The sequence below is a fragment of the Chionomys nivalis genome, chromosome 13 (genome assembly GCF_950005125.1).
Source record: "Chionomys nivalis chromosome 13, mChiNiv1.1, whole genome shotgun sequence".
Classification (NCBI taxonomy): domain Eukaryota; kingdom Metazoa; phylum Chordata; class Mammalia; order Rodentia; family Cricetidae; genus Chionomys; species Chionomys nivalis.
In genome coordinates this window covers 26,284,903-26,537,178 of record NC_080098.1, presented here as the reverse complement: position 1 = coordinate 26,537,178, position 252,276 = coordinate 26,284,903, and the positions used below count along the sequence as shown (strand labels likewise).

General features: G+C 43.0%; 2 protein-coding genes across 3 annotated transcripts; one reads left to right on the top strand and one right to left on the bottom strand.

The window, feature by feature from the left end:
• Window positions 1-2,096: 2,096 nt before the first annotated feature.
• On the top strand, window positions 2,097-2,642 carry LOC130885988 (ubiquitin-40S ribosomal protein S27a-like). The gene has a single exon (XM_057787857.1). It carries the CDS (start codon window positions 2,138-2,140, stop codon window positions 2,606-2,608), a length of 471 nt encoding a protein of 156 aa, XP_057643840.1. The 5' UTR covers window positions 2,097-2,137; the 3' UTR covers window positions 2,609-2,642.
• A 12,013-nt stretch (window positions 2,643-14,655) lies between these two features.
• On the bottom strand, window positions 14,656-145,151 carry Prkcq (protein kinase C theta). 2 transcript variants are annotated; one of them, XM_057788019.1, is made up of 18 exons: window positions 144,843-145,151; window positions 94,139-94,265; window positions 89,684-89,883; window positions 85,141-85,201; window positions 77,889-78,051; window positions 76,397-76,428; window positions 76,221-76,306; window positions 74,886-75,015; window positions 70,504-70,613; window positions 69,662-69,779; window positions 68,628-68,800; window positions 64,265-64,438; window positions 40,927-41,018; window positions 38,884-38,946; window positions 33,035-33,173; window positions 26,611-26,799; window positions 16,328-16,456; window positions 14,656-15,872 (listed from the first exon to the last, which is right to left on the bottom strand). In XM_057788019.1, exons 2-18 carry the CDS (start codon window positions 94,254-94,256, stop codon window positions 15,714-15,716), a joined length of 2,136 nt encoding a protein of 711 aa, XP_057644002.1. In that variant the 5' UTR covers window positions 94,257-94,265; window positions 144,843-145,151; the 3' UTR covers window positions 14,656-15,713. The 2 variants fall into 2 exon arrangements, with proteins under 2 accessions (XP_057644002.1, XP_057644001.1); XM_057788018.1 differs by lacking the exon at window positions 144,843-145,151 and adding an exon at window positions 96,248-96,307.
• Window positions 145,152-252,276: the final 107,125 nt, after the last annotated feature.

Sequence of the window (252,276 nt, the reverse complement as noted above, 5' to 3'; positions counted from 1 at the left end):
TCTGTGAATTCGAGGCCAGCCTGGCCTACAAGCACCAGTTACAGGACAGGCTCCAAAGCTACACAAAGAAATCCTGTATTGAAAAAGAAACAAAAATCAAATAAACAAACAAACAAAATAAATAAAAAGGAAAAAAGAAAGAAGGCTGTTTCTAGACTGAGAGGTACTATTTGTACTCTTTAGGGCCCCAAAGAGCTAGAAAAATCTGAAAGCTTTTCAAGTCTCTCTAAAGAAGATGCTGTCTGTCAACATGTTATCAGAAAGACCTTAAACAAAGAAGATAGAAAGAATTTCAAGACTAAAGCACCCACCTCATTACTCTGCCTGTATTGCTACACAAATGCCCACACATTGCTCTGAAGAAACAACACACCAAGAAAAATGAGGAGACTACAGAATGTGCTAGACTTTTGGCCAAGGGAATGAAGGAAGCCAAAGGAAAAAAATCTTTATACCTTCAAAAGAAGTAAGCATATTTCTATTTCCAAGACCCTTGGCTGGGGTCCAAGGAACAGTCCTCATCTCAAGATGGAGTCTGGGTGTAATCACAAGATGGACAGGGACTTGGAGGTATGCTAAAAGCTCTACCAAGCATGCGTCAGACTACATCCCTGATTCGGTTTCCCTAGATGTGGAACCAGCTATGACCTAAAGCTGGGAGAGCCCATGTAAAACTCTCAGTCAACTATAGTCAGTGGTCATTGATGGAAGGATGCATCCGGAAGCCTGTGTCATAGTGGAATAGAACCTCACGTCCAGAGGTTTGGGTTCAAGTTTCCAGTGTCAACTTTCTGGTATGATCTGAGGTTAGTGGCTGTCACCTGCCACCACAGTTCTTTTGCTTTTCAAGTAGATATATTGATAAATGATTCCAGAGGTTTCTGTGAGAATAAGAGGACACATGTAAGAATACTTTACAGGCTAAAATATGAAGCGAATATTAACATTGTTAATTGTCCAACAAACCATACAGGAAACATCTGTTACAAAACGGGGAAATGAGGCACTGTTTTCAGTAGAGAGGGAATAAAAGGGGGTAGGTTATTATTCCTAGGGGCTAACAGTCTTCATACACTTGTCTGTCTCTTGGGGGCACTGGGGGTTTTCTGTGTGGCAGCAGGAGGCTGGGCAGGGGTTGTGAGGGAGAAGAGAGCTGAAAGGAACTGAGAGTGCTGGGGTTGGCCCCACATCTGGAGAGTGGTCTCAGTGGGCACCCATGTGTGGAAAGAATTGCTCACTGACATTTTAGTTCCGTAGGATTTTGATTCACATGAGAACCAGAAAACCTTCCAGTCAGAAGAAACCTCAGATGTGTCTGCGCTGACCCTCTTAGCTATGGTGACAAAATGACTCGTTCGAGATTGCACAGCAAACTCAAGAACAAAGGCCATTCCTCCCCACAGGCTACCCACTCCAGGATACGGATTCTCTTTCTCTCCCATGTGGGTGGATTTGGTCAAATTCTGTGAACATTTTCATCTGGAGCAAGGGAAGCACAAGCGCTTGTTTTCGAACATAGCCAGAGAGTTAGTGTCCTAGTTAACCTTGACTGTCAACTTGACACAGCCGGAAGTCCTTCGAGAGAAGTCTCACCTGAGGAACTGTAGAGATCAAATGGGCCTATGGGCTTGTTTGTAGGGAACTGTCTTGCATGGCAGGGAATAGAGAATAGAGATTTGATTGGCAAAAATGAATAGAAATACAGTGAGAGTCCAGTTTCAACCCATGCTTATTCACTGAATAAGCATGGGTTGAAACTGGATTCTCTGAGCATGGCGGACAATGAAGGCTGATGAGAAGCCAAGGACAATGGCACTAGGTTTCGATCCTAATACATGAACTGGCTTTGTGGGAGCTTAGCCTGTTTAGACGCTCACCTTCCTGGACGTAGATAGAAGACCTTCGTCTTCCCGCAGGACAGGGAATTTGGACTGCTCTTCAGTATCGAGAGGGAGGGGGAATGGTGTGGGGGGAGGAGAAGAGGAGTGGGGATAGGGGGAGGGGAGTGGGGGGAGGTGGCAATATTTGGGAGGAGGGGAGGGAAATGGGAAATGGGGAGCAGGTGGAAATATTAATTAAAAAAGAATAAAAGGCTCTTCCTTTCCGATCCGCCATCGCTGGTGGCAGCACCGCCAGGATGCAGATTTTCTTGAAGACCCTTACGGGGAAAACCATCACGCTCGAGGTTGAACCCTCAGACACTATAGAAAATGTCAAGGCCAAGATCCAGGATAAGGAAGGAATTCCTCCTGATCAGCAGAGGCTGATCTTCGCTGGCAAGCAGCTGGAAGATGGCCGTACTTTGTCTGACTACAACATCCAAAAGGAGTCCACCCTTCATCTGGTGTTGAGACTTCGTGGTGGTGCTAAGAAAAGGAAGAAGAAGTCTTATACCACCCCCAAGAAGAACAAGCATAAGAGGAAGAAGGTGAAGCTGGCTGTAGTCAAGTACTATAAGGTGGATGAAAATGGCAAAATTAGTTGTCTTCGTCGGGAGTGTCCTTCTGATGAATGTGGTGCTGGAGTTTTCATGGCCAGCCACTTTGACAGACATTATTGTGGCAAGTGCTGTCTGACTTACTGCTTCAACAAGCCGGAAGACAAGTAGTTGTGTATGAATAAATAAAAAGACAGGAATTGAAAAAAAAAAAAAAAGAAAAGCCTGATGTTCCCGGTCGAATTCGGGACAGAGAGAAAGCTTTGTAACAACAATATACATGTATTTTACACATAAAAAAAAAAAAAGAAATACAGTGAGAAATAGGGAGGGATGTGTGCACCTGGTGACAACACAGAGTAAGAGTGAATGCAAAAAACAGGTTCTTTCTCTGTACTCTGCATGCATGCATGTGTGTGTGTGTGTCTGTGTTTATGCAGATTGGTATGTCAGTGTACATATGTGTATGTGTATGCACGTGAGTGCATGTGCATGTATGTGTGTATGCAGTGTGAGTGTATGTGTGTGTGTGTATGTGTGTGTGTGGTGTGTGTGTGTCTGTGTTTATGCAGATTGCTCTGTCAGTGTACATACATGTGTGTGTGTATGCACGTGAGTGCATGTGCATGTATGTGTGTGTATGCAGTGTGAGTGTATGTGTGTGTGTGTGTGTGTCTGTGTTTATGCAGATTGCTCTGTCAGTGTACATATGTGTATGTGTGTGTGTATGCACGTGAGTGCATGTGCATGTATGTGTGTGTATGCAGTGTGAGTGTATGTGTGTGTGGTGTGTGTGTGTGCTTGTGGAGGTCAGAGGTAGATGTCAGCTCTCCTATTGCTCTCCACCATATTGTTTGAACCATGGTCCCTCATTGAATCTGGAGCTCACTCACTGGAGAGTCCCAGGGAATTTACGTCTCCTCTCTCCCACCCCAGGACTGGGACTGCAAATGTGTACCAGTTTTTACATGGATCCTGAGGATTCAAACTCAGGTCTTGGATTACACAGGAAACTCTTTACCCCCTGAGCTATTTCTCTAATTCTTCAACTCTATTCTTTTAATCAGTCATTTAGCAGTATGAATTAAAAAAATTAGTTGCATTCAAAACTAGTATTCAAAGATATGTGATGGACTAATGTGAACCACTCTTACTGCGGCCTAAGGAAGGACATACCCTTCCTCTCACATTGTTGAATGCCCTAGCAGGTTCTTGGTTCACTGTTGTCTTAGGCATTGTTCTATTGCTGTGAAGAGACACCGTGATCACGGCAACTCTTATAAAGAAAAGTATTTAACTGAAGCTGGCTTACAGTTTCGAGGTTTAGTTTATTATCACCATGGTGAAAACATGGCAGCACACAGACAGACATGGTGCTGGAGAAGCAGCAGAGAGGTCTACATCTGGATCTGCAGAAAGAGAGAGACGCTGGGCCTTGATTGGACTTTTGAAGCCCACTTCCAGTGACAAACTTCTTCCAACAAGACCATAGCTGCTCCAACAAGGCTATACCTTCTAATCCTTCTCAAGTAGTGCCATTTCCTGATGACTAAGCCTTCACATACATGAGCCTATGGAGGACACTCTTGCTCCAAGCGCCGCAAGTGTACTATCTTTCTGATGTGGGTGTCTTACGTGAGGAGGGTGTCTGGATTGGGGGGGACTCTTTGAGTTGTATAGGGCACTGGTGTTGGAAGAGATTGACAGGGCAGATGTGAGACACACAGAGTTTCTTCCTTGAAGATCTACTGTTCTATTTTGTTTTTGAATAATGTTCCAGAATGAGTATTGCTGGGAACTCAAGGGCAAGTTGCTCCCCGAGGAGTGTTACAACTGATCATTCTAGATGGAGAAATGCAGGTAACCTGTCCTTATCTGAATCATCCAAAAGAGGACCAAAGATCTTACTATGTACCAAGAAACTGTCCTTATAGAGTTTGCTGGATTATGGATATTAGTGTTAGAAGAAAGGAAACTAAGAACTCTTTTGTTTAGTGGGTATTATTACTCTACATTATTTACCTGCATTCAGGATTGATATTTATCTTCGCAACATACCCTCGTAGTCACTAGCCAACAGAATTGTCACCGGTTCACAAACAGTGTAGATAGACATACTGTGTGTACCCAATGAAATTCAGACCCACATGGTGAGCTTCCCACTGTCACAGACATGCTTGACCCAAAAACACACAAGAAAGAGGAGAATGGAGATGGGCTGGGTAGATTCAGGGGTTGCCCAAAGCCATCTGTGGGAATACAAATACCATAGCTGTAAATAAACACAGCTAACCTAGTCTTAGAGGACATGGTAGGAGGAATATATTGATGAGTCCTGCCCCTGGAGGGTTTCACTCCTACAGCTCATTACCTCATTGATATTCTTGGTGCCTTAACACAAGACAGAGCCACCCACAGCCTGTTAAACATTTGCAGCAAAATGGTGCAGAACATAACAAGGGCATTAGCCAGGTTTCCTGTGAATGTCGCAGGAGAACAGTTGGAGTGTGTGTGTGTGTGTGTGTGTGTGTGTGTGAGCTGTGGGCAACATGGCTTCCTTGCACTTTCCTTCCTGACATCTAAGAGGGAAGTCAGAAGATGAAACCCACCTCTGGACACAGACGAAGGCATCCATGGGGCCAAGACCACACCTGCCAATGAAGAAACACATTCATTGTCTTTTCCTGTAAGACTCCAGGCCCCCACAGTAGCCTGATCTGTCTGGTTACCTGGGACCACTTGTTTTGATTCCAAGTAGCGCAGGGGAAAAAGTCCCCTGGCGACTCTCTTGTCAAACCTGTGGAGTAAATGTCAATAAGTCGTCCCCCCCCCCCCCCCCCGTTAAGTCCCTTTTAACTGAGAACTTTGAAAGGGATTAGCTGATACAGTGAAAGGAGTTGAAACTCGGCAAAAAAGTATTAGAGCTATGAAATAAATCAGCCTCTGGACTCAGGTTGGACTTGGGATGAAAAGAAATTGAGTGGTTCAGAAATGGATGCCTTTTTCTTTGTAACCCCAGAGAATAGCTAAGCTCATTTCTCACCTCATGGTTAATGGGACGGTGGTGTGTCTGGATTAATCACAGCGGTTGGAGGTGTAGTCACCATCTGCACCCAAGCAGAGACCATGCAAATGAGCATGGGCTTGCCTGCAAAGATTTTGTTTTAATAGAAAATATAATCATAATAAATATTATTTAAAATGTTGACAAAGGAATATTTCTTTGAAATTTATCTTAAAAACACGCATATAGCCAGGCCTGGTTATCTCTGCATTGCCGGATTACTGTAAATGGAATAAATTTCTTAATTTTTCAAATTGTTCATTTTTAGTATATAGAAATGCTACTAAGGCTTTGAATGCATTTTGGGGGTGAGAACGGAGTGGATAGATGTGTGTAGTGAGCAGAGGCCAGCCTTGGGTATCATTTCTCCAGGAGTATCCAGCCCATGCTTTAGAAAGAGGGTCTCTCCTTAACATGGGGTTTGCTGGACAGGCAGTCTAACTAAATCTGTGAGCTTCAGGCTGAGCACGAGACCCTATCTAAAATAAAATAAAATACCAACTCATATCTGCTGCTGGACTCCATATGCATGCTCACATGTGTATGCACACGCTTGTGCACTTGTTCACACACACATGGATATTCACACAAACACAAAACCCATGTGATAAATCAAATCTTAGAAATTCATATTTTCTTTTTTCCTAGGAAACTGTCCATTTTACCTCAGTTTTAGACTATATTGACATGAAATCATATGTATTTATTCTTATAATGTATTATTTCCTCTTTGGTTCTGTAATTAAGACAATAGTTTCTTGATTATTTTTATGACAAGTTGATAAGGAGTGGTTTTTTCACTGAGAAAGTTAAAGGTTGGGTTTATTGGTGAACATTGCTGCATATTTTCTCAGTATTTTTCAGTATTTGTCTTTAAGACTTTCTGTTTCCCAATTTATAAGGTTTCTATGTAAAACCTTTTGTGATTTCTTACAAGGTTTGTTCATTTAAAATATTTTTAATGTTGAAATTTTCCCATTTTCAGAAGATGTGAACCAAGGCATAAACTCCTCATCTCAAACATCTCAGATAATGCTTCTGCTAGATGTCTTATTTTTTAATCTCCAAATTTTCCATCCTTTTGTTTCTCTTTAAGACAAGACTTTTTTTTTTTTCCCAGACAAGTTCTCTCTCTGTAGTCTTGGCTACTTTCTATGTCTTCCTGTCTTCCTTCCTTCCTTCCTTCCTTCCTTCCTTCCTTCCTTCCTTCCTTCCTTCCTTCCTTTCTTCCTTCCTTCTTCTCACTCTCCTTCTTTCTTTCTCTAAGTGTGTACACTTACAAGGTCAGAAGAAGGCATTGTGTCCTCTGGAGCTGGAGTTACAAGTGGTTGTTAACTGCCCAATGTGGGTGCTGGGAGCCCAACTCCAGTCCTTTGAAAGAGCAGCAAACATTCTTAATCATCTAGTCATCTCTCCAGCCTCTACTTCTTCATTTTGACCTTGAAGATTTAGAATCCCTTAGAACACCTTGGGACCTGTCTGTGAATGTTCCCTGAGAGGATTACCTGGAGCCCAGCCCTTCTTGCTTATACTCGTGTTCGGATTCCCATTGCAACAGCCACGAAACTCTGCTTTCTCCAGTCGGAAGGGCCACTCTCTTCACATTCCTCTTCAAAACCAGTTCCAAAGTCACAAGCCACATAGGTCATTCCAGCAGCACCCCTTCTCAACACCAGATTTTTTTTTTGTATTCATTAGTTTTGTTTTTGTTGCTGTGACACAAGCTTTAAAATAGCAATATAAGGAAAGAAAGGTTTATTTGTCTCACTTTTGAAGAGGGCCTTAATTACTATCCTATTTCTGTGAAGAGACGCCATGACCAAGGCAAACTAGAAAAGAAAACATTTAATTGGGGACTTGCTAGTCATTATGATGGGGAACATGGTAACAGGAAGCAGGCATGGCCTTGGAGTAATAGCTGAGAGCTTACCTCTGATCCGTAAGCGGGAGGAAGAGAGAGAGAGAGAGAGAGAGAGAGAGAGAGAGAGAGAGAGAGAGAGAGAGGATCAGGCATGGGCTTTTGAAACCTCAAAGCTCACTCCCAGTGACACAGCTCCTCTCGTGAGGTTACACCTTCAAATTCTTCTACCCACTCGTGGACCAAGTGTTCACATATATGAGCCTATGGGTAGTGTGGAAGTTCCCTCTCTGTGCTGTAATTGCCATTAATTAATAAAGAAACTGCCTTGGCCTGTTGATAGGGCAGAACTTAGGTAGGTGGGGAAGACAGAACTGAATGCTGGGAGAAAGAAGGGCAGAGCCAGAGAGACACCATGGATTCGCCTGAGACAGACACTGGGAATTTTACCCGGTAAGCCACTGCCACATGACAATACACAGATTAATAGATATGGGTTAAATATATATAAGAGTTAGCCAATAAGAAGCTAGAGCTAACAGGCCAAGCAGTGATTTAATTAATACAATGATTATTTCAGTTCTGGGTGGCCAGGATGAACAAGCGAGCCTACTCCTACAAATGGGGGCCAGTCTCATCCAAGTCACCCCTGAGCTGATATGGCTCTAACATGGTAGAGAAGGAACAGCGGTAGGAGTGGCCTTAGTCAGGACTTCCACTGCTGTGAGAATGCACCAGGACCAAAAGTGATGTGGGGAGAAAAGGGTGTATTTCAGTTTACAGTTCCGTATCACAGTCCATCATCAAAGGAAGGCAGGGCACGAAGTCAGGGCAGGAACTGAAGCAAGTGGCCTGCTGAACCTGCTGTCTTATATGATCCGGGACCACCTGACCCAGGGCTAGCACCACCCCCAGTAAGTTGGCTGGTCCTCATCAACCAAGAAACAAGGAAACAGCCTGCAGACTTGTCCACAGGCAATCTGATGGATCCATTTTCTCAACTGAGGTTCATCTTCCCAGACAACCCTATCTTGTATCAAGCCAGGCCAGGCAGCTGGTCACATGGCATCTGCAGTCAGGAAGCAGACAGAAATGAATGCTGGTGCTTAGCTTGCTTACCCTGCCTCTTTTCATTCTGGTAGGATTGCGACACCCCTATTCAGACACATTTAGGGTGTGTCTTCCTTCCTCAATGAAACCTCCCTAAAACAGCCTCACAGACACGACAGTGCCTACTAGGTGAAGACCAACCGTTTCAGCCATCTATGCCGTTCTATTGTCATTCATTCGTAAATAGCGTGTGAATTGTGTTTTATTTGCTCCCTAATGCAGCAAGCGGTATTTCCGAGTGAGCTTTCGCCTTGCCAGATGGAAGTTTCTTGCCAGTCCCCCTGTTACTTTTTTCTTGTCAGTAGCTGAAGTCTTTTAATTATGGCTTGTTAAAGGTATGTTGGTGGTTTTGTTTAGATTTTGAAAATAACAGTGTTCCCCACACTTTCCATATTCTAACTCAGTAAGCTTTATTAAATCTTGTGAGATCAGATACTTTCTTACTCAGGGTGTGTGTGTGTGTATATATATATATATTTAGCATTTTTTGACTTGAATTTTCTACTAGTTTATACTTATTAAACTTTTTTAGGTTGCCAACATTCTTTTCTAATGTTTTGATTTTTGAGGAGGTATTATTATTATTATTTTATTTTATTACTTTAAAAAATACCAATCCAAATTCCCACTTCCTCCCCTCCTCCCACTTCCCTCTCACTCCCTCCACACCCCCCCCCTCCAATCTTAAGAGAGGGCAAGGCACCCTGCCCTGTGGGAAGTCCAAGGCCCTCCCTACTACATCCAGGTTGAGCAAGGTATGCATCCAAAGAGAATAGGATCCCAAAAAGTCAGGCAATAGAGACAAATCCCAGTGGCATTGTCATTGGCCCCTCAGTCTGCCCCAACTGTCAAGCATATTCAGAGGGACTAATTTTATCCCATGCTCGTTCATCCCCAGTCCAGTTGGAGTTAGTGAGCTCCCATTAGCTAAGGCACACTGTCTCTGTGGGTGAACCCTTGAGGAGGTATTTTAATGCCTCTCACTATGATGATAAATTTACCTGTCTTTAAATCAGTTTAATTTATTATACTTTCAAAAGACTCTACATTTTTATGTATTCTGGATATTTCTATTCAAATTGCAATGTTTTGTTTTTTATTTTAACTACATTCTGCCTGGCATTAATATTACTGAAAATGTTATTTTTCTTTTTATTTCTTCCCTGTGTCTTGATGCAGACTCTCCTTTGGCCAAACTCTTGTCAGGAGTTTGGTCTCTAAAATCTCTTCCCAGCTAGTTTAAAAGATTTGAATTTCCGTGTTCATTTTTGCACTGTAACTAGTACATCGGGCGAGTTTAGCCAGAATCCGCCACTGTTGATATCTGATCAGCTCTCTCATTTCTCGCAGTCCCTCAGTGAGGCTCTGCCACTTGACTCAAGGATTGGGTTTGGCTCTCCGCTAACCCGTCAGCATCACTCAGTGATTTTTCACTCACTGATCTCTGATCTCACTTTGCTCCCTGGCCACAGATTCCAACTCAGCCCTGTGTGCAGCTGAGTCCAGACTCACCCTGTGATTTCCGTCCTTGTTTTTGCTGCTTTACTGTCAGGCTCTGGTTTTTTTTTTTTTTGTTTGTTTGTTTGTTTGTTTTTGTTTTTTGGTTTTTTTAATAGTCACACTAATTCTTTACCCCTCTCCCCCATTTCCTTGTTTCCTATTATCTTTCTTTTCTTCTACTTTCAGCTACAAAATCTTTCTTAGCCATTTATTTTCAGAACTTCTTGTCACCTGATTTGTGTCTGCTGCGGAACAGCACAAAATTAAAAACATCAACGGGAGACTGTCTTTTATCAGAGATTTAACTCACTGACATCCTGATTAATGACACGATTAAAAGTGTGCCTGCTTGTGATCGCTTTTACATTTTTTTCCTTTGTTCTATTTGTTCCTCTAATTGTTTGGAAGCAAACTGACCTTTTCCTAATATCTTCATGCTTATGTTTACATTAAAGGACAATTAGTCTATTGGATTTTCTGGATCTGACTTTCTATAAATGTAGCCAAATGATTGTTGCTTTACAGTTTTCTTATTGTTATCTACTCTCGGGCCACTTCATCTTTATTCCTGTTACGATCAATTTCCCCTGAAGCGATGACTAATGAGCCAATTGCAAAGGCTGCTCTATTGCTTTCATGAAGGCTAATTGCTCCCACGAGCGAACAAGTCTTTGGATTCATGGAGTCTATTGGCATTTCCAGTATGTTACAAATCTCAGAACGGAGATTTTGACTTGGTTAATATTTCACCGTGTTGACTGACATCTTTAATCAAGTCAGTGGGCCTTTCTTCATTCAGAAAAAATATAGTAGAACGAAAGACAGCTTTCCTGATTCCCGAATCCATGGCTTGCCTTTTCTTTTTCTAGGGGTCATCTCTATCACAGTCTGTGGGGTGGCTCCGGAGACTCAGTCTAGACAGCACTAGCCATACGCTCCTGGGGAAAAGGTTGACAGGAAAAAAGATCAAAGCAAATGGTTGAAAGGGAATTTTATTTTTATTATAATTGTTAATTCACACCATTTATCCATAGCAGTAGGCTCACTGCCTCAGTTCTATACATGCAAGTAGTGTTTTAATTGCATCTATTTCCCAGCTACCCTCTGTCATTCTTTCCTCTTGACTCTGGTTTCCTTTTTGGTTGCTAGTTAAACCTGCTCCTTCTTTCAAGTCGAAGATACTTGAGTATGTATGTTGTGGATACTAACTTTGTGTGATATATACCTAGGAGTAGTCTACCTGGTTCATTCTAATTTTAGTTTTTGAGGAATAACTATGACTACTTTTCATCCCCATTAACAATATATAAAGTTCCTTTACCCTCTATCCTTTTAGCATTTTTCTTCTTCCTTTTCTTCTCTTCCCCTTCCTTCCTCCCTTCCTCCTCCTCCTCTCCTACCTTTTCTTCCCTCTTACCATTCTGTCTGGGATGAGAGGATTTTAAGTTTAAAAGGGAATTTTTAATCATATGAGCTTTGTGGGGAAGTGTTTGCTTAGTGTGCTGGCTACTTTCCTCCCGTCCTTCCTTCTTTCCTCCCTTCCTTTCTTCCTTCCTCCCTTTCTCTCTTTCTCCCTCCCTCCCTCTCTCTTTCCTTCCCTCCTTCCTTCTTTTTTCCTTCCTCTTTCTCTCTTCCTTCCTTTTAAAAATTCTTTTAACTTTCATTGATTGAATTTTGCATCAGGCATTCCAATCCCACTCACCTCCCAGTCCCCTCAAATTCTCCCTCCTCCCTTGCAAATGCCCCTAAAACAAAACAAATTTAAAAGAAAAACCAAAGATCAAACAAACAATCAAAAAGGAAGAAGAATTTTTGTTGTGAAGCTGTCGCATGGCCTGCTGAGGCACACAGTTCACCCTTTACTCCATCTTTACTTGCAAGTGTTCATTGCTGTGAGTCATTGGAGTCATTGGTCTGGGTCAAGGTTTCTGACTTCTGCTACAGCACTGATAATGGGCTCTGATTGGGTATCCTCTTTGATATCCTGCTGTCCTATGTCATGGCAAGCCTGCTGTTTTGGATTTACAGATCTGACCCCTTCTCGTGCTCCAGTAGTTCATAAATGAGGTGGATGTTGAGTGGGCTAACTCCTACCCCTGGTTCTGGGCCTGCCAGCTTTCCCTCATTGCCACTCCCTGGGCAAACTCAGCAGTGCCTTGGCTAGCTCACCCAATACAGCCTGCAGCAAGGAGCAGGGCTAGTTCTCCTGCGCTCAGATCCTGATATCCAGCCCAGCCACACTTATACCACCAGGGCCAGCTCCACTGCCTTGCACAGGCAAGGTGCAGGACTTTCTTTTTTGATTGCTGTAGGGTACATATGAGGGGGAGGTGGGGTCAGCTCTCCTACTCTCGTGCCCTTAGGGTTGGTTCCCCTGTGCCCCCAACAACAGGATAGGCTCTGCTCTGTTGCCCAGGCAGGGTGTGCTGCAGTTGATAGGGAGCAGGGCTAGTTCTCTCACTCTTATGACCCCAGGGCCATCTATCTCACCTGCCACAGGTAGTGAGGAGCAGAGCGGGGAAGGGCATCTTCCCACACCCATGCTGCATGGCAGACAGACTTGGGGGTTTAGCTCTGCCGCTCTCACTACTTCAGAGCCAGCTCACCTGTGTTCCTGACAACAGTCCTTGTGTGTTGCCCAGGTGGGGTGCATGCCCGTGGTGAGAGATGGGGCCAGCTCTTCCCCGAGGGGTGGCTCCAATTCTCTTGGGTAGTATCCGCAAGAGGCGGGGCCAGAGAAGCATGGGGCTGGCTCAATACAGCATGGTTCTAATGACCCCTGTGTTAACACAGACCATGGCCATCATCACAGACCCCAGCTGCAGCAGGACCATGAACCCAGACATGGCCCTCGTTGGCAGCGAGGGCCCGACGTCACCATAGTGTAGGGCATTTTCTTAATTAGTGATTGATGTGGGAGGACCCAGCCCATTGCGAGAATTCCAGCGTTTGAAAATTAGGAAGCAAGTGAACAAAGGGTGGAAAATGAAGCCAGAGAGGGAAGGCAGGTCCTGAACGTGGAGGGCACTGCTTCCTTTGCAATTGGAGCTTTAGTCCTGTAGGAAGTGCGAGGCTACAATAAAGCCAAATGAGTTGATAGACAGTAGAGATATCTGAACACCCATGGTTATCGTGGCAGCCACAGTAGGTGAGTATGGAGTAAGCCTGCATGCCTATCATCTCGGGATGAATGGGTAAGGAGAAACGTGGTACACATATACACCAGAGCCATAAACCCTATTTGCTTATTCATCCTTTCACCTGGCATCTCTTTAAGCACTAATGGAAAAGGAGCTATGGAACATGCACAGATAAATTGGACAGAGATCTTTCCCACTGGGGGTTTACAGCTCACCAGAAAAATGATGAATGTACCAAAGGAAGCAGGGGATGATGGGAGAGCTTAGAGAGTTAAGGCAGAGGATGCGACGTGGTGGGCCAGCCATTTGATCTCCATCCGAGAGACAAGGGGGATTTGGATAAGTGGGAATGGGGCATGGGAGGCAAATAAAATAGTACCAGGGAGACAGAACGGTGAGAACTCATTCATGTGTCTGCACCGTGCTGAGAAACTTGGATGCTGCAATGGGGCTCAAGGTAAAGAGGAAGTCCAGGAACTTTGTCCATGGGGGCTCAGTCAGGGAGCGTTATATAGATTTTCAACATGTGTGCTTGCCACATGATGTTAATTTTCATTTGGGAAAAGAAACCAGATGTTTGTTTCTGATTTCTCTCCTTTTTAGAGAGTCCAAGAGCCCATTCTAGTGAATGCTGTGTGTTCCCACCTCATTTTGCCAATTCAAGAAAACCTGAACTGTAGAAACTCTCAGAGGTGCGTGGAGGTTTGTTTCCATGGCGATGCTAACACCATCAAGTTGACAACACTAACCATCACACTATACAAAGGATCGTGAAGATAGGATTTGGTCTGAAAGTAAAAATCAAGGAAGTTAGAAGGCGAGAAGGGATTGCTAATGATAATTCTGATTCTGGGTCCAGCTAATAGAGGCTATGGTGCGGGGAGCATCCATAGAAATAGGAAATACAAGGCAGAACTACTTCCTAATCATGGAATGAATGCGTTCTGGGCATGTTGGGTTAATGCAGTCTGCTAGCAGAGGGGCTTTAGCTGGAGATTAGATTTGTGACTGTCTGCATGGAGTGGCGGCAGGAGGGAAAAGAGATTACAAGGGGGCAATCAAGGCAAGGGTGGGGAGGGGTGTTCTGAGGGATTTAGTGTGGGAGGAAGGACAAGAAGTCAACAGAGGGGCAAGCAAGAGAGAATGCAGGAAAATGTCATCAGAAAATTCCAGAAGGCAGGCTGGACTGGAGCATTGTTCTTATACAAAATGCCGCACAAGGTGAACGAGGAAGGAGAGCACTCCACCAGGGATAGAAGAAGGTGCCGCAGGGGGAAGTGAGGCCCCGCAGGGTCTGAAGGCAGCCTGTGTGGCCCCCTCCGTCAGGAAATCTTTCAGGGGAGAGGAAAGAGGAGCGCATTGCAATGATGGTTCATTTTCCTGAATGTCTCACCCCTCTGAGCACCTCTTTTTCTCAGTTCCTCAGTTTTAAAGCAAACCCAACCCTGGCTACATTCTGATGGTCACCATGGTGGAAGAATGTCTTTGAGGGACATCGTAGAGAATCAAACCATTAAGAGGCATCTTTTTCTTTCTTCTTCTTCTTTTATTCCATTTTACACAACCACTTCTTTGTTATTGTCACAACATCTCATCAAAATATACAAACAGCACAAATACTTTCAGTGTATAGTTAGTACTCTAATCCAGCAGGACTGACTGCCGCTAATAGCATGCACGGGTCTTTTGTCTCGCGGGACACCTAGAGAGGAACTTATTTGTCATCAGATCACTGGGAACAGCACGATAAGGGATTGGCTTTCTTTATCTCAGAAGAATCATGCATTTATTTCTTGTCTGATGGGGAGATGGGAATGAATGACTGTGCTGATAAAGAGATCAGCTGAGAACATAGGGAAGGCGATGTTGTATGGGTGGCAGCCAACGATCCCATCTTTGTCGCTTGCATTTACGTCTGTGCGGACAAGATGCTCCACACAGGCAACATACCCTTCCCCAAAGCTGGTGACATGAGCTCTGCTCAATGCCACGGAATCTCCTCTGTTTTGTCAATGTCAGGGTTAGCCAGAATGAACAGATTTGTAAATCTCAAGTTCCAAGCTATGTTTATTGGAGAGAATCCCATCACAACCCACTCAGGGCTTCCCCTTTCCTTCCCTTCTGCCATTTACATTTCTACAGACGTGCGCACAGAGCAATGTGGGTTAGTGGCTCCTTCTCTGTGGTTGAGTGTGATCCTCTTCTATAATGGGCGATCTGCTGTTCCAGTCTTGAGAAATGGGTTCCATTTGCACCTTGGTTCATCACCAACCAGCAATTGCTGTCTAGGGCAAGGCAGAATTAGGTTTCGAATCTTTCACATTATCAGGAACCATCTTTCCAGTAAGCGACAAGAGTTAACAGCGATCTAACTTCAAGGGCTGCTGGGAAAGATGCCAGGAGCTATAACGGGTGATGTCATTAGTGAAGTAGACTTGGTTTCTGCTACAGGTAACGAGTCATGTGGGGAGATCGAAGGTCTCCCCGCCTTTGCTGTTGAGTGTTTCTTTTCTTTCCAACTTGAAAAAGAGACCCCCAGAAGTGTTATTCAAACCAGTTCCCAGAGAGAAGGCAAATCCCTTCTGGTCTGGGGAGGGGTGAGGTTCAGGAGCAAACAAAAGTCTCCATCCCTGGGTTAATGAAGGAAAAGTTTCTGAACATGTTCTGGTCCATGCTGTTGATGAGTGCTCTGTCAGCAAATGACAGCCGGGGTTTCTCACTTAGGAATTCCTTGTCGAAATTGCTACAGTCGTACGGTGATTTCTTGGTCGCAGTTTAAAGAGGAGAGAATAAAAAAGGGGGGAAGAAAATTAGTCAAGTTCATTATCTTAACTTTGCTTATGTGGGCTGTAGTGTGCACCACCCAGTGGGTCCAAATCTCGAGTCATTCGTTCTTTTATTCGAATAATTAATTTCACATGAAAGAATTACATTGTACAGGTTTTAGTCACCGGGACTGTGATTATTAAGAATATAAGGGCCCATCTCCTGACCGTCCCTGTCAGCAACAGATGCTCAACTTGGGAAAGTTCTGCAGTTTATTCCTCCCATAGGTGAATTCCGATGACACGGTTTAAAAATGACAGGCAACGGGACCCCCGCCGCCAACCTCTGATCTAGCCAAATGGTGTGGATTGAAGAAGCATGTCCCTCCCGAGGGTGGGGTTGGGTCAGGTTTCAGGAAAGTCTGTAACAAAAGGAGATGGGAGAGTCCTTACCACTTTTGGCCTGAAGGGCGGGTCAATCTCCTTCCTTTCAAGTTCTTCCCAGTTTATCTCTCGGAACAAAGGATGCTGGCGGATGTCTCCTCGCACGCCCAGCCTCTTTTCGGGTTCCCTCACGAAAAGCTGCGAAAAGGCACCGGGTCAGGAGGCTGTTCACTCACTGGGGTATGAGCAGCTGGCTTTTTTCACTGACCTCCGTGGAGAAGGAGTAGGTTCACACTAACTTGACACCCTCTCTGAGCCCTCCATGGTCTGGTCTCTGACCTCCTTACTCTTTGCCCAGGCAGGCTGTACTCTGACTTCTATAGGCCTGGCGTGGAATCAGCTTTGCTTTGTTACTTACGTGGTCTCTGACTCTACGTCAGTTTAATAACCTGTGACGTTTGCTGTTCTGGTCACCTGGGAAGGGAACCCTTAAGTGGAGAACTCCCTTACCCTGGCCTGTGGCCGTGTCTGTGAGGGACCGATGACTGATATGGGTGGTACCATCCTTGGGCAAACAGTCCTGGGCTATGTAAGAAAGGCAGTTAAGCATGAGTCAGGGAGCAAGCCAGTAAGCAACATCCCTCCATGGCTTCTGCTTCAGTTTTGTGTGAGTCCCTGCCCCAATTTCCCTCAATAATGGACTATAACCTTTAAGCTGAAATAAACTTTTTCTTCCCCAAGTTGCTTCTGGTCATAGTGTTTATCAGAACAACAGAAAATAAACTAGAACATAGATCAAGTGTCTGTCTCACAGGGATGTCCTTAGGGTTAAATTAAACAGAATCTACACACACACACATATATATACATACACACATATACAAGCTTACACATGTATATATACATATACACCTTTGTTACATAGAGAGGCATGTAAACATGCATAGAATTACATACACACATGCATGTCTATGGACATGACTAAGCATATATGTATGTGTGCATAAGCAAATATACACATATTGCAAACCCCCTCCACACATTTGTTCTTTGTAAAATCTGCTCTGTATTCCCAGCAGCTTAAACCAGACACAATGGTGTGTGTCTGGAAACCCATCACTCAAGAGGCCAGGGAAGGAGGATAATGAGTTTGAGGCCAGTCTGGTCCAGTCTGGTCCAATCTAGTCCAGTCTGGGTGATGTCAGCCTAGGCTTTACAGTGAGGTGCTGTTTGAAAAAGCCCCAAAGGGGGAAAAAAAAGAACCCTCAGCAAGACAGAATGAGTGACGAACTTATTTGTCTGACTTAGCTGCTCCTTCAAGTGTGACATTTCTTATGAAGATGCCCTATCTTAGGTGTCCAGTGTTGTAGGGCTTGCGTGTAATGTCAGCGAATCCTTGGCAGTCAGCTGAGGTCTCTGCAAGGCCTCTGGGTACAGAAAGTCACCATCTCCTCTGCAGACCTCTGGCGAATGCTCGTCCCTCCAGCCTTTCAGCCCGCATTGTGACTTTCCCTTTCCACCGCCCTCTCTCCTGTCGCTTCACCTAACAGTCACAGTGGATACTGGAAAGACAGCAGAGCAACTGGAAGCTTTTTAAACTTTAACCTGTCCGGGACTATGGAGCAGGAGAGTCTAGACATTAACTCAGGAAGTAATAGCTTCGCAGGTGTCTCAAGCAGTCACTTCTTATTTCTGCACCAGCACGAGGTTTGCCTATAACGTCACAGCTCGGGTGTTTTAAGGAGATTATGGCCCTTTAAGACGGAAACTGTGGCAAAATGTAGGGATTTTTCCAAGTGTCTCCCACAAGGGTTTCAGCCCCATTTCTTGCTTTCACTGTTTCTAAGAAGAGCCAGAATATGGCTTCTGAAAATGTTTTTAAATGATGTTATCTTATAACTTGAAAACCTACAGAGCCTCAGCTCTCAGCTCTTCCCTAAATCATAAAGGTGTGCTGAAGAAAACTGCAAAAAAAACCTGGAGATTTTTTTATTAATCAATTAATTAGTTAATTAAATAAGAGATCTTACTTAAAGTTCCAGGTGCAGTCAGGTATGATGGCACACACCTGCAATCCCAATACCTGTGAGGCTGAGGCAGGAGGATCAGGAGGAAAGGGCTAGCCTTGGCTATAGAGTGAGTTGGAGGCCAGATTGAGATACTTGAGGTCCTGTCTTAAAAACAAGGGCCACATATGAGGCTTATGAACCATTGCACACACACTGATGAGTTCTCAGCATGGTCCCGATGCTGCGCTCATCAGCCATGGAGGACTCTTACTGAGATCCTGAGGGTCCAAAGTGTTTTATAGAAGTACTACCCAGGGGAAGTAACCCGAGGTTATCATGTATGAAACTGACCACATTTGCATCATGGAATGGGTGACTAATCTGTTTGTCTGACTTACGGCTCTTGTAGCCTCGGGTTAGCTTTCTGAATCTTTACTTCCTATTTCACCATTTTTCCATTACTGTAACAAAATACCCAAGATAATCGATTTTAAAAAGAGGAAAGTTTTATCTTGGCACATGGTTTCAGAAGTTTCGCCCTATGGTCAGTTGGCTTCATGCCTTTCGGGCCTGAGATGAATCTGAACATTTAGGCAGAATGTGGGCAACAAAGAGAGAAGGGGTGGGGGCCAGGATCTAACAGTCTCCCCAAACTAACTTCCTTGCCCTATGATCCACCGCCTCACGGTTCCATTACCTCTTGAGCCCTCTATCACGTGGGCCTTTGTGGGGTATTTCAGACCCAAACTATAGCAGTTCTGTCTGTAGAATGGAAGGTTAGTTCAGGTGACCTCTAGGACCCAGAGAGTCCTGACGTCCCTATACTCCTACTAACATTCAAGACTCTACTCTGGTGCCAGCACTCGTGTCTCTTCTTCTGGCACAAATTTGCTCATTGAACAGACCACTTGTCCCTCTCAGCTTCATAATGATAATTCATCTTCTAGGAGGTGGCTCAACCACTCTCCCAGTCCTGAGTCTTTAAATTCTGCTCCAGTCCTCTCTTCCTTGACTGATCCCCCTCTAACAGAGCTCACCCTCCTTTTCAAGGTCATCTGATTGGCTACCCCATTCATCCTGACTAGTGTTCTCTGAGAGTCACGCTCAGTGCTGGCTGTCTCAAGACAGGTCCACATGATTTGTTTTGATTATTCCAATTGTATATATTTACAGGGTATAGCAGGATATGTTGATTTATGTGGAATGGTTAATGAAGGTAATGAGCATCCATCACCTCACTTTTTTAGGAGGAGAATGAGAACATTTAAAATCTGCTCTGCACCTTTCAATCTACAGCCAACACGCTGGACAGCATGTTGATTGCAGGCCACACGCTGTACAGTGTGTTGACTTCGGCCCACATACTGGATGCCAGCATCTTGATTGCAGACCACATGCTGGACGGCATGTTGACTGTAGTCCACACGCTGGATGGCATGTTGACCACAGCTCACACGCTGAACAGCATGCTGATTGCAGGCCACACGCTGTACAGTGTGTTGACTTCGGCCCACACGCTGGACAGCATGTTGACAGTGGCCCATATGCTAGACCGCATCTTGATTGCAGGCCACACAGTGAATGGCATGTTGACTGCGGCCACCATGCTGGACAGCACGTTAACTACAGCCTACGTGCTGGACGACAGATCTTCAGAACTCAAACCTTGCATTTAAGTGGTATGATGTAACCTCATCCTAATTTTCAAAATACTTTTAAAAACAAGTGCTTGGACTAGTGAGATAGCTCAGCAAGTAAAAACTTCCCATGAGAGCCTGAAGACTTGAGTTTGATCCTGGAAACAACAGTAGAAGGGAGAACTGGTTCCCAAAGTTGTCCGCAGAACACACATGCACTCAGATATATGCATTGTGGACATACACAATAGCCATAAACAAACTAAAATTTTAAAGAAAAATGAAAACTATCTGTCTTACTTGCTGGTAGAGGAAACTGAGACTCAAAGCAGCTCTGGTCACTTCCTCAAGGTCATGAACCAGCCAGCAGCAGGGTGTCATGGTCAGTGCCTCCCTCCCATTCTCTGCTGTGCCTCAGAACATTTCCCAGCTGTTTTTGCCTACTGTCTGTTTTTCGAATCTGTCTGTCCTGTTCTGTGGATTGTAAGCTCTGGGAACTGGCACCACTTGTATTTCTGCTACCCACAGAGTCTAGCACCATTTCCAGTTCTAAGAAGCTGCTAAGCCAATGCCAGATAACTGAAGATGCTGTCTTCCCAGGTTATCTGCAGACCGCACACCCTCTGTCCTGGAGAAAAGGCACCAAGTTTGCAGTAAGATGATTTTCTCTGTGGACTCAACAACCAGAGAGTAGACAGATGAAAAAGCACATTGGGATTTTTTGTTGTTGTTGTTTGTTTGTTTAAAAAAGATTTATTTTATTTTTATGTATGTGTGTGTCTGCTTGCCTGCCTATCTGCCTGTCTGTCTGTGTGTCTCTGTGTGGCTATACATGTGAATGTAGGTACTTGTGGAGGCCAGTAGAGGGCATCAGATCTTCTCAAGCTGTAGTTACTGAACCTTGTGAGCTGCCCAACACGGGTGCTGGGAGCTGAACTATGGTTTTCTTGAAACAAGTGCTCTTAAATGCTGGGCCAACTCTCCAGCCCTGATGAAACTATTTATTATTATTATTATTATTATTATTATTATTATTATTATCATCATCATCATCATCATCATTATTATTTTAAAACAGAGGAAATAAGCATCCTGCCCACCTTTTCTCCCCTCCCCAGATGATCATAATAAACGATTGACCTCTGTTTCTCAAGAATATTTTTATGAAACAAGATGAGATGGAAATCTTAAGTGTCTTGAGAATGGACCCAAATCTAGCTGACGCTGGTATAATGAAATGTTTTAGAGAATTAAATTAGAAGTCACTGCCTTGGGCCAACTGTGAGCCACACTTGGTTTTCCATTAGATTTTCTTAGCAAACCTGTGACATTTGAACCAAGAAAATCCTGACAAAGAGCCCTCTGAGCTTGGCTTAGGCACCTGTGAAATAAAATAATGCTTTTTTAAAAAGTAAAATGGAAAATAAGAAGATAATCTGGTCTCCAGGCCCCAAGTTCAATATTCTTTCTGTCCTTATCTTTTCTCCCAGGAGCAAACAGACTCACTAATGTTCCCAGGGTGAGACAGGTCCTAAGGACACCAGGGTCAAGGGCTTCGCGACGACACCCCAAGGGCGCGAGGACACTACTGCTTTTGCCAGTGAAGCTTCCTATATTTACAGGAAACAGACACTCTTACGTAAAAGGCTGGGATATAGCTGGAGTTTGTTTAAATTTATTTGACAGCCTGGGTAGGAAGCAGTTCATAGCCACTAGCAGCTGTGCTGGGTTGCACCTGGATCCCACCCTCCTTCCTGGGTCCCTCCTCGGGAAAATGGTACGGCGAAAAGGGAGATGGATCTCTGTTTAAGATCATTGCTTTCCCATCACTTTCAAACACAGCGACCGGACATCCTGGATAAATGAACGGGGGAGAAAGGGTGCTTGCTTTTGACTTTGTCACTAGGCAGCTGCACAGCAACAACACCCCAGCTGTAACTCTTGGTGGAGCACAGCCGTGGCCTCTCCCGTCATGGAGTTGTTTGGTGGGCTACGTGTGCCCAGGTCCGATGAGAGCTCAAGGGGACAGTCTGGCCCCACCGCTCTCAGGGGCGCACACAGCACTGCCTTGTTCAGCCTTCCTGAAGGACTCCAGACTTCTTGGTTTTATCTCATGGGAAAGTCCCCGCAGGGAATTTCGGAGAAATAGTGTTTTCTTTGGATTTTTGCAGCAGAGGGAGCCCAAGGCTGTGAAGGCTGCTGGATTAGGCTTTAAAGTGATCCAGAAGGGACGATAAACTTCAAATCAGCCGCATTAGCAGCAAATTGTGTAATGGAAATTAATTTTTATCAGCCGAATTGCTGCAGCGCGTGCAAGAGGAAGGACAGACATTTTTGTTTGTTTGTTTGTTTGTTAAAATCCATGTCAGGAATCACAAAGACTTCCAAGTGGCTTTAAAGTCTCTTTTGCTTGTAGCTTTTCTCTGTTTTTATCCTTAGTTGTCTTAAGTTTTGATCTGTTCAACATGTTTTTGCCTATTTTCATGACACACTTTTCTTCTGCTGCTAATAATCTGCAGAAATGTATATCATATGTTTTAGAATTTACATGGCATTTAGTCTTACTTTTACTTTTTTTTTTTTTTGAAATTTATTACCTCTATTTATTTGTGTGTGTGAGTTGATTCTCTCCTCCCACCATGTGACTCCCTGGTGATCAGTCTCAGGTCATCAGGCTACGGGGTGTGTGCCTCTACCTGCTGAGCCACCTCACCCCTGCTTCTGCTTTTAATTTTTCTGAACGTGGGTGAGCAGGTAGGTGTGTACACCTATGTTGAGACCAGTGGAGCCTTGGGTGTTCTTCAGGTGACTTCCTGGCTTTATTTCTCTTAGAAAACATTTTTATCATTAATTTTTATTTGGTATATTTGGGGTTTGGTCTGCATGTCTGTCTGTGTGCCATGTGTGTGCCTGGTGTCTGTGGAGGTCAGAAGAGGGGGTCAGGTACCTGGAACTGGAGCTAAGGACAGTAGTGGGTTGCCACGTGGGTGCTGGAAATTGAACCCCAGGTCCTCTGCAAGAGCAGCAGGTCCTCTTTACCCCGAGCATCTCTCCAGCCTGTTTACCTTGGTTTTTGAGACTTGACCTGGTGCTCATGGGTCCAGCCAGGCTGGCCAGCCAGGAAACCCCCGGGAACAGCCTGTTTTCACCATCCCAGCTCTGGGATTTCACGTGTGTACCGTGTTACCTGGCTGTTTTTAAGTATTTTATTGTTTGAAATGATGGCAAGTTCTGTCCCTCTTGCTATCTTATATAGCCATAGCCATATGCCCACCCAGATACCTGCTCCTTCCCCTGACTGAACAACATGATTCCATCACTTTAAGGACATTGCATTGATTAACTTTCTGCCTTTGGGATCCACGCAGCTTGCATGAGATATCGATAATTTGCTCTTTTCGATGAGATGTGGGTATCTGATATATAGGCTCTATTTCCTTTCCTAACTAAAGTAATGGTTTCCTCTTACCCAGTCTTTCTTGTCTTGGCAACTAGCTCTCCCCACTTTCCTCTCATGGTTACTTCTGGTTTTGTTGGCTGGTCCCTACTTCACCTGTCCTAGTGGATGAAGATGTCCTGATGCTGAGTGGGAACTCGGCATTCGGAAGGTACAATGGGAAGGCTGGCTATGGAGCACACACATGTGTTGGGGGATCGCAACGAATTCTGGGGACTCATCTGACCTGCAGGCTCGATTTGAAGGTGACTGAATCTCTGATGGCGGGAAAAACAAGGCTCTTCCTCATTTTTCTTTTTTCCAGAAAGTTCTATTGGTCCTGATGCTTCATTATAGCTATTATGTTAAAGATTAAGTGACAGACCCCTCAAAACTCATCTAGTGAAGTCCTGACTCCAGTGTGACTGTGGAGAGGAACTTTATGGAAGTGATGAAGGTTAAAAGAGGTCACAGGGATGGAGCCCAAATCTCATAGGATTATTGTCCTTAAAAATAAGAGATACAGAGTATTTTTCTGACCCATCTCTTCTCTCGGATACAGCAAGGTGCCTATATACCTCCTATGAAGAAGGCCAGCACCAAGACTGACCCCGATGATCCTTGAGCTTGGATGTCTAACTTGGTAAGAAATAAATGTCTGCTATGTGAGACACATCCATATTTCAGTGTGCAATAAGTAGGGCTTGCTGGGGCGGGGGAGGGGTGAGGACTGATCTGTGTGCATTTAAACACTGCCTCTGACACTATGTCAAGCAGTTAGGAAACAATGAGAGGGAAATGTCACCCGATCAGTCTGGGTACAATGTGTTACAGCAGCCGGAGCTGACGTGTTCAATTCATGTTGAGCGCTTCATACAGCCACGTGTAAAATAAATGTCCCGGTTGTCACGAAAGCTGAACTTGCCTTCCGTAAGTGGGACTTTGCATTGGAATCCCACTAGCTTCTTTTTACTGCTGTCCTTTTTTTTAAACCTAGCTAATTTTTAAATTAGCTTTCATTATCCATGTGTTTTGTTTGCTCATTAAAAGTGAATTTAATTGGCCATTCAGGGAGTTTTCTAAGCTTGGTGCTTGTTTGGCTCCGAGTCAGAAGGTGCAAGCTGCATGGAACAGGCTCTGGTTTTAAATACCTATTCCATTAACCCCAGGCCGAGTTTCCTATGGGGCTTTGTCAACACCTCTCAGATTCACGATCCCGATTCCCCGAGAGAGCTCTGGAGTCGTCTCAAAATTTCTAATACCTCAGACAAGCTGTCACTTGCCTTAGGGACATAAAAGTATAAAGCCCTTTAGATTTAATCCTAAATAGTTTTTAAGAGAAAAATGCTGACTAGTGAAAGATAAGCCTGGAAATCCCTTATTCTCTGTTTCTCTCTCCCTCCCTGCCTTCTCTATTTTTCTTCCTTCCTCTCTGTTCTCCTTTCTCCCTCTCTTCCTTCCATTCTCCTCTTCTTCTTCTTCTTCTTCTTCTTCTTCTTCTTCTTCTTCTTCTTCTTCTTCTTCTTCTTCTTCTTCTTCTTCTTCTTCTTCTTCTTCTTCTTCTTCTTCTCCCTCCTCCCTCCCTCCCTCCCTCTCTCCCTCCCTCCCTCCCTCCCTCTCTCTCTCTTTCTTTCTTTCTTTTTGGTATTGGGAAGGAAACCTAGAACTTCTGTAAGCGTAGAAGCTGTACCCTGTCCATGGAAATGCTTCCAAACTTTTGGTTGAAAACTCATTAATAGGGGTTGGAGAAATAGCTTTTGATTAGTAATGCATAATGGACTCATCAGGCCATACACACACACACGCACACACACACACCAGACGTGTATGTATAACAATAATAATTAAAGAGAGGAAGAGTCTGTGAATTCAGGCTCAGTTGGAAACCTTGCCACAAAATTAAGATAAATCTCTTATTATTTAATTATTATAAATCTACCATATCTAAATGATTATAATAGAGAATTAATAATATTTAAATATCCTATCATAGCATATTATCTCTACCTACCTATATCATCTGTATCTATATCTAGAGAACAAGGATGCAGGCAACCTCAGCATGGCTGCAGTCCCATCTCTACAGTCCAGAAGCCCACCATGACCTCTGAGCAGAGGTGGGCGGTAGTCTTGCATCAACGTTAAGACTGACATGCTAACTGGAGCCCAGGGTTGCCTGCTTTTGTTTCTCAATGGAGATGACAGAGATGGTGTCTGGAACTTTAGAGGTTTGCTTTCAGCAGCATGAGTGGGGAGGTCTGCATGCTGTTAGGGATGGGTGGATTGCTGGCCCATAGGGCATTATATACAAGAGACAAAGATTGCTGTAAGTCACACACTGTGACTGCTTAAAGAACTAACTACCCTTCCACCCCAGGGCCACCAAGGCTTCCTCCACCCAGATCCACCAAGGCGTCCTCCACCCAGATCCACCAAAGTTTTTTTGGGATTTCTTTTATAAATGGTGAAAAGAGGGTTTATTTTACTTCCTTCTTCTTCCTCTTCTTTCCCCTCAACCATCCTCTACGTCTTTTTTGAAACAGGGTCTCACGTAGTCATATAGCCTGGTCTGGCCCCCATGAACTCCTGATCCACCTACCTTGTAAGCCACCATGCTTGCCTATAAATATTAGTTTTTTGTTGGTTTGTTTTGTTTTTTGATCATGGCTGTTTTAATTTTCAAAGCTAAATTTTCTTCTTATTTTAATTAGTATAGAAAATAATGGAATCATTGTGACGTTTTCAGACATATGTAACATCATGCTTAGTTCATATGTGTGCTCCTATTATCCTTCTTTTTTCACTCTTCCCTTTCTGGTTCATTTCTTGCCTCCCTTCCAATAGTTTTCCTTTTATTTTTAAACACACACACACACACACACAATCTAGAATCTGCCTATGAGAAACAACATGAGTCATGGGTCTTTTTCCCCCTCCTCCTTACCCCCCCCCCCCGTCTTGATCCCCTGACTTTGATACCAGAGCCCGTAGCATCAGTGTTTCAGCTGAAACACAGACAGCAACATCCCTTTAAACCCTTCACTACATGCTGTAGTGTTTGGTCATGTCTGAGTCAGGACCTGGGAGCAAATGGGACTACTGAGCAGAACCTAGCACCAATTTTATGAATCCTCTTTTATGGCCATTTTCTTTTTCTGTTTCTTTTCCATTTTTGCTTTTTCAAAGCTAGGAGTCAAACTCAGAGTCTTGCCCACTTGAGGCAAGCACCTTCCCAGGGCACTACCCGAGGCTTTGACTTTAATTTCTTACCTTCACTAAAAGATCCTTGGCCTCCTTTTCCAGCCATCGCGGGTAAAAGGGATTGTCCATGCGGATGGAGTGGAAAAGCTCCTCTTCGTCCTGGCCGTGGAAAGGTGACTGGCCAATCAGCATCTCGTAAAGGAGGACCCCGAAGGACCACCAGTCAACAGAATGGTTGTATTTCTGACCCAGCAAGATCTGCACGACCAACAGGCAGAAGCATCATTAATATTCGAGACTGATGACTGATAATGTTTCCAAGTCTGGAGATAGATGACTGGCTGTGATAGCCTGTAGTCTAGACTGAGAGCGGTATCTTCTGGCCTGCTGATGACTGGTAAGAGATGGCTACATCGTGCCCAAGCTTCTGAGTGAAAGTAGAGACTCACACTCATTTTTATTTTGTATTTTTCTCCTCTGGCTTTGAGTGTAATGACTAAACCAAGTCTGTAGCTTTCATTTTTCCATCTGGGCTGTGAGGTTCTTGGGGGGCAGGGACTGTATCCTACAGAGCTGTCTTGAGCCTAAATCCTCCATTACCTTTGATGCGGTCAGCTAAATGAAACCTATGTGTTTTACTGGCTTCTGTTCTTCCAACTCTGCTTAAAACCACCAAGGTAATGGAGTACACAAAATCCATTCCATCTGATGACATCTTTAAAACAGCCAGTCACAACTGTTCATGTCAAGAGTCACATGACTGGCCGCTGGGATGCAGAATCAAGTCATGTGACTATTATGAGAGAGGTCAGCAAGACTCACTATCATGAGAGAGGATAGCAAGACTCTTCCAACCCAGAAGTCAGATCAGAGACTCCTCACACACCTACAGCTAAGGACAGGTTCTGAGAACAGATTTGGTCTGTCTTCCAAAGCGGAGAATATAAAAGTAGAAATTCTACCTAACTTAAAACACTAAATCTATCCTTTTATCAGTTTATATTTTGTGACAATAAAGATGTTGTCCCTTGACTTCCAGCAGCCCCTTCTGCTGCTGGAATGCCAAGGATGTGCAAGCTGCCAAGGCTGTGCAAGTCATTGTGTCACTGCACAGCATCCTAATGCTGGCAAGCACTGCAAAAACAGTGCGCAGTGGGATCCATGACTGCATGAATGACTGAAGAGGATGCGGCAGTGGATGTATTAACAAAATCAATGAAGCCAGTGAGTTTAAGAGACATGGGCACTCTGTTTAATATAGCACTGTTTATGGTGACTAAGAGAGAGCGTCAGCCAAAGATCCCATCCATGAGATGAATGCACAAAGAAACTGTGATACTTAGACACAGCAGGATGCTATCCAACCATGCAAAGCCCCACATGCTCTGCATGGGCTGGATCCCTCACTGCACAGCTCGAGGAAGCCCCCTTACCCCTCCAGAACCTTCCTTGTTAGAAAGGGTGTTCATGCTTGGCTACCTATTAAGGCTGTAATAACAGGGTGATTCCAGCGTCCTATAAAAAGTAGGGCCTGGAAATTGCTGTAAGTGCCTTGCTGAACAGCTGCTTGGATAAACTTTATCCCCGTGCATGAAAGCAAAGATCATTTAGCAAACAGAATTTTGCAATCTGCCACCATTTATAAACTGCTATTTGATAGCTGTAATTTAATATGGAAATATAAAAGCTCACATTAAACTTGACAAACAAAAAAGTCAACTACATTTGTCTTAATGACCCAGAGAGAGTGACGAAGAAGAAAAGATGCACCATTAATTTGTACAATCAGTTGGTTCAGCCCTACATAGACACAAAGGGTATTAGGCACCAGGCTCACACGCAATTCCCAAGACAAGCCACAAGGTGGTGCCAAAGCAACCAGAACTGTTGCGGAACGACAAACATCTCCGTAAACAACTTCATTTTGGAGGAACAAATGAAAAGGAATTTGGAGGCCAGGATACAGCTGTCACAGAAATTAGAGCATTGAGGCTAGGTGATGTTAGTTAAAGTAAACACAGTCTTACGTTAGGAGGGAGGAGCAAAATGCTAATCCACAAAGGGAACAGGCGGTTCAAGAAGGAACGCTAACAGCCACCAGGTGTTTTTTTGTACATTATGTCTTTGTTTCTAAGAATACCCAGGACCTCTGCTGCTATCCCTGGAGGGTGACGACTGGACTTAGAGGGCTGTGGTCCTTATTTAAGGTCTCGTAGTGAGTTGAGAGCTGGTTCTGAAGTCCAGTCTCCGAGTATTTCAATCACAGTTAATACTGTCTTCTGGTATTTATCACTTCCCACATGCTTCTTTGCACACTATTCTGTGACGGGCAGGGCAGTGGAGCTGTGCCAGGTTGAGGGTCTGTCCCCTTTCCTAGCTCTGCCTTTCTCCAAGAACTGAGACTCAACAATTTCAAAGTGGAGAAACTAGCCAAGTAATAATGATAATAATAACGGCTTTGTCACTGTCTGACACAGACCCTCTTTGTCCCTTGTAATGGGTGACAGTAACAGCTCCTTGGAGCAAGCGTGTTAAGGAGTGTACACTCCTGAGTGGATGATGAATAGCTCCTGATAACATGTAGTTCGTTCGTGAACACAAGGATCTAGCACACAGGACATTTGGGCTAGAGGTAGAGCTTAAGTAAATGACAAGATTATAAATACGTAGGCGGTAGGAGATGGTGGTGGCACCGTCGCTTTCAGACAGCTTGTTTATCAGCAGTGTGTGAAGCTAAACCAGGGGCTTCATTAACTGTGCTTTGGGCCAAAAAGAAGCTTCCTTTCAAAAAAAAAGTCTTAAAAACAGTGCTTTGGACAATGGACTTGCATCTGCTATCATCAGTGATAGTCTTTGCTAACTCTTGATTATATATTGTTTCTTATTGTACTTGCTAGGAGTCTTTATCAGTCGCCACAATACTGTGAAAACCAAAAATTTGAAGAAAATTGAAGACCTTTCAATGCTCAGAGACCTAGAGTATTAAACCAAGATTTTTTAAAAAAATAAATAAATAAAAAATTACAGTTATTTAGTGTGTGTGTGTGTGTGTGGGGGGGAACATGTGTTTGCCATGGCACATGTGCGCATGTCAGAGGGCAACTTTCTAGGAGTCTGTTCCTTCCATCACGTGGGGCCTAGGGATGGCTCTCAGGTTGTGAGCCCTGGAAGCAAATGCCTTTACCTGCTGAGTCATTTCACGGATCCTTAAACCAAGACTGTTTTTTAAAAATTTATCTCCTAAGTATAGTCTTCACCATCAACAAGGAAATTCCTCTTTATGGCAGATGGAGAGACAATTACAGAAAAACAATCAAGCCTGGAGTGTGGAGCCCAGACCCAGCTGAGGCTTCTGTAACTTGACTCCCACACCTAAGGCTCAGGGATCAGGGCCAAGGAGAAGAAGGACTGGAGGAGCCAGAAGAGCGGGGAGTTTGCTGCAACACTGTCTCTCCTCAGAGTGTCAGAAGCTACACCCGTGAAGTTTCGCTAATGTGACTGTCTAAACACAAGCTGGACAATGGCCAAACCAATAGCCATGCTAACGTGCACAGGGGGAAGCTCATGAGGCCTCAACCTAAGCAACTAAGGAATGCAGAGAGCAAGAGAAATCGTCTGACCCAGGGAAGAGCCACCAACTGGTTATCTGCTACCAAATGGTTAGCCCTGAAAACATAAACACAAGTGATATCATAAAGACTGAACAGGTTGTACTTATGTATTTAGGAACACACACACACACACACACACACACGCATGCATGTACGTATGCACACCACTACCACCAGCAGCATCAATTACAACAATTAATGGAAAAAGAAAGCAAGGAGGAATATAGGGAAGGTTGGAGGAAAAAGGGAAGGGGATTATGTACATTATATTAAATCTCAAAAAGAAAAGAAATAATTTTAATAAGGTATTTGGTCTCCTAATTTTCATGACATATACTTACTTTTTACTATTAAGACAGAGGAATTAAGCTACTTAGCACCCGCTTTTGTCTCATTCTTAATTCACTTTGCTCTTACACATTTTAGACATGTTTTTAACACTTAGACCACGTTAGTTGGCAGCAATGCATGACATTCATATGTAATGTAGACACACACATATCTTCAGGGTGCTTGTTTAACTGCTCAAGAAAGAACAAAACCTTTTTTTTTTTTCAGACAGGGATGGACAAGAACAGACACAAAGATATTTAGACATCCTAAGATGGAGGTAAAAGAATTGGAGGCGTCTCATGTGGTGAGGGTGAGGGTTGGATGGAGCCAGGGGTGGGCATGGGTGTGGAGGAGGTCGGTGTGGGGCAAGGAAGACACAGAGACTAACACAACATATCTGAGCTGAGTCCACACAGTTTGGGGATAATCACCAGAGGGGCTCAGTGCTGAATGGGCTCCTCTTTGAGGTCTCCTTCGCTTGTGCCGTAATTAGCTTTGGCTTCCCCTCAAGCTAAAGCTGCATTATTGCACCCCTACACAGACAGTATCTGTGCTCACACGCAGGTTCTATATCAGAAAGGGAGCACAGCAATGAACTGGACAGTTAAAATACCCACCATTTCCCGAAGAACAGCCACTATCCGAACCTTTCAATGAGGTTAAATTAAAATGAAAACCATGGTAGTGGAGTGAAAGCAGCTTGGTTCTTAGCCCCAGCTGCCATGGTTGATTGTGGGACTATGGGATCTGCTGCTGACATCGCTTTACCAGGGAAATCAGAGATCTGTCCTTACTAGACAATCGTCCCCCATTCATAAGTTCATTCATTCATTTATTCGTTAATTAATTTATTCATTCATTAATTTATTCATTTATTCACTTTAAAAGGCTAATTTGGCTCATCTTACTGTGTCAGTCTCCTCACTGAGTAAAAGGGAAGATCACCCAAATCTATCCATGAGGGGAACTGGCGAGATGTCCCTCAGAGTCTCAAGCCATTTGAATGCTCTGGGGGCACTGTTTGGTGAGGCTTAGGTGTGGCTTTGCTGAGGAAGTGTGTCCCTGAGGGTGGGCTTTGAGGTTTCGAAAGTTTTCACCACTCCCTGGACTTCCTGCTTGCTGTTTAAAATGTGAGCTCTCAGTTGCCGTTGCCGCTGCCGTACTCCCCCTCTGAAACGGTGATGGACTCTTCTCCCCCTAGAACTGCAAGCCCAAATAAACCCTTCCTTCTACAAGTTGCCTTGGTCATGGTGTTTTATCGAAGCAGTAGAAAAGGAACTAATATATAGTGTGTGTGGGGCTTACGTGCAGATGCAAATGCAGGTGTGTGGGTGTGTGCAGCCATGATGGTGTATGTAAGACATTGAGTAGCCTGCTGCTTAACTCTCTACCTTATTCCTTGAGACAGGGACTCTCACTGAATTTGGAGCTAGGCATGTAGTCAGCAAATCCTGGGGACTGTCCCGTCCCTACCTTCCAAAGCTCTGAGGTTATAGGTGTACATGGCCATGCCTAGCTTTTTAGGTGGGTGCTAGGAGATTTGAACTCAGGTCCAGGTGCTCACATAGGAAGATTCTTGTCCATTGTGTCTTTTCTCCAGATCTTGAACAATTTGAGTTATTATAACAATGGAGGAAGCTGGCTGGAGGGTGCAGGTGTTTCTGTGCTACTTTTAGAACTTCTTACAAACATATCATTACTTCAAAATTTAAAAAGCATCTTAAAAGCAAGCAACAGTACCAGACTGCAGAGCAAACAAGCAGCTGCACAGGGGACTGAAAGATAAAAATAAAATAAATGCAACAGCGCCAGATATTCCGTGCTATAACAAGGACCGCACAGTGTGGCGGTCTCTTATCTCCCTGGGGTGGCAGCTGGAGGAGAAGCCCCCCCCCCCAAAGTGGGAAAGTGAGTTTAACTGAAAGAGAAGATGCCTCCTGAGAAAATGCTGGTCATAAGATCACCAGGAACTCGTACTATTTTATGGGATTAGAATGAGGCGTAGTTTTTAGAAGCTCCACTATCCTTTAAAGCTTTTTAAAGCAATGAATAATCATAAAGAGTAATAGATTTCATTATGAAACTGTCAGACATGTAGATGCTCCCTCCTTTAACGCTTCAATAACACCACAAGTCAGAGTTATCCTCGCTGTAGAGAAGCACCCACACTCAGAAATGGGGGTGAGAGGTGCTGCCAGCCCTTCCGCCTTCCCCTTCTATCCAGGTGTTCTGACCCCACCTTTAAACTTGATTTAGGTGGAGCACTGCTTCTTCCTGGCTCTTTGCCAGGTGTCCCTTCAGGTGGGAACGAAGAGATAATTTTTAAGGCTGGGGTGGTTGAGGCCCCTAATGCAAAGGGAGTCTAGATCTCTGGCCATGGAGGGATGTCATTACTAGAGGTAACACTTTCTATAAAACTCAAAAGACCCAGATGCATATCTACATCTGGAAAACACTCCGCAGACCAAACCACACTGAACCTCAGGGGAGGAGCCCCTTGGCCTCAGCACAGAGGCTGGGAGAGGACCACCCAGGCAGTGTGTCCTTACCTCCGGCGCGATGTAGTCAGGAGTCCCACAGAAAGTATTTGTCTTCGCATCTCCTAGCATGTTCTCCTTGCACATCCCAAAATCTGCTATTTTGATATGCCCATCTCTGTCTAGCAGGATATTATCTAGCTTCAGGTCCCTGGAACACAAAAGCAAAGTGAAATCTCACTTGAATAAACACAGGTTTGTTAAAATGAAATTCTCATGGGGGTATGGTAGCTTGTGCCATCACAGCTCGGGGGAGAGCTTGAGGGGAGGCTGTGCTGCCACCTCTGGACCAGACATGGCTCTTCTAAGTGGCTCATTGCCTGCTGTCAAATGTCCCGCCTCCCCATATCAGTAGCTCATGTTTAGGGCTTCTCTTGAGGCCCTTGCTGCCCTGGCCATCTGGTTTGGGACAGATACCGCAACAGATCACCATATCTTCCACGCCTTCTGAATACTTGTTGCACCTTAGGGGCTCGATCCATATTTCCTGTGTGGATATGTCAGCAGGAGAGTGAGAACATCAATGTCCCATGTGGCTGTCTCAGCTGGAGAGAGGCTATATTAGTGTCCCGAGTCATTGCTCCAGTGGCAGTTCTGACAACACATGATGCACTCACTGGTATTTATGGAATCACTTCACTATCAACCAATGGTTATTAGCTGTGAAGCGCACCTGAGTAACTGTTTTAACTGCTAGCTCCACTTCCTGCGAGAGCAAGCTGATGAGAGAAGCAGAGTGGAACCCAGCTATGCTGCTGCAGCTGAGGCTTAACAGATGTCCCTGGAGTTGATGTCTTCCATTTGGTCCAGTTTAGTCATCTCTACTACCCACATGACAGCAGTAGTTTCTGTGTGACTGGGAATCCCTAGACATGTCTCAGATTCATGACAGCACCTGCTTCTCTCTGTCCCTGCCACACTTTCACGGTCAAGACAGAAGATGTCTGCTGTGTCTGAGCCTTCTCATTGGACAGTGCTGGTCTTCTGTCTCCTGATGTGTTTCTTAGTGGACCTGGAGCTAGGTTGGTACCCAGCAAGCTCCAGAGAGCCTCCTGCCTCCTCTCCCTCCATCACCGGGATTACAAATGCATGCACCCATACTTGGATTATTTTTTTTTTTGTATGGCTGTTGGAATTTGAACTCAGGTCTCTAAACTTGACTAGTAATCGCTCCTTCCTACCCACTGAGACATCTCATCAACCTCATCAAGTTACTACTGATGTAGTTTCATTTTTTTTTTAACCCTAGGTAAGATAAAGGTTTCTCATGCATGATGTTATTTATCCAGACCACATAGCTAGACAGTGGCCTGGGATGCAAACCTAGTCTATCTCTCTTGCATTCTTTTATACCAAGACCACCTGGTCTTTCTCATCAAACTGGTCTTATGAAACTATACACGGATGTATTTTAACTGATTCTAAAAATAAATGTTCTCTGTGCCTCTGGCTAGGAAAAATAAGCTTCATGTCAAATTCCCAGTCCATTTTTAAAAGCAATACAGATGTTTTTGGGATGGTGGGAAAGAAGGTCTGAGAGACCTAAGGGATGGAAAGGTTCTAAAAGACTTCTTCTTTTTCTCAAAGCTAGAGCTCCATGGAAGTAAGGACTGGAGGCAGAAGAGTAGCCAGGTTCTTTGGAGCCAACTAGAAATACTGTAGAACCCGAAGATCCAGAACATTTCGAGGCAGTCATTTAACTTACTCTTCACTCTAGGTCATCAAGACTCAAGGGAAGCACTTGAGAGTCCAAAGCCACTCTTTGTCACCGTGGCACTTGTGTGTCATTCATAATGGAAAATTCAGTGGAACCCTAACCCTTTGGCATGTGGTCAGTTCTAGAGATCTTCTTTTCAGAAGCCAAGTTACAGTTCACGGTGGACCTTGCAGAGCCTCTTGTTACTAAGCAACAAACAAGGCCCATGATGCCTCTTGCTTATCTCCTGTGCCATCTACTGATACAGGCCACGTGAAAGCATTTGGAAATGGCCTCAGATATGGAAGTGAGGTCTAGTTCCTCATTCAGAAGTACAGCCACTCTTTGTCTCTGATATTCTCAGAATTGAGGTTCTGAATTTTCCTGCCACGTCTGTATATTTTCTGAGTCCCTGGTTTTATATTACATCCAAATTAGCATCTCTTAAGATGCCGCTGTTCCCATGAGAAGGCTCTACCGGATGGTGTTGAAAGACGAACATTATCCCCATCTCATCTCTTCAGTTCTGTGCTGCCCAACCCTGGGCCCTGAACCCATGAATTTAGTTTTGTTCTACAGGAGGCAGTGAGCAGCTCTAAGAGCTAACTGCTTGACTTCCTCCATGTGTGTGGGGTGGGGGCGGCTTCTCTGTAGTCATTTTCTGTATTGAAAATTCTCTTCCCCTTATACAAAACAAAACAAAACAAAACATTACCAAGATAAGACGATTTTGCTTCCGGAGTGCTAGCTGTCTCACAAGGTCTTTTCTTCTCTCTCTCTTTAAAACTGGAGTCCTATTTATCTGAACTTTTTAGTATGCACTGCCTCTATTTGTTTCATGTAATTTTACCCTTCAAGAAAATCTAGAGAGTGCCTTTATTTTGTTATCTTACAGTTTAGAATTCTATATATTTTCTGCCCATCATGGTCTTTAACCATGGACAGTGCATTAGTGGACGTTTATCAGTTCATGATACAGAGTAGTGAATGGTGCCTACCTCATACATATATATTCATACACACACGTAAGCACACACACACACACACACACACACACACACACACCCATGCAGCACATGCATGCATGCACGCATGCATGCAGGAACTCTCTTGCACCAAACTATCCTTGAGTTTTAATCCTCTTGCCTCCAGCCTGTTGACTGCTAGAATCACAGGTATGCACCGCCATGCCTGACTTTGCATGTGCATTTTTAAAATAATAAAACAGAATATAATCCATGTCGTACTCCCTATAATGCTGTGAATGTAACCCATTTAAGAAGAGGAGCATTTACTGATATAGTTAAGTTAAAGGTGTAGAGATGAACTCATCCTGAATTGCATGTGTGGTGAAGGCAGACTAAATTTATCATGCCTACTCTCATCTCACATGGAAGAGACACACAGAGAGAAGGTCCTGGTGGAGACAGAGATTGGAGTGATGTAGCTACAAATGCCTGCAGCCTCTCTGGCTGGGTATGCTGGAGAAGGGTCTTCTCCTAGAACCTTTGATGAAAGGTTCTGCTATACTTTGATTTAAGCCTTCTAGTCTCTAGGACTATAACAGAATGATGTTTTGTTTTTAATGTGCCGCCAGGGTTATGTTAATTTTTTGGGTGGCCTTTCAGAGCTACGAACTGGAGTTTGTAAACAGACCAGTGCAACCCTGTCCCCTAGGAGGGAATGAATAGGCTGACTCTGCCATTTCAGCCACCTACTGGTCAAGTTACACCTGAGCACTTGAAATGTTTCTTAAAACAGGCCAACTTCAGTGTCATCAGCAGCTGAAGTTTGGGGTCCAGCATCCCCATCAACAGCTTGCTGTCTTCACCAAGCAGCATGGGGGATAGGACTGATGGCCTCATCTTGATTTTAATTGTCTTAGGATGCCTCTCAAAGATCTACAATGACCTCACTCAATGAGTCAAATATTCTTCCCTGATTTACGGTACGTAAGACTTAAAACCGTGACTCACACATGTGGATAAAGCCCTAAAATGAGCGTACGCTATTTGTCATAGGAAGACATTTATTGGTCATTTTGTCCTGCACATCCATCAGCATGCCAAGATGGAAGCCTCATGCTGAGTGGGAAAAGAAGCACTGAGGAATATGGATTTCAGTTTATAGGTCCTTATCAACTCTGCAATATCTAATTCTTTCTCTTTCCAAAATTCCTGACTCCCCCCCTTTCACATCCACCTAGTCCACTCATCAATCCATTCATTTATTGATCTGTTCACTCATCCACTTAGCAAGATATTCACTCACCCCATTCATCCACTTTATCAATCTGTCCACATATCCACATACAAACTCTGCAATATTAAGTGCAATGTACTTTATACATTACAGGCATTATGATAAAACTAAAAAAAATGAAAGTTATTATTCTTAACCTACCACCTTTTAGTTAGCTAGAAAAAAAATTCTGAAGAGATAACTCAGTGGTTAATAGTGTTTGCTGCTTATCCAGAGGACCTGAGTTCAATTCCTGGCATCCATGCTGAGCATAACTCAACCACTGGTAACTCCAGCTCCAAAGAATCTGACACTTTCTTCTGGTCTCCTTAGTTACTGTATATATATAGCACACACATATACACCATACATACACACACATCATACAAACACATACCACACACATACATTCACACTGCACACACCACAAACTACACACCCACACACCACACAAGAACACACACACACCCCATATACACACACTTTACACACACACATCACACATACACTACAGAGGCACACACCATACACACATACACACCACACTCACACCACACACATATGCATACCAATCCCATGCACACACTGCACACATACACACACACACACACACCATATAAACACACCATGCACACAATACACACGCCATGCACATACATACACACACCACACACACTACACCCTCACACCACACACATATACACCACACATATACCACACACATATATACACAACACACCCATGCCCACACCACACACATACACACACACCACATATGCAAAAATATACCTTATACACACACCGCACACACCACACACATACAGACACCACACACGCATACACATATACTTTATACACATATTGCACGCACCACACACATACACAACACATGCACACACCACACAATACACACACCACAATGCACACACCTTATACACATACCACACACACCCACACTACACACCCACACATCACATATACACACACATCACATATACACAGACACACATACATACACACACAAAAAACTTAAAAGAAGTTTAAGTTTATATTCTAGAGTGTGCATCTCAAAAACTTGAGTTTTGCGATGCTGCAGAGAGTACCCTCACCAGGACATATCTGGAAATGGAGTGTTCTTATTATATGATTTGTTTTTCTGATAGTAGAACCATATTCTGCAAATACCAAAGCCTCAGTGTTGACCAAGGCTCTATTCAGCCTGCTGTCTGCAAAAAGTCAAGTGTAGGACAATGGAACTTTTAATGGTGACTCCAGGTCATGGCTATCCCAGACCAGGCCCCTGTGTTGGTTACTGGCAGTTCAGCCAACTCCTTCCAGCTCCTTTTCCTCACATCCTCCCTCCCTTCCTCTACAGTGAGTCTGAAAACCGGACATCTGAAAACTAACATTGAAGATTTTATGCTAAATATGGGTCAACTGTGTTTTGAGTGTAGTATAGTATTCATCTAAGAGCTCTGGCAGCAGAGAATGAATTAACACCATGCAAAAGACAAATTTTGAATTTATCGAAGAGGGCGGTTGGAGGTGGTCTGTGTGCTTCTGTAGGGTGTAGTCGTGAGTTTTCATAGATGTTGAAAGAGCTTCCTTCTCTCACACAAAAGGAAACATTACATAAACATTTCCAGGTGACCTAAAACAGAAGGAAGAGGTACAAAAGACACAAAGGATAGAGAAAGCAGAAATAAAGCATCAGAGTTGAAGCAATGGCAGGAAGAGAAGAGGGAAATCCCATGCAAGGGCCAGAAGAAAGAAGGATGAAATAAAACAGAACCTCTGGCTTCTAGGATTAGAATCCCAGGGGGAAGGGTTCTGGGTGGGGCTGTCCTCCCAGGACACTTTTACATCAGTCAACTGTGGTGCTGAAATGAGCGGGGTTGTGGAATCAGCCCAGAGAATGGCTTACCTGTAGACAATTCCTTTGGAATGAAGAAACTGTAGACCAAGGATGATTTCAGCAGCATAAAACCTGTCAGAAAGACAGTCAGGACACAGCATGAGTATAGGAGGAGCAGGGCAAGAGCTCCAAGCCTTGCGATAGTTTATGTATATTCAACTAAATGGCACACATGCGCTTTTGCTGAATTCCAGGCAGGAATATGTTGTCCACTCTGCATGTAACACAAAGGTTCCAGCTCACCTGGTGCCTGCCAGAAAGCGTCATTTAAGAGCTGGTGGATCTGTTGTTTGCTCTTATCTCCTAAACTGCGATGCCCACACTATCTTAAAACCTATGCAAACATGAAATATAATAAATAGTACAGTGTAGTAGGAAAAATAGTTTCCTCCTTTACTTTACATTCTGCCTAGAGCCCACAGAGCCCTGTGCCAGGCCGTTTCCAACATATCTGGCTAGAATATTTTCATATTGATGTTGTTAAGCTTGGGCCAGAGCTATAGACTGAGAGGGGTAAAAGGATATGAGAAGACAGATGGTGGTAAGCTGCTCCTCCTCATCGGTGGTGGCAGCCTTAAAGGAAATGAGGTTATGTCTCTCTAGTGGGATTAAGTCAGACATAAGGGAGAGCTTCTTGGAAGGGAAATTTGCTAGGTCCTAGGAAGAACGCACTTAGGGAACAATAGGGGCAGCAGGTGTTCTAGTTAGCTTCATTCAAGCTTTACAGAACCGTGGGGGACAGAATGACCCCTCTCTCCTCCTCTCTCGTGCGAGTGTGCAATGCCCAGTGACTTCTGCTCAACGGGGCAGAAACCTGATAAAATAATCACAGGTTCTTGACTTAAGGTGCCTGAAGACTCTGGGAGTGGCCAGTGCTCCCTTCTAGAGTTGATAAAACAGCCACAGTGCTGGTTTTTGCAGAAGTTGGTGGACCAAGTCCATCTTTCAGCCCAGTTCTGCCTAAACCATTTTAAATGGTCATGAAGAGGTATATGATAGATTGCTGAGCATCGAGGGAAAAAAGCTAGTATGTAGTTATTTATTGTGTATGCATGCATATATTTATTTATTGTGTATCATGGTGCATGTGTGCGGATTAGAGGACAACCTACGTAAGTCTGGGATGGGACCAGGTCATGAGGCACCATTACCTACTGAGCCATCTTGCCAGCCCTAGTTATCATTTATAAATGATGCTAATTCCACTGCTTATGTTTGCTTGTATGTCACTGTGGGTTTATCAGGAGGGAAGCAGGACCAAGGCTAAGGGAAAAACAACACCTGCAGGTGAGCTGCGGGACACAGCTGGTAGGACCTGCCGTCCTTGGGAACCAGCTGGCTTCACTAGCATCTCCAGCTATTTGATGCCAGAGAAGGGGAGGGTTATTTTCAAACACAGGAAGGGCTGAATGCTTTGTAACTTCCCACCGAGCTTCCCGATGACAGGCTGCAGCTCAGTGCCACCCCCAGGGTCACCTGAGACATCTGGGTTCCATTTCACTGTTCTTTCCAAAGGATACATATTTGCATCTGTGCTCAATGAGTTAGGAACTTGATGGACTGGAGAGGGTTCCTATGAAATGAATGAACTGTTTGATTCATGTTGAACATGAAATAAGACAGGAGTGAATTTCAGTTTTATAAAAATGGGAAATTGTTGGCTTGTTTGACATGATTCCCAAGTATTTACCTTGTTCTGGGACTTAGGCATGCCAAGCAATAAAGTAAGAAAAATAATCTATGAGGGGATTGGAGAGATGGCTCAGTGGTTAACAGTACTTGCTACTCTTTCAGAGAACCCGTGTTCGAATCCCAGCACCCAGAGCAGGTGGCTCACAACTGCCTGGAACTCCAGGTCCAGGGCATCTGACACCTTCCTTTGGACTCCAAGGGCACTGCATGCACATGTGCACAGACACAAATCCAAGCACACACACAATCACAAAAACTAAATGTAAAAGACCACATGAGAAAAGTAATTGTGGGTGGGTGCTGGGTGCACATAAACACCAAGAATACAAGAACGTCCCAAATACCAAGTGAGGCTCTTACGTGGCTCTGGAAAGATCAAATTTGTGGCAACTTTGGATGTGGTACATTAAATCTCCCCCATTGAGGTACTCCATCACGAAAAAGAGGTTTTCCTAGGGGAAAAAACGACCAAACACCAAGTTTTAGCATTGAAAGAAAGAAAAGAAAGTTGACTTTTCAAAGAGATTAGACAATTTTAGAGAAATCAATTCTAGCATGAAATTTCTCTCAGCTGAACTATATTGTTGAACCCCAGGGCATGTGTGGAATCGCCCTGGGAGGATGGTAACACACTAAGCGACCGTGCGCTGTGACCTATCCGACAGGATGGGATCTGTCTGCTGAACTCTGGGCAGTGTGGAGCACTTAGTGGGTGTGGATCACACACTTGCGACAAGAGACAATGTGGAGGATGGTGTCTGGGTCTTCGACGCCAGGAACAGGGTGGGGACCTCCATGTTATATGACGCTCAGCCAACACTCAATGAGTATGCCCTGTGGGTGATATCCCAGGTCTTCCATCAAAGAGTCCTCAGTCTTGTCATCAAATTCGTGTATTACACTCACGTCCACGTCACTCGTGGCAGAGGTAGCCATAGTTTTTGAGCATGTAGCTCCTAGCATAGGATGAGGGCCCTGCCTGGCATTAGCAATCCAGTGCTCATAGAAAGCCTGAGTAATCCTCAGGTGGATTGGTACTGTCGTACCAGCTATCGGAGGTCTCAGATACCAACCAGATCATGTTTCACCAATACCGTGAGACACCATTTCTTCCAGAAAAACAATCACAGCTCTTTGAACACCTGGATGCTTAAGAGGTTTTAAGAGCCACAGCATCACTAACCCATGAAGTGTGGAGACAGCGTGTTTGTGCATGAATTTGCACTTAACCTCAACTGAGTGACTTTTAAAAAAAGCCAGAGTTAACTTTATGTCGGGAACTGAGACTAATTGGGTGTTAAGGTAGACAAGGTAATGGTTCAAAGTGTTCTAGCCTCATGCCAACATTCAATGCCTGTCATCTGTATGGAAGCCCCAGAACGAGAAAAGCTAAATATCATGGCAATTATCTTGATAATTCAAGTAATGTATCCATCCTCTTCTTTCAAAGTTGACTAAGATAAAATTTTTAGATTCCACTACTTGAATTGTAACACACAAATTCTCTCTCTCTCTCTCTCTCTCTCTCTCTCTCTCTCTCTCTCACACACACACACACACACACACAAACTGTTTTTTGGTCTGCTGCACACAAGCCAGAATTGCCAATTCAACCACTGCAATTTAGCCCTGACATTTCAAACAAGTGTGGCCATCTCCCTCATCTGGCGGAACCTGCATTTCCTTGGCACACATTTTCCCCACTGTGATTAATATTTAAACCACTTCCAGCCTTTACCATTTTCACTCAGAACTTTACTGGCCTTGAACAAGCCATGGCACTGGCATCTTTTTCTCTTATGTATGATTAAACTCACATGCCAGGAGCTTGGGGAGACGGCTCAGTGGGTAAAGTCCTTACATTGCATGCAAGTACACAGACCTCAGTTCAAATGCCAGCACCCACGTAAAACAGCCAGACTTGGAGGTATGCATTTGTGATACCAGTGCCACGGAAGTGGAGACGTGTGGATTGCTGGGCTTCCCTGGCCAGTCAGTCTAACTTCTCTGGTAAGCCCCAGGTCCTAGAAAGAGAGAGACCCTGTCTCAAAAACCAAGGTGGGCAGATCCCGAGGAGTGACACATCCGGTTTACCTCTAGCTTCCACAAGTTGTGCACACTTATGTCCTCATGCACACTTGCGTACACATTCACCCTTACACACCCACCCACACGTAAAACCAGTTGGTAAGATCACCTGAAAAGGCAAAGGCGGTTGTTCGTTGCTTTTTAGTGTCAGGATATGAACGGAGCCCTGCAGTGTTTGTTTGGATTTCACAGTTTATACACCATCAGTTTAGATTTGGAAAAAGTGGATAAAGGAGACTGGTGGGAAAAAATGTAACTCTACACCTCATATTTCACACATTCTTCCTGTGACAAGGGCTTTGTGAAGAAGGTTGGGGGCTTAAGGGAAGACCTGGTCATTGTCCTCTGGGTTCACTCTTCTTAGCTCAGGAAGAATCTTTCCACTTGGCAGGGCTTTTCATAGCAACTCAGAAGGGTCCAGGTCAGCTAGACCTGACTGGTCCTGAGCAAAGTTCTGTTTTATTACTCTGCTGTGTCCCTGAGTCCATTCTTCTTTAGCTTTGCCATGTGGTCGAGGACGGCCTTGACAGCCTGCTACAAGCAATCACAACTTTCCCCAGCACCCCCGGATCTCAGGAAGGATCAGCCAAACTAGTTTGGTCAAGAACCTGCTTTAGTCTTTCTCCAGTGAGATCCTAGAGCTCCCGTCAATTCTCTGAAGACGGAACTTTGAATCCCAGTGTGATGGCACAGACCTGTAATTCCAGCAATCAGGAGGCTGAGGCAGGGGATCACTATAGAAACAACCTGGGTTACATAGTGAGTTCAAAGCCATTGAGCTACCTACCTAGTACTATGTGGGATTTGGAATTTGGGGATTCCGTTTTTGAGCATTGATAGCCCCTTTAAGACTTGAATCCATTGTTGAAACATTGGCCAGGGAAGGAGGGCTCAGAAAATGACTTTTGTCTAAACTGGACCCCTTCAGAGTTGCTATCAAAAGCTCTGCCAACTGGAAAAGTCCAGACTCAGCAAGGTAGAATTAACCGAGAGTGGGAGATTCAGTGTAACCAATAAAGCATGGCCTTTGTCTCTTCTTAGAGCTGATTTCAAGTCACCTTTATTTGCAGGCTAAGTTCGTTAACCTCTCCTGGGCTTCATTTTGTTTCTGAAATCAGGAAGTTAATGTTTGGACCTCATAGGATTGTTCTAAGTATGAAATGAGAGGATCCTTGTAGAAAGTGAACTTCGAGTTAGCACCTTGCATGCATTGAGTAATTGGTAGCTGCAGTCATAAGATAACAAATGGCCGGGTGGAGGTGGCATATGGCTTTTATCCCGTCATTCGGGAGGGAGAGGCAGGCAGAACTGAGTTTGAGGTCAGCCTGGTCTACAGAGTGAGCTCCACAGCCAGGGCTACATAGAAAAACCCTGTCTCAAAACAAAACAAAACAAAAAACAAAGAAAGCAAAACAAGAAAATGAATGAAATTAGTTAATACTAACAAGTAAACACAACCAGATGCTTTTTAGAGAAAGACTGAACAGTCCCATGAGAGAAAGAACACAGAATTGAATGTCCTCTCCTGGTCTTGTGGTTCTGCTCCCCAGCTGAGAGAGACACAAAGGAGCTCAGTGAGAGGGATGTGGGTTGGGCTGACTTTATGTCTGTGGAGACCCTAACTGGGACAGAGGATCTTCCCAGGTGTGCAGTAGTTGAAGCGTTAATGGGATGAGGAATGGAACACTACAGCTCTGCCCCTGTTTAGAACTCATGAGCTCTGGGTGCAGCATCCATCAAGCTGAAGTTGTGGCATCTGAGCGCAGCCCAGCCTGCTGCCAACCAGCTGAGTGACGGAGCCCTGCCAACCCCGAGCTTCGGTGAGAACTATTTGCCAGAACCTTCACTAAACACCACATATTTCTATATTTTCCCCTTTTCTTGGGGAAAAGATGAAACTAACAGACAATGCCCTTTCAGCACATTGTACTAAGATCTACCTAACACTTCTGGGTAATAACTATCAAAGGATGCCAAGCTTATAAACTCCCAGGAGAGATGGCTGCCCAGACATAATACACATTTGATGTGTAATTAAGAAAAAGTGAATAGTTTTCTTTTTTGGACGTCCCTCAAGTGAGATGGGACACAGCTGACTTCCTTAAAGACTACCACATTCTCCCAAGGAAGAAAGAGCAAAGAGGCGGGGCTTCCTCTGCTTAGGCTACTTGGGTATACTTACAGAGCTTGGCTCTTAGAGGAATGCAGGTGACTGTATCTAGTACAGATATGTAGGATATCCAGGGTCCTGGATGAATTATTAAGTTATTTAAGTTAGTTCTTCCATGGGCAAAGGATGGAAAGGCAAAATAGGTCGAAAAAGAATGTGTCTTGTGATGTTTAGAATAAATAACAAAAGTGGTAGGACAAGGCCATTTTGACTGGTCATTTTACATGGTTTTTAAAATGTGCATCTCTTTGAGAAAAACAATATGAGGTGCTCACTCAGAGGACAGGACGGAAGCAAAGGAGCCAATTGTGACCCATGGAACTCTGGCCTCAATTAAGCATTCAGGTTCTCTTTAAGTAACAAAACGTAACACTTAGAAAGAGTGACCTCTATACTAGAAAGCTATCTTTGAGCTGATGGATTCAGCCAGTCCAGGCACTTGCTGCCAAGAGTGAAGACCTGAACTGAATCCCAGATCCCGTACTGACTGTGAGCTGTCCGGGACCCTTCACACATATGTTGTGGCACCCTGATGGCACCTGATACATACACACACACACACACACACACACACACACACACACACACACATCGGACACACATGTAGAAAAATCTCTTTGCTCAATTTGCTACCTACAGGAGGAAAGACACTACAGTCCTCAGCATCACTGTTAGTATTAAACACTGGCTTGCAAAGTGAGCACTCCTCCAGGGCTTTTTACTAACGCCACACTCTTCAGAATGCAACCTCTAAATGTCCTTCCACTGTCCGCTGACTTTATTAACAGAACAGGACAATACCGTGTTGTTCCCAGTTTGTGGTTAGCAAGAGTCAGCCCTTTTGAGAGTGAAGGTGTCTCAGAAGCAGGAATTTATTGACTAATGCTGAGGGGTCCTGGCTAACATGAGAGGAAGAAGTCAAAGTATCATCATTATTCACAGGTGATATGATAATATACATAACTGACTCAAAATATACTATCAGGGACCTCATGCAGCTGATAAACACATTCAATAATGTGGCTGGAAACAAGATTAACTCCAAAATATCAGTAGCCCTCCTATATACAGAGAATCAACACCTTTTACAACAACTACAAAGAATATAAAGTATCTTGATATAACTCTAACCAAGCAAGTGAAAGACCTATATGACAAGAATTTCAAATCTTTGAAGAAAGAAATTGAAGAAGATATCATAAGATGGAAAGATCTCTCATGTTTATGGATCGATAGAATTAACATAGTAAAAATGGCCATCTTACCAAAAGCAATCTACAGAATCAATACCCATTAAAATTCCAACACAATAACATTCAACTTTATATGGAAAAACAAAAACCCAGGATAGCTAAAACAATCCTTTACAAAATACAAAATGTGGAGGTATCACTATCCCTGATTTCAAGCACTACTACAAAGCTTTAGTAATAAAAACTGCCTGGTATTGGCATAAAAAAGATAGGTGGATCAATGGAATCGAATTGAAGACCCAGATGTAAATCCATATACCTATGAATACCTAATTTTTGACAAAGAACTCAAAAGTATACAATGCTAAAAAGAAAGCAATCTTCAACAAATGGTGCTGGTCCAACTGGATGTTAGCATGTAGAAGAAGGCAAATAGATTTATATATATATATATATCACCCTGCACAAAACTCAAGTCCAAGTGGATAAAAGATCTCAACATAAATCCAGATACACTGAACCTGATGGAAGAGCAAGTGGGGAATAATCTTGAACACATTGCTACAGGAGACAATTTCCTGAACAGAATACCAATAGCATAGGCACTAAGAATGACAATTAATAAATGGGACCTCCTGAAATTGAAATGTTTCTATAAGGCAAAGGACACCATCAATAGGACAAAATAACAGCCTAAAGAATGGGGAAAGATCTTTACCAATTCCACATTTGACAGAGAGTTGGCTGATCTCCCAAATATATAAAGAACTCAAGAAACTAGGTATCAAAAAAACCAAAAAATCCAATTTAAAAATGGGGTATAAAGCTAAACAGGAAATTCTGAACAGAAGAATCTCAAATGGCCCAGAAACACTTAAGGAGATCCTCACATCTTTAGCCATCAAGCTAATGAAAATGACTCTGAGATTCCATCTTACACCGTAAGAATGGCTAAGATCAAAATCCCAAGTGACAGCTCGTGCTGGAAAGGATGTGGAGCAAGGACAACACTCCTCCATTGTTGGTGGGAGTGCAAATTTGTACAGCCGCTTTAGATGTTAGTGTGGAAGTTTCTCAGATAACTGGGAGTCAATACCACAAGACCCAGCTATACCACTATTGGATATATACCCTAAGACACTCCATCCTACCACAAGCACACTTGCTCAACTATGTTTATAGCAACTTCATTAGTAATAGCTAGAGACAACTTAGAAGTCCCCCAACCAAGGAATGGATAAAGAAAATGTGGTACATCCATACAATGGAGTATTACTCAGATGTTGAAAACAAGGACACTAGGAAATATGAAGACAAATGGATGGAACTAGAATGAATCATCCTGAGTGAGGTAACCCAGTCTGAGAAAGACAAACATAGTATGTGCTCACTTATAAGATATTAACTGTAAGATAAATGATAACTATGCTACAACTCACCGACCCAGAGAGACTAGGAGGGTTCATGGAAGGATGTTCAGGTCTCCCTGGAAAGGGGACATAGAAGAGATTTTATGAGTGGACCAAGGGAAGGTGGGGGTGGGAACATGAACAATCAGGTTGGGGGGAGGGCCAAGATGGGAAAGTACTGAAAGAGACTACTGGAAAGGAGGGGCATTTCCAGGTCAGGTAAAAACTTGGTACAAGAAAATCTCCTAGGAATCTACAAAGATGACCCCCGCTAAGATGCCTAGCAATATTGGATACTTGGCCTGAACTGGTCATCTCCTGTGACCAGATTGTCATCAGAGAGGCTTCATTCAGCAAATGAAGAAAACAGAGGCAGATCCACAACCAAACATTGGGTGGAGTTCAGGGAATCCTACAGAAGAAGGGGAAAAAGGATTGTAGGAGGCAGAGGACACAAGAAAACTCACAGAATCAACTCACTTTGACTCATAGGGGCTCAAAGAGACTGATCTGACAGCCAGGGAGCCTGCATGGGGCTGACCTAGGCCCTCTGCATACATGTGACAGCTATGTAGCTTGGTCTTCTTGTGGGATTCTTAACAGTGGGAACAGGGGCTGTCTCTGATTATTTTACTACTCCTCATACTGGGTCACTTTGCCCAGCCTTAATACATGGGGAGGTACCCAGTCTTACTGCAACTTGATATGCCATGTTTTATTGATAATCATGGGAGACCTGCCCTTTCCTAAATGGAAATGGAGGGAAAATGGATTAGGGTGGGGTACGGGGGAGAAGCTGGAAGGAGAAGAGGGAGGGAAAACTACTTCTGGGATATAAAATAAATAAATTTATTTTGAAAAAGGTAATATTATAAAGATTTGATGTGTTAAGAGAATTCTTTTTTCTAAATACTGTGCTTATGGGCTTGGGAGACAGATTGAGAAGCATTAGAGCCCGAGTGTGGATCCCCAGAATGCATATAAAGTGGGAGGCAGCACATTTTCAGTCTCAATAGAGATGGAGAATTCCTCGAGGCTCACAGGGCAGCTAGCCTGGAGTATGCAGCCACGACAATGAGGGCCAACATTCGAGATTATCTCCTGACCTCCATTCTGCACACATGCCACACATATGTTCACTATACTCTTACAAAATTACTTCAGTATACAGTTTGAGTACTCTGAAAAAAAAAAAACTGAAAAAACAGCCTAGTGGCTTTGCCAAGAGCTGCAAGGGTCTCTGTGTGAAGGATCACGTTATCCACAGCGTCTACAATTGTCTTCATACTTCGCTGGAGAAAACATATGTTATCACGGGATAATCTAAATTTCTTTGTTTTCATTTTCTTTGTTACATACAGCTAAAATTTTACCTGTGAAAACTCTTTTTTAGGTAATGATGAAAAGGGGCTAAAATATATACAAGAATACAGATTTATAAATCAAAGAACTGAAAAAGTATTTTTTATAAAAAAGTTTTAATAATTTCAGTAGCTTTCCTTTTTGTTCTCTGTCTCCTCAGAGTGGGGATTACAAATGTATGCTACAATGCTGGATTTTTTAAAAAGTGGGTTCTCGGGGTTGAACTCAGGTCCTCAAGGAAAATAAACCTCTATTCTGAGCTGATTCTAACTCATTGTCTTCAGTATCTTCTTTTGTGACTTCCACTCTTTTTTATTATTTTTCTTATATCTCTTTTTTGTTTGTTTTTAAAATTACATTGTCAGCACAGTAAGGCTCCATTGGTGTTAGAAGAGCTAAAGATGCCATTCAGCTGTGGACCGACACAGCCAAGGCTCAATTAAGCCTACTTACTAAAGGGGACTCTATCACCTTGCAGAGAAAGGTATAGGGTGAGGAACTGCCTTTCCCATATCCGCACCTCCATGGAGGGAGAAGAGAGGAGCTTCCTGTGTATCTCACTGTAGAGCAAGGGCTGCTCAAACACACGCTGGAGGGGACCTGATGTTGAGTGGGAAGAGGTGGCAGGGTGAGACTCTGGTCCCTCCTTAACGTACTCCATGCTGTCTTTGGAGGTTCACTCCAAAATTTCTGCTGTGCTTCTAAACCCTGTATTGGTGTTGATAAATCAGGATTTAGACGTTGTGCTATTGTAGGAGATTGGAGCAATTTTGAATGTATTCATATTCTCTTTGAAACAGGTCTTGCTATGTGGTCCAGACTGGCTCCTCATCCGCGATCATCTTGTCACAGCTTCCCTCCCAAGTGCTGGAATTACAGGGCTTTGTCACCTCGCCAGGCTCTTTCTTTCATTTTAATTTACTCAAGTACAAATTGAGATGTTCTAAGAAACAAAGCTTATTTCCTTTTCATAAATATATACCACAAAGGATCCAACCAAAAATCCTTTGTACAACTAGATATATAAAGGTGCAGTTTGTGTGTGTGTGTGTGTGTGTGTGTGTGTGTGTGCATACGCGTGCACGAATGTATGTATTCAAGGGAGGCAGAGATAGGAAAGAGATAAATGGCTCTCTACAAACTAGCAAGCTCATTTATCCTGGCCTGTTTATATTTCTACTGTAAATTTTAATTAGTAAAATTCACTACCTTTGTAGATTCATTAGTGTGAGTCAGAAATATCTGGCCTGAATTTCAAGACATTGGTACCTTGCAGCAGGGACTTGGGCTCAGTTGTATTTACTGGCTTAATTGTTCCATGGGGTCTTCTTGCATTAACTAACCAATTATTTTCCTTTGCAATCAAAGTGCAGCTAAAACTCCCTTTCATGAATTTTAAAGCGCTTTCCTTGGTGAGTTTAGTCTCTGAGGAGAGGCGGTGCAGCAACATCCTGGCTCCCCTGCTTCACAGCCATCTGACTTTCAATGGGCTCCTTATCCCTCCGGGTTCCTCCATTCCCTTGTCTATAAAATATGGACGTTAATAATGTCTGCTTCACAGACTGCTATGAAGAGTAAAGGAGCTCAAATACGTAATGTGCACAGAACACGGAGTGACACATAGTAACGCTCTATAAATGTCAGGTGTTTTCATATTTATAACTGTAGTTATTAACTATAATCCTCACACATTGAGAATGAATGTTCCAGGAATAGTCTGAGTTTTAACATAAAAGGTGAGTTGTCTGAAACAGGGGTTTGATGTGAAAATGTCCCTTTTTGTTGACTATTTAAAGTTATTAAGTTATCACTGGTAGGAAATTACAAAAACATTGGGTGTGGCACACACCTTACCCTCGGCACTCAGGAGGCTAAGGAAGGAGAACTACTGTGACTTCAAGGCCTTACACGCCAATCAGTGTCAAGGTCAATAAAGAAGGTTTAGCTGAAGTTGATTCATTGATAAATTCTTGTAACTACTGCCGGTTTTAGAACTGTCAGGGAAACAGACCTGGTGTTTGAAGTCATTGAGATCCTAGTCCCCAAACTCATCTACGTCAATGATCTTATTACCTTGAAGATGCACAAAAAAAAAATGTGGACAGGTACAAAGTAGAAGAGTGATCTGCTGGATGTCAAAAACAATATCTGTAAGACATTTGGAGGGCTGGGGATGAGGCTGAGTGTTTGCCTCTTGTGCACAAAGCCCTGGGTTCAAGGCAAGCAAGGAATAACCCAGATGTGTGCTGATAAATGTATAATCACAATACTTTGGAGATGGAGGCAGGAGAACCAGAAGTGTAAAGTTACCCTAAGTGTGTGAGACCAGCCTGGGCTATAGGTGACTGCCACACATATAGAACTTGGGGTTTAAAAAGGCTTAAAAATTGTTTGAATCAAAGTAAGCCAAATACAATAGTTTTTCCCGAAAAGAATACAACCCAAAAGTTCTAAAAGGATAAACACCATTAAAATGCAAATCTAAATTTACGGTATAAAGGAGAGATGATTAAAGAGCAACTGAGGTGATCGATCTAACAAAATCAATTGCATAAATATCATAGGACCATGCTGCTTTGATACACATTATTAGAGAAGGTACAGGGTCTAGAACTATGGGGATATATCAGTATTTAAAACACAAACTCATTCTTAGAGGAGGCAGAGGGCAGTCTGTGAGCTTTCTATCATTAGCCAAAGGGAGATTGTAAAAGTCTGCACTAAAGCTATTTGATGCTCTCTGGCTTGTATGCCGTGTTCTCGCTGCAATGCTCACATTTTCCGAGTAAAAAGAGAATGGAAAATGTAGCCAGAGGAACAATTGTCAAATGTTTGGGATAAATGAGAATTTCACAGCATCAAAGAAATTAGCTAGTGATTTTTTTTCACAGCAGGAACAATTAACTTTGAAAATGCATGGGAATTTGATAAATGTCGCAAAATGACATCAGAGCACTAACCTTTTTACCAGATAAGCAAGGTGGGAACAAAAGCAATGAATAATTATAGTTATTTTTTCCTAGGTATCATTTTTCTTCAAACACTAGAGAACTCAAATAACATGTTTTTTTTTGGGGGGGGGTTGTCTTTTTAGAAAACTTTATTTACTCTTTGATAATTAAAATTTTTAGGAGGAGGACATGAAACTGGTGGAGATGTGATGGGGAGTCCTGCTGAGAGCTGGAGGTGGAAATGAGAAGTGAGTTCTACTGAGATGCATGAAATTTTCAAAGAATAATGTAACAAATTTATGTATAAGTTTTTCAGCATCTGAAGAAAAGAAATCAGGACTTCCTAAAATAAGATATAAGTAGACCTAATTCTTTTCAGAGTATCATGAGTTAAACATGTATGACAATATTCTAATTTCAAGATTATAGAAGAAAAAGATGGTTATCAGAGAACAGAAGGCATGTATACATTGGGAGATAGCCTATGGCAGCCAGTGGATAGAGTTGGGAATTCCACTCAGAAAACAGGGAAGTTACTATACCCACCCAACCCTAAACGAAACAGGCTTGGATGTTATTCAGTTAACAGGATGCTTGCAGAGTATGCAGTAAGTCCTGGATTCCATCTACAGCATCATATAAACCAGGCACAGGAATCTAAGCATTAGGAAGGTGGAGGCAGGAGGACCAGAGGTTCCTTGGCCAATGCCAAGATCAAAGATTGAGACCAGAGCCTGGGCTACTAAGACCCTACCTAAAAAACAAGCCAAAATAAAACCAAACCAAACTATACAAATAACGAAGAAAGAATCCACAGACAATTCTTTGACCTGGCCTGTAGAACATGCATATTCATTTTTAATATTGCTGTATACACTGAGCTCTGAAGAAACATGATAGTCACATGGAAGTGAGAAAACACCTGTGGGTTTAGAGGTGCAGGGAGCTTATGGCATTTCTAGTTTTCAGCTTGGTTTACCATACCAAAGAATTCCTGCATGTCTGTTCATTAAGTCCCCCTATTATCCTGTGACATTGGACAAAACACTTTGAGCAAACTTTCCCAGCATATTAGATTACCATAGATTAACTTTAAAGCTACCAAATTTGATCGCCAGGTAATAGTAGAGCACACCTTTAGTCCTAGCACTCAGGAGGCAGAGTCAGGTGGATCTCTGTGAGTTTGAGGCCAGCCTGGACTACAAGACCTAGTTCCAGAACAGGCTCCAAAGCTACCGAGAAATCCTGTCTCGAAAAATAAAAAAAAAAAAAAGGTACCAAATTTGATAAACTATGAATCTACATCCAAAATCACCGTTTTGTGACATCAGGCATAGGGGTGGTGGAGGGCTGTTTGATGAACATCCAAGTGAGTCACCATTTCTGAAATAATCTACCCAAACACTTAAGGAAAAGAGGCTCATTGGTCAGGTTCAACCAGGCAGTCTCATCTACAATGTAGACTCAGTCAACTTTGGCTAAAGCCTAGAGTAACTGACAGACCACTTTCAGAGGCAGGAAAATTTCAAAACTGTTTTACCCTGTCTTGGCAAGATCTGGCAGTCTTTTTTCTTGTATCCTGCTTGTCCAGTCCGGATATCGTGCACTATGACAGTGGTTGAGGCATGGGCAGTTCCTTGCCCAAAGGCCAGTTTTACCAAGAAGACAAACTCCAAGTGGAGTGTCTTTGGTGCTCAACATTCTCACAGGAATAGATCAGGGCTTCCAGGAGCAATCGTGTCTTACATCAACAGAATGGTGCCCAACGTGGGGAGCCATTCTGTTGCTGGGGATTTCTGTCCGGCCTAGTCCTGCAGCTGTTTAGTCCCAAAGAAACACACAGAGGTCTACATTAGTTATAAACTGATTAACCTAGTATCTCAGGCTTCTTATCAACTCTTATAACTTATATTAGCCCGTAATTCTTGTCTGTGTTAGACACATGGCTTGGTACCTTTTTCAGCAAGGCAGTCACATCTTGTTTGCTCTGTGTCTGGCTTCCTCTGTGTCTGGATGCTGACTGTAGACTGGAACTTCCCTCTTCCCAGAATTCTCATTGCCCCACCTCTACTTCCTGCTTGGTTGCCCCACCTATACTCCCAGTCTGGCTACTGACCAATCAGTGTTTATTTAAAATACAAGTGACAGGGTAGAGGACCACTGTCCCACAGCAGTGGCCAGCGTTCATTCAGGCCCGGTGTAGGGACAAATCTCTTCCACGATGTGGTTTATATACAATCATCTATTATTCTCGTTTTTACAATAAAATTGTGACAGCCACCAGGGCTCCAAACTCAACCAGTGGGTGTCTAGATGGAAGTGTTCTCAACAGCGTCAGATGAGGCAGCTCCTGAATAAGAAGCTGGGGATTTAACACCCGACAATGTTCCAGCTTGTTTTCAAATCATTGACTGCCAGTATGACACATCTTGGAAAAATAAATAAGGAGTTTTCCTCTTACTTCACATAATAATTTTGCAGATCATATGGTACTTTTTATACAAAAGATTCAAAATCTCCACAATGTTCTCTTTTTTTAGCTTTGTGCCTTTGGAGGCAAGGAGGAAAACCAATGCTACCAAACCATGCTAGAAGCTTTCTCAAAAGACGGTGTCTTCTGCCTTGGAGCTGTAACCAGAAGCACAGCTGTATGTTCTAAAGAAGAAATCAAAATACAACCTTTTTTTCCATTTTACTCTAAATTTTATTATTATTATTTCTTATGGAAGAGAAATTTCAAAGGAATTGTGCTGATAGTGTTGAAGTCGCTCAGACAAGGGATGAGTGTACAGTTTTGAACACCAGCATTCATCATGTGGTACTGGGGATGACGTATCTTCATGGAGATCTCTAACACACACAGTGGCTGTCCTACAAATACACTAGCAAGGACCCAGAGCTGTGCTTATAGGATTGAAAGCCTCTTCAAGGTCTTTCTTTCTTTAATTTATATGGATGAGTTGCCTGCAGCTACATGTACCCCATGAGTGCAGTACCTGTGGAGGTCAGAAGAGGGCGCTAGATTGATTGAAACTGGCATTATAAACAGCCTCCATGTAGGTGCTGGAATTTGAACCTGTGTCCACTGGAAAAGTAACTGATGCTCTTAACCATAAAGGCATCTCTCCAGTCCTGTTAATACGTCTTAAAGTACAATTGCAGATTTGAATATTGAAGGCCCTTTTATTAATTAATGTTCCTTTAATTCATAGGAGACCCAAACGAAGACAGACATGATTCACTTTAATGTCTAATGAAAAACAATAAAAAAGCAAACAAAGACCTCTGTATTAGGTGCATTTTTTCAAACTAGTTTTAGAACCACACCAGCCTGTTTGACATGGTTTTATGGGAGACAGAGTAGGGAAACTTGGGCTTCTCAGTTCATTGTTGTTATCATTATTATTATCAGTTGCAATAGGTATGGAACCTTGGGCTTCTTGTGTGCCAGGCAAGCACTCTACCACTAAGCCACACTGTCAGCCTTTTGCTTATTTTTATTTTGAGGCAGGATCTCAAAAGTTGCCGAGACTGGCCTTGAACTCATGCTATAACCCAGGTTGGCTCTCAACTTGGTGATGCTCCTGCTTCAGCTTCCTGAGTGCTGAGATTAAAGGGGGTGTGGTACCATGCCTGCATGAATGATATCTTAAATTCAAGGAACTTGGGTCTGGAGGGTGGCTCAGCAGAGAAAGCATTCCAGGCCTAAGCCTTATGACTGATGAGTCATAACTTTATTAGTCTAGATTTTTTTTATGAGTCTAGACTTTAAGTTATGAGTTAAAGTCTAGAACCTACAAAAAGCTGGAGGCAGGGACCTGGAATCCCAGGGTTCCTGGTGAGCTAGGAGGCAGAGACAGGAGAGGTCCTGGGAGGTCGCGACAGAAATGGAGGAGAGGCCCTACCTCAGCAAGGAAAAGGCAGGGGCTGACTCTGAAAGTTGTCCTCTGACCCTGCCATGCTCACCTGGCATGAATGCGCCCCCAGAAAAGAAAATGAAATAAAATTTAAAGAAGACTTCAATCTAAAAATTAAAGTCAAGGAAGCAGAATATTTTTCTTCCAAATTAGGTAGATCTTTTTATTTTCCTTTCTTACTAATTAAAATAAAGTAAAAATAGGCAAAACTTTATAGTTTATAAAGTGTTGAGTTTTGTTTCTTTTGTGGAAAAACATAGAACTCACAGATAGTGGTTCCCTGAGAAGCATTAGTGATTTAATTTAACAGGGACTTTTGAGAGAAATTTGTGAGATGGAGTCTTAAAGTTCATATTTAATTTATTCCAGTTGTTTTTAATTCACTTGTGGGTCTCAAAGTTTTCCGTGTTTTCCAGTTATTTTTAATTCATTCATGAGTGAATTCAGCTGAAAGATTCATGGCCATTGTTCTTATAGATGGTTTTTCTTATATATTTTTAATGTATTTTTTAAAAAAAGATTAATTTATGAAAATAAATTGTGTTGAAGGGTCCAGAACCTCACCCCCTCCCCCGGCAGCCATGACAGGCTACAGAAAAGACCCAGCAAGATGTAGCCCCTGACTTAGCAGGATGTGCTGAGCCTCCCAGCTTGTCTGACCTTGCCCTAATGACAGGGAAGAAACTGCCAGGTATCCTCCCTGTGGAAAGGAACCAATCAGAAGTTAGCTGGTGGGCTCTGGGTGTGCTTTACCGAGAATGGTGGAATGCAGTAACCACCCCCAAGATGGCCTCCAGTTTCCACAGCAGCAGCTGATCAAACAGCTCAGGACAGGTTCCCCCAACCCAGAGGTGTTCCCCAGCTCGGCGGTGGACCTCTCCTGAGACTGTTACTATGCAACTAGCAGACCCCAAGATGCCCCCCTTGCTCTGCCCCCAATATATGCCCTGCCCCACTGCAGCTCAGGGTCTCTCCTTTTCCACCTGCTGTGTTGGATGGATGGAGGACCCAAGTTAACTCGTAATTGAAAAGACTCTGCTTTTGCATTAGATCTGGTTCTTGTTTTTTTTTTTGGGGGGGGGTCCACACTCTGGGTACAACAGTGTGTGCATTGGTGTTTTGCTTGCATGCATGTTTGTATACCGTGTGTGCTATTACTAGCAGGGGCCAGAGGAGGGGGATGGACCCCCTGGAACTGGAGAGCAGGTGGTCATGAATATCATGTGGGTGCTGAAACTCGAACCCCAATCCTGGAAGAGCATCTAGTGCTCTTACCTGCTAAGCCAGCTCTCCAGCCCCCATCTTGTACACTGTAAAAAATACTAATGAAAAGTAGGTATTGATCCTCCTTCCTCCCTTATTTTCCTCCTTCCTCGTTCTTGCCTTCCTTTCTCCTCTCCTTCCTTTATCTTTCCCTCCATCCTTCCCTCCTTCTAGCCCTCCTTCGCATTTTCCTTTCTTTTTATTTTTCCCTTTCTGCTGTACCGAGAACCCAGGGCTTTGTGTGTGCCAGGCAAGTGCTCTAACATTAAGCCACTCAGCTCCACACAGGGTTAAGATCGGTGTCACACGCTTGCACACATTAAAGAACATACTGAGGAGGGAGTGTGCCATTTTAAGCCTTGTGGACTTCCATATTCCCTTGTGGCACAGGAAATACCAATATTAAGGAATAATACAGAAATGTAAATAAAAGGTAAATCAGATAATTTTAAAGCCATTCTTTTCTTTATCTCTGTCAGTCACAACCCTCAACACTATTTTACTGTGGGGCCAATGGCTTATGTCAGAGGTTGACGGCAATATGAAGTCATCTTGATCAAGGATCAAGAAAATTAATCTGGAAGATTCTTTTGTGCTTCTTCCAGGTTCAGGTTTGGATTCAATGGAATGCCTTGTGCCTCCTTGGCCTCAGCAGGGCACTTTCCTGTAGGGTACTTGTTTCTACCCGGCAGCCCCTTTGCACACTGATGTTTCCTTTTCCTTCAGAGCAAGGAGGCAAGAAAACATCAGGACTGAGGCTAAACTTCAGCATCCAAGCCCACAGCTCTTATCCTTTTCTTAAAGGCCTCTCTTTCTTTCTTCTCATATTTTCACCCACCCCGTCTCATAAAATTGTGTGTGTGTGCATGCGCACGTGTACACAAACATGGGAGAGAGAGAAGAGAGAGAGACAGAGAGACAGAGACAGAGAGAGGGAGAGAGAGAGGAGAGGGGAGAGAGAGGAGAGAGAGAGACAGAGAGAGAGACAGAGAGACAGAGACAGAGAGAGGGAGAGAGAGAGGGGAGAGAGAGAGAGGAGAGAGAAAGAGAGACAGAGAGAGAGAGAGAGGAGAGAGAGAGAAAGAAGAGGAGAGGAGAGGAGAGGAGAGGAGAGGGGAGGAGAGGGGAGAGAGAGAACAATGAGAGCCCAAGCACAGGTGCATGTGAAGGTCAGAGGTCAACCTTGGGTGTGACTCCTCACGGCACCGCTTTTCTTGTTCTATTGAGACAGCTCTTACTGGTCTGTTTCATTTGGCAAAATTGGCTGGGATGCACCAGGGACCTCCTTGTCTTCACCTCCCTCGTACTGAGATGAGAAGCACACATTCCACACCTGCCTTCAGTCATGCCTGTGTGGTAAGCATGCAATGTACTGAGCTATTTCCCTTGCCTGATATTAAAAACCTTTAATGATCTGATCCACATGTGCCTGGAAACCACTAGCTGGACAACCTCAACACCTGTCAATGGCTCTGATGTCCAACAGGAGCGCTCCTTGGAAGTAGTGTGAGAGCCAAAGTCACACGTTAAGTTTTAGTTACTGTGCCTTAGAGATCCACGAAACAAAAATGCGTCTGATCTGCAAGCCGCTTGCCCAAGGACAGACAGTTCTCGAAATGTGGGAGGCTGTTGTTTATGGGAGACAGCAAGCAACATGTTTTCACTCCCCTAAGCAAGTTTGTATGATCCATCTACACTGATGGGCTTGACTACATGTGGGCAGGAGGTTCACAGGCTGGAGATCTGTCAGGCCGTATGCTTGCTCCTGATTGACCTGATAGGAAATGCAGGGAATTATGGGTTTTTCTTTTTAAGCCCTTGCCATACTTGCTTCTGGGCCATTTCCCAGGAACCTGACCAGAGCCCACCCACCTAGCTAGCATTTAATTAAAACTTGCTTCAAATTTGGTTTGAAATTGGGGATAGGGGTCTTAGTCTCTATTGGTGGGATTAATAGTAGGAAGCAACGTAATAACTTTCTGGGGGAAAAAAATCCCAATTCTTTAGGAAAGCAGCAGTGGATTCATATTATGTCCTGTTTTGATGGAATTCACCTGGACCTAGTACCTGCCAGGCAAACCTCTTTCACCAAGCCACACTGTCAGGCAGCCGTTTCACTATTTGCCCAGGTTGATCTTGAACTCATGCTATAGCCCAGGTTGGCTTTAAACTTGGTCATCCTCCTGCTTCAGCCTCCCGAGTGCTGAGATTATAGGGGTGCACTGCCGTGCCTGCATTAATGGTGTGTCAAACCCAAGGACCCTGGGCTGGGGAGCTGGGTCAGAAGATGAGCCTGCGGCACAAGCCTGAGGCCTGGGGTTGAAGGGTGACTTCTACTGTTTCCCCTTGATGCGGGGCACTTAGTCAGTTGCTTTGTTTGACAGGTCAAGGTCTGAAAAATAAATCAGGGCATCTCAAAAGCTCAGGGTCCTGCGGCTTTCAGTGTCATGACAGCTTTTCCTCTTTTCTTTCTTTTGTCTTTTTCTTAAAGGACTCAAGTCCTTAAAATCCAAGTGAACCAGGCACATTTACATTTGATGTGCAAATTCTTGGCCACTGTTTCCGTCCTTATTTATTTATTTATTTTTATTTTTTTGTGGCAAGGGAGATGCTGGTACAATCACTTTTCTCTGGTCTTGTTAAAGTGTAGTGATATTTCATTTGTATTTTAGTAAACAAAGTTTGTCTGAAGATCAGAGACTAAAACAGCTGCACTGATCAGCCCTATGGACCAGGCAGTAGTGACACACACCTTTATCCCAGCAATCACACTAGTTTGCCATAGAAACCAGGCAGTAGTGGTGAACTCCTTTGATTCCAGCACCGTGACAGGTTTCAGGCTCAGTCTCATTCTGAGGGTTCCTGGAGGCAGGATCACCATTTTTGGACAAGGTAGTGTTAAGAGTCAGTGGCTGGCTACTTTGCTTTTCTGATCTTCAGATTGAACCCCAATATCTGTCTCTGGGTTTTTATTAATCATGCTACATTAAAGTATCAAAACTGCATGGAATCTGAAAAATATTGTCTTGTGGCTCTGATAGACAAACTGAGCAGTATTCTCGTGAAAAGCCCAACATTCATACAGGAAAATATATATGCATTCCCAGAGGGGACTAGATGCATATGATATATATGCATATAAAAGATGCTAAATTAATCTTGAAGCTTAAGCATCCCTGGAAGGCTGTTTGGAGGGTAACTGGCAGTTTGCCACAGGAAGTATGTGGCCCAAATTATATACCCCCATCCTTTATAAAAGGGAGGGCTCAATTTTTATTTCACTCATTTACTACAAATACACTCTTAGAGATAAGAATAAAATCAAGGGGCTGAGGAAAGAGCTCAGCGGATAAGAAGGCTTGTTGCACAAGTATGAGGACCTGAGTTCAAATCCTCAGCACCTATGTAAAACGTGAAGCCTGCGCTAGAGGACTGGTGGGGCAGAGACCGGAGGATTGAAGAGACAAACTAGCTCCAGATTCAGTGAGAGACCCTGTTCTGAGGAAATAGGGCAGAGAGTGAAAGAACAGAACACCAAACAGCCTCCTCTGTCCTCCACACGTACCCAGGAGCATTGTCATCTGCACACATCTACACATACATGTACATAAGCCACACACGTGTGCATGTGACACACACACACATTTTTCAGAAAAAATGCAAGAGCAAAAGTGCAATGACAACACTCCCAGGGTAGACAGCAATAGTTTGGGGCTCCCCCTGAGAGAGAGGGACAGAGTCTGTGGCTCTGATTTTGGGTAACTTACCTACATCACCCAGACAAACAGGAAGCTGCTGTTAGGAAATTTCTAACACTCACTATCAGGAAGCTCACCCTCCTTCTTGCTGCATCAAGCAAAGTTACTTTCTCTTAGATCATAAGTCCTTATCCTCTTTGGGGGTCAAACGACCCTTTCACAGGGGCTGCGTGTTAGAAATCCTGCACATCAGGTATTTACATTATGTTTCATAAAGGGAGCAAAATTACAGTTGTGAAGGCTGGGTGGTGGTGGCTCACGCCTTTAATCCCAGTACTCAGGAGGCAGAGGTAGGCGGATTTCTGTGAGTTCGAGGCCAGCCTGGTCTACAAGAGCTAGTTCCAGAACAGGCACCAAAAAGCTACGCAGAAACCCTGTTGCAAAAATCCAAAAAAGAAAAAAAAAATTACAGTTGTGAAGTAGTCGGAGAAACCCTGTCTCAAAAATCCAAAAAAGAAAGAAAAATTACAGTTGTGAAGTAGCCGCAAAAATAATTTTAAGGTTCGAGGTCACCACAACACGAGGAACTGTGTTAGAGGTCCCCCGGCATTAGGAAGGTTGAGAACCACTGCTTTAGAGCCTTATCATTTCCCCTTCAAACTTTCAGCACCCCCATACCTGCCAGGCCCAACTTCCTGTCCTTTCTGTCTTTCAAGTTCTAATATCCAGTTTCTTCCGGATCTGCCACTTCAGATCTGTATTCTAGTTAGTATTACAAGCTTGGAGCTGTGGTCAGGTAACTAGGCTGCATTGTCAGCTTTGAGGCATTGAGGATGCCTGCAGCATGCTTGACTTTGGACCCCACCTCCTGTCTCCCCGTGCTAGAAAGTAAGGCACCTCCTTAGGATTTAGATCATCATATGAAAAGGTGGAGGGCTGTGGGCTTTGTTGGGGTTCCCTAAGGGAAAGCTCTTCCTTCCTGGTCAGAGGATTGGAATCTAGGTCCTACCTCTGGGCCTGGGTGGAGATCTGACCTTCTGACTACCCAAAGCATCATATAATATTGTTTTATTTTTGAGAGTTAATTTTACTGTCTCTGTTGTCGATCACCTGACCAGGAGGGAGCCCTACACCCCCTGAAGTCTGATTCATCAAGAAGCCAATTTGGCGAGTGGGCAGGGCTGGTGACTGCCTTTTCCTTTCAGAGGGCCCTTCTGGAGCAGCCTGCAGGCCTTCTGGCTCCTGTCACTGCTGAGCCTGATCCCTTTCTTTAGTCTTAATTCAGAAAAACATTGTTTCCCTTCTCCTTCCTTCTCCTATTCTTTCAGACTCTGACATAATGATTTCCCTGGGCATTTCTCACTCATTCCCTGAGGCCTGGTCCCTCCTACCATGTGTCTGCTTGCTGACCTTCATAGCTAAATTACTAACAAACAAAACAACAAAAACTTCAGTGGCTATGAAGAGTTTGGCATGTTGATGATCTGACAGCCTAGTTAAAACATCTTTGGAACTGTCTCTAGCTTCCTAAGAACCCTTGCTTCCCCACCTGTGTATCGGACCTAACATTCTACAAATAGATATAAGCCTTTGAAAATGCATTAACTTCACAAAACCCTTGTTCTCCACCAATGGGAGGGCAGAGGGTGCTGTCTGATAGCATTTGAGGCCTATAGGAGACATTCCACACCCCCCTCCATTTTGCTGTAATTGCCTCTCTATTGTTTCAATCAATGCATTTTAAAAGAAATGTCTTGATGATTTTCTTTGTTCTGCTACTATAAAGCTCCATGAATTTGCTTCTTTGTTGGGAACATTAACCTGGCTCCTTGTTTCCTGGGCCACAGTCACTCAAATTTGGTTCTAGAATAAACTATCTCTTATTCCTGCACGATTTCCTCTCTTCTTCTCCATCTCCCTTCTACAGGCAACTGCTAAAATTTACAGCTTGCCTGCCTTGTTGTTCTTCTTCCAAAGACGATTAAACTGGTCCTTGGGCTGTTTTCAGAGTCCTTTTAAAATTCTTTTATTAATAAGACTAAGAACTCCAAAAGGAAGGCCAAATTTCCCTGGTAACCGTATCAGCATTGTCTTATAAAGTAGGGGATGCTTTGGGGCCAGTAGGCCCCACAGTGCTTCAGACATAGGTCTGCTCAGTAAGTCTTGGCTTTAGTCTGGATATGTTGAGCAATATTCACATATCCGAGGAAATGAATACAACAAGATGTTAAGAATGGAGGTTATAGACTGGTGGGCATTTACAGTAGATTGTTACTTCTCTGAAGGAGCTCATGGGGGTGTGGAAAAGTCTAGAATCATAGGCTTTAGATTGTTAATGGTAGGATTATAAATCTTTGAGACTCTTCCAAATTCTCTAGAATGTTATGAGCCAGAAAAACACAATTGAGGGTTTGTCCACAAGAGAAAAGGTGATGGGGGCAGAGTTTCCTAGGAATGGGAGCAACTTCTGAGAAAGTTAGCATAAGGGAGGGGCCAGTGTCCAGTGTGGATGCTGACATAGGTGTATCTTGTTCCACCTCTCTCACCCACAAACTCATACTGACAGCCACCTTTTCTGATAGTCTTTGTGAGGAGACCTGGTTGGTCATCCTCATCAACTTAGATCATGAAACCCAATATGGACAAGTTCAACAGACCCACCATATAAGGGCTGTTCATGCGTGCTTCAGCATTGCCAGAGCATAATTCTCCTTCAGTTCATTCAATAGAGATTATAAGTTTTTATCTGTTTTTCCTTCTTTTTGCACCTTTAAATACATGTGCAGTAGACTAAAGAGTGGAACACCGTGTAGGAGCCTGGTTCTTATAACAAACTAAATCAAAACAAATGATGTGCATAGAGACAGACCTGGCAGCAGGTGTCTCTCCCCACATGTAACATTTATAATTCTAAGTCATGCTTCCGTGGTGCTTAGAAGCGATGAAACTTTCTGAGACAGACATAAGGAGGCCAGACTGAGAGGCGAGAACAACGTGAAGACACTGCCCCATTTCTCTGCGTGTGGGAGCCACCCGAGGGGCAGCACTTGTCAAACAAAGGGAGAGAAAGTGAGTCTGAGCAGAAAGTGGAGTTTATACAGATGCCCTGGTAGGCAGACAGACAGGGAGAGGAGCCATGGCTAGCTACTAAAGGCAGCGACCTTCCAAGATGGCTGGCCTCTTCCTCAACTTCCTGACCTGGGACAAAAGCCCGGAAGTTTAAAGCAAAGATCTTGTGGGCTTTTTCTCCCGCTTGCCGGTACCCTGCTGATGGACTGACTCATCAAGTTCAAGGCTCTATCAAGATGTGTTTGCACAACAGTTTATACAATAAACGGACTAACCCTAAATCAAGGGAGGAAGACCCTTTGGAGACTTAAAAATCTCCAGGCCCTGCGAAGAGTCTCGATGTTCAAGTTCCCAGTCCGCTTCTGCTTTGCCTATGGTCTTTTTCTCTGTGTGTCTGCTGCATGACTGTGTTTGCTCAATCTCAAGGAAAGCCATTGTTCAACTGCTGATTCTGTCTGCTGGGTTTGAGATTCCTCTGCTGCTCCCTGTTGATCTCTGGACTTTCCACACATTTTAATTCTTTAATTGGCAGAGAAAAGGAACCCAATTAGAACCCTTAGAGCATAAGAAAAGCATACCTTAGTCTGGAATGTGCAGAACATGTGTGTGAGAAACGGATGCTCCCAAGCCAAGGACAGAACCCTCTTCTCCACCATGGTACACTCGACATCATCATCCATCAACACCACATCCTTCTTCAGGGCTTTAATTGCGAAAAATTGATTGGTTCTCTTGAACTCCGCTAGGAAGACCTAGAAGGAAGCGAGGCAGCAACTTGGTTTCAGAATATGATTTCCACATATTAAAGAAGACAAAATAGGGTTTAGGAGAGATCTGTGCCAGGTGGGGAAAAGAAAGGCCTCTGGTCTCTGTCCTGGATAGTGTCTAACTGTTTAGGATAGCGCTGAAGAGTTTCAGATTATCTTACCTTTGCAAGGATTTCACAAACTCTTGATGTATTTGTGTACTCGGTTCCTGTCCTGGACAGTGTCTAACTGTTTAGGATGTCACTTAAGAGTTTCAGACCATCCTACCTTTCCAAAGGTTTCACAAAACTGCTATGCATTTGGAGGTGGTTATTATTATTATTATTTTGGTTTTTTGAGACAGGGTTTCTCTTTACGTAGCCTTGACTGCCCTGGAACTAGCTCTGTAAACTAGCCTGACCTCGAACACAGAGATCCACCTGTCTCTGCCTTCTAAGTGCTGGGATTAAAAGTATGTACCACCACAGTTCAGCTTGGAAGGTTATTCTTAACATATGACAATCGTGAGGCTGGGGTGTAGCTCAGCCAGTAAAGTGCTTGCCTAGCCTGCATGAAGGACTTCAGAGATCAAATACGGTGTGTGTCTTTAATCTTAGCATTTGGGGGGTGAAGGAAGGGTGGGGCAATCGGAAGTTAAAGGTCATCTTTGGCTACATGGTGCGTTTGAGACTATCCTGAGCTACACAATAGGACTCAGATCAACTCCTAGTTCTGAACACTGCAGGATAGGTATTAATGATATTGATACTAAAGATAATGATATCCCTGGGTTCAAAGTATAACTTGCTCAAATTCATGGAATTACTTTGGGAACGATCTAACCCCAGAGTTTATTTTCCCATTTGATTTCCTGTCTCAGATGTTACCAGATGCCAGATGCCATAGAACAAAGAGTGTAAACAATTTTAGACTTGTGAAGCAGACAGGAGAGGACTCTTGGCAGTTGAAAGGACACACCATTTATATAGCTCTGAGCATATGAGAAAGCCATTGACCTCTTTGGGCTTTTGTTTCCCAGCTTTAAAGGTGTGTAGGGGTGAGGAGAAGGCTTCCTTATTCACTGACTCACAGGACTACGGCGACCCCCAAGTGAGCCATGATGAAGCAGAGTGATTCAGCAGCTGTAAAATGCTTTCCAAATAAAAGTCATAAAAGCTTTTGTATTATTTTAAAACTGTGATGTCACATGAACTTGAACTCCTAATCTTTCTGTTTCCACCTCTGCAATGCTGAGATTACAAGACTGCAGGCCATGCCTGGTTTTTTGCAGTGCTGAGGATCGAACCCGGGACTTTCTGCATGCTAAGTAAACAATCATGTTACCAACTGGTCTACATTCCCAGCACTGCATGCATAGTATCATTTTATTAAACTTAGACCTTTGCATTTTCAGTGGCACCATTGCATTTTTGTTTGTTCGTGTGTGGTGTGGATGAGTATGGAAAACTGGGATGTTCTTTTTGTTTGTTAATGTGTGGTGTGGATGAGTGTGTGTGTGTGTGTTGCAAGTGCCCAAGGAGCCCAGAAGAGGCCTCCAGAGACTGTGGGGCTGGAGTTACAGGCAGTAGTGAGTGCCAGACGTAGGTGCCAGGAACTGAATGCCAGTCCTTTGTATGAGCAATACATATTCTTAAGCACTGCGCCATCTCCCAAGCCCTGGGAGCTACAAAAACTCTTACCATTTTGTTTCTTTTACTGACTTTTAGAAAATGTCAAAATCAGTGGTGCCGAACTGGAAATGCAATGGAGCTGAACTGAAAATGCAATGGTGCTGAACTGAATGCAATGGTGCTGAACTGAAAATGCAATGGCACCAAAGTGAAAATGCAATGGAGCCGAACGCAATGGTGCCACTGAAAATGCAAGGGTCTAGGTTTAATAAAATGATACTATGCATGCGGTGCTGGGATTATAGACCAGTTGGTAACATGATTGCTTACTTAGCATGCAGAAAGTCCCGGGTTCGATTCTCAGCACCGCAAAGAAAACCAGGCATGGCCTGCAATCTTGTAATCTCAGCATTGCAGAGGTGGAAACAGAAAGATTAAGAGTTCAAGGTCATTCCTCTGCTGTGCAGTGAGCTTGAGATCAGCCTGGACCACCTGAAACCTTGGGGGTCTTTTGTTTGTTTTGTTTTAAAAAAGAGATACACAGTTGCCTCTGATGGATCACTTGGTAGAGTGATTGGAGCTTGGATGAGAACTCAGACTCATACATGGTGTTGATATTGCCAGAAAATATGTAGTTGGTTAGCACTGGCTTAAAAGCAGATTGAAAACCATAGCAGACTACCGTTTTGGTTAGAAGCCATGTTTTCCACAGAGAGCCAGAAAAATGATGAAATGCGCGAGCTCTTGAGAACTCTTAGTATTCCAAGAGAAATCAGTGTTTAGGGCCTGGCATCTCAGGGCAGAGCGGCACCATGCATTCCGCACAGAGTAGGATGGTACCTAGAGAGAGCCCAGAATGTCCCCAGGGATACATGCCAACACATGTATGTTTAGCTTATTAACTTTGTTCAAATGTAGAAATCCACATGGGAACAAAAAGAGATAAGCATTTCATTAACAAAAGTCCTCTGTTAGTAATTGTTTCTTTTAGTAACCCATCCTAAAACCAGCCATAAACCAAGAGCCAAGAAGGCAATTGCCTCCTACATAATGCCCTTTCAATTTCTGTACCAGGTTATAATTGCCCATTAATTGCTGCTAAATGATAATAAAGATAGGCTGTAAAATTGCCTATTGCACTCAGATTAACACTGAAAGAACTGTTGTGGTCTGCATTATTGTGGCGCTGAAAAGAGTTCATGGATCCCAGCTACTGCTTGCAGGGCAGCGTAGGTTTTATGAAAAGAAAACACATTAGTGTTCAAATGCAAACATGTCAGAACACAGTATGACTCAGCCATGGTGGAGACTTCGATACACTTGAACCTGTTTATTGTTAAATAAACTGGGGAGACGCTGCTGCCAAAATCTGGTCAGCAGGTGCTTAGCTGGCTTTGGATTCCCGCAGTCGTGGGAGAGTGTCCCTTGGTTAAAATTTTCCTAGGAGTTCTGTCTAACGCTTTAAAAATAGCTAGGAACCGTAGTAATAAATTACATATCCGTAATGTCGAAGATACCCAAAAGTCTATATTCTATCATGTCCCTCTTTATACTCATTAACTTGGAAATTTTCTGTTGTCACCAATGGCTGAAATTTCTTTAAGTGTCCGCGAGTTTGCATGCACTGTGGAGCGTGACAGGGGAGTCTAGAGGTCAGCCTCACACGCTGTTCCTCAGGAGCTGTCTGTCTCGTTTTGTTGAGACAGGGTCTCTTGTTTCCTTGTTTTCCAGGCAGACTAAATTGGCTAGGCTGGCTGGCCAGTGAGCCTAAGGGATCTTCTGGTCTCTCTGCTTCCAGGGCTTGGATGACAAGCACTTGTCACCAAACCTGCTGTTTGTATGTGGGTTCTGGAAACTGAACGCAGGCCCCTCAGCTTGCAACTCAAGTTCTTCACCAACTGTCTCTCAGGCCTGAGGATGGCTGCTTTTTCTTCATCTCCTTTCTCTCAGTTTTTCTTTCCTCAGTCTGTACTTGCTCTCTATGACTGACAGAGGCAAGTTATTTTCCCTATCCCTGCCCTGTGAGTGGCAAGAAGGGTAAGGAACAGGGACTTTCCCCAAGGTACATTTTCTAAGACTTCCCCTAACTACAGTGTTAGTGCCCGAGCTGTGTCTTCTCCCTTCTCCTCTTTATGAGCCAAGGTGAAATCTTGGCCCTAGCACTTCTGAGTGTGAAAATGTTTGGAGATGGGCCTTTAAATGGGTATTAAGGTCATCTGAAGTTAGTGGGCAATACTCTAGGCACAAGGGAATAAGCAATAAAAACAACAACAACAGAACCAGCATGAACATAGCCACTTCCTAGATTCTTTGGTGCTCAAAGATGTCAAACTCAAGAGCATGTGATGTATGTGGACTTAAAGCAAATGGCGTTGGGGCCAAATAGCCAGAAAACAGAGGCTGCTATTAACACAGAATCACTCAGCTTCCCAGTTAATACTGGGTGCTCTCTGTTTGTTCCCAACACATTGGGGGTGCTCTCTTGGCATGCACCCACACCATCTAGTCCTAGGAATTTAGCCTCACCTACTAGGGGCTTTAGTCTGGAGTCTTTGAGAGCATACCTTGCCAAAACTCCCTTTCCCCAACATTTTGTGCAGGACGAAGTCATCAATCTTCAATTTCAGCTGCAGGGAGGCTCTCGGCACGCTCACCTCAGGTTCAGGAGGACGGTCTGGTGGATGGTCCGTTTTATCCATCCCATCCAAAGGGGACTCCCAGGAAATTCCCTGGGGTTCTGCAAATGGCAAATAGTTGTTAAACAGGAATGGCTACGTTTACTGTAGTCACTTAGGATACCCATACTTTTTTTTTTTTTTTATTCTCATGTCTCATTCTGAGATTCAGTCTAATTCAGTTTAACTCTTCTCCAGCTCTTCTCCAGCTTTCTGTAAATCTGCCATTTTGGGTATGGACTATGCCTCTGTTTCTAGTCAATGGCCTGAGAAATGGTCTAACTTGCGAAAGGCTAGACTCAATCAAAGGCTATGTATGAAGAGAGAGAGAGAGACAGACACAGAGATAACTTATTTGATATTCTCTAAGTCCAAAGAACATATTTTATAATGTTTGCTGATAGGACTCAGTTCCCAGAATCACACTGCATTTTCCCTTGCAGTTCTTTCAAGCAGTTGGCACATGGCAAAGATTAAGACTGAGGGCCTGACTCTTTTCCTTCCTGTCTTGAAACCTCATAGAAGAGTCTCGAAGGTGTAGAACAACACTGATGCCCCCTCCTCATCTTGCTTTACAGAAGATTAATGTCTGTAAAACCATTTAACATGGGTAGGAAGTGACATTCTAGACACCCACCCCCACCAGCAATCCCCTCACAAAGAACTCCGAGTTCGGAGCATCTTGGTTTTACTCTTAAAAAGAGGAATAGAAGGAGGAGAAACTGTCATCAGGATGTATTGTATGAGAAATGAATGTATTTTCAGCTGAGAATAAAAGTAGGGGCCTCAAAGTTGGTAATTGGATCTGTAATCTTAGAGCAAAAGGAAGCTTATCATGAAAAACTCAAATCCAGAGAACACAGGGTCAGGTTGATCAGAACAGTGACTGGCACTGACTGACAGTCAACCGTGGTGATAGCTACCTCTTTTCCCAGGTGTGGGTACGCACGGTGGCCTGTTTTCATTTTTGATGGAACATGGGAGACCGATTTCAACTGGGCCTTCTCGGAAGATGTGTTCTGAATCTCTTAAGGAGCGAGCCTGCACCATAAAAACAGGGTCAGCCAGCCCAACCGCCTGCAGTTGCCACCTTCTCCCCCTCACAGAAAGTATACTGTGCTTGTCCCCGGGAAAAAGGACATTTAAGACTTTTAAATGAGCTGGACAGCCAAAGCTTTTCTTCCCTTAGGATTCTTTGTCCTGCAAGCATCTATAGCATTTAATGCATCACCAGCAGGAACTTAGTTCCTTTTCACCCTTCAAGGGGACTAGCTGGAATCTTCCATACAAGTGAACTTATTCCATAACAAGTAAGGGAAGGAAAGAAGGTCAATAATGAAGAAGCTTCTATAGAAGGTAATTCTAAGCCTCAATGAGAATTGGTTCTAAGAGATGGGAATTTAACCTCTGACAAGGTGTAAATGGCCAGGCAGAAGTCACCTAGACTCAGTGTCCTGAGAGAATTCTGAAGATGATTCCAGGAAGCAGATCCTTTTCCTCCAGCTTTGTAGGTAGTTTTAATATTTAGATATATGGCTGGCAGTAAATCCTCAGTAATTTTAATGAATTCTAGGAGGAGTTTAAAATATTGTAAATAGTCCCACAGATGCATGAAGGCAGTAAGCATCTCAAAGGTGGCAATATGGGCAGGAAGATGAAAAGAGAGAGGCAAGTGTTCAGAAGGACACCCTGGGACATCCTGTACTTGAGTGGCCCTTGTTGAGTGGACACAGGGAGAATCTCAACAGCCCCTTGTCTGCTTCACCTGTTGGGTGCTTTCGATCATTGCTAGTGCTTCAGCCATTAGCTTCTGGTTTATACCACAGAGGTTGGCAACCTTTGTCTGGCATCGGTGGTGGACGTTCATACCACATGCTGAAAGGAAGAATGCAGCTGGTGAGGAGCAGGAAAAGAAGCCCTGGGGGCTACACAGTGACATCTTGAGGGAGCATTACAGTCTCATTTCTAGGCAAGAAAGTCTGTGGTTAGCGTTGCATCTGAGATGGACTGTGGATAGAAGCCTTAAGCTGATATTGGTTCTGTTGAACCATCTATGGATGGGTCTATTGACTAGAAAATACTAGGAGAGAAGAGGGTGCCTTTCCACTCCAGTCTGGAGACTAAGTATCCCCTTTCCCAGCTGCACTGGTGGAGCTTCTCTGCTCTTTGGGGTGAAGTTTAAGTTTCGGCCTCAGCCTGAAGAAGGGGAATGGATAGGGATGAGGTGGTACTGTGTAAGTGAGGGGATAGGAGTGGGCAGGAGGAAAGAGGTCAGGAGATCATGGCCTCTTTGTTAATAAACTTCCTGACTAGTGATGATGGGCCAAGCAATGAGGGGGTAGGTCTGAGCCCTGGCTACTGGGGGGGCCATCCAGGATGGCTGAGTCTCCTGTGAACAGAACTCAGAGTCTGAATGGCATTTTAGAAGGGCAAATCAAACAACTGTGGACCCAGGAGTGAAGGAAACAATTTGGTGGATTGCGATGCCAGAAGTTATAGTAGTGACTCTGAGGGACTGGACCTAAGCACTGACCTCAGATTTGATGAAATCAGACCATATTTCACAGAAGCCATCAGAAGGAAGTCACAGACTTCATCACAGGGGTTTTAGATGGTGATGCCAATGTCAACCTGGCAGTTGGATGGAGGTTGTGCCTCAGTTTTCAGGCCCCCAAGAAATGCACCCCCAGATATTGTGCAATTACCGGAAGGGCAGAGGACCTCTACGGTTATTGTAATTGTGCTTCAGTTAATATCGAGGTCATGAAGAAAAGGGTATTTCTTACATACGAGTTGAAGTCTTAACTTTACATCTGTGGCATAGTTAACAGAAAGAGGCTCAGAGAACAGAGCACACCTTCAACTTTGTACATCTTATGTAGTTTTTAATTTTTCCACAGAAAAAGAATGACAAGTGGTTAATACATGAGTGGGGAGGACAGTGCTTCCTGGTCACAGCTGATCTTGCATGAGCTTGAACAAAAATTTCCAAGGGTTTCTGAGTAGAATCTCTGGTACTATATACAACCCCCCCCCCTCTCTCCCTCCCTCTTTCTGTGTGTCCCTCTCTTTCAGATGGCTCTCTCTACAGGGCTAATGCTGTCTACATAAACTTCTAGCTCTTACACTCTACAAGCACCCTGCTTCACAAGTCCTGATAACAATACCATCCCATGACCTTGCAGCCCTCCTTTTGTCCTTGTGTGTCCTCACGAGTCCATGTAAAGACCACTTTCGGAAAAACTTCCTTTTGAAAGATTTTACACTAGAAAAACTGGCATACAGATTCTAAGCTCCAGCAGACAAAAGGAACTCTAACCTCAGGTGTTACTTGCTTCTACCAAAGTACTTAAAGCATTGCACTAGTAGAATTAGACAGTTAAGACCCCAAACAGAGTTTCACACAGTGACTGCAGTTCAGCAAGCACAACTTCTCTTTCATCATTATAATGTATTACATCATCATATACTAAAACTTCTAGGTGGGACTGGAAGGTGGCTCACTGACTAAGAGCACTTACTGCTCTTGTAAAGGGTCTAGTTTAGTTCCCAGCTCCTATGTCATACAGTTCACAACCTCCTATGACTCCAGCTTCAGGGGATCCAATACCCTCTTCTGACCTCCATGGACACTTGGACTCACATGCACTAACATACACACACACACACACAGACACATATACACAATTTCAGATAAAACTAAATTTTAAAAGAACAAGATGAAATTGTGGCAGCCTTCACCTTTTAAATAGTCCATATTCTTCTAGATAGTTCATCATAAAATAAATAAAACATTATCTATGCAAATAAATTCCATTTGCTACAAAAATTCATTTAAAGTAAAATCTTTTAGGCATATTTAAAAACTTTAATATTGGCAGTAAAAATTCTGCCTTGTTGATATAACTACATTGAGTTTGTTCGGGGGGGGGGGTTAAAGCTTCTATTTTGTTGCTGTTGAGACAGTGTCTTGCAATGCAGGCCAGGCTGGCTTTAAACTGGACATTCTCCTGTCTCAGCTTCCCAAGTGATGGGAGTATAGATATGTAAGTAAGACACCAGTTGAGAATTAGGTACATTGGGATTTTTATTTTACTCTGCTCCTTAAAACTGTAGCCAGGTCTAAGCTTGACTCTGATGCTCAGGAAGAGGCCTTCCTTCCCTTTGTAACACCATGGGTCTTTGTTACTAACCTATCAGGTGGAAACTTGACCTCTGTGATCGCAAACAGTCCCTTCGGATGACTATTTTCATGGGAATTATGGTGGAGAAGGAAAGAAGACAGCGTAGAGGCTGGGGAGGCAGGGCACTGAAGGAGACGACTATGAGACGAGAGAGGGTAAGGCAAAGAGAGAGGACTAAAGATAACTCAAGGAAGGATAACTTAGAACAGTCAAGAAGAAAAGGTGAGTCCTGGTGGGGAAAACGGGAATACGACAAACAAAAATGGACCTTGAAATGGGAAGGGGGAGGGAGGGAGGGAAAATGGGGGCAGGAGAGGGAATAAAAGAGAAGAGGGAAGAGGGGTATATGAAATACAGATCTCAGGAGAGGGGGAGGGGATGGAATGGGAAGGGAAGAATGTCAGAGCAAAGCAAAGCATGTCAGTGTGAAACAATGCCAAGGAACCTTCACGGAGGTTCTAAGCTTTGCGATCATGCTGTCAAGATCAATTCTGTCTTAACGAGTAAGCACCGGGGTTCCCGGGAAGTGAGACCTGACTGCGAGATGGTCATTTGCCTTTCTGTTTCTACAGCTAGGATATTTGGACATTATTGTTACCTAAGAATTAATAATATATTCCATAAGCCTGCATGTCAAAGTTTTCTTTATAAACACTCCTATGAAGGAAATGACACAAACAGGACTTTGGGGCTCATCCAGGGATTCTTAAGGTGAGTTCTGACTGGCCAGTCACTACTGTGGTAATAATTGGTAAACCTAACGCCTCTCCTTGTCTCCGCTAAGATGTCATACTTAGGGCTCCCAGGTACATGGACAGTACTGAGGCAAGGAAAGGGAGACAGAAGAGGATGATCTTCTACTTTTAAAAGGCCATCTCCAGATTTGATGGAGATATCAAAGAGAAGAGAAATAAGAAATGCCGCAAAGTAAAATAAAAGGCTAGTATATTTAATAGTTCGCCATCAGAAAGGTCTTTTTATGTGCTAAGAAACTGTCCCGCCTCCTCCTTCTCTCTCACTGGTAAGGCAGGTGCTTTGCTGATCTTTTTTAGACACTTTTGCCCTCTTGACCCCCTAGTTGTACCATTTCGGTTTTTAAATGTGAGAGTTTTAGATCAAGAATGCCTTGTTTCTCTTTTCAGTGTAGGTCTGAGTACCTCCACATTCAGAGAATGGTAGCAGCATGTATATAAATACAATAAAAAGATAATCTATACTCATTATATCTTAGTTCTGCTCTAATCCAAACCCCAGAGGAAGGCCTAGGGTGGTGAGCCTGTCTCATTTGGGCCCTTGGTGTTCACAGACATAGTTGATGATGTACTCTGTAGCTAAAGTCCCAGAGCTCCTCTCACGGGAGCCATTCACTGCTCAAAGGGACACACGTGCTTACTCCTTAATGAGGCAGCAGAAATAATTCACTAACCAATGCTAAAGAGGAGGGCAGGGGCTTTACATAAGTCAATCTACTAGAATTAAGATGGGGGGTAGTCCAGAATCTAAGAGACTAAGATTGGGGCAGAGTGGAGAGTCCATGGCAGAGGGACCAGTCAAAAAAGGAAGGCTGCCATTTCACTCCAGGACTACTGAGTATAACACTGAAATACGGGGTCACGATCTTTGACCTTGACTCTGAGCTATTGAGCTTTGACCTTGACCTGTTGGACCTTGACCTTTTGAACCCTGATTTTGACCCTAAGCTACTGAGCCTAAACTTTGAATTTTAGAAGTTATGAACTCTCCTTGGATGTGAAGAGGGAGACATGGCAGGATGAAGATGGAGACAGGGCAGGGCAGGAGGATAATAATGGAAATCTACTGTCTCATGGAGGCGGCATCCATCTTGGTGGGCACACAAAGATGGGGACAGAGGTCATCACTCTCAAGCCTCTTGTCTTCCTTCCATGATGCACAGGCAGCATCAGGCTATGCGCAGGACCCACACCCACCCCTCGGCACTCACCATCACACTTGAGACCTTGCCTCGCCAGCCCCCACAGCAGGGTCCCACAATGTTCGCAGAAGGTTGGGCTCTTGTAGTTGTAGACTTTGAATCTGTGCGGCATGTCGATCTTGAATCGCTCCTTGTGGAACTGAAAGATAGACGGAGACCTGACTGCACGTGTGTCCCTTGGTCTCAACTTCCCATAATCTCCTAGATGTACGGCTCACAGTAATGGTAATGCAAACATGTGTAGCAAGGGGCATTTAGCCATCAGACTGCTTACCACCTTCTTGAGGTACCTGAAGAAGCCTGCAGCTCTTTCAGGTGAGGGCACACGTGGCATCATGTGTCAAAGCATGTACCAAGCACCAGGAGACTCATGTCTGAGGTGGCTATCTTGACAGATGGGGCGACCATGTCAGGAAGAGGGGATACAGACCCTTTTTTCAAATAGGAGCTAAGGAAACACACATTTGCTACTGCACAGTGCTGTTAAAGAAATTAGATCAAAATGGAGGAACACCTGAATGTTGAGAGGTGACCCAATGGCCTCAGATATGACAACTGAAGACTCCTGATCTGATTTTTGGGTAGGATAACCAAGTAACCACACAGGGTTAGTGAACACATGTAGGGTGAAGAGCTAGAATTGAGATCCATGAGCAAGTTGCACAGTAGGATTTGAGGACTTGGTAAGGATAAGTAGTGAAAAATATTTTATATAGATTACATATTGAAATAGTAATAGACTTGGCTCAATTAAATATATGATTGAAATGAATTTTACTTGTCTATCCTTTAGATGACTTTGTTGATTCTTGTGGCACTGAAGCAAGGGCTTCCTCTCACATGCTAGGCAAGTACACTACCACTAAGCCATATTGCCAGCCTGTTTTGTACTTTTTATTTCTAGACAGATTCCCATTGAGTCATGCAGGCTGGCCTTGACCTCACTTTGTTCCTCAGACAGGCCTTGAACTTGTAATCCTCCTGCCTCAGTGTCCTGAACTGGTCCTATGGCACCATACCCTGTCTGTTTCTTCTTTACCGTGGCCACTTGGAAGGTTAAATTCCACACATGGCTCTCATTTGACTTCTATGGGACAGTACTATTCCAGGGTTAGGGAAATAGCAGAACACCAGTGATAACATCCTCTTGAAGGTGCAAGAAGTAAAGATAACCCAGAGAACAAACTATTATAATCTAAAACACATATCCATTTAACTCAGTTTCTGGACAGCTTATTTTCACCAAAGGCTCTGGTAGCTATTGAGGTTGAGAGTGAGGCAGGCAATCTGACTTGCTGGAAAAGGTGGAAAGAGTAAGGAAATGGAATCCAACTACGCCAGTACCATGGTTTCTCGGCTGTTGATAGCTGAGCCTGTGCACTTGGCTATCACTTTGTCGATGCACTTCTTGTGAATTGCTGCATTACATTCTGAAAAGAGATAATTGCCACTTGTGATTTCTGGAGGAACAATTCAATGCAAAGAGTACTGAGGATACAGCAGAAATGCCTTGTACTTACGTCGGCACTGGTAGCCCTGCTTGTTCAGCCCCCTGTAACAAAGCAATGTGGGATTTAAATGCATGTTCACATCGACATTCGCAGCAGAAATGGTCTATAGGTAAATGAGATCTTGACATTCCTAAGACCACAGAGGATTTCCCGTGTCCATGTGTGATACACATGCATCACTTGCCAAGAAGGTAGTTTAAGTTTATGTTGTTTTACTTAAATTTTTAAAGTCAATTAAATGAGATTAATTTTCTTATCATCTTTGCATTGTCAAGCAAACTGTTTACAACACCAGACCAAATATATCCCAAGTTCCTAGCAATAAATTTCTATGCTCCTCACTAAAAAGTCAGTGCCTCGTTTAATTATGAGCAAGTCACTCCCTCACTCACTCTTGGCTTATGCACAGATGAGCGCACTTATCTGTAAAGTATCTATTTCCTCATTCTGAGAGTCCAAGAATATCTGCTATCTAGAAAGCAGCACTGTTGATTAGAAACAAAGAAAACAAAGGAGGACCGAATGATTAGAGGAAAAACAATTAATGAAAGTTCATTCTAATCTGCTGGCTTGAGGAGACCCCACGAAGTGGGAACTTGTGCACTAATGATTCTGCAGGAGCCCGAGGGGACCAGCATCACTTAGCGGGCACAGATGTTGAGAGCAGAAACAGGCATCATTTCGCTCCCCTCTACCGTAGCTTTTGCTGTGTGGTTACACTGATCTCTGAGATGAAGACACCCAAGAGCTTCATTCCAGCCATTTGTTACCATGGGAGAGTGCTGTGCGGTGCAGAGTGCAGCAAGCAGCGGTGGAGCTATTGCGATGCTGAAGGTGTTGACTATAAAATCTCACAGCTCTGCTTGCAATAACAATGCACCCTCATCTGCTCCTTTCCACATACATATACCACCAGCCTCTCATTTAGTCAGAAACAAAACTCCACTGGGCCTTCTTATGGTTTGGATTGGAAATGTCCCAAAACCATGTGCTAATGTTTTGGAACCAGGAACTGAACCATAGGGAGTTGGGATGTGGCAGAAAAAAGTGAGGTCACTGGAGTGTGCCCTGGGAAGGAATGCTGGGACCCTGGTGCTTTCTCTCTCCTCTCTTGCTTCCTGGATGCTCTAAGGTGCCCTGTCCTGCCTCAGTGTTTGCCTTGTCATAGACCTAAAATAAAAGGGGTAGGCAACCTTTATTGAAACTGTCAGCCCAAATGAGCTTTTGCTTCTTAAAAGTGAGAGTCTTGGGTGTTTTGTCATAGCCAAGGAAAGCTAACTCGTGGAAGGCTCTCTCTGGAGTGGGTCTCCCTCTTCAAGAGTCACATTATGAAAACCTTGTGTTGAATCAGGCTCTTTAGACCTTTCCAGTGCTGGTGAGCCCACTGACCACCATTCGCCAGTACTCGGCCCTTCACCCTCCCTCACGGTAGAGCTCGTAGTGGTTAGTAGTGACAAAACGCTTATCTTGAAGCTCGAGAGGAAAACATCAAGTATTGTACCAGACAAACTCATGGCAGACAGAGCAAAACGTGGGCTGAGGGAAAAACGTGGCTGTGAACTCATGGCACTTCACGTGGTGGACTTTGGCCTGTTTGATGGCTCCTCGGCGATGATGCAAGGCGAAGAATCCTTCGTTCTCAAAGTCACTCATGTCCTTTGTGTCTGTGGAGAGAGAGAGAGGGGATGCAGTGAGGCAACATGATGGTCACAACGGGGCAGAGAGGGTGGGCACTTGAAGAGAAGCAGAAGCAGTAAGTGCTGAGCGCACAGTGGCCTTCCAAGGGCTTGTGGGGATGGGAATGGCCCTAGGCTTCTGTTACTAATTTGGCAGTATGGAATCGCTGCAGGAAGAATTGCTAAGGGTTTGGATTGGTCCATTGTTTGCTTCTCTAGCTCAGCTAGCCCTCTTGAGTTTTTTAAACCAGAATCCTGACATTTCAAGTCTGTACTTCCACAGAGTATTGTGACTGACAGTGACGTGAGGAGGATAGAGAACTCTGGCACCAGCACGCTTTGCATAGCGTTGGGTTTAGACAGGGTACCAAAGATGGAAAGGAGTTAACTAGCCCTTTGCAAGGGCTAAGAACTTTGGGGAGAAGTTTAATATTCTGATTCTTGTTGGGTATAGCGATCAGATATACGAACTACAGCCTCTGTTGTAGAAAGTGCCAGAAATTTAATAGTTTAAGTTTTACATGCCTAGGTCATCTTGTGTCATTTACTTCACACTGTCAAGTTTGAATGTTTTCAGTAAGCCCTGGGCTTGAGGGTAGTCATTATACATAGCATCCTATGCTCAGATGAAAATTTCCCAAAGGGTTGAAGGTATCTAAGATGATAGAACCCTGAGGATACCTATAATGTCTAGGCTAATGCTCAAGACGCACAAGGAACCCAAAATGGTAAGTCACTAGGTCGTGCAATAAACACTTCAGCAAAGGAAGAAGAATTAACATGGTAAATAATAAATAGTGAGAACTGTAATCTATCACTAAAGCAAGGATAATAATGATTATAGTGCTTAGAATCATAATTTGTAATAGGTTGGAGATTGTTGGATCATTTGCTGTTTCTTATTATCTGCAAAAATAGCACTTACTATATTTCAAATACATAAAGAATCAACAATATGGAACTAAATTGCTTCTGTCATGGCTCAGCGGTGAGAGGTCTAACCACACGCTTGAGGTGGATGTATCTACCAAGGTTCCTTACTTTCCTCTGTCAATAGTGGCTGCTTGGGAATGCAAGAGCTAGACACATGAGATTTTGGGCAGGTAGAGGCCTTTTCCTAGGAACCCAACTGAATCTCATGTTTCCTTGGCAGCCATTCCTGGGTCTGTTTTACAGAAATCGAAAGCGCCTATGTGCAGGGAATTCCCCATACTTTCCTCATAGTTCCTCAGCTGGGCCACAATGCTCTGCCCACTACTTTCAGGATGGATTTTTTTCAGGTGACTTTATTTGGAGTTAGGAGGGAAATAAACTGGGCTTGGTAAGTGTGAGTGAGAGACTGTCACTAAGTTAATAATTTTCTCCCTCAATTTATGAAATAACTATACAGATAAAGCTATAAATTATGACCTGTATATGTAAATCCTTAATAAAATCAGACATTTCTGTTTTAATTCAGATGTAATGAAATGGAATGAAGAAAAGTATAAGACATATGTAATTTGTAGAATAAATGAATATTCTAGAGCCCTAGCTGTATACACCTCTATTATCTATCTATACCTATATCATTTGTATCTATGTATGTAAATAACCTTCTATACATTCGACTACAGTAAACTTAAAAACATTAGAATACTCCAGAAACTAATTTTTTCTTACTCCTTCTAGTGGCCTCCTTTCATCCCTAATCTTTACAGTCACTATAAGGGAATGCCTGCGTATAACAGAGACTTTCTTTAAATCTCTTGGTATTGGCAGCGTTTATCTCTGAAATGACTTGCTTGGCCATTTCTTCTGCACAAACAGCTCCAGATCTTTTACTTAATTGGCTTGTTTGCAGTCAATCAAGCACTGGTAGATCCTGAGCATCTAAATTTCTGAGCTAAGAATTCTGCAGAGTTCTGAGGTTTTATTCCTAACCATTGAGCATCTACAGTTAAGCCAGAGAGACACGAAGAACACAGAGACAACAGCGCTAATTATAAGAGGCAGCGTGTGATGGTGTAAAATAGATCCAGATGGTGGCTGGTCTAGGAAAATAAATTACTAAAGAAACCAAGTAGAGAAAGCTGAGAATTTAAGGGGAAATATTGAAAACTTACAGATCAGGAAAAAAAAAAGACTCTTTTGGTACTGACAACTGTCTAAGAAGTTGAAAAAATAGGAACTCGTTCAGAAAGTTCAGTGTCTCAGAGAAAGCTATGTTAGCAGATTGGTCAAGATATATGCCAGACTTTTAGGGTTTAAGAATCAAAGGAACTGGATATATGCTCCCATCCCTAGCCCAAAAGCAATCTTAGCTTGCTAATCACTTCCAAATGAACATTTAGTTTCTTCCACAGGCGTCTTACCGAGAAACAAGCTGCTCCTGGGTCCACTGCGTGCCTAGCACTAGAGGGTAAGCAGAAAGCTCAGCGGCATCTTTGCAGGTTCCTTGTCTCATAATGCCATATCAGGGCCCTTTTTTTTATTATCTCATTATTTTTTAATTTTATTTTGAATATCTATTTTTTCTTCTCTCTTTTTACTCTGTAAGTCCTTTGTATACATTATGGCTTCCACTTTAGTATATCTGTGGGATTCTTGAGTGTGTAAATGAGTGGATCTCTGTTTCATGTGCCTTCTCTTGTGCTCTTTTCCTTCTGTTTTTCCAACTCTGATGTGTTGGTTTTTGTTTCAGATTGTATTATATTTTATTTTGCTTTGCTTTATTGCCATCCCATAGAAGCCTGTTTGCTTTCTAGTGAGATATAAAAGGAGTGGAGCTGGATAAGAAGGGAGGTGGGGAAGACCAACGAGGAGTAGAGGGAGGGGAAGCCATAATTAGTATATATTATGTGAGAAAAATAATCTATTCTCAATAAAAAAAAATGGGGAAAAACTCAAAAGAGCAATGAAGAAAGAATGACTAACATATACGAACTATATCTTCAAGAGCTGCCAGTGAGGGCTGTGGATGTATCTCAGTAGGTAGAGTGCTTGCCTCTCAAGCCCAAAGATATAGGTTATATTCTCACTGTACATAACACCAGTAGAGTGATGTACGCCTCTGGTCCTGTCCTAGCACTCAGGAGGTGGAGGCATGAAGATGAGGAGTTGAAGGTCATCTTCAAGTATATATCAAGTCAGTCAGGCCATCTGACATCGTGTCTTAAGAAAAGAAAAAAAAAATGAATAGAACAGAAATGTCACAGCAGGGAAAGAGAAAAGAAATACCCAGAAAGGCAAAAGGTTAATATATGTATTTTTCAAGCTAGGAAAAGAAGGCTTAATATAGGCCTTCTCAGCAAATAGGAGGAAACCACAGAGAAAAGGGAAAGTTGACATTAGAGAGGAAGTGTATTGATGGTGCAGAGCTGCCAGGGATGAAGCGTGAGACAGAGGAACAGGAAGAGAAAACAGCTGCATCCTAAAGCACACAGGCAGAGGCGAAGTTGCCATCAGTTACCCTGGGCCAAGGTCAACCTTCAGGATAAAAATAAGGGTGAGATATCCCAAGAAAACAAGAGCTGTGAGCTTGTTAGAAGGTAAATAGGCCTTTGAAAGAGCTATTATCTAGGAACCAAAAGAAATTGAAAGCTACTGAATGGGAACACAACCAAGCCATCCAATTATCATGTATTTCTGCTTATATTGCCTAGCTTATAATCTAGTCATAAAGTTAAATACGTAAGAGGTGGTTCAACAAATGCTGCCCCGGGGCTCATACTGGAATAATGGAAAGATATACACCTCTGCCCCTGCCCAGCTAGACCCTATCAGCCCATTAGCTTGTGAAAAATCTAAACTCACTTGAAAGGAGAGAACATGCACAGAGAATGCTGATGAAGGGGTTCCCCGTTGGAAAACAACTGCCTAGGCAAGTGTTTTATCAGTTTGGCTTGCAAAAGGTACACAGAGACCATAAAAGCTGGAGTAGAAGGAGCCAGATTACATTTCAAACAATAATATTTGTCAGTATCATTGACGTGATGCTGCGTTTGTAGGCACGCAAGAACTATGGGATCATGGAGGATTACTCCAAGGTTCCAGAAAGACACCAAGGCCTGACAATCAGTGACAGGGTTGGATTCCCTGTAAGGAAGTCCCAAGAGCCCATTTTATGAAGCATTGATGATGAATCCTAAGTTGAAACAGAGACTCCAGGATGTTGGAAATACCAGAATTGTCGGATGTCTGCTAAGGAAAGCAACAGGCATGGAATAGAACCAGGCCAAGACAGATCATATGTACAGGCAACAGAATTAATGGGAAGGGCCATTTGAGCCCAGATGCTGCCACTTAATGGAGCTGCATGAAAAAATAATTTATTTCCCTTGCTGAGTTTAAGTCTTGTTATTTCTTTGCTACATCACTAAATCTCTTTTAGGATGAGAATGTTTACTCTATGTCATTGTATATATTGTAAGTATATAAGTTGCCTTTTGATTTTACAGGAGTTCATAATTAAGAGATTGTTTTGATTCTCAGGAGAGATTGGACTTTGGGATTTTTGAATTGCCTTAGAACTATTAAGACTGAGGGGCTTTTGGAGATGAACTAAGTGCATTATGAGATGGCTATGGGCTTTTGGGAGGTCAGGAACAATGTTCTAGATTAAAGGGATGTTTAGGGTCTTAAGTGGATGGGGATGAACTTGTTCTGGTTAGTCTTCACTGTCAATGTGGCTAGATTTGGCGTCATCTAAGAGGCACACCTCTGAGAATGCCCTTGAAGGTGTTTCTGGAGAGCTTTTGCTGAGGAGGGAAGATGGGCCATACCATCTCATAGCCTGGGCTCCCAGATGAATGAAAAGAGAAAAAAAAAATAAGTAGCAAGATGAGCACCAGCATCAAATGGAACACTCACATTCATCTCTCTGCTTCCTGACTCAAGGCACGGAGTGATCACCTGCCTGTGTGACAATACCACACTTTGAAAATACCTCTTACTTTGTAAGAGATTGGAACTTTTGCTGGACCTCACAGCCAGAGTTAACACACCATGAGGTCACTGAAGATTGATGTCCTACTGTGCACACAGCCTCTTTGTTTAAACTGCCTTTCAAAGAATAACCAACAATCAAACTTACCTGCCTCGGATTTCCCACACTATCAACTTTTAGAACCTAATCTAAAGCATCGTTACAATTAAAAGTTACATACTCTTCTTGTCCCAGAATAATATATGTGGATCAGCACATTGGCTGAAAGCAGCAAATAAAGAAGTGGAAAGCAAATTCCCAAAATCCACCATAAAAGTTGAAAACGACCATTAATGGATATTGGTTGATAAATAATAATGTTTGTGGTCTGCGCTAGCTGGGATCAGTTGCAGTCAGTGATTTAATCTTCTCTAAAACTGTTAAAGATTCTGTAAAGTATCCCATTCCTTCCCCATGTGATGATTTCTATGCTGCTCATTAAAGACAGAAAGAGGCCCGTTGTTAGAGACAGACAGCACACCACCCAGCCACCCAGGCAGATACCATTCATACATACAGACACGTAAGGCATGTACAGACGCAAACACAATACATACCACACACACACACATACACACGCACATACACAGACACAGGGACATATCCACAAGACAGCCTTCAGGTAGGTACAGATTAAGATGGAAGACACAGGAAGCATGAAGTGTGGAATTCAAATCCAGACCTGCTCTTAATGAAACAACTCCAAGGGGGGAGTGCTTTATCTCTTTCCTTAATGTGAACTGCTATGTTATTGGTGACTTGGACTTAGTTACCAATGAGCTAGAATCTGCACAGCGTTGTGGTTTGGCTGCCACGATCCCCCCTCCCCCATGGTTGACTGTATCTCTTCAATTTTGAGCCCAAACAAATTCTTCCTTAATTTTTTCATAACAATGATAAAAATAAAGCACACAGTTATAATCTCATTAGCAGACCTAAAATGTCTAATAACCATGCCTCAAGATTTCCAAACACCTGGTAAGTGTGCAAGTTTTCCCTGTTTGTCTTATAATACTATTTGAGTCTGGGCATATTAGGACTTACATATGTTAAATAAAGCAGTGTAAATATCTGAACTAAAACTCATTTTGTGTTGCTATAATTTGAGCATCCTGAATCCTAAAGTCCAAAATCCAAAATGCTAAATATATTTTGAGCACAGATAAGATCCACAACTAAAAATTTCTTTGCCATAAAGCATTGCCTCATGCACAAAATGATTTGAAATAGTGTATAACATTATCTTCAGGTTGGTGTGTAACACTTATATGAAATATAAAAGAATATTCTGTTCAGACTTGGATTTAAATCCCCAAATAACAAATACCCCCAATTCCCTAAATAATTCAAAATCTGAAATCTTTCTGGTCTTAAGCATTTTTGGATAAGTGATACTGAACCTGAAGTAAGAATAATTTACTAAACATAGTTTATTGTTGTTTAGCTCACATGCTTATTGTGTGGCCTAGGATTTTTTATCAAGAGTAGCACTCAATTCACAGAGACAGTACTGCCCGACTGTCCCAGCACCCAGTGTATCCACGGTGCTTCTAAGCTTACCTTCTGCCATTCGGGTTTATGTGAGACACGGAACTGAAACTCTTTGGCCATGCATTTTTTTTCCTTCCTTATTCCTAAGAGGATGTGAGGTGACTAACTTTAGGCCTTTGCATTTGATACTAGCTTTACAGAAGATATTTTCAGTTTCTTATTTCATATTATAGGCCAGTGGAATGCTGGGTATAGAACACCATTTATAAACAGGCAATGTGTTTACACACAGCAATGCAGGAGCAGCCTTTTGTATTCAGAGTAAATTCCCAAACTAAAATAGAGAGACTATGAAAGCACCAGGCTTGTGAATTTACACCATTTATAGACCAGCTTCGCGAATGTTTTATGTTTACATTTATACTACGACCATGTGTTTATGTTTACTCTACGTTTGTCTGGTCTGGGCAGTTGTTTTCAATTCCTGCCTGAGCACCATTGAGAATTTTAATAGAATGTTTTGCATTTCTCTTTTCTAGGATATTGCAGAAGCAAAACGAGCCTTCGCTGAACAGGCTATACCCTCCTCACCCCCAAACAGGAAGAGAAATGTCACTTGCCGCTCATTTCCAGAAAGTATCTTGCATTCATTAGCATTCGGCCTTGAGGTTTCAGCTCTAACTGGGAGAGAGAAGGAGAAAAAACATCGTCAGAATGGGAAGCCAGCCCTGGCTCAAGGACCTCTTAACTAGCTGCGTGACTGATGGCAGATTTCCGCTAGAGAGGAGATCTTGGCTCTTCTCCATGCAAGTTCATCATCACCGTGCCCATTATTATCAGAACTGTGCAGCACCTGGGACAGTGGCTGGCCTTTTATGGAATGTCTTGGCAATTCATTTATTTCACTTGAGGTTCAAAATTGACAGAAGAAAGAAGATTCAAAAACGGAATCTGTTTTCCTGCAGGGTGTTTACCTGAAGAGCATAAGAGCTTAGCCCCAGATATTAATCATGACAGAAGTATCCTGGATGCCCAGCCTTGATCACGTGGGAAGAAGTAGGTCCTAGGGAGTAAGATAATCCTGCTCTGAGGGGCTTTCTTTGGCTTACTTTGTGGGCTACACATCTAGGTAGATCAGGGTATAATTCATGGAGTATCCTTTTTCTATTACAAGCATTTGTAAAATGACTAAAGGAAAATTTAATTAGGTGATTCTTTAAAGTTTTATATATGTTATATATATTATATATGCATATGTGAATAGTTTTTAAATTACTAAATTATCTGACATATATTTTAGAAAAAGTACATGCATGGTACTTATATATTCTATATATTATTATAATTATTCGAGTACTATATGTATATATACAACTTATGGACAGTATCATACAGAAGACAGAAGAGCAAAGTGCCATTTTAAGACTTATTCAGAATACCGTGTAATGTAGCATACACAGGAGGGAAATAGATCTTTCTTTATCTATGTAAATATTTATATACACATGTATTTGAATATATGTATGCATGTATATAAACACCTATACATATATGATACATGTAAAACCATCATACTATGTCATTAGTGGAATAAATAGATTAAGACATGACTTTAAAGTGACTCATTATTGATCATCACAGCAGCGGTTGCCTGTACTAAGGGAGAGACAGCAGGAACTGTTCTGTTGACCCCAGAGTTAAATTTCAAAGCATTGAGGGACCATTTCTCAGCTGTGTGACCTTGTGCAAATCACCAAATCTTCAATGAACTCTGAAAGACTGACAAATGGCAGTACCCCTGCCATCAGAGTTTTGTGATGTAATAAAGCTATGTTTTTGGAATAGCTATAAACTCTCATGCAAACTTAAACTGATTAATGTAAAGAGAAGTGCTTTAGACCATAAGAATTAACACTATCATTTTCTAATCTCTGGTAGTAAAAATGGAGGCAAAAACAGAACAAAGAGGGGGAATTTGAGACCCATTTTCAAAGGAAACTGTGAAACTTGGTCACCACGGAATTATCAACATTCAGAAAGCACTGGTGATGAAGGAAATTAAGTCAGCAAGCCATTGGAAAGTCATGTCTATAAAGCCCCGGGAGTGCCTGGGAAAAACCTTGCCGATACTAGCAACTGTGGGGACACAAAGGGAGTACCAATGTGTCATTTGTAGCCAAGATGGGTATGAACGACAAATTTGAGAAAATCTTTTTGTTGTGGTTGTTAAATTAAAAAAAATCAATTTTAAAACAGCTGACAGATAAAACATAAATTCTAAATAGTCTGGGAGCTCTTGAAATGAAAGTAAAGCAAGAAATAACAAAAAAAATAAGGCTTAAAAATACAGAAAGCATGCAACTTGGCTATATGAGGATGTGAATGCTGCTATGTACTGACGTCCAACGATCCTACGCTGCAGATGAAGTCTTACAAGTGCACACTTGTGTCTAGTGCATGCCTGCAATCCCGACACTTGGGAGACTGAGGCAGGAGGACTGCTGGTAGTTCAAGGCTAGCCTGGACTACATAACACAATTCTGTTTGAACAAAACAAAACGGAAGAGGAGGAAGAGGAGAGAAATTGCCAAAACTCAGGGTGTGAAATTAAAGGCAACTTCAAAAAGATAGAAATAGAAAGGGAAACTGCTAGAGAATGAAGTCTGTACTTTATTTCAGAAGGATAAAAAAATCTGATTATCTGTTCCTTCATTGAGAAGAAATCATAGTAAGTTATCATAAAAATTAGAGAGAGGTCTAATTTCAACAAAATAAATTAGGTGGAAAGTAGAAAATCATGGAAACAGGTAGGCACGGGAAAGTGGGGGGTTTCTATAACTTATCTCTTCCATCTCCTGTGTTTCAGACCCAGCCAGAGCCCCACATCTCCATTAGCTTGGACTTTATAAACTCCTTCACACCAAACCAAACATCTGCAACACGTGCCAGTTCTTTAATCTTTCCTGTTTGTCTAAGCAGCTAGTCTACAGGAGTTGGAATTGCCACAATCTCTTCCCTAAGTGGAGGGAAAGGTGCTCTATGTGTACTGTTGAATGACATTGCCTGAACATATGTCATCTTGGGCACCTTAAAAAATCTTGGCATGTCATTGTCCTTAAATATTAACTTAGTGACAGAAGGGTGAGTTATGTATCTTTCTTAAGAAGACAAAATCAATGTGCGGTCATAAGAACATAAGGACACCATTTCTAGGTTTCCATCATTCCCATGTGAAAGTTGTAACTTGAAAGCTTTTAGAAGTCTTGCTAAAATATGAATTATTAGAGCAGGTAGAAAGGTAAGGAGTTTTACTACTTTTGCATAAATGACATAAACATATGGAAATATTTTTCTGGCTTTCAATCTATATAGAAGATTTTTCCGTACAAGGGAGCAACTGCCGGGGAGAAGGCCCAAGTCAGAGACCTCTGTGGGAGTGGGTTCAAGCCAGGGACATCTGCAGAATGGGCCTGAGTCAGTGACCTCCACTGGAGTAGGTCCAAGGCAGAGACCTCAGCCACAGCAGGTAGAAGGGAGTGACTGCCTAGGGAGCCAATGACCTCTACCTGAGCAGGCCTGAGCCAGCGACCTCTACCTGAGCAGGCCCAAGCAAGTAACCTCCATAGGAGTAGGCCTGAACAACCTCCGGGATTGCAGAGTGACACTCAGGAGTGCCAAGCAACCTCTGGGAACGTTGAGTGACTGCAACCATGGCCCTGACTGCACTGTGAGGAGCAACCATCTGAGCCTTGGATACACTGGCAACTGGAAGACTGACCATTAGAGACACAGCCCCAACTACACCAATCAGAGGAAAAGATGGGTAGACAAGATAAGGACACACTCGACACCATAAAGAGCAACACGACATCAACAAAAACTAGTGGCCCTAAAACAGCAAGACTTGAACACCCAAATATAGATGATGCAGAGGAAAATGACCTAAAAAAATAAGTTTAGGAGAATGTTTGAGGCCCTTTAAGAGGAAATGAAAAATTCCCTCAAAGAAATGGAGGAAAAGACAAATGAAATATTGGAAGGAATCATAAAAATCTCTTAAAGAAAATCAAGAAAAAGCAATCAAACAGATGAAAGAAATGATTCAAGACTTGAAAACAAAATAGAGACAATAAAGAAAACACAATCTAAGGAAGTTCTGGAAATGGAAAATATGAGAAAATGATCAGGAACCACAAATGCAAGCATAAACAGCAGAATACAAGAGATGGAAGAGAGAATCTCAAGCACTGAAGATACAATTGAGGAAATAGACTCATTGGTCAAAGAAAACATTAAATCTAACAAAAGCTTAACATAAAATATCCAGGAAATATGGGACACCATAAAAAGACCAAACTTAAGAATAATAGGGATAGAAGAAGTCCAACTTAAAACACAGAAAATATATTCAACAAAATCATATAAGAGAACTTTCCCAACTTAAAGAAAGATGTGCATATGAAGATACAAGAAGCTTACAGAACATCAGACTTGATTAAAAAAAGTCCCCTTGTCACATAATAATCAAAACACTAAACATACAGAATAAAGAAAGAATATTAAGAGCTACAAAGGAAAAAGGTCAAATAACATATAAAAGCAGATTTGTCAGAATTACACCTAACTTCTCAGTGGAAACAATGAAAGCCAGAAGGTCCTGGTCATGTGTCATGCAGACAGGCTCCAAAACTACAGAGAAACCCTATCTCAACCCCCACCAAAAAAAGCCTAAATTATACATTAAACCCCACACATTAATAGTGGGAGACTTCAACAACCCCCTTTCACTCCTGGTAAGTCTGTTAGTTCCAGGAGTACCTTAAGAGTAACAGACAATAACTGTTATTTATAACCTGAGATCCTTCTCTCCATACAAAGAGATCTGAGGTTTTCAATACACCCTTCAGTTCATGAGTAGTCGTTGTAATTATCAAATCACAAGGAGTATATGATAGGCTGTTTGCTTCTCCATGACTCGTGTCCTCTTGCCTTAAGGATGACAGGGGCATTTCAAGCTACTCAACAGCCAGCATCATGGTACATACTAGCTGTGTGTGGTGGCATACCCCGCTAAACCCAGCACTTGAGAGGTGGAGGGAGAAGGGTCAGAAATTCAAGGCTTGGGTGCACACTGCTCATACCATTCACAGCTCTGATATTTACCCATATTTCTGTTCTTCCGTTGTTCTTTCGGCATCTCTCCGCCAAGGAGTAGAGCTCCACGGTTGTTTCCGATATGAGGTCCACATTTTTGCCCTTCACGATGATCTGCATCACCCTTCCCTTGTTAATGTGGGCATCAAAGGTGCTGTCCCAGGGTGGGTACATGGTCGGCTTTTTCTGGATGTACATCTGCCCATTTTCTAGGGAGAGAAAAATACTGTCTCTTTAATTACTCTGTTACAAACTCCGGAGAATAATTCAATTCCATTTAATAGTGGCCGCCATTTCTATTGCTGTCATGAACATGATTCTGAGACAGTCTAGGGCAGAATAAGACAGGTACATGGTTAGATGCAAGGTAACACATTGCATTTTATAAGTCCAATATGGATAGTTTAAGTAGCAACCCTCTTAGAATTACTTAAACTGGAAATTTTCCTTTCCCAGTCAATGTTTTTTTTTCTCTCTTTACTTTGAGAGTGAGCATCTGAGAAAATAACCTTTAAAACAGTCCCTTGCTACTAGGCATAGTGGTGAACACCTATAACGCCAACACATAGGAGGCTGAGATAGGAGGATGGAGGGTTCACAGCCAATTTGTGCTTTGTGGCAAGACCATGCCTCAGAAAACTACACACACACAAAGCCAAGAAATACAACTGCACTCACATAGCTCCTCTCAACACACCAACCAAGAAAAGAAATCCCCAACCTACGCCTTTTAAAACCTTCCTTTCTTATAATAGCTTGGTTCTATTAATTCCCTATAAAGCTGCTGTATTTATATGAAAGGCTCAATGACATAAGTTGAACTTATAAGAAATGATCCCTTAATATTTTTTTTAAAAAAATAATTTTTATTTGCCACAAACACACGAAAACAATAGCTTTTGAAACAAATGAGTCCTTACTTCCTTCTCCCCACCCCCATTTCTTTTAGATAGTGTGTCACTAGACAGCCCAGGTTGGTCTCAAATTCACTATGTAGCCCATGTTGGCCTTGAGTTTTCTATCTTCCCACATTAGCCTCTCAAGTGCTGTGATCACAAGCACATGCCTCTGCACTCAGCCTCCTTCTCTAATCTTTGAAGATACAGCTTACAGTACCGATGCTCCCTAAGCAAAGGCTGGCAAGGGCTGAAAACGGACCAGCAAAGCCAACAGCAGACTTGCATGATGACAGGCAGGAAAGTGAAGGACCTGGTCACAGGAACAAGAGCTATGACCGGATTGAGTTCTTTACAAGAATCTTTCTCAGAAGCTCCCTGGCAGGGGCAAGAGTTTACAAATGGAATTAAGTCATTTTGTTGCATCTTCCCACAAGAGATCTTCTCTGGTTTACAGTCTTTGGTCATTTCAATAGCAGAGGACTGCAGAAGTATTTGACTGCTTCTTCTGAGAATAAGCCTAGTAAATGTCATCTTTAGCAATTCAGAGACATTGGTGGTGCAAAAGAAAAATCTGCTTGAAGTAGGAATGTGAAGTCATTCTGACATTCTTTTACAACACAGGAGGCTAAATAGAGTGGGCGTTTAGCAGTAATTTCAAACTTTAGGAAAACATGGCCAGTAGAGGTATAAACTGTGACACTGTGAAGGATTGAATAGGAAGGAGGTGATTAAAATGTTAATATACATTTTCATTAAGTCTTTGAGACATTCATACAAGAATACAATGTATTATGATATGATAGTTTCCACCTTTGTAATTCCTCCCGGATTCACTTCTGATCCACCCTCCACACCCCATTTCCTCCCAACATAGTTTCCTCAACACTGACTCTCTTTCTTTTCCTCCTCCTTCTCCTTTTCTTTTTCCTTCTTCTTCCTCCTCCTTCTCTTTCTCCTCCTCCTCCTCTATCCTCCAGCAAGTTCAATTTTCTGTATTCTCCATATACATTGGTGTAGAGACAAATAATGGGGCCTGGCCAACATACCAAAAGTTACACCTTTAAAGAAAACTGACTCACTCTACCTCAGAAACCACCAACTGGCAATAGCTCTCCAGTTTGGGGTTGGGAACTCATGAGTTTCCGTAAAAGGAGGTGGAGATTTTTATGGTTAGGTTAAAAAAAAAAAGATAGATTGGGTTCTTTGAAAATTAACAATGATATTATTTATCATATTCTCTAAGCTTCCCTATTAAATTATTCCTTTTCACTATAGCCATTCTTCATGCTCAGAGAAGGGCAGGCATCCAGGAGTCAGGCACTAGGTTAAGAATGACCCAAAACATAGACCAGAACTCAGAATCCTGTTGTTGCAGTTTCATCTCTGTTGCTGTGCTAAAACACCCTGCCAGAAAGCAACTTAGGGAAGAAAGGGCGTATTTGGGTCAAATCCCAGGCTGCAGTCTATCACTAAGAGGGAACTCAAGCAGCTAGTCTTAGCACAACGATCAAGAGCAAGAGAAATAGATTCTTGCAAGCCTACTTGTTTGATCGCCTGTTTCTGACTAGCGTTCTCCTGTTCGTGGACCTCTGCCTAGGGAATGGTGCCCCTCAAATGGACTGGGTGTTCCTACGTCAATTAACAGTTAAGATAATTCCTCAAAGACTGCACACAGGTCAACATAATCTAGGTAATTCCTCACTAAGGTGCTCTTCCCAGGTGATTCTAGACTATCAAATTGATAGGTAAAATTAACCAGCATGCCTGTCTATGTGTGTCCAGCAAGGGCTGATGTTTCCAAAGGGTCCCAGGCTGACAGCACTGTTTCCTGTGTGCTCCTGTTCCCCTGACTCAACGTGAAAAATGCAACCTCACACCCTAAATATGGCAAGCTGTTTAAATTCTGGAAAAGGAATCTTAGGTAATATCTAGAGCGATTTCTTTTCAGAATGTAACCTGAACAAAAATAAAAAAATAAATATCCAAATCCCACTGACTAATCTGTTGGGAAAACAGTTTTGTTGCATTTTTTTTTTCTGACAGGGTCTCTTGGTCCATATGGCTGAGATCAAGTTCAAAAGCAGGCCCAAAGAAGAGGAAAGGGAAAAAAAGAAAAGACAAGAAAAAAAGAGAAAGATGGGCAGGAGGCAAATGCCAGTGAGACCTGAGGCTGGAAAGAGGGCCAGATCCACAAGACCCATTAAGTCAAAAGCAGCTTTGAAAAGACTCAGCCATTTTACACTTCAAAGATGTCTGTGACATTTGCAAGAGTTTAGGTGGAAGCAAGCGGCATTTTCACTTTTAAGACAGTGGAGGAGTCTGGGTGGAAGAGAAATCAAGAGCATCCAGACAGTCCCCTAGGCTTTGATGCACTAGTGAGAGGAAGGGAGCTTGAAGGGAGGTGGGGGTGGGGCACCCAGCATGATAAAATTTGGAGTCCCAGAATTCGGCATTTTCAGCATCTAGTGAGAGGCACTCAGTGCATGCCTCGGTTTCTTCTCGTATCCACAGATGTTCCCAGCCTCCGGAAGAGACCATTCTAGGGCCATTCCATTGAGAATAATGCTCGCTTCTCTGCCCCTTTCCCCTCTTGCCTTGCTTTATCTTCTCAGCCCCCATTGCTAGTCATCACACCTTAACTGCCCATCACCTGCCTTCCTCTGTGAGCCTGCAAAGTCTGAAGAAGGGTCCTCTATGTAGACACTGAGTGATTTTCTGTCTGCTCTATCCCCAGGGCTTTCACAGTGACTCTCCATCAGTGTGTGTGTGTGTGTGTGTGTGTGTGTGTGTGTAACTGATTGAGATACAGCCTATATAACTATCCTTCTGCATGCAGGAATACAGAAGAAGGCAGGAAGGCTGGGAAGGTCTGGGGATAAATAGCTTCCTTCCTTTCCTTTGGAAGAGACTTAAGAATACTGAAATGAAGAGGTGTGGATCAAGTGGGAAACAAAGGGTATAATCACCAAGGGATTCTTTACCCAATGGGATTGTTTTGACAGAGCTGTCTAAACTCACAAAATCAATCTTAGGGACATGTCTCCAATTTCCTCCTCCTCATGTATTGCCTGTATATAATCACAGTTAATAAAACAGAAATATTCTTTTATTCATGTAGAATTCTAGCTGACTCCTTCCTAACTTTCTCAGGGAAGGCAGTGACACAGCAATCTTTAGAGTTAATCCCAAGATCTAGGATTAGACAGACTTTATCTGTAGTCATTGAAAACAAGGAGTTGTTAGCACAGGCAATACATAATCTACTCCACCTTACTAGATTTCCTCTCCATTAGCCCCTTGTCTAATTTCCCCAACTTGATACTTTCCTTATCTCTGTTCACGTGGGGAAAATGATACAGTGAAATAGATCTGGTCAGAATCCATCACTAAACCTGGGTCCTTAAGAAAGTCTTCAGTCTTTGCTGGGTACCAGCATCCTAAACTGTGAAATTCAGTTCCATCAGATGTCCTGGGAGGACGAGGAAGGTCTTCTCTCCCACAGGCTTGTTTAACCTAGCCACCACCCCCTCTTCTCCCTCCCCCACCCTGACCTCAATTAACTTACCTGATTCCACATACTCTTTGACAAGCACAGCACAGTAGGGGTTCACGGCCTCACCCTGACAAGACTGGCAGGTACCACAGTCAAAGTTGGATAAACCAATTCGAAGAAATGGTGACATGGTTGTTCCCTAGAAAAGTAACAGAAGACAAAGGCTGTATTTACAGGTCCCTAAGACAAATTATTTTTAGTATTCCATCCCCACTTAGTGTCTTATCGCGGATAGCCAGCACTCCCAATAGGTCTGTTATCCATCTGAACAAATGTGTTTATTTCCTCCTCTGAGAAGCACACTGCTGGGTCTTTAACTGCAAAGGCTTTGGAGGTCTTTGGAAAGCCTGTGGCTAACCTCAGTAGTGAGAAATAAGGGTTCATTTTGCTCAGTCACGGTCGATAGCTGCACAGCAAGGCAAACATTTTCCAACTTTTTGTTTCTTCAAGTAGGTGCCCAAAGCACAGAAAGCAGAAAATGAGTTTGTGAAGACCGTGCCTATTTTAGTCACGCCAGTAAATATGACACCACAACATTCTTACGTAGTCTATTTCTGTGGGTCATGGAATTGGCTCTCAGCAGTTAGCAGCTGATCCGTATTTACTCTGGATATTTTCAATATGGTTTGCTCTTGTCAGAGACGAACACACGCACATACAGACACAAGCAATTAAACTACTGAATGTTACGAACCACCTTAAAAACCTCCAAGCCATTGACCATTTTCTGGTTGTGCCTCACCCTAAAGGCAAAGGACCTCATAAAGGCCAGGGTTCCTAATATGATTCCTCAGAGCTTTACAAGGAAATCACCACAGTGTTGGCAACAGGTTTCAACAGTTGGTGTGATTCTTTTTTTAAGTTTTAAAAGATGTATGATTTTATTTACTTGTGCATCTGTGTGTATGTATGAACGCATGCACATAGCCAAGGAAGCCAGAAGCCATTGCTGAACACCCGGAGTTGGAGATACAGGCAGCTGTGAGCCATCCCATGTGATGGGGAACCCACCTCTGGTCCTCCGCAAGAACAGCGTATGCTCTTTACGGCTGCACCATCTCATTGACACCCTAAGCCTGCATCTTCACCTGCAGCTAGCTCCATCTCTGCTTGCTCTGCCACTTTCCTCAATTAAACACCTTTTCCTTTATGTTTCCCTGCATGTATATATGTGTGTGAGCGATGAGCGTATATGTGTGTATGTGTGGGTACATGTACTTGTGTGAGCATGTGCATGTGGCGGCCTAGTTGACATGGGTGTCTTTTTTGATCACTCGCTACTTTATTTGTTGATGGAGGGTCTCTGGCTCAACCCGAGCTTGTGAATTCCTGCAATTCTAGTTTACTGGCTTGTCCCAGGATCCCTGCCCCTGCATCTTGAGTGTTAGGATTGCAGGCTATTGCCACGCTTGCCTAGCATCCATGCAGGTGCTGGCGATTTGAGCTCCTGTCTTTGCACTTGTCAGGCAAGTGCTTGAACTATTCAGCCTGTCTCCCCAGCTCTCCCTTTTTTTTTTTTTTTTTTTTTTTTTTTGATTTTTTCGAGACAGGGTTTCTCCGTAGCTTTTGGTTCCTGTCCTGGAACTAGCTCTTGTAGACCAGGCTGGCCTCGAACTCACAGAGATCCGCCTGCGTCTGCCTCCCGAGTGCTGGGATTAAAGGCGTGCGCCACCACCGCCTGGTTCCCTTTTCTTTTCCCACCTGCTTCTTCTTAAATTCCCGTAGGTCTGAAGCTATCATCTAGTATCAGTAACAAAGCAGCATCCTTGTTTCCTCACTTCGTGCTCTTGCTCATAGTAAAGGTAAGAAAGTGATTTTGACTTAAATCTGGAGGGATCCTTGACTCCTCGAGCCCAAGTTACTACCATACTGGCCTTTGGTGATTTGTCATAGGCTATTTCCAGGTTAGGCTCCTAAGTGGGCAGCAGCAGCTTAACCTGAATCTATCTTAGGAATAGATGGGAATCTCTAGGTTTGCCAGGGCTCATGTTACCGGGTGGAGGGAAACTTAGTGAAACTTTCTTCTTCTGGAGGTCTAGTGTTGGTAGCAGAGATTTCCGACTTAATAAGTCATGCAGATTTGGGTGTGTTTCCCCAGATTTAGTTATCCTACGTCCTTACCCAGAGCATTTTGACAGTTTACTCAATGCTAGTGTCTGTTTCCAAACTAGTGAAGGGCTCCCTCTCCAAAAGTCTGGCCACAGTAACATGATAAGACATACAGGTTGACATCTAGAAAATAGAACAGGCATCGCATGGACATTTATGTCAAGAATAAAGAAGAGCTATAATCCATGCTGGGGGGATGACATTAACATAGAGAAGTTTTGTGAGCTCCTTTTAGGGGCTCAGAACTCATGGAGAGGAGAAATTTCCTTGGGTATTAAGTGAGAAAGGGGAGTGTCTTGTATACAAACTAATGTCCATGTGGCACATGGTGTCCGAGAACTGGGGTTGCTATGTTTTGTTTGGTGAACTGTAAACAATCAATTTCGCCTTTCCTCACCACCTACAACAGTCCTACAAGTCACAACACGTGTGTATGGAAGATGACAGATGGGTCAGGATGCTTACTATATAGCCCCAACTGACCTGGAACTCCCTCTGCAAACCTGGTTGGCCTAGAACCTAGAGAACGTCCTGCCTCTGCCTCCAAATACTGGGGTTAAAAGCCTGTCCACTGCCCCCCCATCTCATCTATAGTGGATATTCAATGCATTTTTGCCAAAGAAGTTACTTCTTAAGAGTAACAGTGCACATTATTTCTTCTTGTGCATTTCTTTACCCGCAAAGACATCTGACGTTCAAACTGAGCCCAGACAGCTGTGGAGGAAGTGCACCCCTACGAAAACTTTCCAGCACCTGTCCCAGGCAGAAGATGGATGCTCTCTGGAGCTCGGCTGCTGGAGTTATATCACCCCTCTAAGCCTGTTTGCTCCTTTGAAATCACTGCTGTTACCATTAGCACTCTCAAAGGGCTGTGAGAATTAAATGGGCAGACACATGAAAGGTGCTTAGAGTGAGATTGGCACCCAGTAAACTCTCAATCAATGTTAGTTATTAGTATTAGAACCCTGATACATTTTCTAATGGTCTGTTTCCTCTTTATTGATTTGTACCAAGTAGGGCAGAAGGAGCGGATAAACAGTCTTCTAGGGGCACATATTGCTTGAATTATGTGACCCGGGTCGGTGCTTTGCCAACACGTCCTCATAAAACCCTACATATATCTCTCATACACTACTTACTATCCTCTGATACAATAATCTTGTTTTAACACTTATCATGATAGATATCAGTTCACCTAGGCAATCTTCCATGCTTTTGCTATCGAAGGTGAAAAATACTATCATTACATATACTCGAAATTTCTGAAGGATCTTCACTCTTCTAAGCTCAACGTTTTCATGCTGAGTGTGATCAAATTTATCTTTGGCTAATAGATTTGATGCTGTACAGAATCAGATATAATTGGCAGTAGATGTGAGTCTAGGCCACAGGAAATGAAAATCCTGGTCCTTAGCTCATGAAGTAAGTTCTCTTACCTGTAAAGATATATGATGTTCAAAAGGGTGGCAGAATTACAGAGAAAGTGGACAGTAAAGGAAGCTTCCAAGCATTTGTCATAGGCAGAAGATCCATGTTCTCATGAGCTCAATGACTGGAATGACATCATCCCCACCACCCCCTAGTGTGTGTGTGTGTGTGTGTGCAAGAAGTTGATGTTGGTTGTCTTTTTCAATTACTTGTTCCCCTATTTTTTGAAATAGGATCTCTCATTGAACTGTGAGCTCAGAGAGCTCACCAATTTTGCTAAATTGGCTTGTTGAACAAGCCCCTGGAATCTTCTTCCTTAGTGTGTCTCCCCAGCACTGGAATTGCAAACACAGACATGACGCTTGGACTTGCTACCTAGGAGCTTGGGGTCTGAACTCAGGTCCTCATATTTGCATAACAAATAACTGAACTTTATAACTTCAGTATAACTTTACTGAATGAGCCAACTCCCTAGCACTTAGCTTATTTTTTAACTAAAAAATGGACAATATTTCATTGCTACACTTGTTGAACATTCTCACTGCTAAAGAAGAATGAGAAAAACTTAAAAAAGAAACAACAACACTAACAACAAAAACTGTAGCTAGTTAGACATGGTTGCACTTGTTGTTATTCCCAGGACTCTGCTGAGGCAGGATCCTAAGTTTGAGACCAACCTGGGCTATTTAATAATAATGAGACCTGTTTCAAAACAACCAGACCAACCAAATCGCCAACCAACCAACCAACCAACCAACCAACCAACCAACCAGCAAAACAAACAAACAAACAAAACATGACAGCTTTCATTTGGCTCAAAATGTTCAATGTGCAGAAGAGAAGATGCACTGTAATTAGAATTAAACTCTAGAATGAAGAAACTAAAGAATTTGACTTCCAATTATAATTGCTCAGCAAAATATGATTATTATAATTGACTTTGCAATGTCTCCCACAGGCTTTTATTTTGAACCTTTGGTGCTTAGTGGCATTAGTCTGAAGGTCACAGAGTGTTCTGAAGGTAGGGCCTGGGTGACAGAAGCTGGCCACTAGGATGGCCCTTAAGGTTATATGCATCCCAGGTTCTGAGTTGTGTTCTGTTTCCTGACACACCAAGATGTGTGTCAATAAGTCCTACTTTCATGGATGGAGCCACAAAAGCATCATTCTGATTAATTTACCCCAATGACTAAGAAAGAACTGTGACTCTTTATTGAGTAAATCATAATTCTTAGGCCGACATTTTAAAGCCTTTATGTTTTGGGTTTAATTAATGCTTTTCTCCCACAGAGAAGCTATCTGGAACTCTCTGTTTGCTGAGCACAGTCCAAGTCCAACATCAGGGCTCTGTTTCCACTGTTCCTGTTTCCACATCACCATCCTTCCATGCTCATGCACAATGGCCATCTTTCTAGTCTTCCATCCTTTAAGGGCCCCATTTATGTCTCAGTTCATTAAGACTTCTTTCCCTGTTCCAACTTCATTTCCTCACTCCTACAATCTTACTCATGATAAAAACTTCATGGTATGCTTGGTTCTTTTTCTTTGATAGCACTAGAGATTGAACTTAAAGACTCCTTAATGACTTAAACTTGTGATTTCCTCTGAGTATCTGACATTACAGGTCTACACGATTCTTTCCTGACAGACTTAATATATTTAATAAAATAAGGATTTGTGAATTTATATTCTGCCTTTAGATCTCATAAAGATACAACTGTGTCTTGCCCATTTTTCCTGCTGTTTGAGTTTTTTTTTTTAATCGTACAACAAATGACCTCGGGACTTAAATACCATCCGTTTATTTATTGCTTACAATTAATTGCCATCAATTAGAGATGTGCTCAGTTGGACAGCTCACATCTTACGGCATGTGGGTTGGCTCAGTGGGGACAGCTAGGCCAGCTCGGCTTCTCTCTCTATGAGGTCCCTCATCCTCCTGGAAGCATCCTGGGCTTGTCTGTATGGCAGTGGCCCTAGAAGAGGGTCAGAAGGAAGCACACTGCTGAGCCTTTCAAGGTTGGACACGGAACTCAGTCACATATCTTTGGATCATTTAAATACCTCTCTATGCCTATCTTCCAAAGTACCAAGCACTAAGTACTCATTATTTTATAGGCAAAAACTAACACTGTCAATTAGACTAGAACCCAATGTTTTCTTATTACCCAGAATTTTTATTTTATGCTTATTCGAAGTTTTCTTTAATGCGTATGCCTTGTGCATGTTTGTACATAGGGGGTGTATGTCTGTGTGGTTTATAAGCATGTGAATATATGGGAACATGTGACTGTACACTTGTTCAGAGGTTAAAAGGGGATGTCCAGTGTTCTGCTTTATCCCTCTCTTGCCTTTTCCCTTGAGACAGGGTCTCTCCCTGAAGCCTGGGCAATGCTGGCAACCGACAGTCCTGTCTGGGAAAAGGCACATGTGAAGATGTCTGTACAGGAGCAGATGTAATTTAAGGTTCTGTTCCGTGTGTGTCAAGTTAACCCTGAAAAGATGATCTCTATGATGCTATTGTGTCAGCAGCCCTGAAGCCGTCTCTGTGGCTATGGCTTTGCTGTCTTCCTGATGCACGGAGTGACTTCTAGTTTTTCTTGCTAAGCTGATGCTCAACGAGGAAAATTGCACCACGAAGAACTGGAAAGCAAAAGCTGGGCCTGGACCCGAGACAAAGGGCACCTTAGTGAGAAGTTGAGGCTGAAGTCCCAGGGCACAGGGTTTCACTGTCACCTAACATTTGCTAATATACACAGGGGCACAGGGACCCTGGGATGAGTGAAAACATGAAGGTGTTCATAAGTTTGCAAATGTCATCATCAACATATAAAGTCAATTCTATATCTCAAGCAAATGTCTGAAACTCCATGACTTTGTTCTCACATGTACAAAACTATGCATAGAGTAAACTTGTTTCTTTCCTAGGAAGGATTCTCTGAGGGATTGGGTCTATCCATGTTTTGAAGACTTAATCCATAGAAAGTGCTTATGAGGGGCCAGTGGGAAAATCAGATATGATCCCGTAAGATTTTCCCAGATATCCTTTGAAATGCTTCCTACTAAAAATATAACTCATACCATGGATCACTTCATACGCCTAGAAAAAGCCTAAACTACTGACCAAGCAGATGAGCTGACACAAACATTTATTCAAAAACATTGGCTAAATGACCCATGGGGTTGTAAGAAGCTGTACCGGATACATAGGTATGGTAGGGACTTAACTCTAAATAAGCCATGAGACATGAGTGTTGGCTTCTCCTCTTAGAAGGATCAGGAAATGAAGCACTGAGAGCCTGGCCTTCACTTTCTTGCCTTCTTACCCCATGAGCAGAGAGCTGTGACGTGGTCTCCCAGACAGGAGAAAGAGCAGACTGAGCTGTCACCGCAGGGTACACCAATGACAAAACACTCCTGTGTTTACTGCTGCCTTAATACCACACCCCACTTCCTCCTGAGGGTAGGTGACACTTTTCAGAGAAAATCCAATGTTCACTGCTATCACCACAGAGAGCGGAAATAGCTGTCCTTAGATGAACTGACGGGGTTCCACAGAGTAGTACTGGGTGAAGTCCTCCCTGCAATAGCACGGACAGACAATGCTGATGTGGGCCGTTTCTGTCACATAAGGATGCTGCAGGTACAGAGACATGATGGCCCAGGGAAGGGGATCAGAAGGGAAAGAAATACAGACAGATGTGTGTGCTTGGGTCCAAGTGAATTGCCCATGTCTTATTATACTGAAATGTTCCCAATTACAAATGAACAGATTGTAAAAACTCGGTGTTAAAGCTTGAAGTTTCAACTCCATGAACACTATAAAATTAGGCACCATCCACATTTCTGGGTTAGCCTGTTCACTACTACTGACTTGGTAATTTAGGAGGAGGCAAAGATTAATGTACCATACAAGCCCATTACTTAACTGTGACTGCTCCAACTTAGAGGATTCTCTACTTGTTTTTCCTCTGACTTCTTATGAATTGTGGGTTGACTAATCAGTTCACTGAGGCTTAATTTCTTCTTAAACATTGTTTAGAATGACATTTAAGTTTTCTATTTGTGAATATGAGCGCTGCAGTATGTGTGTAGAGGTCAGAAGATCACTTGCAGGAGATGGTTTTCTTCTTATACCGTGTGGCTCATGGGACCAAACTCAAGTAGTCAGGCTTGGCAGCTCCTTTACTCACTGAGCCATCTCAGTGGCCCCCGAGGCCTAATTTAAAACATACAGAATGTGAATGGGTGTGACTGAAAGAATTAGTTTACAGTATTTTGAGCCACAAGTACAGCAGGTACCACATCCATAAAGGATGTAGCCAGAAACTCGGTAACACCTAAGATATGTTCCTGGGGGATCCGCCAATATCAACATCATCTGACAAATATCCAGGAAGCAAACCTTCTAGTCCTCTGGACCTGCCATGTTAAAACTGGGCTGAAGCAAGCTGAGCTTCAGCAAAGACTCCAGATGCCTGATGCCTACTCTAGATGCAGAATCTTCACTAGAGGAGACCACACTGGAGAGGCCTGCATCTTCCCATTTTTTTTTTTCATTTTTCACAGCATCTAGCACAGCGCTTGTGTCTTAGGAGGTTCTAAGTCTGTGCCCCTCAACCAGCTTGTTGCTACTCCCAGTGGACATTTCTTCAAGTTTAGAGGCAGTAGACTTGGCTTTCATAAACAGAGGGAACAGATGCTACTGGCTATAGGCAGAGGCCGTGCCTATTACTAAACAACCAACAATGCTCAGGGTGGTGCTACCTGTTAAATACGCCAGCATAGCTGGGCACGAGAAGCCTCCTAAATCAGTATATTCAAGTGGCAGTGGTGAGGCCATCTCCCCGGTCCATGTTCCTCATCACCGCGTTAAGTTCAGTGACTTCTGGGCTCACCATGGAGGAAGGAAGCATAGGGGATTAGGATAATCTGTCTTTCTCTGTTTCCCTCATTCCCATCACATTTATGTGCATGGAGAACATCGGGATGGACTTATAATATGTTCATAATGAACAAGTCAATGGGTGAATCAAGTATAAAGCCAGCAACTACCCTCGTTATTTTTGTTTCTTGAGGTCATGATACTTGACAAAAACAAGAGGTGAGTGATTCATGTTGGCTTACAGTTCCAGAATTTTAACCCATCATGACGGGGAAGGGAGGGCAGAGCAGCTCAGTGCGTGCCAGGGAAGGCATGTGACAGAGGCCACTTACATCCTGGCAGGCCAGGTACAACAGGAACCAGGGATGGGGTTTATCTTCCAACAGCTGCTCTTAAGGACCTTCTGTCAGCAACCTGCCCACCACCTACAGGCTCCACAGCCTCCCAATTTGCATTACCAGCTGCTCCAGTTTCATTCTGTTGCTGTGACAAATACCACAAGGTAAAGCAACTTGGGGAGGGGGAGGGTATATTTGGCTTTCACTTCCAGGTCATAGTCCATCATTGGGGGAAGTCAAGGGAGGAACTCAAGCAGGAGTTTGAAGCAGCCATTATGGAGGGATGCTGCTTCCTGACTTGCTCACAGACTCATGCTTTCTTAGATAGCCAAAGGTCATCAGCACAGGGATTGTGCCATCCGCAGGGTGCTGGGGCCTCCTGGTAGGCATCCATCAAGACTGTTCTCCACATGCCCACAGGCAAACGGATCTGGACTGTCCTTCAGATGAAATTCTCTTCTCAGTTGATTCTAGGCTGTGTCAAGTTGGGATACCAACTGAGGGACCTGAGGCTGGGGGATATTTCAGATTCAAACTATATGAACAGTGAATAAATGAGAATAGGGATACCTAATCTCTCTCCCGTTTTGAAAATTAAAAGGTCCTTGGTAGCCATTTGTTCTAGGTTCTCATATAACAGATAATAGAATTGAAACTCAGAGAAACCAGCACAGGATATCCATGCTATCTGTCTGCTCGGTGACAGAAGTGGGTCAGGAGCCCAGAGTCCATCATCTTCCCACTGCCTGAACCCTATTGCGCTGACATCACTTGCCCATGAAGATGACTTAATGATAGGTTTTGCTCCTGCATGGAAGATTAGAGCTGCTCGCCCTGAAAGCGAGCTCAGTCAGCCCAGTGAAAGCCTGGTTCCTTCTGTGTCTTTTCTCTGCTTCTGGGCTGTTCTGATGGAAACTGTTCAACTTTGTCCCTCTCAGCTTTGATGGACTGAAATCTCCAAAACCATGGGTTAAAGTAAGACCGTCCTCCTTTAAGTTGCTTACACCAGGCATTCTGCCACAGTGGAAAATGTAACTAACCCAAGTGTCACAAATAGATTTCCTAAGAAAAACAAAGACCTCTGAGCTCTCATAGAAAATGGTATTTTTAAACTTTAGTCCTTCACCTCTGAATTTGATAAATACTATTCTATAATAACAAAGTATTTGAATCATAATTCTTGCTAAAACACAATCTAGCTGATGCTCTATTTGCCTTTTTATAGTCCTCACAGGAATAAAGCCACAATTTCAGGAGCATTGCCTAGATTTGTTTCATTTAATCTATCTTTATTTTATGGAAGATGTTTATACCCAAACCGAGCGGAGAAGTGCAGAGGGTTCCCACAAGCCCCATTCCAGTCACACATAGTTTCCCCACAACCCATATCCCTACATTGTCTCAATTATCATCACCACATAGAAGATACAGTTTTCAATAAAGTTCATTCTTGGTGTTGTACGTCTTATGGGTTTGGATAGACAAATAAGGCCATGTTCCCACAACAAGAGTATCCATATGGAACATTGGGACTGTCCTAAAAAATCCTTTGTATTTCACTTAATCATTTCCTCCTTTCCACCAGTCCTTATAGAAAATTCTATGGAATTGGTGTTAAAAGAGGTCAGATAAACAGAACAAAACAGAAGATCTGAAGCAGATTAAGATGTATTTATATGTGTAGGCAGGTTTTGTATATAATTAAAATGACACTTTAAGCCAATAGGAAAGGGAAGGTTTGTTGGTAAATGGGACTGTGTCCTCTGATTGAAGGCTGTATCAAGGTCAACATCAAATTAAAAGTTGGGTGGATAGAAGATATGAAGAAATGAAACCAGTCAACCAGTAAAAGTACTAGATAATGTAGATTAGTGATTAGAATCTTTTGGAACTAGGGAGAACTTTTCAGATATGACACGACAGAGAAACTCCATAAAGAAGAACCTGTCAGCAGTATTTTATGTAAAAGCCAGTTGTGATGAACACTAATGAAGCATTTTCAATGACAGACACATCTTTGTAAACCATGTGGCTATACTCTTGATTCATCTGTGTGACCATCAGGAAACATCATAAAAAAGTATAGAACAAGCCCCAACAAGGCAATGTATGAGAAATGGTATGAATAGCTAGCTAATAGAACACAAAGAGTTCAATTTGCTAGAAATCAAAAATATGTAAATTAGCCAAGTGCAGAATCCCATCTCTATAATTCAAAAACTTATAAAGCTCTGAAAATAGAAAAAGATTTATCTTGAGAAGCAAATTAAATTTGGAACAAGATTATACATGAGACAAATGATTAATATGACCCCGTGTGTAGTTTATTGGCAATATATAATATATAACTTTATCACCTTATAACATATGGGTCCTGAAGCAGATCTGGCCATAAGGGATGTGTACAATCTCTGTAAGAGAAGATATGGGGACTGGTGAGATGACTCATCTATCAGCCTATATACTGCTCTTACAGACGGCCTGGGCTCAGTTCCTAGCACCTACAAGGGGTGATTCACAACTGCCTGTTCCTCCAGCTCCAGGGGATCTGATATCCTCTTCTGGTTTTGGTGGGCACCCACACAACACATACAAACAGATACACATATACTCAGTGAAAGTAGCACATCTTCTAAAAAGGAGAGAAAATATGTATTAAATAATTTAAATAATATAGTTAAATAATAAACAATAAGGTATATTTGTGGGGATATACTTGTTGCTGAATTATTTCATAATAATAACACTGGAGTGAGCTTAATATAAAAGACACAGCATTGCTTAATCAAACGTACTGTACTACAATGGGTTATTTTACAATGGACTAATTATAACTCATTGAAGTAAAAACATTTACACAATATGGTTATATCAGAGACATAATAACCATAGTATTTATAACAAGAGCTTATTTTTAAATATACATGCATTAATTTTAGCGAGAGAAAGTTTGGACCAAAATGTTATCTTGGATGGATTTGATTTTAGGTGATTTTAAAATGATTATTTTTAGAGTCCACAGTTCTAATTCCTAAAAATGATTAGAATAAATATGTAGTGAATGAAAGTCAAAATGGATATGACACATGAGGAAGAAATCTAAAGGGGAAGGAGAGGAAACAAAGTGTAATGGAATTAATTTCATGTGGCATGAAAGCAAAGGGCCCTCCAGACTCTGGGAGAAAAGAGGCAGGGAGGATGGGGGATGGGAGGGACAAGTGAAAGAAAAAAAAACCATTTAGTTTATACGTGAAAATGCATTCACGAAACCTATGTATGCTATCTTAAAAATCATTAGAAAAATTGGTTATTGCTGGGTAGAGGCAGGTGGATCTCTGTGAGTTCGAGTCCAGCCTGGTCTACAAGAGCTAGTTCCAGGACAGGCACCAAAGCTACCGAGAAACCCTGTCTCAAAACAAACAAACAAAGCCAAAAAGAAAGGAAAAAGAAATGATTATTGTTATAACCAAACCATATTTATAACATAGAGGAAAATTCTTCTCATAAGTTATTACGTCATCATACTACTTTTGTCAAGTAGAACAGACCATTCCCATTAGAAAGCAGAAAGAAATGAAGTGTTCAGGAGACTTCTCAAGGGACAGCTTCTGCTCCTGTGGAAGCGACATGGCCCAAGTCCTCCAATTCCAGTTCTAGCCTGTTTTCCCTGTGAGACCAGCTTATCCAGCGCCAGCTCACATGCTGCACCCATTAAGATCTCCAGCTTTGATAAGAGTTGGCTTGACAAGTCTCGGCTGCCGTGAAGGCCAATCCATCATGAGCTTTCCGTGGAAAGTGATTCAGGCAACACCCGGATGTCAGAACCATAGAAGAGTCCTCCAGGCCTCCCAGAAGGAAATCCTCAGTTCAGAGAACTGAAGTCATCCTCAGCTTCAAACTACCCACATCAGCAAATATGTTTCCCCATAGTAATGTCATCTTCTGTGCTGGGTTCACATATGGTCAGTTTTTAAAGCATTACATGGAGAAAGGGCTTATTTGGCTCCGAGTTCAAGATTGCAGTCTGTCATTGTGGGAAAGACACGGAAGGGACTTGTGAGAATAGATCACGTTACATCCACAGGCGAGAGTAGAGAGCTATGGATTGATGCATACCAGTGCCTGGTCAACTTTTTCCTTAATCCAGGGCTGGGAGTTCAGAAACTGATACTGATGATGTAGCCCAGTGATGCTGATGCAGCCCAGCCCAGGCAGGTCTCCAACATAAATCAGTATAATGAAGACAATCTCTCACAGACATTCACAGGCATTTGCTAACCCTTCTTTTCTTTTTTAAAACGAAAGTTCATCTTTTTCTAACGAAGAAGGAATTTTTTATTACTTTCTACCTCAGCTTACCTTTTAGAAAAAAAATGTGGCGATAGGGGCTAAAACTTCTGCTGTGTAGTCAAAGTAATTTTCCTAGTCTCCCGTTTTAGCGCCTCCGTGCACCATCGGAGGGGCTGCTCTCGCCTCTGTCTTACAGAGGGAGACCTTGACTCAGAGATGAAGCTGTCTGCCCGCTTCTGCACAGTGTCAAGCCAAGTGAGAAGTGAGACCCAAGTGCCACAGAAACTCCCCCAGGCACGATGGAGCAAATGTTCCTCCCTCCCTCGGGGTCTATTCTGGAAGCTCACAATTATTTGATCTTCAGTAAACTAAGTGCTATTCTATAACTAATTATTTTTAATTACATCCCACTGAGGGAGCTGGGTTGAGATCTTTGCCGGGGCTCTTTGGGCTCCCACTGTGTGCTCCGCAGCTGTTCCTTCTAGCGGAGGCCTGGTGATTAAAAGATGATTGTTGTCTTCCGTGGTGATTTTTCACCTCACAGGCTTCCCTTGCCTTCTCCAAAGAAACTGTCACCTCAGCTGCTCCCCATGACGGTGCCACACCCTGTCTCCAGGTATTCACACCAGACATCCAGGAAGTACAGGGCACAACACGCTATTTTCTCTGGTTCAGCTTCTGCCCTTTCCCCATACTTCTTCCCCCAAAGGCTTTTGCAGCTGAGAGCTTCCTCACAGGGGATGTGGCAATAAAAGGCAAGCGATATAAATGGGAAGTCTAGCTTTTAGGCAAAATGGCAGGGGGGAGGGGCGGGGGAGGTTGGAAAGCAAATTCTCCGTAGCAGTAATTTGCTCGAGGCCTCCAGGAGCCACTTTCCCAGGCTTCCAGTCTTCAGCACCTGGCTGAAGGGCCTCTTTTCCCGATTCCTGTTGTTGCTCCAGGGTGGAGGAACACTTCAGACGGGCTCTGTGCTTGAGTCTGGAGGCAGCAGAGGGTCTCCTAGACTAACCTGTTCATTCCAGCATTCAGTTATTTCCTTGCTGGGAGTCTGGTGGTGAGCCCGGGAAACCAGGCTGCATGCAGACTGGGGCTGAACAATCTACTTTGGAGCAACCTTTTAGGAGAGAGGAACATTTAGCCTTTTAGGAGAAACACTTCTGCTGTGAAGTGTGAAGCCCAAATCCTCCATTCCTATTTGGTAGCACTGCTCAGTTGGAAGAACAATGGGAACGGCTTAAGAGCAGGACATATTTGCACTAGCTCGTGCCCTCAGAATATCCAAACATCATTTAAAAATGGAGAATTTGCTTTGTGGTCCCATACCCTTAATGCTATCAAGGTCCTCTGGCTGTCTAATCATGGTTCCATGGAAGGTCAGAGGGTTTTGAAATGCCTAACATTTTCCCCAAAATCACTTTTTCTACTAATCTTGGCGTTGGCTCCACGCTATGTTGAAAAGCTAAGGGCGGTGGCTTTGCCGCTGTGGATCCCCTCAGTTCAACAAGGGCTCTCATGCTCTTCCACCAATGTCTCTTCATAATAAACACTCCCAGCCCCTATAGTCAGCTTTTCTTTCTCCACCTTTCTGGACTCAATGATTGCGGTCACCTTCGCACAGGCACAAGAGCTTGGCCAAAGTTCCCTGTGCAGTCGCTACTGTCAGGGTAGTGAATTTAGGCTTCATAGGTTTCATGTTGGTGACATCCATTGAACATAAGCCTTACCATGCTACGCTTTGAAGTTCACAATTCAATGCCCCTAGAGTGTTCATATCACGGCCCAATTGCCACTGCCATCAGTTTCCAGAACATCCTTATTTTTCGAAGCCCTAACTCTGTCTTATTGAACACTAACACCCACACCCCGCATGAGCCCTCCACGCTGCCATTCTGTGTCCTGACCTGACGGAACTGGCCGTTCTAGGTTCACCATGTATGTTGGAATTTTTTTCACCTTCACATATGTTTTTGGGGTTCATGTGTTTTGCAGTTTGTGTGTGCGTGTGTGTGTCTTCCACGTGTGTGGAAGCCAAAAGTAAACCTTGAGCTGTTCCTCAGGGTACAGCCCACCTTGTCTTTTGAGATAGGATCTCTCATCAGTCTGGAACTCTCCAATTCAGGTAGGCAGGCCAGTCAGCAAGCCTAAGGTATTCACCTGTCATTTCCATCTCTCTGCTGTGGCATTGAATGCGGACCACTAAGGCCTTTTCACATGGGGATCCTGCTTGCACAGCCATCATCTTACCGACTGAGCTGCCTCCCAAGCCCCTGCTCCTCTCAAAGGGTGAGTAATATCACACTGGGGATAGGCCATTGGCTGGTCTGTTCTCCTCTTGATGAGCAGCTCCTACTGTCTGGATGCACTGTGTGATAGTGACATGAAGACTGGGGAGCAAGTACCCGAGTCCCCCATCTCAGTTCTTTTGGGTGCACTGAAGAACGGAATGGCTGGATGGCTGGATCAGGTGGCATTCTGTTTAGCTGTGCAAGGAACCACTGTGCTGTTTTCGGCAGTGAATGTGCCCTTTATGTTTCCATCAGCAAGGCATGGGTTTCTGTTTTGTACAGCATCCACCCTTATCTACTTCCTCCTTGGTAACAGTTGCTGCGATAGTCAGGATGCATAACTCGTTCTGAGTCCTTTAGGCTCAGTGAAGGCAGACATTTTTCTTTGTGCCCACATGCTTATAAAACATAACCAGAATAATCAGTGTTCTTCAGATATTGTTTGAACAGAAGTTAGATTAGAATCCACTAGAGGTTCATCAATGCAGGCAAAGAACAAATGGACTTTTGGGGAGGTTGCATTCAACAGTTAACTCCTCTGGAAATAGGAGCTGACTAAATTCCTGTGTTCTGTCCACCATAATATTCTAAAGTCTTAGTTCCCCGGCATGCTCATTTTTTGGTAAAGATTTTATTTTTATTTATGTATGTGGTGTATGTTGGTGCATGGATATGTGCATGCGTGTACAGTGTCAACAGAGTCCGGAAGGGGGGATCTGCTTCCCTGGAGCTGGAATGGCAGGTAGCTGCAGACATGGGTCCTGTTTGCTCTTGACCTTTTGGAGTGCTGAACCTGGATGCACTGAAGCGAGACCTCAGTTTGGCCTTCACCTAGTTTACCAATGGCCGGTGTCACCATCTGGCTCTAGCGTCCGGCTTACCCATCTTGTTTCGTGTAGTCAGCGGTAAACTTGACCTGATTTTTCGTCCTCACTCCAGACTTAGATGCCTACAAACGCTAGTGGCTGAAGCAGAAACAAGGACTGTGGGGTGGATGTTGATTTCCAGCTCGACGAGATTTAGAGTCAGGATGGGAACAACCCTTTGACCAGGTGGGTGAGGGATTTTCTAGATTAGGATAATCGAGGTGGAAAGAGCCACCCTAAATGTTGGAGGTACTGTTTTATGGGCTGAGATCCCAGGCGGAATCGAAAGGAGAAAGTCAGGTCACCAGCAGCATTCATCCTGGCTGCTTCTGACTGGGGACTGGTGTTAAGGTGGCAGTCAAGGAGCCTCAAGCTCATGCTGCCGTGGCTTCCTTGCCATGATGGACTATACCCTCACGCCATGCCTGCCAAGGAAACCTTTCTGCCTTGAGCTGCTTTCCTCAGGTATTTTTCACAGCAACAGGACAAATGATTACAGCAAGTCTTGAATCGGACTTGCCTCGGAAGACCTCCGATTTCCTAGATTTGGAATTGGAGCTTTGCTTCCTAAGTACTAGCTACATAGTCTCACGTTCCTACCCGGAGCTAGTAAATATTGCGGTGAGATGGAAGCAGACTTTCATTAACTCAACCAGTGATTCTACAAAAATGGAAATCTGGTGAGGCTGAGGTGAATGCTAGTATATCTAGGTTGAGTCTTTTTCATTATTACCGTTTATGCATTTCTTAAAAAATAAATAAACGAAAATTCTCCTGTATGGTCCAAGCTGTTACTCTTTTGGGTGAAGTTCTAGACATTGCTATTCAGTATTCCCTTCTTATTTATTCTCATGTTTGTGTTGCATATAAAAATAATCTCCAAGTCTTCCTTTTTCAAATGAGGTAATATCTTCTCTTTGCACATTCTCCAAAATATATTCATATTTAACTTGCAAATGATTTTTTCTATTCTCTAGGTCATATCTCATTGCTGTATGAATTTACTAAAATGCTGAGCTCAAAGCAATTCTGCTCCATTAGGTTTAAAATCATTGGCTGGGAAGATGGCTCAGTCAGTAGTGTTTTCTGGGCAAGCATGAGGACTCCGGTTCTGCTGCACGGTTCTAATTCCAACACTGAAGATATGGAGAAAGGTAGATTTTTGGCAAGTTCCAGGTTCAGTGAGACACTGTGTCTCAAAAAATGATTTGGATAGCCACTAAGAAAGACATCTAAAATTGACCTCTAGCCTTCACATATGTACACACACACGCACGTACACACACACATGTACATACACATACATGTACACACATACACGCATGCATGCACACACACACACACACACACAGAAAGACACTAAATAGATGTAAAGAAATTAAGACAAACAGACAACCACAACAGCTCCAAAACAAATTATGAAGATTTGAAGCCTAGCATCCTCAAAATCAGAATGCCGACCTTTCCTGAGACAAGAGTGAGCATGATTTAAGTTTAATTCAGAGGATTATCAGTTAAACTTTTACACTACAGCTTGAAGAGGCAACAGGGATGTGACAAGGTCATTTTCTTGCTTCGTTTCCTTTGAAATCTAAGCTCAAAATGGCTCTCTATGCTGTGCCTTCCTTGGTTATTTGCAGGAATACAAGAGGGATGCAGAGACTCTATGAACACGGATGCAAATTCCAGGTCACAGAAGGTTTGTGTCAAACAGACAAGCAATCCCTAGCAGGTCAGAAGGTACAGGGCTATAACCTTGGCTACTGTAGGGGCAGAGGGTGCTGAGGCAGGAGGATCACAAGTTTGAGGCTGTCCTGGTTTGTTTTCTTTTGCTATATTGCTATAACAGAACACTGACCAAAAGCCATTTGGGGAGCACAGGCTTTATTTGCCTTACACGTCCTCATTGTGGTCCCTAAGAAAAGTTAACGCAGGAACTCAAGCAGAGCAGGAACCTGAAGGCAGGAGCTGAAGTAGGGACCATGGAGGAGGAATGCTGCTTGCTGCTTTGTTCACTGTGCTTTGCTTCTTGAGCAATCAGGGACCAGAGGAAGGAGGAAGCAGCACCTACAGTGGGCTGGACCCCCACATCAGTCATTAATCTAAAATATGTCCCCCTGATAGACAGGCCAGTTTCTCAGCTGAGGTTCCCTCTTCCCAGGGAACTCTCATTTATGTTAAATTGACCAAAAAAAAAAAAAAAAAAAAAAAAAAAGTAGCACAAGGCTCTACTTGGGATGTAGATCAAGACCTTATCTTAAACTAAAAAGGAAAAAAAATGTAAAATCAAAGCTGTAGCTGCAGCTCAGTGGTAGAGTTCCTGCCTACTATGCCAGAGTCCCTGTGTTCAATCCCTCAGCAACACACACACACGCACACACACACACACACAAAGCTAGAATGAAATTTTATCACTTAAGTGTCCTTTACCAGCATGCAATTCCTTCTCTAAGCCTCTGAGAAAATTCACAGGTTGGGAGGTGAGCTTCTCTGGAGCCCCACTTATGGGTCCTCTGGCGAGAGTGTAGCTCTCAGAGCAGGCAGGAAGCAGGGCACCTCTCCACCACCCTTTGAAGTACGGTTCTCAGTTAGTCCCACAGTTCCTGTGTTTCTGTGTGCTATGTAACTGGTGAGCTCACATCCTGCTTTGTGTACTTTTGAAAAGAAAGAAAGAAAAAAACGTCCCGCTGGTGGAGCCGAGGCGTGTTGAAAATACCCAGCTGCTGCAAGGCCATATACACTTAATTATCTGTCCTTGTCTGTGGTCCCAGCCAGGCTTCTGTATCCAGGTGGAAGAAAAAATAAACAACAAAATCTGTGGGAAGGTGGAGAGGCAAACATGAGAAACCTGTCGTGGCTATAAGGATCTCTCTCTGCACTCCCCAGACTCTCCGGTCCCTGTTATTTCCATCAAATGGGTTCAGAGGACACGTAGAACACAGAACAGAAGATAAGCAGAGCTCTTAGAAGAATATGGAAAACTCTTGAGGGTGAGAGTGGACAATGGCCAAGAGACCACAGTAAAGAAAAGCACGGTCACTCTGAGAGCCCACAGTGGTCAGAGTCCCTTGCTCTTGCCTCCAAGAGGTGAGCTTTATATATTATTTCTAAAGCCCCTAGAACGGTGGATTTCCTGAGGGTCAGTTTCCTGCCCAAGTGTAAGGCCCACTTGAGTGAATTCTTAAGGAAAGGGACAATGGATCTTTGTTCTTTAGCAGAAAGCCCTCCCGCTTGATAGCCATCGTGTGATCTTCTGCACAGTCTAGGACGTTTCCACTTAAGACCAGAGGCTGCACTCAGACCACAGTCTTCGGATCTGTGACCAGAGCCATGTAATTTCAGTTCCTGGGTTGATAAACTGCTGATTGTATGGGAAGGGGTACAACCTTTAAGGCAGCTCATACCTGACAAGCTACCATCATCATGACTAAATCACCAGGTATCTTCTCAAAAGAAGAGTTCATGGGCATTTTAAAGTCGGCATCAGCTCCTGTCAGTCTTATCTCTAAGAGAGAAACTAACCGCTACTCTGTGGTTACGTGAGTAAAGCGAACACACGCCTCCAGACTCCGAACACACCGTCATCCAATGAACTTCCTCCTAACAAAGCAGGCTTGCTGACAAGGCTTCCCATAGAACTGTTCTTCAGAGGTACAAACTCAACAGGTCTGAGGTGCTGTGTGGGAAGAAACAGCATGATGGAACAGAAACACAAGCCATGCTGTTCAATTAGGTCGCACCACTGTCCTGAGTACTGAGTTTGTTTTTTGTTTTACCCTGTAGAAAGGTCTTACAACAAGCTTAGGCTGGCCTCAAACCTGTGGTCTCCTACTTCAGTCGCCCCCCACTTCCACCCAGGAATGGACCATCACACAAAACCCTGTTTGATTGTTTTTGGTTTTTTTATGAGACAAAGTCCTGCCATGTAGCCCAGGCTGATTTTGAAGTCAATGTTGTGTCCTAGCTTGGACTCAGACTTGAAGCACTATTGTCTGTCTCTTCAGTGCTTGGATGACAAGGATTCATCACCACATCGGGCTCTGTCACCTATTACCAATGACATTCCTCTTAGTTGAAGTGACAGTGGCTTTGCTTTGCTTGTGTTCTGTAGAGGCTCTTGTCAAGACTGAAAAGAACAGCAAAGCCAGGCAGTGGGGGCCTTTAATCCCAGCACTTGAGAGGCGAGGCAGGCATCATATGTCTTGAGTTTGAGGCCAGCCTGGTCTACAGAGTGAGTTCCAGGACATCCAGGGCTACACAGAGAAACTCTGTCTCAAAACAACAACAACACGGGAGGCAGAGGCAGGCGGATCTCTGTGAGTTCGAGGCCAGCCTGGTCTACAAGAGCTAGTTCCAGGACAGGAACCAAAAGCCACGGAGAAACCCTGTCTCGAAAAATCCAAAAAAAAAAAAAACAAAAAAAACAACAACAACAACAACAAAACAAAGCAAAACCAAAATCAAACTCAAAAACAAATAGAATAGCAGCTATATACTCCCAGCTGTAGGACATATTTAGGTTGTCTCATAGTGCTAAATGGTACACTTTATTTAGTTTGCACACAGCTTCAAAACCAGTAACAATGTCTTTCCCCCACAGGTAAGACAAACTGATAACGTTATTGAGTTTATGACAGGAGATTACCATCTTTGGGGAATTCTGGAGATTGGGAGAAACTACGCCTTAAAGAATAAAAAAAAAAAAATCAAGACAGGGAGGTGGCTCTGTCAGTGAGTGAAGTGCTTATAGCACAACCATGGGGAGCAAAGTGGGATCCCCAGCAACCCCATAAAAAGTGCTTGGTTTGTCTATTATCCAAGAGCTGGGGAGGCTGAGACAAGAGGCTCCTCTGGCCTCCATGACAGTTTAGCCACACTTGCAAGACCAGGTTCAATGAGAGACTCTGTGTCAAAAAAATAAGGTAAGAACAACTAAAAAAAGACACCCAAATTTGAGCTCTGTTCTCCACATGAAATTGTACATATGTGCTACTATACACACACACTCGCATGCAGGCACACACACACACACACAAAATCAAAATACATTTTTCACAGAGTTGAACCAGTGGAAACATTCAGTCAGAAACAAGGTGAACTGTTTGTCTCAGAGTCACCACTTTGAGTTTAATTCCTGTCATTTGGTTGGCATTAGCTGTGGAAAGTGGCTTTGTTTTTCCATCCAGATTAGCATCACTCAAGGTTCCTCACCAGGCAGACTTGCTTGCCTTTGTGAAAGATCAGTCACCCTGTCCATTGAGATACTGATTTATCCATTCTGCAGTGATGGCAGAATACGCTGTTAGCCACATGTTATGTTGTACTATAATTAACTCCACAGTGATTAACTCTAATTAACTTAGGCCGAGGACAACAGATTAAGATAATGAAAGACTGGGTCCTCACATGTTGATCTGATTCATTTAGCCTGATATCAGTATTTTAATGTAGCCCAAGACGGGTCAGTCTTCTCTTCCCTAAGCTACCAGGTAAGAGTGCAACCCACAATGTATTCTGTTCACGTTGATCTTTTGAGTGATGGGCTTGCTCTAATTTTCCTTGTTACCAACCTAAATGGGAAGGGATAGCGGGAAAGTGTGGGAAGGCTGAACAATTTTATAATGCTACTGCTCTGGGAGCTGGGTTCCAATTTACTAAACAAGGAAGATCTCCCACTCTTTCAGTTAAGTGCAACAGAAATTCTAGAGTCTTCACTGAAGGGTGGCATCAGGAACTAGGGAAGTGAGAAGGGTGTACACTTGCCCTTGCTGCTCATGAAACCCATGGTTTAGAAAAAGAAAGGAAGGACAGCTGAAATGATAGTTTAGTCAGTACAATAATTGCCTTGCAATCATGTGGACCCTATTTCACTTTCTATAAAAAATGTGAAAACAGCAAAAAGCTGGGCATGACAGTGTGCTTGTAGCCCCAGCCCTGGGGAAGTGGAGATGGGCACATCCCTGGGGCTCTCTGCAAAGTCAGCCTCATCTACCTGCTGAGCTACAGGCCAAGGAGAGACCCTGCCTCTAAAGCCAAGATTGATGTGGTCTAGAAATGACAGTCAAGGTGTCATCTGGCCTTCATATGCATATGTGTAAATACACGACGGGGGTTATGGGAAGAGAAGGGAAGAGAATAGAATTCACATCCAATATGTGAGCCCCGTGCCTTACTTTGTGTATATGTATCTTTCTCTGTGTGTTGTCATTAACTCTAAACAGTGGCTTTTGAAAAAAATGACCTATATCTAGTTCTACAAAGATGTAATTGAGGCTGAAAAGGGTAGACTTATGTCAGTATGATGTAGGTGCATCATCTGCCTATGTGTTACTTTCATTGGCTAATAAAGAGACTGCCTTGGCCTTTTAATAGGGCAGAATTTAGATAGGTGGAGTAGACAGAACAGAATGCTGGGAGAAAGAAGGCAGTGAGTCAGGCGCCATGGAGCCAGCTGCCAGGTCAGACATGCTGAATCTTTCCTGGTAAGCCACCACCTCGTGGTGCTACACAGATTATTAGAAATGGGTTAATCAAGATGTGAGAGTTAGCCAAGAAGAGGCTAGATATAATGGGCTAGGCAGTGTTTAAAAGAATACAGTTTCCGTGTTATTATTTCTGGGCATAAGCTAGCCAAGTAGCCGGGAGCCAGGCAGCAGAAACGCAGCCCACTGTTCCTTCTAAAAGCAGGCCTGCTCGCCTCATCACTACATCAGTAATACATGTATGTATATATGTATGTATATATGTGTGTATATATGTGTGTGTATATATTGTCACAACTGTGTGTCCGTGCATGTACAGGCATGTGGAAACCAGGGTTTGACTTAGGATCTCTCAATCAATCTTGAGTTGTTTTGATTCAACTGGTTTAACTAGCCAGCTTGCCCAGGGGAATTTACCCTCACCTCCCAAGAGTTCTATAATTATAAGGAGGTCTAAGCTACTGCCTGGGTGCTGGGGATCCAAACCTCAGCACCAGTAGTATTCAGACCTAAAGAAGGAGGCTTTGATACACACTATAACACAGATGGGCCTTAAGAACACTGTTCTGAGTGAACTAAGTCACAGTGACAAAGGATACGTACATTTATACAAGAGAACTAGGTTGGTCAGAGGCTGAGGACAGAGAGAATGCCAAGGCAAAGAGGAGGAAATGGGATTACATCCTAACGGGTACAGAGCTGCTGTTTGGGAAGATGAAACATTTGTGGAGATGGATAGTGGCCAGAGATGCAGAGCAAGGTCAGTGTTTTTAGGGAACCAAATTACACACTTAAAATTGTTTAACACGGTGTGGCTCAGCTAGTAAAGCCCTCGCCTCAGAAGCCTAAATTTGATGCGCACAAAAAGCTGGGCACACATTCAGTCTCAGAAACGTGAAGAATCACTAGTGGGACTATCCAAGTAATGCAATCCAGTTCTATAATAGTGTCCAAGGTTCACAAGGAGAGAGCAATCCAACATGCCTAAGTGGGCTCCCAACTATCAAAAAGAAAGAAGTATGTTAGTCAGACTCCTAGAATGGCATTATGAATAGCTTTTATTGCATGTGTACACGTCTGAAGTATACATTCCCATGTGTACCTAGGGTCAGGAGTGTGCGCTTGTGCATGCATGTGTGCACATGTGAATGTGGATCCAAAGGTTGACCTTGAGTGCCTTGCTCAGTCACTTTCACTTCCCACTTTATTTATTTATTGAAGCAGGGTCTCTCCCTCAATCTGGAATTCTCCCTTTTGATTTGATTCAGTTGGTTAAGCTAGCCAGCTGGCTCACAGGGGGAATCTGTCTCCACGACCTAAAAGTTCTGGTTTTACAAGGAGGCCTCAGCTTTTATGTGGGTGCCGGGGATCCAAACCTTAGCACTCATGCTTCTGTGGCAAGCACTTTATCCTCCAAGGCATTTCCATAGCCTCTCAGCAGTGTTCGCTGCAGTAGGATTTATGCAGGTGAAGAAAAAGTGTGGAATATTCTATCATAATAGAATGCTTAGTATAAAATCATGTCAAGGACTGGACTGATGTATAGAATCTGGGCAAGATATTTAATTAGATAACTAACTTATTTTTATCGTAGTTATGTAACTGAAGGGAATCTGGAAATCTCTAGGTCACACAAAATCTTGTTATAGTTAATACAAATTCCTTTTTAATTGTGGGGAAAATCCACATGACAAAATTCACTATCAAGATCATTTGCATTTTGCAGTGAAGTAGTAGTATATGCATCCTTATTATCATAGACCTATTTCCAAACTTTTTCATCTGAAAAATTTGAAAGCGCACCTAGGAAACCTCAACTTCTTTCCCAGGCCCTGGCAACTAATATTCTACTTCGTGTTCTGAAGACATTTACAACTTCATGTGTGATGCTCACAACTCCCCTTCTTCGGGGTCCAACCGTTGGGCTTTCTGGCATGACCCACCACACCTGGGAGTTTAATTAACAAAACATCTCAAGCAAGGGTAATCATAAGAGGCTGTCACCTCTGATTTTCTTCCCTCAGCATAGGGGTCTCAAGGTTTTCTGCTGGAGAGGAGACGGATTCCTCCCTTTTCCAGATCAGTAGCCCCTTGTGTGTGCGTACTTAGTTTTACTGATCCACTCATCTGCTAAGGACTTTGCGGCTGTCTCCACTTCTTGGCTGCTGCAAATAAAGCCGATGACGAGCATGAATATGCAAGTATCTCTCCGGGCTCCTGCTTTTGATTCCTCTGCATATGTTCTGATTAGAAGGGCTGGGGTTTTATTCGATTTTTCCTTTTTGTGTGTATGGGGCTGATTGCATGGGACTGAACCTCATGCATGCTGGGAAAGTACCCTGCCTCTGTGCTAGATTCCAGGATTCTATTTTGAATGTTTTGAGGAACCACCTAACAGCTTCGCATACCAGCTACAGTATTTTACATCCCTGAAAACGAGGCACAGAATCACCAGGTCTCCACTTCTTACTATCTACTGTTTTTCTAATAGTCACGGTAACGGGTGTGATCATGGTGGTTGTAATTCACATGTTTCTAATGATCAGTGAGGCTGAGAATCTTTTCATGTGTTTGTTGGCTGTTTACACATCTTCTCTGAAGAAATGTTTATTCAAGACCTTTGCCTGTTTTTTAAAATCAGCTTGCATTTCTGCTCATACAAGTATTAGTTTTACATTATACGACAGACAAATCCAATCAGTTTATAAGAGCCATTAAAAAAACCTTCATGAACAATTATGCCTTTAATTACAACTCAAAAAGAAAACATAATTGAGACATTTGGCGCTTCTAATGTCTTTGAGTTTGTATCCTCAACTATTCTCTATGAACGTTAATTACTAGGCTAAATTTGGAGTTCATTACCTCCCAAGCTTTAGACATGATATATATTGAGTAATCCTTAAAATATGTATTCTACATATAGTACATTTTCCAAGCTTTGAAACCAAAGCAAGGTGCTGTCCGCACTCCTCTGCATCTCTACCCATTGTGCGCCAGGGATGCTCTAGCACACGCGTCTCCTCTCGCTCATCTCTGCTCTGCAGAAGGTTATCCTCACATTTTGTCTTAACATTTCTTCCTCCCATCCTTCCTCCCTCCCTTTCTTTGGAGGCAGGGTTTCATGTAGCCCAGGCTGGCCTTGAACTGTCTATGCAGTCAGAGATGATCTTGGATGCTCCTACTTCCCAGGTAGTGGGATTCCAGCTGTGCACCACCACCCCCAGTCTATGAGACGCTGGGAATTGAACCCAGCCCTACTTGTATACTGGGCACACATTCTACCAGGTGAGCTACATTCCAGCTCACTCTATAGGGAGAACTCAATTATGTGGATTGGGATATTTTTCATACTAAAAGATATAACAAAAATGTTATACTGTTTATTTCTCAATGAAATATAATATAAATCAACTATGTGATGACAATATAAATAATGTGTTTCATGATACAACATTGTATTTCTAAAGCAAAAATATTGCTGGAAAAGGTGTTCTTATTTTAACAGTTTGTTTGATGTGCTCTCTCTCTCTCTCTCTCTCTCTCTCTCCCTCCCTCTCTCCCTCTGCCTCCCCCCTCTCTGGCACACTACTAAGGACTGAACCTAGGACTCTGGCTATGTTAAGCAAGTGACTCATATTACCAGATTCTTTGCAAATCTTCTAAATGTCTGGCTTTATATGGGTTTCTGTTCTCTGTCCATTGCTATCAGACCCGTTCTAGAAAACTTCACCCATAAGAGTGAAAAGGAAAAGAAGACCTTAGCAGCAGTGTAAAAATAATTTCACAAACTCTCTGGAGGAGTTTTGGGGTTTTAGGGTTCCCTGGACTCGACTGTGAGAATTATTAGCTTCATTGAAGTATAAATAAGAGCATATCTGCTCTCCTAGGGTTCGTAGTTGCTGTTGCTGTGATAAAATACTCTTACTAAAGTAACAAGGGAGAAGAGAACTCAGGCAGATGGTGACATGGCATTCATAGTTAAGGAACAGACAGGAGCCTTTACCTGTGATGGCTCAGAAGGTAAAGACATCTACCACCAAACCTGACTACTTGAATATGGTCTCTGGAACAACTCATGACGAGAACCACCTCTTACAAGTTGTACTCTGATCTCTACAGAGGACCATGATACTTACACACATACACACACACACACACACACACACACACGCGCGCGCAAAGAAGGAGCGGGGAGGAGGAAGGGGAAATGGGCAATGAATGCATATTGCTGCTCATTTCTTCTCCACTTATGCTCAGGATCCCATCCAGGGTATGATGCCACCCACAGAGGGCAGGCATTCCCCATCTCCATGAATGAAATCAAGATAATCTCATAACTGTTTTTGACTAGCATTGGATTAGGGCAGCTAAGTTTGGGGAAGTGAGAAGATAGAAAAGCAGTTCCTCTTTTTGGTAGGTTGGATCAGCAATATTTAGAGGGTAGTGGTGAGTTCTGGAGTCTAGCTGACACTGTGGTTGCCAGCAGTTGTATCTGCAGCTATCAATGTAAAGGCCTGTCTATAGTACAGGCCACAAGAAGAGGCCTTTTTTATTCGTTCCTAGTTCAGGAATTTCCCTATCTCTTGTTCAGGCTCTACACACACACACACAAATGGAAATGTGATTCTACAGAGATGACCAAAACATCAGACATTTCCTCCACTGAAGTTTCTTATTATAACCTGCTTTCATAGAGCAGGAAAACATTTCCATTAAATATAGCTGAGTCTGATACCCCTTTTAGAGTTCTGTTCCCATCACCCACATATGACAAAGAGCAGAGGGTGCTTGTTTGCATAATGGCTCATTTTTCTAGATGATGCATAAACAGCTGTTTTTTTTTTAAGGAACTTGTGTTTTAGTAACACATACTCAAATGAATCAAATGGTTTTCTGAAATCGACTGCTGAATAGGAAAAGTTCACCAGTGTATAAATCTGTGCTATCGTTGGGATGGGGGAAAGGTATTCACTGTTGTGGGCACATAGATAATAAATGAAATACTCAGTGCAAAGTAATCAGAGGGGCCAAAGGATGCTGCTATTCTGGATACACTTCACGTTCAAATTCCTTGATGCACAATTATAGAAGTAAATTCTAATCTACACTACACGGCAGAGGAAGTGAAGAGAGTGTCATTACTTTGTGCAGGTAACCACCACTGCTGTGGGTTTGTGATCGCAACAGCCTCGTCACTGCCAGAAAGCATGAAGAGGGAGGAGCTTACAAGGCCCATAACTGAGGGGCTGCTGGGGGAGGAGAATCATTCTTCTTTGGGGTACATGGCCCCCAAACTCTTTTATATATGGGCAGCACTAGCTAAATTTAGTGGATTGTTATTTAAAAGAAAGAAAGGAAAGAAGCGAGGGGGCAAGAAAATGAGAGGAGGATTTAGGAAAGTTCCAAGGAATGGGTGGATATGACTGTATTCCATTCTATACATGTGTGAAATTCTCAAAGAATTAATTAAAATTACAAATGGAGTCTTCAGTCAAAGGACAGTTGTAAAAATGATGACCTTCTATCACTTCTTTTTTTATTCTTTTATGAATCATAGTTCAAAAGCCAAGCAATATCAGCTATCTGTAACACGCATATTCCCAGGAAGACAATGCAGAATGGAACGGCCAGAGGCAAAGCGCATGGAGAAGGAGAGCTAATAGCTAAGGTTGCAAAGCTTCCATTTGGGCGACAAGACAATTATGAAAACAGTTGGCAGTGAAGCAGGGTGAAAATCCTGAATATAGCAAATGCTATTGAACTGTACACTTGAAAATAGTTGTTTGAGCTTGGGGTGGTGGCGCATGCCTGTAATTCCAGCACTCAGGAGGTAGAAGCAGAAGGATCAGGAGTTCAAGAACAGCCTTGACTACTTAGAAAGTTCAGGACCAGCCTGCCTGAAACAAACAAAAGCCAACAGAAAGTTAAGTAGCAAATGTTTTATCTCTTTCTACCAAAATTACAAAAGCAAATATATAATCTACGAATCTGATTTTTTTTTTTAACAGGATTTGCCTATGAGCTTTTCTTCTTTTTTTAAAATCCCATCTTGGTCTGTTTCCTTTTGGATTGTTTCACAGTTTTTCTTTTAGTTTCCAAAACCATCACTCTTCCTTCTCCACCCTAGGTAGATGAGCGTGTCTATTTTGAAGAGAAAATGAAAGCCACAAGACACACACTTGCTCAGTGTCCTACTCTCTTCTTCATTTCTCTCTGCCTACCTTGTCCCTGAGGAGCATCCCACACACCGACTCCCTGCCCTGGGTACCCAATGTCATTTTTTCAATGGGTCCCTTGTCATTCTTGTGACTTCAGTCTCCTCTACTCCCAATGACAAGCACAATGCAAGTTTTCCACTTTCAAACACCTAACTTTTGACATCATTTCTGCCACAGGGTGGCCTACCCTTTCCTTTCCCGGTAAGCTTCCCAGGCCATCTCTTTGTTTCTCAGTCACTCCTCCACCCTCTGCCAGTTGGGTCACCCTGCCCACGCTTGCCCATCTTGCTCTCTGAAAGGACCGACTGCTAACGGCAAATGTGCTGTCTTTTCTTTGTTTCTTTCCTCCAGTGTCAATCACACTTGCCAGTGCTGGCTGACTCGTCTGCTGACTTTGCAACCATCTCCTGCTTCTGTTTGTAGATAGTCCATCTCCTCAAGGAAGTATTATGGGATACCTCTGGACTTTTAATTTACTCCACTCTAATTTCTTTCATTCTCAAAATTTCAACGATGGGTCATCAGACTTGTTCAAGTGGCTCACCAATCTCACAAGCATAGCCAAATCAAATAGGATTTCTAGTTTTTCCTTGGATACCCATGTCTCTCTTCTATCTCTTGTCTTGAGCAGTAGAATTATTGTCTACTAAGTCTTTCAAACTAGAAATATGAGAACCATCTATGAATCCCACTTTGTCCCCATCTCCCACATGTACCTATGTTACAAATTCCATACATTTTTTAACTTGCTACTTCTGTTGCATTCAACAATTACTAGTTTCAATCTGTTAGTTTGGGAATTATTTTCCCTACATAATAGTGATAGATCTTGAGCAAATTGCCTTTTTATGTGGCCTGCTTCTTTTCTACATTGGCTATGTGGCTTGTAGTCCTTAAAAATTGCTTTTTGGGGCTAGAGAAATGGCTCAGTGGGAAAAAGCACCTGCCACACAAGCCTGATGCGTTTGGATCCCTGACACCCATGCGAAAAACCCTATGCAGGTGCACAGCTGCAATCCCCGAGCTCTTTAAGGTGAGATGAGACAAGAGATGGAGATGGGAGATGGAGCCAGGTGGTGGAGACAGGAGGTGGGGACAGGAGATGGGGACAGGTGGTGGTGGCAGGATATGGGGACAGAGAGTGGAGACAGGAAGTGGGGACAGGAGATGGGGACAGGTGGTAGAGACAGGAGGTAGGGACAGGAGATGGAGACAGGAGAAGAAGCCATCTGGCCTTGACTTACGGAACAACATTAAGAAAGGCCTTGTCAAACTTTGTCTCAGAACAAAGGCCAAAGGCATGAAGTTGACCTTTGACCTTTACAGGAGCACTGTGGCACACACGTACCTACACTCTCACACAGATCGAAGTTTAAGAAGTAAAAGTCTAAAATTTGAAAATAAAGTTAACAATTGCTTCCTTGTTTAGAAAAAGAAACAGATCTTCTTTGACCAAAATATAAAGTCTAGACTCACGGACTACATGATCTCTTCCACACATACTTAAACTTTAAAGGGGACTCGATCATTACTAAAGGTACACTTTCACCAGAGCGTTTATTTCTGGTTCTTAAGAGTGTGTCCTTCTAAGCAGCCTCGAATTGGTTTAAAAGAACCCTGAGCCAAACAAATCTCTCCTCGCACAACTGTCAAGATGAAAACAGACGTACGATGTTTTTAAGATAAAAAAGCTTAGTAAACACAGGGAGGAGGAGGACATATGCAGAAACCCACAACGGATTTAATTTGCAAAACCACACAGCCTTAGCTCAACTAGAGTGAAGATGACTTAGATAAAATACAACCAGAGAGCTGAGATAGAAGATACAGGGTAAATAAGGACAGCTATGGTGTAGCAGTAAACTTTGCTACGGGGCAGTGCGAAGATCAGTGCGAAGATCTGAGAAACTGATTTGCTTCAAGACACTGGAGGTGATCATTGCTCATCGGAAGAATGCCCCAGCTTGTATCTATGGGAGAATTCTCACCTTGATACAGGAAGAAAAACAGTACTTCTTAAGGTGACACGTAGAGCCTAATTCTGTATGCTGAGGCCTTTATCTTTGCATATGAAGACTTGAGGAATTTCTCCGAGATGGATTCTCTCTTTAGGGTTAAAGAGAAGAGGCCTTTAATCCCAGCACTCGGGAGGCAGAGGCAGGTGAATCTCTGTGAGTTCGAGACCAGCCTGGTCTACAAGAGCTAGTTCCAGGACAGGCTCCAAAACCACAGAGAACCCTGTCTTGAAAAACCAAAAAAAAAAAAAAAAAAAAAAAAAAAAAAAAAAAGAGAGAGAAGAGGCCAGAAATGAATGAGCATGGTTCCTTTCCCAGGAAGTGTTTGGAGACGGGAGTATGCGTGAATGATCACAGCCACAAAGCAGGGCGAAACACCCCCAGAGGTGACACAGGCAGCAAGTCAGAGGAGAGCAGGAAGTGAAAGCTCTCTTTTTGGTCTGAGCTTCATGAGTGGGAATTAATTAAACCATTTTGGGGTTTCTTTTGCTCATTTTTTTTTTAAGTTGCAAAAAAAGAAAAACATCAGCCACAGGCAATGAAGGATTAGGGATTGAAAATGAAAGGGATAGATAAACCTTATGCGTGAGGACTACAGCTGTCATTTTAAATATGACAATATTCACATAGGAGCCAGCATTCGCTCCCCACTACTAACAGTAGGGCCCTGCACAGTAACAAAAGAATGGAGGTAGAAAAAGAGAGCCACCCGAGGCTCTAACCCCCCTGGAGGACAGAAGACTCGCGTTTGTCCGAAGATGTGTGGGTCCCGCAGACGGAAGGCATGTTGTTTCTGTACCACCTAGTGATTCATCGGCACCTTCTTGGTTTTTGTTTGTTTGTTTTGTTTTTCTTAACCATGATTTGTGGCAGTGAACATGTACGAGAGTTTTTTTTTCCTGAGTCATACATTTAGCAATCTAAAAGCAGACCAGGTTGCAAAAATTCCCCTGAGCTCTTCACCCTCTGTCTGCATTTTCTGGTGCTGGCCATTACTCAGTTTTCTCTCATTGAGCTGGTGTTCACTTTATTAGTCTTCCTTTCCTGAAAGAAAGCGGGTTTCCCGTGGGCTAGCATTTTCTCTTTTTATCCCTATATCTTTGGTATCCAAATGATGCCCAGTGTGCTTAGGTCCTGATCAACACATATTTAACTCGTTAGACAGATAAAAAATTTAAATGAAAAAATTCTCACTTTTCCCTGATTGGCTAAACCAGTCTAAGGTACAGAGGAAATGTCAGCAGCATTGAATTTTTAAGAAGACCCATGGCCTTCAAAAATCTAAATTGGCAAAATTTCAGGCATTGGAAAAGTGTGGTGAAAATTATCCAAAATATTTTATGGGGAGCAATGTTCTAAAGGTTTTCTCCCCAGTAGGTTAGTTCAGTAATACTTATTTTATACTTTTGTAAAAAATAGTTTCCTTTTTATCATCTATGACTGAATATAAACATCATCTAAAAGAACTGGTTGGGACCTGGGGAGATGGCTCGTTAGGGGAAGGGAAGTGCAAGCATGAAGATTTGAGTTCTGTGATCCCCAGCACCCACTGGCTTGGACCAAGTACTTGGTCCATAACTCCAGCACTGTGGGGGGTCAGAGCCTGGAGGATCAGTGGGCCAGGTAGCTCCAGCTTTAGTGAGAGACCCCATCTCAGGGCAATAAGGCAGAGATAATAGAGCAGGGTACCTAGTGTGCTCCTCTGGCTTCAGCATTGGCATGCACCCTCACATGTGTGCAGATACATAGGACCACATATGTGATATATGCCTCCTCACATACACCAAAACAGAACACGCTAGCAGTGGTGAGCCTGAATATGACATAATGATAAAGCTAAAAGGGGGCAGGGAGCCTTAGTGACTGCCAGATACTTGGTCCCTGCTCCCTGGAAAGAGGGCCATAAAGGTTCTCTACTTAGGCACTTATTTATTCTAGTTCTAATTCATTTCCAGGGCTAATACTTTTGCATATCTATCTATCTGTCTGTCTATCTATCTACCTACCTATCTGTCTATTATCTATCTATCTATCTATCTATCTATCTATCTATCTATCTATCTATGTACCTACATATATATACTTACTTTTGAGACAAAGTCTTATGTAGCTCAGGCTTGCCTGAATTCCTGGCATAACCAAGGATGACCTTGAACTTCTGAGCCTCTTTGTTCTGTCTACCAATTACAGGTATGTGTTACCATGCTCAGAGCATTGCTGGTGACTGATACTAAACCTTTGTACATGCTTCTAAAACACTCTACCAAACAGATACCTCTCTGGCCCATGGCTAACAGTTACATTCAACTAATTGTTTGGCTTCTGAAAATTGCTCATTTTCTCAAATGTGAATACCCCATTGCAATTCTGATTTTGTTTTATAACCAATCAAAAACAAAACATAACATCATTTAGATTTTGGTTTTAGTAATGCATTTGTTTTTAATTAATTAATCACTTTTATTATGGTTTAACTAATTTTTTTTTCATATAATATCTTTTATTCATGTTCTCTCCCTCTCTCAACTCCCCCCAGATCCTTCCCACCTCCTTAACTATCCAGCTTTTATATTCTCTCCCCATTCCCCTAAAAAAAAAAAAAGAAACAAAAATCAGCAAGAAACAGCCCACCATAAAACAAAGTAAATAAAACAAAAAATTCACAAAAATGTTATCGAGTTTATTTTGTCAGTGATTACTGGGCATTGAGGCCTGCCCTGGAGTGTTGTTCATATACTCAGTGACCCTCCATTAGAGAAAAGATTTTTTTAAATGATGTTTTAAAAGATCTATCTGTCTACCTATCTGTCTGCCTGTCCATCTACCATGTTTATGCTATGTCGCCTGTGTGTCTGTCTTTGAACCGGTTGCATGGGTGCTGCCTGTAGAGGCAAGAAGAGGGCGTCAGATCCCATGGCATGGGATCCCCGGAATACGGCCATGGTTGTGAGCCATCATATGGGTGCTGAGGACTGAACCTGAGGCTTTATGAATGTTAGGCCAGCACGCCACCAACTGAGCTGCATCTCTAATCTCTAAAAGATGCGTTTGAAGTTAAAGACAAAAGAAATACTTCCTCGAACAAGGGTGTCTTTTCAGTGTTTTGAATCCACGTGCTTCAGGAATCTGTTAAATCAGAAGCAACAATCACAGGAAGCATCAAAAGCTGACACAAATTCACTGATTCATGTCCATATGAAAATCTCCTGACTCAAAGGCAAATTAAAAAGCACTCTTAGCATGAGCTAAAATAATTTTAAGATGTCCCATGGTACATTATTTTTCAAATTCCCAAAATATTTCCATAAAGTTCAAACTTCATGGTTATTGCTCAAGAATGTGAATCAGGCTGCATTTTCAACCATTTTAACTAAAAGATTAATAGTTCTCTGCAAGGCACAGTAATCAGTATCACACTCCTTCTGTGTGTGTCAGTGTGTGTGCATGGGGGGAAGAGAGACAAAGAGAATTGTCTTTGCATGCTTGCGTGTGGCACTAGATACTGAACACATGACCAACACCTGCTCAGTCACATACCCCTAGACAGAATGCAGCATTTAAAATTTGTCCAGGACATTTTTTAAGTATTGCACTCAAAATACATAAGAGTAAATGGAAGGGGAAGGAGGAAGGGAAAGGGCAGTGAGAGCCTGGCGAGAGTTTGAGAATGGGGTGAGTAAGTCCAGAAGAATGGAAGAAGATTCTAGAATATAGTTCATTTTATTTAGAGATTGACTTAAAGAATCTTTATGTGCAAAATCAGAAGTTTGGAATACAGTTGGAAGGAACGAAGTACACAGAGAACTGAATCAGTACCCACTATGGAAAGGAAGCTATGTAGGGCACGAAGGTCGGGACGGAAGTAGATCTCGGCCATTAAGGAAGCGGAGAAGAGGAGCACCCTTGACTGCTTCAAAAATAGTTTACGGTTTCATTTATAATGATTTATGTGTATTTATGAGTGTGCGTGTGTGTGTGTGTGTGTGTGTGTGTGTGTAAGGGTGCTTATGGAGGCCAGAGGAGATAGTCAGATCTCCGAGAGGTAGAGTTCCAGGTGGCTGTCAGCCACTTGATATGGGTGCTGGAAACGAAGCCTGGTCTACTGCTCTTTCAGGATATAATTAATGCCTCTGGGGGTTTCCATGGGAACACATACAGCTGTGGCATTCACTCACAAAGTCTCTCTCTCTCTCTCTCTCTCTCTCTCTCTCTCTCTCTCTCTCTCTTTCTCACTCTCTCTCTCTTCATCTCTCTCCCTTTCTCACTCTCTCTCTGCCTCTCTCTCTCCCCCTCTCTCTCCCTCTCTGTCTCCCTTTCTCTCTCTCCTTTTCTCACTCTCTTTCTCTCTGCCTCTCTCTCTCTCCCTTTCCCTCTCTGCCTCTCTCTCTCTCTCTCTCTCTCTCTCTCTCACACACACACACACACACACACACACACATCAGTGAGCGGAAATAAATTCTAGTACCTGGGAGGATGAGGCAGGAGGGTTTCAAGTTTTGAATCTGTTTCAATGACAATAATAATAACAAGAAAAACTCATGGATTTTAAAGAAAATGTATGGAGCTAGAAATTATGTTAAGCAAAATAAGCCTGACTTAGAAATACAAGCATTTCATATTTTCTCTCTTGATTTTTTTTATCTAGTGTAAACTTTAGAGGAGAGAAAAAAAGTAGAGGTAAAAGCAAAATGGAAACAATTAGTGAAGAGGGAGGGATCAGTGAAGCGGAGGAGAAAAGGGAGAGAATAAAATGTGTGTGTATGGCGTCACAATGAAACTAGTATTCTGTATAATTAATATATACCAATAATAACTGCAAGAACACAAAAACATAGATTACAGCATCAGACCACCTGGGTCCAACTTCCAGCTCATGACTTGGAGCAAGCTATTGAACCCCAGTTTCCCTGCCTGTAAACTCAGGATAACAATAGGACCCACCTCAAAAGTGGTTACCAGGGCTAGATGAGTCAACAGCTGTGAAGAGATAACAGCAGAACCTGATGGGCAGGAAAAGCTGGTTACCTGCAAGTTATACCAGTTCCGATTCAGAGTCAAATGGGCAACTCTCCGTTTTTTGCGGTGTTTAGTAGAAACTCTTTTTCTCGTGTCAGTTAGATTGCTTTCTTTATAGTCTGTTCCTCCATTCCCCAAATAAGACTAAGAGTTCTTTCCAGATAGATCTTTCATGGTTGACTCTTTACTGCCACATCACCTCTCCTCAGTTCCCCAATAAAACGACATGCCAACTAGAGTGTAGGATCCAAGTGTGTAGCCGCTGGCATGCAAGCGCACAGTTCACTTTAAAGTTATTCAGTCAGTTTGGCCCAGTGACAATATTTGGCCAAGTGGAATAGATTGGCAGCTTGGTTTGTGGAGTGTTCTACCTTTTGGTTCCAAGTTAGGGTGCTTTCCTGGGTGCTTCTTGCTTTATTCCCATGGGTGTTGATGCTAAGCCACCTCTTTCCATTGCTAGCTTTCCATTGGTTCTTCCTTAACCTTTACCATGACTGGCATCTCTCCTGTTGAATCACATGTTCTGTTCTACTGTCCTTGTTCTGTGTCCTTCATTGCTCTGTATCATCCTCTTCATCGCTCTCACTACTCCCTTCTCAGTTCTTTGGTTCTGTCTACTATTGCGAGCCCTCCCCAACCCCAGCTCTCTTTAGCACACCCACCTTCTTCCTGTTTAGGCTTTTTTGGTCTCTCTCCCAGTTACTCCGCTGCTTGGTCATGTGCCTGCAATAACTTGGCTGTACATGTTTCCTGACCTCTTGTTGAATCTATGTAGGGCTCTTTGTTAAAGGAGGTCTATACTGGGGATACCTAGAGATCCTGCTCTCCCACCCAGTGGGGGCGGAGCTAAGGATTGCTATGTCCGCTCAGATACCTGTGTGTACAAGATGCCATGGCACACAGAGAAGGAACATGACCTGTGTGAAGTGTCAGAGGTGGCAAAAATCTCAAGGGTTAGCAAATGGCCCAATGGAAGAAAGTAAATTCTCAGTTTAAAATTCATTATGGAGCTATATCAACGCAGGGAGTATCCTGGGAATACAATACGTGGAAGGCCATGGAACATGCATGTGTCTGGCCCAGGAAAGACCTTGATTCACCACAGCCAGATTTTCACATGGGTTCTGGAAAACAAACTCAGGTCCTTGTACTTGCACAGCAAGCCCATCTTGAATGACTTTGTTTTAGCAGAATCCTGCTGTGAACGATGTAATGGGTGAAACGAAAGGTTCAAACCAGAAGATACAAGGGGTCCTCTCTAGGAGATGGTGTGTTAACCGCCTCATGTTTGTGTCCGATGGAACTACAAAAATAGCTGTCTCAGCCTGCCCCATCTCAGGGCTGATCTGTGATCGCTCCACACTTCCCACTCCCACATCCTGCCTGCTCTGTGACCTGTTTTGGGCCAATGGACATCTGTAGAAATGATAGTGTATAACATCCTAGCTTGAACCTTACAAATCTGAGCCTTTGATTTTGGGTGTTCATAACCCTCATTTTTAGTATCCGATTGCTGTGGAAAGAAGCCTAAGGTAGGCACTTGGCAAGAATGGAGATGGGGAGCTGTGTGATCTTACCCTTCCAGTTGTACCCACTATGGAACCATGTGGTCAGATCAGGCTATCCCCAGGACTATGACGAGTTAAGTCACTATGCCAGAACCACCCCTGAATTCTTGACCTATAAAACCACAAGCAAGTAAATTAGAGATGCTTTTAGCCACTAAGTTTGGGAAATTTGTCCCAAAGAGATTGATATCCAAAGCAAGACTCAGGGTCAAGTAAATATTTGTCAAAGAAACAATAAACTGCATCCTGGACAATTCAGGAGTGATAACATGAGTTCACTGCCAACTTATATCACTCTGAAGTTCATTCTTAATTACTCGACACAAATCCCATTTCAAGTATGTCATACTTAACTGATTAAGACTTAAGCTTCTTAGAAATGGGTTCTTAGAAAATGCAATCCTTTGATTCTATCTTACAAAAGACTAAGAAAATGTGCATGGCACATGGATTAAAATTCCCTGGAATTTGGATTGACTTTTTCCTTCTGGCTGCTTTAAAACAAATGTTCAAACAAATTCATGTTTCACTTTTTAAACTTACAGAATGCTTGGTGATTTTTTTGTATTTTACTTTCTTAGCTTATGATTAAGAGTGCTGAGACGAACACATACTTGAATTAAAAGTGTGCAATCTCTCCCTGGATCTCAGACAGTTAAATATAGGAGATCCAAATTATTCTTCCACAAGACAATATTTACAGCATTTTTCCAGAAGAAAATCAGTTCTATGCTTCCATGGACAGACATTCTTTTTGTTCTAAATTCTCCAGCTTTTGTTCTAGGAAGAGAAGGGCTTTGCTTCTCACCTTTCCTTTCTATTGAAATAATGAAGTTAAGAATAATGGACTGTGTCGACATTTCTCTTCGGCAGCTCTCACTGTAAGAGCGTTTCACTTCATTAATTTCTAAATGATGTGCTGATTTAAACTTGGTCAAACAAGTTGCATTTTCTTCATCTTAGTAAGCAAGAAAGATGTCGTTTTTTCTCCTTCAGATAGTTTACATTCTTGGAGTGCTTTTCATCACAGACCTCAGGTGCACTACAAATATTAACAGATCCCCATGCCCTGGAGCTAGGAGTGAGTCTCAGAGCTGTGATCCCGCTCTTACTGGAGCGACCGGGGAGGGTCAGAGGACTCTGGACTGTGCCTTTGGCAAATACTTCAGCTGTTCTGCTTAAGAACTTGGAACTCCATGAGTGAGTTCTCATTGACTTATTTTCATCATCATTAAAATAATTCTTACACAATTGTGTATCAGTGTGTAGTTCTATTTAAGTGGAAGAGTCATTCAGTTTCTTCTTATGAAGGGTTATTAATGGCTGTTCTAAATATTGCCGTGAGCAGTGAGTCTTCAGTGATATGGATGCTATTTTCTTTTTGTAGAAGGAAGGAATTCCCAGCTTAATTATTCAACATTAATATTCTGCTTCTCTGTTCATCATCATCATTTATGTACTTACTAAGGTAATCAAGTAATCAACTTGTCTTTTTTTTGAAAAATTTGGTTATTGTAACATCTCTTGTATTACCATCACTATCAACACAGTAGAAGGCACTTCTTATCGTAGTATTAAATATTTTAAATTTTGTGTGTATGTGTGTGATGCGTGTATGTATGTGTGTTTATGTATATGTTAAATACCTTACAATTTGGAGGAATTCCAAAGACATACTGTGATGGTTCATATTCATTGTCTAGGTGACTGGGTTTGGAAACACTTCCGGGTATGCCTATGATGGTTTCCAGATTTAGCTAAGGAGGGAAGACTCACTCTGAATGTGGCAGCACTGTCCCTTTGACTGGGGTCACAGACTGCACAACAAGTGGAAAGTGAGCCCTGCACGAACACTCATCCCTCTCTGCTTCCTCAGCATGAATTCATTGTGACCCCCTGCCTCATGGTCCTATGGTCGTGCCTTTAATGCCATGATGGGCGGCACCTTCAAACCGTGAGCTCTGAGGAACCTGCCTTCTGGACGTTGTTTTTGTCGGGTATTTATTTATTATGGCAATGAGAAAGGAAACTGATGCACCACCTAACCGGGCTCATTAATGCTGTGATCAGTATACCCTCATGGCCGAGGAGGATCAAGGCAGATGAATGACACAGAGGTGGTAGCCTCCCTTCGGTCTCTCTAAAGGGGATGCTCTAACTTAGGGTGACAGTTGTTTGAATGTCCCCAGTCAGTGGGAGGAAACTAAAGAGAAGTGAGTTGGAGAGAGTTTGGGAGGGGAGCAGTAGATATCCCAACACGTGGTGAACACCCAGTAGTCAGTGCCCTAAAGGCTTTCATGGACTTGGCCTCCACTAGTTTCAGGCATATTACTTAAAACTTAGCTTGAAAACATAGACAACATTTGGAGTGCTTACAGGTCTTAATATAGCTATGAAAATGTGCTATGTATTCACAGAAACCGTCATGTTTGTGACTGAAGGAAAATCAAATATATTTCTTAATTGCAGAGGCTTTGTGTTAGGTACTTTCTTGAGAGTACAGTCCCTCGTGGATGGGAAGAAAGGGTAGCAGGAGCTTGGGGTAGGTGGTCACCCTACCCACAGTCAGGTGGTAGAGGCTTCGGGTCAGCATCCTCTCTCCTTTTTATCAATCCAAGGCTCCAGCCCACTGAATGGTGTCACCCACATTTAGGTTGGTCTTCCTACCTCGGTTGACCTAATCTAGAAAGTCCCTTATGTACATGGCCAGTGATTGGTCTGCCAGGAGATCCTAGGTCCTGTCAAGTTGGCAGTCAGTGTTTGCCATCACAGACTTCATCAGCTTCCTCCACTGAAATCACAGCCTCAGCTCCATAAGACCAGAGTTAAAGCGAGAAGGGAATAGACTTGCTACATGCCCTCAGGCAGCTTATGGAGGAAGCAGCAATGGAATGAAAACATACATCATCATGGAATTCTAGCAGTGAGCTGGGGAGAAGCCGTCAGTCCCCAGGGATACATAAAGCAGAAGAGGGAAGATGATGAATTGTAGGGGACTCATGAAAGGCAACGCACGGGCGTGGTTAAGGCTTTTGAGTTAAGCACAGCAGAAAGGGATGCACTATCGTGAACAAAGTAGGGGATCCAACTGGCACTTAAGGGGCCACCATATTTTCCGATGTCCCCTAAAGAAACCCTTTAGATTGAGATGGTTGAAATGAAAAAGAAGGCTGTGTCTTACACAGCCAGAAGTGTCACCTTCCTTCTGCAGGCCAATAGGAGGAGTCCTTTGGCTTGCCCTCACATGACCTTGTACAGACACTTCTCAGGAGAGAGCTGTCACCATGAGTGCACATCACCTCTGTGTACCATTGTGACCCAGCCTTTCATGCCAGGAATAAAGACTGGCCCTGACATTGCTCTAGTTTTGCTTTGTGGGCACCAAGGATCTGGAATAGTGTATTCTTCTCTCTCTCTGTCCCTCCCTCTCCCCGCCTCCTAGAGAACTGCCTCCTTCCTTCCTGCCCTTCCCTTCCCTCTTCTTTCCCCTTCCTTCCTATCCCTCCCCACTCATTATTGCTAGGATTTATTTTTAATCTTCTTTGAAATACTTTTTCTTTTTTTCTCTTTTCATTTCATGTCTGTGGTTATTCTACCTTTGAATCATCTAAACAGCATTTAGAAAATGTGTGTGTGTGTGTGTGTGTGTGAGAGAGAGAGAGAGAGAGAGAGAGAGAGAGAGAGAGGGGCGGGGGGAGAGAAAGTGGGGACTGAACCTATATATGGAGGAGGTCAGGGGAATTCCACTGTGTTTTGGGGAGGGTCTTGCTTCTGCTGCTACTTCTTCACTTACTCCAAGCTAGCTGGGGATTTTTTGGAGGGTGTGTGTGTGTGTGTGTGTGTGTTATTTCACGTACTTTTTTCTTTGGTATATACCCAAAACCCAAACTCTTGAATTTATTCCTTTCCTTTTCCTTTTCTTATTCTAAAATGCCAGGTAACTATGATTTCATTTTGAAGATCCTTAAGATCTTTTAAATTTTAGGTTAGAAAGTATTTCCTCCATTTAGTCCTTTTTTAGAAATTAATCCAGCTTCTGCTTGTCAGGACGTCTGATTTTATGTTTTCCTTATTTCTTTGCTTGTAGTGTATTTTCACATTTTAATGTTTCTTTTCCTTTCTCTACCCTCCCTACTGTCCTTGATTTTTTTTCTTTCTTTTTTCAATGTCAGGGTTGAAGCCTTGACTAGATAAGTGTTCTGCTGCTAACCTACACCCCAGTCCCTAGGTTTCTGAGACAGGGTGTCCATGTGTAGCCCGAGGCCGGCCTTTAACTCACAGTCTTCCTGTCTCCTCCTCCTTCCTAAGACTGAGGTTCTAGGCATAGACCACTGGGCCCAATTAGGGTCTTTAATTTCTTGATCATCTTTAATATTTTCGTTTCCTTTTTTATTAGCATTTTAATTGTCAGCAAAGTGAGATGCCAGAAGTTGACAGAGAAAGACAGTACAACACATATGAGAGTAGACAAACCGTTTTCTTGTAGCTGATCTAATTCTAATTCCTAGAATTTTTATCATAAGAGTTCCTAATAACAGAGTTGTGAAGGGTTCATACCATAAATGTTTCCTACACCTTGAGCTAGGAGTTTTAGTGGAATTTATCCAGAAGACTCCAGAAACTCACACACAGAAGTTTCCAGGAAAATAGTGCTTCTGTTTGTGCAAACATTTAGATCACATTTGACCCATTTCTTCTAACACAATGGATAGGACACAGGACATTGCAGATTGTAGACTTTATGGCCATTTATTTATCTCACGAGTCTTTCTTGATACTCTCATTTATCAGATACATGGGTATATATTAGAGATGCGATGAGCGACAAGAGACAATGTTGACTCAGTGTTTGTTCAGGCAGTAATACCAGGGGCAACTAAAGGCAAACAAATATATCTATCCCCAGTGCTGTTACCACTAACAAGTATAAACTGATTGCTACAGGCTATCTACTTTGCTAAGTACCTTAGAGAGATGATCTGACAGATGCTTTGAATCCTCATAGAAGGAAAGGAAATTCTGGTCTACAGGATCACAAAAGGCCTGCAGGAAGAGATGATTATGTGAAGTATGAGGTGCATAGGAATTCTAGAAAAGAGAGGTCAGAGGCTAGCAGAGTGAGTGGACCACATGGCAAGCTTGGGTCCACATAGGGTAGCTGAGGTATTTAATGAGGCTCCAACTTGGGGAGGGGGGAATGTGATGTATATGGCCAGAGAAGAAAGGCTTAGAACTTCTTGGGTCTGTTAAGGAGGTTAGGTTTCACCCCAAAAGCACTGGGAAAACACTGGGTATCCATGGAAGAACTTAAAGCAGAAGGGTGGGATACTCAGACTTGGGTGTAGAAGGCTGCTTCCTGCTGCAGCATGGAGAACCATCGAGAGAAATGAAGACCAGTGAGGTATTTCAGGGTGGAGGCAGCAGAAGTGAGAAAGGGTGGAGTAAGGAAGCAGATGTCCCAGCGGGTGAACTAACAAACCCTGACTCTAGCTGAGCCCTGGAAATGGAGGAAGGAGAGAGAAGTGAACACCCAGGGTTGCTGTAGGGACTAAGGAGTTGGGAAAGGGTTTGCACCGCGAGCATAAGGATCTGAGTTTGGTTTCTTAGAATCCACGTAAGAAATCCCGGTGTTGGCAGCATGTGTCTGTAATTCCAGTACTGGAGAGGCGGGGCCAACAGGAGCCTTGGAGCTGGCTGGCTAGCTAAGCGAATGGACTCAATGAGCTTGGGGGTTCAGTGAGACATTTTGTCCAAATAAACAGGGAAGAAGACACCCGGTGTTGACCTCTGACTTCCAGATATACAAATGTTGTACACATGCACACATCTACACAAGCAATGCTCTCTCTTTCTCTCCACATGTAACCACATTCATCTGCCACACACACACACACACACCACACACACACATGGACATAAAACACAAATGCATTCATGCACACCAACCCCTTCTCCAAAGTAAGTTAACTCTACTGATCAGGGTTCCCAGGAAAGCTGGGTTTATAGGTGTCTTACTAGTTTAGTTATTAATAATGTCCCCTTGCATTCTCAAAAGTGCTCCAGGCTGGACACTTAACGACAGTTAACCTTTCCACCTCTACCCATGAGTAATACACTCAAATGACCTGGGAAGCATTTGCCAGTTTTTACAGTGTCACCGCCACTGACTCATTCAAGTAGGGAGAACGAGACTCCTAAAAGTTAATTAATTAAAACCTTAATTAATTAAGGTTCATTGACTGATAAGGGATGCAGGTTCGCCCTGCTCATACCCCTTTCGTGTGCTAGACTCCCATCCTGCTGTGCTAGGACACCTGTGGGTTGCAGGGTCACTCAACAAATGCTGTTCCTATCTTCTGTAAGACTCACCTGGGTCACTAACCCTTTAGGTGTCAGCGGAGCTAACACTGACAGCTCTGGGATACTCAGCCACCCCAAGTGTTGGCGCTCTTAAAGGATTGCCCTCTGTATAACATAGACATTGTCATTCTATGCCCATCTATTAGGAACCCGTGTAACCTGCTGTAGTGACTGGGACTAAACTACAGTCTTTGTAGAGAGGTCAGAAGGGAAATAGGCGGATAAGATAGTTGCATCCTCATAAGGATACTCAGCCCCATAAGTACTTTTCTATACACTCTCCACTAAGAGTTACTGAGAACTGGTGCTTCATTCTTCACGGCATTCACTTCTGCATTAGAAGGTCCTGTGTGAAGATTGGGACAAAAACCTTCAGTTTGCCTTTTAGGGTCCCCTCCTGGTCATGGTTTCCTGGTCTGTCAGGGCTTCATGAATAGGAGGAGTCCTTCCAGTGAATTTGAGCTAGCACAAGGCATGTAAATACAAGACAAGACAGAAGAAGTCACGGAGTGAGGGATAGCCCTGCCTCACAGATCCCTGGAACTGGGTGGTAATGATCTGATTTAAAGTTAATTAGTGAGCACACCAGGCCTGTTTGGAGGACTATAGTCAAAAGCAGAAAATCGCAATGGTCGCCTAGGACGAAGAGTGATTAGAACAGTGTAGCGTCATTGGTGGGGATGCCAAGTGGTCCAACAATAACGAAAACATCGCAATGGTTTCCTTATAATTCTTAAATGTGTTCAGAATTGCTGACAGATTCAGAAATTCCCAAAAGGAAGCAACAGCAACATCCCCAACATGTTCACACATCTACTCGGAGAGTTAACACTTGATTGTCAATCTGGTGGGGTAAAAATCACCTAGAAGACAAATCTCTGGCATTTCTAGAGATGTTTAAACATCTGAGGAGGGAAAACACACTCTGGGCATGTGCAGTGCCAGCCTATGGGTGGAGTCTCAAAATGAGCAGAAATGTGAAAGGGAGTAAGGCATCAGGCCCCATCACTCTCTGCTTCTTGGCTGTGGATACAACCTGACCAGTCACCCCGTGTTCTGCAGACCTGTTCCTGACATAATAAACTATACCTTCAAGCCATGAGTCAGAATAAATGCTTCCTTCTTTAAACTGCGTTTGAGAGTTACTTGGTCATAGCAACAAGAAAGGGTTAATAATACACCTGCCTTTTTCCAGCCCTATCTGCAACAATCAAAGGTGGAATCAACTGCTCCAACCCTCAGCAGATTCATAGTTAGCAAATATGGCACATACACACACTGAAACATTCAATATTTAAAAACAGGAAATGTTGAACATTTGCTGTTACATGGATAGAGAAGACTGAGTGAAAGAAGCTAAGTGAAAACAGTCAGTCAATAAAAGACACATTCTTTTATGAACATACTTATATAAGGTGCCTCGACAAAGCTAGCAAGTGGAATTGTGCTTCCCAGGAGCTGCAAAGTGGTGAATGGGAAGTCAAGTGCTTTGTGTATGGTTTTGTAAGACAGCAAGCGCTCTGTGGGGCTTGTTGAGAGAGAGAGCTCAGTGGGTAAGAAGCTTCCTCTGCAAGTGTGAGGACTTGGGTTCCTATCCCCAGGACCCACATAAAAAGCCAGAACAACTCCATGCTCCTATAACCCCAGCATTGGGGGCCAAGGGTGGAGATAGGGAGACTCTCAGAACTCACTAGGTCAGCCAGCCTCATTCAAAGACTGAGCTTTTTGCTCAGTGAAAGACTGTGCCTCAAGGCAGTAACATGGAGAATAATTGAGGATAGCACCCGATATCTCACTCTGGCTTCTACATGTATGAGAAAGGGTGCATGGGCGCACAGTCATATGTGTACGCCACATGAAACACATCCCATACACACAAAAGAAAAGGGCTTAATGGTTGGAAGTGATGATCACACATTGAATCTGACACTTAAAAGTGGTTAAAATGGGGGCTGGCAAGATGGCTCGGTGGTTAAGAGCACTTTCTGCTCTTCCAGAGGATTCTACTTCAGTTCCAGATGATCCAGTACCCACTCTGGCCTACATGTGGTTTATAGACAGGTACGCAAACAAATCAATCATACACATAAAATAAAATAAATCCTTTTTAAGAGATTGAAATGGTCAGTTTTGTATGCATTTTTCAATTGGTGGATGGCCTGACATGCAGTTTACAACAGGGCTTAGTTGTCAGTCAATCTTGGCTCAACCTCTTGTAAGTTATCAAACCTGGGCACATGACTCAGCTCTCCTCATCCTCACTTTCCTCTTTTGAGTGCTGGGATTACAGGCACACAGTGCCACGGCTGGTTTATGTAGTGCTTAGGATGGAACCCAGGACTTCCTGTATGCCAGGTAGGAAGAATACCAACTAAGCCACATCCCCAGCTTAAACCTTGCTGCTTTTTTGTTTGTTCTGGTTATGATTCAAAAGCTATCACTTTCTAGCAACCCTATAAAGGTTTTAATTTAATGACAACTTAACCCCCAAGCAGAAATTTATGATTCTGGACTCAGTTGAGATAGCTCCAACTTCTGAGACCTTGAACTTTCAATCCCCACCCCTAAGGATACATTGAGATGACATAGTAGTCAGAATCTGACTGTGTACAAATGTCTGGCAGGTTAAGATGAAAGAAGGCTCTAACCTTGCCAAGAAACAGCTTTTAATTCAGTTTTCAGGCTTTACATCATGTGTTTCTGTAAATCTCTCACGATTTCTGTATTAACTACTGGAACAGATTTGAACAGGCGAGGCTGGCTGCAAGGATGCTTAGAAATGAGATGCTTGAAGTCTTAAAATAATGACTGGGGTGAAGAAGAGTGGGCTTCCGTCATAATGGAATATCTGTATCACACGTCCTCCCCACCATGCTAGGGTTCATCATGGGACAGGGGTCAGAAAGACTTTAGGATCCACAGGATATGACAAATAGGTCAAAGCCATTCTTTGGAACATAACAGAATGGCTACTCTAAAAATGACACAGCAACGCTGGCTGCCAGGACAATCTTTGCACAAGGTGAAGTCAGTGCAGGATATCCCAGCAAGGAAGAAGAGGAGGTCACCAGCACCCTCCCCACCTAAGGAGTTATTGGCAGTTAATGGCCCCAAGGAGAATGAGGATCAGCTTTCTTTAAAACTGTGGCCCTTAGTAGGCTATAAAAAGTACAGATTGAACAGGTTATATTTAGGAATATATATGTTTATACATATATACATGCAATAACAATTAATGAAAAAAGAGATCATGAATTTGAAGGAGAATGGGAGGGACATATGAGATGGTCAGGGTGGGAAGAAAGGGAGAGATATTTTAATCATATTATAATCTCAAAATCAAAACAAGAAGAAGCACATGAAATTGAGGGAGTTCTGGGATTAGTCTGGGAGTTGCTGGGGAGGAGCAGAGGTGAATATGACCAGAATACATTGTAAGGATGTGAAATTCTCTAATAAAAATACTGTATTAGAAGGACTGGATGAACTTAATATGATCATATGCTATCATAAGACTAACCTTATTACTTTTAATTACAAATTTAATTTGGTGTGTGTGTGTGTGTGTACTTCCCATAGCGGTGTCATAGACATTTTTCACTGTATCATAAAGATACCACCTAAAGTCCAGAGTTGTGGTGTTCACTTGAAATCCCAATGCTTTGGAGGTAGAGGCAAGAGGAACAAGTGTTCCAGGTGAGTTTGAAGTCAACCTGAGCTACATGAGACCCTGTCTCAAACCAAAACCAAAACAATGTGTCATATTTAAACTGATTTAGAGGAAATTATTTTTGAAACGTAAATATTTAGTCCTATGAAAAAGAAATCACCGAAAGCCAAATACAAATTTATAGCAAGCTGTCATATTTGGTTAATACTTGAGCAAATTCATGGGGCAAACAGCATAATCAAAACTCTAAATCATTAAATACTTTAAAAAATAAGGCTTCTAATTAATCCTGCTTCCTACTTTAAAGAGGCAAACACACCATAATTAATGCTGCATCAGAAGGAGGTTTACTCCCAGTCCCTGAAATGATAGACTTAGGCCAGAAGTCCACATTCCTAAAAGAAAATCCTGGGTCCTGACCCCAGGGGCATCATTATACAGAACTCTGGTCTTTTCCACAGATGAGAGAAGGGATTATGTCATACTAGAATGAGAAATCTTTACAGAAACGAGCAAAGGCCAAAGCTCTCTATTTCAGAGATCTCCCAAGGCCTGCTGTGAACGAGAGGAGTAGAAAAGGAGTGTCGAGAAAGATCTTTGAGGTTCTGTAAAAGCTAGGTTTGAAACGGTGATGGGCCTCTCCAAAGCCTTTGGGAGAAAGGACAGAACAGTCACAGAGGCTGCACTGTGGGCTGCACACACAGTGTCCACAGAGGCTGCCCTGTGTGGCTGCACACACACAGTGTACTCAGAGGCTGCACCATGTGGCTGTACACACACACACACAGTGTACACAGAGGCTGCACACACAGTGTCCACAGAGGCTGCCCTGTGTGGCTGCACACACACAGTGTACACAGAGGCTGCACACACACAGTGTACACAGAGGCTGCACACACACAGTGTACTCAGAGGCTGCACCATGTGGCTGTACACACACACAGTGTACACAGAGGCTGCACACACAGTGTACACAGAGGCTGCCCTGTGTGGCTGCACACACACAGTGTACACAGAGGCTGCACACACAGTGTACACAGAGGCTGCCCTGTGTGGCTGCACACACACAGTGTACACAGAGGCTGCACACACAGTGTACACAGAGGCTGCACACACATAGTGTACACAGAGGCTGCACAAACATAGTGTACACAGAAGCTGCACACACACAGTGTGCACAGAGGCGCCACTGTAGGAGGCAGTGGTGGTGGAAGAAGGTGTTGGGAGTTTGCCCAGGGCGCAGTGCCATCCTTAGCCTCCACAGCATAAGGCCATGAAGAGTCAACCAAACGTAACATCAGGCAGTAGGGATCTTCCCAAGAAGTTTGCGTTTTTACAGTGTACACAACAATCTTGAGACTCGGAATTAAAAACTATTGCTGCCAGTAAGGTTACCGCTGGGACAGACAGTAAGAGCTGCTGAGGGGCAGGGTGGGGAGAGACAAAGCAGCAGAACCTAAAACAAAACCTCTTCATTTAGATCAAATTGTTGAACTTGCAGGGACCTGTGCAGGTTTCAGATCTTCCTAGGCTACATCATCGACTTATATGCTCATTCAATCAGCGGAAGAAACAGCCTAGCGAGATCTTTCTGTGGTAGACACCTGCATCAAACAATGGCACTGATCTCTGAGGGATTTTAAACAGCTGTGCATAGACTTCAAAAGTAATTTGCAACCAAATTAGTAAATGTCACCCTTCTTCCCACAAGACACAGCATTTTTTTTTTTTAAGAGAGGAAGCATCCGCAGTAGGCCTACCATTTTACACATTATCAAAGATAAGTTGGGTGTGTGTGTGTGTGTGTGTGTGAAGATGGTGATTCACAAGGCTGGGGTGTGGAGTGGGGTGAGGCCCTCAAGGTCCTAGGAATAGGTCTCCTCTGGAAACCAGAGGAAAGAGGCAGTGGTGAGCCTGGCTTCTTAGGGAAAGAAAGGAAAGGAAAGGAAAGGAAAGGAAAGGAAAGGAAAGGAAAGGAAAGGAAAGGAAAGGAAAGGAAAGGAAAGGAAAGGAAAGGAAAGGAAAGGAAAGGAAAGGAAAGGAAAGGAAAGGAAAGGAAAGGAAAGTGTTTGGAGCCAAGCTCTTGCTTTCTTGACGTCTGCCCGAGTCCTGAGACTTTAAATTCTCTTTACTAAATGCAAGGGACAAATGGGTAGAAGCTGAGAAGACAAAAACCAGACTCCCTCAATCTCGTCTGAGGTTCATCACACAATTCCTGTCTCGGTTTGCCTTCTCCAAAGGCACCTGCAGCTTGAAGGACTGGGCTTGGGCACAAACGGTCCATTTTTCCACTGACAGCCGGAGAGCCCAGTCTTGCTCTCTCCACCCTCCCATCTCCACACACACACAGTTGTGCCAGCACTGAATAATCTTTTATTAGCACCACATCCAGCCCACAGAGTGGCAGGACAGCCCAGAGAACAGGACAGCCCAGTGACGCTCCCCTTACACAACACCCCAGAAGCACCAAGGTTCAGCCAGACATTAGACCTCTCTTCACCACCACAGGGAGCCACTGAAGCCACCCGTTGCACGTTGATAATTCTGGCTCTTCAAACTCCAGGGGAACAAAGAAATTACATGCAACAAACTATGTTTTGTTAACAACAAAGCCCTCAAGGCTGGAAAACAATCTCTTTCTCAAAGTTATAGGAATGGCTATCCCAACTTTAAAAACACAAACAAACAAAAACTTTAAACCCACCTCTGACCCCTCGGGGGAAAAACCCAAAAACTAAAACAAAACTAATCTAGTGCGTCAACAAATTCCCAGAAAACGAGGTGTTCTCTTTGGATAGGTCACTAGCTCCAGAAAACACTTCTTACAAGAATAAAGATTTTTTTCCCCCAGAAAACACATAAAGTTACCGTTTTCCTTTTCCTTGCCTGCCTTTCCTCGGGTGCTAAGGAAAAGCAGAATGAAGAAGGAAGTGCCCCTCCATCTCTGACCCCAGCCTCCACCTGGTCAAGGTCGCCAGTAAGCAAGAAACCCTGGACAGGGGGGGGGGGGGGGGGGGCAAAGTTTGCTTTTTTCGATTTCGTTCTCACCCTTGCTTATCCCGACAACCCTCTGCTCTTTCCTGGAACAGTTGCAAGGGACACCCTAGTGACCCTTCGGGCCCCAGTCCTTGGCACGTCCAGTCCGCTTTCTCCTCGGGGGTGACTTGGGGCCCTGGGTCCTACCTGGTGTCGCGGTCGCGGTCCCAGCGCAGCGCCGCCGCTGTTGCTCCGATGGCGGGGGATTGGCGCGGGCCTGGTGACCCGAGGGTGCTCCCGGCGGGCGACACGGGCCAGAGGGCGCTCGCCAAGCCGGCTCAGGGACGCGCGCCTGCTTGCGTTCTGCCAGCGCTCTCTGCCTTTCTCCTGCTGGTCCTGTCCCCACCCTCCATCCTCACGCCTCACTGGCCACTTGTCGCTCCGCTGCGACTGGGACCTGGAGGCTGCGGGAGGCCTGGATGGTACAGTCCCGGGCGGGGAGCGACGCCGCAGCCGCAGGCAGCACCGAGCAGCTTGGACGCTACAGCCTCAGCCACTGGAGTACCAGGAAGGGGGGCGCGAGAGCAGTCTCTTCTCACTGAACTCAAAAACCGTAAATGAGCCACCAGTGGGAAGGGCCAAGGTCGCTGATAGAAAGAAGTGTTTTATTCAATCCTTTTTACATCACAAAGGATTGGCAAGCGTTGCTTTTTGTTTTGGTTTGCTTTTTAATTACCCACGGAGCGTGTTTGGGCACAGTTTTGTCGTGCGATAGAGGCTTCTTGATTGTGATTAAGACTCATCTGCGATTTTGATTTTCTGGACTGCTGTGAACTTCACAGCTCGCCAGTAGCAACTGTGTCATTACGATGCACTTTCCTTTCAGGAGTTTTTACACCATGTTGCTAATTTTCATGATGATCCTAAAGAGTATCGATAATAAAGAGTGGTGGACTTTCCCATACTCAATAGAATATTTTTATTGCTGTGGTAGAGGAAGACCAGATTAGTATAAAAAATTAAATAATAATCTGTCCTTCTTCCCACCTTCTCTCTGTTCTCAGTTAACAGACTTCTGATTACTGACATACAGAATGCCATCTTTAAATGACCTAAGGTATGACAGTTACAACTTTTAATCTACAAATGAAACAGACCTGGAAGAGCTTAGTGGCTTTATTAAGAAATCACAAATGGTGACCCTTTCCTCTAATAAATATGAACTCGTCATAGCCAATGGACCCTTTAAAAGAGTACAAAACACTTGGTCAAAATTAGCCCGCTTTGCTATTTGTTGATACTCAAGCACTGAATTGTCCCACAAGTCAGGATCTTAAAATACAGAGGCTGCGTTTCCAGCCCTGAGGTATAAAGGCACAGTCTCATCAGGACATCATCAGAGCCTGGCACATAGTAGGCCTTCGTTACATTTTGGTGGTTACATTTGGCAGAAACATGTGTCATGCCTGGGAGCAAGGACACAGAGCTAGAAGAATGGTTCCCACTTCAGCCTGCATCTGTGTCTGTGGCCACTGAGGATTCCCTCGTTCAAAGGCAGTTTGCCCGACTTCTCCAGCCGGCCTTCAGTGGAACCTGTTGGGTTGGGGAGAAATGGCCTAGTGGTCACTTAGCTGTGCCTAGAAGACAGAAAACATTCAATTCTCCATGACTGTGTTTCTCACTGCACATTTTAGGAGACTAAATACATGCAGGGCCTCAGGGAAGTTCTTAGGCCCTCTTATTAATTTTGAAAACACTTAACACTGCTAAGGGTTAGACTTGGAGCCTTGCTGATGCCAGGCAAGCACCTACCACTGTGCTACATCCCCAACCTCACACTATAATCAGAGATTAGCTGCTTTAAAAAGGCTACAAAAGGTGATGATGTTGGCAACATAGTAAATATTTATATATGGTAGATACTGTGGAGGGCAGATTTAGGTACATTGTTAATTTTTTCTTCATAATCTAAAGAAGTTTTAAACGTCCCCACCATCATCTCCACTTAACACATGAAAATAATGTTGTTCGGAAATATTACATAGTATACTCAGTAGTACACAATTTAGAAGGGTCAGTATCCGGAATCGAACCTCGAGAGATCTTTAGCATCCATCTTAAGCACGGTGAAATACTACCTCCATCTACAGCACTGGTTTTAGGATTTGGCTTCCATCTCTGCAGACATCTAGGTTTGGCAGGCCTGTAATAGTCTAATGTCCTATAACCGTAGAGTTCACCAACAGAAATTCATTACCCTGACCGCTGAATCTTCTGAGATAGTATCCTCGCATATATTTCAGGAAAAGAATGATTTTTTTTTTTTGGTCTTGAAAGTATTTTAAAAACAAAATCATGGGACTGTCTTTTTGGCCTATGTGGGGTGGGAACCTGCAGACTGACCTCTGTGTGCTGCAGGAAGGACCACCTCTCTGTTTCCCCAGGCTGCAGAGCTTTTCTTGTCTCCCTTGATTGAGAACACACGACTGATGCTCAGAATTCTCCACACCTTTGTTTCCTGGAAGAGGAAATGGCATTTCCGGGAGAGGATGGTGTGTGGGTGGCTAGATTCTACCCATTGTGTTAAAAACACCCCAAACTTTCAGTTGTGTGCTTCTTTTCTCCTTCAGTGACTGCCCTAAAGTTTCCCAGAACTGCTGAGTACAGGATGAATCCAGTTACTTCTTTCCAATAGGGAAAGATGCATTCTGACTCTGGACCCTGAGAGCTAAGGAATGAGAGATTCCGGACTTCGTCCTGGACCTGTTGCAACTTGGCAAAGAAGCCAGGCATCACTTTGCTTTTCTCTCGGACTCAGTTGATGACTGAGGCTTCATCTCTTATGGAAATCACCTCTTGCGCTTTCTGTGGGATTGGCCTTTCATAAGGGATTCAGGATAGAGAGCACAAAGAACATGTCCTAGTTTGAGCTTCAGTGTGGAGAACAATGGTATTTCGGAGAAGTAGGATGGGGCAAACACAGACAACTTGAGGACGGTGTCACGAGACAAGAACATTTCTCTCTACAGAAAACCACTGTGTGGAGAACATCAATCTGGATGACTTTGTGAAGACTTTGGCACCCAGACATCCTCTTTTCAGAGCCTGGCAGAGACTGCACAGCGGCCTACCTTAATCTCTTGAAGGATTTAGAGGACGATGAACTACTTTAACCAAAGGCTCAAGGAACATTAAATTTATTCAGAACGTGTGAAAGTTATGGATAGGTAAAAGTGTCAGAGGCATGAGCAAAATGGGCATTTTTGTTGGGAGTAACTAAACTCCAATTCCTGGGGTTTGTTTCCTTAATTTCGTTTGGACAGGATGTTATGAGGCCCTGGCTGGCCTCGACTCATTACACAGCTGAGGAGGACCTTGAACCTCTCATCCTTCTAACTGCAAATTCCCAAGTGCTGAGTCTACAAGCATGCATCTCCAGGTGCTGGTGATGATGAGGTTGCTGTCAGCTTTGCAGACTGATTTGGAACAGTGAAAGATGAAGGCAATTCAATCTCTGATAATTAAAAAAAAAGTGGTCCTACTTTTTAAAGTTTCATTATTTGGATATTTATTCATTCTACGTGCTTAGTGAGGTTGAAGGACTTTATAATCATGGGCAAGGTAAGGCATGTAGGTATTATTTCTTCATTTAAGAAAGAGACGGTGGTGATGAGGAACTGTTAGCTGATGCTGACTTGCCTTTCCTGTGTGTGTCAGGGTATGGGGGCTTGGAAAAAGCCCCTGGCATGTGTAAAGTCCTCTTTATTTTCTGAATAATACAGTACATCTATGAAGTCTAAACAAATAATTTCCTAAATTCATATAACCAATAGTTTATAAGATAGATCTGGTCAACTTGACCCTCAAACTCATTATAAACTTCCTATCACACCACAGAAATAAGACAAGTGTTGAGATTACATCCTGGCTCAAATCAGTAAAAGAACCATGCTCCAATGAATTCATGTTCCAATGAATAGGATACTGTGAAAGCAAAAGAATTCATGGATACATAGATGGAATTATTGTATATAATTCTCTCAGTTAATGTTGCCTTAAAGAAAGAAACAGTACCATTGTCAATAGGGCAGAATGTCTAGAGGGGGTTGCTTTTTTCCTCAACATCAGTTAGCATATACAAAAGAGGTTGAAACTGTACATGAAAAAGGTTTTTTGTTTTTTTTTTTTAAATGGAGGAATTATAAAACCATGATCCTGGCATTTCGTGTTAGTTGTAACATGAATGAGTTAGAGAGTCAGGGTACTGATGTAGCCAACTACATTGGCCTTATTTTATGCTGTGGATCAGTGGGAGATGCTCTGTTCCTGGCCACAGCTTGGTCCCCACTCTCAAAATGTTCTGGTTTGTGTCCCAAATGGCAAACCTCATAACTGGTTATTGTTTCAACTTGAATTCACACGTAAAATTATTTTATTTCCTTGCTTTTGTCCCCTGCCTGTCACTATACATAGACTGTAGACAGAAGAAGGAACGCCCTATGTCAACCTATGTTAATGTCATCCAAAGAGGAAAGGTTTTATCTTCATTCTACTCGTTACAAAAAAGAGTAAGCCAGCCAAGCATGGTGGCACATGCTCTTTATCCCAGCACTTGGGAGGCAGAGGCAGGTGGATCTTTGTGGAACAGTGCATTCCAGGACAGCCAGGGATCTTAAAAGCATGGTGATGATAATTCAAAAACCAGTTCTATATTTCCTAGCACACAAAACATTCTGTGACAATAGAGGGGAAATGTGAAATGTGTAAGCAATCATACCAGCAGCTCACATTTGTACATTTATGCAGCCTTCAAAACAATGAAAAGCAGATGAGCCGTCCTTTTATATGTCATGATAGCTCATGCAGATCTGATGCTCGAAGATCAAAGATATCTAAACCAGAAGAGAAGCTGATTTTCCTAAATAGAACTCAAATGCCACATATTAATACACAAATTCCCCTTTTCACAGGATTGCTTTAAAATCATGAAAGGAGGGGTGTAAATATTGCACCAGAATTTCAGAAGGATGATGGAGCAGCCAGAAATCTCGAAAGCTGAAGATCACAACTTTCCCAATGTTGCGACCCTTTAATACAGTTCCTCATGTTGTAGTGACCACAACCATAAAATGATTTCCTTGCTACTTCATAACTGTAATCGCACTACTTTTAGGAATCATAATATACATAACTGTGTTTTCCGATGGTCTTAGGTGAAACCCATGTAAAAGGTTTATTCAGTCACCCAAAGGGATCTCGACCCACAGGCTGAGAATTGATGATTTAACTGCTCCAGCCCCATAGCTGTAACTTGTTTGAAGTGGTTGCCACTGCAGGGAAAAGAAAACTGGTTCAAGTGTTGCCAGTGAGAAGAAAGGATTTCGTTCTGGACCAAAGCAGTCAAGACTGACCCACCAGGTGAAGTAAGTTTGGGGATGGCAAATTTGGAAGGGCTGTGAAGATGGGGATCAAGCCTTATGCTAATAAAGTTTCTCTCAAACAGAAGTCAAGGTTTTTGAGGATCTTTGCACCGTGTGACATGACCTGACCAGGAGCCTAAACATTCTTAAAATTCTTCCATGCAAAGGGGCTGCTGGGTAAACTGAGTAAGGTGCACCTAGCCAGGATCCCTGCAACTGTGCTGCCAAGCTTACACTACCTCCTGCCCCCAGGAACAGTTGGAATCTGAGCCAAAAACAAGGACACACACACACACACACACACTGAACTGAGGCAAAACCTGAGCTCAAAGTCAACCAACCAACCAAAACACACACGTCTTGAGTTTCTGGCCTTGAGCATGCGCCGTAGAGTAGCAACGTACTAACGGAATTTTAAGAACATTATTATCCATGTATTTGTTTCCACAAACCTCTCTGCCATCATTCCCTTTCACAGAAACACATTTCTTTTTTTCCTTGTCACTGCGTTTGGACAGAATGCAGGGCTCTTCCATGGTTCTACACTTCAATTATCCCACGTATTTCTGCAGTATGAGAGAAAATTCCACAAATTTCATGCTCTACTTTGCAGCCTCCCGGGCACAGTTGGGTGTATTCTGCATACTATGTGGACATGTGGAGAAAGTGAATTCTCACGCAAATTAGTGAAACTTGCAAAAATGTTTTCACAATATTCACTAATGCAGAACATGAGATTAGCTAGTGACCCGGGCATGTTGTGGGTACACAAAGCACGGAAGCGTGTCCACATGCGTTGTAAGGCTTGTGTGGCATGTTCACTACAGCACTGTTCAGAATCACCCCCAAATGGGAGCAACGCAAGTCTGTCATAAAACTGCGGGGTGTTGGTGAGCTGAAGCTGTAGCAGCTGACCTTAACGAAGAACTTCTGTAGGCCTCAGCCTGAAAAACGCCTGCAAACATTAATGAAAGGCAAGGCCAACAAGGATGCATTCTGTGTGGGTTCATTTATTCAAAGTTCAAAAACAGGTTGGATAAAAACACACTGTGAGGTCAGAACACTAGTTTTATTACATTTGAGGAGATGGGAGGTGGAGGACATAGGAAACAAATTGCTTACTTATGGTGACTTTTTTTTGTACTTGTCACAGAGGATGGTCACTTCGTAAAAGTTCATCTAGGTGTCTGTGATTTATGGACTTTTCTGTGTGTGCCTGTTCAATAAACAGACTTGCTGCTGCAATGACTCAGTGGGGTAAATCGCTTGCCGCATAAATGAAGCCTTAGCACCTGGGTAGAGAATTGTATGTAGTTCCTTGCATCTGTAATCCCAGCCCTGAGAGCGGAGGGAGGTGTGCTGGAAAAGGAGCTGTTCTGGAATTCACTGGCCAGGCAATCTAGCCCAAAGGTGACCTCTAGGTTCAGTGAAAACACCCTGTCACAAAAACAGTGATGGAGGACAACAGAAGGTACAACCTGCCATTGTTCCTTCGGCCTCCACATCCACATATACATATGTCTACATTCTCCCATGTATATGAAGACGTACATATGCATGCACCACACACAGACAGACAGACAGACACACACACACACACACACAGAAACATGTTAATTCTTCCTTTTCTCTCTTATTCACAATGCTAACAAGTCGAGCTTAACCACAGTAGGATCTCAGGGAATCACTGAAAGGGGTCTGCATAGTTTTAATTTTGTGGGTAAAGAGTTCTATGCGATGCTACCCCCTTGCTGCTAAGCTATGAGACATTTAAACCTCTGCCAGCTCTATAAGGCTTTCCTAATTCATTTCCCTTTCTGTCTCCCCACCCCCATTTATTCTTTTTTTATATTTATTTATTTGTTATGTATACAATAGTCTGTGTGTATGCTTGCAGCCCAGAAGAAGGCACCAGACCTCATTACAGATGGTTGTGAGCCACCATGTGGTTGCTGGGAATTGAACTCAGGACCTTTGGAAGAGCAGGCAATGCTCTTAACCGCTGAGCCATCTTTCTCCAGCCCCCCCCCATTTATTCTTGTGTTTTCCTTCTATCTTTTCCTTGGTCCTAGCACTGAGCTTTGCACAGAGCATATAATAAAGATGCAAAATTGTCCAATACCAAAGAAAGTTCAAGATATTTTGAATTCGACATTAGAGTCAGTGGACAAATGCCTCAAAGAATTAAAAAGCAAAGCAAAACAAAACAGGGCGAGAACTTATTCCAACTTGAGCAAAAGACTTCTTATGTCAACTTCTAATGGGAGCAAATTACATAAAAGGCACAAAGGGCAAATGGTGGTCGCTCAGTGTCATCATTTGGTCCTTTCTGTGGCTATGACACAAAGGGCAAGGCAGAAAAGACCTTTCAAGAAATTTTAATAATGAGCTAGGTAGAGAGGCTTTAGGAAAATGAGTCCTAGAGACCAATGAAATTATTTTAGAGAAGAATCAGATAACTAGGATTTACCAGTTTGTGTCCAAAATCCTTCAGTTGCTCTTACTTGTATTTTTTTTGTAAAATATAATACTTTTATTAACTTTGTCATTTTCATACATGCGTACAATGAATTTTGACCGTATCTACACTGAATCCTCCCTATAACTTTTCTGGGATCTGCCTCACCCCCAACTTGCCCCCAACTTTATGTCTTTTTTGTTTTGTTTTTATTATAACCCAATGAGTCCAATTAGTACCGTCCACACAGGCATGGAATGGGGTTGTCTACTGCCACACTCCTAAAGAAGACCAACACCCCAATGGCTATCATTTGTTCACAGCTTTGCAGCTAGAATGAGGTACTGTGCCCCTGATGCTCCACGGGCTTGATCACATTTCTTTTCAGAAGGAGTTGAAAGTGTTGCAAAGCTGCATAGGGTTTTATTCCCTCAGCACAGTATAAATAATTTTTGCTTTTTGTCTTCTTATTTTTGTTTTATATTTTCTTTTCACCAAGAACCATTTTATTGGCAGTTTAGTTACTTTTGTGACTAATGAGTGCCACCTATCTGGTGAGACAGGCTTTTGGGATAGATGATAGTCTACCCAGACAAAACTTAATTTCTCAAACTTCAGGATCTGTTGTTATAATAAAAATATTCCAAGAAGTAGGTCTTAAAAGAAGGTTCCATCAATATAGCGCTAGCCATACAAACGTGAGTACCTGAGTTTGATCCATAGCATTCTCTTGAAAAAGCCAAACATGATGTCATTCCCTTGTAATCCCAGTAGAAGCATCCCTGGGACTCACATAGACTAGTTTGTCCAGCAGAATGGTGAGCCCTAGATCACAGGGAGGGACTGAGTCTCAAAACACAAGGTAGTTATCTTCTGAGAAATGATACTGCTGATCATACTTTGACCCCAACATACATGTACACTTGTGAATATGCACACATATGATACATGCTTTAATAGACACATGTATCCTCCATCTCACACACAAAAAGAATCTTTGTGTAGCCCCCAAGATGCTCCACTGTATGGTCAGATCTCATTCCATCACGTGGCTGCACCTTCAGCCACTCTTGCTTCACGTGTGAATTCTGAGATGCACATGCTTTATCATAGTGAGCTGGCCCTCACTATACACCAGGGTGCTGAGAAAACATGTGGGGTTGCTAAGGACGACAGAGACACGGAGGGAGTTTCCAGGTAGTGCTTTTAGAGAAAGACAAACAGAACTTGTTTCTCATCTCCGAGAAGCCACCATTACTTTCCTCATCTCCACCAAGGACCCTGCATCTGTACAAAGAAATGTCTCCAGCCACAAGCGTCTGTTGGGCTGAGAGGCACACAGAGTGGTACAACTTTTGGCTGTTTCCATTGCCAACCCCCTGGGTGGGACTTGATTTAAGCAAAACAGACAGACGTTCCTAAGTAAATCTCACCTCCTCTCCTAGCTCCATTGTTGCTCTGTGCTCTACAAGAACAGAGCTAGTGGCTGAAGACCTGGTTCAGCTGGTAGAGTGCTTCCCATGCATGCAGGAACATCTAAGTTTGAGTTTCTAGCACCCAAGTCTGCCACGGTGGCGCAGACTATTTTGGTAATAAAGCAAAATTAGGAGAATCCTTGGGTATTTTGACCAGCCGACCTAGTTAAATAAGTGATCTCCAGGATCAGTAAGAAAATCTGTCTCAAAAAATAAAATAAAGTGGAGAATGACTGGGTAAGATGTTCAGTGTATGGTCTTAGGTCTCCATATGTACACAAATGCATGTGTGCCTGCAAGCACATGTGTACCAGCAAGCACAGGTACACACATACACACATACATGCGCGCACACACACACACACACACACACACACACACACACACACAGAGAGAGAGAGAGAGAGAGAGAGAGAGAGAGAGAGAGAGAGAGAGGGAGAGAGATCCTTCAAATCCCAAACAATGAAACACCAACATGTATTTGTGCTTTTTTTTCCACACTGGATAATGAAATGTGATTTGCTTTCCGCTGAGACTGACTGGCTAAAAGCGCCATCTTCCCCCGGTCACCCTCACAGCAGCAGAAAAGAAGGAGTTTCCACTTGCTGTGACAGGGACCTTTGTAGCTGACAGTCTTCCATTTCATTCTTTGCTTTCATCTTTTCACTGAAATGCATGTGGTTTTCAGACACAGGAAAGAAAACATGCCCGCCTGTGGTTGAACTTTCCACTAGAGAACAGGCAAACTGCAGTTCAGAACAAGTGCTGGTGGGGAGAGCCTTTCTGCTTAAACGCAAGAACCCGCACGATAAAAAATTCTCTCCAGAAGAATGCTGTGGACAGCTTCAGTTCTCAGAAGATTTTGGGAACCATATGGCATCTGTCCTATGATGGAAGATACTTGTGACTGGAGAACGGGTGTGACTTCAAGGTCCTTTCTGCTTTTTTTTCTCTTCTAGTTTGAATTTTGGGGAATCAGAGAATGGCATCTTTCTTGCCGATATTCCCCACTTCCCATCTCCTCTAAATGTCTTACCAGCTCCCACTGGAAGCAAACTGGCCTATGAAAATGTCTCTTCCTCTGGTAGCGCCTGACCTTCACAGCTGCTTTCAATTCCCGTTCGGGTTTGTTCCTCTGGGTCTGACCTGTGTAGTTCATTTTACAGGTGAAATGAATTGTTCAATAACTATTTACAGTCTGTCAGCTGAATTGAAAGTATGACAAGTTGGAATTTTATAGTCAACCAGAATTCAGGCATGGATGAACGAAAAACATCATTTAAGCTTTTTGCTAGAAATGTAATTATCAAATAACTCATGGCACGGAGAGAGTTTTGTATAAATTCTCTTTGTAAATTAACTTTGGAAATATTTTTCACAAATAGTTGGTGTGTCTAACAGTACAGGGGTAAACAGCCTTGGCTAAGTCTCATGTGCTTTTCCAAGAGGTTATCTGCCTGGCCTACAAGAGAAGAATGGGTCAATAGCATTGTAAACACACGGTGACTTGATTCTTTTTCTTCCACTGCCTTGCCGGCCACAGTAAGGTAAGATCATAGCAAGGGAAGCTCTGTAGGGTACAGAGAGGCATTGCTGCCAGTGATGTTCATATGGGAGTTCAGCACAGAGAGCTTTGCCTCCAGGGTATAGAGGAAGCTGGCATGAGCCTGTCTGCCTCTCTTACTCTCTAATCCAGGCAGGCGAATTCTCATCAGCATGGGTGTGATAAACACATGTGCACAGTTGGGGTCTATCAAAATGCATTCCTACCAGCATTGGATGGTAGGGGAGCATTCTCCTGACTCTTTGCCATTGAAGTCAGCCCTCCAGATAACAGCTAGAGCAACCCCTGCAAATGTCTATTCGGGTCATCACCGCTCCCCTCTCCCTAGGCGACCTGCCCTAGCACCCACTCCCCAGATCTGTTCAAAAGACTCATCTTCCTCACTCTGCTTGAGTCTCATGAGCCACCTCACTCCTTGGGGTGCCTAACAAACTGTAGCCTAAGGCATTGGTTAAAAGCATCCTTCTGGCCCTGACCTCCTCAATTTCTCAGTGATGACTTTACTACTATTTCAGGACACAAGCTGCTACCTCAAAAGCCTGATTGATTATATCTCTAGGAATTGAATCCAGGGTTCTGGGTGTGGTAGGCAAACATTCAACTACTGAACTGTATCGCAAGAAACTTAATATAATCCCAATACTATTTTAAAAATATATGATGACTTACTAGTTACCTAAAAATTGCAAGATTATTTTAACATTAGCAATCAATCTATGCCAGGCAGTATCATAACTGGGAGGAAAAAAAATTTACTCGTTTCAAGAGACACAAAGTATCACGACAATCATCTTGACAAAAAACAAATATAGAAAGGTACTTCCTTAAACTTGATAATATCTAGAAAAACCAAGAGATAGTCTTCTTAGCGAAGAAGTGTTGAAAAGATCATGAGTGGCATCAGGAACATGGTGAAAACATTTTTAATATAAGTTGTCAACTTTCTACTGGAAGTCTTTAGCCAGTAAGCAGGGCAGGGGAAGAAATAAAGAGATAAGGAATGGTTAAGCCAGTATAATCTGGCCTGAGTTGTGGATGAGACATATGCATTTAAAGACTAAAAACAACCTGCAAGTATATTATAAGACCAGAAGTTTTGGAAGGTTATTTTTTAAATCAAAATCAACATAAAAATAAACAATGTTAATACAATGCCAATACTACTATTGTAGCTAAAAGGTTATCATTAGAATAACGCTGTAGTTGGAATAGAGACTGGCAAATTCTTTTTAAAATATTTTTTAACTTTCTTTTTATTTATTCTTTGTGTCTTTCACATCATGCATTTTGAGCACATTCTTTTCCAGTCCCTGCATATCTGCCCTCTGCTCTCGTAACCTCCCTGCCCCCCCCGAAAAGAAAAATTTAATGGAAAAAAGAAAAAAAAAAGGAAAAATCTCGCCATGGAAGTTTTAGTGTGATACAGTGATTCAAGCAGTAAACCCATTTATCCAAATACTTTTACTTGCAAGTGTTCATTGCAAAGAGTCATTGATCTGGTCCGAGGCCTCTGGTTTCTACTATACTACCAATGCTGGTCCCTCACTAGGACTCTCTTGGATATCCTGTTGTGGCCCTGAGTCATGGAGATCCTCCAGCCCCTTCATGTGCTCCAGCAGATCATAGACGAGGTGGATGTTGGGGTGGGCCAACTCTTAACTCTGGTTCTAGGCCTGGGTAGTGGCAGGATTGGTCAGTGTGCCAACTCTTCCCGTCTTCACTAACAGGGTAAACTCTGCAGCAAGGATGAGCGAGGGGTGGGTCTAGTTTCCCTGCTTTCACACCCCCAGGGTCAGCTCTCCCACACCTCCACCATCAAGGCTAGCTCTACCGTGTTGCCCAGGCGAGGTGAAGGGACCCCTCTCCCAAGTGCTGCAGCTGGTGATGGGCAGGAACAGCTCTCCAGCTTTTATGACCTCAGGTGTGGAGGGGTAGGGGGCATCTCTCCCCAGCCCATGCCACAATGTGGTAGATGAGGGATGGGGACGAGACTGGCAAATTCTAACCAGTCTTCTACTCCTTATAGATGTTTAGTTGGACACAAACCACATAGTCATTTAGGTTAGGTTTAGCCATATGTCTAAGCAAACAGAAGGAATTGGTACCAGGAGTTTAATTCAAAGCACAAGTTTGAACAAAACAGGTAGGGCCTGGACTTAGGGAGACAATTCAGTTGCTAGAGTACTCATCTTGTGAGCATAGGAACCTGAGTTTGATCCCAAGAACCCTCATGAAAATGTTTAAAAGCCTAGTGTTTGGGAGGTGAAGACAGGAGATTTTGGGGCTCCCGGGTCAGCCTGCCTAGTATAATTGACCAACTTCAGACCAGTGAGAGACCCTGTCTCTAAATAAATAAATAAATTCTTCAGCATGTGATTGGTGGGGGAGGGCCCAGCTCATTGTAAGTGGTGCCATGCCTGGACTGGTGATTCTGAGTTCTATAAGAAAGCAGACTGAGCAAGCCGTGGGGAACAAGCAAGTGACACAAATGAAAGTCATCTGGGAGGAGGGAGCCCCAATTAATAATATGCCTCCATAAGATTGGGTTATAAAGCATTTTGTTAGTTAGTGGTTGGTGGTGGAAGGCCCAGTTCACTGTAGATGGTACCATCCCTGAACTGGTGGTCCTGGATACTTTAGGAAAGCAGGCTGAGCACCTCTCCATGGCCTTTGATGAGCTAGATACTAATGGAAATAATGGGTCATGCCTTGTCACCTGGATCTCAGGGTGCTAAGCATGCTGGGTTTCCTCTGCTTTGCTCTAGTCACTGTCTTTTCAGTTTTGACCCTAGAATGGTGTAGTCTTCAAGCTGACTCATTGTCTTCTAGATTCACCGCTCTTTGCCGTTCATCCTTGGTCTCCGAGGCTCATTGTTCTTCCCTGTGCATTTGCTGTACCTTGTGAAGCCCTCACCCCTCCAGCAGGATCAAATGTCCTTTGTTCTACCTTTATTCTATCTGTGCGCTCTTACTGAAATGACCAATACTTCAAAAACTATAATCTGTACTTCCATGCCTTTGTTTGGCTGATGCCCTTCATCTCTCAGGAAGGCTCTTTACCTCTGCATTCTTCAAAAGCGTTCTCCATTATTTAGTATCCAGGTAAAGGGAAGGGAAGCGCATGAGCAAAATTGCTGATTTCTTATATTTGTTTTATTTACTTATTCATCTTTTAGCAAAAATATTTTAAAATGTATTCTTTGATTCTTTTGTGGATATGTTCATTACCCTCCCCCAACTTTTCCTAGATCTCCCTCCCTCCCAACTTCATGTCCTTCTTATTTTCTGCAGTTTTCTTTTTATAACCCATTGAATCTCATTAGTGTTGCCAATATATGTATATGATTATAGGACCATCCACTGGAGCACAGTTGACCTACCTAGAGCCACACCCCAACAGAAAGTTCACTCTCCTCAACAGCCACCAACTGTTGCTTGCTCCTCATCGAGGGGTGGAGCTTATGAATCTTTTCCCTTCTCTATTCGCCCCTTCTGTGCTAGAGTACTGACTGGCTTTATCTTGACAAGAATGCAGTAGTCCTACCATGTTTAGGAGACACTGTTTTCTTCTTGACCTCCCTAGCAATTGGCTCTTATAACATTTCTACCACCTCATCTGTGGTGTTTCCTGAATTTGGGAGGTATGTAAGTGGGCCATCTATAAAATGCATTTTGAATATGGTTCAAATTTCATCTTCTCTATAAAATGTATCAAAATATGCCTTCTCCCAAATAAAGACTAAAGCAATTTCTTCTTCTTTGTATTTGCATGTCATTGTTTATTATCAATATTACTGTAATGTGACACCTTTTGTTATTTACACCCCTGTCTTTCAAGTTACAAAGAAACCTTTATTTGGTATTGATGCTAAATGACAATATAGGGCTGTGATCCAGGTCCAGCAGCTTTGGCTTTTACTATCAACAAAATCATTTTTCAACAAAGCCAGATTTCAGAGCTTGCCTTATTACTGGCTGTGGTCTGAGTCTGAAATGTTTTCCCCATGGGCTCCTGTGCTGAATGCTGTTCTCTATTGAATGGGGCTGTTTGAAGAGGCAATGGAGAAGGTAAGGGATATCGAGTAGACACAGACAATTAGGGGAGGCCTTTCATCTCCTAACTGGGATAACCAGCTCTTGTTTAGTCTGTCTCTGCCTCTTCATATATTTAATATACAGCATATATTTAATATACAGCATATATTTAATATACAGCATATATTTAATATACAGTATATATTTTACAATATGCATTTTTCAAGTTTATTTGACTTGATTCCATTAAGACCCTAAGCTTCCTCTACATTTCTACATCTAGCCCTTTGGGAACTGTGAAGGACCACAAAATTTTGGAAAGGAAATACTTTTGTGAAGTCTCCTTTTTGTTTTGTTGCAGCAGCAAAGTAGAATATCACTAGAGCAGGCAGCGAGATGACTTGGGGCTACAGCCACCACAGACTTGCTCTGGGCCATCTTTCCAGCATGGCAGGTGGGTGGACCCTGGGCTGATACTGACCCTGTGAATGGGAATGGGCTCGGTGTTCAATGCTTTGGTTACTATGGAGTATGACCAATAGGGAAGAGATGGGGGACAACTGAGAGCCTTAGGTAACAGCTGGTTACTAATGGTACAGAAGTATTTTGAGTGGTGTACAACCTGTATAGTTAGTTATACCATAGGACTTTAGTCAATCATCAGCTTGTGAGTGCAAGATGCTGTAAGGGGCAGGGGACAGTCTACCTATCCTGTAGAGTTCCCTCATTAAATATTGATAACTTCAGATCCCAGCAGCGTGCTTGACTATGTTGCATGTCCCTTTTTCTCTAAGTGCAAGGACAACCTTTGTTAGTGAGCTTGCATAATAAATTACTCTGCTATGTGGCATCTTAAAACAAGTGTTATCTCACAAGGTTTCCTATGGTGGGGAATCTAAGCCACCAGCTAAGATTGCCAGCGCCTGAAGGCTTAGAGGTTAAGGCTAGGTAATTGCTTCTAAGCTCACTCATCAGACTGAGGCAGAAGACCTGGGGGTGGGAGGTCTGACCTGATGAAAGAGGTAATGGTTAATCCTGGCAATTTGAAACTATCTAGGCTCACCAGAGACAAGCCTCTGAGTGTGTCTTCGAGGGAGATGCTAGGTTGGGTTAATGGAAGTGGGTTGGAGTTCCTGACTTAATGAAAATGGGGGAAAAAAAACCAACAAAACAGCCAGGCACCAGCATTAGACTGTGCTTCCTGGCAGCAGAGGGAAGCTCCTGCGCCCCCCCCCCCCAAAATTTTCCTGCCATAATGGACTGTACCCTCCAACGCTGAGCTGAAATAAATCCTTCCTTCCCTCCATAGCTGTGTCGAATATGCAGTCACAGCAACGAGAAAGGTGACTAGTACCGAAGACGACTGTGCTGGGTGCTTTTGTCAATGATACAGCTAGAGTCCTCTGAAAGGAGGGAACCACAGTTGAGAAAATACCTCCATAAGAGCCAGCTATAGGGAATTTTCTTAATCAGTCATTGACTGGGGAGGGACCAGCACGTGGTGGGTGGTGCCATCCCTGGGCAGGTGATCCTGGGTTCTGTAAGAAAGCAGGCTGAGCAAGACAAGATGAGCAGGCCAGTAAGCAGCACCCCTCCATGACCTCTGCATCAGCTCCTGTCTCCAGGATCCTACCCTGCTTGAGTTCCTGTCCCGACTCCCTTCAATGATGGACTATTGGGCTATGATGTGGACATGTAACCCAAATAAAGCCTTTCCCCCCAGCTTGCTTTTGGTCATGGTGCCTTATTGCAGCAATAGAAACCCTAACTAAAACACCAAATAAGCCGTGAGAGCTCCACCCTCAGGAATGGGTCACCGCTGTTTATAAAGGGACATTAGGTTTCAACTTTGATCTCTCTTGCTGTGCCTCTTCTGCTGTTGGCCTCTGCCGTGTCATGACCAACAAGAAGTCCCTCACCAGATCTGGTCACCAGAATTATAAGAAAGAAATCTCTGTTCTACATAAAGCAGGTGGTCTGTGGGACTCTGCTAGAGCAGCCCACAGTGGATTGAGATGGTTGTGGCTTCCTCCTGAGCTCCCATGGTGATAATTCTACTAGTTGTATAGAAGTCTGCACCCGGAAGGAATGAATTTTGTACAATTACTTTTTTAAAAAGGACTTTGGTGTGTGTGTGTGTGTGTGTGTGTGTTTACAATCCACATTGCTCTAAATACATTTCAAGTGAACCCTTGCAGCATTTTATTCTCAGAAAACTAAAGTCCTGCCTTTCAGGGAGCCTGGTACAGCTAAGTCTAATAGCAGAAACCCAAGGATTCAGACTCCAGTGAAATGTCTAGTGTGTTTTCTGACTTCTTCGTTCTTAGTGAGTCCTAAGCAGCCACAAAATGCAGAGCGTTTTTGGGGTATGGTTGGTCTAAGAAAAATTCTCCGTCACTTTCCCCACTCATTTCTAACTTACAGAGGAATAAAATTGAAGTAAAAATAATGACAGCTACCATTTATTGTGTGTTTATAATATGCCCTTCACTGGACTTTTTCTCCCTGCCTCCATATTTCACAGTGAAAGGGATACAAGACTAAGGGAGTGAGTTGCCTGAGGGCTGCAGCTTATGAGTGATGTCTGAGTGTTTTAACTGATGTGTTATCCATCATAGTCTATGGAATTATAAATCTTGCTTCAAGAACAAATGGTACTGAGTTATAGAGTTTATTAAAACTTTATATGAGAAATGATTAGGAGTCTTTTTTGTAAAGGATAGTTTGCTAAGCGAGGTTTCATTATTTAATGTTTTAGACAAAGTTAACAGTACATTGGGGTTCCACCCGGTTGGTATTTCCACAGAACATGCTTAAAGAGGGAGTGTGAGTAACATAGTTCTTTTAAAAGTTTTTACTTGGAACACATTTGTAAGTATTTGTGAGCTGCAATGGGATGCTTTGATTTATGGGTATATTGGGTAGTGATTCAGGCTAATTAACAATAATTTTGATTATTGACTTTGGAAAACACATTTCAGTTCCCGCCTTCTATTTTGAGATAGAAGTGTATTCTTGATGATTGTATTTGGCCCTCTTGTGCCACAGAATGCCAGACCTTACCCTTCCTGTGGATAGCATCGTCGCATTGACTAACTTCGTCTTCTTCCTTCACAATACTCTCCGCATCCTCTTCCAGTGCATACCCGGTAGTGGGATTGCTGGATAGTATGGTCATTATGGTCATATTATGTTTTTCCTTTGAAAGGAGAGTGCTTTGTCACCATGATATACAGAACCACCCCCATGCTCCAGATGTCCAGTGCCCTGGGATCATAGCCTTGGCTGCTGAAGAGCTCTGGGGCACAGTAGGGAAGGGTGCCACAGAACACTGTTGACTCTGGTTCAGCACTCACATTGATGGCTAAGCCAAAATCACACAACTTTACATTTTTCCTTGCATCAATCAGAATGTTTTCTGGTTTTATGTCCCTATGAGCAACATCGTTCTCGTGGCAGTATTTAGCTGCACATGTCAGTTGTATGAATATGTGCTGGACGTCCACTTCCAACATATGGTCCACTTGTAAGATATGACTAGCCAGATCACCCACAGAGGCACATTCCACAGGACACATTCTGGGAAAACCTGCTTCTTTGCTGTGGGCTGCTCATCAGCAGCTGCTCATCATGGCCATGCTGCACAGGATACAGGGCATCCTCTTGGAATCCACGCTTCTCTTCTTTAAGCTCCTACTTAGGAGGTGCTCATTATGGCCATGCTGCACCGAACCACATAACACATTCCGGCAAGACCTGCATCTTTGCTTCAGGCTGATACTCAGCAGCTGCTTGTCATGGTCATGCTGCATTGGACGACAGGACGTGCTCTTGGAAGGTGTGCTTCTCTTCTGTAGGCTAATGCTTAGGAACTGCTCACAGTAATTTTGTACAGCATCACAGGACATTCTCTTGGAAGCCAAGCTTCTCTTCTGCAGATTGCTGCCCAGGAACTGCTCACAGTCATGCTCTACAGGACCACAGGACATTATCTTGGATGCCATGCTTCTCTTCTGCATCCTGCTGCTTAGGAGCTGCTCACGGTTAAGCTGCACAGGACCACAGGTCATGCTTTGGCTGCCTTGCTTCTCTTCTGCATGCTGCTGTTCATTTTCTCATTACGGTAGGCCTGCACAGGACCAGAGGCCATGCTCTTATAAGTAACATTTCTCTTCTGTAAGCTCCTACTCAGGACCTGTTCACCATGGCCACGCTGCACAGGACTACAGGACACATTCTTGCAAGACCTGCATCTTTGCTGCAGGCTGCTGCTCAGGAGCTGCTTGTCATGGTCATGCTGCCCAGGACCTCAGGACATGCTTGTAGAAGCCATGCTTCTCTACTGCTGGATGCTGCACAGCTTCTTATCATAGTCTTGTACAGGACCACAGTGCATACTATTGGAAGCCACGTTTCTTTTGCAAGCTGCCGCTCCAGAGCTGCTCGTCATGTTTGGACTGCACCAGAACACAGGACACACTCTTGGAAACCCTGATTCTCTTCTGCAGCCTGCTACTCAGGAGCTGCTCATGGACATGCTGTACAGGAACAAAGGTCATGCTCTAGGAAGCCCTGGTTCTCTTCTGCCTGCTACTCAGGAGCTGCTCATCAAGGCCACATTGCAGACGACCACAGGACAGCTGTGCTTCTCTTCTACAAGCTGTTGCTCAAGAGTTGCTCATGGTGAGGCTGCATGGGACCACAGGACACACTTTTGAAATCCCTGCCTCTCTTCTGTGGGATCCTGATCACTTGTTCATCATGGTTGTTCTGGAAAAATCACAGGACACTCTCTTGGAAACAATGCTTCTCTTCTGCAGACTGCTGCTCAGATTTTCATCATGGTTGTGATACTCAGGACCACAGGACACACTCTTGGAAATCCTATTTCTCTTCCGAAGACTGCCGCTCTGGAGTCTCTCATGGTTTGTCTGCACAGTACCACAGGACACATGCTGTGAAGACCTGAATCTTCTGAATCTACTGCTGCTCAGTAGCTGTTCATGGTCCTGTTGCAGAGGACCACACTGCGCACCTGTGGAGTGAGGTTGACTATTCTGCTGGCAGCAGTGGATGGCAGGCATGCTGTGATTTTTGCTGTCTTTTCTACAAGTTTATTACCTTGAGATGGATAATTTGCTGGCAGGGTAGAGGTGGAATTGTCAGGCTCACTCCCTATGCTCTTCAGGAAGGAATGGCAGGGGGGAGGTTCTGCGGGTGCCATGGCAATATTGGGCTGCATAAGCTTTTCTTTTCTTTTTTTTTTCCTTTTTTTTATTCTTTTTTAATTAAAATTTCCAACTGCTCCCCGTTTCCCAATTCCCTCCCCTCCTCCCAGACCTTGCCCCCTCTCCCCACTCCCCTCCCCCATCCTCACTCCTCTTCTCCTCCCCCCAGTCCATTCCCCCTCCCTCTCGATACTGAAGAGCAGACCAAATTCCCTGCCCTACAGGAAGACCAAGGTCCTCCCACTTCCATCCAGGCCCAGGAAGGTGAGCATCCAAACAGGCTAAGCTCCCACAAAGCCAGTTCATGTATTAGGATCGAAACCTAGTGCCATTGTCCTTGGCTTCTCATCAGCCTTCATTGTCCGCCATGTTCAGAGAGTCCAGTTTCAACCCATGCTTATTCAGTCCCAGTCCAGCTGGCCTTGAAGAGCTCCCAATAGATCAGTTCCACTGTCACAGTGGGTGGGTGCACGCCTCGTGGTCCTGATTTCCTTGCTCATGTTCTCCCTCCTTCTGCTCCTCATTTGGACCTTAAGAGCTCAGACCGTTGCTCCAATTTGGGTCTCTGTCTCTCTCTCGATCTATCGCCAGTTGAAAGTTCCTGTGCCATTCTCCTTGGGCTCTCGTCAGCTCTCATTGTCCGCCACATTCCGAGAGTCCGGTTTTATCCCATGTTTTTTCAGTAGCAGTCCAGCTGACCTTGGTGAGCTCCCAATAGATCGGCCCCACTGTCTCAGTGGTTGGGTGCACCCCTCATGGTCCTGACTTCCTTGTTCATGTTCTCTCTCCTTCTGCTCCTCATTATAACCTTGGGAGCTCAGTCCGGTGCTCCAGTGTGGGTCTCTGGCTCTATCTCCATCCATCACTAGATGAAGGTTCTATGGTGATATGCAAGATATTCATCAGTATGATTATAGGATAGGTTCATTTCAGGTTCCCTATCTTCAGGTGCCCCAATGAACTAACTGGGGACATTGCCCTGGGCATCTGGTAGCCATTCCAAGTTCAAGTCTCTTGCCACCCCTTAGGTGGCTCCCTTACCTAACGTATGAGTTTCCCTGCTCCCCTATCCAACCTTCCTTTACCCCCAATCACCCCGATTCCCCCAGTTCCCCTCATCCTCTCCTTCACACTTTTCTCTCCCCATCACTCCTCATCCCCATCCCACCCCACCCCCAAGATTCCAATTTTTTGCCCATCAGTCATGTCTATTTCCCATAGCTGGGAGGATATCTATATGTTTTTCCTTGGGTTTACCCTCTTGTTTAGCTTCTTTAGGATCACAAATTATAGACTCAGTGGCCCCTATCCATGGCTAGAAACCAATTATGAGTGAGTACATCCCATGTTCTTCTTTTTGGGTCTGGGTTACCTCACTAAGGATCGTATTTTCTATTTCCATCCATTTGCATGCAAAATTCGAGAAGTCATTGTTTTTTACCGCAGAGTAGTACTCTAATGTGTATATATTCCACACTTTCTTCATCCATTCTTCCATTGAAGGACATCTAGGTTGCTTCCAGGTTCTGGCTATTACAAATAATGCTGCTATGAACATAGTTGGACAAATGCTTTTGTCATATGATAGGGCATCTCTTGGGTATATTCCCAAGAGTGGTATTGCTGGGTCCAGGGGTAGGTTGATCCCAATTTTTCTGAGAAACCGCCACACTGATTTCCAAAGTGGTTGCACAAGTTTGCAGTCCCACCAGCAATGGATGAGGGTACCCCTTTCTCCACAACCTCTCCAGCAAAGGCTATCCTTGGTGTTTTTGATTTTAGCCATTCTGACAGGTGTAAGATGATATCTCAAAGTTGTTTTGATTTGCATTTCTCTGATCGCTAAGGAGGTTGAGCATGACCTTAAGTATCTTTTGGCCATTTTAACTTCTTCTGTTGAGAATTCTCTGTTCAGTTCAGTGCCCCATTTTTTAATTGGGTTAATTATCCTTTTAAAGTCTAGTTTCTTGAATTCTTTATATATTTTGGAGATCAGACCTTTGTCTGTTGCGGGGTTGGTGAAGATCTTCTCCCAGTCAGTAGGCTGCCTTTTTGTCTTAATGACAGTGTCCTTTGCTTTACAGAAGCTTCTCAGTTTCAGGAGGTCCCATTTATTCAATGTTGCCCTTAATGTCTGTGCTGCTGGGGTTATACATAGGAAGCGATCTCCAGTGCCCATATGTTGTAGGGTACTTCCCATTTTCTCTTCTATCAGCTTCAATGTGTTCAGATTGATATTGAGGTCTTTGATCCATTTGGACTTGAGTTTTGTGCATGGTGATAGACATGGGTCTATTTTCATTCTTCTACAGGTTGACATCCAATTGTGCCAGCACCATTTGTTGAAGATGCTTTCTTTCTTCCATTGTATACTTTTAGCTCCTTTATCGAAAATCAGTTGTTCATAGGTTTGTGGGTTAAAATCCGGGTCTTCTATACGATTCCATTGGTCGACTTCTCTGTTTTTATGCCAGTACCACGCTGTTTTCATTACTGTAGCTCTGTAATAGAGTTTGAAGTCAGGGATGGTAATGCCTCCAGAAGTTCCTTTATTGTATAAGATTGTTTTGGCTATCCTGGGTTTTTTGTTTCTCCATATAAAGTTGATTATTGTCCTTTCAAGATCTGTGAAGAATTTTGATGGGATTTTAATGGGGATTGCATTGAATCTATAAATTGCCCTTGGTAGAATTGCCATTTTTACTATGTTGATTCTCCCAATCCAAGAGCAAGGGAGATCCTTCCATTTTCTGGTATCCTCTTCAATTTCTTTCTTCAATGCCTTAAAGTTTTTGTCAAATAGATCTTTCACTTCCTTGGTTAGAGTTACCCCAAGATATTTTATGCTGTTTGTGGCTATCGTGAAAGGTGATGATTCTCTTATTTCTCTCTCTGCTTCCAGATCCTTTGTGTATAAGAAGGCGACTGATTTTTTTGAGTTGATCTTGTATCCTGCCACATTACTAAAGGCGTTTATCAGCTGTAGGAGTTCTTTGGAGGAGTTTTTGGGGTCGCTCATGTACACTATCATATCATCTGCAAATAATGCAAGTTTAACTTCTTCCTTTCCAATTTGAATCCCCTTTATCCCCTTATGTTGTCTTATTGCTGTTGCTAAAACTTCGAGAACTATATTGAAGAGGTATGGAGAGAGTGGACAGCCTTGGCGTGTTCCTGATTTTAGTGGGATGGCTTTAAGTTTCTCTCCATTTAATTTGATATTAGTTGTCGGCTTGCTGTATATAGCTTTAATTATATTTAGGTATGACCCTTGTATCCCTAATCTCTCCAAGACTTTTATCATAAAGGGATGTTGAATTTTGTCAAATGCTTTTTCAGCATCTAATGAAACGATCATATGGTTTTTTTCTTTCAGTTTATTTATATGATGGATTACATTGATAGATTTGCGTATGTTAAACCAGCCCTGCATCTCTGGTATGAAGCCTACTTGATCATAATGGATAATTTTTCTAATGTGTTCTTGGATTCGGTTTGCCAGAATTTTGTTGAGGATTTTTGCGTCGATGTTCATGAGTGAGATTGGCCTGTAATTCTCTTTCTTGGTTGGGTCTTTGTGTGGTTTTGGTATCAGAGTTACTGTAGCTTCATAAAAGGAATTTGGCAATGACTCTTCTGTTTCTATATTGTGAAATACATTAAGGAGAATAGGTATTAGGTCTTCTTGGAAGTTCTGGTAGAATTCCGCATTGAAACCATCTGGTCCTGGACTTTTTTTGGAAGGGAGGTTTTTGATAACAGCTTCTAATTCTTCACGACTAACAGGTCTATTTAGGTTGTTCACCTGGTCCTGGTTTAACTTTGGTAAATGGTATTTATCTAAAAAAGTGTCCATTTCTTTTACATTTTCCAGTTTTGTGGCATACAGGCTTTTGTAGTAAGATCTAATGATTCTCTGAATTTCCTCTGTGTCTGTGGTTATGTCTCCCTTTTCATTTCTGATCTTATTAATTTGCAAATTCTCTCTCTGCCGTTTGATTAGTTTGGATAGGGGTTTATCAATCTTGTTGATTTTCTCCAGGAACCAGCTTTTTGATTCATTGATTCTTTCAATTGTTTTCTGTGTTTCTATTTTGTTGATTTCAGCCCTCAGTTTGATTATTTCCAGTCTTCTACCCCTTCTAGGTGAGTCTGCTTCTTTTTTTTCTAGAGCTTTCAGGTGGGCTGTTAAGTCTCCAATGTGTGCTTTCTCTGTTTTCTTTAAGTGGGCAGTTAGTGCTATGAACTTTCCTCTCAGAACTGCTTTCATAGTGTCCCATAGGTTTGAGTATGTTGTTTCTTTATTTTCATTGTCTTCAAGGAAGAGTTTAATTTCTTTCTTTATTTCTTCCTTAATCCAGGTATGGTTCAGTAGTTGACTATTCAGTTTCCATGAGTTTGTAGGCTTTCTGGGGGTAGCATTGTTGCTGAATTCTAGCTTTAATCCATGGTGATCTGATAAGATACAGGTGGTTATTAATATTTTTTTGTAACTGTGGATGTTTGCTTTGTTACCGAGTATGTGGTCGATTTTTGAGAAGGTTCCATGAGCTGCAGAGAAGAAGGTATATTCTTTCCTATTTGGGTGGAATATTCTATAGATGTCTGTTAAGTCCATTTGATTCATTACCTCCATTAATTCTCTTATTTCTCTGTTAGGTTTCTGTCTACTTGACCTGTCCATTGGTGAGAGAGGAGTATTAAAGTCTCCTACTATTAATGTGTGCGGTTTGATGGCTGCCTTGAGTTTTAACAATGTTTCTTTTACGTACGTGGGTGCTTTTATATTAGGGGCATAGATATTCAGGATTGAGACTTCATCCTGATGAATTGTTCCTGTTATGAGTAGAAAATGTCCCTCTCCATCTCTCCTGATTGATTTAAGTTTGAAGTCAACTTTGTTAGAAATTAGTATGGCCACCCCTGCTTGTTTCTTAGGTCCATTTACTTGATAAGCCTTATCCCAACCCTTTACTCTGAGTAGGTGCCTGTCTTTGTGGTTGAGGTGTGTTTCTTGTAAACAGCAGAATGTTGGATCCTGTTTTCGTATCCAATCTCTTAGTCTGTGCCTTTTTATAGGAGAGTTGAGTCCATTGACATTAAGTGATATTAATGACCAGTGGTTGTTAACTCCGGTCATTTTTTAAGTTGTAAATTTTGTGTGTTCCCCTTCTTTGTGTTGCGCTCGTGAAGGGTCTCTAGTTGTCTGAGATATTGTGGTCATTGTTGGACTCCTTGGTTAGTGATTTTCCTTCTATTACTTTCTGTAAGGCTGGATTTGTGGCTACATATTGTTTAAATTTGTTTTTATCCTGGAAAATTTTGTTTTCTCCATTTATAGTGAACGAAAGCTTGGCTGGGTATAGTAGTCTGGGCTTGCATCCATGGTCTCTTAGTTTCTGCAGTACATCTATCCAGGACCTTCTGGCTTTCATGGTTTCCATAGAGAAGTCAGGTGTAAGTCTGATAGGTTTACCTTTATAAGTAACTTGGCCTTTTTCCTTTGCTGCTCTTAGTATTCTTTCTTTATTCTGTATGCTTTGTGTTTTGATTATTATATGGCGAGAGGATGTTTTTTTTTGATCCAGCCTATTCGGTGTTCTGTATGCTTCTTGAACCTTCATAGGTATATCTTTCTTTAGGTTGGGAAAGTTTTCTTCTATAATTTTATTAAATATATTTTCTGGACCGTTGAGCTGCGCTTCTTCTCCTTCTTCTATTCCTATTATTCTTAGGTTTGGTCTTTTTATTGTGTCCCATATTTCCTGAATGTTTTGTGATGAGAATTTGTTGGCCTTGCTGTTTTCTTTGATCAGCGTGTTTATTTTCTCTATGGTATCTTCAGAATCTGAGATTCTTTCTTCTATCTCTTGTATTCTGTTGGTTATGCTTGCTTCTGTAGTCTCTATTCGTTTACCTAGATTTTCCCTGTCCAGCTGGCCTTCTGTTTGTGTTTTCTTCTTTGCCTCCATTTCAGTTTTTAAGTCTTGAACTGTTTCCATTATCTGTTTGATTGTTTTTCCTTGGTTTCCTAGGGTATCATTCACTGATTTACTCAATTCTTCAAACTTTCTGTTATACTTCTCATCCATTTCTATAAGGGCATTTTTTACATGTTGTTTAAGGGCGTCAATCACTTTCATAAAGTCAATTTTATCTACTTCTTCATGATTAAGGTGTTCATGTCCACCTGTTGGGAGGTCGCTGGGTTCTGGTGGTTTCATATAGTTTTTCAGATTGTTAGGTGAATTCTTGCATTGGCGCCTGCCCATCTCTTTCTCCAAATGCTCCCCTCTGGATCTTCTTTTACCGGATCAGGTCTCCTTGCCTACTGATGTACCTTCCCAGTGATGGCTCTCTGCAGTGCTAGCTCTCCTGGTGTTCTAGTGATGTCTCTCCTTGCTTGTTGCAGGCAGGCCAGTGAAACAAAGGAAGTCTCGCCTGCCTACTTGCCCTGAGGATTTGCCCCCAGCGCCAGACAGACTGAGCTGGATGGTGTTATGTGCCCAAAGAGGAAAGGGGGCAGAAGGAAGAAGGGTTCTGGATGCAAGCTGGGTGGGACAAGAAGAGAGAGGCAGTATGCGGGGTATAGAGCCCCTGCAGGGAGCCCAGGGAGTATAGGGAGGGGGATGAGGAACTTCAGAGTTCCCTGTCCAGGGCTGCTTCCGCCGCCGCTGGTCACAAACTCACCGCACTGCTGTCTCTCCTGGTGCTGAGATCAGATCTCCGTGCAGGTTGGGTAGTTCGTAAACAAAGCGTCTACCTTGGTTGGTGCAGGCAGGCCAGTGAAACAAAGGAGGTCTCGCCTGCCTACTTGCCCTGAGGATTTGCCCCCAGCGCCAGACAGACTGAGCTGGATGGTGATATGTGCCCAAAGAGGAAAGGGGACAGAGGGAAGAAGGGTTCTGGATGCAAGCTGGGTGGGGCAAGAAGAGAGAGGCAGTATGGGGGGGTAGAGCCCCTGCAGGGAGCCCGGGGAGTATAGGGAGGGGGATGAGGAACTTCAGAGTTCCCTGTCCAGGGCTGCTTCGGCCACCGCTGGTCACAAACTCACCGCACTGCTGTCTCTCCTGGTGCTGAGATCAGATCTCCGTGCAGGTTGGGTAGTTCGTAAACAAAGCGCCTACCTTGGTTGGTGCAGGCGGGCCAGTGAGACAAAGGAGGTCTCGCCTGCCTACTTGCCCTGAGGATTTGCCCCCAGCGCCAGACAGACTGAGCTGGATGGTGATATGTGCCCAAAGAGCGCATAAGCTTTTCTTTATGGTTGGAGTCGCTAACAGAATGCAGTCACCACACAGGGTGACTGATATTTTAATATTAAGTACGTTGCTATAATACTGTTAAAAAGTTCTTCTTGCATAAAGAGTCGCCAATGTCCTTGGGGCTATAGCCCATGTCCCACATGGCTGCCATAATACTGGGCTTGGGCTTGTTGGGGAGTGGTTCTAGGGACAGGGTGGGTTTTGAAAATTCTTCACTGTCCTTGAGCCCCTGATGTTGTATGATGTCATTTATCTTGGGCCTCTGTCCAGGATCTGTAGTGAACAACTTGATGAGGAGACTGGCAATGTGTACTGGGAGCTTCGGTGGAACGTAGCAATGTGGCTTCCGCATTTCGATCATCTTCTGATCATACGTTTTTCCTTTGAAAGGATAGTGCTTTGTCACCATGATATACAGAACCACCCCCATGCTCCAGATGTCCAGTGCCCTGGGATCATAGCCTTGGCTGCTGAAGAGCTCTGGGGCACAGTAGGGAAGGGTGCCACAGAACACTGTTGACTCTGGTTCAGCACTCACATTGATGGCTAATCCAAAATCACACAACTTTACATTTTTCCTTGCATCAATCAGAATGTTTTCTGGTTTTATGTCCCTATGAGCAATATCGTTCTCGTGGCAGTATTTAGCTGCACATGTCAGTTGTATGAATATGTGCTGGACGTCCACTTCCAACATATGGTCCACTTGTAAGATATGACTAGCCAGATCACCCACAGAGGCACATTCCACAGGACACATTCTGGGAAAACCTGCTTCTTTGCTGTGGGCTGCTCATCAGCAGCTGCTCATCATGACCATGCTGCACAGGATACAGGGCATCCTCTTGGAATCCACGCTTCTCTTCTTTAAGCTCCTACTTAGGAGGTGCTCATTATGGCCATGCTGCACCGAACCACATAACACATTCCGGCAAGACCTGCATCTTTGCTTCAGGCTGATACTCAGCAGCTGCTTGTCATGGTCATGCTGCATTGGACGACAGGACGTGCTCTTGGAAGGTGTGCTTCTCTTCTGTAGGCTAATGCTTAGGAACTGCTCACAGTAATTTTGTACAGCATCACAGGACATTCTCTTGGAAGCCAAGCTTCTCTTCTGCAGATTGCTGCCCAGGAACTGCTCACAGTCATGCTCTACAGGACCACAGGACATTATCTTGGATGCCATGCTTCTCTTCTGCATCCTGCTGCTTAGGAGCTGCTCACGGTTAAGCTGCACAGGACCACAGGTCATGCTTTGGCTGCCTTGCTTCTCTTCTGCATGCTGCTGTTCATTTTCTCATTACGGTAGGCCTGCACAGGACCAGAGGCCATGCTCTTATAAGTAACATTTCTCTTCTGTAAGCTCCTACTCAGGACCTTTTCACCATGGCCACGCTGCACAGGACTACAGGACACATTCTTGCAAGACCTGCATCTTTGCTGCAGGCTGCTGCTCAGGAGCTGCTTGTCATGGTCATGCTGCCCAGGACCTCAGGACATGCTTGTAGAAGCCATGCTTCTCTACTGCTGGATGCTGCACAGCTTCTTATCATAGTCTTGTACAGGACCACAGTGCATACTATTGGAAGCCACGTTTCTTTTGCAAGCTGCCGCTCCAGAGCTGCTCGTCATGTTTGGACTGCACCAGAACACAGGACACACTCTTGGAAACCCTGATTCTCTTCTGCAGCCTGCTACTCAGGAGCTGCTCATGGACATGCTGTACAGGAACAAAGGTCATGCTCTAGGAAGCCCTGGTTCTCTTCTGCCTGCTACTCAGGAGCTGCTCATCAAGGCCACGTTGCAGACGACCACAGGACAGCTGTGCTTCTCTTCTACAAGCTGTTGCTCAAGAGTTGCTCATGGTGAGGCTGCATGGGACCACAGGACACACTTTTGAAATCCCTGCCTCTCTTCTGTGGGATCCTGATCACTTGTTCATCATGGTTGTTCTGGAAAAATCACAGGACACTCTCTTGGAAACAATGCTTCTCTTCTGCAGACTGCTGCTCAGATTTTCATCATGGTTGTGATACTCAGGACCACAGGACACACTCTTGGAAATCCTATTTCTCTTCCGAAGACTGCCGCTCTGGAGTCTCTCATGGTTTGTCTGCACAGTACCACAGGACACATGCTGTGAAGACCTGAATCTTCTGAATCTACTGCTGCTCAGTAGCTGTTCATGGTCCTGTTGCAGAGGACCACACTGCGCACCTGTGGAGTGAGGTTGACTATTCTGCTGGCAGCAGTGGATGGCAGGCATGCTGTGATTTTTGCTGTCTTTTCTACAAGTTTATTACCTTGAGATGGATAATTTGCTGGCAGGGTAGAGGTGGAATTGTCAGGCTCACTCCCTATGCTCTTCAGGAAGGATTGGCAGGGGGGAGGTTCTGCGGGTGCCATGGCAATATTGGGCTGCATAAGCTTTTCTTTATGGTTGGAGTCGCTAACAGAATGCAGTCACCACACAGGGTGACTGATATTTTAATATTAAGTACGTTGCTATAATACTGTTAAAAAGTTCTTCTTGCATAAAGAGTCGCCAATGTCCTTGGGGCTATAGCCCATGTCCCACATGGCTGCCATAATACTGGGCTTGGGCTTGTTGGGGAGTGGTTCTAGGGACAGGGTGGGTTTTGAAAATTCTTCACTGTCCTTGAGCCCCTGATGTTGTATGATGTCATTTATCTTGGGCCTCTGTCCAGGATCTGTAGTGAACAACTTGATGAGGAGACTGGCAATGTGTACTGGGAGCTTCGGTGGAACGTAGCAATGTGGCTTCCGCATTTCGATCATCCTCTGATCATACGTTTTTCCTTTGAAAGGATAGTGCTTTGTCACCATGATATACAGAACCACCCCCATGCTCCAGATGTCCAGTGCCCTGGGATCATAGCCTTGGCTGCTGAAGAGCTCTGGGGCACAGTAGGGAAGGGTGCCACAGAACACTGTTGACTCTGGTTCAGCACTCACATTGATGGCTAATCCAAAATCACACAACTTTACATTTTTCCTTGCATCAATCAGAATGTTTTCTGGTTTTATGTCCCTATGAGCAATATCGTTCTCGTGGCAGTATTTAGCTGCACATGTCAGTTGTATGAATATGTGCTGGACGTCCACTTCCAACATATGGTCCACTTGTAAGATATGACTAGCCAGATCACCCACAGAGGCACATTCCACAGGACACATTCTGGGAAAACCTGCTTCTTTGCTGTGGGCTGCTCATCAGCAGCTGCTCATCATGGCCATGCTGCACAGGATACAGGGCATCCTCTTGGAATCCACGCTTCTCTTCTTTAAGCTCCTACTTAGGAGGTGCTCATTATGGCCATGCTGCACCGAACCACATAACACATTCCGGCAAGACCTGCATCTTTGCTTCAGGCTGATACTCAGCAGCTGCTTGTCATGGTCATGCTGCATTGGACGACAGGACGTGCTCTTGGAAGGTGTGCTTCTCTTCTGTAGGCTAATGCTTAGGAACTGCTCACAGTAATTTTGTACAGCATCACAGGACATTCTCTTGGAAGCCAAGCTTCTCTTCTGCAGATTGCTGCCCAGGAACTGCTCACAGTCATGCTCTACAGGACCACAGGACATTATCTTAGATGCCATGCTTCTCTTCTGCATCCTGCTGCTTAGGAGCTGCTCACGGTTAAGCTGCACAGGACCACAGGTCATGCTTTGGCTGCCTTGCTTCTCTTCTGCATGCTGCTGTTCATTTTCTCATTACGGTAGGCCTGCACAGGACCAGAGGCCATGCTCTTATAAGTAACATTTCTCTTCTGTAAGCTCCTACTCAGGACCTGTTCACCATGGCCACGCTGCACAGGACTACAGGACACATTCTTGCAAGACCTGCATCTTTGCTGCAGGCTGCTGCTCAGGAGCTGCTTGTCATGGTCATGCTGCCCAGGACCTCAGGACATGCTTGTAGAAGCCATGCTTCTCTACTGCTGGATGCTGCACAGCTTCTTATCATAGTCTTGTACAGGACCACAGTGCATACTATTGGAAGCCACGTTTCTTTTGCAAGCTGCCGCTCCAGAGCTGCTCGTCATGTTTGGACTGCACCAGAACATAGGACACACTCTTGGAAACCCTGATTCTCTTCTGCAGCCTGCTACTCAGGAGCTGCTCAGGTTTAGGCTACACAGGACCACAGGACATGCATTTGAAAGCCCTGTTTCTGTTCTGTTAGGAATTTCTTCTGATCATGGTCATGCTGCATAGGACCACACTGGGTGTCTGAGTGGTGAGGTAAGCTTTTCTATGGCAAGAGAGGATTGTGGCATGGTGTGATTCAAGCTGCCTTTCTTCTTTACAATTTTGTTATTACCATGAAACTGATATTTTGCTGGCAGGGTAGATGTGGATTTGTCGGGATCACTCTCTGTACTCTTCAAGAAGTAATGGCAGGTTGGAGGATCTGCAGGTGCCATGGCAATATTGGGCTCCATGAATTTAGTTAGCATTGTGGTTAGTGTTGGTCACCCAAGGTGACTAATGTTTTAAAATTAAGTAAGTTGCCATGATGATGTTAAAATTTTTTCATGTAAGGAGTCTCTAATGGCCTTGGGACTATAGGCCATGCCCCACATGGCTGTGATAATTCTGGGGTTGGGCCTGTTTAGAGAGTGTTTCTAGGGTCAGGGTGGGTTTTGAAAACTCTTCACTGCCCTTGAGCCACTGATGTGTAACGTCATGTATCTTGTGCCTCTGCCCATGATGAGTAGTGAACAACTGCACGAGGAGACCGGCAATGTGTACTGGAACCTTTGACGGAATGTAGCCACGTGGCTCTTGCATTTCCTCTGTCATCTTTTCATAAGTTGTTGTTTTGAATGGGTATTTCAAAACATTTCAGATGTGAAGGGACGACTAGGTGAGGGAGCAGTAGCCAAAACTGAGGATATATGAAAAATGCATGTGAAAACATGATCATATAAGCTTATTAAAAACTACAATCTAAAAAGGAATTTTGTATGATAGTGTCCTCAATGAACGGATATAGCTCCTTCTAATAGCCATTGTTTAAATAAATATCCCTGTGTCAGATACTGTCAGCCAAGGAAACCCCCAAACCCTCAAAATGATACAGACCCATTGCTACTGTTTTTGGTTTTTCACCACCTTGGTGGTCAGATCCTATTACTGGACACCACTCACTTGGTCTCAGAACATACAGAAATCAAGTTGAAGATGAGCCACAAGTTTTTTCCCTATGGGCTACTCTTCACAGTGCCAAAGGTGCTGCCTTCACAGTGCCAGAAGATGCTCTGCAGAGTGCTGGGGGAGAAGAGTCACCAACAGTCTGACCCAGCTGTGAACCTAGGAGCTACAATAATGACTTCCCAAGCAAGATATGCTCTCTGGGGAAACTGTGGCTTAACTGATATGAGGTTAACAACCACTTTCTGATTGGAGGGAAGTCATGTCTGATTCTGAAAACCAGCCAAAAACCCTTAGTAGTGAAGGTCATATGCCCAGGGGGAACCTGCTGCTCTTATTTTGATTTCATGTTGTCAGATGACCTTCTAAATCACACGTTGATATTCATATATTCATAGATTGATGCTGCAACCAACCATCAGTGAAGCTTCCTACTGCTGCAGCCAAAGTGACGAGATTAAGAGATAGATGTGGAGTGCTCAGCCCTAACTGAGACAGTTCTATCACCCCCTCCAAGACTCCGGGAATGCGGACAAAGAGAGGCAAAGACATGCCTCTGGACATGGCATGACTTTAACACTCGTGAACTCACTTCATGCAGTCATCCACACAAGCCTGGGCTTCTCAACTCTTCATCATTGGTAGGGGAGGGGTCTTCTGAGAGACTACTGGAAGGTACCATTGGTTGGAAAGGAATCATTTTCTTCAGTGATGTAGCCACTGTTAAGATGCCCTTGCTCAGGGGAACACTCCTCCACTGCTTCTGGGACTGCAAGCTTCATTGTCACTATGGAAATCAATACATCAGTTGTTCAGAATCCTACCACAAGGACTCTTGCTCAACTATGTTCATTGCAGCTTTGTGCATAATAGTGAGAAACTGAAACAACCTAGACATCCCTCAATCAAGGACCGTGAGGGGTGCGTCCACCCACGGAGATGGTGGGAATGATCCATGGGAGCTCACCAAGGTTAGCTGGACTGGGACTGAATGACCATGTGGTCAAACTGGACTCTCTGAATGTGGCTGACAATGAGGGCTGACTGAAAAGCCAAGGACAATGGCGCTGGGTTTGATTCTACTGCATGGACTGGCTTTGTGGGAGCCTAGTCTGTTTGGATGCTTACCTTCCTAGACCTGAATGGAGGGGGGGAGGACCTTGGACTTCCCACAGGGCAGGGAACCCTGACTGCTCTTAGAAGTGGAGAGGAAGGGGGAGGGGAGGGGGGAATGGGAGGAGGGCAGGAGGTGGAAAATTTTAATAAATAAATAAGAAAATGTGGTACACTTATACATTGGAGTACCACTCAGCTGTTAAAAAATGACATGATGAAAAATGCAGGGAAAGGAATGGAACTAGAAAAAATCATCCTGAGCAAGGCAACCCAGATTCAGAAGCACAAACATAATATGTATTCACTTATAAGTGGATATTAGCTGTTAAGTAAAAGATAACCACGCTATAATCCACAGACCCAGAGAGGCTAAGTAACAAGAGGGGGCTCTAGCAAGAGGGAACATGGATCTCTCTAGGAATGGGAAATACAAAGACTTCTGTGGGTGAACTTGGGGCAGGTGAGGATGAGAACAGGAAAAATCAAGTTGGGGAGGAAGAGATGGGGAAAGAGTGCTGGGAGAGAGGATTGGAATTGGGGGCATTTGGTGGGCAATGTGGAGAACTAGTCCAGAGAAACTACCTGGAACCTATGAGGGTGACACTAGTGAGGACTCCTAGTAATGAAGGATACAGAGCCTGAACTGTCCATCTTTTTAACCTGGTAAGGTTCCCAGTAGTGGGACTGGGACATCAACAAACCCTTCAATCTACAACCTATCCTGCCTATAAGATGTGCTGGGGTACTGGTGGCTCAGAGCTTGTGGGAGTAGTCAACCAATGCCTAGCCTAACTTAAGACCCACACCAAGAGAAGGAACTCAGGCCCTGATGCTGCTAGGATCCCAGAAAGCTGAATCTCCCAGAGACCTAGGATAGAACCAAACATGACTGGCAAAAAAAAAAAAAAAAAAAAAAAAAAAAAAAAAAAAAGTCAATGAAATGAATGATTCTTAATGATATTCTGCTATACTCATAGACTGGTGTTTAGCCCAATCATCATTAGATATACTTCCTCCCACAGTTGATAGGAACAGAGGTAGAGACCCACAGCCAAACATTAGGTAGAGCTCAGAGGGAAGAGGGGGAAGAAGGATTGTAGGAGCCAGAAGGGTTGAGGATACCAGGAGAACACAGCCCACAGAGTCAGTGCTTGTAGAAGCTCAGAGAAACTGAAGCAGCAACTACAGAGCCTGCATGGGGCTATTCTAGATCTTCTATATATGTGCTGTGTTTGTTGAGCTTGGGTTTTTTTCTTTTTTGTGGGACTCCTATCAGTGGGAGCGGACGTGTCTCTGACTCATTTCCCTGCTCTGGGGACCCTATTTCTGCTACCAGATTGCCTCATCCAGCCTTGTTATGAGGGTTTATGTTTCCCAGTCTTACTGCATCTCTATGTCTTATTGCCATCTTTGTTGTTATGTCATCAGGGGATAAAAAATCCCTAAACAGAAGTAAAGTCCAGTGCCACAAAGAAAGGTGGAGAGATCCTATTAGAAAAATTGAAAAAATGATCCCTGGACTAGTTCATAGAAAGGGAAAGAATGCTACGAAACTGCTTCTACAAAACCAGACCTCCCAGATACAAAAACCTAATAAAGATGCCATAAATAGGAAAAATTATCAGCCTATTTCCTCGATGAGGCTTGGCTTGAAAATCTTAAGCGAGAATACTCAGTATTTCACACCAATTTCAGCAGCACATGAGACATGTGATATAGGTCACAATGCAGGGAGTTCATCCAGGACCCATCAATTGCTGGATGGTTCCACATACTCAGACTGATAAGGGATACTGCATATAAATAGAATCTGTGAAAATCACATGTTCACCATAAAGAAGAATAAAATGTTGATGTTTTTCAGAAGCTTGAGATGATTGTGTATCATGTGACTAGCCATTGTCATAAACAGAGGCAGGGAGAAAAAGAGAGGGGTTGGAGGGAGAGAAAGACGGGAGGGGGGGTAGAAGTGGGTGGCCCACGTGCCATAAGGGGAGGGATAATTAGTTATATGGAAGGTGGTGGTGGCCCAGGAGAAAGAGAGAGACAAAGAGAGAGAGAATTAGGTATATGGAAGACAACAGTGGCCCAGGAGCAAGAGAGAGAGAAAGAGACAGAGGGAGAGAGACGGGGAGAGAGGTATATGGAAGAAGGCAGTGGCCAGCAACATAAAACCCAACCCAATGAGGCACTGACGAGCCACAAGTGAAGGATCCATGCCAACAGTGTAATGGCAAATGCCAACAGGCAAAACTGTACCTGGGTGTTGAATGAGGAGAACAGGAAATGCCTCTCCGAAATGTGTGACTCTGCACACTGTCTTCACCACTGGCGTCCTTGTACTGAAAACTAGGCTTTAAATACAAGAAGATGGACACCAACTGTCTTAGCTATCTAACCCAAATTTCCAACTATAAGTCCTGATTCACGACCTAATTGGTCACATGCGCAGAACCTAACCAATCAAGCCAGCCAAGCCGGGAGAGCTCATCTGATGGGGAAGGCTGAAGTCATGTGACCTGTGTGGGTCTGTAGTGAGGAGGCTCTAGAGGGCGGGGTGAGTGACACAACATAAGTATTCATTGTGACTGCTCTCCAGGGCTGTGCTTGCCCATTCTTGGGCTAAAAGCTATCCTGAGTCCAGCAGGCCTGGGAGAGTTGAAACAGTGTATGTGGGATGTCAACTATGGGATGTCCAGCCAGGTCTGATGCCTGGCAGTGCATCCAGGATGGCACATAATGGGTGTGCCCACATACTCAATTAGGTATTAGCCCCTTCTGGACCTTTCTCCACTGCAGCTGCAAAAACAGTTCTGTGTATCCATTCCAGCTGCACACCCCTTCCACCATACTTAATGTGCTAGGTATTCTGCCCTGCTGCATACGCTCCTGAGGACCCTCAACACGCACTGCTCTTCATGAGACTCTACTGGTAGAATCCTCCACATCACCACCTCTAAACCTGTGCGTATCAGGTCCTACTCCCCCACCCCACATGCATCCCACATGATTCCTAGCCATATAGTGAAATAGCCACAGTGTGGTGGTACCCAGGAGAGCCTTAAACCCAAGAGTACAGTTGAGTGTCCAGCAGGGCCTGATACATAGTGGTATACATGATGTGGCAGGCCAGGCTTTTGCCCATCAGGATCCTAATGTAGCAGTGTATGTGGGTCATCTCCAGGGACCAGGGTGTTCAGGAGGACATGCTTTCTGATACATTATGGAGGGCAGGTGCAGAGGTCCAGCGGGACCTTACACGTAGCAGTATAAGAGTGTTGAGAGCAGGACGGGAGTGCCTAGAAAGGCCTCACACAAGTTGATGCTGGGCAATGCTAGGCTGAAAAGTAGACTCTGAACCTAACTGAATGTGTGCTAAGAGGTAACATGACAGAGTATCCCATGGAGCTGCACATCTCACAGTGTTTGTGGAGGTCAGTGCGCAACAGTGCAATAACACTTAGTAGTATATTCTGCTTGGGAACACCAGGAGAGGATGATGTCTTCCAGGTTCTGATGCCCAGCAGTGTGTATGTGGAGGCAGAAACTATCCAGAGGGTCTGATACTCTATGTAAATGGAGGGGAGTCCAGGAGGGCATAACATGTTCCAGTGTGTGTAGGGAGTTGATGGGGGTTATCATCCAGGGTATGGCAACTACCAGCATATGGAGGGTGTTGTGAGGGAGGTGTCGAGCCAGGAGTGATGGCTCACGATTTCTGAACAGATATTGGGGGTGTTTTTCAGGACCTGATACTTTATAAGGTATATAGAGCAGTTGAGTTCAGGTCATTCAGGACTTGATACATAGCAGTGTACTCAGGGTGCTTATGGTAGAGGGAGAGGTGTCTAACAAGGCCTGGTATCTAGAAGTAGAATTGGATGGTGGTAGGTGTCAGGTGGCATTCAGCAGGACCTAACTGTACTGGATTGAGATGGCATAAAATGGTAAAATATTTTATAGAGACATTAATTCACTTGTAAAATTTATTATTTTTTATATTTCTTTGCCAATAAATAAAATTCATTTTGTTTATGAACCTTTTCATTTTTCATCCATCCACTGGACACTTAGGCTTGCCCCATCTCCCTCCTGCTGTAAGCAGAGCAGCAGTGAACAGGGAAGTACAGGTAAATCTATGTAGGGACGAAGTCTTTTGGGGAGATGCCCAAAAGTGGGATACTTGAGTTGTATAGCAGCTCTATACTTAGATTTTGAGGACTCTACAAACTGATTTCTATGGTGGCTGCATCCATTCGTATTTCCATACACCCGTTCATACTCTAACACACCCGTTCATACTCTAATACACCCGTTCATACTCTAATACACCCGTTCATACTCTAATACACCCGTTCATACTCTAATACACTCGTTCATACTCTAATACACTCGTTCATACTCCCACACACCCTGCACATAGGGACATCAAACCAGAAAACAGTGTGATGAATGCAAATAAAAATGTTAAGCTGTGTGATTTTGGCTTAGCCGTCAATGTGAGTGCTGAGCCAGAGTCACCAGTGTTCTGTGGCACCCTTCCCTACTGTGCCCCAGAGCTCTTCAGCAGCCAAGGCTATGATCCCAGGGCACTGGACATCTGGAGCATGGGAGTGGTTCTGTATATCAATGTGACAAAGCACTACCCTTTCAAAGCAACAACTTATGAAAAGATAAAGAAGGAAATGCAAGAGCCACGTTGCTACATTCCACTAATGACCCCAGTACACATTGCCAGTCTCCTCATGCAGTTGTTCACTACTGATCCTGGGCAGAGGCACAAGATACATGATGTTATGGAACATCAGAGGCTCAAGGACAGTGAAAAGTTTTCAAAACCCACCCTTTCAATAGAAACTCTCCCCAGAAAGCCCAAGCCCAGTATTATGGCAGCCATGTGGGGCATGGGTTATAGCCCCAAGGCCATTAGAGACTCCTTATATAAAAAAATTTAACAGCATCATGGCAACTAAATTTTAAAACATCAGTCACAAAGGGTGGACAACACTAACTAAGCTCATGCAGCCCAATATTGCCATGGCACCCACAGTTCCTCCCAATTGCCATTACTTCCTGAAGAGCACGGGGAGTGATCCCGACAATTCCACCTCTACCCTGCCAGCAAAGTATCAGTCTCATGGTGATGACAAACTTGTAGGAAGAAAGACAGTAAAAATTACAGCATGCCTGCCATCCACTGCTGCCAGCAAAAAGCCTACCTCATCCCACAGGCACCAGTGTACATGCTAACGACATTAGCATCCATTGCCGACAGACTGAGAGTTAACTCGCACCACATCATTGCTGGACTTCCTGTGCTTTCTCGAGGACACCGATTATGAATTCTAACCCCGCCCCACAGGGTAAGAATGCTGTGGATGCCTAGAGCAGGAACATCAGTTTCCAGGAGGTTGACAATGACACAACATTCAGTAATTCATCCCTTGACATGCGGTGTTTCCTGAGGATACGACCTGCCATTGCAACCCCATCCTATGAGCGATTCTGTGGCTGCTAATAGCAGCAATAGCACTTTGGAGGACACTGAAATCAAACATCACCAGATGATATATGCTACATGACACTCTCCAGAATGGGAAAAACAAAAATGAAAAGAGTTGATGAGGGTTTGTATTCCATGGAACCATCACCAGCTCCTACCATCAACAAGGATCAGACTCAAGTGGTACCCACAGTCCCCACGACCACCAGACAAAGGGGCTGGAAGAGGATAATGAGGCAAATCATTCACATGTGTTCCTGTTTATTCTGCTGCCTTTCTACCCAAAGAAAGGCAGTTCTCTCCTCAGGTAAGGGGCAGCAAGGAAAGAAAAATGTGGTCCCATGGGAAACACAGCATAGACATGACCACCGACATTCACTTGGGCACGTGGTCGCTGCTTTCTTAACGCCCTTTGCCAATGACAGGCTGCACCCATTTATAGGACGTGACTCTTAAGGCATCTTTCACCTTAAAATCTGTCTTCCTGCATCGTGTTGTACCAAAATTATCTCAGGGCCTGTACCTCAAGACCTGCAGAACAGAAAAAGTCTGGCTGGATTGAAGGATATTCTCAAATATCATTCAAAGCTACAACTTGTGAAAAGATGGAGGAGGAAATGCCAGAGCCAAAGCTCCCAGGACACATTGCGGTCTCATAGCGCAGTTGTTCTCCATTCATAACGGGCAGAGGCCCAAGATACATGACGTTATGGAAACATTGGTGCCTGAAAGCCGTGAAGAGTTTTCAAAACCACCCTATGTCTAGAAAAACTCCCCAACAAGCTCAACCCCTGCCTTACGGCAGCCATGTGGGGCATGTTCTATAGCACCAAGGATATTAGAGACTCCTTACTTTAAAAAAAAAACTTAATAGCATCATCCAACTTACTTAATATTAAAACATCACTCACCCTGGGTGATCAACACTAACCACAATGCTAAGCTCATGCAGACCAATATTGCCATGGAACCCATAGAACCTCCCACCTGCCAGTACTTCCTGAAAAGGATAGAGAGTGAGCCCGACAATTCTACCTCCACCCTGCCAGCAAAATATCAGTCTAATGGTGATGACAAACTTGTAAGCAAGAAAGACACAAGAATCACAGCATGCCTGCCATCCACTGCTGCCATCAAAAAAGCCAACCTCACTCCACAGGTGCGCAGTGGACAAGGACATGTGCTCAACTATGTTCAGAGCAGCATTGTTTGTCATAGCCAGAACCTGGAAACAACTTAAATGCCCCTCGACTGAAGGATAGATAAAGAAAATGTGGTACATTTACACAATGGAGTACTACACAGCAGAAAAAAAGACATCTTGAATTTTGCAGGAAAATGGATGGAGCAAGAAAACATTATGAGTGAGGTAACACAAACATGCAAAGACAATGATCACATGTGCTCACTCGTAGGTGGTTTTTAAACATAAAGCAAAGAAAACCAGACTACAAACCACAATCCCAGAGAACTTAGACAACAATGAGAGACTTACATAGATCTAATCTACATGGGAAATAGAAAAAGACAAGATCTACCGAGTAACTGGGAGCATAGGGACCTTGAGGGAGGGTTGAAAGGGAGGGCATGCAGGGGAGCAGAGAAAAATGTAGAGCTCAATAAAAATCAATTAAAAAAGAAATAAAAAGGTTATAATGACCAAAAGATGGAAATTGTTTAAATATAGTTAGATTTGTGTATAAAGATTAAGCTTTTGGACATTATGAAGGTCTGAGTAAGTAATTTAAGGTGCATAAAGGATAAGACTTAAAGATACTATGTATGGTATTAAATGTCTTGACATTAATCAACAACAATTACAAACACTGGCTAAAATCTAAGTCTTATCAAAGTTTATCTAAAGGTATCTGACTAGTAAAATATCAAATAGTAGCTAAAAGCATGGTGTAACTGGTCTTCTGGACTGGATGTTAGGAACCATCCTTGAAGGCTACTCTCATATGGTCAGAAGGACTAAAAGGGAAAATACTTCCCCTTGCCCACAAGATTACTGAGATCCCAGGGGTCTGTGGTCATCTCTAGAAATGTTCTGTAACTGTGAAAATCACCTGTTCTGTTGTTCAGGGAGGCCACGGAGACCCCTAATGAGTTTAACAGAGTCCAGTCTTCAAAGAGGGTCAGCACAGAGAGAATGATCACTTCCGTGCTTCCAGAGAAGCCACAGCCAGGTTGGGAAAAGCCTCCGCTTATGCTCACACAGATGGACAACTGGTGAAGAACAGTTCAAGGAGCCAGAGGTTCCTCAAAAGCCACAGGAGCCCTTGAGGACTAGATCTTCATTTGGCCTTAATGGTACAAAACCTAAAATTAATTTTGGCTACCTGGATAGTCTTGAGCACCCAGTGGGAAAATATAACCAAAACTAAAATTATGTTTCTTTACCAATTCAAGGGACCGCAGTTCTGGGACATTGTACTTGGACATATAAAATGTTATGTGGACAACTATTTCCCACTAATGATTCTCTTACACTTACACACACTAGAGCTCAGATACACGAACAAGACCTTGACTTCCATCAGCAACTACAGTAGCCACCCATAGCTAAAACAAAAGCAAAAGCAAACAAACCAACAAAAACCAGGTCTATCTTCTTAAAGAAGGCCAACTCTAAAAGCTGTTCTCACCAACTAGAGAGCACCAGCTCTTCCCGGAAGCATCCTTCTCACAGCTGCAGTAGGTCCTTCTGCGCCTTCACTCCCCTGCTCCCTATTAAAGAAGACTGCCCAGTCCTCTACCATCAAACCCACAGGTTTGGAAAATTAACCCGAATGTCCAAGCAGGATCCTGGGAACGTTCCTAGGCGATCCCATAAAAATGTCTTAATCAGATTCTACTTCTCTTGTAATCTCTGGTTACATGCAAAGTCCTTTACCTTTTTGGTTCCATGTGCTCAGGCATCCTAGGTCCTTTACACTTTAATGTAAATTTTAGGGTTAGAGTGCCAAATTTCCCTCCCCCAAGAATCTGCTGGGATTCTGAGCAAGGGGTGCACTGAATTCACAGATGTCTCTGGAGGATGGCTGTCCTCACCCAGCACCCACTGACCACAGCTTCCCTTCCTCTCCTCAGTGCTTCACCTCCAAATAGTTCATCCTTTTGTGAGTGAAACTGTAGAATTAGATTAGTTTCCTTCTCACATTTGTTGGTTTATGGAAATACAATTTTGGTAGAAATATTATTTCCTATAAACTTAAGACTGTTTATTATTTCTAGTATGTTCTGTTTTGTTTGACAGATTCACTGTTGTTTTCTACATAGAGAATCATGTCTTCTGGAACTGTCGGTTCTTGGTGAATTCCAGTCTGATGACTAATTCCTCCTTGCTTTCCTTTCCTCTACCCTCCAGTTCCCTGCCCCTTTAATATGAAAACCACGTATTTATAGTTTCCTGTGTACAGTGTGTGTGTTTGTGTGTGTGTGTGTGTGTGTGTGGTGCGTGCCTGTAGGTGCATGTCTGTGTGTTCATGCATGGTGTGTATATGAAGGTTTGTCTGCATGTGTGTATATGTAGGGGTAAAGGTCATTCGGTGTCATTCTTTGGGTGTCATCATCTTGACTTTTTTAAAAACACACTCTGTGTGTGTACATGTGTGGGAGTGTGTGCACTGTTGTGTGCCCGTGGAGTCATAAGATAACTTGTGAGAATCGGCTCTTTCTTTCCACTACATGGTACTGGGAATTGAACTCAGGTCGGGAGGCTGGGTGCCAAGCACCTTTACCTGCTGAGATAACTTACTGGCCCCACCTTTAAAAAGATTTTTTTTTCTGAGTCAGGGTCTCACTGTATAGCACTGGCATGCCTGGACTCTTCATGTAGAACAGGCTGGTCTAAAACTCCTGAGTTTGGAGATGATAAGTGTGTGCTACCTGCCTGGCCTTAAGTACTGACTAGAGTCAATGGCAAACTCCTCAAAACATTTAGGGAAGAAACTATCAATTCCCCACATTTTCATTTGGACAGTGTCAGAGACTGACCCCAGCACAGCCTCCTGTCCTCAATTACCTGAAGTCACTTCAGGGTAAGAGGCTGTGCAGCTGTCCTACCTAACCCCTTCTTTTAAAGTGGCAGTACCCAAATACCCAAACCGGGCAAAGAATAGAAACAACAAACCCACATCTGTCACGAATACAACTCCAAAACTCCACAAAGTGTTGGTACATTTTCCTGGTACATTGTGGGCAAACCTGCCACGCCACAATTCTAGAGGCAGGAGGATCAAGAGTTCAAGATTAGCCTGAGTGCCTTAGTGAGGACCAGGTCAATCTCAACACAACAAGACAGGGACTCTGAAAAGTAGATAAAAAGTAAAAAGCAGACACTAAAGCACATCAATTTCAAATATAAAAACAGCGATCATACACCTGTAGATATCTGGGGGCAGTGTGCAGTAGCCAGGCTTTCCTGGCACTCTCCTGCCTTTGCCAGGGTCCAAGCCTGCCAGCCACCCCTGCAGGGCCTCAGTGCCATGGGAGGAGAAGGTGAAGGCCAGGAGTAAGAAAGAGTGAACACTGTCCTGTTGGAGCTCTGCTGATGCTGTCTGTCTCAGGTGGCTGAGTGGCTGGACGCCAGCACAAGAACTATTCAGATAAATTCACACACAAAAATAAACGTTGTGGACTTTTTCTAATTGAAAACTGGTATTCCACAGTTGGGAATAACTGCCACAGGGTTCTGCATTCTGGACAGATATTAAGCATCATAAAGGCACATTTTACCACTAGCTACCAGTATCTTAATTCCCACATTTGCTTCCTTTTGTCTACGCCACGGGTGTCTGTCTGTGTAGAGCACTGGTTCTCAACCTTCCCTATGCTGCGACCTTTCAATACAGTTCTTCATGTTGTGGTGAACACCCCCAACCATAAAATTATTTTCGTTGCTACTTCAAAACTAATTTTGCTACCGAGTGGTGTCTCAGTTTCTAAGGCCATCAGAAATATATGGTTTTTGATGGCTGTGATCCACAGGTTGAGAACCGTTGATCTACTGAGTAAAATCCTCAAACAGAAACGTTCCTTAAAATCTTTTAGTATAAGCACAATGATAAATAACCCCAAGGTTTTAAAAAGATCACTACCTCAGTCCTCTGCCTCCTCCATCAGACTGGCCCGCTGCAGTCTCGCTGGAGGCCCTCATTCTCTGTGTCCCTAGGCTGCAGCAGCCACCCACATGGGTTCAGGGCTCTTTGGACAGCAAGGAGGCCTTCGGGGTGCCAGGAACTGAGCCTCGCTAAGCTCAGCAGTCAGTGGCAGAGGCGAAGTGGAGGGCGAGAAGGAACCGCAGCTCCAAAGTCTGCAGTCGGTGACGACCTGACTCAAAGACTGTTGTCAGTTAGGTCAGGGACGTTCAACTGTCAGATTCCTAGAATCCCTTCACGTGAGGCTACTGCTGGCCCCGCCCCTGACACAGGCCCCGCCCCTGACACAGGCCCACCCCTTCACACGAGCCCCGCCTCGTGCATCCAGCCCCACCCCATTCCCCAGTGCGTTGTCCCCGCCCACCAGCAACTCCACCCCAAATTATGAAGAAAGCTCCTCCCTCAATGGGCTGTGATCTGAAAGATGAAACAAACCCTTCCCTTCCCTAGGCTGCTTTTGGTCAGTGTTTTGTGGCAGCAACAGAAAAGCAAATGAATATATGTATCTGGTCTTTGCAGCAGTTGGGGAGCTGCTTAGGGTTTCTGGTTTGAAACCGTCTCAGTATGTATCCTGGATACATGAGAGCTACAGGTCTAAGGTCTCAACCTACCAAGTGCTTGGATTCCACGTGTGCACCACTGTGATGTATCTGTTTTTTTATTAATTAATTTCCCTTATTCTTGAATTCATACATATATACAGTGAAATATGATTATGTCCACTTCTATTTCCTCCCTCCAGGTTCCCTCCATACCTCCCCAGCAGAGCCCTTCCCAACTTTCTGTTCTCCAGTAGGTGTAATAAATGACACTAAAAAAAACCTTTATTGTGCATGGTTTATTTAGCAAGTGAAAATCACATTAGTGACAATTCATAAAAAATAAAAGCAATAAGAAAAAAACGATCCAGACGCCTCCCAGAGTTCCCAGTTTTGCAATTCATTTCCCGCATGCAATGTTAACACTCAGCCCTGCCCCATTTTGTAGATGAAGCAAGGGAAGTTTCCAAACACTAAAGTTTACCTCCCTCCAGGGACCACAGTGCCCATAGCATGAGCATGCTTCTCTCTGAGTTCTCCATGACACTGAAAATGGTGTGTAAAATGTTCAACAGCTTACCTCAGGAACATGAGGGATGTGTGGGTGGTGCTTACTCCAAAGCTTCAGAAGGATCCCCAAACTGAAAGGCATCTTGGGGTCATGTGACTATTGCTGAGGAATGGTAAAGATCATTCAGTTGACGATGAGCAGGTATGTAGAGGGGAGGGAGTCCAGGTCCTGAGTGAAGGAGCAAGTGCTTCCGTGTCATCACCGCAGAGGAGGGCAAATCTCTGGAGCCAAGTGAAGTCAGATCAAGAGGCCCTGTTGGCCACCTTTCCTAGACGATATGTTAGCATATTCCAGTGTAGTGTGGCTGGCCTGGTGACATGAACATGTACCCGCCTCCCGGAGCTCCTCAAAGGCAGGCTATCTGAAGAAACCTCGAAAGCACCTCTCCTCTTTGACCTCCCTCGAGGTGTTGCCATTGTTTTTGGAAAATCTGGAGGGGGAGGAATAAACCGTTAAATTATTAGCATGTGTTGATATTTCAAGCCATTTGTCACGAGCAGGCTGAGGATAAAACCCCCCACTTCCATGTTGTTTAACCTCCTGATGCCTGTGCTGTCGAGTATAAAAGGAGAACAAGCCAAGCATGCTGATGTGCACCTGTCAGCCTTGAACTTGGGAGGCAGAGGCAGAGGCAGGAGGACCAGAAGTTCCAGGTCATCCTCTGATACACAACAAATCCAGGCCAGCCAGGGTTGCATGGGCTTCGATGTTGACATTTTTTAGATTTATTTATTTATTATGTATACAATGTTCAGTCTGCATGTGTGCCTGCAGGCCAGAAGAGGGCACCAAATCTCATTACAGATCCTTGTGAGCCACCATATGATTGCTGGGACTTGAACTCAGGACCTCTGGAAGAGCAGTCAGTGCTCTTAACCACTGAGCCATCTATTTTTAAGAAGCTATTGCCAGAGGGTTTTGTATAGTTCATCAACAGAATCACAGGTCCTGATGTCATTGCAGATATTTTTCCATTTAGGCACTGGAGATACCATCCTCTGAGACAAAAATTGTCTTCAAACTATGGCTGATGCCACCTCACTCAGTGTGAAAGAGCTCCCCAATGCTGAAGTGCAGAAGAACCGCGTACTAACCCTGGAAGAATGGCCTGATAGGTGGGTGACCCGTAACATCGGATTTCATCAGGAACAAGGGCATCGGTAAGACGTGTTTGGTCTCTGACGAGAAATTGACTGGAGTAAGGTGGGGTGGGGAGGTAGTGTGTGCCTCAGTTGGCAGAGAGCTCTCTTACCATTCATGACACTTGGTGTGAGCCACAGCACTGAACAAAACTGGGCATGATGGTGTATGCCTGTAATAACAATTAGGAAATGGGATCAAGAAGAATCAGAAGGGTGGGTGGTCCCTGGACTTCCCACAGGGCAGGGAACCCTGATTGCTCTTAGGGCTGACGAGAGAGGGGGACTTGATTTGGGGAGGGGGAGGGAAATGGGAGGCGGTGGTGGGGAGGAGGCAGAAATCTTTAATAAATAAATAAATTAATTAATTAAAAAAAAGAAAAAAAAGAAGAATCAGAAGTTGAAGCTACATAAGTGAGTTTGAGGCCAGTGCTTGGCTCCGTGAGACAGACTTTTCCAGATGTATCACTCACGGAAGCAGAAGTTATTTTACAGTCATGAAAACTCAGGTTGTTAGTCATAGTTAATACTAAGTAGCTGTGTAATGAAGCAAGTTCCTTAGCTGCCCTGTTTAAGTGTAAACTGGAGGTTGTAATAATTTACATTATCTTCTTGTTACATTGTTGGGAGCTTGGGAAGTTCTTAGTGTCATTAATTCTATTCCCTTCTCCTGTGCATTGGGCTAGTTAAAGCAAGCACTGTTGTAACTTTGTTTTTCTCCCCAGGTTATTAAAGAAGCATTTGGATACATTCCTTAAAGGCCAGAGTGGACTGAGAGTGTTTTTCCCTCTCTGTGGAAAAGCAGTTGAGATGAAATGGTAACCCTTAACTAGTTTTTGTGGAGTAATACTTGGGGTGAATACTTAACAAGATATGTGTAAGTTTAAAAAAAAGGTGGGTTGGGATAGCAGGAGAAGGGTAGGGAGTGGGAACTGGGATTGGTATGTAAAATGAGAAAAGATTGTTTAAAAAAAATTAAGAAAAAACATTCTCAGAGTCATCTGTGGCAGGACATACCCCGAATGGTAGTACGTGAGGTGACAGCAAAAGGATCAGGAACTCAAGACCAGCCTTGGCTACATATATGTTCAAGGGCCACTAGGCTAGGTGAGGCCCTGTTCAAGAAGCCAGTCAAGCAATCATACAAAGATTAACAACAAAATACCATGCTCAAATAGGAGTGTCTTTGTTTTAGGAGACTCTGTCATAGTTATAAAATTAGAGATACTGTTTCCAAATAATGAGAGTGCAAACTGAGTCAGCCATGACCTTGTCTTTCTGTATTTTGTTTCAAAGGCCCCCCAGAAAATAGTTTGTGGGGACCTGAGGATTTAGCACAGTTGGTAGAGCACTTGCCTAGCATGCAGAAGGCCCTGGGTTCAGTCCCTGACATTGCTTAAAACAAGGATGGTGGTATACACTTGTGATCTTGGCAATTATGGGGTGAATTAATTTGGAACCAGCAGGGGAACTCTAGCCTCCTTTTTCATATCTCCGGGATCTGTGTATGTGTTCTATGTCTATAAGTAGCTTAGAGAGTTCAACAACTATGGATGTTTGGAATGGAAGGCAACAGAAAAACACAAAGTGTAGCAAACCTTTTAGCAGGGCAGTGCTTGTAGTCCAGAGTTCAGCTCAGCTCTTCCGCCCATGAGCAAATAGGAGATTTTGTTAGTGTGAGTCACCATTATAAACCCAGTGGTGAGGAGAGTAGTTCTTGGGAGCAGTCCTCTGCAGAAAGACCTCACGCCAATCAACTACTACAGGGCTACCCTGAGTCACAACCCTAGAAATTACTTTTACACACAACACTGCTACCATGATAACGCACAGCCACAAACACAGTCTCCAAGATGTGTATTTGCTTAAATCTTAAATGTTGAGAACTCCTATCCATCACTAGGCAGGAGAGAAGACAAGATCAGTGGAAAAGGTTAGTAAATACAAAATAGACTTACCTTTAAAATGCTCAGCCTCCACCCCCATGTCAATACCAGTGATCTACCCACAAAACATATGCATTTGGATTTTATTCTCCAATAGAAAATAAAATTTTTGCAGCCCACACTGTCTCAACTTGTAGCTAAAATTATATATTAAATGGCTGTTACAGGGCTAGGTAGGTAGCTCTGTGGTTAAGAACACTTGCTGCTCTTGATAGGACGCAGGTTCAATTCCCAGTACCCAGGAACACCCTCTTCTGGCTTCTGTAGTCTCTCTCCCTCTCCCCTCCTCTCTCTCTCTCTTTCTCTCTCTCTCTCTCTCTCTCTCTCTCTCTCTCTCTCTCTCTCACACACACACACACACACACACACACAGGGAGAGAGAGAGAGAGAGCATACATACATAAACAGAAATAAAAAATTAACAAGTAAAAACTTTAAATGGCTGTTATAACCTGATATTCAAATGTGGCCATGAAATTAAGGATTATTTTTCTTATTAGAGCCAAGCTTTAACGGGCTCTTGCCAAACCGGAAGAGAGTGATTTTGCAAGGTACATATGAGAAAACAACTCTGTAAACAGAAATGGTAATGGAGCCGAGAGTTTAGGCAACAGTAACGAAACTGTATAGCTAGCTAGCTGGGTGTTTATTGAATATTTTGGGAGTCTCCATTTGTAACAAAAAATTTATGGTTTGTGGATGTAATTCAGTGGGATAGTCTTTGCCTGGCATCCACAAGCTCAGGCTTCTTTCCCCCAAACTGCAAAATAATATAAAAAGTTGAAATACAGATACAGAACGGAGCTACTATCGTTGTATGGAAGTTATCTTTTCACTCGGGTAACTGACCTATGTGTGTACAAGCATTGTATATGAGCAGATAAACTAACTAGGAACAGGGGCCAAAAAGCATTAAAATGAAATAGGAGCATTATTTTAGGGCTTCACTTTTTCTTTATTTGTATTCCAGACAATGGCGCATGTGCTGGCTGGGAAATAAAAATACATGCAGCCAATTTGGATAACTCCTCTGCTTACGTTTTCTAACCTCAAAACATGTATGAAGAATGAAGAACTAGTCTCTGTGTGCTAGAGTACAGATTCCTGGGCAGTATGAGAGGCAGGTTATCAGTGCACTTCACTTTAGAACTATAGACTTTATAAACTATAAACTCTGCCCACGTTGGGAGCGTACACTCTTGTGTCGATAGTAGACACCATCCGTCTTGTTCCTGTTTTGAAATGTACCGTCCATTCTCAGTTAACAGATGCGAGAATGGTTGGAACATCACTTGATGTTCACCTTTGGTCACCGGTGGAAGGCCCAGTTCACTGTAGATGGTACCATCCCTGAACTGGTGGTCCTGGATACTTTAGGAAAGCAGGCTGAGCACCTCTCCATGGCCTTTGATGAGCTAGATACTAATGGAAATAATGGGTCATCAGTGTCTGACTCTCTGGAATGTCTTGTCACCTGGATCTCAGGGTGCTAAGCATGCTGGGTTTCCTCTGCTTTGCTCTAGTCACTGTCTTTTCAGTTTTGACCCTAGAATGGTGTGCTCTTCAAGCTGACTCATTGTCTTCTAGATTCACCGCTCTTTGCCATTCATCCTTGGTCTCCGAGGCTCATTGTTCTTCCCTGTGCATTTGATGTACCTTGTGAAGCCCTCACCCCTCCAGCAGGATCAAATGTCCTTTGTTCTACCTTTATTCTATCTGTGCGCTCTTACTGAAATGACCAATACTTCAAAAACTATAATCTGTACTTCCACACCTTTGTTTGGCTGATGCCCTTCATCTCTCAGGAAGGCTCTTTACCTCTGCATTCTTCAAAAGCGTTCTCCATTCTTTAGTATCCAGGTAAAGGGAAGGGAAGCGCATGAGCAAAATTGCTGATTTCTTATATTTGTTTTATTTACTTATTCATCTTTTAGCAAAAATATTTTAAAATGTATTCTTTGATTCTTTTGTGGATATGTTCATTACCCTCCCCCAACTTTTCCTAGATCTCCCTCCCTCCCTCCCAACTTCATGTCCTTCTTATTTTCTGCAGTTTTCTTTTTATAACCCATTGAATCTCATTAGTGTTGCCAATATATGTATATGATTATAGGACCATCCACTGGGGCACAGTTGACCTACCTAGGGCCACACCCCAACAGAAAGTTCACTCTCCTCCTCAACAGCCACCAACTGTTGCTTGCTCCTCAGCGAGGGGTGGAGCTTATGAATATTTTCCCTTCCCTATTCGCCCCTTCTGTGCTAGAGTACTGACTGGCTTTATCTTGACAAGAATGCAGTAGTCCTACCATGTTTAGGAGACACTGTTTTCTTCTTGACCTCCCTAGCAATTGGCTCTTATAACATTTCTACCACCTCATCTGTGGTGTTTCCTGAATTTGGGAGGTATGTAAGTGGGCCATCTATAAAATGCATTTTGAATATGGTTCAAATTTCATCTTCTCTATAAAATGTATCAAAATATGCCTTCTCCCTAATAAAGACTAAAGCAATTTCTTCTTCTTTGTATTTGCATGTCATTGTTTATTATCAATATTACTGTAATGTGACACCTTTTGTTATTTACACCCCTGTCTTTCAAGTTACAAAGAAACCTTTATTTGGTATTGATGCTAAATGACAATATAAGGCTGTGATCCAGGTCCAGCAGCTTTGGCTTTTACTATCAACAAAATCATTTTTCAACAAAGCCAGATTTCAGAGCTTGCCTTATTACTGGCTGTGGTCTGAGTCTGAAATGTTTTCCCCATGGGCTCCTGTGCTGAATGCTGTTCTCTATTGAATGGGGCTGTTTGAAGAGGCAATGGAGAAGGTAAGGGATATCGAGTAGACACAGACAATTAGGGGAGGCCTTTCATCTCCTAACTGGGATAACCAGCTCTTGTTTAGTCTGTCTCTGCCTCTTCATCTGCCGCTGCGTGAACAGTCACAGCCTCATCCCCCAGCCATCACTGACAATAGCAATTCCACCTTGCCTTTTCCACCATGATGGACCAAACACATCTGAAACTGGGAGCCAAAATACACCCTGTCAGCATTCAGTGGTTTCATCACGTATTCTGTCACAAAGGTAGAGAAGCAAGTAATAAATTACTTAAGCAAAGAAGATGGTTTGAGGAAGAAAGATGAATCATTAACTTGAACACAGTCTTATTTGTTTTTCTCATTAGGCCCTGAGCACAGGGTGAGTAAGGACTCAGAAAACAAAATATCAGTTTTATTTACAAAATATATTTCTTTTGGACAAGAAGAAATCATCCATGTACATAACACACACACACACACACACCACAGACCACACACCACACATAACATATATACATACACATATGTCAGCTGTGTTCTAACCAAGATACTTATTTGTGGCTTTTCCCACCATATTTTTATGATTCTTAAAGGAAGCCATAACACCTAACTCTATGACATGGGTATAATTAGTTCTCAGTAACTGGTGATATATTTTACATATAAGTCAAGATTTTGTGAATCCAGAATAATGATTACAAAAAAGAGCATATATTCTAAAATAGAGGACTTAGCAATTTATCTTAGGGTTTTCCTAATCCATCTAGAGAACTGCTATATCTCTTCCTCCGCCTTCCTCTTCCTCTTCTTCTGCTCCTGTTTCTTCTCCTTCATTACCTCCTCTTAATGTTTCAATTGAAAACTCAAACCTATAATTAGTTAAAAAGTATTAGACTCTTTGTATTTTGTAACTGCAGTAGTACTTTTAACACTTGCACGGCTGTCTTAACTTTGTTTCTTTGTTCTCACTCCAGCTTCAGCTTTATTCGCTCAATAAATAATTATTCGGCACATATTGTGAGACTCTTGCATGCCCGCATGCCCTTGACCTTAACTTACACTTAAGAGAAAGAGAAAATGGTGTATCCACCAGCTTGGGTTGCTGCAACAAAGTAGCAGAGGCTGAGTACTTTAACAACAGAGACAGCTTTTCTCCATTAGGAAGGCCAAACTGTTTCACAGTCTGTACATCTACTGGTGGTTCCTTCTGAAGCATTCTTCTTGGTTTGTAGATGGCTGTCTTCTTTTTATGTCTACATGCTGTCTTCTCTCAAGGTACCGTTCCTAATCTTTTAATAAGAGTGTTTGCTGTGCAAGCATGAGGACGTGAATTCGAATCCTCAGCACTCATAAAATACAGGCATGCCTACATGTGCCTGCAACCAATGCAGTTGATGTCCAGAGACAGGAGGATTGCTGAGACACGCAGCCTGCCTACATCTGGATTCAGTGAGTGACCCCGACTCAAGGGGAACATGATAGAGCAGGACACCTGAAAAGTTTGTCTGGCTTCCAGGCAAGCACAGGTGGATGTATGTGTATATACCACACACATACACAAACACACTAAATTATAAAAGACTCCAACATATGAAGGTTTGGAGGTTGGGGCAGGAGAGACACAATTTAACTGTAACAAAAGGTCAGTGACTACTTGTATACTATCAAGTTCCTTGAGAGAGGCACAGTGGATGCCTAGAAAAACATTCCAAGGGAAGGAAGGAGCAAACAGAACCTGGAAGACTGAGTAGACTTTCTCCCAGGGGAGAGATATGAGCAAGCCATTTGAAGGAGAAATAACAGCAGGCGCAAAGGCAAAGAGCTGAGACAGTTCCTAATGTGTGTGGAAAGTGTGGGGGCCATCTCTTCGAGTGGAGTAGCAGATGGGATGTAGGAGACATGGGGGTACAGTAGCAGTCACAGTAGTCAGCTGTGTATGCATTGCAAGAAAGGACGAACCCTGGGGAGATTGTCTGAATAACACCAGTGCGCTGCCTGCAGTAGCCTGTTCCACCTGAAAGGGCTCTCTCTGGAGTCGTTTGCTTTGTTTATTTGTTTGTTAAATTGCCACCTATTCCTGCTGATGGGTTTGCGGAGGGATTCACACATGCTGCTGGTATTTTCAACCCGGCCATCTTGGTTTTGAACAGTGACTGGTTTTTGCTTTTTATGAGGACAATACTTGCTTACAGCAACCTTTGAAGGAGACATTGTAAAGTCAAAATACTTTTGTTGGCTGCCTCCAGCTATGGTTAGAAATCATACCTCACTACTTGGCCTTCTAACTGATGGAGACATGTTGACTATTGGGAAATATGGTAGATTTTTCTCTTTACACAACAATAAGAGTTGAAACTAGAGCGGTTACATTTCTGTGTGTTTATTTCCTTTGTTGTGATTTTTATCAGTATAAAAAGTGACATCTGGTAACATCACTCTTAATTATTTTCTTAACTTGTCTCAAAGGTTTTATTCAATGGAAGCAGCACCATGAAGGTCAACTTGTTATTGGATATTACAAATTTGCTAACTTATGAAATTTGTATCCGTTATATTTTCTGCCTACAGAATCTAATTCGGTTTTAAAATATTTTAATTTTAATTTTAAGTGTGTGTGTGTGTGTGTGTGTGTGTGAATATGAGGGTACAAGAACCCACAGAGGCCAGAGAGAGCAATAGATACACAGGAACAATAGAGTACCCATAGCTTTCAGCATCTTGATATAGGTGCTGGGAATCAAACTCACGTGCAGTACACCTTCTTTTTGAGTCAGTGTCTCTCAATGGTCTGGAATCCTTGAAGTAGGTTAGCATGCCCCAGGCATCTACTTCTCTCTGCCTCCTCAGTACTTTTTTTTAAAATGTGGATTCTGGGTATGTAAGTCAGGTTCACTAATTTTCAAACACTTTACCGACTGAGCCATCTCCTCCTCAGGTCCTGACATCTGCAAACTCCCACTTTATGTCCACAGAGGTGAGACAATACAAGTATTTCTTACTGTGAGTTAAGGAAAAATCAAACAAAACAAAAACACCCTTGTAGCGAGAGGGAGCAAATAGTTCCCAAGAGCAAGGGGACTGGGGGAGACATCAAACAGCTCATGTTTGCCACTGCTGTCACTAAGGAACGGCTTTCTTTTCTCGTCTTAAAATTCAGAGACAGCACCCAGTTTTAAAATGCTCCAGAAAGTGGGATGAGGTAGCAAGGAGACAAGAGCAGGCTCAGTCAGGGGAGAGTGTGCCAACACAACTGCTTGGGGTTTCTCAGTGATCACTGACCTTCTGTCAATCAAAAGGTTCCAGATGCTTGCCAGGAGCACTCTCGTCCCCTAACTCCATCACATAAGTGCAGCCCAATTTAAATGTTTTATGATTTGATTTAAAATTAAATGATTATCTTTCACAAGTTCTCTCAGGGATTACTTGAACAGTTCTAGAAGCTAAAGGTAGACATGAATGAAAGCACCATCTTCTAATTTGCAAATGCTAAATTAATTTTGCATAACTAAAGCATTACCCTGTGAAGACTGATGGAAATTTTATAAACTCCCCATTTTTTACGCAGCTGCGATCAGTGAGTTTCCAGGAGTTGAGACAAACATAATTTGCATATGGAAACCCGGACAGCTCAAACAATGTCTTGATTGTTGTTATTTAAATGAGGAGTAAATAATTAACATTTGCATAGCCAGCTAAGTTTTACTTTGTTAATTGTATGTATACAAATTCCACAAGGAAAACAATGCATACACGGCTCCTGCTTGCCAACTTCAACATCAACCAGAGGCTTCTTCAAATGAGAAGCCTGTAGAGAGAATTCTGTGGATGAAACAGTTCTTCCTTTCTAGAGCTTGTAAACCTTGGGTACAGGGTGGTCATCTTTGTCCTCCTCATTCTCTGAGAAGATGTAGAAATAAGGAAAGGTAAATAGGAAGAATTTGAAGATTATATAAGCTTTTGAAAATACTTTGATGCTGGGTGTGAAGCCAGGGGCTGTGTGCTTGCACACTGAACACACACATACCTTTCCGCTGAGTTCCACATGCTCAGTCTTTAACTTGTTGATCCAAGTGATGTCTCTGCTGATGCTGAATTGCCTCACTTACTCACAAGATGGAGACCTGGCCCCAGGTCTTCTCATCACAGCAGGCAAGAATCCCAATGTGCCCTGAGCTCACCAGTGCAAGTGTTTGCTCTGAGTATTCTCGGTGCCAATTTTCCAGATGGTTTCAGATGGTATTTCATACAGGAATCCTTGAGAGATCTGAGCCAAGCATGTGGGTTGACTTTCTGATGCAGAGGCTGGAATGTCAAATTTCTTTCTCTATGCTCTTGCAGTTAGGATCTTGGCTATGAGTTTGGACTCTGCTGAGAAGAGCCACTGATATGTCTGAGTCTGGGGAGAGAACGAGTCTCCTACGTGTGATGATGAGTCTTGGTGGAGGCGCTCGAACCAGCAGGTGTTACAGATAGCTTTTGTCCCCCACCAGAAGGGCACTGATGTCTGTTTGTAGCAGAAGATCACTGTTTTGACTGAAAGTACAACTTGAAAGTTGTTCTTAGAAGTACACACTGGAATTGGTTCCTTCGGTCTTCTTGCCGAGTCTAGAATTCACTTTGTCATCACCTGTAATAAAAGCTAAATGACCTGAACTCCTGTGGAAGGATTCCCATCTCCCTGTGAACTGTTCCCTTAAAAGTAACTGTTTCACAAATTCTAAAAAAAAGTGGGGGTTCAGGAACATACTTTTATGTGGTTGCATTTGGAAGCAACATAGATATTTTACCTTCAAAATAGAACTTGCAGTTTTTAATTGTGCCAGAAAGCTTCATGCTAACAACAACAACAATAACTAAACATCAAATCCAATGAGCTCAGAATTAAATTTTTCTTATTAAGAATCAATCAGAAGGGTTGAGGACATGGTCCAATGCGTGAAGTGCTTGCTGTAATCACTTGGAACATTGAGTTTGGATTCTCTGCGCCTATGTAAAAACCAAGTATGATAGCATACACTTTAAACCCTAGTGCAGAAGTTCAGGGACAAGGGAATCTCCAGGGCCCACTGGTTGCTCTTTCTAGTCAAAACAGTGCACTCTAGTTTCAGTGAGAGACCTTGTCTCAGAACATAAAGTGGGAAATGACGTGGTTAGAGGAAGACCTCCAAACTCAAACTTTGCCTCCATCTGCACATATACACATGAATGCATCTGCACACACATGCATCTACACACATAGATATAGCACATATATGCAAAAAACACATAGAAGAATATCCCTACTTATACATATATACAAAAGAAACAATCAGGGGACCAGACATATCTGTGGATGCTCTTAAAAGCAAAAAGGAAAATCAGATCCTAGCCATACGGCTGACACAAATGAATTAGACACAGTTGTGCTGGGTGTTACTGAGATGAAGGTTAGAGTGTCATTAGAAATGGGACTGTTCTTGAGAAGAGATGATTGGATGAAGAAAGACAGCGTGGGGCAGATTCCTGGCCAATGGAGCTTCCCTGCTAGTGGAAGCCAACGCCTCCCCCTGTGGCTACATGTAACAGTCTCTCATGAATGGTCACTTGCAACTCTTCTCAGACAACAGTTCTCTCATTGCCTTCAGACACCTGATTGCTCTATTCCAGAAAGTGGTAGAGGCATATCCCAACAGGTTTCAGCGAGAATGCAGAAAGTCCGACCCAAGAGTAAAAGGCTTACAAGCAAATGGGTGGCAAATCTTGCCAGGGCACAAATAGAGGTAAGAGAAGTATGGGGGTGAGTGGGCTCTGCAGGTCTGAGACCAGAAAAAAAGGAGCACTGAAAGTCGCGAGCCCTCACCAGAGATCCCAGGATCTGGTGTGTTAGCTGGTCATACAGAGAGTGGTTTTGAACCCTTGATCAGAGTATCATCTGGAACTTGGACTCTGGAGGCATCAGTTCACACAAAAGAGCTAGGGGAAGCCGGGAGTCTTAGTTTGAAGAAGAATAAGGGTGAAGAGAACTCAGGAGATTATAACAACTCAGTAACAGTGGGGAGAAGTATAGAGAAACTTGGCCTTGGCCCAGCTGTGTCTAGATAAACTGGAAATGTGCCCTGACATTTCCCCCCTCTATTGTGAAAGGCAGGACAAAGTGATGTCACTGGGGCATGCAGATGTCTCTGTCCTCTGGCTGGTGCCAACAAAAGTGATGCTCCTTCCCCCAGTCGAGACCAAGGAGTCTGTTAGTCTTATACCTGTAGCCTCTGGCCAGATTAATGGAAACGCAGGAATCCCTTTTCTTTGGAGAAATATTGTCATTCCACTTTCAGAACCCAGAGTGAGTGCTAGTTTACTGCTGGGAGTTTTCAGACAGACTGGCTTGCAATTCAGCACTGCTGCCAAAGAATATACAGAAAAGCAACTTACTCAACACACCCCTAACTCTCTTTCTCTCTTCCCCCACTTCTTCTTTCTCTTTGAGATCACTGTCTATCATGGGATAGCCCGGAACTCTCAATATAGATGAAGTTGGCCCCAAACTCACTGAGATTGCATGCTTTGCCTCCTGAAGGCTGAGATTAAAGCATTTGCTACCTCCTGGCACCGTTTTCTTTTGTTCACTCACATATTCATTTCTTTAAGAAGTAAATATTTATTGAGCATCTAATTGGAGACTGCAAAAGCAGAGATTAATGCCACATAGCCTACTCTAAGGGTAAGAGCAGGGAAAAGAGGAGAGGTACTAGGTTATAGCACAGCACTGGACCAATAAGAGAGAGATGGTACTCAAGGAAGGGTCATTTGACACAGAATGAAAGAAGGGCCTTTGGAGAACATTTTAGAAAGCATCACAAAAGTGAAGTCTCTTTATAATGTTTTTATTAGCATTAATTATGCCCAACAATGCTCTTGTTTTGCCTCCTTCCTACACCTTCTGATCCCCTCTACAGAGGGTTAGCCTAAAGGATAAGTGGAAGTCCATCAGATGAAAATAGGACCAGATCAGTATTAATGGGCGAAAGACCAAAGGATGCTGAGAGAATGTGATCTGTTATGGGAACTGCTGGGGACAGGTGTGTCTTGCAGGGACAGTAGTGGGTTGACAGGACTCTAAAGAAGCTCATGCTTGTCTTGTTCCCCTGGGATAGCACACCAGTGACAAGTACAGAATCTCCCTGTTGTGGAGTATTTATTATATGCTAGAGAGTGTGCATGGAGTTTTGCAGTCCAGTGTTCGTTTCTGTAAAGCTTCATTTCACAGCGAAGGAAGCAGTCTAGACAAGGTCTGACCTTGATTTGTCTGTCTCCTGTGGTCTTCCCTAGGTGCTGTCGCTGCACGGGATTTTGAAACTGCCCTGTTTCCCTCAGTCCTGTGGTGCTGATAAAATAGTGCTAGTTATGTGTAAATACTTGAAGAATAAGCAAATTTTTCAAATAGAAAACCTTGGGGATTTCAGTGTGAAGCTTTATGAAGAAAGTGAGAATCAACAATGATACTGATGGCCCTTACTGTATCACTTTATTTACATGGAGATTCTGTAGTACTTAAACCCATAAAAAACAAAATAGTAGAATATTGGTTGTCTAAAAATGGACAGAGGACTGAGGGGGCTATAGAAGGGAAAGGAGATATGGCTTACTTGGGAGTTATAAAAGTATTCTAAAATTAATAATCATGATGTTTGCACAAAGCAGAACACACAGAAAATTGTTAAGTTGTACATATCAAGTGAATTATTCTCATAAGTACATTACATTTCAATAGGGTGGTTACTATTCAAAGTAAATATTCTTGCAACAAAATAATGAAAGATGATGGAATTTATGTGATGTCATCAAGGGGTGACATTAGTTAGGATAGGTCACATATTTGATCATATGAAAGAGAACAGTCCCTTTGAGAAGAGCCAGATCCAATGAGGCAAAGGGACGGGAGTCCTCTGAGCATGAAGGAGTGGGTGGTGTATTGGAGAGGGTTATTATTTCAAGTGGTTATGATGAGTGGGGGTCAAAACTATGGGTTGAACTGAGTTTGAGGTTCAGGTAGATGGGAATGTGGAGCTGGCTCATGGCATGGACTTGGGGTTCCTATCCTTCCTTGGAGCCAGACAGCTGGCTGAGTTCTCTTGTGCCTTACTGATTGCCTGGTCTTTGTGCCATCTCAGAGTTCCATGGAACCAGACAAAGCAATGGGCCAATTTAGCAAAGCTAAGAGTTCTATATGTTAGCTAACAAGATGACATAGATCTCGTTCTGACATTTTCATATAGTTTAGCAATTTCTGTTCTCTTGTTCATTTCACATTCCATACTTTAATTTATTAGAATTTACATTTGCAAGCATATATGAGGGTCCAAGTGGTGACTTCTAAAAATAAGAAGTGAGAAGAGGAAGACCCGATGTCTAGACCTGTAGACATTTCAGGTAAACTGGTGACATGATGAGCGATTACAACCACGTGAGTCATTCCATTGTATCAGCACAACAAAGGGCTCACAGGAAAGAAATCTGTGTGCTCACATTTACAATGGAAACTGCTCATCAATGGACTACATGGGTCATCGAGGGTGGCTTACTCTGTTTTGTATCCTTCCTTGAAAACAATTTATGGGTGCAGCAATGGCTCCTGAAAGATGGAAAAAGCACTTGTGCCTCAAAATTAGACAAATCATTGTGATTGGCTGAGATAATCATTATTGGGTTCTAACTATAGCACAAAGCATTTGGAAGAAAGAGTCTTTTTTTTTTAAAAGAGGGATTCTAGTAGTAAAACTCATCAGTCCCGAAGAGAAAAGTCACACAGAAAATTGTTAAATATTCCATTCTCAGAGAGTATCTGTTGACATCTGAGGCTGTAATAAACTGATATAGATTGCTTCCTCATCTAGCTTGACATACATTACGTCATTTGCAAGGGTGATTGATGATTAATATTGATTCCCAACTTGATAGGATCTAGAATCATCTAGGAGATAAGTCTCTGGGTGTGTCTGTGAGGGAGTTTCTAGGCTGAGTTAACTGAGGGGGGAAGATGGATTCTACATGTGAGTGACACCATCCTATGGGGTGACATTCTTGTTGAACCAGGAGGACCCCTGCTGAGCAGTAGCTTGTAGCTCTCTATATATCCTGACCTACCACACTATAACGGACTATATCTTTAACCCATCCAAAATCTACATCTATTTTCGTAAGTATTTTTTTTAGGTGTTCTATTCCAGTAATAAGAGTGACAAATGATGCATTTCGATTATTGTGATTAAAAAAATAGAGAGAGAGCTGGGCAGTCGTGATGTATGCCTTAAATCCCAGCACTTGAGAGCAAGAGAGAGGCAGAAGGATCTCTGCAAGTTCAAGGTCAGCCTGGTTTACAAAGTGAGCTCCAGGACAGGCAACATAGAGGAATCCTGTCTCAAAAAACAAAAACAAAAACAAAAACAAAACAAGACAAAAAAAACCTCAAGAAATACCTGTTCTTCCTTAGATTGTCAGCCCAGAACGTGATGGTAAGACTTACTGCCGAAGACAGCACGCTTAGCCACAGGACCAGAGATGTCAAGTTGGAACTCATCTGGAAGCTCCTCTTGCTAGAGAGCTGTGGTAGTACTGGAAGGTGCTAAGCACACTGCTAAGGAAGAAAAGTCAGCAGCAGCCTTGCTCAGATATAAATGTCGTGAGATACAAGAATAACTGGCCTGGCGAGATATGCCCCAGATGCTATAGTGGCATGAAGGTTTTGGTGATAACCAACTTCTTTCTGACTATACTTAAAGCCTGTTCCACAAGAAGAAACTCACTCTTGTTATTGAATATCCCCCTAGTCTCGCAGGCCCCAGGAGTGAATCTACTATAATTTGTTTGCTTAATGAACATAGTGCAAACTGTCCCCTAAATCTCTGTACCCATGTGTATCTCTGTACCCATATGTCTTAATTAGGATTTCTATTGCTGCAATCAAACATCATGACGGAAAAGTAAATGGGGAGGAAAGGCTTTCTTTGGCTTACACTTTAGCATTGCTGTTTATCACTGAAGGAAGTCAGGACAAGAACTCAAACAGGACAGGATCCCAGAGGCAGGAGCTGATGCAAAGGCTATGAAGGGGTGCTGCTTATTGGCTTGCTTCTCACGGATAGCTCAGCCCACTTTTGCATGGAACCTAGGACCAGCAATCCAGGGATGGCACTACCCAGCATGGGTTGGGCACTACCCAGCATGGGTTGGGCCCTCCCCCTCTGATCACGAAATGACAAAGTGCCTTACAGGTGGGTCTCACTGATGCATTTCCTTAACTAAGCCTCCTTCCTCTGATGACTTTAGCTTGTATCAAGTTGACACAAAACCAGCAAGTACACCATAGAATATAGAGATTCACAGATGGTCAAATACAGAGAAAAAGTGACTCTGGAGTACTCCTCCCTAATTGAGACATCTATATCACACCCTCTTTCTCCTACCTTTTCTCTATCACCCAGCCTCAGGGGACACTGCAGGATAGGAGGTCGGGCTATCCCAAGAAAAAAAAGATGGAGAGGATTGTGTGAGATACAGTCTCTAGACACTTTTTGTTTCTGCTAACAGAATCTCTCCATGGTCAGGAGCTCATCAAGTAGGCTACACTGGCTGTCCAAGCATGTACCATCATGCCTGTGGTTTTTGTGTTTTGTTTACTGGGCTTTGGGTATCAAGCTCATGGCGTCACACATGCAAGATTAATACTTTATTGACAGGGCCAACTCAACCCCAAAGTCTTGTTCTTCTTATGGAAAAAGTTGCATAATAAAATCAAATTGTACTTTCTTCCTTTTTAGACACCTGAGCAACAACTGGAGTGTTTCTCTGAAACTGGGTCTTCTTGGGAACCATCTGGAAGGATGGGGAAGAACTTTAACTGTAGCTGGATGGTTCTGTCTGGATTGGATCTGAGCTTTCTCCAAGGACTAGCCCCAAGCGCTAGGATTATAGATGAGCACCACTGCACCCAGTTTATATAATCCTGGGGATCCTGCTCAGGGCTTTGTGCATGCTAGGTAGGTGCTGTGCTACTGAGCCACATCCTCATCTTATTAAGCCATTAAAAAAATATAAGTTCATTGTTTGTTTTATGCTTAAATCTTTTTTAAAAATGAAAGCATGAGTTTATTGGAGAAATTAAACTCACTTGTCATTTTAACATTTTTCTCATGGGTTGATCATTTAAAGACATATTACCTGTGTTAAATTAAGATAAAGTTCCACTTAGGTGTATCATGTGATACATGCATTTATAGCATCATTGTATTTTACTTTTGAATTAGTTTTATACAGCACACGTTGTTCTTGAACTCACTGTGAGACCAAAGCTTTGCATCCTGATGCTTTTGGCTCTATCTTCTAAGTCCTGGGATTATAGGCGTGTACCATCCACCAGGCTTGTTTATCCACAATCTCGAGAATCATTCAAAAGGTTGCTCTAGAATGGAAGGACTGAGAAAGTCCAGACTTAGGAATGATCATTTGCCGTGTTAGGCAGTCAGCCTTCAGGAGAGGCAGGTCGACTGTCCTTCACAGCACTTCTCACAAGAAATTTGACTCCCTTTATATCAACTCCAGACTTTTTCCTAATCTGCATAGATAAATGTTAAAGATTCATTTTCATTTATAAAGTTAGAGGCTCATAAATTGACATGAGTGTTGGATTTGGGCTTTAATAGTGAAATCTGCAATATTCAATGTACTCGGGTGGCCTGAAAATATTTTGTAGTCTTTACTTTCATTTAGGAGGGCAAAGTATGTCCCTATATGGGCTGTGTCTAGACATAAGTCTGAGGCTTTCTGGTGGCCCAGTGGCAAGTGTTCTGGTAAGCGAATCTTGGTTTTGAAAGGCTGTATGTCCCTCCAGTGTCTCGGTCCAGATGTCACCAGACCTCTAAAAGGTCAGTGAGTTGAATCTCCACCAATCTTTTAGAACCTTCCACATCTGTTCACTACTGACCTACAAAGGTCTGTGACTCGGTTTTACTATGACAAACTTATGGATGTCTTGTGAAAAGAAAGGGAACTCTCGTCTACTTCATACTTTCCATACCATGGTTCTCTATCCAAAATAACTACGAATTTTGCATGGTCAAGTTCAAGGTAACGAGACTTCCCACGCACCACAGATGGGTCCATCTGTGGATGACATCTTGCAATGTAAGGAGCATATAAGAAGAAAGGGACATGTGATTTGAAGTACTGGTGGTGGGGACAGTTGCACATCTAGAGAATATGATCTCAGTGGGGAGGGTTGTAAATCTCTGTAGGTAGAGAAATGCCGAGAAAGCACAGTGGAATTCAGCAGCTGATACAGAGAAAGGCTTACCACCACAGTCTCTTTAATGTTTTTCCTAGTCTCCTCTAAAAAAGCATGTTAGCAGTGTGCCCCAAATTAAATCAGAAAGTCAACCCAAATAAATGACAACTTCATGGCATCGTCCTTTATTACTCATGGCAATGGCTTGCTTCTCCATTTTGCAAACATGGACTCTCTGAAGAGAAATTTTAATGTAAGCCTCCATTTTGTTCTTCATGGTTCATTTTCTTGCATGATTAGATGGTAAGTACTCAATGAATACAAGCCTCACAGAACTTCCTACAAAATAACATTTGCAACAGAGGTTTGCTGCTGAAATCAGGCCCACCCAGCGAGGTCTCTGTGGGGAGGGGTGACTTTTGGGTGCACCTCTACACTGAGACTGGAAATGCACTCGCCAGTGTCTCTTCACAGTTTCTTGTTCTCATGGATGCAATTTTGCTATTTTGGGAACCTCTTGCACGGGAAATACAACCTTTCGGTTTCCAAATAACTTTATTGCTCATTTCAAGACTTGAAACATCAGATTTCCATCAGGAAACAGTAAGTGGCCATTCACACCCTAAGACTATTTGGACTCCTTGCCTGGAAATGTTTGTGATGGCGAATCCACCAATCCTAGATCATTTCATCATTACTCATTCCTCATTAAGCACTCACATTTATGGACCTATCTTAGGGCTAGGCAGACAGCTCAGCTGGTAAGGTGTTTGTCATACAAGCGTGAAAACTCAAGTTAAAGGCTCAGAGCCACATAAAGAAACTGGGCATGGTGACACATAGTTGGAATCCTAGTGTTCAGGAAGTGGAGACAGGAGGACCCCTGAGGTCCACTGGCCAGCCAGCCTAGCCTAAATTGGTGAGTTACAGGTCAATGAGAGACACTGTCTCAAGAGACAAGATAGATGGCTACTTAAGAAAGATTCCCAAAGTTGATACCTGGTCACCACAACCTTGCAGACCTGCACAACCACATGCACACATGTATACACACACACACACACACACACAGAGAGAGAGAGATAGATAGATAGATAGAGAGAGAGAGAGAGAGACCTAATTTACCAGAAACCAGAATTAAAACCCAAGAAATATCCTGAACTCTTACTTTGAGATAGTGCAATTAAAGAAAAGGCAGGGGGGTAGGTGTAATTGTCTTCTGACTTAACTCCTTCATCATGGCCCCAGCTGACCATACAAACAAAATGGAGTCACTCACGCCAATGTCACATAACTGTACAGAAGTGGGTAGATCCCCCAATAGGTGAGATTTCCTCAGACAGATTTCTGTTTATAACAGTCAGCAACAAAAGAGTCTCCTCACCTTCAACCCATACCAAAAACCATAATGGGTGCTCACCAATTAGCTTTTCCTATGTCATAGTTCCTATGTTACACAACTGTTGCCAGCGCAGCTTTCATTCTGTTTGATAGAATGGAGTCTGTTCTAATTCAGGAATCCCAAATAAAAACCAATGAGATCTTTAACTAAATTTGTTATAATTTTGCCTTCGCAACAGTACTAAGGCTGCAGTAAGGATAATTGAAAGAATAAGCTTATTTACATTAGCGTTCATTTTTTTCTAACAGATTGCCATAATCCTTTTCATAAAACCATATGCTAACAGTTGTTGAGCATTTGTGTGCATTGGGCTGAGTGCTTCTGTTGGCAGTGCATATTCATGAATTATGTTCCTGTTTCTATTTCATAGGGTGGGAAAATGAATTTCAAAAAGGCCACAGAGGGCTAGGGAGGTGGCTCCGTGGGTGAAGTGCTTGCTGCACAGATATGGGGACCTGAGTTTGAACCCTCAGAACCCTTACAGAATTGGACCTGGTGGCCTGCACCTATACCTGTAGCCCCATGTGCCTGCAGTGATATGGGAGACAGAGGCAGAAAAATCACTGAAAACTGTTGTACCAGGTGTTTGGGAGTATGTGGTGGCAACACCAAAGAGAGATGCTCTCTCAAGCAAGTTGTGGAAGGCAAGCACTGCCAACCCCAGGCTGTCCTCTGGCTTTCGCGTGTGTGCCCTTTCTGCACTCAGATCATTCTGTTCTCTTTTCTTTGGGCACACATTGTTCCCCCACATACTCATTTATGCTTCACAAACTTTTCTCCCCCAGATTCCTCCCCTGCTTTTTACCTGTACCATGTGTGTCCTGTGCTAGCCTGAGGGACTCTAATGCTGTAAATGGATCTTATGCCACCTTGGAAACTCAATTCCCAGGAGTCGTGAGTCATCTCTTCTCCTTTTAGAGCCCCCAAGGACCAGGAGAAAAGAGAACTACTCTCTTATAAATCTCACATAAAGGAACCGGGTCTATCACTAAGGGCTGAACTGGCTTTAACTTAAAGCAATTTACAAAGGAATCCGTGGACCAGTTCCCACTCATTGTTGAAGGCTGTCTAATTAGTCACATTAATCTAGTGAATACTGGCAAAATGCTTGGTAATGATGTCTAACTGGGGCATTTCCAAAGACCCTTTGTGGTCTAATTAGGAGAGAATGGATGTGTGTGGAGAGGGCAGAGGGTTATAAAAGGCACTGTCTTGTCAGGGTGCTTACACCTAGCTTGGTACAATGACTTTCTAAGCCAACTATTCAAATAAATTGACATCATTATGGCATATGAGTTTAAAAGGGGTCATTATTCACTAACTATTTTATCTTAACACATACTTAGGAGCAAACAATTACTGCTAGGAACTATAAAAGGTACCCAGATGAAGAAATTTGCTGAATACAAAGCTGATGTTTTATAATCCTGCCTAGGTCTTTGCTGGGAGCAGAGAGACCCCATATTCTGAATTTCTTGTAATCCCCTGATCTGAGTGCCTACAACTGCTCTCAGCACGAGACCTTCAGGAGTTCCTGATGGCAGGAGAGTGGTTTCTGGTGGGTTTGGCTGGGGCGTGACTATCTCTATAAAATCTGCCCTGAAAACAATAAAGGGGGCATTCTTGGGGAATTCAAGGATGACCTGTGTCGCTGTCTCTCTGTCTGTGTGTGTCTGTGTATTTTAACCTCCAGCCCCCTTGCCCGAAGCTCGCGAACTGGGTAATAGCGCACAGAGCACAGACACGGGGGCGCAGTGCGCAGCAATTGGAGGTCTCCACAGAGATAGTGGCAGGTCTTCACTACCTACCATCTTTCTGTTGGGTTTTATATAGGAAAGATATTTCTTCTTTTAAGTGAATACAACAGCATTAAGGAAAACAACCCCATTTGGTCATTTCTAATTGCAGTTCTTCTGATTTTGTTTGCCCGAGTTTCTTTTCCCCAAGGATATCATATTAAAACTTGCATTTCTGAGCCAGCAAAATGACTTGCCGAAGACTCGTGACCTAAGTTCCATACTCAAAACCCATGTTCAAAAGCTAGACACGATCTGTAATCATAGCACTCCTAACGTAAAATTGCAGCTGGAGCTAGGAGAACTGCCTGGACTCTCGTGGGCCAGCGAGTTTGCAGTACACAGTGCGAGTCAAGAGACACTGTCTCAACAAAATGGAAGGTGAGAGCCAACTCTCAAAAGTTGTTCCCTGGTAGTCACATGCTTTCCATGTCTTGCATACTCCACAAATAAGTAAGTAAGTAAGTAAACAGATGCCACATTTAAATTTGGATGCTTTTCATTGCAAGCAACAAGAAAGTCAATTCATTTTTTATTTAATTTTTTAAATTAAAATTTTTTTGTTTCATTTTCATCCTGACTGCAGGTTTCCCCCCGTCTACTTCTTCTAACCCCCACTCCCCACAACCCCTCTACCCTAGATCCACTCCTTCTTTATTTTCCTTCAGAAAAGAGCAGGCCTTCTACAAATATCAACCAAACACAGCATAACAAGTTACAATAAGACTAGGCACAAACTCTCATACCAAGGTTGGGCAAGGCAACCCAGTGGAAGAAAAGGGTTCCAGGAACAGACAAAATAGTCAGAGTTCATTCTCAGCATTAGCGGTTTCACGAAACAGCACGCTAACAGCCATAACATATATGCAGAGGACTTAGTACATCCATGCAGGCTCCATGGCTGCCTCTTCAGCCTCTGTGAGCTCCTATGATCCCTGTTTAGTTGATTATGTCTTTGGGCCATATTCTCCTGGTGTCTGTCATCCCTCTGGCTCCTACAATTCTTTTTCCACCCCTCTCTTCTGTGAGATTCCCCGAGTCCCAAGGGGAGGAACCCAGTGGAGAGCTCCAATTTGGGTTCTCTTTCCACCTAATGTTTGGCTGTAGGTCTCTGCATCTGCTCCCATCAGCTGTCAGAGGAAACCTCTCCGATGACGATTTGGGCTCGGCACTTATCTATGAGTATAAAAGAATATCATTAGGAATCAGTTTATTGCATTTTTTCTATCTTAGGTCCTGGGGCTATCCAGCCCCCTGGTTCCTGATCATCCAGGGAGTATCGGGCTTGGGCTCCCTCTTGTGGTGAGGGTCTCACATTAGACCCGTCATCAGTTGGCTACTCCCACAAGCTCTGTGCCTACATTTTACAGGCAAGATAGATTATAGGTCAAAGGTTTTGAGGCTGGGTTGAAGTCCCAGTTCCACCACTGGAAGCTTTGCCTAGTTACAGAGGATGGCCAGTTCAGGCTCCATAGCCTCCATTACTAGGAGTCCTTGCTAGGGTCTCCCTGGTAGATTCCACGGAGTTTCCATATCAACCCCCAATGTCTCCAATTCCAGTCATCTCTCCCCATACTCTCTCCCGGAACAGCCACCGCCACTGTTCCTTCCTGTTCCCACCCACATCTACCCCTAATCCACTCACAAAATCTATTCTGTTTTCACTTCCCAGGGAGATCCATGTGCCCCTTCCCCCAGATCCCTCTTTGTAACTTAGCTTCTCTGGGTCTGTGAATTGTAGCATGATTATCATTTACTTAACAGCTAATATTCACTTGATGCTATCATCATCATCATCATCATTATCATCATCATCATCACCGCTATTATTATTATTATTTGGGACAGGGTTTCTCTGTAGCTTTGGAGCCTGTCCTGGAACTAGCTCTTATAGACCAGGCTGTCCTCGAACTCACAGAGATCCACTTGCTTCTGCCTCCTGAGTGCTGGGCTTAAAAATGTGTGCCACCACCGCCCAACTAATGATGCCATTTTTAAAATGTCCATTGTGTAAAGATACCACATTTCTTTTATCTAGTCTTTATTTGAGGGACATCTAGTTCTATCTATCTATCTATCTATCTATCTATCTATCTATCTATCTATCTATCTATCTATCTATCTTTCTTTCTATCTTTCTATCTTTCTGTCTATCTATCATGTATCTCTCAATATATTTATCTATTACCTATCTATCTCTCTATTATCATTATCCATCAGATGTAGTTGGTTATGGATCAGAAGTATAACAAATTTGTTTTGTATAAGATTGACTTCATGGTCATGAATAGATGATATACATACATATGCTTAACATAGCTGGTTTGATAACATAAGTTACTCATAAAGTCTTCACCTGCCTTGTCCTTGATGCACGGATTTATTTTAGATGACTAAGTCTCATAAATCAGTTTCCTGAGAATTTCTTGGAGGTAGGAGGATCTGTCTCTTCAGAAGGACAAGCAATGAGGAGATGAATCTCCTTTCTAATGAGTTTGGGAGTCAAACATTCAAAACACTCTAGGGATCCTTAGGCAGTTAATTCATGAAATACTCGTATTAATTAAATTATGTATTCTGTCAGTGGTTTTCAGCCAGAGGCCACTCAAAATACTCCTGTAGTTAGAAGGGACAAACTAATTATTTATTGCAGTGTGGGAAAAGGGCCCACTATGAAGAAAGCATGCTGGCGTGGTCAGAGAGTCTAAAAAGTCCCAATAAAAAGACATGGAAAAACGTGTGAGGATGTAAATTTGTTCTAGATACACGGAGGCTGTGAAACCAGGAGAGCATCTGAGGGAAGGGAGGCCAGCACATGTCAATGTGCCTGGTAAGGAGCAGCTGTCACTCACGTAGGCTGAGGAACGGTGTTTAATATTTGTGGGTAACTCAGTGGCTTCATTTTTTGTTTGTGCTTAGATGAAATTAGGAAGTGGGTCCGCTTTGTGTCACTTCACAATGGTCTCAGAGTCATCATCTCTGAGGCTGGTCTCCTCTGAGGCAGGCGATGATCAACAGAAGAACTAGCATGTCCTAGCTGAGACTCCAGGCCAACTTCTGAAGGCCAGGGGCCGTGCTCTTTTCCCCATCTCAACTCATTCTACCTGATGAGAAAATATTCATTGTGGGCTGGGACATCAATACACATCAGAAGTGGTTCTTGTGTTTGAAGAATCTACAATTGAGTGGGATAAACAAATAAGAAAGAACAAATGACATTGAGTCAGTCAACAAACATAGATTAGGTCGTTACGAAGGCCAGGCTTAACTATGGATGTGGGACAGATTACCAAGAATATATCTAATATATCTTTATTTCATCCAAGGGGCAGACAATAAATAACAAAATAAAAAATAGAGGACTAGAGAAGTGGTTTAACTAGCACAGTGCTTGCTGTGTAAGTATGAGGACCTGAGTGTGAAGCCCCTAACACTCATAAAAAGCCAAACACTGTTGGTGGTGTGTTTTTATAATCCTAGTGCTAGCTATGCATAGACAAGAGGCTCACAGGACCTTGCTAGTGTCTAGTCTAATCAGTAATCTCGAGGCCCTCATGAGAGACTTGAAAAATCAGGTTACTAGCACCTGAGGAATAACTCTGAGGTTGACCTCTGTGTACACACATATGTGTGTTCACCCAAACATATACGTCCTCTCTCTCATATGCATCCTCATATAGAAGTATACTATCATTTGTGTTTGAAGGCAATAATGGGAAAAAGAAAAAGCACACAGAGTTAAAGGGAGCGACCTGTGTGAGAGGCAGACTGTAGTATCATGCTCAGTGATGGAGCGTGCTACAAGTATGTGGAAGATGCTGACCTTCACCATCAGGTGAGGGAGCTACATGGCCATTCGGGTGAGAGTCTGTTCTCTTATTTTCTTTGGCAGTCTATGGAGTCAGGGAAAGGTAAGCTGGAAAGGTAAGTTGTAAATGTCACGTTGCCTTTTCCGCCACAGATACCAGATCCAGTCACCGTTAGACCATCTCAGTCTCTGTAGCATTCATGACCTGGGCTTACACCCCCTCCGTGACTCCCGCCCCTGCGTCTACTCCTAGCTCTTGCAGGCAGTGATGTGCTTTCTTTTGTGCTCTTTGGCTTTGTTTGGCCAACAGAGAGTCTTTATTTCTGTTAAGACTTTTCTGAGGCGAGGAATGAGCCAATGATTTTTTTTTTATTTCAATTTTCAGTTTTTGACAGGAGTGTTATGGGCCATGGAAAGTCTGGGGCAGGGCTAGATCTCAAAGTTGAAACCGTGCCAAACAAACTTGGGAGATCTTCTGCAAGCCGGGAGAGAGATGGGGCTACTTGTCCTTTGATATTCATATTTTTTGTTGAGTTTTCTTGAGGACAGCAACACAAGCTTTCTTTTTGCTGGTTGGTGCCTTGTTATCTCCAAACTACCATCTGTTTTTCAGATTTCAACATAAAACATATAGTTTTGGTAGAAGAAACAGTATTTTTTTGAAAGCAGTCTTCTGTTTCTCCAGATGCTAGACCCCTCTCTTCTGAGTCAGAGACATTTATCAAGGAGTTGGTTGTAACTGGAGGTTTCTCTCCTGCCCGCCAGTTCCCGAATAAACATTCAGAGACTTAATATTAATTATAAACTGTTTGGTTGATAGCTCAAGCTTCTTATTAGCTAGCTCTTTGAACTTAAGTTAACTAATTTCTATTAATTTGTGTATTGCCATGTGCCCTGTGGCTTACCGGCAGTGCTCTGGTCTCACAATCCTCCAGTGACTGCTGGTGTACCCAGACCCTGCCTTCTTTTCCCCTGTATCTTTGCTTGGGTTTCCACCTGTCTCTATTCTGCCTGGCTATTGGACAAATCAGCTTCTTTATTAACCAATGGTAATAAAACTTATTCACAGAAGACAGAGTGATTATCCCACATCAGTGTGTTTTAACGAGCCTTTGGTCTACTGCTCTTAAGGGTACCCAGGGCCCAAAATTGGTTATGAGATATGTATGGAATGCCCACAATAGAGAAAAAAATTAATGTTCACCCAGGGAGCCAATTTGCAGTTTGTTACATGCAGATTGTGTGTATGTGTGTTTATATGTATGCACAAGTGTGTGTGCATATGCATAATTATGAGATGCATCTTTTTCCTTACTAATCGTGATTCTAACACTTGAGGGCAATGAAGAAAAATGCTTCAAATTGGCACTAACATTCTGAACAGAGGAAAACTCTGTTACGTTTCATTATTGCTTTACCTACAATTTCGGTTTTCTCTCCTCTAGGCTGAGCACCACCTGGCTTTCATCTTCTTGTAGCTACCAAAATTGTCTAGCCCATATGATGTTGCTTTCCCAAAGACTACGTAATTTACAATGAAGAGAAATTTACTGAGGTATCTCTTTTGGGAAGGTAGGAAGTAGAAAATCAAGATGCCAGCATCTGGTGAGGGCTTTGCTTCTGTATTATAACATGGCAAATAGAGAGAGGAAGAAAGGACCCAAGAAGAGTTGACCTCACCTCCTACCTTGTGTGTGCAGCTGTGTTGTTTATGTATGATCACGCATGTGCAAGTGTGAATGCCCATGTGTTCAGTCTAGTGCGTCTTCATCTACTGATCTCCACATTATTTATTATTATTATTTGAGACAGAGTCTCTAACAGAACCTGGACTGGAAAGAAACTAACTGAAACTGGACAGGGCTTTACTGGCTTACCAGCAAGCCTTAAAGAACTTCATGTCTCTACCTTCCCAGTGCTGGGATTACAGGTACTCAGAGCTGCCATGGCTAGGATTTTAGGGGTGTGCTGGGGACTGAATGCTGGTCTTTGTGCTCATATCCACTGATTGATTGTATGTGTGCACATTCCTATCACCAACGTCCCAGGAAGCATTTAGATCTATGGTGGCTTCACAGCAAGCAAAAGAAACTTACTTCCATACCTGAGAACACACACACACACACACACACACACACACACACATACACACACACACACTTTCAATTTCCTGGTTAAATAGGAGCAGATACAAGCCCTTACAAACTTCATTATTCTCTGATTGTCTATAATAGCACATCCATTATCTATAATCATGAGTCTCAATGCTGAACCAATGACTAATAGAATCATGTAAGGTTTCCTTTTTATTCTTACATAAAATGAAATGTAACAGCATAGATTCATTTTTATGCCTAATAAGGCCAATGTGTTAGTAATTTAATAACGGGAATTTAAAAGATTTCTGACATAATATAGATAAGAAAATGTTTTAATAGTGTTGGTGGAAATATTTTTAAATACTATATTCATTCATATTAGTCTGCCTACACATGATGATTTATCAACATAATTATTTCAATATGGGCTAATATCTGTCTCATGGGCTTCAGAGCTTGCTTGTATTAAAGTCATATTTGAAGGACTTACCTTGTAAGTCTTTGCTAACACGACCAGGCCCGGAGTTTGATTCCAAGCACTACATAAACTGGGCACTCTGGTGCAACTCTGTAAACTCAGATTTTTAGAAGGTACAAGCAGGAGGTCAGAAGTTCAAGGTCATCCTCCTCATCAGGATGTTAGAGAAGTTCAAGGTCACCTTAAACACAAAATTCTCTGGACAGAAAAAAAATTAAAATGACCAAGCCTTTTGTAGTGGTGCACACCTTTAATCCCAGCACTCAGGGGGCAGAGGCAGGCGGATCTTTGAGTTCGAGGCCAGCCTGGTCATGAATAAGAAGCTAGCTTGAACTAGATGTGCTCTATGAACAAAATGGTAATTAAGAGTTGTTTTGGAAAACACAGATTCCAACACAAACTCACAGTATGTCATTCTAGAGAAAGGAGGCCCAGAGTCAATGTTTTGAACTATCTGTGTGGGTGACTCTCAGGGAGCTTTTCAGTCTGACCAGGACATGTTTGGAAAAAACAACAGGATAACTTGAGGGACAAGTATCAGCACTATTTTCCTGGGTCCAGCCAGCTAGCTCCTGATAACTGATTGCTGAGAACCTTCCAGAGTGGAAAAGATCATTGACCAGATCTTTGAAGGGTCCAAGTCTGCACCAGGCATTGGCAATGCTTTAAGAAGGGCCGGGGTCACTCTTGTTTCCTTGAAACTCTCATCTGAGGTTTGCTACAAAAACATTTAGTCAGTTTTCAATGTGGGTATTTCTGACTGGTGGGGAAATTTTTACTCATGTCAATTAATAAAGAGTTTCTGGAAAGGTCTTATATTTTCAGAAAATGAGCCCACTTGATAGGGCCAGCAGCTTCCTTTGTGCTTGTTTTGAATTACCTGTACTCCAGATACAGTCTGGGTGAGAGACCAGGGTGGTAAAGAATGCTTTCTGTTGTGAATCAGTTTTTCAAGGTCCAGAAGGTTCTTCATGAGCTCCCTCAAGGTTTTCTGTCCATGCTCACATGGCAGAGACATGCTCACTATGGCAGAGACATGCTCACTATGGCAGAGGCATGCTCACATGGCAGAGACATGCTCACCATAGCAGAGATATGCTCACCAGGGCAGAGGCATGCTCACATGGCAGAGACATGCTCACACGGCAGAGACATGCTCACATGGCAGAGACATGCTCACATGGCAGAGACATGCTCACATGGCAGAGACATGCTCACCAGGGCAGAGACATGCTCACATGGCAGACACATGCTCACATGGCAGAGACATGCTCACCATAGCAGAGATATGCTCACCAGGGCAGAGGCATGCTCACATGGCAGAGACATGCTCACATGGCAGAGACATGCTCACCAGGGCAGAGACATGCTCACATGGCAGAGACATGCTCACATGGCAGAGACATGCTCACACGGCAGAGACATGCTCACCAGGGCAGAGACATGCTCACATGGCAGAGACATGCTCACCATAGCAGAGATATGCTCACCAGGGCAGAGGCATGCTCACATGGCAGAGACATGCTCACACGGCAGAGACATGCTCACATGGCAGAGACATGCTCACATGGCAGAGACATGCTCACCATGGCAGAGACATGCTCACATGGCAGAGACATGCTCACATGGCAGAGACATGATCACCAGGGCAGAGACATGCTCACATGGCAGAGACATGCTCACATGGCAGAGACATGCTCACCATAGCAGAGATATGCTCACCAGGGCAGAGACATGCTCACATGGCAGAGACACGCTCACCAGGGCAGAGACACGCTCACATGGCAGAGACATGCTCACCAGGGCAGAGACATGCTCACATGGCAGAGACATGCTCACATGGCAGAGACATGCTCACACGGCAGAGACATGCTCACCAGGGCAGAGACATGCTCACATGGCAGAGACATGCTCACCAGGGTAGAGACATGCTCACATGGCAGAGACATGCTCACATGGCAGAGTCATGCTCACCAGGGCAGAGACATGCTCACCAGGGCAGAGACATGCTCACCAGGGCAGAGACATGCTCACCAGGGCAGAGTCATGCTCACCAGGGCAGAGACATGCTCACACGGCAGAGACATGCTCACCAGGGCAGAGACATGCTCACATGGCAGAGACATGCTCACATGGCAGAGATATGCTCACATGGTAGAGACATGCTCACATGGCAGAGACATGCTCACATGGCAGAGACATGCTCACATGGCAGAGTCATGCTCACCAGGGCAGAGACATGCTCACACGGCAGAGACATGCTCACCAGGGCAGAGATATTCTCACCATGTCAGAGACATGCTCACCATGGCAGAGACATGCTCACCAGGGCAGAGATAGGCTCACTACAGCAGAGGCTCTCTCACCAAAGCTCCACCCTCCCACAGTGCTAATATCCAATGCCACCAATGTGGGAATTCACAAAGGGATCCAAAGCTGACCCACACAGCAGTCAGTCACATGTAAGTTGATGTTGCTTGGTCCCCTAAACACACTGCCACCCTGTGTTCTAATCTGTGAGTTGGTATCTTATTCATCTCTCATATCTGCTCCAGCAGGTTCTAGACTGCAGGGGCTTCTGTCATCCTTGGGGCAGTTTGACTGGCACTGGATGCCTGATGGGCTTACTCATTGTTCTGAAAGTAATTCCGTTAGAAGCCAGTGCCATCAGGGTCTCCAGCTGACCACAAAGCTCTCCGGAAGTTTCTTCTTTAATGGGCACGTAAACTTTTCTGGATCACCGCTCATATCTTGAGACTACCAGTATTGTTCATATCGATAACCTGCTAACACAGAAGCCAGATTGGCTGCTTTGTGCTTCTGGAGCCAACATGGTAAGCTTATGGTCAGTCAGTCAATGAGCAAGGAACTACTGTGTAGCCATTGAATTGTAATTCTTAGCAGATTCGAGGGAAAGGGAAGGAGGAAGGAAGAAAAGGCAGAACTGTGTACTTGAAAACTCATTTGGGAGACAACATTTGGGAGTATGGAGTAGAATAATACAGGATGTGGTACATGTACCACACACACACACACACACACACCATTGCTGTAGGAATTCCTACCGCCAGTAGCCTTTAAGTTACCCGCCCACGTGGGCATGGGCTCTTATACTATAAATTCTGATATCAAGCATGCATCCGGCCTCTTTTTCCGCTGCAGGATTCAGTTACTGTTCCCTGTTCATGCAGAGGACTGTGATCTGTGAGTCTACCCCTAAATAAATAACCCTCGATTATACTCAATCCTGAGCTAGTGTGGGATTTCTTTTCAGTGTCCGTCTTCACACCACCACCAGCTCACCACCACCACCACTATAGTGAAAACATTAAACAGCCCCATAACAAAGGATGACTAAAAATAGTGGGAATGAAAACAGAAGAGGAACGTTAAAGGGATTAACATTATAATCAAACAAACAAACAAACAGAAAATCAAGCTTGGTCTTTCCTTCTCCCCCTCCTCCCTTCCCCTCCAACCTCCCTTAAGCCCCCCCCCCCCCCCCCCCCCCCCGTGCCTCGCTGTATTTCTTTTCAATTCAGCTAGAACCTATTCTGAGAGAGGGTGGTCTGGGAGAAGAGACCAGTCACCTCAGAACAAAGGCTAGCCCACCGATGGCAGAGAGCTTTCACAGACTCCCCAGAGGAGGCTGCTGGCAGGGCACCATTTCCCTGTGAGCTGGTCTCACAGCAGTGCCAGCCGGACTGGACCATAACTTCCGGCATAGGATTTGGTGGGAGATTCTGTCAGCTCGTACCTCCTTGATCTGAAGAAGAAAACGTGGTTCATTTACATTCTTCTTAGAAACCCAACCGAAGCGTTTTATTTTCTTTGAAGCCTCACCCTCCCAGTGGCTGTGCTTCAAAGACAGGGAGGCAAAGCCATAGATACAAACAGGGCACTCTGTTCTGTCGTTTGGCACAGTGCTCCCTGGTGGTAAAATGTGGAACTACATACGAAACTCCTGGAACCAGCAGAACAAAATACGCTGTCTTAGTTCGGGCTGCTATTTCTGTAATGAAAAACCATGATCCAAGGCAACTTGGGGAGGAAGGGTTTATTTCACTCACAGCTCCACAGAGCAATTCATCATCAAAAGCAGTGAGGGCAGGAACTCAGGTAGGGCTGATGCAGAAGCTGATGCAGAGGCCATAGAGAGCTGCTGCTTACTGGCTTGCTCATCATCATGGCTTGCTTTGTTGTAGAATCCAGGACTATTAGTACAGGGAGGGCACCAACCACAGTGGGCCAGGTCTTTCCCTATCAATTACTAATTAAGAAAATGCCCAAGTTGGGTCTTATGGAGGCATTTTCTCAACCGAGGGTCCCTCCTCTTAGATGAGGTGCATTCGAGTTCTTAACGTCTTCAGTGTGACAGGATACTTTCATGTCTGGCCGCATTCAGCAAGGCTGTCGTCTGCATGATGCTGCTCGCTGCTTATGTGGAGGGACAAAAACGTGGCTTGTGTGGAAGACTTGTGCGGACTAATGTGTCTTTTCTGTGTTCTAACTCTTCCCAAATCATCAGCCACGAGGGGGTTAATTTGAATTATAGAGACGTGCATTTACAGAGTTGACTCTCATCGGGTCAAATGTTTCTTTAGAGAGATCTCTGCTCTGCTCTTCCTGAGGGGCAAGTAATGATAGTACCAAGAAGGAATGTGAGAACTAATCCATCTGACACCGTGATTTACAGGTGAAGTGTAGTCTTGTGTCTTCTGGCTCCTAAAGGTACACCCGGATTAACCAATTTCCCAGTTACTCTCCCGCTCTGCCTATGGATTGTGGCTTTTTCCTGGAACAGAACAGATTTTTTTTTTTTTTGATTTTTCGAGACAGGGTTTCTCCGTAGCTTTTTGGTTCCTGTCCTGGAACTAGTTCTTCTAGATAAGGCTGGCCTCGAAGTCACAGAGATCCGCCTGCCTCTGCCTCCCGAGTGCTGGGATTAAAGGCGTGCGCCACCACCGCCCGGCCAGAACAGATTTTGTTAGAGGTAATTTCCAAATTTTTTTTTGTTTTATGATTATTCCTATTTTGTTCAAACTACAGATTCCATTTCTGCAGAGGAGGCATGTTAAGGATGCAGCAAGTATGCTACCATCTGCATTAATTAGGCTCAAATTAGGCTTATCTGGGTCTGTAAATTGTAGCTTGCTTATCCTTTACTTAACAGCTAATATCCACACGTAAGTGATTACACACCGTGTTTTTCTTTCTGGGCCTGGGTTATATTACTCAAGATGACCTTTTATAGTACCATTTATTTGCCTAAAAATTTCATGATGTCATTTTTTAAACAGCTGAGTAATACTCCATCATGTAAATATAACACATTTTCTTTATCTATTCTTTGGTTGAGGGACATCTAGGTTTTCCAGTTTCTGGCTATTATGAATAAAGCTGCTAGGAACATAGTTGAGCAAGTGTCCTTGTGGTAGAATGAAGTGTCCTTTGGGTATATACCCAAGGTATAGCTGGGTCTTGAGGAAGATAGAGTCCCAGTTTTCTGAGGAACTGCCATAACGATTTCCATAGCGGCTGTACATGTATGCACTCCCACCACCAATGGAGGGAGTGTTCCCCTTGCTCCACATCCTCGCCAACACGAGCTGTCACTTGTATTGCTGATCTTAGCCATCCTGACAGGTGTATGGAATCTCAAAGCAGTTAGATTTGTATTTACGTGATGACTAAGGATGTTGCACATTGCTTTAAGAGTTTCCCAGTCATTTGATATTCCTCTGTTGAGAATTCTCTGTTTAGATCTGTACCCCATTTTTTTTAATTGGATCATTTGGTTTGTTGATGTCTAGTTTCCTGAGTTCTTTTATATTTTGGGTATTAGTCCTCTGGTGGATGTGGAATTGGGGAAAACCTTTTCACATTCTGTAGGCTGCCATTTTATTCTATTGTTGGTGTCCTTTGCCTTAAAGAAAACTTTCTGTTTCATAAAGTTCCATTTATTAACTGTTCATCTTAATGCCTGCTCTATTGTTCTGCTGAGGAAGTTGTCTCCTGTGCTAATGTGTTCAAGGCTCTTCTCCACTTTCTCATCTATTAGGTTCAGTGCATCTGGATTTATAATGAGGTCTTTGATCTGATTGGACTTGGGTTTTGCACAGGGAGATAGGTACAGATCTACTCGCATTCTTGGGCATCCAGTTGGACAAGCACCATTTGTTGAAAATGCTTTTTTCCCCCCACTGTGTATTTCTGACTTCTTTATAAAAAAAATCAGACATCTATAGGTATGTGAATTTACATCTGGGTCTTTGATTCAATTCCAGTGATCAATCTGTCTGTTTTTAGAATACACATTTGATTTTTTTTTATTACTATGGCTTTGTAGTAGAGCTTGAAATCAGGAATTGTGATTCATCTGGAAGTTTTTTTTTTATTGTATAGGATAGTTTTAGCTATTATGTTCTTTTTTTGTTTGTTTTTTTCATATGAGGTTGAGAATTGTCTTTAAAGGTCTGTAAAGCATTGTGTTGAAATTTTGATGGGGATTGCATTGAATCTATAGATTGCTTTTGGTAAGATAGACATTTTTGCTTTGTTAATCCTACCAATCCATGAGCATGGGAGATCTTTTCATCTTCTGATATCTTCAGTAATTTATTTCTGCAAAGACTTGAAGTTTTTGACATAAGTATTTCACTTGCTTTGTTAAAGTTATCCCAAGATATTTTATACTATTTGTGGCTATTGTGAAGCATATTGTTTCCATGGTTTCTTTCTCAGCCAATTTGTTATTTGTATATAGGAGGACTACTGATTTTTTTGAGTTAATCTTGTATCCAACCACTTTACTAAAGGTATTTTTCAGCTGTAATAATTTCCTGGTAGAATTTTGGGAGTCACTTACTTATACTATCATATCATCTGCAAATAGTGATATTTGTTGTCTTTTCCAACTTGTATTCTCTTGATCTTCTTCAGTTGTCTTATTGCTCTATTTAGAACTTCAAGTTCTGTTCAAGTATATTGAATAGAGATGAAAAGAGTGAACAGCCTTGTCATTTTCATTATTTTAGTGGAATTTCTTTGAGCTTGTATTAATTTAATTTGATGTTGGCCTATAGGCTTGATGTAAATTTCCTTGATTATATTTAAGTATGTCCCTTGAATTCCTGATCTCTCCAAGACTTTCATCTTGAAGGAGTGTTGGATTTTGTCAAAGGCTTTTTGGGCATCTAATAAAATGATCATGTAAATTTTCATTCAGTTTGTTTATATAGTGGATTACATTGATTGATTTTTGTATGTTGAACAATCCCTGCATCTCTGGGATGAAGCCTACTTGGTCATGGTAGATGATCTTTTTATGTGTTTTTGGATTTGATTTGCCAGTATTTTATTGAACAATTTTGCAAGCATATTCATGAAAGAAATTGGTCTGTAATTCTCTTTCCTTGCTGAATCTTTGTGTGATTTGAATATCAGTGTGACTATAGTCTCAAAAAATGAATTTTGCAGTGTTCTTTCTGTTTCTATTTTGTGGAATAATTTGAGGAGTATCAGCATTAGTTCTTCTTTGAAAGTCTGGTAGAATTCTACGCTGAAACTTGTTTTGGGGGGCAGTCTTTTAATCACTGTTTATTTATATTTCCTTGGGGGTTATATGTCTGTCTTAGTTAGGTTTCTAGTGCTGTAAAGAGATGCCATGAATGTGGCAACTCTTATAAAGGAAAAATATTTAATTGCGATGGCCAACATTTTCAGAAGTTCAGCCCATGAAAATCATGGCAGGGAGCACAATAGCTTGCAGGTACACATTGTGCTGGCTCCATCAAGATATGAAGGCAACAGGAATGAACTTTGACACTGGGCGTGGGGAGAGTCTCTTGAGCATAGGAGACCTCAAAGCCCAACCCACAGTAACATACTTTCTTCATCAAGGCCACAACCATTCCAACAAGGTCACATCTCCTAATAGTGCTACTCCATTTGAGGGCCATTTCAAATAACTATAAGGTCTATTAAAACTATTTATCTGATCTTGATTTAACTTTGCTAAGTAGTATCTATTGAGAAAATTGTTCGTTATTTTTAGACTTATCCATTTTGTGGCGTGCAGGTGGATTTTTGTTGTTGTTGGTTTTTATTACACTATACATTCTTCCCACTACCCTTCCTTCCTCCCCTTTCTCCTTCCACCCTCCTCTCCACACTCCCAGTTTACTCAGGAGATCTTTTCTTTTTCTTTTTCCTAGGTGGATCTATGCATGTCTCTCTTAGGGTCCTCTTTGTTGTCTACATTCTTTGGGGTTGTGGACTGTAGTCTGGTATTTCTTTACTTTATGTCTAATATCCTTTTATGAGAGAGTACATATTATATTTGTCTATCTGGGTCTGAGTTATCACTCAGTATGATTTTTCTAGTTCTGTCCATTTGCCTGCAAATTTAAAGATGCCATTATTTTTTACTGCTGAGTAGTACAGAGTGCAGGTTTTTAAAGTATGTTTTTATGGATTTCCTTAGTTTCTGTTGTTCTGTTCCCCCTTCATTTCTGATTTTACTAATTTGGATATTCTCTCTGACTTTTAGTTAATTTGAATAAGGATTTGTCTATCTCATTGATTTTCTTAAGGAACCCTTTCTTTGTTGTACTGATTCTTTGTATTTTCCCTTTGTTTCTATTTTATTGGTTTCAGCTGTCAGTGTAATTATTTCCTACCCTCTGCTCCTCTTGGGTGTGCTTGCTTCTTTTTCTTCTGTTTTCAGCTGTGCTGCTAAGTTGCTGGAATGAGAGCTCTCCAGTTTCGTGGGGACTTGGTGCTATGAACTTTCCTCTTAGCACCACCACTGTGCCCCATAAATTTGGGTATGTTGTACATTCATTCTCTTTTAATTTTAGGAAGACTCTAATTTATTTCTTTATTTCTGCCTTGGCCCAGTAGTCATTCAGTAGAAAGTTGTTCATTTCCCATGAGTCTGTAGGTTTTCTGTTGTTGAAATACATCTTTAATCTGTGGTGGTCTGAGAGGACCCAGGGGTAATTTCAATTTTCTTGTATCTATTGAGACTTGCTTTGTGACTTAGCATATGGTCAATTTTGAGGAAAACTCCATGAGGTGCTAAGAGGAAGGCATTTTGTTTTGTGGTTAGGTAAACTGTTCTATAGATATCTGTTAGGTCCATTTGTTTCATAATATCTGTTAGTGCCAGTATTTCTCTGTTTAGTTTTTGTCTAGATGTCCTACCGATTGGCGAGAGTGAGGTATTGAAGTTCCCCACTATCAATGTGTGATGGTTGATGATGTTTTTACTGGACATTTTATGTCAGGAAATTTTTAGGTTTAACATTTTCTTTGACTGACGAATCTATTTCTTCTACTGCATCTTCAATATTGAGATTCTCTTTTCTATCTCTTTTATTCTGTGGGTGATGCCTGCATCTGTAGTTCCTGTTCACTTGCCTCGATTTTCCATTTTAAGAATTACCTCAGTTTGTGTTTTCCTTATTGCTTTTATTTCAATTTTCAGGCCTTAAATAATTTTCATAATTTCCTTTAACTGCTGGTTTCTTCCTGGGTTTATTGACTTTCTTTAAGAGATTTATTCATTTTCTTTTTAAGGACCGTTATCATCTTCATAAAGTTGGTGTTAAGGTTGTTTTCTTGTGTGTTGGCTATGTCTGAATATTCATGGCTTGCTGTAGTAATATAACTGGGCTCTGGTGGTGACATACAGCCCTGGCTCTTATTGATTGTGTTCTTTTTTTTTTTTTTTTTTTTTTTTGATTTTTCAAGACAGGGTTTCTCCGTAGCTTTTGGTTCCTGTCCTGGAACTAGCTCTTGTAGACCAGGCTGGCCTCGAACTCCCAGAGATCCGCCTGCCTCTGCCTCTCGAGTGTTGGGATTAAAGGCGTGTGCCACCACCGCCCGGCCTATTGATTGTGTTCTTACACTGTGTATTGGCATCAGAGTCTGAGGTGATCATAGGTCTAGGTGTTGATATCTGAGTTCGTCTTTGTTGGATGGGTGTTTTGTTTCTTGGTTTTTGTTTCCTCTTTGGTCTTCTGGTATGTCTGGGCTGGAGTTCTTGCAGCCTGCATAGCCTCTGATCCAGCAGGGATTCTTGGAATCTCTGCTCAGGTTAGGGGCTGGGACACGGTGATAAGTAGGTGAGGGGGAATTGGGGATAACATAGGGAACACCAAGAGAGCGGAGGAGATCTGAGGGTCGTCAGCCTATCTGGAGTTCTGGGAGCTGATGTAGCCTCTGGTTCAGCAATAAGTCTCTGAGTTTGTCTACCTGTTCTTCTGACTGGCACCTGAGCAGAGGATGTCATCTGAGTGGGGGGAGACACAGCAACGGGAGTGGGTAGTGGGGAAGAGGAGGTAGAAGCAGATTAGATCTTTGGGAACTGAACAGAATGGGAGAGTTCTGTGGGCACACAGGAGGCTTAGCTGGTCTTCTGGCTGGTGTCTTCTGTGTATATCTTTACAATGCTTTTTGCCACATGGTGACCTGAGCCATAGTCTCGCCTTTACTTCTCAGGCTCTCAGTAGCGAAAGCATTCCCATTGGGAAGACTCTAAGACACATGGGAAGGCGCTGAGCAGTGATCCAGGCAGAAGTCTCTTCTTGATTCAGGGCTCATTAATCAAGGCCCCTCAGAGTCTTCTTGATATCCCCACACTAAGAGAACCCTGTCTACCTTGCAGTAATGGTCTGTATGTAAAGCAAAGCAGAGTGAAGGAAGGACCTAGTCATTTGGGCAGACTAGCTACTGCATGTGGCTTCTGACTGATTTTTTTAGCTAACCAAATGAACTGAGCCTTTCTCTTCATCTGTCTGAGCTTTCGATTTGCTTTTTCATGCCTCCTTCCCCAGAGCGATGAACACATTGTTTCTTTATGTGTTAAGACCCTGATTCTTTCATTCTTTCCTTTGTTATTGGCTGTTTCTCACAGTTTTCTCTTTCATAATAGATCATGAGTCATATTATATAAGCAAACCCTTAACAATCAACACTAATTCTTGGTTCATTATGTGCATATATGTATATATGTACATGAAAATTAATTATCTGTTTCCTAGGTACGTGTGCATGTGTTTGTGTGTGGATATATGTGTACCTGTGTGTGGTGACTAGAAGAGAGAATTGGGTATCATTTCGTTCATGCTGTTAACCTTTTATACACATATACACACTCTCTCTCTCTCTCTCTCTCTCTCTCTCTCTCTCTCTCTCTCTGGTCTGGAACTCACCAAATAAGCTGTGCTTGCTGGCCATAGAGTCCTTCAGACATGCCTATTTTCATCTCCTCGGTGCTGGCATTGCACACATATATCGTGCCTGAAAGTTTTATGTGGATACTGTGCATGGAACTCAGATGATTATGCTTGCAAGACAAATACTTTACTAACAGAGCTATCTCCTCAACCTTACAGATTTATTTGTATAGAGATTCATTTGCAAATGTTGTTACTTGAAAGGAAATATAAGGCACAATGGGAAAATAATAAAACACTCGTGGAACTCTTCACTGTCAATCCCACTGAGCCCTTTGATTCTCACGAATTGCTGTCACAACTACTCATGGGACTCGAATCTGTGGGCAACCTACCATTTCAAATGAAGACTGGATGCAGTTCTGATACAACCGTTGATTGATGTTTTTATTCACAATAACAAAATGAAACCAAAACAGCTAAGAAAGATACAGTTGGAGCCTCAATTCCCCATCAGAAACATGAATGATCCCTTCGCTGCATTCAGTGACAGTTGCCACCTCTCAAAGGATGCTACCTTAAATATATGCTATTTACAAATTGTGGCTACATAAACTCACTAAAGTACAATCTGTATCATTAAAATTTCTCTGTTGCTCTACCAAAAATAACTACTTAATCCCACACTTAAAGTAGTTGATGACTTCCATGATGGGAACCCTCTCCTAAAGCCCCACTCAGTTTGTCAATATGAGGCTACTGGAGAATTAGAAAGAAATTTGTGACCCTCCACTGTGCCATGCTTCTGCTGGATAGGGAGAGGTGTAAGTACCCTGTGAAGACAGTGGCCATGAAAAATGTAATAAAATGAGCAGAATATGCCCCAAATTGTTCAGCTACAAACCATATCTATCAATATTTTAACAGAAAATTGTTACCATTTGAAAACACCATAGCCAGATCTGGGTTGGGATGGATTAGAATCCTCATTGGCATGTCCAGAAATGTAACTGTGGACATATCATCTAATTCAAACCTACATTTTATACAGGTCAACTTTGAGGATTCTACTTAGCACAGTTGGTAGAGTTTCTTGGTAAAAGTCTTCAACACTGGTAAGTTCTATGGGGCACCCTGTGGACTTGTGTGCTGGGGTTCTGGATGGGGAGGGAAAGCACTTGGAAATAGACTTGGAACTGATACATAGTGTGACTTTGCTCAACTTCAGGAACAATTCTGTGCTTAGTTCTGTGTTTGGAAAGTGTGCCTTCCAGAGACATTTATGGGCGGAATCTAAGTGTAAGATACTAACTCCCTTACTATGTTTCAACTATCAGTTGAAGAATCATTCTTCTGTATAATTTACTTGAGAATCCTTGTCAATACAGTTTATGTTCATGTTTGAAGAATTAAGGCTTAAAACAGGAGTTTCTTAGCTTCAATTGTATTTTCTAATGGGTGACCTTAGAGTTGGGGGCTAGAATCCTCTTGTAAATATAATCATCAGAGTTCAAGGCTTATCACCTATGCATTTAAAATTTCTCATTGGGGCCTTCCCATTTAATTTATCATTTATTAAGGAAAATGTTTGTTATTGTGTGTGCAAGTGTGTGATGTATGTGTGTACACGCACGTGCCACTCTGCACGTATGGAGATCAGAGAACAACTTAGTGATTGGGTTCTCTCCTTCTACTTTTACATAGATTCTGGGGATTAGACCCAAGCCACCATACTTGCATGATAAGCATGCTTATCCACTGATCCTTCTTTCTGGCCCTTAGCTAATATCTTAGTTCTCCCAATAAACTCTTCTACTCAAACTTGAAGCTTTTGTTTGGAGATCCTTTTTACCCGTTTTTCTCTTGCTATATCCTGTGTCATGTCGAGGTCTTTTGGAAGGCAGGATTTCTTTTATTTTTTTCAGCCATCTCTGGTCTCATTGGCTCTTTTCTTCCTGGGAATTCCTTCTGCAGAATCAGAGTCCCCCATGTTAGACCTTCTAAGGGAAAATGGAGACTAAAGTGAATTCATCCAATCTCTTCTTTGCAGATAAGAAACTCAGCCCCCATGAATCAAAGGTTTTAGGTCCTTACTAAAATGAGAGAAAGAGAGAGAGAGAAAAAAAAAAACAGGTCAAGAAAACTGCTCTCCATTTGCTTTTCTCCATGGGCTTTTGCAAACCAACTAAGACAGCAGACTTCCTTTCCATAGTCTTTGACTTTTCCTTATTAAACCCAAACTTTACTTCCTTCTTTTGATAACCTGGGGCCTTCTATCAAGTGAAATTGATATTGTATCTTGGATAAACATGTTATTTCTTATAGTGCTGTGTTTTTAGGGAAAATACCCTTATACATCATAATATTAATTCAGTTAAGTGCTATTTGCAAATCAAATAAAATTCTTCAGAAAAGCAATATATAGCTTTATTTTATTTAAATATAAGTCTAAACGTTGTACCAGATTGACTGCTAGTAGAAATACAAAGGAATAGAAGGCATATCTTTTAAAGCAAAATTTCATTAAGTCAAATCTGTTGGATTTGCTTTAGCAACAGAATATCACCGTAGATTTGTGGATATATCAACTCACTCATCTGAACACAGATAGATTTCTAAAGATTTAAAATACCCATTGTTTAGCGAATCTCCCATGATTGTAAAAGAAGATTTTTTTCTTTAGTAGGTGGTGATTAATACAGAGACCCACAGCTGGTCAACATGCAAAGGATCAGAGCTGTTGAATGCTTAGCTCTAAAGGGGCACCTATATCATACCCCCTCTTCTAAGGCCCAAGGTTCACCACAGCAGAGGAGGCAGAAAGATTGTGAGAGCCAGAGGGGTTAGATGGATGTAGTAAAATGCTATATAGTGGGCATGACAGTGTAGGAGCACACATGAACTTACATTTCTATATGGCAATATGGAATTAAATCTATCTATGTCTTATTTCATGCTTGGGCATGCGCAAAACACTACATCATATTGTACATGATCATAACCCATGCTCACTCATCAGTAGCAGAAGTTCTGATTATCTCATTCTTGTCATCTGTTGGTGGAGGGAGTACTTGAGAATGGTGAAGGGCATGACTTTTGAACATGTAGCAGAGAAGCCAAAAAAGACAAACACAGGGATTATCAGGTCCCCAAAGGACAATTCATTCACTCAGATGTGGGTCAGAGAGAAGGGGGAGTTTCCAGATGTTGATGTCATAGATGAAGAGGTTAAGCCCCATTGAGGTAATGGTATTAAGAAGAATAAATAACAGGGTGATATGGTTTCTGCAAGGGAATGCTATCAGTTAAGTAGTGTTCAATGTAAGTAGAAGATGCCCCTAAAGAAGGGGACCACAAGCATTGAAAGAGAGAAACAACATCATGGTGAAATAACAGGGTGGTGGCCGGGTTGGGATCATATAGAACTTTCTATGACATATAGGAATTAGAATTTAATCAGTCATCAGTGGTTTACCCATTGCACACTAAAGCTTCAGTACATGTGTCAAATAACACGAAAGTCTAAGATTTGTCCCATTATGTAAGGTCCTAGTTTCATTTCTCTTGGTGTAATATCCCAAAGAAAAGCTGCTTAGGGAAGAATTGGTTTATTTTAGCTCACTCCAGATCACAGTCCATCGTAGCCAGGACATCAAGGTGGCAGGGACTTAACACAACTAGTGACATCACACCCACATTCAGGGGCAGGGGAAAGGATTGTGTGAGTGCTTAGTGCTCAGCTCGCTCGCTCTACCCTCATACAGCCCAGGGCCCCAAAGCAGGGCATGGCACTGCCCACTTCCAGTATGGCTTTTTTTCACATCAATGAAGGCAATCAAGACAGTGTACTACAGACAAACTCACAGGCCACATTGCCCTAGACAGCCCCTCACTGGGACCCTGTTCTCCATGGATTCTAGGTTGGGTAAAGGCGACAATTAGAGGTAATCCTCACAGAAGATGGTGAACCAGGCAGCTAATATTTCATGGGTTGTTCTTCATGAAATAGGTTGTATCAGGGGAGGAAACCTGGTTTTAGGGGATTGGGATATTCTGAAATATCCCGCCATTGTCTCAGAAGGAAGGCACAGTTTTTATTGCCAAAGACTATTGGGTCCAAAATGACACTGGAAAAATTAGCTGAAACAAAGAACTCCGAAAGAGATGCAGAAACACTGTTCACAAGAAAGAGATCCAGAAACAAACACTGTTCACTGAAAGAGATGCAGAAACACTGTTCACAGGAATGATCTCTCAAAAACTCTCTGTAATTTGCTTCATCTCAACGATCCACGGACATCCACAATTAATATATCATGCAAACTAGAATGTTCTCCAACAGGCTGCAAGAAATGACTAAGAAATATAGAAAATTGTGTTGGATCACCGTGTGTGGCAAGTCTCATGATAATCTTTCTTTACACACACACACACACACACACACATTCACACACTCACATATACATGTACTTGCAGACATGGAGCCACTATAAAATATTTCTGTATTTTAAGTAAGAAGACTAATCCCTTAGCTGGAGAAAGTTGATGGAGCATAAATAACCTTTCTTGTATTTTATTTGTTATAGACTTGTATATGTTAGCTTTTATCGAAAGAACATTGTTTATCTTTCTTACAGCTTGCAAGTAATAACAATTCTATCTCAAACAATGTATTGGAATAGATAGTTGCACACTTCTATTTAACTCAGAATGTAGACCAAGTGACAATAAACAAATCTTTTTATAGCTGTAAATTCTAGATCTCAGCAAGAGGAACTTGGATCATACTTTAAACACAACTAGTGAGTTGTAGGGATTGTTACACTGACATTTTAAAAGTGTTTTTAAAATTATTTTATGTGTTTGGATGTTTTGTCTGAATGTATATGCACTGTTTGTATGCTGAGTCCAAGGAGGCCAGAAGAGAATGTTTGATGCCCTGGAACTGGAGTTAGCCATTTTGTGGGTAATGAGAATTAAACGCAGTCCTTTGGAAGAATAGCCAGCATTCTTAACCACTGAGCCATCTCTACACTGAATTTCTTTTTATTATTTATTTCATTTTTGAGATGATAATTACATCAGTTTCCCCCTCCAAAACCTCCCCCATACCCCTTCTTGCTTCCTTTCAAATTCATTGCCTCTTCTTTCATTAATATGCATATTTATACCTAAATGTAGCCTACTTGGTTGTAGGATGTTACTTGTATTTGCGTTTTCAAGGCTGAGCATTTGCCATTTGATAACCAGCCAGTGTGTTCTTCTCTGCGTTCCTTAGTTGTTCTTTGTGTTGAATCTTCATGGGCTTTTCCTGTCTGCTTTGGCATGTCTACGGGAGTCATGCTTTTGAAACTTTTTACAGGCATAGCTTCTGACTTTACTGGGAGACACAATCTCACAGCCGTGTCCCTGATCCTCTGGCTCTTACAATCTTTCTGCTCCCTCTTTTGAAGGTTCCCTGAGTGTTAGGTGCGGGTGTTTTGTAGATGTGTCCATTAGGACTAACCTTCACAACTCAGCATTTTGATTGACTGTGGTTTTTCTGTAATGATTTCTGACTATTGCAAGGAGACGTTTTCTTGATGAGGGGTGAGAATTACATTGATCTCTGGGTGTAAAGGCAAACATTTAGCAACTAGTTAGAGATTATGCTGGTTTAGTACCATGGTTGAGGTTCTCCTCCAAGATGCATGACTTCAGTAGTTTGGGGTAGCTGACTAGGTTCCCAATACTAGGAAGGTTTTCCCTTTTATTGATTGGGTCTTTAGCCCAATTAGAGAGCTGCTGGCCACTGCCAAGGTATACATGGCTCTATTGAACCCCTGGGTTATTATGCCATGTTGGTCACTGTTGTGGTTCATATATCTATCATAGCTGGGTAAGACTGATGGTTGTTTCCCTCCTTCAGAAGCTTACATGGCACCTTCTCATCCCATAAACTCTAGTCCTCCAGGAGAAGGCATTCAGGTCAGTTCCATCTCAGGGGCATCTGAAGTGCATATCCTCTTTAGGAGTAAGGATTTGACTTCTATCTGGGGGCCAACCAAGAGCAATAGCAGTAGGCTGTAATGTTTTAGGAGTTGAAAACCTTGACCAGCAATTCAAAAAAGTACTTCTAATTCCTGTGGTTTTTGTTTCAGGGTCTTTGGCTCCGGGGGGGGGGGGGGCAGCATTCTCAGCCTAGATGAGAGAAGTTCATTAAAACTATGTATGTATATTTTTGCACAGGCTTGTGTGTGTTGTAGATTTTTTTTTTTTTAGGAAGATAGTTACTAGAATGATTCCGTTTGACTTTTTCAGACATCTTGTTTTTTTTTTTTTTCCTTTCTCTCCTTATGAATTTACCTCTCGTTCTGTCTCCTAACAGAGCCCCCTTTCCATTTTCCCACCAGGTCATTTGTACCCTTCTATTCCCGTCTATTCTTTTCCACTTCCCTACACTGGCGTCGGTCCTTTTTTATTTTTGTGGTTATTCCATGATATGTACTCATATTTGGAGATTTTGAGTTAGGAGTCTCTGTTGAGAGAGAACATGTAATGTTAATTTTTTGGAGTCTGGGAAATGTCAGTCAATGTGATCTTTTTGAGTATCACCTATTTACCTACAAACTTCATGATTTAATTTTTTTGTCAATAGCTGAATGGTAGGTATTGCATTTTTGTCAGTTGAAGGACTTTTTTATTTTCTCATTTCTGAGAAAATAATAATGTATAACAATGAACATAGCTGATCAAATATCTGTGCAGTAGAATATTGAGTCCTTTATGTATATGCTAAGGAGTTACAGTATAGCAGAGTAATATGGTAGATTTATTTTTAGGGTACTTTAAGAATGCTTTAGACTGACTTCCATTGTGGCTGAACCAGTTAGTAATCAATCCTCCAACAAGGAATGAGGATTCCCTTTTCTTTTTTTTTTTTTTTTTTTTTTTTGGTTTTTCAAGACAGGGTTTCTCTGTGGTTTTTGGAGCCTGTCCTGGAACTAGCTCTTGTAGACCAGGCTGGTCTCGAACTCACAGAGATCCGCCTGCCTCTGCCTCCCGAGTGCTGGGATTAAAGGCGTGCGCCACCATCGCCCGGCCGAGGATTCCCTTTTCTTATCACTCTCTAGAATTTGCTGTTTGTTGGTCTTCACCATTCTGCCTGGATAAGATGAAATCTCAAAGTTGTTTTGATCTACATTTCTATAATTTCTAGGGTAGATGAACATTTTTGAGGTATTTCTTAGGCATTGATTTTTTTTTTCTTCTTTTGAGAACTCTCTGTTCAGATCCTGGCTTGTTGTTTTGAACACATTTTTTCCAGTTCTTTATCTATTGTAGATATTAGCCCTCTGTTAGATGTACAACTTTCATTCTGTGGGCTTCTTCTTCACCTAGTTGATTGTTTCTTAAGTTGTTTAGAAATATTTTAGTTTTATAAACTCTTACTTGTCAGTTACTGGCCTTATTTCTCGAGTAAACTGAGCCCTGTTTAGAAGGGCCTTTTGTATATCTACATTTTCCTCTAGCAATTTCAGTGTTTCAGGTCTCAGGGTTAGGTCATTGATCCGTTTAGAGTTACTTTTTGTGAAAGTGACAGACACAATTTAATGTCATTATTAGCACCATTTGTTGAAGGTACTTTCTTTCAGCTGCTCTTTTGGGCATCTTGGTCAAATATTGAACAGCTGAAGTTATGTGTGCTCGTGTTTGGATCTTTGATTTTTGTCCGATAGGTCTATATGTCTGTTATTGTGCCAGTAACATATTGTTTTCATTACCACAATCTGTAAAGCAGTCAAACATACTCCACAGTCCAGGCTTGGACCACTAGTCACAGCCAATACACCATCTCAGTCTTCTCTGCCATCTTGATTTCACTCCTAGGCCCAATCCACACCCTTCCTTCTGCCTCAGCCTACTCTACCGTATCAGACAAAAGAAGTCCACGTGCCCAGATCTCATCACAAAATGCAAATAAGATGAAAGATAAACCAATATCTTCTTGCCCAAACCTACCAATCCTGCAGAAATGTTTGCCAATGCGAATGACACTGATGGATCCCAGGATACAGAACTTAAAAGAAAAATCATAAACTTCATCAAAGAATTCAAGACTTAAACAAAGTACAAAGAAATCAAGGATCTTTGTCTCTGTCTCCTTTCGCTGCCTAAATGTTTTTCTTTGGGTTCACCTTCTCAATTAGCTTCTCTAGGATCATGCATAATAGGCTCAACGTCCCCTATTCATGGCTAGAAACCAAATATGAGTGAGTACATCCCATGTTCCTCTTTTTGGGTCTGGCTCACCTCACTCAGGATAGTGTTTTCTATTTCCGTCCATTTGCCCTGGATGGAGGAGGGTGGTCCTTGGACTTCCCACAGGGCAGGGAACCCGGATTACTCTTAGGGATGATGAGGGAGGGGGACTTGATGGGGGAGAGGGAGGGAAATGGGAGGTGGTGGTGGGGAAAAGGCAGAAATCTTTAATAAATAAATAAATAAATAATCAAGGAGAAAGAACATACAGAGAATAAATGCCCGAGTGACGCCCAAACATAAACATTAGACTGATGAAAACAAAGAACAGAAGCCGGGATTTGAGAATGGAGCGCAGAAAGGAGAAAGAAACACTGAAGAGGATGCAAGCTGAATGAAACAGAGCTGAAAAATCCAACAGCCCAACTAGAAAACTCCATGGAAAGCCTTAAATGCAAAATGAATCAAGGAGAAGATAATACCAAAACTCAAAGATAAAGTGGAGGCATAAACCAAATAAGCAAAGAATACGACCCAAACAAACAAACAAATACAACAAAAAAACAAGAGAGGAAAAGACAGGAAGTGTGGGATACCATGAAAAAGCCCAAATTCTCAGATTGTACACATGGATGAGGGAGAAAAAGAATAATCCCAAGTCATGGCATAGACCAGATCTTCTACACTGAATTTTCAAAAAAAAATATAATATTTTAATATAGATAATCAGCTTCCTGCAACTATATAAATATTGTGCAGAGTAAATGTATTAAATCATTGAGTCTAACATCTTCCCAACTTAATGGCCGGTTTTTAAAGGATTAGATATAGGTTTTAGGTTTTTACCAATTTTTAAATCATTTTTCTGCATTTAATTAAAAAGGGAGGGAAGAAGAAAGAAGGGAAGAAATCACAACTCCACCACGTGATTATTTAGGTGAGTGTTCTGCAGCATTAGCAAAGGCAGAAGGCACACGAGACTGATGCTCCACCCATCCAGGTTCCCTGAGGCACTGCATCTTCTGGGCTGGGGACCTAGAAAAGAGCCAGCTGTCAAGCTTTCTTAAAGGAGACAAGAGGCTCAAGGCCAGAAAAGGGAGGGAAATGAGGCCAGCTTCATCTCTGTTGGCAGATCCAATCACTTTGATTGTGTGTGTGTGTGTGTGTTTGTGTGCATGGTGTGCGTGTGTGTATGCTTTGTTCATATGTGTGTGTTCTTTGGTCATGGGTGTGTGTGCTTTGTTCATGAGTGTGTGTGAGTGTGTGTGCATGTGTGGGGGTGTTTGAGTTTGTACTTTCCTGGACTTGTAGGGGAAATGTCTTTTTTAGCCTAACCATGCTACTCTGAAATTTCCACTGTTTTTAGCTTCCTTCCTTCTTGGAATTTTTCTGTGTGTTGTTCTTTATTTGGTTGGTTTTGTTTTTAGAAGAATACACAAAATGACTTTTTATTTTATAGGGCTCCATAGGTCACTGTATAATGTACTTTCAGATTATCCTTTTCAAACATGCTACTCTCTGTCTCCCCTCCCCCTCCAATCAGTTCCTTTCGTTCCCCTGACAGTTTTGCTTCTATTTTGATGTCGTCAGTACACACATTTTATGTGTCTCTAATGTCTGGATGAGAGAAAACATCTTTGTTGTCTGATAGTGGTGAACCTGACTTGCTCTGGTTCTCTCTAGTTGCACCCAGTTTCTTTCATAACTTTATTCTCATTCATGGCTGAAAGAATTCCACATACAATGTAAAACACATTCCCTTTATCCCTTTGTCAATAGACACCTAAATTGGCTTCAAGACTCAGCTTCTGTGAACAATGATTTAATAACCATTTCCCATTTCTTTTACTTGAGAAACATGCCTGCCAGTTCAGCAGAGAGCTTTGCTCCAGTCCCCATGCTTCACTTTGCTGGTTTAAGATGTAGTGCCCTTCCTCATGTCCATGAGTAATTAGTAGTTGGTGTTTCAGTTGTACAGATCTGTGAGTGTTGGCTGCATTCTCATTTAAATGTGACCTTTTGTTTGCTGTTGGTTATATTGACAAGAATTATGGGGAAAGTGATGATTAGTTTATGGGATCATCTCAGACACAATATTAACTACTACTTAGCAGATAAATTTTTTTGTGTGACCAGTTTTCAAGGGACTTACTTCAATTTGAAGTACACAGGCTTTTAAGGTACAGGATACAGCTCCTCTGTTACAAAGAAACTGAAACTGAAGGGTTAAGAACATTGTAAGGCAGAGAATGACTCACCTATAGTAATGACATGTCTACAGGCAAAAGCCTTGTTCCTCTGCCATTATGGGAGAGGCTTCTATATGTGTAAAGGTGGACGAGGTTTGAAAATGACTCACTAAGAGGCAATTTCTGCAAAGGTATTTCCAGGTTTCATTATATGTCATTGGAACTCTAACAAGATATCTGGATTTACTACCCCATTTATAAGATGGGTGCAGATAACCCTGTTTGTATCATTTTCTCTAGCCAGACAGAAACAGAAGAGAACCTGTTTGGTTTATTAGTTGGGCTCTTAACGCAAGGAGGACTTACAAGGATTCCACAGGACACAAGCACCAATGCTTGCATTCTGGAGCAGAAGGAGCTGCATTTAAATCCCCGTTTTACCACATACTATTTGTGTGATAGGGTAATTGCTTAATCTTTAGTTTAGTCTTCATTTTATCATCTGTAAGACAGAGATAGTAATAATTGTTAACTTCATATGTCATCTCAATATGAAGTTTTATGGTTTGCAGTACACTTACAAGTGTGATCTGTCACCATTGCACAATTCCACAACTGGCTTGTCAACCTCCAAGAAAATTCCAAATACATTAGCAATCCTTCCTTCCCTTCTTCCCTTCTGCCCTCCCTCCCTCCTTCCTTCTTTCCTTTTTCTTCTTCCCTCCCTCCCTCCATTCCTTTCTTTCTCCCTTTCTCCATTCTCCTTCATCCCTTCCATCCCTTTTCTCTTCTTCTTTCCTTTCTTCCTTCTTTTCCTCCCCTCCCTCTTGCTTTCCTTCCTTCCCTTCCCAGACAGGTCCCTCACTCTGTTTTTTTTTTCCCCTCAGAATGGATGGTGATTTGAATGAGAAAAGCACCTAGAGCCTCAGTTATTTGAGTACTGGATCCTCAGTAGGTAGAACTATTTGGGAAGGTAATGGGACCTTCAGAAGGCAGAAGTGTGTTACTGGGCAGGCTTTGACAGCATATAGCTGATGTGAGAATCCCCTCTGAATGCTATGAATACCATTGGTTAATAAAGAAACTGGCTTGGCCAGATAGGACAGAACAGAGCTAGGTGGGGAAAACTAAACTGAATGCTGGGGGAAAGAAGGGAAGAGTCCAGAGAAGCCATGTAGCCCTTCCAGAGACAGACACTGGGAACTTGGTAAGCCATAGCCATGTGGTGATGCACAAATTACTAGAAATGAGTTAAATTAAGAAATAAGTGTTAGCCAATAAGAAGCTAGAGCTAGTGGGGCAAGCAGTGTTTTAAATAATATAGTGTCTGTGTGATTATTTTGGGTCTGAGCTGCTGGGCGGCCGGGAAATGAACAGGCAGCCTCCTCCAATAGCATATAGCTTCATCATGCCACGTGGTTCACCCACTGTGCTTCTCTGTGTGTATTAGAAAGATGACCACTCCTTCTGCTCCTGATTTGGACCTTGAGATTTCAGTCCAGTGCTCCAATGTGGGTCTCTGTTTCTGTCTCCTTTCATCGCCTGATGAAGGTTGATACCCAGGAGGATGCCTGTACGTTGAAAGTCTTCTCCAGGTACCACGAATAGTCCTTTGATTGCTGCTTGCTTATTTTAGTCGTCAGCTAACAGTAACAGAGAGGTTTCCCTTTAATTCCCAGGTCACTAACTTCCCCAGTTGGTGTTGAGGTACTCTGTATATATTGAGGGGTATTGAATTTTTGGGCAGTGTTATGGTTTGCTTTAGTTGTGAACCTGACATGATCTAGAATCACCTTAAAGGCAAAGCTCTAGACATGCTCGCAAGGGATTTTTGAGTTTTCACTGATTGAGGTGGAGTCACCCAACTATGGGAGTACTATTGCGTGGAGTGGGTCCCAGACTGGAAAAAGAGAGAGAATATGAACTGAGCATCAATGATGTTCTCTGCTGCCCGAGTAGACACAGTGTAACTAGCTATCCCCTGTTGCCGTGCTTTCCCTGGTGTCTTAGGGTTTCTATTGCTGTAAAAGGACACCATGACCACGACAGTTCTTATGAAGGAAAAACATTTAATTGGGCTATCTTACAGTTCAGAGGTTTAGTCCATTATCACCATGGTGGGATATGGCTGTGTACAGACAGACATGGCACTGAAGAAGTGCCCGAGAGTCCTGCATTTTGCAGACATAGGAAGTGAACTGAGATATTGGGTGTGGCGTGAGCCCGCCCTCACAGTGACATACTTCATCCAACAAGGCCTGCTCCAGCAAAAGCAACTTGTAATAGTGCTGCTCTCTTTGTGGGGGCACCATTTTCTTTCAAATCACCAAACCTGCCATGATGGGCTGTACCCCCGAAACTGTAAACCAAAACAAACAGTCCCTCCTTCGGGTGCTTCTGTAAGGCATTTTGTCATGGCAAAGAGAAGGGTGATGATTACAGGCAGGTTGCTGGCAATTCTACCATAACCCTTACTTCTTGTTTGTGTAGTCTCCAGCAAACACAAAGGTGTGACCTCTGAACCCTCTCAGCTCTCTCTGGAGTTTGTTACAAAGCCATGGATTTGCACGCATATCCTGTGGCAAGTGCACGGCCATTTAGATCTCCAAGGACACAGCAGAGCTTTACAGTTTTCCATGATATTTTGTTCCTCGGATTTGCCTCTTATGGCTCCTTAGTTATTTTTGTGCCAAACATTCTAACCATGTCAAGAAGCTTTAGTGTAAATCAATTGCTGCTGACCCTTTGTTGATAGATTCTCCTGGAAAAATTCGTTATGAACACGGCCTTCTACGTGGAAATTTCTAGGGAAGTACAGGGTAAATACCTGCAATTCTGAGGGCAATGTTTTTTGGGGAGGATTCCTAATCCAATTTGCTTCCCTTGGGATTCGAAGATGATTATTTTATTGTTTTTGCAAGGGTATTCGTTTTCAAGGAAGTAAGGAGAGGGGAGTGGGTAAAGTGAAATTAAAATGACACAGAACTTGATGTCATTACCAAGACTCAGCCATTCGGCCCAAGGTTAAACTCCCTTCTAGTTGTTGCAAGATCCATTTCTAGGGTTCTGGAGAGGATGACTTGATACTTTCTCAGGTGTTCTCATTGCTTCCGGGAAGGAGTGGGTTTTCAAAGGATTATTCTCAGCCCTGCCTGCTGATTTACTTCCTGTGATTCTCATCAAATGCGCTGTGCTAATTAACATAAATTGTAACAGTACCTGGAACACAGTAAATCATATTAGTGAATTTATCTCTAGTTCAGCTGATCCGAGTCTGCTGATCTAGGAATAAAAAGGCCATAGTTTTTCTCATTTATAGGAAAACAATCGTTAAGTAGCCCAGATTTTGTAAAACTCAGCAATAGCTTTGAACTTGTATCTCAGTGTGTGTGGGGATCTTTATGGAATCGTGAACTCTTTACTTTTTCTTTCATTTCCCATGAAGACTTTCCCAGTTTACACAGGATTTCCGGTCTGACTCAAATCTGTCTCCAGAGCCTGCTGCTTTCCTGTTTCCAGTCACCTATGCAGAGTTTAATGCTTTCGTTTTCAAGATCTCAAGACTAAAGGAGGAGTGTTGATTAGAATACCAGTCCTTCACAGGGCAGGCGGGTGCAATGATAACCTGACTCAGTAGGCTGTGCATATATTATATGTGTGTACTGTGCATACTTATACATATGTGACAATAACAGTGATAGAACAAGAGGTTATGAATAGGAGAGGGACCTGGGGCATGAAAAAAGTTGAAGAACAAAGAGATGGGTAGAAATGATGTAAATACAGAATACAAATGCATCAAAGTCTCAAAAACGAACTTTTTAAAAGAAAAATAATATAAATTATGTTACATTAAGCAAAAAATTAGAGAGATCAAGAGTTTTTGTTCATGTAAGAGCCTGGATACTTGCTGTGGTTCTATTTGGAAAAGTCATTTGCTTTATCAAATGATGTAAGACACAATTAATATATACAAAGACAAGATAACAAAGAAACATTTATTTGTTCTCTATATTTGTCCACTTGGAAGGGGATGCTGGCAACTCTTGTCATGCATTTGGACATTCAACACTTGGAAGTATAGTTATATTGACTAAAGATGCTGAATTTGCAAAACACATGGGTCCTTAGGAAGCAGAATATTATTTGGTGATGACAATAGATGATCTTCAATGCATCTGTCTGCATTTTCCCCAGACCCTGGATCCACATTCATTGTTTCATACCTTCAGATAAAGAAAAAACAAAACACCTAAGTGTTCTCATAGAGATTCAGAAAGACGATTTATACACCATGACAACGGTGCATCACATCTGATTAGTTATCAGAGTCCTGTTTTCTATGTCACCTTTGCATTTGTGTTCTAGCTCTTTCTTTCTTTCTTTCTTTCTTTCTTTCTTTCTTTCTTTCTTTCTTTCTTTCTCCCTCTGTCTCTCTCTGTCTCTCTCTCTCTCTTTCTTTCTTTTTTTTAACTAGTGAGTTAATATAGGCAGGTTCTAGTCTGTCATGGCCTTTTGCCTTTCTTTCAAGATCTGAGAGTTTCCTTTATTTATTTTTCATCTGGGAACTTAAAGACTAGGGAGATTGACATCTGAGTTCTATTCCCAGGAACCAGATATTGAAAGAAAAGAATTGACTCTGGTCTCCACATGTCCTTAAATTCACACATACACACACACACACACACACAGACACACACTCATGCATACACACACACTAAACAAACAAATAAAATGTGCCACAAAATGTTGTGGCTTAGAACTACATGTTCTAACTTCTCCCAGGTGAGTATTCATAGGTCTTCGTGTCTTTACTTTCTTCTTGCCTAACTGACTTATAGTTATTTTTAGATAGGGTAATTGTTAATTCTAATAGTCAACTTAACTTGACCTTAAAGCATCTTAACCATATGGGAAGAGAGTCTTAATAAAGGGTTACATAAATCAAGTTGGCACAGTTATAAAGAATTTTCTTAATAGAATTAATTAAAATGAGAAGATCTACCTTGAGTGTGGGCAGCACCATTTTATTGTCTGTGCTATGAAAAAGAGTGAAGGAAGTGAGCCGAGCAGTTGTGTGGACGAGTTGAGCAGGTGCACATGTGAGCTAAGTAGGTGTTCACATGAGCTAAGCAGGTGTTCACATGAGCTGAGCAGGTGTTCACATGAGCAAATCAGGTGTTCACATGAGCTGAGAAGGTGTTCATGTGAGCTGAGCAGGTCTTCACATGAGCTGAGCAGGTGTTCGCATGAGCTGAGCAGGTCTTCACTTGAGCTGAGCAGGTGTTCGCATGAACTGAGCAGGTGTTCGCATGAGCTGAGCAGGTGTTCGCATGAGCTGAGCGGGTGTTCGCATGAGCTGAGCGGGTGTTCGCATGAGCTGAGCGGGTGTTCACATGATCTGAGCAGGTGTTCACGTGAGTTGAGCAGGTGTCCACGTGAGCTGAGCAGGTGTCTACATGAGCTGAGCAGCTGTTCACATGAGCTGAGCAGGTGTCTACATGAGCTGAGCAAGTGTGCATGCACATACTTTTTTTTTCTCTGCCCAGTAATGTGGGTGAGTAGCTGCTTTGGTTCCCACCTTGCCTTCCTCATGGTTGATGGACTGCAGCCTGGAACTGTGAGCTAGAATGGATTTTCTCCTTTAGTCTGCTTTTGGTCAGGATGCTTTGTTACAGCAACATAAATTAATCCAGGACAGAAGGGGACCTAGGTCAACTTCCAAATGAACACAAGAAAGCCTGTAATTTTGATTTACCAGGAAACTAGAAAGTGGAGATTGGCCACTTACTAGCTGATAAGCTTCCTTCTTTTTGTTTCTAGAATGGATCTTTCACAAGTACCACAGTATCATTTAAATCCTGAGTGTACGGTCTCTAAAAGCCACAGAAATTCACTCCAGTATCTGGAAAGTCTGCTTAAAGAACAAATTTTAAAGCACATGTTTAGTATTTTAGTGAGAAGGCTTTTCCTTTCAAATGTTAAATAAGAAGATATAACAACATTTCAAGTTCATGAAATAATCAAACTGATCAAGTTAATGGCAAAACCCTCCAAAATAGTACAAGCAACAAAAAATCTCCCTATAGCCCCAATACTGGAATCAAAATGTGAATTATGGTTTTGCTAGCTGTGTTTGATGCCTGACAGCATTATATGAAAAAATAATATTCAGTGAAATTTCCCTGAATATTTTGCTTTCTTCTCCCTTTACCAAAGTGATCTGTATATAGCACAAGAGTGGTTTGTCTGTTATTTTTTGTACTTCCCCATCTCTGGATATGAAATGCTGCACTGAGGTTTCTCTGACTTGATATACAATAAAATTATGACAGGTAAGCAAATATATAAGTTTTGCAATTCTAAAAAGAAATCTACAGAGAAAATCTCTTAAAATTGGATTTGGGGGATACTAGAGCAAATAAATGCAAAACATGTACTTCATAAACGTGGAACAATATGATGGATTTCTTTTTTCTTTATGGCATGTGTGCACATGTGTGCTGGGTGGGATGTGAGTTGGACCCAGGAAAACAAAGGGAAAAGGAACACAACGCATTCGTTACTTTCCTTGCTGCTGAGATAAGAGGCAGAGGCTATTGAACAGATGAGCAGTTGATTTGGGCTTAGAGACAGTGGGTCCATCATGGCAGGGAAAGTCTGGTGACTGGAGTGACTTGGGCTGTGACGACAGATACTTTCAAGTTTGCTTTCATCTCGATGGGCAGGCTATAGAGATCTGGTGTTAGAGCCGGAAATGTGCACACCTTCAAAGTCGACCCCCACACACTACTTCTGTTATCTAGGGCATGTTCTCAGAGGTTCCGCAACCTCCCAAAACACTGCCACTAGCTAGGATCCATATGTTCAAACCCATGAGCCTGTGGGGGATATTTTTGAGTCAAACCTGAACAGAAAGGGTTTAAGTACAATGATTTGGATGATTATTGTTTTATGAGCTAGGGAAATATTCAGTGGTTAGAACCAGCAGCTCCTATGACCATTTACAGAATGCCTCTGTGAAATGTAGGGTGAGCATGAGTTTAACAATTTCAGTGTATACAGTAGCTCATACTATAGATGTCAATTAAATATTAGAAACAAGTGACATGAAAAGGATCATCACATACTGATGAACACTGGGAACGCATATTTACAGACCATCCTAGACTGTTGTGGAGTTAGAAATACTAGGATCCACCAGTCTGCCATGAGGAGTCTGGGCTGTTTGTACAGAAGAATCATAAATGAGCTCATCTGTTGTATTCTTAAAGCTATAACATTAGATTCATTGCCCCAAACTGTAGAAAAGGAGATTTCTTTTTTCCCTACCCAGCAAACACTGGAGGAGAGATTTGCTCCAGGGATTAGATGGCAGCTAAAATCCTTGGAGGGACTCTCAGGCTTGTGTGATAGTTTCCCAAGCTGTTATAGTCATCATGTCAGCGTTTGTACCCTAGCTTGGCAGTAAGTTGAACTCCCTTGATGGATAAAGATGTTTGGGGGAAAAGTCTAAGGACTGTGTGGACATTCATTACATTCTGAAAATAGACATTTTATGGTTCCTTGGTTTGGAGTGATAGCTCCCATTAGTGAGATAAAGGTGCCGAAAGCCACGGCAGAGAAAAACATTTAGCATTGCCTGGGTGGCCCCAAGTGTTAGACCCTTTTACCTGGCCGGCCAGACTGGCTTCTTCCTCTAAACTAGTTAATTCCTCATCCCAAATTTCATAGCCCACTTGTGGGGAATTGCTGGATGAAGGAGCAAAATAGATATCACTGAAATAAATATGTAAGTCAACAAGTGCTTAGATTCTTGAATCTTTTTTTTCTCATGACTCCATAATGAAGTCCAGATCTATACCTGATACATAGCTGAGGATGTAAAAGATCTTTAAATTCTCCCACATCATGAGAGAATATTCTGGGCTGCTGAAAATGGTTTATGTTTTGCTTTGGGCATTGAACACGCTGGTATTTATGGGTGCTAAACTTTATCCAATGAGACATTTGAGAGTTTTACGTTTCACTGTGTATATTTTTTTGCTGCTGTTAATAACACACAGCACTGACTGTATCTCTTGAAAATGTCTGCTGCATGTTAAAGGTGAAGCTTAAGGATGGGGAGCAATGCTCAGTGATAGAAGCCCACTGCCTGAATAAGCCCTGGGTTAGACTCCAGCATTGCAAACACACACACCAGGGACTGGGACTGCTGAATGACTTCCTTAGGGTTATAGTCTATCTAGTGTTAGGATTGTGATGAAAATAGAAGCTCTGGAATTTGAGTTCAACACCCAGTGTCCCCAAACACATTGCTGAGTTTTTTCCCCCATAACACTGGAAATCATTTTGTCAAGTAGCTCCAAATAAGCCATCTCCCAGTTTTTCAACGAAATTTCACCCTGTGTATTTGCTGTTTGTTTGCTTTGTGCATGATATGTGCATGTGTGCATGCACCGCAGCAGGTGTGTGTGTGCCGCAGCATGTGCATGATCTGTGCATGTGTGCATGCGCTGCAGCAGGTGCGTGTGTGTGTGTGTGCGCGCGCGCCGCAGCAGGTGCATGTGGAGATCAGAGGATCACTCGCATGAGTCAATTCTCTCCTTCTACCACGGGGCTCCCAGGGACCATACCCAAGCTTTATCAGTCTTGGCGGTATGTGCTCCTTTCTGGGGAGCCATCTCGCTCACCCATCATCTCTGGTGATCCTCTGATGTGATTTCCTTACTCACAGAATGTGAGCACTTTGAAAGGGACATACATGGTCAGTATCTGTGGATTCATCTAAGGTTAAAAATAGTTTTGTGTGAAACCCCAACCAGTTTATTAGAGTCCTGTACCCCATATGTCCGTGACAAATATTTGTTGAGAAACAGTTTCTCGTTTTCACATTTTTGCTTGTTTTAATGATGCTGTACACTTCCGTGTTTACCTTTAAGCACTGCCTTCCACACACAGCCTTATTCAAAACATTTGTTATTGCGCCTCATTAAGAGAGAAAGCGATCGTGGTTTGAAATAAAAACATACACATGGGCACAGTGGCTGTGGTGCAAATAGATAGGAAAAGCTTTTGAGAAATGAGCATGTAAAATTCTGTCTAATATTTTCATTCTTAATTATAGCTGGAAACATATGGCATATATTGAGCCTTGAGGCTCATGCCTGCAAGATCCTGGGAGGCTGAGGCAGGAGGATTGCCATATGTTTGAGGCTAGCCTGAGCTATATAAAAAAATTTCTCAAAAAGTGAACAAACAAAACAAAACTCAAAAGTAGAAAAAATATGGTTAGTCATTTTAAAATCAGTGGTGTGGACACTATGGATCTAAAATAAATGTTGTTTAGCATTCTAAAGTATGGTTTTGTAACTAAGCAATTATTTGAGAAAGGAGATGGAATTAAATTCAACTATTTTAGAAAATTCAAAATCTCGTGTATCTTGATAATAATTACATATTGTCCACATGTCTTGTTGAATTAGGAGCAGCCGGGCTGCGTCCCGCCACCTGGCCAGCTCTACCCAAAATAATTACATGGAAACTGTATTCTTTTAAGCATTGTCTGGCCCATTAGTTTTAGCCTCTTAATGGCTAGCTCTTACATATTGATCTAACCCATTTTTAATATTCTGTGTAGCACCACGAACTGGCTTACCAGGAAAGACCTTAACCTGCGTCTGTCTGGAGTGGGAGAATCATGGCGACTCACTGACTAGGCTTCTTTCTCACAGCATTCTGTTCTGTTTACTCCACCCACCTAAGGGTTGGCCTATCAAATGAGCTAAGGCAGTTTTCTTTATTAGTTAACCAATGAAAGCAACAGATAAGATACAAGACCCACCTCCATCAATGTCTGATCAAGCCAGCAAGGAAAGTGACTAACACAATAGATACACAGGAACTCCATCCGTGACAGTGTGAGCTCTCAGCTTTAGGAGCGAGGATCAGTTGAGAAAGCAGATGGTAATAATTCCTTCTGTGTGTGCGCGTGCATACTGTAACAACATACACACTTACTTGACAAAATCCTTCACAATTGCCCACTCACTTGGAAGACAGCTCATTCACGTCCAGGGTTGACTTGTACAAAGAGGAAACCTGGTCCAGGCTGGCTCATGAGTCTCTTCCTTGGCATATTTGATTGGAAATTTAGATAGTCAGTTGGAATCTTCCTTGTGCCTGAAGCTGGAAGATAAAGTGACCGAGGCTGTGCGAGCTGTGTTTTCTGTCACATGGTTCTGTAGAACAAGAGAGAAACACAACTCAGATATGCAGATATGTCCGAGAGGAGGCAGAGGAAGCATGCCTCCTCATTCCCCTCCCTAGTTCCAGGTTATTTCATTTTGTCAGATGAGATAGGTTGCCCAGGCTGGCTTCAAACCTCTCAAAGATCCAAGAATCCTCTGCTTCAGCTTCACAAAGATATGGGTATAATCTTACGTCACAGCTCCTAGCTCGATGTGCGATGTCCTTCAGTTGCCTTTAAGCTGCAAAAGCAATTGCATTCCTAGGATTCTGAAATACATCGGTAATCTCATATGTGTTTTGTTTCCTACAGTCAGCTTGAGGGCCTATTGTTAAACACCCACCTTTAAAACTGCGGCATAGTGTGTATTTGCGTCTGTTTGAGCACATCTGAAACACATGCTCCAGAGGGAAGAAGTGAAGACCCACCTGGCTTGTTCAGTAGGTTCTGAGCATCACAGCTAATGGGAGGTTGCCCCACATCTGATGGCCCAGTAAATAGCCAGCTCGTTAGTACTTCTGAGCGCTTGGTTCTGGGACGGGGCAGAGGACATGTGGTTTAGGGATTTCCTTACTGGTGCTATTTTTAAAATAAGAGCTAATGAAGTACATGCCCGGCCCTGGGGGTGGGGGTGGGGTCACAAGGTAAGTTTGAGAAATTCCTTAACATTTTGTTCCTAAGCCCCCACCACCCCATGCATCCTTTTTATCGTCCTCCTCTATGCAGGGGAGTTCACGGTAACTCCTCACTGACTTATTTTGTCTTCTGGTGTTTTGAAAAAAACAACACACAAAACCAACCCCCAAACAGATATAAGTCTTGCAAGTACCTTAAATGAATGTTTCTGTTTACTAGGTTTATTTAAGGTAGGATGGTTTCTGTATTTGTGTTTTCAAAATGAGACCATGCAGAACACAAAAGTACCTCACTGAGCAGGCCTCCAGAGATCTGAAGAACTGGCTCCCATGTCAGCCAACCTCCCCCGAAGGAGAGTTGCAATTTCCCTCATGCATGGGTCTCACATGGCTGACGGAAACTCTCGGAATCTCTCCTGTGACAATAGAATCTACAAAAGCCCCGGGGTCTCTAAATGTGTGAGCTGACCTATGGAGGGTAATCCCTCTCTCTGAGTGGCCGGACCACTTCCCATGCATGGAGACTATACTCCCGGGGTGGATGAGCCCGGTGCATCTTCTTTTCTCTAGGAGAGATGCAATAATGACTGGAAGGCGCCAGAGAACCATTTAGGGAGCTGCAGTACAGTTTACTAGTTGGGACTATCCTGGTGGCGTGAGCGGGGAGGCGGCCTCATTATGGGCTTTCTCTTAGACTTGTTCTTCTCTTTTTGTTTGTCAACTGGCCCTTCCGCTGTGGTGGTTCAGAGATCCAAGGTGGAGAAACTACCCATGGTCCTTGTCCACAGGCACGGCCTTCAGGTCACTTCTGTATGCTGAATTAATATTCCAAACTGTCCCCGAAATGCTTGGCTCTGTGTGTAGCCTTGTGAAGTGTATGGTGTTTTCTGCCTACTTTGAGATGACTCGGTGTTGGTTTTCCATCAATAATTTATCTTTCTTTTCTTTTTCTCTCTCTTTCTTTCTTTTTTTTTTTCTGTTTTCTTCTAGTACTTCTAAGGTTGAGGGTGCTGTAGGACTTTAGGCTGTGAAACACTCCATTATTCTGGCAACACCAGGTTTCTAGTTTGGTGTCTTAGTTTGGTTAGAGCTGAGAGGTATCCATTTCTTAATGCAGGGAAACAAGTCAGTCTCGGAGTCAGAGGGTTGTAGCGTCCCCTCTTGGTCCTATGCAATTTAAAAATTTCCTGCTTTAAAAGAAAATGTTACTTAGCCTAACTAATATTTATAATATCCAGTCCCTTTCTTTGGACTATTGATTATGATCTGGTCAGAACCAACAATTTTCATGTAAAATCAGGCTGCCCAGTCAAGCACTATGGTGACAGAAAGGCTCTCTGTCTTTGTCTGTCTGTCTGTCTGCCCCATCCCACATATATGTTTTATAAACAGTATCTGATATACTCAGCCTGGCCTCAAGTCTGGTTTCCAGTTGAGGGTAATCTTGAATTTCTGATTCTGCCTCCCAGCTGCTGGGATTATGGGTGTGCACCACTGTGCCCAGTTCATGTGGTGTTAAGGATTGAGCCAGCTGAGGGCTTCATGCATATTAGGCAAGCTCTACCAACTGAGCTGTATCACTGGCCTTCTGTAGCTATGTTATCTGTTATCCAAGATGGCAGGCAGAAGTCACAGGGGGCTATTGATCACTTGAAGTGCGGTGGAAGCACCTGAGAGCTGAGGAATATTTGCTTATTTCTATAAACTTTGTAGCTCATGCTAGCCTGGAACTCACTATGCTGTTCAAATTGGCCCCCAAACTAGTGACTCCCATCTTGCTGAGTGCTGGGATTATGGGCATAGACCATCCTATCTGACTCCAGATTTTTAGTTGTTTGATTTTGATCAATTTAAATTTAGGTAGCCATATGTGATTAAGG

Coding starts and splice junctions, on each gene's coding strand:
- LOC130885988 (XM_057787857.1), top strand. CDS start 2,138: ATGCAGATTTTCTTGAAGACCCTTACGGGGAAAACCATCACGCTCGAG.
- Prkcq (XM_057788018.1), bottom strand. Junction 76,307..76,396: donor GCAGGGCTACCAGTGCCGAC/GTAAGTACAAGG, acceptor ATCTCTTTTCAG/AATGTAATGCAGCAATTCAC. Junction 16,457..26,610: donor CCAAGGATCTTTTAGTGAAG/GTAAGAAATTAA, acceptor GCCTTTTCGCAG/CTTTTCGTGAGGGAACCCGA.